The sequence below is a fragment of the Ammospiza caudacuta genome, chromosome 6, assembly GCF_027887145.1.
Source record: "Ammospiza caudacuta isolate bAmmCau1 chromosome 6, bAmmCau1.pri, whole genome shotgun sequence".
NCBI lineage: Eukaryota > Metazoa > Chordata > Aves > Passeriformes > Passerellidae > Ammospiza > Ammospiza caudacuta.
The window spans coordinates 27,254,881-27,488,004 of record NC_080598.1 but is presented as its reverse complement, the minus strand read 5'-3'; the positions used below and the strand labels follow the sequence as shown (position 1 = coordinate 27,488,004).

The 233,124-nt window shown below is 42.7% G+C and overlaps 6 protein-coding genes and 1 non-coding gene across 21 annotated transcripts; 2 read left to right on the top strand and 5 right to left on the bottom strand.

Moving 5' to 3' along the window:
- Positions 1-13,186: 13,186 nt before the first annotated feature.
- Positions 13,187-15,617, bottom strand: HARBI1 (harbinger transposase derived 1). The gene is made up of 3 exons (XM_058807639.1): positions 15,434-15,617; positions 14,556-15,287; positions 13,187-13,975 (listed from the first exon to the last, which is right to left on the bottom strand). The coding sequence occupies exons 2-3, from the start codon at positions 15,223-15,225 to the stop codon at positions 13,599-13,601; spliced, it is 1,047 nt and encodes a 348-aa protein (XP_058663622.1). The 5' UTR covers positions 15,226-15,287; positions 15,434-15,617; the 3' UTR covers positions 13,187-13,598.
- A 326-nt stretch (positions 15,618-15,943) lies between these two features.
- Positions 15,944-40,069, top strand: ATG13 (autophagy related 13). Of its 7 annotated transcripts, XM_058806311.1 has the most exons (19): positions 15,944-16,246; positions 19,509-19,584; positions 21,907-21,988; positions 22,858-22,938; positions 23,563-23,682; positions 24,177-24,223; positions 24,755-24,895; positions 25,932-25,972; positions 26,511-26,607; positions 26,951-27,049; positions 27,777-27,867; positions 30,183-30,281; positions 31,427-31,537; positions 32,645-32,778; positions 33,985-34,102; positions 34,838-34,915; positions 35,200-35,316; positions 35,781-35,909; positions 37,115-40,069. In XM_058806311.1, the coding sequence occupies exons 3-19, from the start codon at positions 21,920-21,922 to the stop codon at positions 37,190-37,192; spliced, it is 1,650 nt and encodes a 549-aa protein (XP_058662294.1). In that variant the 5' UTR covers positions 15,944-16,246; positions 19,509-19,584; positions 21,907-21,919; the 3' UTR covers positions 37,193-40,069. The 7 variants fall into 7 exon arrangements, with proteins under 7 accessions (XP_058662294.1, XP_058662295.1, XP_058662298.1 ...); XM_058806312.1 differs by lacking the exon at positions 19,509-19,584; XM_058806315.1 differs by lacking the exon at positions 26,951-27,049.
- Positions 40,070-42,233: 2,164 nt separating this feature from the next.
- ARHGAP1 (Rho GTPase activating protein 1) lies at positions 42,234-68,128 on the bottom strand. Of its 5 annotated transcripts, none has more exons than XM_058806686.1 (14): positions 68,106-68,128; positions 67,256-67,388; positions 62,960-63,154; positions 62,080-62,172; positions 51,542-51,629; positions 51,168-51,299; positions 50,584-50,670; positions 49,877-49,975; positions 49,069-49,176; positions 47,787-47,863; positions 47,318-47,395; positions 46,644-46,772; positions 46,390-46,493; positions 42,234-45,986 (listed from the first exon to the last, which is right to left on the bottom strand). In XM_058806686.1, exons 3-14 carry the CDS (start codon positions 63,099-63,101, stop codon positions 45,807-45,809), a joined length of 1,317 nt encoding a protein of 438 aa, XP_058662669.1. In that variant the 5' UTR covers positions 63,102-63,154; positions 67,256-67,388; positions 68,106-68,128; the 3' UTR covers positions 42,234-45,806. The 5 variants fall into 5 exon arrangements, with proteins under 5 accessions (XP_058662669.1, XP_058662672.1, XP_058662668.1 ...); XM_058806689.1 differs by lacking the exon at positions 68,106-68,128 and adding an exon at positions 67,795-67,855 and having other exon boundaries at positions 62,960-63,145; XM_058806685.1 differs by lacking the exon at positions 68,106-68,128 and adding an exon at positions 65,589-65,759.
- A 7,533-nt stretch (positions 68,129-75,661) lies between these two features.
- F2 (coagulation factor II, thrombin) lies at positions 75,662-85,575 on the top strand. The gene is made up of 14 exons (XM_058807281.1): positions 75,662-75,809; positions 76,711-76,874; positions 77,826-77,850; positions 78,051-78,101; positions 78,586-78,691; positions 78,774-78,904; positions 80,571-80,867; positions 81,223-81,336; positions 81,639-81,766; positions 82,250-82,413; positions 82,737-82,910; positions 83,027-83,205; positions 84,451-84,521; positions 85,267-85,575. The coding sequence occupies exons 1-14, from the start codon at positions 75,731-75,733 to the stop codon at positions 85,408-85,410; spliced, it is 1,827 nt and encodes a 608-aa protein (XP_058663264.1). The 5' UTR covers positions 75,662-75,730; the 3' UTR covers positions 85,411-85,575.
- A 992-nt stretch (positions 85,576-86,567) lies between these two features.
- On the bottom strand, positions 86,568-140,706 carry CKAP5 (cytoskeleton associated protein 5). Of its 4 annotated transcripts, XM_058807926.1 has the most exons (46): positions 140,669-140,706; positions 129,995-130,086; positions 129,277-129,470; positions 127,923-128,129; positions 125,314-125,485; positions 124,262-124,394; positions 123,875-123,978; positions 123,390-123,503; positions 123,102-123,206; positions 120,483-120,572; positions 120,216-120,380; positions 119,304-119,432; positions 118,367-118,549; positions 117,345-117,458; positions 116,046-116,156; positions 114,823-114,915; positions 114,093-114,278; positions 112,342-112,436; positions 110,951-111,008; positions 110,744-110,869; positions 110,268-110,404; positions 109,933-110,107; positions 109,300-109,413; positions 107,072-107,200; positions 106,295-106,489; positions 105,517-105,652; positions 104,713-104,801; positions 103,802-103,912; positions 103,402-103,524; positions 102,578-102,727; positions 101,985-102,188; positions 101,163-101,298; positions 100,180-100,373; positions 97,812-97,984; positions 97,578-97,601; positions 96,518-96,691; positions 95,965-96,085; positions 95,091-95,270; positions 94,452-94,639; positions 93,979-94,054; positions 92,987-93,175; positions 92,743-92,877; positions 92,155-92,238; positions 91,902-92,061; positions 90,131-90,285; positions 86,568-88,944 (listed from the first exon to the last, which is right to left on the bottom strand). In XM_058807926.1, the coding sequence occupies exons 2-46, from the start codon at positions 130,049-130,051 to the stop codon at positions 88,690-88,692; spliced, it is 6,243 nt and encodes a 2,080-aa protein (XP_058663909.1). In that variant the 5' UTR covers positions 130,052-130,086; positions 140,669-140,706; the 3' UTR covers positions 86,568-88,689. The 4 variants fall into 4 exon arrangements, with proteins under 4 accessions (XP_058663909.1, XP_058663906.1, XP_058663907.1 ...); XM_058807923.1 differs by lacking the exon at positions 97,578-97,601; XM_058807924.1 differs by lacking the exon at positions 103,802-103,912.
- On the bottom strand, positions 95,807-95,917 carry LOC131559578 (small nucleolar RNA SNORD67). The gene has a single exon (XR_009274904.1). It is a non-coding gene; the product is annotated as a small nucleolar RNA SNORD67 (small nucleolar RNA).
- A 1,644-nt stretch (positions 140,707-142,350) lies between the features above and the next one.
- LRP4 (LDL receptor related protein 4) lies at positions 142,351-226,827 on the bottom strand. Of its 2 annotated transcripts, none has more exons than XM_058807905.1 (38): positions 226,649-226,827; positions 185,958-186,104; positions 174,690-174,806; positions 172,995-173,108; positions 172,435-172,551; positions 169,899-170,027; positions 169,434-169,553; positions 169,178-169,303; positions 166,786-166,911; positions 166,202-166,336; positions 165,912-166,037; positions 164,644-164,874; positions 164,227-164,383; positions 163,664-163,881; positions 162,573-162,749; positions 161,896-162,021; positions 160,972-161,180; positions 160,283-160,364; positions 159,000-159,105; positions 158,003-158,204; positions 157,447-157,636; positions 157,064-157,195; positions 156,246-156,386; positions 155,470-155,556; positions 155,093-155,264; positions 154,848-155,010; positions 154,388-154,613; positions 152,696-152,999; positions 152,198-152,416; positions 151,759-151,893; positions 151,376-151,484; positions 150,902-151,046; positions 150,239-150,352; positions 149,820-149,943; positions 148,772-148,839; positions 148,073-148,160; positions 147,405-147,546; positions 142,351-145,669 (listed from the first exon to the last, which is right to left on the bottom strand). In XM_058807905.1, the coding sequence occupies exons 1-38, from the start codon at positions 226,731-226,733 to the stop codon at positions 145,334-145,336; spliced, it is 5,745 nt and encodes a 1,914-aa protein (XP_058663888.1). In that variant the 5' UTR covers positions 226,734-226,827; the 3' UTR covers positions 142,351-145,333. The 2 variants fall into 2 exon arrangements, with proteins under 2 accessions (XP_058663888.1, XP_058663890.1); XM_058807907.1 differs by having other exon boundaries at positions 161,896-162,018.
- Positions 226,828-233,124: the final 6,297 nt, after the last annotated feature.

The following is a 233,124-nucleotide window of genomic DNA, read 5'->3' as shown; positions in this document are numbered from 1 at the left end:
ATTACTTTGAAAGCATCCAGTTCTTCCCTTGTACATGTGCCCTAGCCCCACTACACATATGGAGAATTAAAAATTTCCCTTCAAATTCTTCTCCTTCCCTTCATCTTTTGCTGTATATAATAAGGGAAAAAAGATTTATGAAGATACAGTCTTTACACCTTGAAGATTTAGGTCCTATCTGTGAAGGGTGTCTGAAAGCCAGAGGAACAGTATTACCAAACTGACAATATGACACAAGAATCTTCCAGGAACTACTCAAATTTCAGTAATAGGTCTAACTCTAAAGGTCAGACAACTGACAGATCTCAAGTCCAAATTATTTCCAACTCCATCAACAGCTTAAAAGTATTAAAATAATGATGTATGGGACAGCTCTACCAAGATTATTCCATTGTCTGCACATCATCCTTCAATCTGCATTGCTCTTAGAACAGCAGTTCACCCAAGTAATGCATGCTGCCAAAGAATAATGCTTTTGGAACACTTTGATCTGCAAAGGAAAGCTTTAATATCCACTGTCTACAAAATAAAAAAAAAGCTAAATAAAGAAAAAAAAATAATATAGTGACTCTAATAACAACCAAGTCACACAGCTTTTCAGTGGTGTCATATGATGGAGTACCACAAAAATGCTACTACCTACTGATCCCAGTAGAGTGTGCACACTACTCTGCCATCTCTTGATAACATGAAGATCTAAAGAGAAACCCTGCTCAGTTGATGTTACACTGAACAGAACCATCAATATTCAATAGAGAAGGAAATAGCCATTTTAAAAAACAAAACAAAACAAAACAAAAACCACATAAAGAAGAAAAAAGGTTCATGTGTACAAGAGACAAATTGTTAAATGACAAAACTCCGAATGGTCAGTAGCAATATTTTCTTTCCTCCCACTTTCCCTAAAAAAAACTCTCCTGAACAGATTATTTAAGACAGCTGCAGCTTATAGAGAGGAGCTGTCTAAAGATAAGCCAGGAAAATTACTTCCAAAAAAGCACGCCAGTTTTCATTTGTAGAAGTAAAATAAAGAGTACCGAAGTAATTAACAAGTAAAGGCATCCACCTTCCTAGAAAATAAATTCTCCAGAGTGAATTTTGAGCTAGCTGCAAATTCCCTGATGCTTAATGTGAACAGCATGGGGATTTTAGAAAAGATGAACTCCATGATACACAATAAGCCTTCTTTTGAGAATGTATGAAAGTTAGCCAAACACCAGGTAGGAATTATTCTACAAAATCAAAGCCTTACTGGAAAGCAACACAAAAACAAAATATATCATACTGCATGAGAGTTCTTAAAAATAACTGTACAGATTTAAAAAAGCCCATATCCAAAAAAGCTATAAGGATAACTGGAATAGATACATCCAAAAGCACAATATAATACAAGAATCCCTGTACTAAAAATCTTCTTTAGCTAAATGCTGATAAATCCTGATCCAGATTCTGCAAACAGCCCTAGGCACCCCTGCTCAGAAGTGACAAGATTCAGATGGTGAGCAGAATGGAGGAGAAAGACAGCTCAGAACAATACAGGCAACAAAAAGTCTGCTTTACAGAAGGAAACTGTACATCTAGTTTAACTCTTAATCTAGTAAAAGTAAGAAAACAGTAGCTGAATATTTTATATGGGTGTATTCAAGGAATTTGGACTACAATGACCCAAGAATAAACATATAAACAGGACACCAATGGAAGACTGGTCCTGCAGCTGGAATAAGCTGGAAGTTCAAAAAGATTTAAACTTTGGAACAGCCTTTCGATAGCTGTAAAGGACAAACCACATAAATAACTTGAGATCACAGAAATGTACAAGCAGGAAAACAATCACTCACGAGAAAGAACAAGCTCAGACAACCTAGCAACATTTCAGTCCTATCAGAACTAGTGTTCCCTAAAGTGAATTGCAACAAGGAAAACAAGAGGTTTAACAATTGACTTTATTTATGCCATGGACAAGCTTATATATTGTAAAATAAATGGGGAGATAACTCCTACAACTGCAGTCAGTGAAATTCTAGCATTCTCCTTACTGAAGGTCCAAGTCATCTCCACTATATAAAACCAAGTACATACCTTAAGACAGCTTATCTAAATCTCTGCCTGTATGTCCTAATTTATTCAACTAATCTGCCTATACCAAACACTTCATATGTGAGCCTGAGCATTTAACTTCACATTTTTCCCTCAGCGACCATACCTCGTTTTTTCAGCTTCTTCTGACTCATGTCTTTATTCCTTTTTAAAAGTAAACAAAGGAAACACCCAGGGCTCTAACCCTTCACAGTATCCTGCTAACCTGCTCAACATTTTTAAAAGCTGGGATCTCTTCAGAAAACACTGAATGTATCCTTCCTGAGTAACGCTCAGATTCCAGCGTTACCTCGGATCCCTTCAGGGGCCAAACTTTATCCTTTTTCTGAGTTAGCCTGTACACAGTAACTGCTCCTCTACCGGGTGACACATTCAGCAACATTTCAGAAGGCAAAGAAACTCAGAGCCTTCAAATGCAGAAACAGATGTAGTGTAGCATTGGTAATGCAGTGAACACTGCTATTATCTTTGCTCGTTTTAGCAGGAAGACTTTAACCTTTCTATTGGATTATGTGTTCAGCTTCAGTTTGTTTTGGTGTGGGGTTTTTGTTTTTTGTTTTTCCTTTAGTTTTTTGGTTTGTGTAGGGGTTTTTTGTGAGGGTGTTAAAGGAGCCAGTTTTTTCTCTAACCTAGTAAAGATACCCACCAACTCTGAACATTTTGCTCAAATATAAGCTGAATAATGACAGCATGCTATTAAATACCATTAGCAGATAAACCATTGAAGTACCAACTGTATTTACAGCCACTCATTAGCCATCTGACTAACAAAGTCAAAATTAAATGCAGAGAGTTTGAAAATACTTCTTGGGACTCAGCATAAATAAAACTTGCAGCTCACTGGATCAAACCTGTTCAGGCGAGTGGTGGACTGATTCAGTAGCAGCATCTATTACAAATACCCACAACTATCATAACTGATAAACAGCTGACCACCTAAACAGGGATTGGGGTTGTGTTCTCTTCTTGTTGTTGAGTTTGTTTAGTTTTGTTTACTTGTTTGTGGGGGGGAGGGAGTGAGGGAGATTTAGATGGTTGGTATAATCAGGATGACTGAAAGTGTCCAACAACTGCAAGATTAGCTGATGCCCTGAATGTGATGCAGATGACCACAAAAAATTCTGAAAATGGAGAATCAAGAAATTTTTCTGTGATCAGCAACTTTCTTTCCTTAAGAGTTTTCTCCCTTCAGGGCATTTCAGGACAACATGCTGGGCTGTTTACAGTATTGGAAAGAGCATTACATAGCCCAAACCCAAGCCTTTTACTTGCTCCGTGCCAGCCATCCTTGAAGAAGCCTGAAGAATTCCCAATATTAGAGTAATGCAGGCTTACTTTACAGATGTTGAAGCTCTAAAAAACCAAAGTGAAGGTGCAAATTGGTAATACTTTGTAGTAGTACATGACCCCCTGAAAACACTGACAGAAAGGTAGGGAGAGAAGAGGAATAAAAAGAAGCACATTCAATTTACCATATAAAAAGGATGTCAAGATATTTTATGCATTATGCAATGGCTCATCATTCCAGTTCAAAACTTCAGCACTTTAAAGAGATGATTGTTCCGTTTCCTAATGTGCCCCTTCCCCATCTTTGTTGCTATTAATTTTGTGGAGATTCTGGTACCACCATGCTGGGAGCACAGCTGGCTTTGATACAAAGATGAATATTGCAATACTACCTTCAAGTTATTCCACTCTTCATGGGAAAAAATGTTAGTTCATGTGGCCTTCAGCTCTCAGACTAACCTATTACCACTGCAAAGAACTTTGTGGTTGTGTGCTGAGCCCAACACTAAAAGCCTTTCCTAATGCATGTGCACAGAGTCAGTGTAAACAGCTACATCAGTGTTTAAAAAGGGGAAAAAATAAAGCTGCAATCAGTAAATTATATTTACAATGGGAGATCTATCCAGAAGAAACAAATGTCCAAATAATTTCAGATAATTTTGCTGCCCAAAGAGACCTCATGTGATGAATGAAGAAAGAGGCAATATGAAACAAAATATTAAAGCTGTCACTGACTTTGTAATCTGGGTTCCAGAGAGCGAATGCATTTATAAGACTCCCTGTAAGAGACCAGGACGAGAAAAAGCACATGCCAGTAGTTCTGGTCTCCAAGTCCCTTTGTCAGTTTGAAGACTTCCATAACGTATTGACTGTAAAAGAGCCATGATCCACACACAGCTGATGGACCAGGGCTGTATACTTTTTATTAAAACTACATGCATGGGAAAAAAAAAGGACTCAAAACACAACAAAAGCAAAACTGTGGTGAACAATGAGGCATATCACTGTCCTGCAAAACCACAAGCCAGCCTGCCTCTAGAAAAGAAGAGGAAACAGATTATTGCACTCAACTCCCTCAGTTCTGGCCAGGTCCCCACCTATCTTGTAAGCCAGAGTTACCTCTGTTTCCAAAATGTCTGTTCTGAAGAAGCACGTCCAGCCCTAACAATGCCACTGCAGTTATTCCAAATTAAGTGCAGCATCTCAGGCTTTAACACCAGCAACATACTAAAAATTTCAAGAGAACTGTTTATTGCATTTAATAAATGTTAGTATTTTAAGTTTCATTTAATAAATATTAGCAATAATTTAGCATTCCCACTATTGCACATGTGGGTGGGTTCTCCAAGAGCAATCAGATCATCAGACAGGCATAAAAAGAGTGTATGCAGCACTACAGCCCAAATGCTTTATCCTTGCTGACAGTGATCCTAATGAAGGCTGCAGTCACAAGACAGGCTATTTCCTCTGAGGATTTTCTACAAGTCAGTTCCCCTTGTATTTTACACAGCTTAATTTTGAAGCAAACTGCCTTACCAAGACCCCTTGTGCTCTTCAGAAGTTCAAAAGAGCAAAAAGTGCCCACTGAAAACAGCCAAATATCATCTTGTCAAAGACTATGAACTACACAGCCCCTCCTTTTGCAGGCACTTCATTGATAAAACAATAAAATCTGCTTCTGACACCCAGACAGCAGATCTCCAAGAACAAACCAGATGCCTAGAACATAATTTGGAATATAAAGAAGCAATCACACAGCTCCAGGGACTTTCTAGTTCCCGTCTTTGTTTGCAATCTGTGTTTCCCTCCCTTCTACAATATGGAGATTTTGAGGCCATCACTCTCCTAAACTGCATGAAACTGTATCATGTAAGAAGCCCTGCAACAAACACTACACCAGATAGAAGACCTGACTTATACCTGCAGTTTTATTAAAAATACTGATTCAATCCATATCAAATGTCATGCCATCCCCACTAACCCTTTTTGTGTCTCCGCCTGAAAAACTGAGCAAAACTTAAAAAAATGTTTATGTAAAACCAAAACTAAAAAGCTGATTTGCCCTCTTTGCATTGCATCAACTCAGCTTAACAAACAAGACAACTCAAGGAGTCCTAGTTTGGTAAATCCCAGTCTGCCAGTAGCAACAGCATGTGAACAATGCTGTAACAACAACAAAATCAGTAAAAAATAGGTGACATGACTCATATCCCAAATAGTAGCATGGGTCAAAACATAAGTATTGGAAGAACAGGACTATGTTCATTCTTAAAAGACAGGGCCATATGAATTTCTGGCAATATATCTAATTAGCTATATATGTCTAAATTTACTTCAAACAACATTTGATTTGTCTTCCCTTAACTCCATTTGTGGTAGTTCCAGATGAACCTTGAGACTGTTTATAGATGTATTAACTCTTCTTGGGTTAAAAACAAACAAACAAAAACCAAAATAAACAGAAAACCCAACCCCAAACACCAGAAAACATTTTGCATAAAGCAAACTTCAAGATACCTTGTAGTAATATCTAAATGAACAAAAATCTAAAATAAAGTTACATTGGACTAGAATCTTTAAACAAGATTAACCCACAAACAAAAACAGTCTATGGATGAGTAACAACAACTATCTTAAGCATGATTAATCAAAACAAAAAAAGACCCTAAACTCTAACCCATTATTTTGTTCTGTTTCTACTTGTGTGCTTGATTATGCTTTAAAAAACAAAAAAGCTGCTGAATTTAAGAATTTAATTAGAACAAGAGTCAGTCTTCAACTAAGTGCCCCTAAACATGGAGAATAAAATACAGTTAGGAGAAGTGAAAGAAGTGATGCAACTATCCAAGAGAACCCAAAACTAATACCATGAAGGCACTTCCATTATATGGTCCCATTTTTACTCTTCCAAGCTTTTAAATACTCTCCAAAGTATTATAGTGTAAGCTGAAATTCTTCCTTGATTAAAGCCAGAGAGAGATGGAAAGTAATTCAAAAGCACATTTTCTGTAGATGCAGTAGACACACTGCTGTAAATTGCACTCACTGCAATAAGTGTTGACACATAAATCAGGATTCCTAAAGAAAAATAACTTGTCTTAGTGCTTCATGATTGAAAAATTCAATGCTGTGTTTTAAACTGCAACTGCAAACACCTCAGGAAATTCAATTACATTACAAAGATGTCAACAGTACTTTGTCATTTCAAGATCCTGTATGACTGCAACAAGTAACTAATTGCCATTAGAATCTTAATTTGTTTTTCCAGTCTGGATTAAACGAGCTAAATACACATGAAAGAACTTTTCAGACAAAAGACGTAGATTAAAATTCTGGCTATTTACAGCAAAATGATGAAGACATGGAAGAGAAACTTGCAGATCTTAGCTCCTAAAGGTCAGAAAATGAATAGTAAATATAAAAAGGGAAGTAATAATAACAAAAAATGTAAGTGATCACCCATGTCTGGAGTCTGACAATTTCATTTACCAAGGAGAATATGGAGCACTTTCATAACTATTATTACAATTTCCACATAAACTTAATGAATTCTTGAGAAGAGAGATATTAGTTTCAATCCAGAAGATAGGGAGAGAATAAATATGATTTCACAAAGCTGTAAGGTAAGTCAAGCAGCAGAACTGAGATCTGGAAGATTAAGAGTTGGTTTCCACAATTCCATACTCAAACCATAGCATCTTTTGTTAAGTACTATACACAGCAGGAAATGAGGGACAGAGAGAAGAAAAAGCCAGAGCAATAGAGAGACAGAGCAATACAGAATTCAGATTAACCCCCTAAAAAACTATTCTCATTTAGATAGGAAGGCAAAGGAATTCTCAATTCAAAATCCCATGATTTACATTAATAGTCACATCATGGTTCTTCAGCTCAAGGGCCACAGCCAGGTGCCCCCAAGCGACATCACACATTCCACAGTAATGTGGGACTGCCAACACTACAGAGCAGCAGAAGCAGCATCACATACCCCCAAGGTAAAGACAAAGTGTTTTATGCATTCAAGGCTGCACTTAAGGCACGTGCACCTCATCCAAGTAATAAAGAGCAACTGGAAGCAAGAACATGTTTTAGAAAATACAGGAAATATAATTTTTTGCTCACATGGAGATACAGTAACAAGACAAAAAGCAAAAATTATCCACACAGAAGCTGAAGTCTTCACACAAAGATGTATCAGAATTACAGAAGAGGTGGGAGACAATGAAGATTTAGACTCTGAACAAAGAAACACAGCCAATTCTTGGCACTCTTGCCCTTCTTGGCCTCAGACTGGGTCTGTGGGAGAATTATAAAGGGAGGGGGAAAATTGTCCAAAACATGAGTCAGAGACTCCTCTCAGCAATCCTGCACTGCCCAAGGTGAAGAATTAGTACCATATACCAGGAAGAAGGAAGCAGGAATCACTCTGCAAGGACAACCCAAAACCCCTCACTGGGAGCATGGGGAGTGGAGCTGGGCGAGCACATGGATTAAGATGATGCTCTCCACACTCCAGCCTCACACCTCATCATCCCGTTCAACAAACAGTTTACAAAAACTGGAGACAACAAACAGCTACCAGACAACAATCCCAGTCAGAATTCCTAACAACTAAGTCCTGAGATGCAGACGAGTACTGCTTCCTCTGGGACAGGAAAGCAGATCTTCTCTTGTTTCAAGCAACCCAATCAATGCGTTTTTCATTAGGCAACTCCCATATCCTGCAATAACTTTCCAGTAAGATATTTCTAATATTAATCCTCTTCCACTGCATATCACATCGTCATTCACTTTTGCAAAACAAAATTCTTCTGTCCTTACCTTACTAATATTTTGTTTCTATTACCCTCCTTGCTAGGATAGCACAGGGCTACTCACACAAAACACACAAGGTAGCTATTATCATGCACTATGCCCTGTATCAGGCTCCCAGAAACCCAAGAGGGGAAAAAAAGTGCTGTTTGCATTAGTAGTAAATATTCACACCAGCAACAACTCTGCAAGACCCATGAGTTCTGTCAGTTTGCTAATCACGGCATAAAAGATTAGTACTAGAGTTTATTTCCAGAAGTTTCTTTAAAAAATCATTATTCAAATGCCAAACTTCTGGCAGAGGGATAGCAGCAGACTGGATCACTCTGTGCCTTCTTTAGAACTGGTTGTTACAGCTGCATACAAGTTAGAAGCGCTGCTCGGAAAATGGGAAAGTAGGAAACAACCAAACAAGAATCCAGAGGGTCAGTTATGACTCAGAAAAGGGCAAAAGAAAGAAAACTGAGAAGAAGCTGTCAGCAAAGTAAACATTCATCAGAAACTCCCAGCAACTCAATCTGAAAAAGCAGGTCCAGACATTTGGATCCAAATACATTCTTCATTCCAAGCATCAGGAAAAATATAAATGCTAGTGGACAGCCCTACTCATTAAGAGCCACACTGCCACAAAAAAACCCCATACCTATTTGTGACCATCAAAATAGAAATGGACCAATTTTTTAAAACAAAATTACCCAGAGAAGCACCAGTTGTGGACTCCAGAACCAGCACATAAGCTACACTGAAGATTTATGAATGTTAGGAAAGGCATTACAACAGTCCTTCAGAACACAAGAAAGGGTTTTTAATTTAGCAGAGAATTTCAGGTCCTGTTGCCTGCATCACCCATAAAGCATTCAAATCTGCATGGATTTAACCTCATACTACATTCTGAAAACCGACCCAACAACAAACTTAAGGGACCAGTAATGGACTGGCAATAAGTGCACATTACCAGCGGGTCATTCTTAGGTCCCTTTTTAACATTCCCATCAGCAATTTGAAAGAGGATGGGAGTGGCAAAGGCAAAAGAAGCCAGATGACATTTGCAGAGGACACCGAGCTGGGTGGAGCAGTAAACAAGGACAAATATAGAAAAACATACTGGGTTTTTAAATAAAGACCAAAGAGCACTTCATACAGAGGAGAAAACAGAGCAGCACTGAGCACTGACCATATTTACAGACTTCACATTCATACAACCTATCTTCATGAAGACAGGCTTGCATCTAGATAACAATTCTTGAACCTATCACCACAGAACAATACTCAAAAGTGTGTAGTGAGAAAAGCTACTCATAACCACCTACAGGATCTCTTTTAGATGAAATCCTATTTAGTACAGGAAAAATTGCTTTCCAAAGGCAGTTGAACGCATGGTATTGAGAGGATCACAAGTAATCAAAAAAAACACTACAAGAACACTACAGAAATTTGTGTGTTGTCAGGAAAAATATGGGAGATGACAACAAAAACGTTCCCATAGCCGGTGAATTATCTGAGTTCCTTTCCTCACAAGACAAGACGTAACCAGAGGCACACCTGAATGCATTTTATGCCAAACACTACTTTCACAAGCAAGCGTTCTGCAACACACCATGAAAAAACAGGAGAGATAGAGCAGACAACGCTTGCCGCACATTTTATTTGGGTAAGGTTGGAAAACACCAACAACGAAAAAAACATCTCCAAGCAACAGCCCCAGAACGCAACTGGACCGAGCCCGACCACGGGCCCGGCCGGTGCCGCGGGGACAGCGAGCGGGGCATGGCCGGCGAAGCACCAGGCACCCGAGCTGGGACAGAAAACCCGGCTGAGGCGCGCTCAGGAGGAAGGCAGCGGGGCACGGGCCGCTCGCCGGGACCGGGACGCTCTCCCGGGGCTCCCGTCCCCGCCGGCCGGCGGGAGGCAGCGCCGCGGGTTTCGCCCTCCCGCCGCGGCGCCCGGCCCGGGGCAGCGCGCCGGCCTCCCCGCTCCCCAGAGCGTAAGGCCGCGAGCCCGGAACTCCCGTACAGAGGCCCCGGCAGCGACTCCCGCCTCCCTCCCGACCGCGTTCCACCGGCCGCGGCCTCACACGGATCGGTACCGCCGCCTTCCGGGGCGCCGCCGCGGGCCGGCCGCGCCCGCCCGGGAGCGGCGGCGCGGCCTCGGCGCGGGGCCGGCGGCGCGCGTAGGCCCGGAGCGTACCTGCAGCGGCGGGGCCGGAGCGGGGCCGGGCCGGCCGGGCGGAGCGGCCCCACGGTCGGTCGTCGCCGCCGCCGCGCCGAGCTCCGGCCAGGCGGGCCAGCCGAGCGCCGAGCGGGGCCCAACGGCGGCGGCGCCGAGCGCGGGAGCAAGGCCCGAGCAGCCGAGGCTAGAACGCCGCCAGGCAGCGCCAGCCGAGCGACGAGGTCTTCCACCGCCGCCCGGGGGCGACGGAGGGCAGGCGAGAGCAGTCGAGCCCCGAGAACTGCGGGGCAGCGCCCCAGCCCAGAATTAAAATCTGCATAATTTAGCTTAGAGAGGTGTGGGATACTGGAAAAGTGCTCTTAACAGACGAATGTAAACTAACACGTACAACAGTCAGACTCTATAAAACAGATTGGAAGTTACTATTCTAGATTTCCAAGATAAGGGTGGTCCAAACGTAAGAGAAGAAATGGGTGATCATGTCTTCACAAACGCCCGGGACTGCAGGAGCCGGCCCGGTGCCGGAGCGGTGGCCCTGGAGGTCTCCAGGGTGTCGCAGAACCCAAACAGTTCGAGCTCCTGAACTTCAGGGGAGGATGTAGCAGGCGGATGGGAAGGCTGTACCTTCCCAATACCTCAGGCAATGGGGAAAGGAAGAGGGCAGCGTGCAGTCGGTAGTTTAGGATAAAAGGAGGCTGCGTCCTCCAAAACCCTGAGACCCCGCGGGGGCGTGGCCCAGTGAACTCTCTCCTTTTATTCAAATAAAAGAAATAAAGTTGCTGGACTCCTCTATCGCCTTTGTGGAAACTGACTTTTCACAGCGTGATTTTCTGTATAAATCAAATCACAAATCTCAAGGCAGTTTGCAGAAAATAATTTTTTTTCACATTTTTTCAGCCTGGAGAAGAGAAGGCTTCTGGAGGACCTAAGTGCTGCCTTCCGGTACTTGAAGTGAACTTAGAGAAAGGTGGGGAAGACCAGATTTACACGAGTGTGTAGTGACAGGACAAAGGGGAAGGGCTTTAAATTGACAGAAATTAATTTTAGATTAGATAGTAGAGAAAATTCTTTACTGTGAGGGTGGTGAGGCACAGGAATACTTGTCAGGTTGTCCAGAGAAGCTATGAATTCTCCGTTCCTGAAGTGTTCAAGGACACGTTGGATGGAGGGAGCTCTGAGCAACTTGGCCCCATGAGGGAAAATAAAAAAGTCCTTTCTGAGGGAAAAGAAAAAGTCTAGGTGAATGGTTTTGAAGGAAGCTGCTTAGGAGTATGTGGTGGAAACTGCTCCCTACATTTCCTGAGTGAAGAGAAGGGTACTGACATCTGACTCAGGTAAGAATAGTGCTCAGTGGATTGGCTTTGTCTAGTGTGGTCTGATGCAGTTCTTGCCCAAACTGACAAGCAGTGAGATCAGTTTTGAGATTAAACTCTACCACACGTGACAGTGGCTGAAAGAAGACAAAACTGAGCAGCAAATGTGTTCCAGGAAGTGCCTGCACTCTGAGTCTGCTCTGGCCTCAGCACACACTGGGAAGAGCTATTCATAGCGTAAATTGAGAAACTCCAGCTTATCATTAAGTGACAATGTTTGTACCTACACATGTCCAAGTCTCACTTGACCTTACCACCACCCACACAGCTCATTCAGTGTCTGCTGGTGTTTTGGTCTAGTGAACAGTATTTTTAGCACAGACCGTCAGATGCAGTTATGAGCCATCAGGCACCATATATGGCAGCAACTCTCACCTTAAAAATGCTTTTTTTAGAAAACAATGCTTGTCTGCTTTTCCCTAGGTAAAAGGAGCAGTTTTGCTGCAGTGAGCAACAGTAGCTCTTGTATAACACCTTGCATAAAGAAAACTGAATTACATCTGAGATCCTTGTACATAACATTTTACAGCCCTCACTGAGGCTTCTGAAAACATCTTGTTTACACATCATCAAGCATGCCTGGTTTTCTGTGAGACACTAAGTGCTTACTGCCACTGCAAACCTGGCAGAGTGTATCTAGCCCTGCATCTCCACCCTGCACTGCGAACCTGTCCCGTACTCTTGTATTCATCAAATGTGGGGCATGATCCAGACACGCTTCCTCTAAAAGGACACATCCACAATGCCAGGCAGTATCACTGCTACTTTAAGTAGTTACAGTTTTGTAGTTTTCTGCATTCCCTACCACTTTTGTTACATTTACTGCCCAGTAAACAATAAAATCTAAGAAACAAAATTTTCTTAGACTGCTGTCATGAGATCCTTGGAAACACGTGTGCCTTTTAGAAAGAGAACATTTCCAGGAAACTGCCCAGCCTTGTGCCAGCAACAACTGTGTGCATCAGTCATCTTGTTCCACTGAAGAAGTAGATTGCCAGCAGTGCTAGAGCAGCCTTTCCACACTTCTGCTTTGATCTAAGAGGAGAACTTTTGCAATCAGTTCAATCTCTGTGACCCAGTCAGTCCTTGGTGTTTCTTTTACAGCAGCCACCAAGGCAACCAGTTTCCTGCTGCAGGAGCAAACCAGCCTCACCTCCACTAGACCATTTGCTGATGTCTGTCAAGTACCCAACAGAGTCACCACAGCTTAACATCTTCTCCAGCCTGTTTGGGAAAGAAAGAATGTTCAATCCCTCTAGATGTGTACAAGCACTAGTGTGTGCCCAGAAAAATGCCAGACCCCTCCCAGAACACAGCTGCTAGCTTTCAGAGAAATCACTGGAGTATGTGAGATGTGCAAAATGGCAAAATGGTGTTGAGCAAGAATTTATACCTGCAAACAAAAATACAAATGTTTGCTTTGCTGCTCATGAATTCATAGTAGAAAAGAGCTCATGTGGAAATTTAATTTGTGCAAAATACTGTTTAAAAAAATCAATCATAAGTGTTTTGAGTTACACAGTGGAATAGAATTGTTGCTTTGGAAAACAGTGCAAGGTTTACAAATTTTCCATCACTATAAAAGACAATTTCCATAATTTTCCCACCGTTGTCACATTAGTCGTTGTTCTCAAGTGAATGGGGTGCCTGTAAGCATCATGACAGCAAAAATGTCCCAATTAAACTGAATCTCTGGAGAGATTGAGAGCAGTTCGGAAATTTGCCTGAAATGAAGAGAGTATATTTCTTCTCATCTCACATCTGCTTAAGTCTTTACAGGCTTAAAGAAGAGGAAGGGGCATATTTGCTCCAGATAACTTCCCAGATGGAACTGTTAAAAGCCTCCTCTCTGTCACAACATTAGCTAAAATGAGTAAGTAAAAGCTCCTGACGAACACGACAGGCTTCCGAGTCCACTGATTCCATTTGCTCGTATTCTTCCTCTGACTGTTCCATGTGTCCTGTGGCTGGTGCAGACCACACGTCCAGCCCATGCTGCAGGGAGATGTTATGAAGCACGCAGCAGGCCAGAATGATGTGGCTGGACTTCTCTGGAGAATACTGCAGGGTGCCTTTGGAGCCGTCGAGGCAGCGGAACCGTGACCGAATGGTTCTGAAGGTGCGCTCGATGACGTTGTGAGTGGCAGAATGGGCCATGTTGTAGCGATACTCCGCGGGCGTCTCGGGAATGTGCAGAGGGGTCATCAGCCACGTCCGGAGCAAGAAGGAGCTGTCACCTGTGAGCCGTGGAAAGGAGCGGGACAGGTTACACACCTACAGTTGGCCACACATTTCAGCCTGGCTTACTGGTACAGCAGATACAGAATAAGTTCTTCCTCTGGCGAAAAAAGAAGGCACGGAAGAGGTAACTCTGGTTTACAAATGTGACAAAGTAAAGGCATTCAGTTTTACAGAAGAAGATTTTCCACAGAAGGGTTTTAAGAGAATTAATCTACTGCATAAAACAGGGGGAAACAGTTGGACTAGGGCAGTACCTAGAATTAAAAATTGCATAATTCAGCATGGAAAGGTGTAGAATACTGAAAGAAAGCTATTAACAGAATGAATGAGGATTAATACATACAATAATCAGACTGTAAAACAGATAGAAGCTAATGTTCTAAGCTTAGAACACTTAAACACAGAATAGAAGTTAATGTTCTAAGCTTCCAAGATAAGGGTAGTCCAAACTGAGTCATAAATCTCAAAGCAATTTGCAGGAAAGCAATTGAAAGTAAACATATCTCTCGTGCCCAGAGTAAGGAGACAATATATAATTGACTTTCTACTGAAAACAAGGATGAAAAGCTGACTTACCAAGTAGCCAGCCATCTTTATGTAGCTCAGTTTCAAACTGGCTTGTGAGGGCTGCCTGCTCTAACACCGTGCAGTCAGGCAGGCTGCCTGGCCAGTGCGTTTCAGCACTAAGGAGGACTCCTCTGGAATCACACACCATGAGGCAGTTCAGGGAATGGAGACCCTTTCGGTTCACATAGGACAGGTCCTCAGCATTTGGCGCTTTGATTGCCACGTGGGTGCAGTCAACCACCCCCAGCACTCCCGGCATTCCTGCCAGCGCATAAAAGTCATCCTTCAGGGTCTGTACAGTAGCTTCATCTTTAGGAAAGTGAATGAACTGTGAGGCTCTTTCCACCAGTGCCTCGGTTACATTGGCAACACAGCGACTCATCGAGGCTTGGCTAATGCCCATAGCATCCCCCATGCGAGTCTGGAAGGAGCCAGAGGTATAGAAACCCAATGCAGCAAGGATTTGCGTCTCTGGACTGATGGCCCTGGATCGCTGTGTAGGGCGTGAGAGAGTGGCTCCCAGGAGATCCACCAGGTAGCAAATGAACTGTCGGGGAAAGCCGTACGTGGATACTAGATACTCATCCGTGACATCCTCCAGCTTGAAGCGATCCAAAGTCCTGTGTCCGCGGCCATAGAGCAAGAGGTCGCAGTCAAGAACCGCGATAGGTACGGCCATGGCTGAAGGCCAGGGGCGTCCCCTGGGGCTCCCCTCTAACAGGGCTTTCCCAGAGGCTTCACCTGCATAAAGCAAAAGAGGATACTCAGAACAGTTCTTACTGCTGAGCTTATCAGACTCCGTTACCATTTTCCCTTCAGTCATCATCCAGCAAACCTTTTAATTTTTTTTTCTGCTTTTAAATACAAGGGCAGCCAGGTGGACTCACCGCGGAGCCGACACCTCTGCGGGGCGCTGACAGGAATTTACCTCCCGCGGCGGTAAAGCCGTCCCCAGTCACCCTCTCCGGGGCACGGCAGACACGAGCCGCGGGCAGCCTGGCGGGCGGTCTCGCAGCCCCCGCGGGCGCTGCCCTTGCCGGGCGCCCCAGACCCCACGGGCCGCGCGACCTCCGCCGGAGCCGTCCCAGCCCTTACCGGCCGCTCCCAGGCGGTCCCCGCCGGTCCGGCCCCACATTCGCCGCGACAGATTCGCCACAGGCAAGGGGCTACCGGCGGGAGGGGCACCGGGCGCTGCCCCGGTTTTCTAGGCCTGGCGACATCTTGCCTCCCCGGACTGTGGGCTCAGCGCGCCGCGGGCGGGCGGGGAGCGGCGGCCGGCTGCGTGCCGAAAGTGCCGCTGCGGACACTCAGGCACCTCCCTTCTTCCCTCCCTTCCTCCTTCCTTCCTTTCCCCCCCCCCGCCCGCAGCGGATGAAAACAAACAGCGGCGATGGCGACGGTGATGACGGCGGCGCGGCGCAGCCCGCGGCTCTGAGGGCAGCGGCAGCCCCGGCCCGGCCCCCGCCGCCGGCCGCGCATCCCCGCTGACACTCGCGGCGAGACCCCCGGGCCGGGAACGAGGAGGAGAAGGGGCGCCGGCCGGAGCCCCGGAGCCGCTTCGGGGCTTGGAGGCGGCGGTCGCGGCCCCGGGGCCGCGGGGCTCTCCCCGTGCCAGGTCGGGGCGCGGAGGAGGCGCGGCGGCGGAGCGGGCCCCGCACGGGATGAGCCGCCGCGCCGCCAGCACTGCCGGCCCCGCGCAGGTACCGCGGCCCCCGCGGGGCAGGGCTGGAGCTCCGCGAGCCTGCGGGAGGCCCTTCCAGGGGAGGGGGCTGTGATGCGCGTCTTAAACCTTTGGCTGCGGCTTCGCGTCTCCGTTTTACTTTGCTTCGCTGCTCGCGGGGTTCGGTTCCCGACAGCCGCGTGTCGGCTGCGATTCGTTTTCCTAACGACTGGTGGCTGTCAGTGGAGCCTGGGAAAGATGTGGCCCGCTGTAATCTCAGCAGGTGGTCATTTCAAATCAAAATGCTTCACAGCCTGTTGGGAACAGTGGGATCTGAGACCGCACGCTCCATTTTATGGTCTCGTATAGTCTTCCTGTGAGGCGCGAGTTTGTGATGTGCTGGGAAAGAGAAGGGGTTTACAGGTGGTCGTATCTTTCTTTCCTGTGGGAGGTGTGGCTCTCAGGGCACAGTCAGAGTCGTTCCCGTGGATTCAGTGGGAGCAGAGACATCTTCCATGTCAGTGAATAGCTAGAAAAGGGACTCTTTGGACTAAGCCTACAAACTGCCTACTTACAAATCCCAAAAGTGATATGACTAGGCACATACCAAGGGGGAAAAACATGGCAAATTACTGTCTTAGCTGAAAATTAGTTGGCTGTCTAAATAAAGTTTAGAGCATCTCCAAATTATTGCAGGAGTGGCCTGACCTGGAGGACCCTTCCTTCTTGTGGCAAGAAATAAGTCTTTCAGATGAGCCAGGCTGTCTGTAGGAAGGATCATACAGGATCACTTTATTTTGCTTATATGGTATTGTATAATATTAACATTTCTGAACATGGGTTCAAACAATAGTTGAGCAGTGGTGATTGTGTTGGTGATTATAGTGCAGAGTATGTAGAAGCAGATTCTGGTTTAGTCTGTATACTTTGGCTTGACAAACAAACTGAGAGGATGGACCTTTGGACTGATACCATTTTTAGACCTTAGGGAAGTACAGAATGTAACTGCTGGTCAACAGGAATTACTTAATTTTTTTTCTAAGTCAGTGGAGCTGGCTGTGCTGGCTTTAGGTAAGGTATTTACTAAGCTGCGGACTTATTGGTTAAAAAGTGAATCTGTTTCCTGATCAGGAGGAAAAATTACCTCTTTATCAGTCAAGACTTGAGCATATAGTGAACTACAGAGCCTTTGATCGCATCAGAATGTTTATATTATGTGAAACAGTTTTTCTGCTATTGAATTTATTCTATTCTGCTATAGAATTTAATATTTTCTTTTAAAAAAATCCACAAACTTTAAAGAATGAGAATGTCACACCTTCACACTTAGAACTGTTTGCTACTTCTCCCTAGGTTTCTGACTAATCTACTAAGAAGGCAAAATGGAGATTAATTTTAAGTAATTGTAGGATGCTGGAGTTTGACTTGCAGGCTCAGTCTTGAAACAGAGCACTGTGTTTATGAAGATCTTTATATAGTCACTTATTAGTGTGCTCAAAATACCTGCTTGCAGTGAAGCTTCTTGTTCATTGAAGGGAGGACCTGTTCCAGGAGCTCTTAAAAGCTTCAAAAACTTCCATGTGCTTATTGTTTACTGCATGATTCAACGAGGCTTTTCTGGGCTTCTCATAGGGCATTCTTGCAGATTGAATTTGGTCCTGTATTAAAAAAGAAGTTCTGGACGAGTGGTATGGGCAAGGAATGCAGTCTGTGGCGCACAGTCCAGTAACTGGGAACGAAGATCTGGGATGAGAGCTGTCCACAGCCCTCTCCTTACAGCCACATCCACTCTGGTTTCTTCCCTCTTGTCTTTTCAGTTTCACTCTGGCATAAGAACCATGAGTAATTATTTTGTGTTGATGAAGGTCTGGTTGAAAAGAAAGCAAGATAACTTTAAGTTGTAGCAGCCATGGCTCAGAAATATAGGAGTTGATGGAAGCAGCTTTCCCCAGCAGCCATAATAATGCCTGGTGTGTGTCAGGTGCTTCTGCTCCTTTCCTGTTTCTGTAGGTGTCAGAGAGATGCACTGGCTCAATTCCCGTGCATGGAACACGTAATGTAGTTCCGGTGATCCCCGGTGTTGCCGTGCAGCTGCTGTGTGCCGGGTTACAGGTGCCTGCCGCCAGCGGGGCTGCTCTCGGCTGGGAGCACGGCTCGGAGCACGGGGCAGGGCTGGGAGCTCGGAGCAGGGCTGGGAGCTCGGAGCAGGGCTGGGAGCACGGAGCAGGGCTGGGAGCTCGGAGCAGGGCTGGGAGCTCGGAGCAGGGCTGGGAGCTCGGAGCAGGGCTGGGAGCTCGGAGCAGGGCTGGGAGCACGGAGCAGGGCTGGGAGCACGGAGCAGGGCTGGGAGCACGGCGTGCCTGTCGCTGTAGTTCCTCTCGGCTCTGCCGAGGCATTAAGGGGAGGGCTCTTGCAGTTCCTTGCATCACGCGAACAGCGCCATCACCTTATGCTGATGTGTCCTCCTTCTCAGAGAAGGAGGGTATAAATAGCAGTAGCGTGTATAAGGCACAACACTTAGATGTTAAGCTGTTGGATAAAATCTGTCTCAACCTTGGGAGAAGGAATAAGGATTTAGTCAAGAGAGCCACATGAGGCAGTTCTTTGCTGTTTCTGGTCTTTCTGTTCAAGTAAAGTGAAGACAAAGGCATATAAATAAAGGCAACAGTATAAAAACGGGTGTTGAAGGAAGTGGAGACAAAGCAAAAAGCCATATGGAGAAGATGCTTGTTGGATCACTTGTGCTGATATATGTCACACTTGTGCTGATATATATCACACTTGTGCTAGTGAATATATCAGTTTACTTAAGGGATTACCTGGTTGAGGGGAGATCAATCATCTGTATTTTTCTAACCTAGACCAAAAGTTATTGCCCTCTAGTTGTTATTCAGTGTAAAATGAGCCTGTGTTATCCTTGAGTTAAGCATAGGCCTGTGCAGTAGCACTTAACAAAGAGCCGTGCTGGCATTGCAACCTACTGGATGTGAGAAGTTGATTGAGTTTGGTGGAACTCAGTTTAAAGAATTTCCCTCCTCTTCAGGTCAGCTGTGGCAGCTAACCTCAAAGTACCAAAGAATTTTTGTAAAAAACAAGTTTGCTGTAATTCTAGCTCCATCTTAACTCTTACCAAGACTGATTCTAAAGGTGAATACTGTTCTAAGCTTTAGAAGGTCTCAGGCAATCACCAGAGACCCTCCTACAACAATGAGATTATGGCTGTCAGATAAGAGCCTTTAGACATTTCAGGAGCTGAGTTCCAAAGTCCCAGTTTTCCCATGAAATTATTTATTCCTTTCCAGGAAACCTTGCGTGATACTTTCTGCTCTACTTTGGACTCTGGTGGGTTAACTGTTGCTGGCATTTGGAGCTTGAGAGGTAACAGTATGAATCTCCAAATGTTTGATGAATGTTACAGGTAGTTTCAGATCTTCCAGGAAGAATCCCAGTTCTGCTGCAGCAGGGCAGAGCCATGAGGCTCTCATTTTTTTGAATCCTCTGGTGGTTGTTTCTCTCCTCTAGAGATATTTGGGTCATCACAACAAATTCCTGTACTGCACATGGAGCCATGCTGATGGTCATCTTTGTTTCTTTTCCTAACAGACCAGTGAGCCTAACACCTTCCATTAGTTCCCAAGTATCTTGAAATAGTTGATATCAGAAGTTTTTTCCAGCCTCAAAAGGCAAATGTGGGTGTTCTATTTGACAGCTCTCCCACCATATCGGGATATATACTTCCTTGCATCTTTCTGCAGGGGTCACATAGCACTCTTCACATTAAAAGGCAGTATGATTTTTTATTTAGTATTTAAATGTCAGCATTCTCTTTGCTGAGGAAAACATATTTTTTGATGGGGTATTTTGTTGCCTATATTCGCCAGGTTTGTCAGAGATCTCAGATCCCCTCAGCCCCTACAGTGCTGTACTTAATTAAGTCAAAATAATAATAACAGGTTGTTCTTGCTTGGGGTTTTGTTTGTTTGCTTGTTTGGGGGGATTTGTGGTTTTTTTGTAGTGGTACCTGTCTGTACTAAAGGGTTGAGTTTTTTTAATTTTGAGTACTATGTCAAACACTTTAAATGCTGCCTTTTTTTGCACCCCCCACAGTGGAAAGGGTCTGTAATCTCTCTAGTGGAGGTAAATGCAGGGAAAGAAGGGATAACAGTTTCAATTACAAGGTTAAAATATCCAAAGGATAATTTGAAAATGCATCTGATGTTGAATCACTTGTGTTGCTAGTTTTCAAATTATAATTTGTAATGAGAACAGTACAGCTTAAGGAGATGTGGTATGAATGTAGCCTAGGAACTTTCAAATATTCTGTAAGTCCAGCTTTCTTTTTATAGAGTCATTCAGAAAGCAGCACTGTTCTCTATAAAATGCTCTGTAACTTGCAGTACTCTTATCTTGCAGCCCTTTTTGATTGATGCTCCTGAAGCATTGGGCTTTACTGTCATTAATGTGATATTTTAAACAGATGTACTGCATGTGTATGGTCACGAAAGATTCTCTGTTTTCTGTGTGAACAGGGCTATTGGCCCCTTTGCCCTGCAAGCTTCCATTTGCATAAATAGCATACCTTGCAGTAAGTTCAGTCTTTGCCTGATGACTGGACACTGAATAACGTTGTGCACAGCAGCTGCTCGTGCCCCTGACCTCAGCTGGCCGGCATTCCTGCGAGGAGCAGCGCGTTCCGTAAATACAAATACGGGATGGCTGACAAGCTGCCTCAGGCTGATTAGCTGTCCCAGAACTGCAGCGGGGCTAAGAGGGAATTCATGCTTTGAAGGCTTCCAAGCAAAAGCTACAGTGAGTGCTGCTAATTAAGGCGTTCCTCCCCAGTGGTCTCTATATGATTATTAACTTATATGTGAAGAAACTGAGAGACAGAAGAATTGTGATTTATCCCAGCCATGTGACATGATGGTGACAAAAATAGGATTAGTGCCTTGCCCTGCCCTGCTTCAGATGCTATGCAAGTTCATTGTGTTCCTAGAAACAATTGTATTTTGAAAAACAAGGCAGTGTCAATGTGAAAGCTAAGTATGTATTATCAGAGCTTTCAAGAGAACTGAACAGATGATTTTGGTCTATTTCTTGACAAAAATTTGTCTTTTCAGTTGGTTGTAGATAAATTTTGTACCTGTATAATTTTACTTCAAGTACGATTTATTGAAAGTAAATAAGCAGCGTAGCCTGTTCCAGCAGTGGTTTATTATATAGATTTCTGCTGAAATACTATTCTAAGAATTTCAAGCTCAAGATAACAATTTGTCTTGGTTTTGACCAGTGCTGATAGCTGAAGATACATTATTTCTGAAGCAGAGACCTCCATGTCTGATGGTTAGCTTGGCATAGAATGCAGTCATTGTGGTGTTGGGGTGTTCTGGTTTTTTTGTTTGTTTGTTTTGCTTTTTAAAATTAAGGTAGCAAAATTGAAGAACTTGTACTGAGTTTTAATTGTGAGCATTCTTTGTTTTTTTTTAATTTTTTGATCTTTGCACTGACCACATAAACTATCAATATGCATTTACACCGCACACTCACATCCCAAAGTTTTTAGCGTGTTTGGATTTTGACAGTTAGAGCACTTTGGTATTTATCATTTCTTTTGAGATGGCCTCTAATGGCAAAAATATTTTGAAATCTAAACAGAAAGCTTGAAGAAGACTTCATTCCCAGACCTGTGCTATATTTCAGATTGCCATATGCAATGGACACTGATCTCAGTTCCCAGGACAGGAAGGACCTGGACAAGTTCATCAAATTTTTTGCTTTAAAGGTAATTTTTCTTCTTTGGACAAATGCCTCTTCTTCCTTGTTTAAAAAATGCCACAAAACAAATTATGTACTTGGTGTGGCTAGAGTAACAAGATTGAGGTTTGGGTTTGTTGTTTGTTTTGTTTTGTTTTGTTTTGTTTTGCTGAAGAACAAAGCAAGAAGAGCTGATGTCAAATTTAAGAGATTCCTGAGAAAAACTAGAAAAACATTTTCCCCTTTCTTCTACCCTCAAATCCTCTTCCATCCTCCAGAAACATCCTGCTTTAGAATCAGCTGTAGGCACTTCACACCTCTGTCAGCTTTGGGTTTCTAGCAGCATGTCTAACCACCAGCTTTTAAGTAGTTTATCTGCTGGACTCCACTCTTTCAGCCTATCTAAATTTTTATATTGCATCCAAAAACAATAATACCAGAATCTTCTTTTGAATGATGTTGATATGTAATTATAAAATTTGGCCTCACTTCATACATAGGTGCAAGTAGATAATCTGACAATGGCTTTGGTCTAAATGTACAGGCTCGTTTGTCTTTAGTTTAGTTGTCATGGCCTGGGATATTTTTGTAAATTTTTCCTGAATTTTCTATTGAAAACTGCAAATCCTGATTGCAAAATTGACTTTGTCTCTTAGTGTTGTTACAGAGAAAGGTCAGCCTAAAATGATTTTTCTTCTGAAATACATTTGCCTATTACATGTAATAACTTAAAGTTATTAGAACTGAAGAACAGTGTAGCAAACTCTACTTCTCTACGTCCTGGTCAGCCCTTTCATCTTTTTCACTTGCAGCTTGTGTAGCTCAGGCTCTGAACTGAGGCTCAGAGCTGGTGCTGAGCCCAGAACATCACTAAGTATCCTTTTATTTCTGTTCCAGACAGTACAAGTAATTGTCCAGGCCCGACTTGGAGAGAAAATCTGTACCCGCTCATCATCCTCCCCAACAGGTTCTGACTGGGTAAGGTCTTATTTTTAAAGCCACTCCATAACTCTGTGTGTGTGCTGAGAACACCATGTGATTATTACAGTCTTGTGCAGACAATAATAATTATTCACAGAGTAGGTACTATACGTAGTTACGTTGGTGATGTTGCAGGGGGTTGGTGGTTGTTCACATGCAGCAAATCACTCTGGACTCTTACAGGCTGATGAGGAGAAAGAGAAATAATGCCTCTCAGCAGCTCCTGTCAGCTAAGGCACATTTCCAAGATCTCCTTGGGGGTGGGGTGATGAGTTCTTATCTGTCAGAAGTTTGCTACTCTGCAATTCAGGACATTTTAGTATTTGGCTTTATTAAAATTGAAAAGACTCAGGATACTCTGTGGATGAAGATAGGACTGAAGCGAGGGAAAAGGAGTATATTTTTTATAGCAGGAATAAGAAAAACGTTTGAATTAGCAGCCAAGGGAATCTTTGTAAATATGAAAAGCTTGAACCCAGCTGGGAATTTTCTGTTTCATAAATATTTCAGTGGACACTGACCTAGTATGTTATATATGGGTCTGTGAGCCTGTCTGAAATGTACCATCACACAGTTTTTCAAAGAAATAAAAAAAATGGAACCATCTCTTTGATTCTGCAGTTCAATTTGGCAATCAAAGATATACCAGAGGTTACTCATGAAGCAAAGAAAGCCCTGGCAGGACAGCTGCCTGCTGTTGGACGGTCTATGTGCGTGGAGATTTCTCTCAAAACCTCAGAGGTGAGAACTGAGTCAAAACAGATGCCCCCTTTTTTTGTTTGTGGGGTTTTCTGCCTGAATCTTAAGCCAACTATGAGAGCTCCTGCCCTTTAATCCAAGACAATGTGAGAATATCTGAATTTTATTAAGTTAGGTGATATGCTAATGAAATGAAATTTATTGTTTAACAGAAGCAATTCACTGCAAAAATCTGAGGCCAAACACACAAATGACAGAGCAGAAAAATCTAAATTTTTAAAGAAAATTAAATTCTTAAATTTTAAGAAACTACTTTCTTAGCCCATGAAGAACTTAGGCATTCTGAAGAAGGTATTCCCTCAGGTGATACAATTGTGCAGGGACACTTCCAGTGCACCTTTTTCTATTGCATCACAAGAAAGTGGGAGCCAGGAGACAAACTATTGAGAGGTGTGGTCACTTCTGATCACTGATGAGATTTGAACAGGTCTGTATTCTGAAATGAGTCTTTGTTTGCCATCTTTTGTCTGATCCAGGGGGACTCCATGGAGCTGGAAATTTGGTGTCTGGAAATGAATGAAAAGTAAGTGCGTTCTTTGTGTTTGTAGTTCTTAGCTGATGCAGTGGGCACATGTGGTTAATCCATGAGCACATACTGGCTGTGTGGCCAGGGGCACTCCAGAGGGAACTCTTCTCTTTGTCTAGAGCAGCAGTCAGTCTCTTTAAACACCAGTGTCAAGAATGAAAACTAGTAATTTAATTCCTTCTTCATTCTTCCATTACAACTGGTAGGTTTCCTCAGATACAAGAATTCATAGTCTCAGTAATGACAAGTGTTTTTCATATTGAAAAGGTGTCTCTGTTTAGTAGGAGGCTGCATGGCATGTTTCAGCAATTTCTTCTACAGCAGGTGACTAGATTGAAGCAGGATGCTTAGCTGGTTGGTCAGTACAGGTAGCCACACTGGAGCTTTATTTATCATTTTGGCAATAAAATTAAACAACTGGCCCAGAGTAATTTGTATTTTAAATAAAATAATCAAAAGCAATTGCAAACCAAAACCAAACAAAAGCAGCTTAGTTGTGGACTAATTTTTTTCCTTTGTGTTCTCTAGGTGTGACAAAGAAATCAAAGTTTCATACACTGTATACAACAGGCTGTCTCTATTGCTGAAGTCTTTGCTTGCTATAACCAGAGTAACTCCAGCCTACAGACTCTCTAGGAAACAAGGCCATGAATATGTAATATTGTACAGGTAAAGCAAAAATTTCCCATTTGAAATGCAAACAGAAGAGACTAGACTTGCACAGTGTAGCTGCAAATGTAGTTAAAAAGGGATGAGCAATAATAAAATCAAATTATTTTTATAGAAGTACTACTGATCAGTGACAGAAGATGACTTTGGTCTGTGTATCACCTTTACTTGAGCCATTGAAAGAAAAGCTAAACATAGGCTGTGAAGTGTTTGCCTGCCACGTTAGGAAGAGTAAAAAAATTCTACAAATGCAATCCCTTAAATTGCTTATTAGCATCCAGTTGTTTGGTGTCTGGCTTTTGTTTGATAAATGGCTCTCTACATTGCACATAACTGCAGTGTGTACTTTTGCAGCATAGATTCAGACTCTCCTGTTACTCCATTTTAAAGATGCATCCTCAATTCCACGTCCTGTAGTTTTTGCAGTTTACTCATCCAAATACTGGGTTCAACTCTGTTTAGCCTGTGAGTCTGACTGGTTTGTAGTTCATAGTTGTCTTCCAAACTGTTTTTGGCTCTGAGAAAAGTCTTTGACATGTTTTCATAGCTAATTTACATGATTGTAAATTTCAGGCTTGTTATCATTTGCACAGCTGAAAACTCAAATTCCAGCCATTTTCACTTTTTTGCCTTCATTGCTGACTTGGCATGTACTTAAGAGCAACTCTTACAGCACAGTTAACCTCTTATGTTGTGTGATGAGCATCAGCTTTTAGACTCAGACCTATCTGTGAAGTTTGTATCACATTACATTTTTGCTCTAAACTGTAGACTTAACCACAGAGGCTTAAAAAAGTTAAAGAGAAATTCCTGATTGGACTACCATTTTCTCTTTCTCCTTCATTTTACATGACCTGTTCTTGTGGAGCAGCTGTAAGGTTTTTTGAGATGGGCATTCCAGCCATTTATTTTGGAGTTTTTTTTCCTGAAGAGTAGTTCCAGCCTTCCAACTCCCAAAATTAAGTAAGAAATAAGGATATTTATAGCATTATGTCCCAACTGGATCTAACAGCTTTTCTTTTTCCTTTTCCTTCAGGATATATTTTGGTGAAGTCCAGCTGAGTGGCTTGGGAGAAGGTAAGATTAGACAACACACAAACAAGAGCAGAACTGTGTTTCATTCTGACTGCCTTTTGGTTGCTATTGCCAAGTGTCATAGGGAAAATTATTCTGAGGCTTACATATGCTTTTTGTCTGGCTCTGCCAGTGCAGCCTTGTGTCACAAGGGGACAAGTACAATGGTGGTACTTGGACAAAGTCTCGGGCCACTGCCATTTTGACTCTAGTGATACAGAACTGAAATAAGGATACGGAATTGTGTTGATAAGGGGCAGGACTGGTAAAGGAAATCATGATCTACTAAGGAACAAGAAGCACTTCAGAACAATATTTTAGACCAAGAAGCCAGGAAGCAACATCAGAAGTCTTGCAAGTGAAGCTTACCAGCAAGGCATCCTAGTGCTGCTGTTTTGTTATGGGTTCTATGTGTGTTTTTGGGGTTCACATTGCAAGAGATAATGGTAACACTACTTAAATAAGATAATGTAAACTCAGAATAAAAAAGTGTGGCACATAAATAATCAGTGAAACTGAGAACTATTCCTTAACTTTACAGGTTTCCAGACAGTCCGTGTTGGGACAGTGGGTACCCCAGTGGGCACCATCACTTTGTCTTGTGCCTACAGAATCAACCTTGCTTTCATGTCAACCAGGTGAGAAAATGTGATCATGCCATAAACTGTTTTACAATAATTTACTGTTAAACCCCTCATGTTCTGAGCCCCCAAATCTTTCCCTTCTGCTTATCCCTTCCTGCTGAGATTCTCTTTCATGAAGAACGCTCTCTCTCTTGCTTAAGCTTGCAGCAAGGGGAGTATTTGGGTAGCCCTGAGCCAGGCTCTAGAACTTCAAATTGTTGATGCATGCCTGGAGTCACAGGACTAAATTGTAAAGATAGTCTGATCCCAATAGACACAAGGGTTTTCTGTGAGGGCACCATGAATTGGGAAGAGTAGAGAGAAAAAGCCAGTAACACCATTGCTTGTTGCCTTGCAGGCAGTTTGAGAGGACCCCTCCTATCATGGGGATTATAATTGATCACTTTGTGGACCGTCCCTATCCCAGCTCTTCACCCATGCATCCCTGCAATTACAGGTGAGGAAATACTGAGTTGAAGTCATGGGCCATGGTAAAGGCATCTATTATGCCCAAATACAGAGCCTTTTCCAATCTTTGTTGATAGCATGGGAAGGGACACTGGAGAATTAGTGTCAGTCAATTGGCACAGTTAAACATGTGATGAAGGGTGACATTTTTCTCCTCACATCGAGATGGCTGAGTGCAGCAAGCCCCAGTATTTTCCCAAATTCTTCACAGAAGCACTTGGACGCAAAGGATGTTTAATCTTGGCTGCCTTCAGGAATTTGAAAGCGTAATGGTTAATCGTGATGCAGAACTACATGTCTACATGCATCCCTGGATATTTCCACTGGGGGAAGATCAGTTTAATTTCTCTTTGGAGATGAGAGGTTTGCCTTCTCTAAAATGAATGTGAGGGCATTCAGGTTTGGACCAGTGGTGTTGTTTGACAATGGTTGTGTAAACACCAAAGCCAGCAGCACTACCTTGTATAAGAAAAGCAGTAGTTAGATACACCTGTTATTTTACATGGGGTAGAAGACAAACATCTGAGGAAAACTCATGTTTTCCCACTTTGTTTTCCTCAGATCTGGTAAGCAGATGAGAGCCCTTCATAATTCTCCTTTCAACTACACCCAAATACTCTCAACCTCCCTGCAGTGTTTGTCCCACTGTGTTTTACTATTTGTTTGTTTTAAGGGATATTTCTGGTTAGAAAACTTGTTTTTTCTTGCTGCTTTAGAGCTGGTGAAGACAATGGTGCAGTATACCCCTCAGTAGAAGATTCCCAAGAAGTGTGTACCACATCTTTTTCCACCTCTCCTCCATCTCAGGTAAGAGAAACCAGGCTCTTTTTACTTCTGGATAGAGCAATTGCTGTAAGAATAGTTTGCATATTCCTACATCAGCTGTTGTGCAAACAGAAATCCTCCTGCTGCTAATTAAAATTTAATGTGTGGGTTATTTATGTCATTACACTCTTGAGTAAAATCTATTGAAATTAGATACTAATTTCAACAAAATTCCAAAGGCCTAGAAAGACTGAATTACTGAGGATTCGAAGAGCCTATTTCTGTAGCTGGGTTGCGCTGTGCTTGAAGAGGACAGCAGTGTGCTTACACATTTACACATTTGCATACCAATACTGCAAGAGGAGGAATTCAAGACATTGATGCCAGGCAGCTTAAGTAGGAGTAAGAGACTGACATAGAGAGACACTGAAATACCAGGAAAATGCTAGAGAAAGACAGAAAAAAGACAAAAGCTGTATTTATAGGACCATTAAAATTTTTTGGGGCAGCAGGAATAAGTATTGGCAAAAAAAAATTGCCCATGCAAATTGCATTTAAGTTTCAATTTTAAAATAAATAGCTAATGGTTTCCTTTTGAGTATAAAACCCCAGAAACTCCCAAGTTCTTTTACTGTCTTACATATGTGATTCCACAGTTCTGTATTTTGAAGAGTTGCAGTTGTCTATTGCGTTAAATATTCAGGATTGCCCTGCCTTGTTGTCCAGCCAAGCAGATGGCTCTACTGACCTTTAAAGACAATCCAAAGACTCTAAATCTCTTTCACTGTCAATGTGAAACATAGAATGAAGTATAATTGGAATGCTGTTCCAAAAGGAAAGAATTTGCTAGGGGTCTTTCTGCTGCTTCAGAGGAATTAATATGCCTGGTTTAGCAGAATGTATTCTCCTGTATGAACAAGCTAGAAATGAGCTTCTCTTAGGAAGCATTTCTGTGCCAAAGTGATTTCAGGTGACCAGGCATCAGGCAATGTTGAACTAATTAGTCAGTACTCACGGTAAGTCTGATAGAATAGAGCTTTTCTTATTCTGCAATACACAGTTCAGGAAATTAGTTTGTGGCTGAGTTGTGTCCTAAAGTGGGGTAAATAAAGATTTCATGAGGAAATTTCCACTGGCTTGCTCGTGCCAGTGTTACTTAACAGGAGCAGTGTATGTAACTACATTGAAGTTGACATTTCCACAGGGGTCATGAAGCTTTACTGTCACTGAGGGGGGAAAAGCTTGATGAAACCACTTGAACCTTGAGGATTCACATAAAGTATAAGCCTACATTCTTGCTTTTTCTGTGGCTCATAGTTGCTATATGTAAAGCAACTGCCAGTCTTTGTTACCACGGTTAGAATTGTAAGGCTGCCTTGGCTGAGTGGACTTTAAATTAAAAGGGAAAGAAGTAGTTATGTTTTTCTCCAGCTTTCTACATGTCCTGTGCAGGTTAATGACTGGGAAAATACTAGGAACTGTGTGATTTTGTAGGCAAATTGTATGAATCTCTGCCTGCCTTCTCGGTAAAAGTGAGGCCTGACCTGTGTGATACAAGGAAATAGTTGTCACCTTCTTTGTGAGCTTGTATGTCTACATATGTGTGTTGTGAAGCTGCCCAAAATTCAGGAGAGTCTGGCCATGGGTAATATTCAGAAATGAAGCTGAAGCTTTCCTCAAAATGAAAACCATTGCTAGGAAAGTGACTGTGGGAGGAGGTATGGGACTGAACCAGGTTTGGTTTGCCCTTTGTGCATTAGCACCCTCTGTGAAACTGTACTCTGGAGTTTTGCTCCTGTTGATGGAGCTCCCACTTCACATCAGTGTGTTTGAATTGCACTGTAGTCTGGGTCACCTTCATTCTCAGGGTGCAGCACAGACCTGCCAAAATAGAATCCCTCAGAAAGCTGGAGGATAGAAAGTATGGATGGATGGATGGAGAGTGCTGAAATACAAGTAATTTGTAAATTTAAAAAAAAAAAAAAAGTACTTTACTTTTTCTGGTATCTGCTCAGCTTTCTAGCTAATTCGCTGGTACCGATTATAATTAACTGTGGAACAGAGTCTCTGGCAGTTACTTTCTGTCAGGGTTTACTGGAGTCTAAAATATTACCTGTGTTCAGTGGTTCACTCAGATTGAAAAACAGTCAATTCTTTACAAAATGAATGTGCTTCTGGCAATACTGAGATTTCTGCTCTCTGTGTAGGTGTGGCTGCTGCAGCCAAAACCTCTTCACTAGCATTCAGTTCATCCAACTCTTCATAATTCCTCTCTGAAGTCCTTCTCTCTCTCTTTCTCTCTCCCCCCTCATTCTCTCTTTTCCTTGTTTCCTCTGTTTGTCTGTGTCTATGCACAGTGTGTTTTTACTGTCACAAAGGCACATTTTCAGACCCCTCCTCCTGTGGTGACGGACACCTTGAAGGTCCCAGTGATGGGGCTGGCCTTTTCACATCAAGTGAGTTGTCAATAGCATATGCTGTACATCTTCAGAATACAAGTTATATCAGGACAAAATGAATACAGGAAAATACAAATTTGACAATGTGAAGTGTTTGTTGTGCATGGGAAGGACTGGTGAACCCATAATGAGCCAGACACTTTACTGAGACTGGCATCTTAAATGCCTTTGCAGATGAAGGTCTCCTAAAGACAGGACAGGCATCCCTAAAAACACAACAGCTGTCAAGGATTGTTAGTGAAAGACACTAGGAAGGCACAATTCTGACTGTTTTCTGTTGAGAGCCAGTGTCCCTAGAACCTGTATAGCCATTAGAGCTCCACTCAGCTGAACTAGCCTCATGTGAATCAAAGTGCTGTTCCTCATTTTGATCCCTGTAAAGAACATCAGCTTTGGAGCTGCTGGAGCTCACACTGAGCTCTGGAAGTAACACTCCTCTTGAGGTCAGGCAAGTCTAAAAAGGAAAGTTGTATCTAACCTGACTGGGTAGATTTCTGCCTGGGATGTATAAGGAATTTCTCCTGGGTTTCACTGCTTCCAACACTTAATTCCTAAAGCAATCTCACAAGGGTTAGCTCCCCAGTTCTCTTTACCTGGCACATTTATGAGACCATGTATTCTTTCACTGAACAGGTGACCTATTTGAACAGGCCTGGAAGATAAGCTGTTTTAATTTTGCAATGGAAGTAGGTTCAAAGAGTTGATAATGAAGTTGTTTTGGGATTAAAAAATATTAAATATTATCTCTTCAGTAAGTTCACGATGGCATTCATGTAACCCGCTACTCCAATATTTGAAGGAGGCCTGTAGAGCAGAGCTTCCCTGAGACTGGATGTCAGCCATACCTTGCACAGCCTCCTCCTACATGTGTACGAAGCCAATCTTGTTTTCCTGTCAAGGCTCAGACTTAGTCCCCTGTACTACTGTCAAGTAGTCCTCATAGCAGTAAGAATTTTTTAGAACAATAACCTACATTATTGATTCCAGTGAAAATCTAGCATCCTTCTGCCAGCCTGAAATGCTGTGGCTCTGACTTTTCCTGTTCCTTCTTCAGTGACTGGTGATTATTCAGGCTGTGGGGCATTCCCCTTCCCTTTCCTCTCTCCTCTTCCTTTGCCCTTGTTTTTTCTCTTCTTCCTTAGCTTTCCAGCTCACGTCTTTCCTATCAGCCTGCTGCCCTGGGAGTTGGATCAGCTGACATGGGGTATCCTGTACTCTTTGCTGGTGGTTTGAATGCTGCACACCCTCACCAGGTATTTGTAGAGAGTAGAACCAGCGTGGCTGGTATTGCAACCATTTGTGTCACTTGTACACCTGAGAGAGACATTGAAACTAGTGCTTGCATTGGTGTCCTGTCTGTCAGGGATGGAAAGAATATAAAGTAAACACAGAGAAAGCACAACTTCCACAGGAGTTGGGAATCGGCTCCTCAGCATCCCTGACGTTACTGGGGTATGGGGTCATGTGGAAAAACTATGCCAAGAGAGCAGGCACCAGACCTGTTTGCCTGCACCAGCTTGTCACTGATGCCAAACGTTGCCTGTCTTACAGAGCTGCTGCCCCTGTAGCTGTCCAAGCACAGTTCTGTAGGTTAGGCATAGAATACACTGGCAGTTCATATTGACATACTTACATTGGTGCATCAGAAAAATAAGTCAAGTTGACAGAAGTCTTTTTCTGCTTGTGATATTGATGTTGCACCAGTTTTGCTGACACAAATGTTAATAAAATAAAATAAAATAATTTCAGTTGGAGTGGTCTTACAGTCAGCATCTAATCCAACATCCAATTCAGGGCTGGCCAAGTTAAAGCCTGGTATTAAGGCAATTGTCCAAATGCCTCTTAAAACTGGCAGCTTGGGCATGGACCACCTCTCTAGGAAGAGAACACTGTTCCAGTTTATGACCACCCTCTCTCCAAATGTCCAGCCTCCCCTGGAGCAGCTTCAAACCACTCCCATGCATCTTATCACTGCATCCCAGGGAGAAGAGAGCAGCACCTCCCTCTCCACTTTCCCTTCTCTTGAAGGTGTAGGAGCAATGGGCTTGTAGCAAGGGGGTGTAAGGTTTTTTTCCCTCCATTCCTTCCCATGAAGCCGAGGACTTATGGCCAGAGAACTCTGCAGTGTAAAACAGGCCTGAAGTGGACAGTAGAGTAGAAAGGGAGTAAAAAGTGAGTTTGTATTGTGATAATACACTCCTACATGACATCTTTCTGAGGCTTACAGGGGCTAGAGCCCAATCATATGCCAAAACCCCCACAACTTATGCCCAGTATAATGGAAATCTACTCTTTATTGCACTGCGGTTTTGGTTTGATTTTGAGATTTCTTAACTTGACTGTTTCTTTCTATATCTCAGCTGATTGGTCCAGGCAAAGAAGGGGGAGTTCCCCCAGTTCCTAGCCAGCCAGCACATGGCACTCAAGCTGACCAAGAGAGGATGTGCACCCCACTGGAGGGAGTCCATTACTCAGCAGCTACTCCTTCTAGCAGGTGGGTGGGTTTTAGATGATCCACTACTTCTACTAACCCACTTATAAGCCTATTAAGATAAAACTTTTTGTCTCCCCTTTTTATTTATTGTTTGTAGCATAACTATTGTCTTTTCATTCCTCAAATCAACTTGCAGATTTCTCTGATTGGGGCTTTTTCAGCCTTACTCCAAACAATGATCTTGCGCATCTATTTAAACCTCCCAGTCTATGCAATATTCTTCTTCTATGTAGTATATCTTCTTCTATATCAACTTTATTATTGATTTTATAGTTTTTTCAATCTTTCTGCTGCTTTTGCTGATTGTAAAACAAGATGCAGTAAGTTCAAAAATGAGTCTTAAATTCTCTAGACTTAATGTGCATTGTTACCAAAGCCAATTGTAGTTACCATAAATCTGTTCACCATTTTAGTAAGAAACTTTAGGCAGAAAGTTATTTAAAAGGAAACAATGCAACCTCAAACTGTCCTAAATCAACTCCCTCACATCTAATTAAATCCTTCTGGTAATATTTATTTCTTGAGAAATCTCTCTTGGGGTCACATAGTTGTGAGTCACAGAGGTTTTGCTCTGGGAAAACCAAAACTCACTTTCCGGGGTATACTTGAATGGTAATCCTCTTCAGTCCTTTCTAGGTAATCCTCTTTCCATGGGACAAAACTTTTTTTTGTTGTTGTTGTTTTAAAGTTCTAAATACCTGTGGTAGGAAAAAACACAAAACAATAGGTCATGGAAGTAATATAGCTAATAGCTATGGAGTGAATTAATCATACTGGGAGTGGCTGTTGTCATGTACCAGATCTGCTGCATTTGTGAACTGAGTGACAGATATAATGGGAGATCTCTCACCTCCTGAGAGATCTGTGAGTACCGTGTTACTGAAAAATAGTAGTAATGAACCTGTGGACACACACAAGTTAAAAGCTCATTTCCCAGAAGAAAAGCCTATTTCAGCAACTTTATATTCAACTAAATAGTTTTTGTACATCTTTAAACAAAAACCTGATTGCACAAGTGTCCACTTTCCTTTTGTGCTCCTGACTGAGGAGGAAGGTATGGTACAACAACAGATTTCTGTTGTCCTTCTTCTGTTGTCCTTCTTCTGTCTTCTAGGAGTAAACCAAGAAAAATGAAGGAGTCTCATAAAAAACCTTATTTATCTACCCTGTGTCAGAAGGCACTAATTATGTATTTTCCTCCCCCAGTGAGGATACAGAAACAGTATCCAACAGCAGTGAAGGAAAGTGTGGCTCCCCACATGACCTTTTGGAGACCATCTTTATCCGGAAGGTGGGAGCTTTTGTCAACAAACCCATTAACCAGGTAACAGGCAGTAGATCTTCTCAGAGAGCACCATAATACCTTTCTTTTCCCATCTGTTCATACATAGAGGAGCAAAAAGCACCCCAATGCCAGGGCAACCTCAGAGACTCACAGAGTGCATATTTCTGCCTGCTGCATTTCCCTACGTTTGCCAAGGTGTATTTTGTTTTTCATAAAATCCTTTTGGGATGTGACAGCCATTGACCTCGCTCCACTTTTAGGGTGCAGAACAGCACCCTATTTGAGAATAGAAGACTTGATACTCCACTTGGATCTCACAATGATCTGCAAATACCACAGATCCATAAACTAGGAAAGCTGATAGCAAGCCTCCCTTCCTTGAAGGAACATGCAGTAGACCAGTTCATCACTAGAAGCAAGCATTGAAGTTGAGCTAGGGCAGCTTAGAGATTTGCTTGGTTCGTAGGGCTGCAGTTGTAGGCCTTTTGGATGAAGAAATGAGAATTGTTTCAATTTGTAGCAGTTCATTAATCCTTGCCTATATTATACAAGATATGTATAGAAGCAATCCCATCTCAAGATATATATCTGCATTAGGTCAACAGAGTATCATCTTTGGATTTCATGCCTTTTAAATGAGGTTGTCAGCCTCCTGCCTAACTGCTGACGTGATTTTGGGCCGTTTTCAGCTGGCCTGACAAAGACATTCAGTATCTTTTTTGTGCCCGGTAAGCAGAGCATCTTAGTGAAATTCTGTTTGCTAAATCTCCTCAGGTGACCATGGCCAACTTAGACATTCCTTTTGCCATGTTTGCTCCCAAGAATGTTGAGCTGGAAGATAACGACCCCATGGTAAGACTCTTCCAGAGGTATATGTGCCTTCTCAGCATCCCTTATGCAAACATCCATGCTATTCTCTGCCTTGAATACACTTTGGTTTTGGACAAAATAACTAGTTATTCAGATTTGTTTGCTTTCAAGAAGTCTCCTGTGTTGAATCTTGGGCTCTGTAGACATGCAAATAACAGCATGTGTTTGCTGCCCCTGCTCTAGTTAATGTAACTGTCCCACATTGCCAAAGCACACACAGACATGACTGTAAGATCAGTACTCACCATCTTTGATTTCTTGGGCAGGTCAATCCTCCTGAATCCCCAGAAACGGAATCTCCTCTACACGGCAGCTTACACTCAGAGGGCTCCAGTGGCAGCAGCACAGGGAACACCCACGATGACTTCGTTATGGTCGACTTTGTAAGTGCCCCCATCAGAGCTCTTAAACTGCACCTTAGGTGGGCTTCACGTGCTAGTGTGATGGCAAATGATGTCAGAGTATTTTCAGTGGGAGTGGTAAAGACACATCATTCACAGTACCACACTCTAGTGTGTGACAGTCCCAGAACTGCCAAGGACACTGGTACCAGGCATCAACCGCTACAAATTAAATACCATTTCAGTTCTCTACTAACATCTGGGCTTGGCATCCTCTCTCTTAGCATCTAGAGGAGCTAGATTCCAAAGATATGTTCTCTTCCAACTGCTCAAGTGCTATTGTGATATCAAGTGCTATTGGCTGTTCCTCAGTTATTTCATATGCATTACTGCAGCAAATTATAATGCCAAGATGTTTACTGATAGCAGGTAACAACTTTACCTGAGATTGTAACAAAAGGGAAGCCAGTATCTCTGGGAATTAACAGCAGTGTCTTTGATTGTAGAAACCAGCATTTTCAAAAGATGACATTCTTCCAATGGACCTGGGGACATTTTACCGTGAATTTCAGAACCCCCCTCAACTCAGCAGCCTCTCCATTGACATTGGAGCACAGTCCATGGCAGAGGATTTGGTATGGAATCCTGAAATTTCTGTTTGTGGAAATCATATGTACTTTATAATGCTCTCCCTATTCCTTGTTTGAAAAAAGTATCTTCATAGAATTGTAGAATAGTTTGGGTTGGAAGGAACCAAGGTCATCTAGACCAGCCCCCCTGCAATGAGCAGGGATATGTTCAACTAAATCAGGTTGCTCAGCCCCATCTAACCTGGCCATGTTTATTTCCATGGATGGGGCATCCACCACTTCTCTGGGCAGCCTGTTACAATTTTTCACCAGCTCCATAAAAAAATTCTCTCTTATCTAGTGTGAATCTAATCTCTTTCAATTTAAAATCATTGTCCCTTGTCCTATCACAACAGCCCCTGCTAAAAAGTCTGTTCCCATTATTCTTAAATATCTCCTTTTAGTACTGAAAAGCCAAAATAAGGTCTCCTCAGAGCATTCTCATCTTCAGGCTGAATCACTCCAAGTCCTCAGCCTTATCTTAACAGGAGAGGTGCTCCGGCCCTCTGATCATTTTTGTGGCCCTCCTCTGGACCCACTCTAACAGGCCCCATGTCTTTCCTATACTTTTCAGAAGATAGAGGTTTTTTCCCTATACTTTTCAGAAGGAAGGCCATCACTAATATTTTCCAAATAAATGCAGATTTGTTTCTGGTACACCTGAGTCTCTGAAACCAGTGTGTCTAGAAGCTGAAGGCTGCTGCAGCATGCTTGGTCACTGAAACTCCCCAAACTAATCCTGCCTCTGGGTGTCTCACTTGGTGGCAAACCAGGCCTGACTTTGCATCCTGAAAAGAGTTGGAGTTCTGATGTGGCTGGTGAGTCACATCTGGACGGGCGCTCTCTTAGGCTCTCTGGCATTGTGCCATACTGTGGAGAAAAATGAAAACCAGAGAGCAGAAAGTGACTTGATGAAGGCAATGATTCGAGTGGGTTATTGTGCTGCAGCTGGTGGGGATTGCACAAGGTGAGGCCTCAGTGCACCTCCAGTTCCTGCAGAACAAACAGGCTCTGGGCAGAGTGCCCTGCTCAGGGTCACTTCCTGGATGCTGCCAGAGGGCTCCTGCTTTTGTGCACGTAGAAAGGTGAGCCCAGAGCATTGGTGAGGGATTGCATGACTGAGAAAGATTTTTTTTTTTTCCTAGTGTGTTTAAAATTTCCTTCTGTCTGCTGTGAATGAACCCTGATCTGCATTTTTCCTTACCTTCCAGGACTCGTTACCAGAGAAGCTGGCAGTCCATGAGAAAAATGTCAAAGAATTTGATGCTTTTGTGGAAACCTTGCAGTGAAGCTGTTTCCCAGTTCTGCTGCAGCAATTCTTTCTCCCCAAGGCATCCTGGAGATGACATCAACAGATATCTCTATTGCCCCTCCTCTGCCTTTTGTTCACATTGACTAGTTCCCTCCATCAAGTGAGCTTTCTTTTCTCTCTTCAATGACAGACACAGCTCAGCTGCTGGTTCTCCTCAACTTTTCCACCACATAGTTCTGGACTGCTTTTCCTGCTCGCTCACAGTCAGTTTTAAGACTTCAGTAGGGACACAGGAAGTCAAACCTCAGTGTATGGAAACTTACTTTCTCTTCAGTCTGTGTTCTGTATGGAGGGGCGTTATGGAAAGTTGCCATATGCTTCCTCCAAGGGTCCTATGGTGTAAGTTTCCTACGTAGAGCTTCTTGCTAACAGACTTTTACCTGCAGTCTCTGATCCTGTTAGAGCATAGAAAGCTTTGGCTTATTTCCAGGGTCTGTGAGTTCAGCAAATTCAACTGTTTGAAGTCCATTCCACAGAACTGGGCATTTCATCCTGACTTCAGAGTGCGTGCTTGGAGCACAGGGAGAGACGTCAGCTTTGGGACCTGCATAATCCAAGTTACCTTTGTTTACCTGCTTCTAAGGAATTGGGTCTCTACACTGTGCAAGACCCTCTGTTAGGTGGCTGATAAGCAGGAGTGAAACTTCAGGAATGCTTTCCACATTTCCTTCCCGAGTGCACTGACACTCGGCCATGCTGAGTTTAACAGTGTTGACTGTTGGCAAGCCTGCACGTAGCAGCTGTGATGATGCTGAATTCATAGTCTCTGCTTTTGAAACATAACTGTAAATACTAGGAATCCTATTTCTTTAGGGTTATGTAACTAGGAGTCTTAGTCCAAGATTTTTTCCTCTAATCCCTGCAAACCTTCCTGCTTTATGGTTAATAGATGATCTTAAGAATTAAAAAATATTTATTGCTTTTAAAGAAACCTATATTTAAAAGATGTTCTGTTTTCATGTTATAGTGCAGGTCATTCTGTCCTGATCACTGCAGAGAGCAAGTGTGCCATGGAACCCTAGCCATTGAGGCTAGTCTCTCTTTGCAAGAAAATATCAAAGATATTTATTTTCTAAGACCGACTTAATTAATATTATACTCTGTTTAGGGGACTGTGTGTCCATTACATCCAGCCAGGGCTCACTGATAAAATGAAATGCACACATCAGTGGAATGGAGTGGCAGGGACTTGGTAAAAAGCTGTTTTCTGATAGGCATGGATGAATTTGTAGTGTTGTTTGGCCATTCAGAAAGCAGCTTCTTTAAAGAAGCACACTTTTTTGGGAAGCTTATGGTACTTTTTAATCCGCTGTCTTTTGAGTAGCTGAAATTTTATTTTTGTAATAATCCAGCCACTGACAGTGTGAGTGGCTGGAATTGCTCTGTGGGTGATTTGGCTGTTGCATGTCTTCTGCCTCATGTAAGGATGGGAGGAGAAACAGTGACACTAAACAGAAACTTGGATAAGGTGGGGTTTCTTGTGGTTCTCTCTCTTCCTGCCCCGTGTAACTAGAGTGTGCAACTGCAAGACCCCTTACTGTCCAAAACCACTTCTTTTCCCCCTAGTTTCTTATAAGTGGAATTGTGTTTCTTGAGGACTAAGAAACCATCTTCATTTCCTCAGAGTGGCTGAGTAACCAGCCTTCTAGTTGGTGCAATGTGGCAGCTTCAGCTTAGCTGCATTCTTCATTGGAAGAGATTGCCTGCAGCTGATGAGGGAACCCCAGCTCCACTCTGGGACACTATTTCTGTGTCACTGCTGGAGCAAGGAGCCAAATTCACAGCAGCTTACTTTAAGGCCAGAGCAAAGCGATGCTTTGAAGTTTATGAGAATTTTTGTTGAGAGATGTGTTTGGTGGGAGGCCTTGTAAGTTCTAAAACTCCAGGTAAGAGCTTCATTGAAGGAAAATTACCCACCAGAACCTTTTTATTTTACTCAACTGATTCAACTTCTTAGCAACCTCACATGGAAATTGCTTTGTCCATGCAAAGATGCAGAAACATTTAAGAAAGGTTCCAAGATGAAACAGTTTGTAACAGGACTTCAGTTACACAGGCTGTAACAAATACTTGTTATCCATCCAAAAGCCACCTTGTTTCACAAGTGGGAAGGGTCACAGAAGGGTGCAGAACAAGGAAATAATGGATCAACTGCCTCTCACCTGTGCTCAGGAAGTTGGTCTGCCACTTCGTAGGAAGTAGTTTGTAGACAGGTGGTTGTGAACTTTAGTCTCCAAAGTGATACAATCTGGGCTGCAGAGCAGCAGACAGGAGGCAAAGGGCTGGTTCATACCATATGAATAGAGAATAGTTGAGGTTAAAGTTCATCTAGCCAGCACTCCTGCTGTGCTCTTCTGCTGACAAGCTGTGGAGCTGGCAGGGAGCACTGCCATTCTTGTTAACCCCACCCAGGAGGTCAGGGCTTGTACTTGTGCCCCTTTATTGTGGGAGTTCCTAACATGGCTACAGCTCTCACATCTCATAAGGCAAAATGGCACTGTGGCACATTTCCACCTCTTCAAAAGGCTGGAAAATTGCCTATATAAGCTGCTAGTGTTGAGCTGGACGGCCACAGCAATAAGAGAGCCTCCAGGGCTGAGTTACCTGCCTCTTCTCTGGACAGTCTTCAGTTTTAACACATGGTTGCTACATCTAGGCCCTGAGTTCCCTGACCACTGCACAAATGCTCTGCTGCTGTGGCCTGCCACAGATTGTATTATGAAGGCTGTTTATTTCAGCAGCTCTCTGCTCTGCTGAATATTAAGGACAGTATCTATGTAGCTGCTGATTTACAGATACTATGGGTGGAGGGGAAGGTTCCTCAAGTGTATTATTTTGGAAAGTCTCTGGTGTACTTCAAGTATTCAAAGAATTTCCAATAAAACTTTTGTGTAAGCAGCACTCTCCATTTTTCTGTGTACCAACAGGTCTGGGACAGTCCCATGCTCATACTTGTTTTCCTCCAGGAAAAAGGAGGGTCAGGGGCCTCTCAGTGAATGCAGGACAGAGCAAGTTGCTGCCTCTGTGAGAGGGCAGAATGGACTGGTGCATTATAGTTGGAGAGGTCAGTGGGATCTTGCTGAGATCAACCTACTGGAAGAACAGTGAGGGACAGACAGAACAGGTGCCTGGAGGTGGGAGGAACAGTCATAGGGTGTTTGACCCTGCTGACCTCACCATGAATTGGGAAACAAATATTAACTTATCTCCAGAGGAAAGGGGTGGGAAAAGGCAGAAAAATTTACCAGAAAATTTGCATTGTACATGGTTGCTACATACTTTAAGAAGCATAGGAGTGTTTTGAGTTGACAGGAGAGATAGCAGAGACTAATAAAATACAGAAAGAATAACCAAACTTAACAGCTGTATTCTAGTATTGGTAAAAGTTAACCCTGTATAACAGACAGTGCCAGGTATGGTGCCAACGCCTTCCCTTTAAAGGAAAGACAAGATTATAAAAATCCATGTACTAATAACAACTGCTGATTTAAGCTTCAGTGTAAAGGGTGTCTGGTTATTATAAAAAAAGACACAGTGGATAAAATGACATGAATGGGGGGGGGGGGAAGAGACTCTGTGTATTAGAAGGTTCTATGAAGGGAATATTCCAGCTTGGGATAGAAGGGTAACTAATAAAAGCAATCTTTTCTTAATCACATCTTCAGAAGGTAAGACAGTAAACTGAGCATACCACTGGAATCTCACAGTCTACATTATATGCATTTATGTATGTGTATTTATGAGTGTCATTTAATGAACTTAAAAAGACACAGTGCAGTGTGAAAACTCACAGAAACCATCCTGTAGGATCTAGGGCCTACTACAGGGCTTTCAGTTTCCACTATTTACACCATGTCACCGGGAAGACAAGGGATTGGAAAAACCATCAGGAAATAAGTGACAAAGAAAACAATCACATAAGTATGATTAACCACCAAGGTCATGAACAATTAAATATCATCACTTTGTCAGCCTACTTTATGTATTTATAAAAAAAATGTTCTCAGAACAGTGTCCATTAAGTCAGGGGGCAGATACTCATGAGAAAGTGTCCAGCTGCAGTGGTGCTCACACTGTTCAGTACTGCCCATGGCTGCACATAACGCAGTCCTGCCAGTGCCAGCTCCCTGTCAGGGACAGATGCACCTGCTCTCCAGCTCCTCTGAGCTGATGTTGCTACAGCACAATGCCAGGCAGGTCACTGTGACAAAGCCCAGAGCCAGGACCACCTGCTACACTGGGGAGGTCTGAGATCTCTCTGTATAGTTGGCATGTTAACCACACTGACCCCATTACAGGGGCCATGTCAACATACAGAAGGGGAGCTGGCAACACTGGGAAGCCTTAACTGGTACAGTAAAAACAGACAAGCAGCACACATTTTAGACATGCAAGTGTTGACATCAGCATCAACACATCACCCTGACACACCATCGCTGACATCCCAGCAGTCAGGCTACTGCCTGACGCTGATGGCTTTAGCCCCAGCCCTCTCCGTTCTACTCCTAATTCTTGCATCCTAGCCAAAAGCTTACTAACAGGCAAACTGCAGTCCTTAGGAAAAAGTGGTGAACTGAATATGGATCAAGAGGAGTGCATGGTCCTAATGAGACTATTGCTCATCAAGTTAGCAATCCACATCCATCAAAATGAGAAGGTGCAGGCTTCTGCTGAGTGTATCACTTGCCCCAGGATAAACTTAGCCAGCAATTCCTAAAGTGGCTCCTGCTTGGCACCCTTGGAAATCCTAGGCAGACTGCTCATCATGACAGGAAGATGGTAATGTGGAATAACATCCCTCTTCAGAAGAACCAAATCTACACTACTTCATTTTTGTTTTAAATCTGTTTCCAGTCCAAGGCTCCTGCAGCCTAATATTTCTTCAGAGTTACTCACACAGGGGGCATTTCATACTTTCTTTCCTTCCTTGCAGCATGATTGTGGTTGGCAGCATAGACAGCCTTACTTGTTTCTTGTAGATGTGTCACTGCTGCTGCCACTTGACGAACATGTCTGGATCTGAGATTACATTTTGATTTTTATTGAAATACAAAAAGTGCAAACTGTGAAATACAAGATTGGTGCAGATTAAAAGAAAATAAACAGTGTGAACTGTGAAAATCCAGGCGTGCACCTGATGAACATTAACAAAGAAGGCAGGGAACACCAGCAACAAAAGCAAAGCAGAAGTTTTTGCACAGGAGCCCCTGTGCATAAAAAAAGGAAACTGGGACCAAACTGGCCCTCAGCTCTCTCATGTTAGCACACAAGGCATCTGGATGGCCCCCAACCCCCTGCACTGCCCAGAAGCTCTGGTGTCAGTTCACAGCTTGGGCCAGGGAGTGATCAGAGGCCATTAAGACAGCAGGAGGTTTAGCAGAGGGGAATGTTCTAGATGCTAAAAAGCAGGAGGTTGATGCAGAACAAGTACCCCCACAGGAATAAATGGCTAATAGCTAACCTGAAAGGTAAGCCAGGAAAGAGACCCTTGGGCAGCTCTATAGCAGGAGAAAATCGACACAGACCAGCACCTTAATTGTATACCACCCTGACCTATACAAGGCAGAGAAGCCCTGCCTAGCCAGCACCCTGCCCATGTGAGAAGGGAATTTAACCTCATGGCCTTGGCAGGAGCAGGCTCTGGTCACCACCCACCTGACACAGGCTGCAGGCAGGCCCGGGCCAGTTCTTCGCTCAGATCACTGGAGGAATATTTCAATACAAGGCATTCAGGAGAAAAGACTGCAAAAGCAACCCTGGTTACTATGCCTGCTCCAGGGCTCTCAGCAGCTCCAGCACAAGGAGCAGCAGAGGAAAGGGGATATTTACAGTGGGTCCCTTCCAGGATTTGCAAGCACTTTCCTACCATGAGCAGTAGTAGTTCCCTGAACACTCTCTGCAAGCACTGAACTGGAACAGGCTTTTATCCCTGCCAGCAGGGGATGAACTAGCCTCTATTTTGCTAAAAAGGAAATGTCATTTCAAGAATTCACTAAAAAAAAAACCAACCCAAATCCCAAAAAACACCCTAAAATAAACCGCCAAAGTCCAGCCATAACTCAGACACTTGCAGTATTCCCCACTTTACCCCCGGACAGGAGCTACTCCAGCACTGCTCCTCTAGCTACTGGGCAGGGAACAGTCCTTGCTGCTCTGCAAGGCCAGAACATGCCACTTCCCTAGAGAGTGCACAGGGCCAGGCCTCATGCACACAGGCACTTGCATTCCAGGCTGCCGAGCTTGGGTGTTTGTCCCAGAAGTTCAGTGGGCTTGCCTTTCCTCCACAGAGATGAAGGTGAAGCCAGTGTCAGCTGCAGATACAGTCAGAGCACTAAGTCCCCTTCTCCCCCTACCAAAGGCTGCACAGGACAGGATGCCTGCAGGAAAAAAGGAGCTGCACTAGGCTCCCTCAGCCTCCACGGCCTTGCCCCTTAAACACTGGGGGAAGTACACCTCTCTCCACACTAGTCCACCCCAGATTACTCCTGCACAGCACATCTGCCCTGCTAACTCACTCTAGAAGAGATCACAAATGAATTAGGAGCAGATTAGCTCTCCCTCCAAAACATTTACTTAGTTACTGCTGTGAATTGTTCAGGATGAAGCAATTCATATCCTGGCCAAACAGGGAATGCTCCTACTCTTGGAAGAGGGAGGCTTGAAGAAGTCAGCAGCCTGGTAACCTCCACAGGGCAAAGTCTCCCGGTATCTAGAAAGGATCAGATCCAGTCCTGTCTTTGAACCTCTCTTGCTCCAGCCTTAGTAATGTTTACTTACTTGTTCACTGCTCCCACCCACATGTTGGTGTGCCTCCTCCAAGGCAGCTGGCTGGACCTGCACTGCCTTGCAGAGCTGCCTATGTTTGCACCCATCCCCATTCCAGAGTTTAGCAAAAAGAGCAATCTCCTTAATTCCTGCAGCAGATGCCATTTACTTTGACTATGCCAGGGGCACTGACCCCTGGTCAGTGTTTAAAGGCAGGCTAAAATATTATGAAAAAGCAAATTCTCTTTAGAATCCAGTAGCTTTAAAAAAACAGTTCTGCTTGGTCCAAAAGATTTGTCCCTGAGGCCAGATGCAGCAAGGAGGTCTGGCCCAGGCACACGATACAAAGATAAATCACACCAGTGAAGTAAGGCTAGAAGCTCCCTCCTTTAACTCTGAAAGACCCAGGCTGAGGAGAAGGATCTCTTTTAGCTCAGGTAATGGGAATGAGGCAACCCAAACCCAAAAGAGATGCTGTGACAGTACCGCAGCTGCTCCAGGGAGGTGCCAGGACCACCCCACTCTGAGCCTGCCTTGCAGAGAACATGACCTTTCCAGCTGTGCCCAGGGCATACAGCATGCACCTGACCAGATGGCAGGGTGGAAGGTATGAACCCAGGAGGAGACACAGCAAAAGCCCTTGGCATGGAATAGCTGCTCCCTCACAGCTTTGGCACGAGTGCTCAGCACCTGGTCAGAAATTTGTAATCCAGGCCTGCTGCACTCCATGGTGAAGGACAGCCCCAGTCCCCAGACCTTCCCTCAAGGCCATGCTCTCTGTTACACTGTGCTGGGGAAAAGTTATGCTCAAAAAGTAAAAACTAGTCAAGGCAGTCTGTGCCAGTTAGCACAGATACATGTGCCAGAAGAGGCCTACTGCTGCCAGGACAGATGGGAATCTTCATGGTGTTCAGCAGCTCAGTGCCACCAGGGCACTTGCTCCTGACATTCAGACTCACCAGTGGTCAAAGGGTCACAGCTAGCCTGCATGCACAGCCAAGCTTGGCATGACCCTTCCCAGTCAGGCTGGAAGTGCTGCTGGAAGGACAAACACACCTGAGCTGGATAACTACAGGAGGCAAGTCACCCACTACAGTCCAGCAAACACTGAATAGTACCTGGAGTGGGTGACACCAGAGGGACTGGGCTTGGGCTAAACTCAGCTTCATTGTTTTGGAGTCTGACAGACAACAACAGCACATTGCCATGAGCCTGTCCTTCACCTGCCTGCCAAAAGCAGGGGGTCTAGGGATGGTGGTTGCAAGTGCAGGACACGCTGCTACCTGAAGCACACGGGCTGCTGCTCCCTTCCCTGCTTTAGGTGCCCCTGGGGAAAGGCAGAATGCATGCTCAGTGCTGAGAAATGGCACTCACAGTAAGAATGTCTCCATCACAAAACCCAGCAACCCTGCCCTAGCCCAAACAGCCCAGCAGAGGCAAGGAGGGGTGAGCTGGGGCTATTGGGAGCTTGAACAAAAAGATCTGTGCTGAAGAAGGGACCAGGAGGGCAGAACAACTGCACATAAGGGAAGGAGGAAAGGAAGGCAGGTCATCTGATAGGGCAGAAGAGTGGTGATGAGCCCCGGAGAAGCTGCGCAGGTGGGTTAGGACTCCAGTCTCAGCAGCTGGGAGACCAGCTCCCCTGCCCATCCAGAGCTGCAGGTCTCCTGCTCACTTACTTGCACACTTTCACCATCATCTCCACAGCCCTCACTCTGCTCATCACCCAGAAGATCAATGGTCTTTGTACTGGAGACAGCTTGGTCACAGCTCCAAGACAAAGAAGGGAAGGTGGGCACAGTGTGCAGGTGTGGGCTGGCCTGGGTTCAGGCCTCTGCAGCCTCAAACAGCTCCTTCTGGTGGTCCAACAGGAATTTGGTAAAGGTATTAATGGGATTGATGGCTTTTAGAGTGATGGCCACATCTTTGGCCCAGAGCAGATTTGGGCCAAACACAACTGCCAGGTTGGTGTTTGTCATCTTGTTTCTGTCGCTGTGAGCAGAGACCTATGTGGGAAGGAAAGAGATGACTGTGAATCCTACAGAATAGCACAGCAGCTGCCTACCCTCCCCAAAGCCAGAGACAGAGAAAATAAGGGGAGAAAAGCTGACCAAGCTATATCATAACAACAGGATCAAGAGCACTGGCAGATAATATCTCTACAAGTCCAAATCACCACTCATGATCTGCCCTCTTGCTTGAATGGCCTTGCAGTGGCTTTCTTGGCAGCAGGAAGTACTGCAAAGAAAATCTGAGACCCCTCTTCTACTCAGCTACTTTGTAGTTCTATCTCCAGCCTGGGGAGCTTCCAGTCTCCCTGGTATAGACCACACAGGCTGTGTGCCTGCACCTTTAGGCTGCCTGTGCCTCTCAGCGTTGTGACAAGTAAATGCTTAGGCTGGTGCCCACCTGCACCAGAAAGGCTGTCAGCAAACGGAGCACTTGGTAGTTTTCTTCTGGCAAATCCTGGAGCGTTTTGCGAACAACATCCACACGTTTCATCTCCTCCACACCTAAAAATCAAGAGAGACAGGACAATTCTCAGCACCCGTCCTGATGAAGGCCCTGCTGGCAGTCACAAGTTATCCCATGCATGTCTCCACAAAGACATCTTTGCCCTTAGCCAGTGAAACTTTCAGGGAGTAGCACTTGTTACAACTCACTCTGGAAGCTGACAACATGGCTGTAGAGGCCAAAAGTAAGGAGGGGCTCAGGTAGCTCCCTCAAGAAGGTCTTGAGAATCACAGCAGGGAGGTGGACATCTTCATACTCCTGGAAATCTACAGGCACACCTGAGAAAGTAGAGCAGAGACTCAGTGCTCACTGGGCAAAGCAGCACCTCCTCCAGACAAAGGGCAGGACATGATGGTCAGAGCCCAAAACTAAGGAAGAGGTATTTTAAAAAACACAGAATCCCAAAGTACCACATCTTCTAGCAAAGTGGGAAAATATGTCCCAAAATCATATACAAACCAGTGCTGAATCCAGCATTACATCTTTAGAAGTCATCAAATCAAACATGACTAAGTTCCATCCTGGTCATCTTAAGTCCCTTCAGTATAACCAGAATAAGATGGTGTATCTCACCCCAAGAAACAGGGAAACTTTCAGGAAAAAAAGAGAATAGTTAAGGGAATACAAGTGGGAAGGAATATGCTTTCCACACAGCAGAAGTACCAAACACTTCTCCCTTGCAATTCAGGTCATACCCCAAGATGAGCCCTCACCTGCAGACCTATCAAAGGAGAGGATCCAAGATGGACTAGTTCCTACACAGCTGCAGTTGCACAGTAGTAATTAGGGAATGAGAGGGGCTCTGATGTGTTTGGGCACTTACCCATATTGTATTTTTGCTGGACCTCTCTGACAACCTGTGTATTTGCTGATCTCCGGAAAATCCCCTCTGTATTAAGAGCTGTGAAGTGACAGCAGATGGAGAAGAAAACAATCAGCCATGTGAGAGTCTCTGAAAATGCTGGCCTTTGCAATTATAAATCCATGCTGTGGGGCATTCAGACAGATATCAACAAGTCCCTTTTTTAGAGTGCAACAATTTTTTCTGCTTCCACTATCTGACAAAGGATACAAGGGGCATTTGGATACTTTTACACAAGTAGGAACGTGGAATCCTGAAAGAAGGGGGTCTCCTAAACCCTCCACAATCTCACTTAAAGGCTAACTCACCTAGTTCAGGCTTTACACCCTACTCTAAACTGCTGTTCTTCTTTATCTTAACACAGTCTTGATGGGAGCTTGGACAGAACAGAGGTCACTGATCTGAGACTGCAGCTTCCCCAAACACTTACCATGCTCCCGCAAGTGAGCAATGGTGTCTCTGACCACCAGAGGAACAGGAGACTGGTCAGGGCTCTTCTCTCTGAGACTGCACCAAGAAACAACAGGTTACACACAACTGGTACACAGGACTGGTCCTGCCTTACATGCAGCCTCCAACTCTTGAATTTACCCACACAAGCCGTACTACATATGATCTTGCTATCCCCATCCCTGGCTCAGCCATTATTCCAGCCTTCTATCCTCTTCACCCATCATGTTACATCATTCACTGGAGCAACTATGAGTTCATTACTAGACCACAGGAACATTTTTCCATCCTCTTTAAAAATCTCTGTATATGCCAGGGCAAAGGGTTTCCCAGAAGGCAAGGATGCTAGTTATGAATCAGGTGAAAAGGGTTACACTTCCTTTTTCCTTCCCCATAGGAGCAAGGGCAGAAATAGGCTGACACATGAGAAAAAATAAATTTGGCCACCACATTCCTGTGACAGAAGATTTATCAACAAAATGGCCCTCAGGCAAAACCTCATGACACCAAGGTGCTCCCTGCCACCCTCACATTTGACTGCCCAGACCACTCGATAGCTGGGAGCTTTTGACCCCTCCCAGGCTGCTAACAAGCTCAGGCAGCACGGCACCACAGCAAACACCATCTGGAAATGTTGCACTGAAGCTGGGGAATGTGTTCCCAGACTGCCTCAGAGGATGTGTCTAGCTACACAGTACTGGCTCCTCCTCATTCCCCAGAGAGGCAAAACCACGCTCAGTTAAAAATACCTTCAACAATTACTCGGTATCACCAGCCCTTGCCAGTGTCTGTTTGCCTTTATCACTGTGCAGGAATGGGGAGTGGGGTTCACTACAAGGCTGAATAGAGGTGCTTTTAAAATAGAATTTATGATTTCAAAACCAACTAGGAAACAAATCTGCAGTGCTGCTCAAAGCAGCATAGTCCTAAAGAGAACCCTGTCAGCCTCTTACAGACATCTTTTGCTCAAGAGAAAGTTTCCAGTGCCGTAAAGCCGTCCCCATGGCTCTTATTTTGCTCCTCCCTTAGTGACCCTAAGTTGGAAAAATAATCTAACCCAGGGATCAAGAGGGTGGAACTGAAATTACTTAGTCAGGATCTGGACATGAGCACAAAGTTCCTCAGGAAAATGATTGAAGTTTTGTAGGAAGTCTGAACTGCAAGAAATTTCGCAGCCATTTTCTGCTGTTGTTCAGTAACAAACACAGTGACTTCACACCAAGCAAGTCAGGGCAAAAGCAACACAGTCCAGAAATACTCACTGCTGTAGGGAGACTCCAAACTGCTGGTTTGGCAGCGGTGGGCGTGGGGGTGTTGGCTTCTGGGGCACTTGCAAAGGTTTCTGCAGGGATCTCAGGTATTCATCATACCTGCAGCAAAACACAGACTAGTAAAAAGGCACTCCACCTCCCAGAAAGTGCATGAACCCAGCACTGCACACCCACTGGTAGCAACACCAGGCTGGTACGGTCAATTACACCTATGCAAACCACCACAGGCAGCTTTGGAGCACAAGAACAAACATCTCCTTGCCAAAAAAAAAAAAAAAAAAAAAAAGCAGGGAGAAAAGGAGTATCTATCTGTAATCAAAAGGTGGAGTAGCTGAGTAACAGCATGGGCAGGAGGCCAGGACAGCATTGTGATGAGACAGATGTATATGTGGATGTGGGACAAGGAAGCAATCTGGTAGGGCTGAGATTATGGGAACTTTGGGAAGCCCCAAAGACAAGCTGAGCAGTGCAGAATGAGCTAAGCAGGTGACCAGACAACAGCAGATGCACACCACGAGCTCCAGGTCAGTGTCAAGGTCAGCATCTTGCAAGAAGTCCCCAGAGGGTGAGTGGGAGATGCAGGATTGGTGTCTCATTGCAGGAGGATTTTTAACTCAAAGACAGAACTGAGGACTGGGGCCAAGGACACACAGGAAGGACTACAGAGAGAAACCAGTCTTGAAGGCAACTTGTCAGCACACCCTGCAAAACCTGAGTGGAACAATCTCTTCCTTCCCTTGCCCAAAAGGTCCCCTCTCACAGAACCCTAAGCAGGGGGGGAGACAGACAGTATTCTCACTTTAGCACTTGGCTTGGGATCCCCAACTGTTCCAGCTTCACATACTCCTCCAGCTCACTAAGGTAATTCACATAAAAAATCTTTCGTCCAAATTTAAAGCTGAAAAACAAGAGAAAGGTAGATATGTGAGGAATTGGGAAATCCAGTAACAGAACTGAATTCTTACAGAAAAGGAGTGCAGAGGGCTGCAAGAAACATCAGTGGGGCAAAGGGTAGGTATGGCTGAGCAGCAGAGATGTCACCCACATCGCCCTCCCACTCCATCTATTTTAACAGGAGATGCAAAGACTTTCCAAGGTACATTAGAAGCCCTAGCAAGCTCCCTCAAATGGTGGATTTCTCCTTTCTTTGTTCAGCAGTAGGCTTGAGAAGATTTTACTCCCAATTATTTCATGGAGTTATTATTTCAGTATCACAATAAATTAAATATTTGAGTTACAGAGCCTGCAACTTTTTACTTCTACCTGGCTGGAGAGAAAAGGAGTAGCACAGAGCTGCAAACTCTGTAGGTTCCTAAATACCTACTCTGTAGGTATTTCTGGTGTGTGAGTATTTCTGAGCTCAGAAGTGGGAGGAGACAGAAAAAGGTGAGAGACTCCAGGATAGGCTTGGCAGCCTGGGCTCAGCTTGTGCCCCTCTGAGAAGGCCCCATTGTTCCCCTGCAATGTGAACATGCAGGTGAGCCTCCAACAGTATTTCCTTCGTACCTGATCAGAGGCTTGAAGAGTATCAGCAGGGTCTTGATGAACATGGTTGGGTGCACGATATACAAGGCTTTGATGTTCTTCTTGTATCTGTCAAGAGAAGCCCAGTAATGACAAGCTGCACTTTAAGCAGAGGAACCAACCTTTCCACAAGATTAGGGCACTCTGGTTGCTTCATGCCTTTTGCACTGAGCCTCACCACACCCCAGCACCCATGGCCTCTGCTCTCCCATGCTCTGTATCTGTGTCAGGCCACTCAGCAGCCTAAGGGCATGCTACCCTGTATTCCAATTTTCATCTAAAATCAGTGAGTAGCCTCCTCAGGAACTACAATTATACTGTGGGGCTGACACACTTGCACCAGGTCCTGGGTTTGCTGCTTGCCTGTTGGCCTAAAGCATGTAACTACAGAAGAAGCTGTTTAACCTATGTTTCAGTCTGTGTTAAACAACAATCCACCTCCTCAAGCAGAGGAATAAGTGACAGTAAATTATGATCACCAAGCTACACAGGAGGGATGGGGAAGATTCTCTATGTTAGGCTAGAGAACAGCACAGGACTTCCTTGCTTGCTGCAGCTTTACTCACTTGCGATCAAATTCCCTGTAGGCATCCCGCAACCAGCTCAGGGATGGCTTGTTCTCACTGGTCAGGCCATGGTGCAGGTACACCAGAGTGTAGTCACTCTCCACATACTGGTCCAGTGTGAATTTCAGGTACCTGAGAAGAAAGAACTGATGAACTCAATTTGTGCTCTGCTAACAGAGAGCCTATTCCTCCCCTTGGGACTATTTTTGTGTGCCATAACAGAGGATTTGCAACTCCAGCAATGGAGGTAAGCACTTGGGATGACATGTCCAGCTAAAGAAGCTACTGCAGATGGATCTGTTCCCAGGAATCCAGTAGCTGAGAATTAGGTCAGATTTAAGAAATTAACATCAGCCTACTAAGATTCTACTTACCCCAGCAGTTTCATGTGATCTAGTTGATGACTTGGTGGCATCCGGCAAGCACTGAACAAAATGACTTTTCTTCCATATTTGTCATCACCTGCAGATAAAATGCAAGAGATTACAGGGAGGTAAGGACTTCATTGTGGTATTGGCAGCAAGGGGTAAAGAAAGAATGAGAAACCACCATAACAAGGCACAGCTGCCAGCAAAGCTAAATCTGGTTTTAAGCAGTTATCATGGGCCTAGTGTGGAAGCAGAAACCTGAATGCCAAGGGCCTGGCAAGTCAACAATGAGAATCAAGAACAGATTCCCTGCTCCAGCCCTGAAAGGAGATGAAGGACTGGAAACCAGAATGCCTCTGGGCACATAGGGATGGAGGCAAGTACAGAGCAGAGTGCTCAGAGCATTAATCCTGCAAAGCTGTGCCTGGGCATTGCTCCTGATACACACATGTCCAGGGGGGTACAGGGAAAACTGCCCTTCACTGGCAAAACAACTCCTTCCATCCTGCACATAGTCCCAGACTAACTTCTAATAGTCTGGTGCATCTGTTTTTTGCTTCACCTGGAGTTTAGTTCTGCACACAGAACACAGGCCATTTCATACCCTGGAAACCAAGAAATTCCTAGAAAAAGAGCAGTTCCAGATAAAAACTCTTCTGGATGAGTTCCAGATAATTTCTCATCTTTCCAAATAAAGTCTCTTCTACAGATGGGCCAAGTAGGGCTGCTGGATTCTCCAGAAGGATTGTAGAATAAGCTCTTCACCGCTTCCTAGATTTTCCATCCACAGAGAGATTTTTCCAGCCTGAGACAGAAGGAGCTGCAAAGTGCAGCACGACAAAGCATTCTTTGTAAAAGCCATGCAGAAAACAGTCCCCATCACACTGGAGCCGAATAACCCATAAAGCACCGTCATGTCATGGAGGACACTCCCAGGCACCACTTGAGGCTTCAGAGACAACAAGCCAAGTTTTCCCCAAAGCAAGTCTTCAACCATCAGTGGACTTCTGCCAGCAGAGATCTCAGCCCCATGAACAAAGCCCAAGCAGACACGCATGGCCAAGCATAGCAGACATGCTGGGGAATAGAGAGATTTGCATAAGTGAGAACCAGGTCACAAATCCTGCTGACATACAGAGTTTGAGGAAAAGTCTGATTCTCTCCCAGACACAACACCCAATCCATTTCCACAAAGATGACTTCTTTTTTGCAGCATTGGAGATGAAATGGTTCCTTTAGTATTAAGGGTAAAAGTCTTCCTACCTTTTTAGCTACTCACCCTGCTCTGAAACCTGAATAAGCACTCTCAAGCAGAGAGTGCAACAGTGAATGGGGCTGTTGAGGCTATAGTCAACAATACCCTCCTTACTCCCATATGGTAAAGCATCTCACACAGACCACAGCACAGAAAAGCAGCAAGGATCACTACTTATGCAGGACTGACCTGCAATACATCATTCCTCTTGAAATATATCCTTTTCCCAGCATTGATTTACAATATTCATGCAGCCATTTTCTCAGCTTTGCACAGGCTCTGGCGCTCAACTGTCACTTGGCTACACTTGCCACGCAGCAGCTGGGGTCTCGGAACAGCAAAACTGATATTTCTGGGAATGCTGCCTGTTAGTACCAGAGGACCACTTGGTGCTGCAAATGGCAGCCATAGAATTCATACACACCAGCAATGACATTAAGATGCCCCTGGCCCCTTTTTGCCCCCATCTTGCCAGAACAGATTCTCTTGCTACTTTGCTCATTTTTATTTTCACCTTGCAAGTCCCATTTTCAAGTCACCAGACAACACAGAACTTAGTGATGCACACAAGGCAGAAGTTGCACCAAAGCTAAGGACACTGAGGCAGCACTAGGAACGGGCCAGCAGAGGGGCGGCACAGGCCATCACACTGACACACACATGCGGAGATACGGGCAGGGGGAGGGCGCACAACCCGGAATGCAGGACTAGGAGAGTGATGCAAGGCTCGTCTGGAACAACCAGGTACAGCCACAGCCAGGGCACAAGACCAACATTACACTGCATATCCCATGGCAGCCCACTCTGTGCCTACTCCAGAGTTTCTTGGTAGCTCACTGTGAGCTTTAGGGACAGGTCTAATGTAAATTAGTTGTCTAAAAGACTAAGTGCAGGTTACAAAGTCCTGGGCAAGAAACATGGCATATTGTGATCCTTCCCATTGGTCTTGAGCAACTCATATGTCTCTATCTGAAGGACAAAGGCCTGTATAAAGCACCAAGAGGATGCAGCACTTGAGAATCGGTTGAGTTTTATACTCATGAAAGAGAACGATCAGAAAGACAACAGATCTTTGCAGATCATACGTAGCTCTATGCTAAATTCAGAACAGATGATATCTTCAGTTAACTGAGGCTGCATTTCACACCAGAGTGGATGGTCTGAGGGCCAGATGCAGACTTCAAGTTTAATCACACACACAGACCTCTGTGGTGTGCAGTGCAGTACCATGTTTGTGCCATGCTGTGGGTGGCCATACGCTCAGCTCAGGCTTCTGGGCACTGATTATCAGACCTGACAAGCCACAATTCCAGAACAACATACCTTAAATAGCTTTCCCTGAAATTACATAAAAGCCTACAGCAAGGCCTATGCAAAGTCTACAGTCTTGTTCCTTACATAGTCTGGGATCGCTGGTAAAGAATAAACAGACAATCCATGACTCTTCCAAAGGGGAGATGGCATGTTTCTCCTGGACAATTTCCAAGGCCAAGTACATCAAAAGATAATCTACAGTGCCCTGAATGACTGAAAAAGGAGTGGCCTGTTTTGCCTTCCAAATCAGAATGAATTTATGCATGAGACCTAGAAAGGAACCAGCATGCCCTTTTCTGAGTTCTGGGTTTTGTTCCAGTTTCATCACAATGAACTCAGCCTGTCAACACAGAGATTTTCAAAATGATCAACTGCCAATCTTGTTTCCACCTGACATATATCTGATCAGTCTCCTTGCTCCAGACATGACAAAATCAAAAATTCAGCATCAAAGCTGAACAATCAGTTGCTCCAATTTATAAACAAGAACATAAAGCCCATTCCATACTTTCTTGTTGGAGGAAACTACCTTCAGGTGGCCCCTCTGCCTCCTACAGAACAGATTCTTATCAGGTTTGATCTTTCACAGATGCTCCATCCCTTGTACTATTTGCGTTCCTGTTGGCAGCATTTATCTTATGTATCTAGGTTTTCACCCCTTGTTTGCAATTGCAAATAGCTGAAGTTTCCACTGAACACAACTACAGATCATGAAGTAAACACTTGGCTTCTCAGCCTGCCTCCTACCTCTCCCAGATGAGGAATGCTCAATAGCGAACAACAAACGAATAACAAATTATATACCATCAGTACTCAAAGAACACCCCAACTTAAAAAATATTTTCAAGTACACTGGAATTAAACTACCTCCCTGAAGGATGTGATTCAGATTATTTTGCTTTTAACAACAAAGAGCAAGACAGTAGCCAATATCTAAAGCCAGACAAGACAGCTGCTCATCTAAAGAGACATGCAGTTGTAGCACTGATTGACATAAGCTCCTGAATATTTTTATGGCACTTTTAAGGCCTGAACTGCATTTTTCTTCTCTTTCAAAAAGCAGCATTTCCAGGGCACTTCTAAGACAGGGGCAAGGAAAATCACTGCTGTGTGTCCAAGCCATGAGTGCAAGGCTAAACTTCTAAAAGGGCTGAAATTAAAATACTGAGGCAAATGTTTCAGATTAAAACCTGCAGCAATACAAATGCATCACAGCAGAAATTCACATCAAGACAGCAATAATGTCCCAAGATAGGGCAATTAATGAATCTGCACAGCCAAAAAATACACAAATCTGCACATGGAAAATACATCCTTGGCATGCAAATCCTGTTATTTATTATTTCTAGGTAAATAGAAATATATTCATTTCATATCCTGAAATACATCCTGTAGCATTTATGTCATGATTTGAGGCAGCCTAGCTGCAGTCTAGAGACTGCTCATTCCTACCTTCACCAGGTCACCTCAGTTAGGTGCCTCTCTTGTTGAAAGATTCATATGGGAATATCCTAATACTTTGATACTTGGACAATGCAGATGGATAAAACTTGCCACCAAAAGCTAGTGCTACTGCTAAAACAGCAAAGTTAACAGACTTGAGGGCCAAGGAAAGAGCACCACTACAGAACACTGGAATATTACTACACAAGTTTCACAAAGCTTAGCATGTTTAATCAGAGCCACTGTGAGTAAAAACCTGTCAAATGTAATTTCATTTCAATTAGCTGCACTAAGCTTGTGGCACAGCTGGGAAATGTTTAAGCATAGTACATTTTAGTTGCCTATTGAATTCCCAAGTGGATTTAGCCCTGAAGGAAAAGAAGGTAGGGAGTTCAAAGCAGAAGCATTTTAATACATTATTTCATCCACCTTGATATTCCCAATATCCAAACACTGCCAGAATCAGAAAGCCTTATGAAGTGAATTTAGCTGTAACTGATACAAAAATATACTAGAGGGTCATATTAAAGAATGCAGTATGGGAGGATGTCTGAGAGCACAGAAAAAGGGGAAGAAGACTCCACATAACAAGGAAATGAGAATTAGCATTTCTATGGATTGTGTGAAGGTCTTAGCAGTAAGAATTTCACACCAATAGAAGTTTTCATGTACATTGAGAAGCATGAAAGCCCCAGCAGCCAAATTACTGAGACTTAGGACTGAAGTCCGGAGAGTATTAACAAATGCTCAGCAAGCCCAGGGAACTCAAGCCCAGCTTTGGGCACACAAGTTACCAGAACACAACATCTCTGCAGCCAAATGGAGAAGAAATAGATAACAGTTGCTTTCAGATGGAGAATCCAGTTTAAGTGCCAGCTGCTTAGCACGTGAGCGCAGCAGTAGATCATGTGAAAGAATAGGAAGCAATCCTAGAATGAACTTCCAAACCACATACGATAACAGGATGAACTGGAGTTCAAACTGAACTGGTCCAAGCAGGCCACCACCATGACAGGACAGGAACAGGATTTACATTGAGACCCATGAGCCCCGAAGTGCCCAAAGTAAAGCCCACACACCAAATTTGGCTCAGATGATTCTGCTGTGTCTGAGGCAGAGGTGCAGCCCTCAGACAACAATTTTGCGCAGTCTTTGGATTCCTGAAAAATTGCCAGTGCAGCCTAAGGCTGAGCAAAGTTTGGGCTCCCCTGAGACAGTCCAGCTACAGGCCATGGTCATGCTAAAGGAATACCATGATCTACAGAACCAAATGTTAGCGCCACAAAAAATCTACCTACCTGGTTGGGCCCCATCAAGTGCACCCTGGTCTGGAGGAACAGAAAAAAAGTTATAGCAAGCCAAGCTTTGCATCCTTTCCCAGGAAGTAATCATGAGGTTAAAGTCTGAGAGCCTAGCCAGATTGCCACCGGGACGCATTTAGCTGCTGTCTTGCAGGATTCAACCTCCTTCCATTTCATCTTCCCCCCATGCTCCTCTGCAAAAAGCAGCCTTATCTAACAATTAGAGGCAATAACAGCAAGCCTTGATTCCCAAATCTTCTTTTTGAATTTGCAACTAACTCTGTATAATCAAATTTCTTGCCCTTACTGTTAGACTTCCTCTGCCAACAAAATGGTAACTGCTGTAAACCACTTTTAAAAGGGTTAATTGCAATTAATTCTGAAGTCCTCTGAACAACTTCAGAAGTGTACAGAGAATGGCATCATACCATATGAATAACACATCCCACACCCATAACTTTTTTTCATGATTAGTAGATTCTGAGTAAAAAAACTGAACAGCCAATTAGAATTTTAAAAAGGTTCCTATAGTTTATGAAGGCATTTATTATCACACCTAGCCCCTTTCCATCACTCTCACAGCTATATACTCAGCAGACTCACATGGGCCTATCAAGACAGAAGCCTTTGCAGAGCAGAGCTCTAGGAAGAAATTCTCCATTCCCTTATAAACTTAAAACTCCTTAGATACTCTTCCTTCCCTTGACCTTGCATATCAAAATATGGTGCACAAGCTGGGCTTGCTTTGAGTCTATAGACTCAATTCTATAGAGGCAATTAATATTTTTTATCATACAAAATATTCTTAAAGAAATGAACAAACAAAACAGTTAAAAGCTGGAAACTACATCCAAAAGCAGCAGAAATGCAGGCAGTCTGTGCTGATGGAGCCAGTAACAATGTACCATGCCTGAAAGGTACCCTTGTTACCCTTTGCTGAGTCCATTAGCCACCAAAGACACCCTGCAAAACATCTTCAACACAAGTTTTGTCTGCCACTTCTACCTTTGCCTGCTTAGAGAAACAACAGCTACTGGTGCTCCAAGATTGATGTTACCTCTCCATGTCAATCACCAACACCTACAGCAAATCATCAGCACCAGTTACAGCTTTGGCACCTGCAGTCATGTTTGTTGGGTAGGTCTGGAACCAGATTCACCAATGAAAATAGATTTACTGCTGGAATTGCAGCTTCAATCCAGTAACACAAAAGAAGGTACACTCACAGCTCTCCACCTTGTTTTCCCACTTCAGTTACAGGTCTCACACGTATTGGCATCACAGCTTTTCTGCGAAGGCAGCCCCACAGATTGACAATTAATGGTGTGAGGCAGCAGATTTCCCACACAAACTAGCAGAAACATGCTTTGAGCTTCAACAAAGTTTTGAAATCACTGGGCAGGGATTACATAGCTGGAGTATATAGTGACAGCCACTTTCCTGATCCATGATACACTATCTTCTACCCTCCACGGCAGTGAGGAATTCATATGCCAATATATGTTAGGCCTCTGTTTTCTTATCCCAAAAGAAAGCAAGGCAATTATTGTGTAAAATGGGAATGCTGATGAACCTCATAGCCATAGTTTTGCATATTGACCACAAAGAAGAGACCAGTATTTCAGACTTGGCAGCAGAATGAGGATGGAACACCTTGCCAGAGCTGACAAGAGCTCTGCTCTTCCCACACAGCCATAGGTTTCCAGTATGAACTGCCATTTCCAGAAACCTGCTTTAGACTATTATTAACTACCTGCCTCAGTTTTGTAATTCAGCTTCTGCTAAAATTCAAGGCCAAGACTATGTCACATCTGCCTCAACCCCCAAGAGGATGGAAGCAGCACCTTTGCCATGTAAGAACTGGCAGGAGAACACAGAAACTCTCAACATAACAGAAACTTGGGATAGTTCCTTAACAGCTCTCAACCAGGAGCTTGTGTTTCCTCCAAATTCTATGTGACATGAGCAAGGGAAAAAAACAAGTGGACTGTGCAATGAAATCAAGCCTCCTCTCTTTCAGCTTCAGGCCACATGTAAAGAGGAATTTCACTGCTACAGCGCTCACAAAAAGAGGCACTCAGAATGAAGAAGAACGAAACCACACAGAGACCTCTCCAGAGCCTGTGTAAAACACTCCATAAACACACACTTTAAGGCAGATCTGAAAGGAACAGCACAACACCAACATCTTCCTTCAGAAAAGCATCAAGTCCCAGAACGAAAAGAATGTTTCCTTAAACCAAAATATTGTGATTCCTAACAATATCCAGTTCTGAGAACTCCCTCAGGACTGTGGCCCGGATGCCTTTTGCTGTCATCTTTGTGCAACACACCACCACATGGGACAGCAGTGACATGCCTGCTCCTTTCCCATGGACAGCCTCTTCCCACAAGATCCTAGTCCCCAGAAGAGACAGGAGCAATAGGGCACAAAGGAGAGTCTCCATGAAACCACTGCACTATTTTTAAGTGAGAAACAAACCCCAAAAACTTATTTTCTGAACAAATTCTGCATAAAGTTTTTCAGTACTTTCTCCTCTTAGGTCAGATAACCAGACATTTCAAATGAAGCACGCCTTGGACTGAATTAAGGCCAGCTAGAAAATGAGTGTGCTAACTTTTTAACATCAAAACTGGGCTTTTATTAAGTTATTAACTCAATGCACACATCTAGCAAGATGCAATTACTTTCTGACCACACAGGATAACACTGGGATCATGAAGTTCAGCCTGAGGATGGGAACCAGCCTTCTGCTTTTGTCTCAAAATAGCACCATCATCACAGAACATATTTCAGGGCAGGCAGGAACAGAGTTAGCCACAAACTTTCTGCTCTGAACTGCAGAACAGGGCAGGACATGGGACAGAAAGCTAATGAATCAACAGAGTGGACAAAACTATCCTTGATCTGCTGCCATTTGCTAATATTTACAAGAGATCTAGGGTAATTTTGGTTCAGGCTCAGCATAGCCAGTGTTCATTGCACCTGGAGCTGCTGACAAACACAATTTGTCAGCAGAGACACATCTGAACAGTTTCATATTAATCCTCCAGTGAGATTTTTATTCTCCTGGCTACCTCTAATGGGATTTTTCCAGACTGTCCCAGATTGATTGCCTCCAACAACAATCCAGAGAAGACTACCCTGTCCGATACTCTGAACAGTTAAAATTCTCAATTACTGACCAAAAAAAAATTATCAGCTTCCCCAGAACCAAGATTACAAGTCAGATCCCTTTGATCCACTTCCTAAATTCTCCTTTCAGGAGATGAGAAACCAGCAAGTCTCAAACCTACATGGTACATGGCAGCAAATCCTCTATCTGGAGCTGTGCTCTAAGTTCTTCCAGTGCCAAGAAAGGCATCACAGCACATGCCATGTGTGGATCCATCACGTGCTTCCAGACACATCAGCTACCCGTGAAAACTGGCCCGCAAGAGGCAAGAACAGAAGCTTCTCTGAGCTGTTTCTGCACTATACAGAGACACTGCAGGGACACGGAGCTCACTAGGAATACAAATTTAAACCACAACGGGGAAGAGTTCAGAATGCAGGCACAGCTCCCAGTCAGCCATCATCCCACCCCGGAAGCTTTTCAGGAAGCTGGCTAATTCTTCATTTGCTACCCTAGACTGTGTCAAATGGCCAAATGGCTCCGTTCCAACAGCCACTGACACACACCTCCACTGGAGCCATACTCCATTCAGAGAGCTTGTCAAAGAAAAAGTCATGTTACCTTGGAACAGAAATACCTCAGAAAGAGTGGTGTTTATCCCAGGAGGCAGCAGACAAAGTATATCCTTGGTTTGGGCTGACATTCCAGTCATATCAATGTCTCTGATCTAAACTCTGCTAAGCACTTTGTCTGAAACTTAGCCTAAAGCAACAACTGTTATCGTTTAACTCACCCTTTCCCACAGTCCTCAAATACCTGTGCCATTCACATTCCAAATATTCTGGCTATTACTACTGAAATGGTGGAGCCCACACATCTGTCCCTTTCCAGTTCCAGCAGCAGAGACCAGGGTGCAGACCTCTATAACTGGCAGTCCTGAAACTCCAGCCCCATGGAAAAGAAGCTTAGCAAAACATTTGCAAATGAAAACACTTCTGGCAAACCTATAAGGCATAACAGCCCAAATGTCAAACACCTGGCTTGTCAAACTGAACAGGAAAACAATAAACAACAAGGTTTTGAGTCTGCCATTATAATTTCGTTCCACAAAAGATGGAACATGAGAGATCAGGAAAAAGAAAGCTCATTTGAGAAAACTGCCTAGAAAAGAATGATATCAAGACAACTCTTACCAAAGTAAGTGCCAGAGACTCTTTTCGTTGTGGTCAAACTCTGCTGCAGAACAACCCTGAATCAGGAGGACTCCAGCTTGTGCCTCTGCTTCCTTGACAATTCACATGTGGGGCAGGGACCAAGTTACAGAGAGATGGCAGTAGGAGGGGTAGGAGGTGGCAGCAGGAGGGGTAGGAGGTGGCTATAGTCAAGCAGGAAGTATGAATCAAGTCACAACAAGTTGTAGAAGTGCTTCTTTTTAAAAAAAACAAGGAATACAAGACAAACTGGCCTTACCCTTCACTCAGGCTCACCACAGCCACCTAAAGAATCCTCCAAAACTCTTTCTCATAGAGGTCCCAGCAGTATATCACCAAGGGTTAGCATAAATAAAATAATATGGACAAGAAAACACAAGGAAAATCCAAATGCTTGTGACCCTGAATGATCAGGTCTTTCCTTGCAGTGGAACACAGGCCTATTCCCCCTACTTCAGATTTCTGTACATGTTATTTCTGAACAGGATGCAAGCTCTGGCCATTCAGATACAAGTGATTCCACCTACTGTGGATTACTCAGTCAGCTGAGGACCTTATAGCTGTATTGCTTAACTACATAACTTCTGTGGCATTATCAAGCAAAAACCACTTTTGTGTTTAGGATGTAGTAAAGAGCCATATCTAAAACAATTCAGCAAAATCAACTGAGTCCTGACAATAATATAATCAAGTCAGCAAGAGCCAAGAAGCAACCCAAGTTTAGCTGAAGTCAATGGAAAATTACACATATCACAAACATTCAAGAAGGTTGGTCTTCTTTCTGTGCCACTTGTCATTGCCACTTGGTCTTGGCAAACAACAGATGTCCCCAGAGCCCTATTAGAAAAGTCCTTCCTCAGCCCAGCTGCAAAGACATCAAAGGAGAAAACAGGAAGGTTCCTACCTGCTACTTCCACAATGTGGTGCCTGGCAATATCATAGTAGGGATGATCCCACTGCAGGTGAGTGACAGGCTCAGGGGAGCCTTTGGAGTCATCTGAACAAAGTACAAGAAACAAGCAATCAGAAGAAGGGATCTGGAGCACATTGGAGAGTACAGAAAGACTGAAGTATAAGAAAAAATGGCACTTCTACATGGGACTAATGTATGCAACTATACACCTTGAAAACCCACTTTTGAAATTCTGAGTGGACATGGAATTCTGAGCAATGACTTCAGAAGAGTCCTCTCAGTCCTATGAGATCCATATGTGTCCCTCAGAATGTACACTCCCTCAAACGAATGTTCAAATATGTCACAAATATTCACAAAGACAAAACCCAAGGACACGGTCATGGCTTTTTAGGGAAAGGAGGATCTTAACATAGTCCCTTGATGGATGGTCATACTATTTATCCTTGAGCTAATTTTCCTGACCTCTCTGTTCATAGTTCACAGCACAGGATTTCAGAGCAACAACTCAGACCTCCAGCCCCACCTCCCAGATGGAAGTTTGAGACCATTCCAGTCCAGAAGGCCAAACTTTCCTGCAAGAGACCATAATGGAGCATACTCAAAGATTTACAGCACATCTATTCTGTCAGCACCAAAATGCAGCCAGGCACAGGACTGAGAAGAGCATATTTACAGCAGCTGGCTCTGCACTTTTTAGTGCTGTTCAATACTGAGGCTGATTCACTTGGGTGTGGTGCAAGTTTAATGCATCTATAAAGCTTTTAAATGGAGCTGGGGCTCTCTGTTTATGTAGATAAGACCACAATGCTGCAAGACAAACAACTGCTTTTTGGCCAAAACCCAGATCCCAAACAAGCAGGAAACTTACCTGATTTGGGAAAAGCAGGGATTTCATCTGATGGCCAGTTCTTATCATCTATGGAGGGGGCCAGTTTGAGCTGGCTGAGGGACTGGTTGGTATCATCCAAGTTCAGGTCATCCTGAAGATCCGTGAGCGGGTCTGCAGCCATGGTCCCCAAACACCGCAGTTTATTTCGCTGTGTCTAAACACGGACTGCAGAGACTGTTAGGTGAGACACAGAGATCACAAATCTACCTCCCCACAGAGACACTTCCTCTTCTCACCGATTTCCCCCCAATACTCCCTCATTCTTACTTATCCAGAGATTGTGTCCCCTCCCCCTTAATACAAGCAGGAACTCCTCCTCCTCCTCCTCGCCAGAGGCACAACATATCAGATTCTTTCATGCCAATTGCTATCAAAAGCCATCAAGAGCTGTACCAACCCTCTCAAGGAATCTCTGCTTGACCACAGCTCTAGGCAGAACAGTTTTTCTCTCCTGAAACAGAAGCAGCACCAGGACTCTGCAGAAGGCGACAGGCTACACCAGCCCCTGCCTGATACACTCCCTGTATGGCTCTGAGCTCCCCCTCCCTCCGAAGGGCTGGCACAAAGCCCGGCTGTTTCCACAGTTGGCCCGGTACTGGAAGCTTTCCCAAGAATCACCCCCCTCCTTCTCCCCATAATGGAGAACCAGAGCTCTCAACAACACTGAAGTGCGTGCTTCAGTGTGCTGCGATCTGAACAGAGAAGTGAACAGCTCCTTATAACAGGAATTTTTTAGGCGGAGCTAGTAAAACAGGGAGAACAATACACATAGAATCCTCATCTCCTTTCAGCATCACCCAGTAAATCCTTTCTCCTACATAATAGCTAGAAGCAAGGAATCACTTCTTTCATTTAAAGCCATACTGCCTGAATGAGTATTTTTCACCAAGCATGCAATAAGCAGACCAAAGAATTAAGAGGGTCCGAGAAACAGACAGCTCAGTGCGTTTGCGGTTGTTTGCAAATGTTTCTCACTCTCATCTGAAGTAGAAGATACATTAAAGCTGGGATTGAGCTAGCACAGCATACAGGACGTCCCCTAAGAGTACCAACTCTTAAGGACAATCCTTAAGAAGCTGCTGTTATCCTCTGAATTCAGTCTCCTGGAAGTAAGCAAGGAAACATTAAAAAGGACAACTATGTAGATCTGGACTGCTCACACTGACCACGTGGACAGTAATTCAGTGGTCAGCAGGCAGCAAGCCAAGAGGAAGTGTAGAAAAATCAAGTGACACCTTGCATCAGCAAGAGTCTCTGCAGCACTGTTTCACAGCAATGCTTGCGCTTACTTTGCTTTATAAGGAGAGCAAAGGGTTCAAAGATGATCTGAGGAGGCACAACACCTTAGTGTGAAAAGTATATTCACAGTAAAGCTATTTCCTTTAGCAGAATGGAGAGGGGGACGATGTTTTGCATCTTCCATCCCTGGAGCTTGAATGTGTATATTTATGCAGAGGAAACAATGAAACAGTTACTCAGACTGAGCACAGAGGACAAAACCTGTGAGAGATTGAGCTCTGGAAGGTGTCACATCCATGCTCAGATCTATACTTGCCACCAAGCTTGAGAATGCATTTTGAGAGCACAGGAAATTGGATATTCAGTGGTTTTCCTCTCCCTTTGGACCATTCCAAGCTTATAATTTACTTCCTATCCTCCTTTATCTGCTACTCACCAGTTTACAATCAGTTTTCACCTCTCCAGGGCTCCCAAAGGACTGAAAGCTATTGCTAATCAAATGCAATGCTTCCCTAAATACAAAAGACATGACATATACAGACAGCAGGTCTTCAAAACAACATATCAGACACACAGGGTCCCACCACTGCAGCCATGCAAAGATCCAAGCAAAATTATTTTCCTGCCCTCTGGTCAGGGCTGCTAGAGCTGCCTGACCTCCTCTGATATCAACGGGACAAGGAGCAAAAAATCAGGTTCCCCAGCACTTTGAGCTCATGCTGGAACCACGCAGCAGTGGAGCCAGGGACCAGGACTCCCCACCCCTAGCAGCTGATCCGATTTCTATGGTAACAGCAGGCACTGACTCCTATGACTCAGCGAGCTTAAAGCATTTCCCACAGGAGCTCAGCAGCCCCAAGAGCCAGTGCTCTATGCTGAGGAAGCATCCATGGCTCCCCAGGACAGCCTCTCAGCATTCACAGCTCTCAGGGACTTCCCAGCCCTAGTGGGCACAGAGGACCCACATTTCATTGCTGCCACCCACTGAGATGCCTTTCATGGGAGATTCTTGGGGATGCCTGGGAGGAACCACTTCCCCAAAGACAAGTCCTGAAACACCTGGAGACCAAATCCTCCCAGAGAGCAGTGATGGCACTGCCATAGGGCCAGCAAGTCACCAAGTGTCTCTACACTTGTCCCTACACTCACCACTCAGCGTCACAGTCAACTTGCAGCACTTGTCCAGAGACAGAAGAGCAGGTTATTAGACAGCACTGGGGGATTTCCCCTGAGGCATAAAATTTATCTTAGTGTGGCACCATGTGGAAGAAGGAAGTTGTTTTTTAGTAGGATCCACACCACAAAAAGAGCCCAGTGGATAGTGCTCTGGCCTCACCCCTTGGAAAAACAGACAAGGCTCTCTAGATACCTTCATGAAGTTTTCACAGCCAGCTCCATTCCTTGGCCGTAGGTTACTGCTCCATGGTGTTAATGGAAGCAGGATCCAGAGCAGAAGACCTCTTAGATTTCAGGTCCTTCTTGTGAACCATACTGTAGTACCCAGAGAGCCCCAGGAGATTTTGAAGATTTTTCTCCAGCCCTTTCCCAACATGCAAAAGGCAAAAGCACAGGATCTCACATCAGATAACCATACAGCAGTTTAGGACATGAAATCTTCTAAATGCTTGGGAACTAGGCTCTGAGAAGGAGAGAACTGGAGTTATCATGTAAAACACAAACTGAGGATCTTCATATAAGGATATACATTTCACTTTCCAATAGTGAAGCTGCATGAGACTCCTGTGTACTCAAAAATGATCCCTAAGGATCTGTCTTTAAACAGAAAGTCCATATGTATCATAGTGATATAGCTGTTAAAATGAGTAAAGTGTTTGTTAAATCATTTCATGTTTTTTTAACAATAAAAGAGCATTTCAACAGATTTAACTCCGTTTAAAAACTGCATCTGTTTTACATAAATGTCATGACAAGATGTAAGTGGTACACTACATATAGCAAATAATAAGAAAAATTACATACCTAGATTTTGAAAAGCAAAAGTTGTAGCCAAAGATTTAAAACCTTAAGAATCACACATGGCAGCAGAAGCATTTACTTACTGCCAAGCTCTAAAGACCCAACTGTTACCTTTTTTTCCAAGTATTTAAGTATGTTTTCTGCAACTGCACTACACCTGAACACTTGCTGTGTAATAAAAGTTAACTTTCCTAGATAAGAGAGACATGTGATGGAGAACAGCACACTCCACTAAAGGAGAGAACTCAAACCATACAATATTCACAGAAATTCTGAACTGAAAATTCCTTATATAACATCCAGAATTTACCCAAGGAAGACCATTCACATTATACCCAGGAAATCGTGGTGGCTGCTGTTCATGAAAACTATTTTTTTCTGCAATTTCATTTCACTATTTTTCTATCACTTATTTCTAAGCTACACCTGCTTGGTAGTTTCCTTTTCCTGTTTTTCTTTGAGATGTACTATTAGTTCAGAAGTGAATTACACTTCAAAATATGTCCATGCATGTATTACCACACCCTGGAACTCTACATACAATACAGAATTACAGAAGCCAAGTGACCTCTTCTTCCATGCAAGATGAACAAGCAATGGTCAGATGCAACATAGTCCTGGTTCCAGGATTATTTTTATGACTCTGTTGCCATCCACAACTCCCAGTTTCAGCCTATTTGCACAGATGTCTCTTTTTCTATACACATCAATCAAGGCCCTGCACTTTGCTACAGTGTCAAAAATAAGCATGTCGAAAGAAAAGGGAGCAGTTACTCAGCAGCAGACCTTCAGGGTACTCACGTGCATGAATGAGGTCCAGAACCGAGACTCACCCACAGAGCCCACCCCTTGTCTTCCCTCACATCAAGACTGATGATACCACCGAGAGCATCACTACCCTGGCACTACCCTGAAAGAACGTAGAGGTCAAGAGCCAGACCTTGTCCTGGCTCACCATGACCAGTAAACTCAGGACAGACACACTATTGCTCAGGGAAGCCTTTGGTCCTTCATTATTCCAACAACTTTTTAATTGAGCAGCATTCCTTCCCCAGTCACCTCAATCCGTTTATTGAAGGCCACCTCCGTGCCCGCTGGAAATCCACTCTAGCGAGGAGTCAACTTCCCCTTTGTTCTCTGCAGGGTCTGAGGGCAAAAGTGCTGAACTCTCCAAGGGTCCTCTCCGGAGCTGCTGCACAAAGTACAGAAGCTGCTCTCAGTGCCGTGCAGGACCCACCCCGGCCTCGTGTGAGAGAGGCAGCGAGGCACACACAGCCCTGCGCGGGCTGCAGCCCTCCTCCCCCTCCTCCTCATCACTCCCTCCACAATACATCTGTTCTCTCCCGTTCCCTTCGACTCATCTCCTGGGAGACCCCTGAGGGAACCTCAAGGTTGCTCACGAGACTCACGGACTTACTATTTACTCTGTTAAAACAAAGGTCCCCTAGTACACGGCAATTGCCTGAAGGCAGGACAAGTACCAGTCCCTGCTGCTGGGCACAGGGATTAATGGCAGCCAGCCGCAGCGCCAGCCCCGCCGCAGCCGCCGAGGTCGGGAGCAGCCAGCAGCAGCCCCGGTGGCGCCGCTCCGGCGGTACCTGCACCGCCTGCCCCGGTCAGCGGTGACGAGGACACGGCGGGCGGCCGGCCCGGCTCTTCCCGCCAGGCGCGCACCGCGGACGAACCGAGCCGCTCCCTCACACAGGGCGAGCCCGGCAACACCCGGGCGGTGCGCTCGGGGCTCCGGGCCCAGCCCCGGCCCGTTCAGCCTCAGCCCCAGCCTCAGCCCCAGCCGCCGGCCCGCTCCCCCGCCCCAGCAGCACCAAGACAGGTCGCCGGGCCCCGCTGCTGCAGGCGGGGCCCGGCCGCGCTCCCCGGGCACCCCACGCCGCCCCGCCGGTGCCGGTACCTGCCGCCGCCACCGCCCGCCCGTCACGGCCGCCCGCCGGAAGCGCGGCCTCGCCGCTGGGGGATCCCGCCCCGCCCCGCCCGCTGCCGGCCGCCTTCCGGGCGCGTCCGCCGCTCCCTCGCAGCGTTCCGCCGGCACGGAGCGCCCGAGGCCGAGGGGGCGGCTGCGGAGGCGCGGGAGGTCCGGGCCACCCCCGCAGGGCAGAGCCCCTCGTAGGTGCGTGCCGAGGCCCAGAGTGGGTGGGATGAGCGGCCCGGCCTTCCCGAGCGTTGGGTGTGCGCCCCGCCATGTGTGCGCCCTGCAGCCCCTGCAGGACGGCCGTCCGGACCGTGCATCGCTCTTAGGAGCTGCCAGCCCAAGAAAGAGCGTGTCGCCCTGTTTTATGCCAGTCATGACGATACGTCGTAGAAATACTTGTCGTGAAACAATAGGAATGCTGCACAGGTACTGTCTTGTAGTGAGAAATTAGAGATTCGTCCCTCTTCCCCTGTTTAAAAGGGAAAAAGATCATAAAAGTAATGGTTCTCATGGCAGAGCCCCAGGAATACTGCACAGCAGAGTATCCATCTCCATTGTTCATCTTTCTCTTATCCAGCAGCAATCATGTCAACGTAACAGCCAGCCTTAATTCACCCATCATGCCTTTGTGTTTGTGCAGGGGATCCCAAGGTCTCCAAGGTGGTAGCTGATAAAACCACAGTCCTCAATGACCCTGTGTTAGCAGGCTGTCCACCAAATATTTTCACAGGCTGCAAGAGGCTTCCAAACATGAGCCATGATAAGCCAGCGTGCTGGGGACTGAGAATCAGCATGTCGAGCCCATCTCGACCATTTAGACCAGTGGCAGGTGCAAAAAAGAATTGGATAAGGTTGTAGATCCCAGATCTGCAGCAGAGAAAAGTGGAAACGGGACAACAGGCAGCAAGTCCTGGAGACCTGGATCTGCTGTCTCCCTCAAGCAGGGTTTGGTTCAATGCTCCCTTGGTTGGCAAGCCACGCAAGATGCATGCTCTGGCCAGCGCACTCCAGAAGTGCCTGAAGGATTCTGGTGGCAGGACACTTGGGCAGGAACCTCAGAAGGCCAGTCCTACAGAAGGAGAGACTGCAGAGCTTTGTGAGAAGGAGAGCAAAGCTTCCAAAACCTTCAAACTGGCTTTCCCACATCATGGGGGGAAAGGCTTACTGAAGGGCCCCGAGTGGCAGGAGGAGTATATACAGCTGGTGGAGGATTACTCTGGTAGCCCAAGCACCCCCTAAAATTTCTGTCCCAAAAGGAGATGATCAAATACAGGTGGTGCTTCAGCGAGTATGATAAAGCCATCCTGTGGCTCTGCCACCCCAAGAAGCACCACTTTGTCCACCTTGACCACAAAGCCCCTCCTGTGCACGGAGTGTGGCAAGAGCTATAGTTCAGAAGGGAGCTTCAAGACCCACGGGTTGGCCCACGGGGCTGTGGCCATTCCAGTGCACCCAGTGTAACAAGGTTTGCCGCCCCAGGGGAGAGATGCAGGAGCACCAGGCCCTGCACACTGGCCAGCACCCCTTGTCCTGCCAGCAGTGTGGCAAGGCCTTTGCATGCTGGCTCTCTCTCTGCATTCACAGAGAGATCCATTTGGCTGCTGGGACTGGCCCAGCTGGTCCCAAGGGGTGCCAGTGTGCCATATGTGTGTGTCACCTGGTCAACTCCAGCTCTTTGTGCACCCACATGTGCTTCCACATGGGGTAGTGCACTTGCACCTGCAGGCAGTGCAGCAAGTCCTACACCCTGGCCACTAAGCTATGGTGCCATCAGAAATCCCACCTGGCTGGCAAGCCCTGCAAGTGCGAGCTCTGTGGCATGGGCTACGCCCTTCCCCAGAGCCTTGTGCACCATGTGCTCACCCACAAGGTGGTAAAAGGACTTTGAGGAACTCGCCACTACAGTGGCCTCACTTGCTGTGGCCTACCTCAGGCAGCAAGAAAGAAGCCACAGAGAAAGGGCCAGCAGGGGGGGCTTGTAGCAGGGCTCACCCTGCTCAGGGTGGAGGTGCTGAGGCCAGTGAGTGAGGCTGAGCTGCTGATCACAGCCAGCAGTCACTGCATTGCTACTTACCAGTCTAAAGGCAGATCCCGGATCCTGGGGCACATGGGACAAAAGCTATGTGTCCACCAGCAAATGATATAATCAAAATCATCCTCTCCAAGCTTGAGGACAAAAGCATTATGGTGCAGGATGAGGCCTCACTCAGTGATGTGGCCATCATCCAGGAGGGCATGGGCTTCAGGAGACATGGCAGAAGTGGCAGAGGTCAAGACTGATACCTGGCTGTCCCAACATGCCCTGGCTGGCCTTCTGCACTTATAAAAACAAGGTAAAAAAACAAAATAAAATCTAGCTCTCTCATCTTTCTGTTAGCAACAAGGCCCTGTGGTTCAGCACCAGGCAGAATTAGTAGTCTTGGGGTTAACTGCCTGTATAAACTTGGGTCTTTGCACTAGCTGCTCATTGAAGCTATGAGCCTACACATGCCACATGCTGGGCCTGGCACAGGGAAGGCATTGGCTGTTGATGGGGAAAACTTCCTAGAGAAGAATTAATGAGCAGTGCTTCTGTTCTGCCTGTGTTACATTGTCAGTCAGTGACAGTGCACTGTGGGGAAGGCAGGAAAAGTCTCAAAGCAGTGACTTTGAACAGTGCCTTCCTTTCAAGTTTTTTAATTACTTGCTGCTATTCAAGCACTTTCCTGGGCTTTTACTCTTGGAGCTAAGCAACACTTCTGATCATTTGAAGCTCATGCTGGTGCCAGACATTACTGGCAAGCAGCTTTCCAAGTGTTTACAAGGTAGCTTGTAATATGAAGAGCATTTTACACAATTAGCAGAAGCAAAGTCCTGCCTTGGAGCTAGGGCTGAATGTTCCTTCTCCACTGTCACCTGGTTTGCTTGCTGTCAGTTTCTTTTGCTTATGGTGACTAGACAGTCTATCTGAGTTCATGAAAAGGATAGTTTTGTGTCCCACTGTGCAATTTTCAGTGTCCCAAGCTGAAAGGCTTCTCACCTCTCCATAAAGGTTGACTAGTTCATCCCTGCTCAGAAGATTGTCCATTTCCTCTCGACATTCATACTGGGTTCAATAATTTTTCCCTTGTTTCTCTTCACACATTCTTGCTTCCTCTCTTCTCCTTCTCTCCTAGCCCTGCACCAAAACATTAAAAGACAGCACTGCCACAACTACATCCAAATATCCCCTCTGCTCCATCTTCTTCAGTCTCTGTTTGCCAACTGAGGCATGCTGATGTAAATTAGTCCTGTTGGAGGAATGAAGTGAACTTGACCTCCTATGAAGAGTTGACAATACCAGACCTAACAGGTCTTTCCGACTTGCCTGCTCTGCACTCTCTTTCCGCGTTATAGGAACACCAATTTGATTTGTTGAATCCTCAGTTTTAGCTATTCTTGCTCTGTTTTATGCCTCTTAAACATCTGCAATTCCTCTTTTTTTTTTTTTTTTTTTTTTTATTTAGTCTTGCTTAGTGGCTTTAAATTCTCTGAGTTTCTTATGCCCACTGCACAAGGCACCAGGGAATCATAAGTAGCATAATTCCCTCTTGGGGTGCTATGAATGCAGTTATGTGACACTCCTAAAAGTCGCTCTTTGTGGTTTAAATTTTTTTTCATTAACTTTTATGACATGTTTGCAGACAAGGTGCTGGAATGAGATCCATGACACTTTGATGTGATGTAAAGATGGAGGATGAATTCGGTTGATAAACCTTTGGGTGTCCTAATTTTTAATTATTTTCTCTATAGGGGCATGTGAGCTAAGTATTCCCTGAGTTGCTTGGAGCACATGCATGTGAGTGGGCTTGTGTTTGAAGGTGCAGTGCTTCCTACTGTTCTCTCTTTGGTGCCTATCCAAACTCAAATATTGACACAGCTGCGGAATGTTCTCACTGGAGCTGGGCTCATGTGCTGTGTTTGAAGCGTGTGCCCTCTGTCACAGCAGAACTGGGAGAGAAGGGGGAGCAGTGGGGGGAAGGGGCAGGGAGAACCCAGACCCCTAAATAGCTGGCCTGCTTCTTTATTCCAAGGTAACAGGAGAGAAGCAGAAGGAGCAATTATGAATTAGGAGGTCTTCACAGAAATATTGTTCACCTGACTGTTGATCTGAGTGGGGGGAGCATGTCTGTGCCGTGCTGCACGTATCTCTTGGCTGCAAGATAAACTTAGCTGGCTAATTCTGAGGAGAGGAGGTGATTCAGCAGGAGGTGATTCCCATGGGTCCCTGGTGGTGATGCCACCACCATGTCTTCGTCTTAGAAACAGCATGTTGTCATGTGAACAACCTTTTTCTTGACAGCAAAATGAGGCATAAAGTTGTTTACTCCTAGGAAATTCCTATAAAAGCCATGAAGACCATGGTGCTGGTGAACCTCAGCATGGATAGGATCTGTACAGGGTGTTGTAGCCTGACTGGATAGCTGTGCAGTGCTTGGTTTTTGCAGCATCTGAAGGAGTGTGGGATTATCTAATGCCATTCCCTTTCTTGTATTATGTCCAGTAAATGGCATTTTAATGACTACATTGTAGGCTCTGAGTGCCTTTTTTATTGGAATCCATAACAAGCCCTCATGCCAGTGCAATTCATTTGGTGCAGTTGTCAGGATGCTGGTGAGAAGGGAAGAAGGATAGCAAGGAAAAGGATGTGTGCCTGCCTGGTGTCATATGCTGGCATGGGGAGCAGTTACACAGCATGCTTCCTTTCAGTGCCAGTGAGGGTTAAGTTTTGGGACAGCAGACACGTGGATTACCCAGTTGGCTGGAGATCTGTGCACCCATTACCAGTACAGGCTCAAGCAGCAAGCACACAGCTCTGCTGGGTAATGAAGTCCACCATGCTGGCAGGGCTTCACCAAAGCTTTGGGGTGCTGCTGCAACACTCCTGGGTGACAAGTGCCAAGATCTTTTGGATGATTGGGGTCCTTCCTGCTGGCAGGGTGACACCAGGTGTCAGGCATGCACACAAGTGTTACATTTAAACCTCACACCACAGTCAGGGTTCAATCCCTGGCCAACTTGTAAACTGGCTTAAACCTGACCGAGATGTTTGAATGAAAAGGAACAGGCTACAAGGGAAGGAGACCCCATCTGGCAGCTCCCTGGCCCTCAGGGACAGGGAAACCCCTGTGTGAAGGAATAAGGGTTTTATCTTTGTGATTGTATCTAAGGTGTTGCATTGATTAAACTGTACAACTCCCTTTAGGAAGAGATGGATAAATGCCTCAGCTATTGAACGAGCAAACTATCTATCACAGGCCAAGGTCAAAAAAAATGGGCCAAGGCCAAACCCCCTATATTCTGCTCCCTGAAAGTTGAAAAAGTGTTACACAGGAAAAAAAAAATTGCCAAAGGCTTTCTTTACTTAAAAAGATGAATTAACACATAGAAGGAAAGAGATCAAAACTCCTAACTGTGTTACAAACCGTCACTCTGGATGATAAAGGTATCTTAGCTCTCTTGTCCTAAGAAAGAAAATAGCATCCATCATCCATGGGTGAGTGAAGGCAGAGAGAAAATGAAATTATAAAAATTTGCTTGCAGGAATGGAAGAGTTAAATGTTGGAGGAGTGGAAGTCACACCCCTGGAGAGGTGATAGCTGATGCATGCTGTGGTGCTGCAGAGGCTAACCACGGGAATGGGAGAAACAGAGAGGAGCCCTAGAAGCACATTAAGGAATGGAAAAGGCCACAATGTGAGGAGTCAGCATCTTTAATTACTAACATTGTTGTGAGACACAAGCAAGGGCTGGAAAGTGTCCCAGGATGTGGTGAAAATCTCCAATTACAAAGCAACAAAATAAATGTAGGAACCAGAGCAGAAGTAACATTTAAGGAAGATGGCATAGGTAGGTATTAGAAGATATTCATACCTGTCTGATAACCAAGCTTAACTGCTGAATTGTAGTGTTGCTTAAAGTTAGCCTTATATTCTGCATGATCCCATGGAAGGTGGTAAGACTTTTCCTTTAAAGGAAAGACAAGGAGAGGGTAAAAATCTATGCATAACAACCTTGACTTAAGCTGCAGTGTAAATGCTGCCCGGTTATTATTAAGAAGAGACAGAGATGCAGAAATGAAAGTGATTGAGGAGATTGAAAGCTGCTCCTCCTCCAGTTAGGAGTGGAGGTGGCTGTGTGGGACACAGCAGCTGCTCTGACCTCACCACTCTTGTTTGTGCTTTTCCCTGTCCCTGCCTGTGCTCTCTGCCTAAATGTTGCTTCCCCTGCTAAGTAACATGGGTATTTCTAGGATTGTGTCTAATCCCATTCACACAGTCTCCACCCAGGTCATTTCCACCCAGGGAATGCTAGCCATTCCTAAAGGTGTCTCTCCAAAATCCGTAGTGAGGAGTAGAGATGTGTGTGGATGAGAACAGGAGATACTCTTATTATGTGAGGAAGGAAGCCTCTGCAACTGCTCTTTGTACCAGTGTCCAGAGTCATTCCTCAGCCACCCTAATGCTAATATTTGCACTCTTCTATGGAGATAAACATTACAGATGTATCAGTTGCACAGAGGCACAGCGCAAAATATGCTCCCTGCTGGCAGGAGGCACTTTTGTTCCATGTGGCAATTCCTGAGACTACCCCCATGCTGCCCTGTTTTTCCACTCTTGCCAATAGTCTGCTTGCTGTAGCAATCATTAGAGCCTTCTCAGCTCTGGTAGACCACTTCTTGACTTAATAGCTGATGTCATGACATCCAGACCATTCCTCTCTCCCTGTTCCTGGAAGCCCTTGTTTTCCTGGCTGGTTTTGGGTGTGCTAGCTCCCTGCTTGTCAGAGTTTCTGTTTCCTTTTGGATGGACTTTAGCACATTCCACTATGTGGGGAAGAAAAGGGGGAAACCCAGCCTTCATGCTGCTTCATCCTCCTCCACTCAGCTGGAAATTATAAGGTATTGGGAAGAATGCACTGCCAATGGCACTGCTAACTAACCTAACTGGGAGGAAAATTTAAATTCCAATTGGGCTGTCAAAGGCATCCTTTCTGCTCATTGCCATGGGCAAGGGAGAAGGAGGAACACTGAAACTGTGTGTTGTGGTGCCAAAATAGCTGAGGCTGAGCCTGCTGATAACTGTGGGAAGGAAGGACAACTGAGCACTAGGGAGAATCAGGGGGGCTTGCAGATAAAAGGAGAAGGACTGGGAATGGCTAAGGAGGTCTCAAAGTCTTCCTGCGTTTGAGTACAGCCTTTGAGAAGAGTCAGGCAGGTGGGGAGGCAGTGATGGTGCCATGGGCTGCACGGGAGCAAAGCCAGGGAAAAGGAGCAAGCTCTCTGGCTGGGATGGCTGTGAGCTGGCAGAGGTACCTCTCTCTGGCCCCAGTTCTCCCTGTGCCCTGGGACAAACTTGTCCTCTTACTACTCGTGCCATCTTCCTAGATATGAAATAGGAAGTAAGGAAACAAAGATGCTCTGACAGGAGGGACAGATGCCAAGAGAGGAGGGATAAGAGTCCCACTGTCCCTGACACACCACGACCTGGAGTCCTGTTTCTTCATTCTGGTTCAATATTAACCCAGCAGGGCTGTGACTCTGCTTATTCTGCTTCCTTTGCAATTCCCCTGCAGCCAGGGCTGTACAGCATGGCGCAGACCAAAACCAGCATACTGAGGGGCCTGCTCTTCTCCAGCCTTCTGCACCTCACCTTGAGCCATGCTGGAGGTAAGACTCAAGGGCAGAAGTCCCGGTAGATGACAGGAGGAAGACAGGAATAGTTCTTTCCAGGGGTAACACAGGTGACAAGTTTTCTTCCTCAAGTCAGGAGGACAGGCTAAAAGCTTGAAGCTGGGAGCAAAAGGGTGCTGAGAATGGAGTGAACATGGGAGGACACAGCTGCATCTGTCAGCTGGTGACAGCAACCCAGTGCATTTTATGAGTCACTTGGGAAATGGCAGGAGGGGACTGTGGCTTAGTCCAGGATCAAGTCTAACATAACCATCGGGCTTTTGGGGATAGTTTCTCAGCTGACCTAGGTGACTCCAATTCTCCATTGCTTCCTCCAGCTGTCTCTTATTGAAACTTTAGGTCATACAAAATATGCCACCTTCCTGCCCACTGCTCCTTTTATTAGAGCTTCTAACTGTCTTTTCTTAACATGAGGTTAAGTCCTCTTGGACCCACTACTGTGTAGGGGAAGAGCTGTCTCCAGGTCTCAAATCAGGGGCTCTGAATATGAAATGAAACCTAGCTGTGCTTATCGCAGTGGTCTGAGGCTTGCAAGACAGAAATACAGTGGCTGGGGACAGGGTCACCAGCAGGCTCAAAGCAAACAAGCCTCTATCTAACTGCAAATGAGCAGAGCAGCTTTGTTGAGGAAGAAGCGTTCTGTCACTTCTGTTCCTTGTAAGTGATGGGAGCTGTGACAGGATGAATTCCAGAGAGGCTGCTCTGATCATCAAGTGTAGACCTGACAGGGCTTCTCCTCTCTGTGTGGTGGGCTGGGGGAGGCTGGGCTGTGGGATCACCACATCAGCCACATGCGGTTTTTGGAAACTGCAAGGGGAGACAAAGGTGCCCTCTGGCTGTGCGCAGCCCTTTGACTGGCAGTGTTCTGACCTGATAGTTTTCCTGGAAAAGGGGCAGGCGTTGTCACTGCTCAAGCGCCACCGACGTGCCAACAAGGGATTTCTAGAAGAGATGCTTAAGGGAAACTTGGAGCGAGAGTGCTTGGAGGAGATTTGCAGTTATGAGGAGGCTTTCGAAGCCCTTGAATCCACCGATCAGACGGTACGTACCAGGAAACATCCCCCAGCCACCCTCTGCAGGGAGACACCAGCAGGCTGTCCACACAGCCAGGGGCCAGGGTTGTAATGCTCAATTCTGTGAACCAAAGATGAGGCTGATGAGTGCACACCCCATGGCAAGCTCAGGCTTCCTTAAGGAGCTTCCCTCCTTGAGACGCTGCACAGACTACACCTGAAAGTTCAGGTTCTTTTCTCTCCCTCTCTATGCATAAAGTGACAAGGTGCCATTGGTCCTGAATAGCACCTTCCACTAGCTCAGCATGGTATCACACACATATGAGCTGCTATCCCAGACACTCACAGAAGCACTGGTACAGTAGTCAAAACACTGAGTGCAGGTTCCTCAGACTCCCTTGAGCTTCTGCACACCCTGCCCATTTTTCTGGTTTCCAGACTCACTCACTCTGCCAAATTTGTGCTGCATCCTTTTGGGATTTGCTCCTAGCCCCAAGGCTGGTGTCTTGTAGAATTTCACACCCAAAAAAACAACACATAAACAGTTAGGAGCCTAAGCCAGCAAGACACTACCTCTTTGGAGTACTTCAAAAGCAATCAGCCTCAGGCTGCATGGCAGAGATGAGAGCCAATACCTACATGTGATCTGTGGCCTTAGAAATTCCGGGTTCAGCTGCTTGGACTTCTGCGCTGTCGCCCACTGCACTACTTGCACTGCTTGCTCTGCAAGTTGATGAAGTTTGTAAACATCTTTGGTCTCCTTAGAAACAACAGTATTGTCTTGGTTGCTGAGTCTGATGTGTGGGAATGTGTTTTTTTATTGCATTTTTTTGCTTTGACTCTGTAGTAAATGGTATAAACAGAGCTAGGTTAGTCTTGTCTTTTGTTGTGATGGGATGTTCTCTTACTGGTTTGAATAGCAGTAGCCAAGAAAGGTTTGATGTTCTGTGTCTCTAATTTTTTTAAATCTTTTTTACAGGATATATTTTGGTCAAAATACCAAGGTAAGTTGTTTTGATTCTTGCAGGTACTGATACTCCTTAGGATGCACTGTCCCATCCTGGAAAGATGGCTCCCTCTTTTAAGAGGTCATTTTCCAGGGCTAAGCACTTGTGTTTTGTCCCTAGATGATAAACTGGTTCAAATGATGATGCTTATTTAGATTGCTTTCATATAATGTGTCTCTTTCTTCTTATTTTGCTAGTATGTCAGGGCCTGGGAAAGGCCAGGACAGTTCTGGATGCTTGTCTAGAAGGTATGAACTTCATGCTGACCTCAATCTCCTTGATAGAGTGAGTGCCAGGAACTTGCTTCCTGCAGAGACTGTACAGAAAAAAAATTAAACTGATGTTGGAGAAGCCATCTAATTTTAAAGAAAAATACTAGGGGAGGAATTTGAAATTATGTCTTACTCTTTATTTCCCCAGTAATAATTTCAACAATCTAGTTTGTGCACTGAAATAGTATGGAGTGAATATCCTTGTCCGTGTGACACAGTCAGGTGTGAGCAGCCTCTCTGAGCCAAAGCAAAGCACAGAGCCCTCAGGGATAGCTCCCTCTGATGAAGCACAGAAAGCTTAGGCTGTGTGCTCCTCTCACAGGAAGAGGATGCCTCTGCTATTGGAGGCTCATGCACCCAGCAAAAGTTAAAGGGATATGTGAGATGGTACTTCTGACCTTGAAAAATGCAACATCCAGTTCCCCTGACTGTCTTACACTGCGTGTTGGGATTTTGACAGGCAACTGCGCTCTTGGGCTGGGCCAGAACTATCGGGGAACAATTAGCCAAACCAAGTCTGGGATTGAATGTCAAGTGTGGACAAGCAAATATCCACATATTCCTAAGTAAGTTCATCTCCTGCATACTCCTTTAAGAGTTTTCTGTGGTGTCCTTCCTTCCTAGCCTAACCAGATTTGTCTCTCCTAGATTTAATGCCACCATTTATCCCAACCTCCTTGAGAACTACTGCAGGAACCCAGACAACAACTCAGAAGGCCCATGGTGCTATACCCGAGACCCGACAGTAGAACGGGAGGCGTGTCCCATCCCCGTGTGTGGTATGCCCCAGCACTCCAGAGAGCCCTTCACTCACAGCAAAACACTGCACTGAGACTGATACTAAGGCAGTCAAGGAGAGGGTTAAGGAGGGGGAATACTTACATGAACAGAGGTCAGCAGGAGTAGAGAAGCTGCATCTTAAAGGGTAAAGGAGCTGAGGAAGAAAAGTCACTGAGTTGCCCATACATAATGAGCTGTTTTCTCTAGATTATGCTAATCCAGATCTAAATTAAAACCAGTGTCAGCAGTACCCTGGAATGTACTATAGTATTTTCTAGTCAGTCACCCCAAAATCCTGGCCCAGTTGTCTCAAATTAGAGACAGCCATGAGTCATAATGTTTTTTGGTCTGAATTCCTACCTTTAGGACAAAATAACTACGGTTTGTGCTTGACTGCCTGCCTTCCCATTCTCTCCTGTAGAGGTGTTACAGTCTCATGTAAAGAGAAGATGCCTTTCTCTCATCATTGAACTGAAGATGGAGGATCATCCCCCTACACTTACACATTCCCGTTTCTCCCTAATACAGAGCCAACTCCCCTGGGGCTTGGCCTCTGGTAAAGGAGAGAACCTTCTCACACAGCAGAAGTTTCTCTTTCATAAACAGAGACTAGAAGCAACAACTCATAAGAAAAAGTTAGAGGTTAGAGGTCAGCAACCTCTAACCCCTTTTTGACATGGGGTTATTTTGAAATTTCAAAAGCCATTAGCACTGCTCTGGTTTGCAGAATCTAACAAACTGAAAAGAAATACTGCTCTGCTTTGAGGCCAGGCATCAGGCATGATGCCAGAGGTAGCACAGATGCCTCATGTGGCCATCAGGCATCTGTGCTACCTCTGTTCACCAGTTAATTTCTGACCTGCAGTATCTTACAGTTAAACTTCCTGTGTGCATGGATGTAGCAGGATTAGAAAAGCCTTTGTGCACAGACCTTTTATAATCATGTTGACATGAGTCAAAAAAGAGAAGGGGAATACAATAAAGGGGAATACTACTTGCCCAGTGGCTGTTGTGCCACCAGAGTGAATAGTCAAATGGGGTATCTCTTCACATGGGGACTCCCCCTGTGCAGAAGGAGAAGGCAGCTTGAGGCCCAGCCAAAAGAGATTATAGGGTACCCACTCCTTCAGGAAATGCTGCTTAAAACTTGCAGTCATTACAATACTTACAAGAAAAAATGTGAGAAGTCTTGCAGGAATATTTTTCACTTATCATTAGATTTAGAAACATTGGCAAAAGTTAAATTTGCTATTTTAGTAGAATATCACAGTAAAAGGCTCCCCCAAATATGGCCTAGTTATGCATTTTAGAATAAGGTGTTGAAGGAGCTAATACAGCAGAATTATGATGCTTGAGACACCTACCCATCCCTTGAGCTGGTTCTCAAAGATGCCCCAGAAGGGAACACAATATTGTTCCTCATATCTTAGTGACAAAGAGAAATATGAAGAATAGTGCCAGCCTCACTTCACATACTGCTGAACCATCTCTGACACTGCAATATTTTAGAGGGCCATCCCATGCATAGAAACACTGTGGGAGTTCCTAAACATATTGGGAGGCCCCATGGAACTCTAGGCTTTACTAAGGGGCTCTGGTACTATTTGCTAGTTGCACTTCTGAGTGCACAGCTGTGGCTTAAATCACAGCCCTCTGTCTTTCCAGGTGAAGATAGAACAACAGTTCCATTCACTCCACGGGCCGCAGAACCTGCACCAATGGAGCCTTGTGAACCAGAGAAAGGCATGCTTTACACAGGGACTCTCTCAGTCACTGTGTCTGGAGCTAAGTGTCTACCATGGAACTCTGAGAAAGCCAAAGAGGTGCTCCATGGAAAACAAGTTGACCCAGAAGTGGAGCTGCAGGAGAATTACTGTCGGAATCCAGACAGAGATGACGAGGGTGTCTGGTGTGTCACAAATGAATCACCCTACTTTGACTACTGTGATCTGCACTACTGCGGTGAGAAATCTGCTTAGGTTTGGGTAGGCCCATATTTGAGGCAGTGGCAAAGAACAGGAGTAGAATGAAATGCTTGGCTTGGGAGGAATAGACAAGGATGTACGTGCCCATGCACACGGGAGTCTTGTTTGTCCATATGTCACGTGTACTAACCTGCCTTAGGTGCATAGCACTGTTACCTCTCTGAGGTGTTCTCCCTGAAAACTCACACTGGTGGACAAGGCACATTAAAAAGAGCACTGTTTTAAAACATCATTCCTTCATCAGACCTACTGTGTGGGGAAAGGAACATTTACATTGCTGATAATTATGGCAACTACATTTAAACCTTTTGCTTTGTCTTTCCATCTCTCAGACAGCTCGCTAGAGGATGAGAACCAAGAGACTGAGGGACTATCAGGACGTTCTACTCTTCCTAAAGAGTTCAAACCCTTCTTTGATGAAAAAACTTTTGGTTCAGGTGAAGCAGGTGAGCAAAAACCCTAGGTACAGCATGTCTGCAGAAGGGATAGCCCTTCTGCAAACATGCTGTATCTTAGCTTCTTCTCATTCACTGTTCCTCAGAAACATCAGCTAGCCAAAAGCTGTTAAAAGCAGGGGAAGATACTTAAATTTCTTGAAGAACTCTCAAAAGTCAATATCCAGTTCCAATCATGGAGCTAGTAAGCACTTCCTTTCTAGGATCTTCCAGCTTCGCATGCTGACTGCAGACAACAGTTCTCCACTGTGATTCAGGTAGAGTAGCAAAGCCAAGATTGCTTGTTTTTTCAGATTGTGGCACTCGTCCTTTATTTGAGAAGAAAAAGATAACAGACAAAAGTGAGAGGGAGCTGTTGGATTCCTACACAGGAAGAATTGTTGGTGGGGATGATGCAGAAGTTGGCAGCTCCCCCTGGCAAGTATTGTCTTCGCATAGTCTTTGGGAATTGTGTTTTCCTTCTCTTCAGCTCCAGCAGGTAGAAATAAAAGGGCTTTCCTATCTTAGGCAGCGTGCATAAATTATAGATTCTAATCAAAGCTCCTCCAAGTGGCTGACAGAGCAGTACTAAAATAGCTGGAAAGAAACTCACCTCTTGAATCAAGTATGCAACCACTGGAGAAAGCAAGTGTGTTGGTGTGTTTTATCTTCGTGTCTTCCTCTTTCCAGCTTTGCTGGAATGAAAAGGATAAGAAACTTCATCAGGTAAAAGAAATGGGGTAAATAAATGGCCTACTACAGAGGATATACATGCCCACGGAAGACTTGCCACAGAGCTACTCACTCCACTTTGTCAGTATAGAGCAATGCTGTTTCCTGCTCACTGCCAAATCTGCACTTTCTGCAAGACACTAGGACCATTTAGTCCTGCTAAGGACTTCCTTCCTCCTCATCTCTCAGGCAGGTGATGCTCTACAAAAAGTCTCCTCAGGAGCTGCTGTGTGGTGCCAGCCTCATCAGTGACAGCTGGATCCTGACTGCTGCTCATTGTCTTTTTTATCCACCCTGGGACAAGAACTTAAGTACAAGTGACATATTGGTGCGGATTGGCAAGCACGTAAGAGCAAAGTAAGAGTCTGAGTGAAGTGGAAGGAACTAGACTTCCTCTTGAAGTAATGAGATACTTTGGAGTTGGGCGGTCATTCAGTATCCACTGAAGTATTGTAACTAACGTCACATGCCTCTCAATAATAGGATCTAATGGGGCATTTGCTTCTCTTGCTGATCCTAAAGGATGAAGTGAAAGGGAGCAAGGAAGCCTGGGAAATCTAAAAGGGTGCTCCTATGTAAAGACAGCATTGTCTCAGAGGGTACAAAGCTGAGAGTATCATAAACTCCAGAAGACTCTCAGCTGCTACTGTATAGTGAGTTTTCCTTCATAACTATTTCAGATATGAAAAGAATAAAGAGAAGATTGCTCTGCTGGATAAAATAATCATCCATCCCAAGTACAACTGGAAAGAGAACATGGACCGAGACATTGCACTTATGCACTTAAAGAGACCCATCAGCTTCAGTGACTACATCCATCCTGTCTGCCTGCCTACCAAAGAAGTTGTGCAGAGGTGAGGAGAAAAGAGAGAGAGAGAAACATGACTTCTCAAGGCTATTGGCACTAAGAGTGCCAGGCAGAAGAAAGCTGTTACCATACATTTAATTATACTTGTGCTTCCTTCCACAGGCTGATGCTGGCAGGTTACAAAGGGAGGGTAACTGGCTGGGGAAACTTGAAAGAAACGTGGGCCACTAGCCCCTCCAACTTGCCCACAGTTCTGCAACAAGTTAATGTGCCCATTGTAGATCAAAGTACCTGCAAGGCATCCACCAGAGTCAAAGTCACTGACAACATGTTCTGTGCAGGTAAGTAACACTGGAGTCACAGGCACAGCTTGCCACAAGTCAAGTCAAGGGCTCTGAGCTCCTGGTGTGACTCATGCAGCTAGGTTATTTTCTGATAAAGTTGCAAATGCCCTCCTCAAAGAATAACTTTCCCATGATAAGAAATTTCTCTGCTCTCAGAAAATGTGAAAGCTGGAGAATTTAAAGCTAAGAATAAAGTTTGCAACAACAATCCATGTCAGGCATTAGTCTAATGGTACTATGTAGCAGCAGCAGCTGTGGGAGAAATAAGCACAAATAAAATTGTCTTTTCACTAGTACAGAGCAGTTCAGTGACTTCCTAAATTAAAGGCTGCACACCTATTATCCTATCTACTAGCTTGTCTCAATCTTTTGGAGCCCATTCATACTTATGGCCACATATTTTGAAGGCTCCTGTCTTCCTAAATCTCTTCTAGCATCATACCCTTTTTGAGTGAGAAGGGAAGTGCACACAGAATTCAAGTTACTATGGATTTATGTACCAGTTTAATAGTTTCTGATATATTCTTCACTTGTGCAGACTTCATCAGTTCCTACAAGCAAGCCTTGAGAATTTTGACTAAATTTGTGCTGCTTGCATCTAAATACACGGGACTGCTTTAGTTAGGATAGAAGCTAATTACACAAGTGTGCTGAAAATACAGAGCTCTTATGGATTCTCTTTCTAAACAACATTATATGAAATAGCTGAGATGCAGACATACAGAAAAAATGGAGACACGGGTGATGGGAATGTGTAGAGATACTATCCAGTTTATCAGGAATGAATGAAATCCTCTTCCTCTTCATAGTGATACTTTAGGAAGACAGCTGGGGAGAGGAAAAGCAGAACTTAAGTGACAGGAAAGTAAAAGTGGGGATAACAGTGAATCTCTATAGTAAATAAAACAAGAAGGAAAACAGACTATTACAAATAAGTTTGTAAGACAAGAGAAGCACAGTAGCTTAAGCTACAGCTCTTGCACAGTGTCAGTGCAACTGACACTAACACCAGTTCTGATGAAAAAACAATGAGAGCAGAGGGTAGATTCAAGACTGCTGCAAAGACAGATGCAAAGTTAGGATTTTTACATGTAGGAAAAACAGAAGTCCAAATTAACAGCGTCAGCACTTTCATGGGTCCCAAAATATTTATGCCATTATCCCAAAACCTTAAAGAAAACATGGCCAACACCATGGGCAACATTTGCCCTACAGTCAAATGTCCATTTTTCTTGCCTGTAGGTTACAGTCCTGATGCACTAAAGAGAGGAGATGCCTGTGAAGGGGACAGTGGAGGACCTTTTGTAATGAAGGTATGTTCAACAAGTTCAAGCTTGTAAGACATATGAACATAGGTTTGTTCTGTGCTGAAATTCATAGTCTAAAAAAAGCAGCAGAGTTGAGCCACTGCTGAGTAGTTGAAGCAAACCCAAGTCATGCCTAAGGTGAGCAATGGAGACCAATCCTGCAGTCATCTAGCTCCATTTCTATATTGAGCTCTCAGCATATTGGGAGATCACCTGCAGAGTGCATGAGTGATGGCCAATTCTTAATTAGAGATTTAAGAGTAGAGGCAAAATTACTCCAACAAACTCTATTGGAGGTGCCAGTCTGAATCCCAAAGTAGCATCCATCATTAAACAGACTGGGGCACATCCAAGGTTTAGATCTGAGAGGGCAACCAAGCTGCTAAACAATCCAGAGCACAAGTCTTATGAGGTGTGGCTGAGGGAGCTGGGCTTGTTTAGTCTGGAAAAAAGGAAGCTCAGGGGAGACCTCCTGAAAGGAGGTTGTAGCTAGGTGGCACTTGGCCTCTTCTTCCTGTCAAACAAAGCACAAGAGAAAATGGCCTCAAGCTGAGCCAAGTAAGGGTAAAGTTGGACATCAGGAGGAATTTCTTCACTGAAAGAGTGCATTTAGTGCTGTGGTATAGTTAACACAGTGGTGTTTAGTCAAAGGCTGGACTTGATCTTGGAAGTCTTTTCCAACCTTAATGATTCTGTGATTCCATCAAGGTCTTTTGCTCCTTCGGCCAATGCCATTTTTTGTTTACTTTAGAACCCAGATGACAACCGTTGGTATCAAGTGGGAATAGTTTCATGGGGAGAAGGCTGTGACCGAGATGGCAAATATGGATTTTACACCCACGTATTCCGCCTCAAAAAGTGGATACGAAAAGTCATCGAAAATCAAGGGCGATAGATGAAGCATTTACCTTGCCTCATCTCAGTTTTGTTACAATGCTCCACTTTGAAACATAAGCATAGAAGATCCTGAAGTAAAACAAGTTATATCCTTACAACTTGAGAAAAGGAAGCTCTTATCCCTTGAAAATAAAAGCTCTGAAACCCATCTTCTTCCTTTTATTCATGCTGAGTTTAGATGCGGTTGTATCTAAGTCATGACAGTAGCCAGGAGTACCACAGCACTAGCTATACTGCTAATTACCTGTTGTGCTTCAAATTCCCCTCCCTTCCATCACCTACAACCAACAGGTTTTGGACCCCACATAATGGCCTTGTCAGTCACAGCAAGCAAGATTATGCCCTCATGCACCATCCCTTTCCTCCCTTCAAGACAACTAATATTCTGTTCTAGTTTTTGATCCATGTGTGTACCAGAGATAACCACCCTACAGTACCTGCAGCATTCCACAAGACACCTATGTCAAAAGTAAAGCAAGTAGAAGCTGTTTTGATCAGACAGACATTGTTCACACTACAACAGCTGGCAATAAATACCAGCACCACTGTGCGCAATTCATCCTACAAAGGAAGAGTGGCTTGAATACATTAAGCAGCACTTTCAGTAAGTTCCTACACAGCAGGTGGTGCTGGGTCCTCATTGTGTGTTTTCCACCTGCATAGCAAAATTCTGAAGGAAGCAATTCATGTAGTCATTGTCAAAACCTGCAGTGAAAACATCCTGCACTACAGGTGTTTGCTTGTGTTACAAAGGGATCTCTCCAAAAGCAAGCTTCAGTCTTTCATAAACTCCTCTTTAGTAGGAATTTGTGGACCACCGAGGACCCAGAAGTACAGCAGAGTAAACACAAATTCTTGACTGGCCAATTTTCTACTAAAACAGTCATGACATTTTTTCCCAAATAAAGCACAAAAACCAACCTCTCAATGAAATCTGAAGAAAAAAACCTCAACATCTCAAGTTTCATGACTGTTTAAAGTCATTGATAACCACATATATTGAACACTGAAAATATTTAGCCCTTCTAATGTTTAAATTTTAAGCCTCACCCCTTCACTACTATCAAATCTGTGACCAAAGAGGGGAACCAGGACCATACAGTTTCTGGAGAAAGTCACTGTTCATATTGACTTGTTACAAACAATACAGAAGACTAATTTTTAAAATTCAGTTTAATGTTATTTAAATATTGTCTGGGCTAAAGATTAGGCTTTATTAATTTATGTGCACAAGTTTTAGTTCAGAACTCCCAGGATATTGAGTCCAACCAAACACTACAAAGACACAGGGTAAAAACTCATTCATAAAAACAACTATATCTTCTGCTACTCAATTATTCCTGTATTTCACTTCTGAGTCAGCTTCAAATTTAAAATAGTTTATGCAGGTTTGCAGGCATTGCTGTTTTACATCCTGAGCTAATTAACAAATAGTTCTTCAGAATGTCTGCTGAATATGGTAAAGGAACATATGGATTAATTAAAATGTCACTAAGCTTCAGAGAGCAGCTAGTAATTGAGAGGTAGTGGCAGTAACTCTAGCCAACACAAACTATCCACAAACTGCCCTGGTTTAAGTGCACAAAACCACAGCACTTAACCAATAAGGGCCAAACCTCCACTTGTAACAGAGCTCTGTTCCACAAGTGCACACCCATTTCAGGTTATGAGAGGAGACTATGACTACTAAATGGAGGCAGTGGAGCAATGAATGGCATCATATCAGTTAACACAGGATGGAGAATGCTTGTGATCACCTGCTATCACAGTGTGCAAACTCACCATAAGCACCAAGCAGCATTATGTCAACTGCAACCCCAGCCTAGGGGGTCCTGTGAAAGGAAGATTTCAGACATTTGCAGAAGCTCTGGCATAGATCTGTAGTACAAGTACTAATTTAAAGTCACGTTTTTACTGTAATCAGGCAAGACAGTTTCAGCAATGGCTCTCAGGCAGAGACTGCTGGTCCACACAGCAAATAACAAAAGCAGCAGTTACATGGAAGAGATTAAAAGTCTAGCATAGAAGTGTGCTATTTTAAGCCTGCCTGTCCAACCCTTCAATAACTCTGTTCTAGCTATGGAACAGATGTGCAATTTATGCTCCACAACCAGTTTTCACATGGAAGTGCAGCAGTAAGGTGAAAATACATGACCTCCCTAGAAATGAAAGAGCTAGAAAGGATACGCAATGTGTCTGCCTTAAATCTTCATTATTTGGAGCTTCTGAGAAAGGCTGTTCACTCATTAAAAAAAAAATAGTGGCTACAACTTTTGCAGACTGGTTCTATTAGGTATCTTAGTTAAAAAATGGTAACATCTGATGCTTAAGAGCAAAAAGCATGTAGTGAGTGAGTTACCTGCATGAGGAACATTGCTTAACCAGATGAGTTCAGGATAAATGAGTCCACTGACCATACACCACTGCTACTCTATTCCATATCATCAGCAGCAGGCTCCCTCAAAGAAAGCTCCCTCAGCTGGGACCACAATCTGAGTAAAGGCATCACAAGGACTAGATAATTCAAAATAAACATTTCAGCAAACTAAGTATTTTCAAGTTACAGAAACATTCCAAAACAAAAAAGCAACTATATAAAAAATGTACTACTGCTCATAGAAGAGTGCAAAGTCTCAGGACTGCACTCACAGACAGTGTATTTCCACTCATCTTCCCTACCCTATCCAAATCCCAAGGTTCATGTCAGCTTAGTTCAGTTTCTAGATGCCCAGTCACTAACATTCAGAAATAGAGAGTGACCTCTAACCAGCAGCTGCTGCTGTTCCTATAGAGGCTGGTATAGTTAATGCAAACTTTATTTACAAAAGACACTTAAATTAGTTACTTCATGCCATGTGTCCATACAGAATCAACAGTTCAAGGATTACATGGAGAAGAATTCACAAAATTAAAAGTGAAATCACTAAAGGTTTTCTAAGAGTCAAGAACTAGGAAAAGATTTTAAAGACAACTTTACAAATAAAAACCCCAAGTCATGAGAAACTAGTCTGAGCAAGAGGATGGTTGTTTACAGGTCTGTACACTAAAACTAATACACAGACAGCCTTCTATTGTCAAAGAGATGCTCATTGAGAAGCAGATTATGTACAAATACTTGTGCCACAATGACTCAACCCCCCAAAATCCACTGTATTATACATAAACCAGTTTGTATACATTAGGCCTAAACGAGGCCATTTAACTATGAAGACTTCTAGTTTAGTAAACTAAAGCTGAAGCCAGCCCCAAGCAACAGCGATACCGTCTCTCTGCATCTCTATTTGCGACTGCTTTTTATTCTCTCCAATCTTTTTTTCAAGTCATCAATATTGGCCGCTGCAGAAGAGGGTGAAGCCAGGGTAGTTCCAATGCCAGAGGAATGAGTCTGATTGGAGTCCAGGTCCAGGTGTTGGTACTGCTCCCGGGACTCACGCAGCTGGGAGAGCTTACTGTGAAGCATATCTGTAGAGGATGCAACTGTAGGGAGTGTTGGTTTAGAGAGCAGAGACGTCAAAGGGGGTCTGTCTTCCTGCTATGAGGGAGAAAAGGGAAGTGTTAAGATGTAAAGTGGTAAAGGCCATATAAAACGTACAAATCATCATCAATGGCTTTTCATCTCTTCAAGCAATAAAAACAGAGGAAAGGGAAAGAGCACCACAACACAAGTGGATCTGGAGCAATAAAGTCAGTTGCTGTCAAAGTCAGAACCATGCAAAGCTAATTACTATGCTCAATCATCTGAGCAGTTAATGTTTAATTTTATGTCAACAGGGACACAAAGAAGCTAGTCTTTCAAGATCAAAAAATTCCTTGCAGACTAGAGTTTTACTGAGATAGACTGCCAGAGTCTTGAACAGCCTAAATTCTAACACAAGAGAAAAATCCCTGCCTATGTGCAACATCAGCAGACAATGAATTTTCTGGAAGAATGAGAAGAGGAAACTGGCAAGACTGAACCTGTAAAAGACTTAAAGTGGCAATTCACTGTTCTTTTACCAATATTTCCATCTGAGTTACTTACCTTATTACTATGATCTAGGAAACATTTCCCCTCCTCAGAGCTCTAAGCTGATACTCAAATTTGTGTCAAAGGTTAAAACAGTGATGCATCTGGATGACTATTCCTAGAGCGAACATCACTTCTCACATGGCCGAATTCAAATTTCAGGAATTGGCACTAGATTCCTAACACACAGATCATTGAACTGTAAGAAATTTGGGTCTACAGATTTCCAGTACTAAACTCATTTATCATTCCTGCACCTTAGTATCCATACACCCAAAACATATAAAACTTCAAAGTTTTATCAGCTCTCATGGTAGTTTTAGAGCAGGAAGTCTAGAATTTCCACATCCTTAATCTCTGAGGTGTTAACTTTTAGAGAACAGTTACTGTTTGGACCTTTCTGAGATTCAACTTCCCATCAAGGAATGATAAGCTACAGGCCTGTAGAAACAACCTGCACACAACATCAGCAATGCAGACAGAGCAGACTGAAATGCAAGCCTACCTGGCCAAGTAATGAGATTAAAGCCATTTATACTAGGCATAGTGACATGCAGTGAGTAGCTAGGACATGCATTATAAATGAAAGATTATAAATTCTGATTGGAATCTGCCTTCTGGCATTTGAATTCTTATTAAAAAAAAAAAAAGTAAGTGAGTGCAAATCAAGTGCCTCTCCAGGGGATTTTACAAGTGTTGTCAAGTACAATACCTTTGCGTTGTCAAGGCCACAACGCTGCCTGAGGATTTTTAATCTTTCCAAGTAAACTGAAGGCCCCACTTCCTCCCCATTTGTGTTTCCTATAGATGAAGATACAGTGTGGGTAGACGCAGGAACACATGTTCCTTCCATCTGAGGAGAAATTCCTGGAAGATGAGGGGAAGGAGAGTTAAAAGATTTAAAACATCAGAAAAGCATAAACCTCTTGGTCAGGTCCTTGTGAAAAGATGCAAGGGATGAAGAATTAACCAACCTATTATTTGCTAGTTATTTGCATTTGCTAGTATAGATATATCTGGCCTTTCATTTCCTTGCAAAAGTGACAACTGAAAACCAAGAAAAGAAATGGAGAAATTTAAGGAATGGCTGCAGAGGTTTCAGCTCTAGAAGTGCTGAAACCAACAGCTGAAGAGAACAGTGCAGGGAGAGGAAGATGCTGCTGTGCATCAGCAGTGAACATGTCCAAGGGGAGAACAGAGCAATTGGCAAGGTGAGAAATACTTGGAGTTGTCTGTCTTTTTCTAGTTTAGTCATACTTTTGGGCTTACCACTGATTCTAACCCCTCTTTATCTCTCATTTGTGCAACTTGAAGCTTTTTATTCCAACAAAGTCTCAAAGAGCGAATTCTGGAATGCACATAACAAGGTTTTTAAAGCTTCCCTACCAAGAGACTAGAAAAGGAATTTACATGATGAAAAAACCTTTTCCATTATTAAATGAATTGCAAATTCTTTCTTAAGACTTATCATGGACAAGGATTTGTTCTCACTAATTTATGACAAGGGTGTTTAAAACAGATAAAAGGAGAATAAAGGTTAAGCATTTATACCTTAATCTAAATAAAGCACTGTTGCAGTATGGAACAGCATGTTTTATTATATCAGACAAAGTTAGGGAAGAAAAAAAAAAGACAACCGTGGCAAGTAAATTAGGTTTTGAAAACTGCTGAACTAGTATTTCTCAGTTGTACAGACTTTTACGATGCAAGGTAAAATTTTCTGTCCTACATAGGTGGACACATTTAGGAAGTTCTAAAAGAACCTCATATAATCCATCTTCCTAAAGGAATCCACAATACAGGGATAGGAGAAGGAGCAATAGTAGAAAAAAGGCTAAAGTTTCACAGGACACTATGAAATGAGTAAGAAATAAAGGTTAGAGGTAGTTCTGCTAGACTGTGTACCAGCTTTTACTGTCAGCTAATAATTTGTCACATTCCTTCCCTAATATTTCATTAAATACTCCTTTGTATTTATCTGCAATGAAAAGACTCAGCAACAAACAGTTTTACAGTAATTCACCCAATTAATGACAAATTCTGCAGAAACAGTTCATGTTATTTAAAATAAGCTTTCCAATTCCACAGAAAAAAATACTATTAAAAGCATCCTATACGTTTTTCAGTAAAAAGGTCAAAGGAGAATCTGACAGCTGATACTGCTGTTTTAAACCACCTTTATACCTTGCAGAACCAATTCTTGATACCAAACACATGAAACACAGGCAAATGTTCAATCCACACTACAGGATAGCGATTAGAACCAGGTGTTTGCCAAGTCTTTCAGATGTTTTCTACATTTAGTGTGGTTCTAACTTCTGGTTTTGTAAACAAAGAATGCTGCCTCACAAAGCAACTAAAACAGCAAGAAAATGGCTTGCTTCAGAAATCCATAAATGTACACAAATATTAATTTCTACCAGGAGACCTGTAACTGTTCTAGCTCTGCTTCTCACAAACCAATCAGTTTTGCTATAACGTACCTGTAGAAGTAGCAATGCGTCCTTTCCCTTCCCGTTCTGTTTCTATCAGTCGGAGGCCTCTTTCTACATAGCTTTGGAAGAACTGTGAGGAATTTTTCAGGAAGGGCTCAATGTCTGCATCAGAATATTTCTTCTTGTATTCATACAGTTCTGCCAGACCCTGGGAAGGAAGAGTTGCTATGTATTACTACAACTGTTGCATACACTACTCTAGTATATCATGCTCTCTTTCTTGCAGCAAGGGGGCACTCACCTCCTTGGTGTTCTCCTTTGAGCCAATCTTCTTAAATATTTCTGCCAAAATATCATTGACTTTGGCTTTTGAAGCCTTTTCCTCCTAAATAAATAAACAAAAGGAGACTTTAAAACAAAGAATAAAATAAAAAAGAAATCAGACAAACACCCTCACACCTGCTAGCTGGATACAGAGCTTCCAAGATGAAGAAAACCTTGAAGTGATCAGGGTTCTACATAGCCACTTGATACACAGAATGTGAGCAAGAACATCATGAAGATGTCGGACTCCTTCTGAGAAGTGTTTAAAACCTGTTTTGGATATGGCTTACTTTTAGTAGATCAGATGCAGTACCATGCAGCATAAAACTTTTGATATACATCTGAATTTCCTGCAGAGTACTTCATCCTGGGGTATGCACAGTATACTCAGGTAAACACATACAACAAATTTCCAAAACAGGCGTAAATGAAAATTTCACTTTACAAGAGTATTTCCAACATTAGTTGCATGTTGAAAATGGAATTACTACTTACACAAAATTTAGTTTGTTTCTTAAATGAATTGCTTTACACCCCCTTCCCCTGCCAACACATTGTTACTTACTATGCGAGAAGCTCCTTTTTCTGTATCCTTATCAGCTTTTCCCGTCTGCTCCATAGCGTGTTTCATTAGTCTACAAAGGTGAGCTTCTAGCTCAGACTCATTTTTGTTGTCTATCATTGTTAAATGATCTAAGATCTAAAATGAGAAAAAAGGGGAATTTTAAAAAAGGAAAAAAAAAGAGGAAATACTCTAAAGACTGCATGAACATCCAATTTAAAAATATGTGACTAGTGATTGCTCTGACCTTGGGCCCTTTCAGCTTGCACAGGGTGTGAAGGAGTGTCTTCAATGTCCTAATAGGGAACTCACTCTTACATTGCTTGAGCTTCTCTTTGGGAAAGACCTTCATGAAAATGTGGATATCCAGCAGAATCCGATCCAGATTGATGCTATTGATGGTTTCCGGAAGAAGACGCACCATTCTCCACAGACACTGCAATGAGAGGCTGACTTGAAGCAAGACAACTCAAGAAAGAAGCACTTGATTATATAAGAAGTTACATAACACTATCACTGAGCCACTTCACTCTGCTAGCACATCATACAGGCAGGCACTGTGTCTGCTGATCAAGCAGGTTTGCACTGGTGCGTACTTTCTCTTTGCAACTGGCTGTACAGTATCCAGATCTTTCTTTAGAGCTGATGCATACGTAAGGTTCTCTACCTATAACTGGAGACTGAATACTTTGTGTGAAGAAATTTCAGCAGATAATACATATATATATATATATATATATATGTTATCTATACCTACACATAGACAAGTTCTTTATGTTTAACCACATTAAGAATGCCTGAGCTGTCTTTAAATCTTAACCAGTTACAAAAGGGTGTTGTATGGTAAGAAACGATCGTGCTCATGCTTTAAATGCAGACATTTGCCTGTTCACTCTGCCTGTCAATACAGATGACAGGACAGAAGTCAGCTCCAGCCTGGCACTGTCTGAATCCATAGTACAGTGTGGTCCTCAAGCTAATAAGCCCAGCAGGTGACTGTATGGAGGACTGCACCTCTGTGTGGAGTTTGTATTAGTGTACACAAGCTTCTGTAAACTCTTAACAGGTGTTAAGCTCCCCCCTAAAGTCCCTATATGTGACATCTCGTAAGATCAGAATTGTAGAAGTTGTAAGAAATATTTCAAGTTATGGACACTGATTTTTTTAACTCCATCTGTTCTTTCAGGTAAGATGATTCAGAGAAACCATGTAAGTTCAAAATCTCTACTACAGGCTCACCTTCATGACAAGTTCGGAAAACTTAGGAGAGCTGGCTGTTGCTAGAAGACTGTCTTGGAGCAGGACAAGCAGAGCACTAGAAGGAAAAAATTTATAAAGGTTACACAGAAAAAGTGCTACACATAAGAAAAAAACCAATACCAACTCACCACAGAATACCACACCGGAGACTGGGGTAAGTCCAGCAGATGAGCAACAGCTCTTACCTTCTCTCTTTTTAGTATGTTACAAGAATTTAAGAGACAGTCTGCTGAACTTAAAAGCACAAAGAACCATACTAAGCTGGCTTGTTTAGCCTGCCTGCAGGTGTACAGTCAAATTCTGATCACAATCAGTGATAATTCTTCATTAGCTAGCTGAGTGATTCTACAGACACCGGTCTTTGCTTACAAAATAAGTAAAATTCAGCCGTTCAAGGAACATAAGAGAACAGGTAAAGAAGAGCAGTTAATTGTGCACTTTTCATTACTTACCTCAAGATGTTGGTCTGGTCAGACTTCTCCAGAACTTTAACTACCAAGAGGTTGACTGATCGGATGACCTGCTCACCCTCCTCAAGATCTTCAACCCGAGAATCCAGCATTAATGTAATAAGACCATGCATTAGGTCTTTAAGCACACCAGTGGATGCCTCTCGAGCCAGACTCTCTATCTGAAATAACTACAGATTGAAGAAAGTGTCAGTTTTCCTTGCACATAATCCTGTACTATAAGGACTTCTCTAGACTACACTGTCAAACCAAGACATATCCACATCTCCATGTTTCCCACAAAAGTAAGAACAAAACTATGAACAAAGCTATTTCTACTGAGTGACTTCTGAAAATACTCAGGCCACCAACTCAGCAAGCAAAAGGTAAAGAATTTTAAAACTAGAGCTTAATAGAAGTCTTAGTGGCTGTATTTTGCAGAAGCAGAGACCTTCTTCTCTTCCCCTAATTCTTATTCCCCACTTACTCTCAAAAGGTGCATTGATAAGCATTTGGCAACAAACCCTCCTAAGAAAGACTTAGTAGGAAGCTAACCTAGGTACAGAACAGACACTCCATTCTCCCACAACTTCTGTGCAGAAGTTATTTGTTCTTCACCTTATCTCTTACAGCAAGCCTTACCGTGATCATGCTCCCAATAATACAGCTGTAAAGTCTGACAATCTCATCTTTGTCCAGCTTCTCATCTGCCATATGTGTATTGTAGATCAACCGCAGCTGCATAAATGTGGCTATTAGGAATTGATCGATGTGGCCAGACATAGCTTCTGCTTTGTCCTCCTGCTTGAGAACCTCATCAATCTAAGATTTAAAAACAAAACACTTGAGTAAAGTCAACATAATGCAAACAGTGCAAAATAACAATAATTTAAATACTTTTCTGTAGGAAAGGTTTTGTCCTGACTAATCCATTTGTCAAGGCAGTTGTATTCTAAGCTTTCACCCAAAACCAGTAGCTAGAGATTTGTATTGCTAATCCAAACACAATCATTTACTGATATTTTAGAGAACTGTAATCCTATCCCATACACAAATGAAAACAGCAACAGCTGCATTATAGATTCTGGAATTTACAGTTTTATGAAATCTTCTGGACAAAAAAGCGTCTAACTAGTTAAAGTCACCTTAAACCCATGCAAAAACTATGGGGCAAGACAATCCTTTTGCCAAGGATCTCTAAAACAGTTCAAACTTAAAAGTTAAGACTCACTGACTAACTGGCTATTACAAACTCTTAGCAGAAATAATTTGACAAAACCAAAAATATAACACAGAAGCACTCATGAGAAAAGCATTAAGGTTATTCTACATCTTTCAAGTGGAATTTCTATTGCTAAAGCGAGTCAGATGGCCCCTGTGCACTTAGTTTTGTCATCAGGGAGATTCTGAGCAGAGCCCACATCACCTGACATGGATGCTCCACCACAGTGCAACTCATCACCCTCGCAGGCAAAGTCTGGTACAGTGTGATTAGTTGCTACCTTAATTCACTTACCTGTGTCAGAGCCTGGATGCTTGTATTTATATCACCACTGGCCACTTGGGAAATGACAAAGTTGATAGTAGAAGCTGTGTTACTGTGCATGTCATCAAAGTGTGGGGACACAGCACGGATTCTAAAGGGTTGGAAACAGGATTCATTACTTTTTGGAGAGCTACACTTATGTACACTTAACTGCTGCATTTCAATGAAGATTTAGAGGAAAAAGGATTTCATTCTTCACTGAGGATTCTCAAGGAAGGAATAATTTCTTTTTACCATGTCCATTGCACTGTTTGTAAAGACACTGATAATGCATTTACAAACTCAATACCATCTAACTATGAAAATGCCTAAGTAGAACTAATATTTTTCATTAAACATAACTGTTCTCTAGATTTCAGAAGAGCACAACAAACCTTTGTTTTGCCATCTCTTCATGTTAGCTGACATTACCCTCTTATGGAAACAAGTCTGAATATAGAAACTTGCACTATCAATTCACCTTTTCAAAATACTTTTTTAGGCAGCCCTGCTGATTTCACTTAGGAGGTAAAACTAAACTCACTTGGGCTCAGGAATCAAGACTGGCTCAAAGATGTCATCTAGTTTGTGTTGTACAAGTGCTGGCATCTCACATCTGACAGTTCCATTGTCATTTTCAATTTCATCAAGATCCAGTTGAAATTCCCGTGGAACTGTATGTGTTGTCTCCGGGTGGCTGCCCATGTTGCGATTTTGGCTACAGAAACCAGGAGAGATTTTTAGTTTAAGAGGTAAGATTATTAGCACTACCATCCACTGGTAACTTTAAAGTTCTCATACTAACACAGGTTTTGCAGTTTGGATTATATTCAAGCCCCTTAACTCACTCTGCTTTTCCCCTGGTCCTTAGTAAAACAAACTTCTGTAGGCCAGAAGAGCAGCTGCTACTTTACTTGTCCTCCTAGTTTCTCTTGTAAACCACAAGATACCCTGTACCTGTGCCAGGTATGCATGGTTTGGGATAACTAGCACAGTTTACAGTACTATTAAAATAATATAACTTTTAAGTTTGAAGGGCTTTTTTTTTGCCTTTTTTAAAAATAATGGATAGGATGCACACGTACAGAGCAATTTCACAAGCCCCTCTGAGTCCAAGACTCACAGCATTCCCACATGACCTATACTGCATATCAGATTTCTCAAGGAAATAATTGAATATATAGTTCTCAGCACAGACTTTTAATCAAAAATGATGAGCAGGTGGCAAGGAATAGTTTCTGAGCTTTTTTGTTTTGGGTACTGTTGTCCCAGGCTCTACAATTCACACATGCTTATCCATTTTTATGCTTAATGTCTAATACAACCAGAACATGGTCCAACAAATTTAGTCCAACAGACTGAAAGTTCTCCCAATATCGTTAACAGCTGCTTAATGTGGAAGTGCCATGTCTGTCTGCAGCCTGACCTACAGTCACCTTGACAGAAACCTGTATTTCTCTTTTCTTTCTTTTCTTTTATTCAGAGATCTATAAATAATCTAGAACTAGCCATGGCAAACCCATCACCCTCAGGAAGGGATGGCAAGGATAGAAATTGAAAGATACAAGAGCCTTGCTACCAAGGAGTTAGTGGGCAGTACTTACATCCTATAAGTGCGATACATAATTCTGTCCATGGAGAAGCAGTGAAAAAAGGCACAAGACCATTTAGAAAGATTTCAAGACAGACAAGACAAAAAAATTTCAGACATTTAGATTTATATTATTTGGCCATTTTTCACAACATGCGAAGATGATGATACAAGAACTAAAGTGACATTGTCAGACATATTAGCACATCCACTATGCAGGTAGAGACCATAATGGAACATCACATACTTGAGTTTGGAGGACATGTCCTCAGCTTGTCCCTTGCGCATCATGCTGGCATTGGCACTCATGTTCTGAGTACGCTGAGGTTTCTCCTCTGCCTGTCTCACTGGAGCAGAAGAGGGTCTCTTGGCTGACCGCTTTATTCTTTCCTCCAGCATGCTCATGTCTTTCTCTGAAAGCTGTAACACACAATGCTATCACTCATCCTGAGTTGTATGGGTTTTAGAAGTCTCAGTCACCTAGAGGATTCACACCATACTTATCAGTGCAGACTGAAATTCTCTAATATGAAGGTGAGAACTGTCAATGCTACCTCTGAGCAGCAAACTCACCAGAACACTCTGGACTGTCAGATGCTACTTCAAGAGCTAATTAACCCATGCTGACAAGCTGTAATACAGAATACACCTATTTCTAGCCCTGTTTTTTCTTTCAAGAAACAGTTAATTTTGAATTCAAACTATGGTACTATCCAGTGTTTGTAATTGTTGCATGTGTTGCTGCAAAAACCCAAACAACAAAAAAAAAAAAGCCCACCCACCTTTCTACATTCCCTACTAGCAGTGCTTGAACACTCTGGACCCTGCCACAGAAGCCAGAGTTCTTCTGATAGTTGTCCTGTTCAACGTACTCATAATTCAATATGAATACCAGATCAGGCAACTTAATGCTCCAACTCAAGCAGTGAAAAGATTAATATTTACCTGCTTATCTACCAGACTGAAGACTACCAATTACTCCATTTGAACAAAAGTAGGCATTACAATTTCATGAGCAATACTCTCCAGCATCCCTAGATTTAGAAACCTTCCTGAGAACCCACAGATGGACCATACTGAAGCTCAGAAAGAGCTGAATTGTTCAGGTGCTACAGTTTTTCCTTTACCTTGAAAATTCAAAAGCAAATGGACTATGTAAAACTGAGGCAGAAGCAGATTGCACTCTGAACAATAGTTAAATAGGATGGAAATATAAGATGTTAATGAAAATGTAATATTAACTCTCATGGGAACAGTTACCAGAGAAAATAAGAGTCACATTAAATTTCAACTTTTCAAGAAGCTGGAAAAAAAAAAAAAGTGGGGCAGCCTTCTCATATTCCATAAAATACCATCCAATAGCTTGTATGCCCTATGGCATATGACACAACACAACAAAGCTGCAAAAGCATTAAAATATCTATCACATTCCAATCAGTTTTAATGCTGCTAGAAACATTACCAAGGTCAAATCCAGAGAACAGAACTGTAAAAAAATTATCTAACTGCTTTTTATTCAGATTGGAATTCAGTCTACTTAATCTGATATGCACAGTAATTAGAAACACAGTGAACTAGCTTTCCATTGCTGAACACTGGAAACTGAGTTTTACCATCTTTAACTTTTACTGCATTTTAGATGATAATGATTAAGTATAATTTTCAGAGAGCAAAACAGCAGCAATACAAAGCAGCATCGTTCTGACACTTTAAAAATGAAATGCAGTAAGATGAAGCAAGCAAGCAAAACTTACCAGACTTCAACTGCAAAGCAACTGGATAAGTTGGGGACAAAGAAAAATAGCTGAGAACTCATTGGAGCCCCAACAACTAGCCTTTCTTGGCCAAATAACTTATCCAAATACTCTGAATCAGATGTGTCACTTGTAAAATTGACTATAACGCAAGTTACTCTTTATAAACAATTTAATTCCCATGAAGGTCAGTCTTTCTCTTTTTTTTTATTCATGCACATCCAGGTTAAATACAGCTCTCTTACTGGAAACAGGCTGATCTCTTACTGGAAACAGTCTGAGGGTTGGGGTTGGGAGCATACTGAAGGGAAGGCTGTGAGGAAACCTCACTGCAGTCTTCCAGTACCTAAAAGGGGCCTACAAGGAAGCTGGAGAGGGACTTCTAACAAGAGCATACAGTGATAGAAAAGTAATTACTTTAAAATTAAAGAAGATAAATTTAGATTGGATTAGAAACTCTTCACTGTGAGAGTGGCTGAGGCAATGAAAAAGGATACCCAGTCCCTGGAAGTGTCCAAGTGTCTCTGCCCATGGCAGGGGGTTTGGACCTAAATGGCTTTTAAGGTCCCTTCCCAAACCATATGATTTCATATATTCTGCTATCTGGGATTAACCAAATAGCCATCAGAGAATCTATGATGTAGTAAGTTATTCTCAAAACTACAAAATGCTCTTGACACCAACAGCAAGATGTACCATGATCAATCACAAGCAAAACAGTGGTAATCCCCCTACAAAAGCGTAAGGACTGACTTGAAGAAAAATCAAACCACCAAAGCCCAAACAAACAATCCCACAAACCAAACCAAGCACAGCATGCTAACCCAAATCCACCATGAACTCATGTGCAGTTATACTGACATTTCCAATCAGCTTGAACACTTGGTCACCATGGACGTTGTAGACAGTCACGATGGTGTTCAGTGCAGCGTTGCGCACGGTGTTGTCCCGGTCACCAATGTGGGTTGCCATTTCTTTTAAGGCTTTCCCTGGAGTTGGCTGGCATACATTCATGCCATATGATTCAACCAGACATCCAAGCTCTTCCAAGCATTCTAAAAGAAGATGATAACATATGCACATTCAACTTAAAAGCTGCTGTGAAGAGAGCCCTCCCAATTCCTGTGTTGCTTGTACAGCTTGAACATTCACTGTAGAGAACTGCCAATCACAAAGCTGAGGACAGATATACTCCAGGTGATTTATGGGATCAACGGTAAGCTACAGCAGACTACTTCACAGATAAAAGCAGTCAGTCATCCTTCTACACTTCAAGTATTTCCCATAACCATGGTAGGAGCAATGCTACAGTTAACATCACATTCAGGTAAACAGTTGTGAGCTTGCAATACTATATTATGTATAGAATTTAACTTTCTGCTTATACCAGGATAAGATACTCTCAAAGTGATCAGGAAGTTGTTTGAACTACAAATGCCACAATTTTATTACAGACATTATTTGTGGTGAAACAGATGTACAGTCTAGAGACACTTCTTGCTCAGATTAACTGATTCCCTTGGTGAGTAGGGACACAGTACTGTCACTGTTCTCACTAGCACTGTTTCACTAAGAAAACAAGCCTACTCAAGGGACTCATAATACTCATAGCAACTTAAGAGATTCCTTGTCTTTGGAAGGTATAAAGACACCAAAATATAAAAAGCAATATGATACTAGTTGAAAATCCCATCCTTTAAACACTTGCAAACATCTGCATAAAATGCCATGTGCATGCAAATTTCACATCCCACTCAACATTCTTATGCTGGGTTTTTCAAGATGCAAAACAAAGCAATTTCAAGTACTTTACACATGTACAGTTCAAACAGGCCATTTCCTACCTGCACGTTGTTTGGAGTTTTTTGACTTTGTCCCCTCCATGATAAAAGGGAACATCTTGCTGGCTGGATAGATGAGACACATTCTGTTCAGAATGGCACGTACATCCTTACGGATGACATCTTTCGGTTCTCCTACCTAATGGAAAATTAACGTAAAAAAATTAAAAAGAGGGGAAGAAATACAAAATATTTTACACAGTTTTGTGATACTTTTGACTATGCTAAATAGTCTTAGGAAAGCCAGAATCATTCTCAAGGCAAAAAATCCTTTTTGTCAATGGCTCTTAAGGGAAATACGCCATATAGAATCGTAAAGGTGACAAAAGACAACCTTAACACCATTGAGTCAAACCGTTAAACCAACACTGCCAAGTCTACCACAAAACCATGCCCCCAAGTGGCATATCTACATGTCTTCTAAATACTTCCAGTGATGGAGACTAAACCTCTTCCCCAGACAGCCCATTAAAGTGATTGACAACCCATTCAACAAATAAAATTTTTCCAAATATCCAGTGTAAGCCTCCCCTAGAATAATTTGGGTCCTTTTGTTCTAATTATATTCACTTATTACTTGACAAACAACATCAACATCCCCCTCGCTACAGCCTCCTTTCAGGTAGTTATGAAGAGCACTAATATATCCCCTGAGCCTCCTTTTCTCCAGGTTAAATAAACACAGCCTGTTGAATGTCACACAAGCCACCACCTGGACTTCACTCCATTCGCAATATATTTAAAATTAACATATTGCAATGCTTGATGGTATTCTGCCATAATCCTCATGAAAAATAACATTAGATTCTGTAAAACGAATTGTACCTTTAGGATAAGATATGGGATGAAAGAGGATGCTTCATTTTCGGTGAGGTGATACTCTTCTTGACTCAGCAAATTGAAAAGCAATTTAAGGTATTCAAGTGCTTTCATCAAAACACTTGTGTTGGTATCAAAGAACCGCAGGGTAAGCCATTTTAGGATCAAATCCAGGCAGCTGATGACTCCATCTTTTTCACTCTCCAAGTGCTTGAAGGCAGTTAAAAAAAAAGTTACATAAATGAAACACATATATACACTGTTCAATAAGAAAATAAACTAAGCTATGTCTAATAAGATAATCTACATTTATTGGTATATTCTTAGAACAATACATACTCACTTTTAACTTAGATGCCTTTCTGAAATTCTAAGAGAAGTCTCTGGTGAGGAAATTTTTCCTTCTCCTGAGAAACAGTATTAATACCAACTTCATCATACCTCTGAAAATTATTTCTATATATGTTTAGGTTTCAACTACACAGAACAATGATCCCTGGCTCCTCAGAGAATTTCTATTTTATTTTAATTCAAGGAGTATCTTTCATAGCAGAGAGTAATTCTGTCAGCCTCATCTTCTACCACAGATCCAAACTCACCTCAATCATAACAGACAGTGCTTTGTTGTGGTGCTGGAAGTCAGCATGAAACATCTCATCCTGTAGCCACTTGGCAACACAAGTGGACATCTGAGTTTTCAGCTGTTCAATATATTCATCACGGGGAGTAGTGAAATTCCACTTTAACACCTGTAAAAGGCAGTATTTAGAACTCACAGCAAGTAATACCTTTTCTTCCTCATAGATGCTGCTGATTGAACATCTTTTAATTCTGCTTTAGAATCTGTTTTCAAAACCTTCTTATTACCAATAAGTGATGAAAAATTAGTGGTGTTTGCTCAATTTTTTTTTTACATGACAAGTTTTCTTCATATGGACTGATTATCTTTACGCTATTATCTTACTAATTATCACTTTAATTCATTGTTTTTAAGCTCCAGACAGGCCTACTTACTAGCAAGTTATAAATAACACACATATTTTCACTAATAGAATTTTCCCTATTTAAATTGCTAAGTGGGGTTGCTCAAAGTAAGTATATTAAAGCATTTGCAACATACCCTAGAACTCTGACATTCTACCTGAAAACAATTGACTAAGCATAATGATACTTCACTACTTGAAAAATGTGAAAAGTCCTTAGGTTTTTATGACAATGTATAAATGCACAAAATTTGAAAATCAGAAAAGAAATACCACAGTAAGCCCACTACTGATGTATGAAATTCAACTCAAGAATCAGACTCCAAGAGATGGACAGTGGCTAACACATGTCACAGTATGTTTAATTCTAAATTAAAAACTAAAGAAAGTGTTAAAAGCCTCCACTTCAAAACTTGTGAACACATTCTGATTTTTCTCACCTTCAGAGCTTTCTCTTCTCTCATTCTCTGTTCCTTCCCATTTGGGACAATGATAAAAATAGGGCCTGATTTATCATCGTCTTCCTTCAGACTAGGCTTGCTTAGCACCTTCTTTCCCTGTACCTGAAAGAAGCAAGGTATTAGCAGGCAACACAAGCCATATACATGCTCAGTCCCAGCAACTGCAGGTGTTAGATACTTGCCACCCTCACCCTATGTGTACAAGAGGCAGAGAGAAGCTGAAAGAAAAATGTTGATTAGAAGTTTAGAAGTGTGTGCTCAGCTGCTGTGGAAGCAATACCCATGACACTGTGCACAGTAGTACCCTGTGAATTATGAGACATCACTCTCAACCAGTGTGCTAGTTACCCACGCACATCCCTAAAACCCAACGTGGTACCTGTTTGACAGACTGGCTCTTTGTCAGACTTGAACTGCCCTTGCTGAGGCTTGCATTAGCTTTGGACAGGCAGGCATTACCCTTGGACATACTGCTATTAACATCTGACTGCTGGAAATAAGCCATAGAAAAGTCTTTGCTTAGCACGTGTTAGAAGGTTTGGAATGGAAACTTAAGAGTAAACAGCTGTCTGACAATAAAGGTCTTAATTCTACCAGCAGAGTTCTGGCAGAACACTGCACTGACTTGAGCAGACCTCCAACATCCTTCAAGGATTGTTCTGCTCATTCTTACCATGAATATGGACCTATATCAAATGTTCTTGTTACAGCACTACTTCAGACAATGAGACTGTAGAACATTTCGGGTTATTTTTAGTTATATACATAGGACAAACTTAATTATTAACAGCAAAAAAAATATTACTGTAATACAAAACAACAGAAAAATCTAACCAAAAATTGACTGTAATTAGTTGAGATCATTACATTTTTAAACATACTCCTTCCCTTTTTGCGCTTTGACTGAGAACTTCTTGCCCTTCATACTGTAAGGCAGAGGTTAATTTCTTTTGATACATGGGTTCAAAATTAACATTCATGGCCCTGGAATAGTAAGAATGAATTCACAATAGCACAAAATCAAAGAGGCCAGGAAAATTTCTAACAGAATGAGTTTCTCATTAGACTGATTTTTGACAAGACGGACTTTAGGAATTAAATAGGTAATGACAAAAGCAGTGATCAGGTAAATGATATGGGGATGTCTGTCATCTCAGAGTTAGACAAACATGAAGATTTTTAATAAAAGTTGTCCATATCAAGAACTACACTCTTCTACCAATAACACATTAACAGACCACCGCTACTAACTTTATAAAACTGATTTTACACAAAAGGCAATCAACATACCTTAGTTTTAGAGGAGAGTCCTCCTGCTTTGGCTTTTTTGAGATCAGGCTTAGATTCCATGGTATTAGATCCCAAATCATCAGCAAATGCTGGAGAAACAGTAGACCACTTAAAGTTATCTAGAAGCCCATTTTAGTTTATCAGTTTTCTCTTCTTAGGACATAAGAAAAACTGTTTGTGGATATAATATGCTTAACACACATATGTCTGAGGCTTTTAGACTCACTGAAGAAGTCCCTTAAATTCCATGCTGGCATACAAAGTTTTCCTAATTTCCTAATTAAGATTATGGTACTCAGCCAATTTGCCATTTTTTCAAAACAATTTAAAAATGCAGACATATATACAGTGCAGGCTAATGTCTAGAGCTGTAGTTGAATCTGGCTTGAGTAAGCTAGCCCCAGCAGTTTGATTCTTCAAATCATTTGTCCCCTAATCCCATCACAGAAGCATTCTGGCTGTCCCACAGTGAACTACACTGAGGAAATAGTCCAGAGAAAAAATAATGTGAAAACATAAAAAAAAATATTAAAATCAGATTAGAATTAGAAAAAATCTCCCCCTTTAGCCCAGCTTGGTTTTAGCTTCAATACCAAGTAGATGTTTTCAAATAGCAGCTGACAGATGGTCGTGTGGAAAGGAAACACCCTCCTACATTGGAAGCTAATTCAAATGCAAGAAAGACCAGAATCTTAACTATGGCTGAATACTTCTTCAGCTAAGTATGTTTATTCCTCTGGCATGTCAAAAAGCTTCAAAATCCACCATTTTCTCAGTCATTTCCCAAAATGTCAGAGAAGTTACCTGATGCAGGTTGGAATTTGGCTGGAGCTGCTCCTCCTACCCCTCTGGAAGATGCTTTAGCAGGAGGAGCTGGTTTGGCTGGCATGTTGGCTTTGGCTTTCTCCAGCATGGCCAGTACCTGGTCTTTGGAAGTTGGCTAGAGAACGAAAAGTTCAAAAAAGGAGTGATAAATTTAATAATGCCTATCACTAATCTTTCCAATACGTGCTACAGACAACAACACTAAAATTGGTTTGAAACAATCCATGCTCTGTTAAGCATCTCGGACAATGGTCATCTTAAAACATCATTGTTCTCAGATACTTTTGTTCTGAGTTAAAACATCTTTCCCTAAAGTTTCTTCTGCAAGATCTATGGGAAACGTGTAAACTCACTCTAGGTGAGGGGTCTTTGGATTTCAGTGGAGTGCCTACTCACCACTCAGGGGTCCATAAGCCAAACCAAACTGCTAGAAAACATGTTAAAGTATGAGTAGAAAAGCATTGAGCGGGACAGGAACTGGTATGGAAGCTATCTGCAAGTAATTTTTTTTCAGAAGAAAAGCAGAGTGAAATATCAAGCTCTTGAAGTAATAAGCTTGTAATTTCTCTGCTTCAGTAATCATTTCTGAAGCAGAGAAATCTCTAGCTCACAGCTCCTGACACTATTTTCAGTTCCCCTGAAAATAGTCAATGCAGACAAGCTTACATGACTCAAGACAGCATGTCATGAGACTGTGAATAGGATTTAATAGTCACTCATTCAGGATCACATGATCTAATCTTTGTAACAGAAGTACCTTCAGCTTGCCAGTGGCTTTTGCCATCTTCTCAAAGCCCAGATGCATCATGAAGAAGGGCAGGGCATCCTGTGCCTTTTTGCGCACATCCCCATTTCGATCTTCAAGGCAGGAGTACAGGTGAGGCACACACAAGAGTAGGTCAGAAGGAACAGAACGGAGGGCAGGCAACTTCTCAGCCAACCAACCAAGAAGCTGAAAGAAAGTTTAAAAAAAAAAGCTTTTAAAGAAGTGTTCACAGTGCTGTGTCAAGGCACGAGAGTCTGAATAGTAGTCCCTCACATACCATTATATTCTACCCAAACATTTTTCAGACAAATGCTCTTCAACAACATCAATTTTCATATCAGCAAATATAAAAACTAATTTAAGTACAGCATGTTAACACAACTATCTTAGAACTTGAAGCCTGGTCTTTTTACAGGCTGTTTCTTCCTTTTGAAAGGAATAGAATTTCAGTCATTCTTTTTAATGTCTCCAGTTCTGTTCCATGGTGAATTTAAGGGACCACAAACTAGCTCTTAAAATGCTAATCAAAAATGACAGAAGTTTCATTTTAGAGGCACTGAAGTCTAAATGACAGCTATTATGCAGGAAGAAAGCTTGTTATTAGCCTTTCAAGGTTTAACAATTTTATGTCAGAACAAATACACAGCTACTTCTTTTCCCACATAATGGTAGCATTGGGTCATTTCAGTCTGCATAGATAAAGAGTCCATAGCACATAAGGTTATTTTGATTTGACACACATAAGAAGCTTACTTGACAGAAGCCTACCTCTTGTCTTAGGAAAGGATTTTCTTTTTTGAGCTCTTCTGACAGGTCTTCCCCTTCCAACCACTCTTTCATGCCAGTTTGTTCGGCCCAGGCATTCACAGTTGCCAGTGCAGCAGCACGAACGTTATTCTGTAGCAAGAACAAGATTTAAAAAGAATCAACCTAAAGAGGGGTCAGAAGATTAGGACAGAAGAAGCAATAGTCTTCCTTCCCATGAAAGTAAAAAAAGCTTCCACACCATGGGCTTTGAAATCTCTTTTTTTATTTGCAGCTTAAGAAGTCTAAGATTCAGAAGAATTTCATTTTATTGATTTTATCAGCTGTAGTAATCTCTAAATCAGACATTATACCCATCTACCATAATTCCTAAAAAAATAAGTTTAATAAAGAGAGTGAAAGGGTATCTCTAAAATTACTTTTACATGCTACCATTCATTGATGACAATTCTGAGAGCAACTCTTAAAGAAGCTAAAAAATAGTGTTAGTGACTTATATAGCACTTAAATAGGCTGCACATTCATAAATCAAGACAAATGGATTATGGAGCCTGCTATTAGGGCACTCCTATTTAGGATACACATGAGCAAAATCAAGAGTGAGGGAACCCTCTAATTCCTACCAATTTCCATCATGATTTTTCCAAGCAAAATTTAGAACAGCACCCTTTTTTGAAGCAGCTATATGAAGTTATGAGAAGCCAGATGGAATATTTAACAACCATGGTTCTTTAAAATTTTATCAGTCAAGACATGACTTTATACATATGACCTTCTCCTGCAGGCTGAATTTCTGAGGAAAGCTAATAATGTAGTAGACTCTTTTAGTAAAGTATGAATCATATTAAATGCAGAAGTAACATCCAAGCATATATGTAAACAAGAAGTCAGCATCCTTGCTTTACCAACTTCTCCCATCTTCTATCTCATTGAGGAAAACAAACAAATCATGTGCTGCAGATAAACATATGGTCATCAGCCTCTCTGACAAGGCCTTGGTTCCTATTACCCAAATTTAACTTGTCTTCACTCATGCTTCAAGCAGATTACTTTCCTCAATTATTCAGTGAGTCCACTACAAACACACTGAAGTAGGACCCAAAATGGACCATCCTCATCTTCAAAAACTTGACAAATTCAATAAACTAGTTAAATCTTGCACTTGAAGTACTTAAAAAAATCAGCACTGTAAGAGTGTTCAAAGGAGTATACAATTTTCTGTCAGCATTACAGTGCTTACAAGTTACGTCAGTATTATGCATTTTAGTAACAGCTTCAGTTAATCACAATTGGTCTTACCCTTAAATTACATACTTGCAACTCTCCTTCCAGTCTGGGGCTCTGAGCAACCTAGCCTAGTGGAAAGTGTCCCTATGGCAGTGAGGTTGGAAATAGATGGTCTGTAGGGTTCCCTTCAAACCTAAAAAGTTTGGTGACTCTACAAAAGGAGCTTGCTGTTACCTCAGGATAATTGGTGAGTTTAAAGAATTTAACAGTCATATAAAATCTCAGATCTTGAAGACTTTTAAAGAGATATCAGTTTTAACCAGATTTTTATCTAGCCCTAGAACCAGTCCAAATCTTTCCTCTGTTTGGGACAGGTAGATCCAGCTTCTGCTCTTTTTCCAACTCATATTGCAAGCAGAGACAGCTGAAGTATGCCATCTTTGATAATTGCCCATGACTTCTGGCACAAGATATTGGCACCTTCCCAAGCCTTTTTACCCATTGCTTCAAATAGCACTTTCCCATGGTCCTAAGCTTTATTTTGACACAGTATCCTGTCAAATTCAACACTGATGTTATTTACACAAGCTTCCGTGCCAGTTGGGAATGTCCTCCATCTACCTACAGTTCCAAGGGTCTCTACACAGTGGCAAAGACAACAACAATGTATAGTGTAATCCAGTGATACACTAAAAATTCTACAAGAAACTTTACCAAGCAAATCTTGTTCAGTGTCTAAAATACTGTACTTTCAGCAGCAGAAATATGCATATAGTTACCACATTAAATTAAAAGCCAGATTGTTTCACTGGGTTTAGTTACAAGGAGGAAATACACCTGAATATACATTTAGGCATGTATTTATACTTGAATTTTAAATTGTCATTCAGGCAATAACTTTTTAAAAAAAACTGGTAAGCTTCCAAGGAAGTTTTAACTACCAACCACCTTTCAGGCATAGCTTAGATACACAAAAAGCAAAGAGATCTTGACATCTGTCCTACCTTACTATCTCCTAGGACTGTAATGACAGGAATCCCCAAATTTTTCACATACTGTTTGATATTGGGGCCCATTGCTGTTGCTAGTTGCTGAAGAATGCTCAGTGTTTGTTGCACCTGCACATAAGGAAAAAAAAGGTTTATTTAAAACAGTATTACAAGCATTTGTGCAAAAATTCCCAGTTACACATGGAAAAGAGATACTGCTATATATTAAGCTTTTACTTTAGAATGCCTGCTCAATGAAACCAGCCTTAAAATTCATCACATAAAAAAAACCAAGAAATACTCCCATATTCTGAACAAATTAAATTTCAAGTAAAAATATTTTCAAACAAGGGACAATTCACTTTTGCTTCACAAATGAAGCAATGAGTCAAATACTTTTAAGATTTCCTTTTATTACATTCAGAGTAAAGGTAGTTTTTCCTTTCTTTTGAAGCATTTTTAAATGAAAAAGGCAAATATTTATTAAAATAGGGAAATAAATTATTTGGAAACACACAGCTCACTGTTTTCCAACTGTTGATCTAATGACATTGAAAGAGACCACATAGAAATAATCAGGGTTCAGAAATCATGACTACCTTAAGATTTAAGCTGGAAACAACTGAAACAGGACTTTGAAAAACATACCAAGATTTTATTGGAGTCATTGAGACGACCCTTCAGAGCAGCTGGAAGTTCTCCTATGTTTGGCTGTATGAACTTTGCTTCATTTATTATGCTTGTCACTTCATCTAGACCTTCCTTTCTGATCTTCCAATTTTTATCCCCAATCTTAGACACTAGTTCTGCTGTGATCTTATCACTGCAAGAGAAGAACAGGGAAAGTGCCCATTTACTTAGTGATAGCACTATTAGTATTTGAGTCCTTTAACATCATAGATTTCTGCTTAGAAAGGAGTTATAAATGCAAAGCTTTGAATTGCAGTGGCAGTGTATCTTCAGGTGTTAGAATACAAACCTACCCAATATCTGTTCTTGGCAAGAGATCCACAACATCATTCCCAACCTCCTCCTGTTCTTCTTCTTCACCATCATCCCCACCTCCCACACTGTGCCTGGAAATGCCACGAGTTGGAGCTGGTGCTGTCTGTCCTTGCATCTGCAAGCAACACAAATTCAGAAAGAACAATTTTACAATTTTTCATTTGACATTAAAAATAAAACCACTTGTATGATATGAATGCACTGGATCAGGACAGCAGACTTCTAAACCATTATACTACTCAAACAAACCCAGGAACTTTTAAAGTTCATAACGAAAAAAAATGGCTATTGAGATAGCTACACATAATGAATTTGCAGCCTTTGTGCACTGTCATATAAACCTGGTTCAACTACAGGCCCAAGGGTTAGACCACAAAATTGCTACGAATTCCAGCTACTGAAGTTTCAAAGTAGCTTTAATGACACTTGGTAGCAAGAGAGCTCCACTTCATACCTTTTCAAATTCTGCATCTATCTGGGAGAGAAGGGCTGGCTTCTCATCTTCAAAAAACATTCGCAGAGAAGGGCCTACATAAAGATACATTACTCCCAGCAGTGTAATGGCAGAAGTCCTCACAGCCTGCCAGAAAAAGGAAAAGGCACTGAGTCTTCAAATTAGGGTCTGATAATAATTCAGGATTAAGATTCTAAATTTACTCACTGGGTTGGTTGCAGCAAGAGCTGTCTTCACATTACTGATGAAAGCTTTGACATTCAATCTGTGGAAAGAAGATGTCTCCCATAAATAAAACACAACACAGGAAACAGCACCAACAAACAAAATCATCACAGTATGTTAATTAAAAAGATACACCTAGACAGATTTACACAGCTAACTTAGATACAGAAGACATGATCACTCACAAAACAGCATCACAGGTACAGTACCAGTGCAGATAGCAGCTGCTTAAATAATTACTGAAAGACCAGTTTGGAGAATAGCCTACTGTGAAAATCAATCAGTAAACAATTTATACAAAAGCCTACTATTATCACAGCTGGAAACTTTCTTAAACTACATAATCCACTGCCAGGACTGAAATATTGAGGAATGAATCAAGAAACATCTTAAGTACCTGAAACATGACTATACAATAAAGGTGAGGGTGTATTACTGTTGTGGTGGATCTTTTTTTATTTTGTTAGTTAGTCTCATAATCTTCCAGAAAAAGGCACATTTTTCAAAAGGATATTTACAAGAGAAATAAAGGAAGGTTTAAATTCCTGAATCTTATATATTATCTCTGCAGCCTCAAATACTGCTGTCCTAGTAACACATCTATACACATTCCATGCTGCAAATATGTATTTTTGGTGGAATTTACTAAAGAAGAGGTTATTTCCCAGACTTAATCAACATCACTATCCATTTAAAAGCCACAAAATATCTCAAGACAGGCATTGTAACTCCCCAAGTAGTCAAAATGATATATGAAGTTTTCCCTGCTTAGAGATTTTTTTTCTTCAGGACTAAACTCTATTGACCACATTCAGTTAAAAGACTAGTGATTAAAAATTAAGGCATGCTATCCCTGGATCTGATGGAGAAATAATTTCTCACACTCACAATGCCAGATATAATAACAGCTATTTTGTTGGCTAAAACTTTATTCAACTGTAATCAACCTCAAAATGTCTCCCAAGGAGATTAACAGGCATGCTGATTATGTACTCTTCTGTAGGTTGTCAGATTCAGTTGTTGTGTTTTTTTCTTTTCCACTATAAAATGTATAATGGTCCACCTGGGTGCAGGTGTATCCAAGCAGGAGTATAACAGGCATGCAATACCACAGCTCTGTGCCCACCCCACACCTGTAAGTGCCTTAAGACAAATGCTCTTCAGAGAAGATCAAGGAATGAGTAAAGTAGCTAGTAGTGTAATCACATCCTATCAAACTAGTAATGCCAATACTTGGTTATATACTTAAAAGCTACAAGAACATGGCTAACATCAGAGCTTAAGGAACTAGAGTTCAGATGAACAGAATCTTAGTTCCAGATTAGAAACATTTTCATTCAAGTTTCTCTTAGCAATTTACTTAAAAGACTTACCCAGAAAAGCCAAACTCTTTAATTGCATTTGAAAGCCAGTTCAAAGTTTCTGACTGGTTTTTAGGATTCTTCTGAGAGAAAGCCGTAGCCACAACCTGGAATAGAAGAGAGTTAAGTGTAAACTTGCACTGGCAAACCAGGTGACAAAGCACTGTAATAAATAAGTGAAGACACCTGCAAAAAACACAGGGCAAGTGAACAGGAAAAGCTGAGGTAACGGAAAAGGAAAAAGCAACTGTGTCACTATAGCAGGATAGAACTGGAACTGAAGTGAACCAGAAGTTCCTGAAGTACTTAGAGGCAGCTAGAGACACCTTTTTTATGGATTCATACCTGCTTTTTAAAAAGAGCCTTAGATAATTATTCATTATTACTATGCCTCAGAAGATCATAGAAGAGATCCTTCTAGAAGCTGTGCTGAATCACATGGAGGACAGGGAGGTGATCGAGACAGCCAGCATGGCTTCACCAAGGGCAAGTCCTCCCTGACCAACCTCATGGCCTTTTTTGATAGAGCAATTACATCAGTGCAGTTACAAATACCATATAGCTGGACTTCTGTCAAGCCTTTGACAAGGTCCCCAACAACATCCTTCTCTCTAAATTGGAGAGAGTAATGGATTTCATGGGTGGACTTATGTGGGTAAGCAACTGGTGGAATGATGACATCCAGAGGGTAGTGGTTAATGGCTCAGAGTCCTGATGGACATTAATGGCAGGCAGCACCCCTCAGGGATGCATACTAGGACCAGTGCCATTTAACATCATAAATGACAGACAAAAGGATTGAGGTTTTCCTGAGGGCAAGTTTGTGATGGCCAAGCTGTGTGGTGGAGTTAACACACCTGAAGGACAGGAGGCCATCCAGAGAGACCTGGACAAGCTTGAGAAGTGAGCCCATGGAAACCTGAAGAGATTCAACAAGCCAAGGTGTTGCACCTGGGTCAGGGCAACTCCTGGTATCAACACAGGCTGGAAAGAGAGTGTGTGCAAGAGAGAGCATCCAGTCCCTCCAAGGAGGCTGGACACGACCCAGCAATGTGCACTCACAGCCCAGAAAGCCAGCTGTGTTCTGGGCTGCACCAAAAGCACTCTGGCCAGCAGGGGGAGGGAGGGGATTCTCAGAGGATTCCCTCTGCTCTTGTGAGACCCCACCAGCAGTGCTGCATCCAGTTCTGGGACATTCAGCAGAGGAAGGATATGGATCTGTTTGAATGAGTACAGAGCAGGGCAACCATGATTTAAAGGATGGAGCACCTCTCCTATGAGGGAAGGCTGACAGAATTGGAATTTTTCAGCCTGGGTAAGGCTCTAGGGTGATCTTCTTGTGGCTTTTTAGTACTTGAAGGAGGCCTCCAAGAAAACTTTTGAAAAGCGCATATAGCGGTTGGACAAAGAGCAAAAGGTCTGAACTGAAAGAGGAGTTGTGGCTGTCCCACTCCTGGAAATGTTCAAGGCCAGGCTGGATGGGGCTTTGGTCTAGCAGAAGGTACAGCTGCCTAGGGTGTAGGGGGAAGACCTAGATGGTCTTTAAGGCCCCTTCCAACTCAAACCATCCTATGATTCTATTTTCAGCTTTAGAGGAATATATATTTAACTTCTGCCTCAGGAAGCATCTTGAAAGCAAACAGATCACTTTCATGCAACAGAGAAAAATCAAAGATTTGGGATTTACTTCTCAGACTGAAAGGACACCCTACATATTATTTCAGATTTTATTTACTGAAAGAATACCTTTGCTGCTCACTCACCTGCTCAGCAGTCCATGGCAACTGACACGCTTCTGCTATTGCTGTCATGGCCTCTTTTGCATTAGTTCCACATTTCACATCACCAACCTTGTCTACAAGACCATCCAGCACAACCTGTGCTGAAGTTTTGGAGAAGTTTCCTTTCTGTGCAATTAATGCAACTATATGCAGTTTCATCTGCATCACCTGCAATGTCCAAAACAGCAAGAAAGTTACTCATGTGTTTGTGTATTTTAGACTAATTTTTCTCATTCTATATATCTATAGATACATATAAGAATTATAGGTGGGTAAATACTAACATATGGACAAAATTTGTATTTACATATATATACACACATTTGAATATCTAGAAGTATTTATGCACACAGATATTTTTTACACACACAGGTGTTTTATGTGACTATACACAAAAACCGTGTACACACACAAATACAAACTATTATATATATACACACAATGATTAATACTGGGCTGCCATTATCTACTTTCAGAACTTATATAAATGCACATGTATACATATACATCTAAAGACAACCTTTAGATACCTTAGATGACATCTAGAGTCTCAATTCTCAACAGAAATAAAATCCAATTTGAGAGTTTATTTACTCACTGATTACAGACAGAACTGTGGCCAAAGTGACATGTACATTTACAGCCTTTTAGCTGGAAACTGCTTTACATTAACAAAAATGGGCTATTTAGTTATTCAAGGATAATACATTACCTGAAAATTTGTTTCCTTCCAACCAGGCTTCTTGGCCAGCATTCTTACTAGGGCTTGGCAAGGCATTTCACTTCTTTCCATAAGCTCAACAGCCTAAAAGATAAACATTAAGTTAGCCAGTGAGTCACAAATTATACAAAACTCAAACAGAAGTTCTTAACTGTCCTTGAAGTATTTTCTTAATACTGAATTAAATTAGAGAAAGTCTCAGCATAATAACTTACCTGAAGACCAATTTTTACAAGGAGTCTAAGGTACTGAACCAACATTTAACCAACATATCCACATCACTACTCCTTTAATGTTCTTTAACAAATATCCTTAACAATCACTATTGGCCATTCCAACCCTAGGAATTTAACACTTAATTAAAAACAAATAAACAAAATCCAGGAACAGCCTAACTGCCCCTCAAAAAGCTGCTTTTGTTATTAAGATGAAGTATATTATGCAGCTTTCATGTTGGAATGTTGACTACACAGCAGAGATTAATCCTGAATATGATCTAAATTACTGGAGCTTAGCTGTTAATCATTCAATTGAAATGACAACATTTTAATAAAGCAGGCTTCTGCAGCAGCATTTCAATGCAGCCAGTCACCATTTCCCAAATGAAGCTTGTCACTTTTCCCATTTAAATACTAAAAGCTCAATCATTACTGTACTGGTGTCACGGTATGAACTACCTGTACATCTACAGTTGAAGCTTTTTTTGTCAGTGACTACACGAAGTACTTTCCACTAGCTGTGAAGACTGCTAGCACTGTATAAGCCTCTAAACATAAAAATTTCAACTGGCAAATAGTTGATTATAATCAATTGCTGCATAACACACACACAGCAGGAATTTCTTTGCAATAAATCTGTCTTAGTTGTTGCAAAACCTTTTGTTTAAATCTAGCTACCTTTGAGACCAAGCTTTACAATTACTTGGAGTTTTAAAAATACCTCTAAGTATCTTCAATCAAAATACAACTATTTTGACAAAAGCACAACTGTCTACATAAAGGTAAAATACTTACTCCACCACTGTCATGGAATTTAAAGTATATAAGCCATTTGGCTTTTTCAAGTATTGTTTAATACTTGATCCATCTGAAGTGCTGACATACAACTACTACTAGTAAGTATTTCAGGAGACTTATCAGGCCTAGAGAGCTGAAGAAATTATTATTTATTTTCTCTTTCCTTACTGCCTGTCTTATCAACTGTTCCAAACATACCTTCTGAAACTCCTCCATGCAGGCAAGCCTCTCTTTCCAGTTACCACTGTCCAACTGCTGGATACAAGAAGCTGGAAGGACAGCAGCAGCTTTCTCTTCACAAACTTCTATCTGCAGCCAGATCAGAACAAAGTTAACACTCCACTGGATCCCTTCAGAGGAGAGCAGCAACCTTAAGGACAGGTAATATACTGGACTGACCCTTGTACTGTGGTACATTTACAAAACAGGAAAAGGGTTCTGTTGTAGATTGAAAGATTTTTAGTATGGATTGTGGTTTAGGGGTCTTATGGGTTTAGAAAGCTGCTAAAATTGCACTGCAACAGAAAAGTAATCTCTGGAAAGTATGAGAAACTGTGCAGACAGTCAAAAATAATCTTGAATACCAACTATCTGCTTAAAGAATCAAGCAGAGGTAACCTAAAATTTGCAAGGTAATTTTGGATCAAGTCTGAATAAACACTGACAACAACGATTCAGAAGTTAAGGAGGGCAGACAGGTCTTGTCTCCATTTTAGCAAAACAGAAAATAAAAGTTATTTAGTGATAAAAACTTCCCTTGTTTCACTGGTGTCTGCATCACCTTCAGGAACTGTATTCTCATTTTCTACTGTATAACTAACAATATAAGCTGGATACACAAGAGAAATTATTCACTGTAAGCAACACTCCAAATATAACTATAGTTTGGATTGACAGTCCAAAAAACCTGCAGATACACCTAGCAAAGCTTTAATAGCTGTTTTTACTGTTTGAGCCACAGATTCTTGGTTGGGAACCGGGTAAACTCAGGTAAGTAGGTAGAATATGGTCAGCTAACATGCAGAATTCAGTAAGTTTTTTGAAATGTAACTTCCTATGAACAGCACAAACATATTAGTTCATTTAATTATTACTTTATTTCACTTCAGATTTCAATGAAAACTCCAGAATAATGTATTCTCAGGCTTTTAATACCAGACTCCTTCAGCAAATCATGTGTCCTAAATTACATATGAAGTATCACTGTTTTTTAAATTTCTTCCTACTTCAGGGACAAAAACATACCCTGTCATAAGGGTATAAGCATGATTTATTACTTACTGTCTTAAATGACCTGGTGCCAACAACAGCCTGAAGAACAGGTGTATTTACCGAAGTCCCATTTCACCAGTTACCAATTTATACCTACTGCTTTCCCTTCTCCTAACAAAAACAACCTCCATGAAAAACTCTGTAGTACCTGAAAAACTGACTAACCAAAGCTGCAATCTTTGGTTATAGAGGGCTGTGTATTTTAGAGAATAGCAGAATACTCACAGAGAGCTCCGACTCAAAGATTTCTTTGGTCTCAGGACCCTTCTTGCCTTTAGGCCCAGCACCTCCTGTACCTGCAGCTGTAGCTGGTTTGCCTTTCTTCGGTGGGCCCCCAGGCTAGAAAGTAAATGGACAAGTTAGCCAAGATCAAATAGCTCTCTAGCTCACATAGCAAATGAACTGCTGTCTTTCCTATACTATATTTCTGTATTCTAATGTCAGAAAAATGTGTATCTCCGATAGCATAAGAACTGCAGGCAGAGATAAATTAGAGCTCATTTAATTATATATTACTTTTAGACTACAGGTTTTACAAAATATAACAGGACAATGGAAGATGAGAAAGGAAGGAATTATGTACTTGTGAAAGTTCAGGAAATAATTACTTAATCTCTGTTTTCCTATGGATACTGGTTAGATACTAAACTTGTGACTGGTGTCTCTTTCTCAGGTTATCTGAGTACCAATAGATTTCAAAATTTTATCTATTCTTCGATTCACTTACAGGTATCCCACCTGAAGAACTAAGTAGCATGTTACAAAGACCATCTACTGCTATAAATTTTTAAAATCCAAAGAATAATATTAAAGAAATACAGGCTAAGAGTTCAAATTACTTCAGAATAGACAAAGGAACAAACTAAAAACTATGCTGAAAAAATACCCAATACTTAATTAGTAACCTTGCTAGTTCCAAGAAATGTTGACTTCAGTCAAGTATTATATCACAGAGCACATCAATGTTACAACATCTGAGGCTTCTCTGCATGTCTCCAGTCTTTTACCACTATTTTAAAATCAAAATCTGGTATTAAGACCTAAGTGACAAGACAGTTTGTATCATTAAAAACAGATTTGACTACATTCCCAAAAGTCACAAATTCCTTTTGCTGTTAGGCTCACCTACTCCTGTTAAAGGACAGTGATAGCTCAGTGGAGGCATATGTTCAACAGGCCACCTTTGATCTGCAGTAACTATCTATTTGATGCAATCGCAGACAGCTGATTGTCAGACAGCCTCTCACCTTTGCTACAGATGCTTTTTTCAGTGGTCCTGGTTTGGTTGCTGCATCTTTTGTTTCTTTATCTCCTGCAGGTCCTGGAAGAGCAGTGGTCTTTCCAGTAATAGGCTTGCCTTCTTTTTTCTCAGCTGCTCCTCCTGCTTTTTTCCCATAAACCAATTCTACCTTTTCAGCACACTCTTTAATCTGCCAAGCAGAGGGGGAAAAAAAAAAGGTGGGGGTAGAAAGAAGTTATTTAGCTACCAAAATTGGATGCACAGTGTCCCTTTACCAGCAGTGGCTCAAACTTGACTACCATGGAAAAAATGTGAAGAGTTTAGGTTGTTTGCTTTCCAAGACTTTGTTGTCTGGTGTTCCTTCAATAATAAGGTTAAGCAGTCAGTGGCATCAACCATCACTGTATTGCCAAAATAATTCTCCTAGTCCAAAATGAAGTGCATTTATATACTAAGAAAACATTGACATCCCAGGGATACTCATAGATGCTCAAAGACTAAGCCTGAGCACCTCAAATTATAAAGTCTTCATTCAGTGAACATACCTGCCAGCTTATGCAAAAGTATAACAACTTTGTTGTTGGGAAGTAAGTCTTTAATACCAAATCCTATCTAGTAATACAAAATTAGACCATATGGTTGTAACCTAAAAGCTTGTTTCAGACAATGAAGTGTTAAAAAAACCCCTCCACATTACCACCAACCAAAACCACAACTAAATCTCACATCCCACCTCACAGATAGTACAGCCAGATACTTTATGTAAGAATCAAGAGATTTTCAGATTCCCTGCAACATCAGTAATACTTAAGTAAAAAATACATATCCAAAAATCTGTGCTGAAATTAACTAGGCTAAAGCATCATTGTTCACCTTCTCTAGCCTAAGATGCATCTTAAATGCATAAATGGAGCCTTTTTTACAACATTTTTAACAATACTCACTCGATCAAGCTTTAGTTTGTCCACATCTGCTAGAAATGGATTCACAGCTTTCTCTCCAGCTACTTTCAAGGCAGTGCCTAATGCTTCAAACCCAGCATCTCTTACTTCAGGTGCAGAATCATTGATATGCTACAGAGAAAGACAATTTATGTCGTGACTTGTGGCTCATGTCTGAACATATTCTATACAAATCCCCTCCCCTTATTTAGAATCTAAATATACTACAGAGCAATCCTTGACATTCCACTGCAGAAAGAAAAAGGTTGTTTTACACTTCTGTTTTCCTATGTATTGACCAAGTTTACTTTTTCTCAGATACAGCCATTTTCTCATCTTTGTTTTTTTCCCCTCAAGAAGAGGTTGAACATTCATGCTTTAAACATCATGAAAGTTCATAAAGAGCTTAAAGTTCTGTAATCTTGTCATAATCTCAATTTTTAAAGCCAGGGATATTGCCTATATCAAGGAAAGGAGTGTTTGCAATAAGAAAAAAGTTTATATCATTATAATTTACATTGATAATTGCTCTAGTGCCACTGCTGTGTATAACTCAATGATGGCTGTTCTTTTATTCATAGGAAACAACAGCATTCCAACAAAAACTTAGAGATGTGTGCAAAATGCAAGTGACAGTGTCTGGGATAATAGTTGTAAATCACTGCCCAAATCTACTACAAACATAGTGAGTCTACAGCTTCAAAAAAGCAAAGATAAAGGAAACCAAATTGTTCCCCTGAATGACAGTCACCTTCAAGTTGGACATCAGCCAAAACTGACTCTGAGGGCTACATAGCATACAAGAACTCTTTGGTGTCTGGGCTACTTTCAGGTCTTTCTCCCCAGACAATCCAAGGCTTCACAACAACAGTGATCAAGTCAATGCCAGAGAAGTATCAATTCCTTCTGCTTTACCTTGAGAAGTGCAGCACAGAAAGGTTTTAACAGGCTTTTTGGCAGAGTAGAAGGTGTGCAGTGTCGGAAGCTTCTTGCAATGAAAAGGGATGTTTGTTGCTTAATTGTTGGGTTTTTGTTGTCCATGACTGCCAAAATATCTTCACTTATGTTCTGCAATGTGGTCTACAGTGTTGAATAAAAAAGTCATTATTTCAGTAAAGAGAAAAGCAAATCAAAGTTCAAGACCAATTCTCAGACAGTAGGGAAATTTTCACTCTTACTTACTGTAAGAAAGATTGCATCAATGGCCTCCTGCAGCGCCTGCACTACCTGGGGCTTCTTCTCTTTGAATTTCTCCAGGATTGTTGGAACAACCTATGGAAAAGGGAACAAAAATGTCAGATCCCTCTCCACTAATATAACTGGAAAGCCTGATAGTATACCCCATGCTACTTTGCAGAGAAGCCAGTAATTCAAACCTCTCCACTGTACCCCTCCAGAAGTACACAACAGCAGTCTGAACTAGTTTACTCTTGTAGTTTTCCAACATTAAACTCATCCCAGTCACTCTATTAACAAATATAGATTTTTAAACAATTTCAAAACAAAAGGCAGACCTACAAGTTCAAAGTTCACATAATTGCATATTATGGAATTGTACTGGAATACAGAGCAATAGAATGGAAATGAATGATTTCACAACATAAAGGGTGCTGTGCTGTTGCATTCTAAGAATCCAAGAAGGAATTTAACCTGGCCCCTCTTTCCCAGCTTTCTGACAGCACTAAGTATGGTTCATTAAGGAAGCCCTCATCTGATCTGCAGCTGAGAAGATCAAGATTCTAAAGCAACTGGAATCCTCTCTGCAGCAATATTTTTCAGATCTACCACCTTGAAAAAATCACATCTGACAGTAAACTATGTCATACTGAAATTTGACAGCAATTCCTACCTAGTCTAGGTGCTCAGACAGTCACTGCTAAAAAAACCAAAGAAATAAAATATTCAAGGGGGGAAAAAAAGTAAAAATAACTACACTGCAGATATGAACAGGTCTATAGGGGCTCTGTAAGAGTAAGGACTTCTGTCACTGAGCCAGAAACATGCTGATCTTAACTGTGGAAAGCAGGCTGTTTTCAAGACTTTCATAAACATAACAGTTCATATTTTGGAAGCAGTCAGATACTTTACAGAAAGTTATATGCTCTTTATAACAAAAAATAGATTTGCTTTCTACTCTGAAGCTCACTATAGGATCCCAACCACTTGTGACATACTGTGACCTAGGCTCAGGTGGTATCTTGGGCTGCAACCTCCAAATTTCCAGTTCACAGCCTTCAACACTCAAAAACCTGCAGATAACACACATGGCACCACAAAGACCATCATACATGCTACTGCAGGCACTAGATATCCCTGGCCCCCACAGAGAACAAAGTCATAAGGAGGAGATATTTAAAATCATTAAGCCTCTGTTTTAGAAAATACTGACAGGCAAAATGAGCATTTTTTAACATGGAAGTTAGAAATCATAGCCCATGTGAGAGGGAAAGAAGAAAAATTAGTCCAGGGGTACAAATGCAGTCAGAGGTGAAGGTGGCATACATGTATTCAATTACAGTGAGGAGATTGTATGCATGATTTCACTTCTCCTGTTGGAACACAGACTGCAGACTAGCATTGCAGTCCTATATTTAAGTAACAGATTTTATAATTATACAATTCTAGCAACAATTCTGTTTTTTAACACTTCAATGCCCACTCTCAGGAGAAGTCTATATCTTCCTCACAAGTAAATAAATCCAGCAAACAAATCAAGTGAACTGCTAAAATGAGTACTGAGATTATGCAACTCAGAGCTGCCACTACTGAAAAAGTCATTTCTTCTCAATGACATTTCCTTGGCAACTATAGAGCTACACCCTTGTTTTAGAAGCTTGGCTTTTTCAACACTGAGTCTGTAGCTGTAAGGGTTAACCTTTAGAAATCAACTATAAAACAGATGCCAGAATGATTTTTGTAACTACAGACAGCTTTCAGAATGAAAGTGACTGTCCAAACTGTTGTTCAGAGTTCAAGAGACCTGAATGTTTCTGGAGAACTGAGATTCATCAACTTCCCAATTCAGAGACGACACAACCAGCAGCCAGGCACATCAGTTCTCTTACTCTGTTACTCTTGCATATCACACAAAAAAACTGACTGAGCAGCTTAAAGAACACAGTGATGCAGGCTTGAGAAACAAGTGAGAACTGCAACTTATTAACTTTGCTCCCACATACTGGTTAAGCTTCCCTGTATTCCCTGATATTAGCTACTGGTAAGAGAAGAGCACCATAGGAGTGAACAAACAGCACTTAACTGGAGCACCAGAACATTTTGGTACCAAAAATCTCACAATTTTTTGCTATTTAAGGCAGAAAAAAACCCCACAAAACCCAGGCAACAAGGAAACAGAACACCCACCACCTACCTTCCCCCAACATTCAAAAACTTAACCAACATAAAGCATACAACATGGAGGTGCTAAGAAGAACTCCGATTTAGAAACTGTTTTTTCCACTGTGGCCTACAAATGCATTCCTGTAGAGGTATCTCTAGGACAAGGCAATGTAAATAAAGTTCATTTAATGGCAGAACAATTCAATTTTCCTAGTACAGAAGATTTATATTGCAACAGAAAGTTTCATGTTGCTGAATATGAATGAAAAAGGTCCTTTCAAACTTAAGATACAAAGATCTAGGCAAGTATTTCAATACTTACTCTTTTAAGGGGTTGGTAAGCATTCATAATTGTACAAAGAATACCTTTGATAAATACCAAGGCTTGACAGGGAAAAAGGAAAGGGAAAAAAGGTGTCCAGCATGAATAAAATCAGGAAAAAAGTACATACTCTTACTTACATGGCCTGCATACTGTCCAAATTTCTTCCTGAGGCCTGTAGCTAGTCCAGCAAGGCATTTGGCAGCCAAAGCAACTAACATAACATTTGTATCCTTTCCAACAACCTGAAGAGAAAACCAGTTTGAGAGAAATGGAAGAATTTCTGACAATAATCAGTGGGGCACAGATTGGGTTATTTCCACAACTGTTTTACTTGTGAGTACTATATCGACTGTAACTTTTAAACTATCATGTAAAGAAATTATAGAAAATTAAATTATATGTGCACTCTGAGTTTTATTTACTACCTTTTTGAGAGCTTTCACCAAGTCTGCATAGTCTCCTGATTCCAGCTTGGGATTTTTCACTAGCAGTTCAACAGCCTCTAGTGCCTCTTTCCTTTCTTGCCATTTTTTTGCTTCCTGTAAAGCAAATAATTTACATTAATCTATAAATAGAAACAGCGCTAGAGAAGCATACTCGCTACAGGCCTTAGATTAAAAACCTTTATTCCATCCTGAGAAAACCAAGGTCTCCCTGCAGTTCAGCATCAGTAACTGCAGTGAAATATGAAATACTGTCCTTCCCCAGAACATACCTCAGCCACCTAAAATTACAGCTTTCTTGCTGCTAAGTCCAACTTTGAAACTTATTTATGATAGCCCGCATGTTATTAACACCAGTTTGTTATTATCCCCGTGGCACTAATGCACACAGTGCAGAATTGCCCATAAGTTTTAAGACTCATCAGCTATACAAAGAATTAACAGGTAGTATTTAAGTTTATGCTTACTATTTTCTCATAGAAGTCCTTGGGAAGCTTGGAGAGAATTTCTACAGCTTCAAGCAACTCATATGCATCTACTTGTGGTACTGCCTCTTCCTCATCATCATCTCCTGCGACCAGGAAAGAGAAATATATGAACAGAGTGACACAAAATATCTATATATTTAGAGCACCACCTAAGGCTCATTGCTTAGAAAGTGCTATCAGCAGTGGTGAATTTGCTATTTCAAAAGACAGATACTCTTTCATATAAAGTTTCTGCCTCAGACACATTTTCTTCTTATGTAGTGAACTCCACATTTTGCACCAGCTTGAGTAAAAGCTTCTTTAGAATTTAATGCATTCCTTCACCAACTATATACTACATACTTGCCAATAGCTTAAATAGTTTACCTCCATCTGCATCTCCTCCAAGTCCCTGCTGTTGCTCAAATTTTGCTTTCAGCTCCTGTTGGGAACGCAGGAACCTGGTCTGCTTAGGAGCAGCTGATGACACTTTGATCCATTCTTCTTCCAGCTCTTTTAGCTGCCAAAAGGGAAAGGAATCATCACATCAGAGACATTATGGACATACCCCAAGACAAGCAAGCCATTACAGTTTTCCCATTTCAAAGCCAAGACAGCACTACACTTCACTACTATCTTTTTTCTGCCACTAAAGGAGTGACTTCACATTCACTGTTCAGAAGTCTGTGGATAAACTTAGTCAAAGAAGAAAACATTACTGAAAAGCATTTACATAAGAACAAATAGTAGAACAGTCAGAATGGTGTGGCCCCTCTGCAGACTTTGAAATAAAAAGGGCTAAGCATTAAGGAAGCTTTCCTTTACAGCCATGCTATTATTATACAGTAAAACTAAGATGAAACAAACATGCTGAGCTACATTTGATGAAACAGTTTGGTTTTTTTTAACCAGGCCCTTTTAAAGCAAGCTACTCCTTTTCACCTGAACATAATTAACTCAAGTGGGTAGGAGGAAAGGACATGCATAATTTGTAAAGTTTAAAAATGATGAAATATTCTACCATAATTCAATGCCACTTCCTGAACAGAAACAGTCACATCCTGAGCATCATCAGAATAAGTATGAAGGGATGCACAGAGAAAAAAACTTCAGAAAAAAGAAAACTGAGAATAACAATTTTTGACTTGAAGATGTTCAGTGCAAGGGTCTTTTGTAAAGGCAACCATTCTGCTACATTCTACTGCTCAATTGTTACCCTCAGTTCCAATATGAAGCTGCACCCCACAACTTCATGTATGTTCAGAGTAACCAAACTCTGTTATGATTTCCTTACAAATGACTAGGAGTGACCAATATTTTGGGTAAAGTTAAATGCAGCTAAAAAATACATTCCAATTTTGGCTTTAAGAACGCCCAACATCACAGAATCAGGGAGGATGAGCATCAAATTTTTGGATACAGAAATACTTCCTGCCTACCTGAACAGAATTTATGTTCTGCAATGGAGGTCTCAAAGCATCCCTTATCCAACGGTAAATTTCCACAGCAAGGAGCTTGGCTTCGTCTCGAACAGCCTTTTCCCGAGATTCAAAAAGCTTTGGCAATACTTTGATGATTGGCTTCAGTGAGATTATCTTTGAACCAAATTCACTGACAGTGAAACACACAGAATAGCATCAGTGTCCGTGAACAGGGAACAATTCACAAATAACTCATTTTTCAAAAAACAGTTTATGAAAGTATTCCAGTGCATGTTTAGCGATTTTGTCATTTACTCAAACCATTATGCTAGATGTTATTTTGAGATGCTGCCATAAAATTTAAAGAATATATGCCCTATCAAAATTAACCTCCACACCCAGCTTGGAATTACAAAATCAGGCCTCTCAAATTACTTCAAAGTACTTAATCCAATCCAGTGTTTAAATCAGCTCCCTTGCCAAGGGGGGAAAAAAGACAAAAGAGAAGCAAGAAAGAAGTTGTCCTTAGACCAAAATTTGTATGACCTACTTTGCTTTTTTTAAAAATCAGAATAGAATCTCCTTTGTCTATCCTTGGAAACAAGCTGCAGTAAAAGCATTAGTCACTTTCCCACTTGTTGGACCAGATAATTATAGTGAGCTTGGGTCATCTTCACAGAAAACATATGTGCTGAAATATGTGCCACTGAAGGAACACATAAAACAAGTTTCCTCAGCCAACCACCCTTCCTTGACAGAAGATTCTATGTGCTGCTGCACTTAATACACAAAACTTCCTATTTCAATCACTGATGAATGAGAAGAACACAAGAACTTTCTTTTCAAACACATTGCAAAGTTAACTGCTGTAGTTACTAAGGTATCATATATAAATCACCTCAAAAGCATTTTTTTTTTTGATTCAGAAAGATTTCTTCCTAATTTTGAATTAACCTTTTTACCAATCACACTTTTTCTTATGGTTCTCTCCAATTCAAGTTCCACATAAAAAAGTTAGCAAAAAAGGCTGCTCAAGGACTAAAATCTACATGTCTCACTTTCTAGAAATTCTGGTGCACATCATTTTATTTCCACATCAATTTTAAAAAACACTCAGTGTAAAAACCTTCAAAACAGGTCTTGAAAGTAACACAATTTAAATATATGAACCAATGAGTTGCCCAATAATTCAATTTTTCTATCATGACTTAAAAAGAGAGCATATTTGGAGAAATGCTTATGCAAACCTATTTGTATCCAATTCATGTAATCTAATTAATACAACAAGAAAGAATAGAAACCATAGCACAAGACAGAAAACACCAGAAATTAAACTAGTAATGCATTCAAGCTACCCACCTAGGTACAACACAAAAAAATTTTGTTATCAATGCAGAAAGTCTACCAAAGCATAAGAAAAATTTAAGTAGCAACACAGCTCAGAAGCAGAAGATGGAGTTTAAGCCTACAGGGCTGCATAAGCGTATTTGATCTCAACATCACAAAGATAATAAAATACTGCAAGAAAGAAAAAAAAATATGTGGCACATTTTACAGAAGTAGTTAGTTGAAAGATACTGAGGAAGGTTATGCAGGTTTCTAACTACACTGCACTGTTAAAAGGACATTTAACTAGATAAGCAAATTAAAATACCTAAAACATTCTTAAATATAGGACAGCAGTTTCACTTAGCAGAAGCATAGGTAATGTGTTAAGCCCAAGCTTTATTTTGATATTACTGAATCCTGAAAAAATCAGTTGAACAAGGATCATCTCTATGTATGCCTCAGTAAGTTCTCTAAAAGACATATAACATAAGGCACTCTCCACATATGTCATACAGTTTGCACATGAGCTACTTTACTCAGAAAGAAGTGTTCTGTCCATTAATTACAAAATTTTCTGTTTTCTTTAAAAAAAACCCTAATGGTCAGTAAATTATATATACACCAAGTACAAGAATTTCATAAAACCCCAGTATTTTTCACTCAATGGCAGCAAACATACTTCATGTGGAACCAAAAAGTAATCTAATACTGAAGCCTACTACATCGTTCTAAATTTTATTTGATATTTAGGAAGCACTAGCAGCTCTCCTTTTCAATAAAGGAATTATTATATGGACAATAGAAGCTTACTGTGCAATGAGCTTGGTTTTTTTTTTCCTTTTCTTCTAAAAATACACACTGTGTACCCAATTAAACATGCTCACATCAGTGAGGAAAACAGTGGTTTAAAATAAACTAAAACAAAAAAACGAAACTATGTTTTAGTTTTCACATCAGTGAGTTTATTACAGATATTCAGAAGTGAAGCTTCACAGTCTGGTACAAGACACAGGAATCTTGCCCTTCTCTCAGAGGCTGGGAAAATGGAAGTTTGGTAAACAGTTACCAAGAATGAAAGAGATCCAGATGAGTCTAGTACAACATAGACAACCCTCACATCTAACAAACCCCATGATGTTGTCAACTGCTGCTGTCAAAAAATACCAATTCAGGAAAGATGCATTCTACTCAACAGGAACAAGGGCCTGATAAAGACAGCAATAAAATTAGACTCCACATATTGCTGGAGTGAGGAAAAAGAAGAAAATCACAAAATACACCATGAACTAAAAGCTTACCTTAGTGCTTTCCTCAGTGTCTCTATACATGCTACTATGATTTTTGGGTTTTTGTTGTCCAGACCCTTTAATAATTCTTCTTGTACTGCCTCTCCTTTCTCAATTTCTATATACATTAGACATATATCTTCACCCAGCTCTTTTGCTCTAGCCTTTGGCTGATTGAACACTTTATTTACAACTCCTGATGCTACTTCTCCTGTTGTCCTGAAAGATGAGAGGGTATTAGTTTTGGAACATTTATGTGACTTAAGTGTTCTACATCATTACCACAGGAAAAACACACACAGCACCAAATCCATATTAAGACCCAACAAGCCTTCACATAAAAGGGACTACATCCTAAGATAACCTTGAAGGAAATAACCCTTTTTAAGGGATGGATTCATCATCTAGTTTTATAGAAGAACACAAATCACAGTTAATATGATTCTAATATCAGACTACACCAGTGAATAGTAGACATTCACAAGAGTGCATTAACAGTCTCTAGATGAGGTTCACAAATAAATGCCATGTCCTGGAATTATATATGTTGCAATATGTTAAGTGTGTCAGTACATAATCCCAGCACAGTATTTCACACATACTTCCAAGTTTCACATAAACTAAATCACTGACACCACTTTTAAATCAAGGAGTGTGCAAGGATTTTAGAGTTTTTTAATTAATAAACACAAAAGTTCTTTGTGTTTATTGTGTTTTTTTAATAAACACAAAAGTTCTTTGTGTTTATTTGTTCTTACTTAAGACCTTTATTCATTTCATCAGGTCACAAAGTCAGTGGACCAAAGTGGACTAACTGGCCTGTTACATGCTTTTATTTCACCCTCAGGAGTATAGTCTACTTCATGGGCTACACAACATGCAAGTACTAAAACACATCCAGTGAAGAAATTGGCAGGTATGAAGATTCATATTGGTTATGCTGGATGCAATGTCACATAAACATAACCATATTTTATTTCATGTATGAATTACACAAAAAAGGCTTCATCCTGTATAGGTAAGACTCTTTCAATAAAACAAGAACAGAGATCCCAGTTCATAGCACTTACACCACCACATGAGAGATTCAATTTTTTCACTATTTCAGAAATTTTTACTAGTGCCTTCAGTAGTTTTTAGAATGCTGCAAGCAAGCTGTGATAAGTTAATATGCACATGGAGGTCATCCACAAGGAAGGCCTGCCATGCAGCAAGTTCTCTAGATTGGAAAGCAAGTTCTGCTCTTAACAGTACAGATCAGAATTGATAGTGGTCACTGCATAATTTACATGCAGCTGCAGCCTTTCTCAGAGAGGCACATTAAACTGGCCTAAAAGCCTAAGAGCAGCAAGAAAAGGCTACTTACTTCCCAGCTACATGAGCATTTTCAACATAAGCAAGCGCTGCTTCCAGTCCTTTCAGCTGAGCCACTGCATTGGAGTCGGTCACAAATTTCTTTATCAATCCAAGATACTTGGACCATTCAGGACTCTTTTCATCATCTATCTTCTGGAAGAGCTTAAGGGCTTCTTCATAACCATTTAATCTGGCTTTCCATAGCTGGAACCAGAAATTGGACATTTAAATCTTGTGCTATTACAACCTTAACAATCTCACAAAGCTCTTCAATCACATTTGAAAGTATGCTCAGCAAGCTGGCACCTGCAGATTTCTCTTCAGTGTCTATATGAATGACATGCAACAGGACAAAATATTTATTTTTCTCCTGCCAAGAATGATCTGGACAGAGAGATGCCAGTCTTCTCCCCTGCTCTTCATAAGTTCTAGCAAACACCAGTGAGGAGGTGGGAGCCCACAGTTTCAGCTACAGATGAGTAATTTCTCCACGTGAATGAGTACACTTGTCTGTCAGCACACAAGCTTACGCCATACAACGCTACTAAAATCTGCTTAATAGAGGTTATTCAGCCTCTAGGTTGGATAGAGCTGATGCAGTTTCAGATCTGTTAATACTCACACCATGCAGCTGTCAAGATTATCCAATTACAAGTATTTATATACAGAAACACTACAAAATCATCATGAGCAGAGATATGCAGCAAGCCAAACCCATGATCACCTACCTTATGTTCACATTTCTGATCAATGGGCAATTTCATCCACTCACTGTCGTCCCCCATTGTAAATCAGGTTCTCTCTATAACTACAATAATTTCTGTGGAGATAAGGACAAGTTAGAAAACAGAAAAATAAATATTGGGTGAATACATACTTATACCTAAAAATACAAAAGCATAATACCAAACCAACCAACAAAAAAGACCAAAAAAAAAAAAAAAAAAACCAAAAAACAAAACAAAACAAAAAAACCCCCCAAAAAACAAAAAAACCCAAACAAACCCAAAAAACTCCCAAAAACAGCCCATACCAAAGTAAAACCACAACACACACAAAAATTTCCAAAACAACAACAAAATTCCAAAGCAATACAACTCCCCAGTTCTGTAGCAAATCTTATTGCTAATATGCAATCCGAGATTGTAATTATATTTAGATGCATACTTTGAAGACCAGACCACTATTTTTTTAGCTCTAGAAAATTATCAGAAGCCATTAAAGATTAGAAAGCAGTGCAATTTGTAGTATTTCTCACACTAGAAGTCTCAATAGGTAAAACTTTTAGTAAGCTGAAAAGGCGTGTGGAATATAACCTCACCTAAGCTTGAGGAGGAATGTACTACAGCTAAGGCACTAAACCAAAATGAGTTCCCATCAACACTAAAAACTGGCTCTTACTGACACGTGCTTTTAGCAACAGGTGCCATGAATCAGTGTCAAAAAATAATCAGATGCAAGTGTAAGGACAGTCATTTTAACAACTTTATAAACAGCACAACTGAAATGAAGAGTTATCAAGAAGAACAAAACCCATTTTTGCCCTAAGGTAGCCAGCGTCAGCAACTGTCAACAACAGATCAATTTCTTGCCACGTGGAGGGTTTAAATCCTTAGTCATTCAAGTTGTAGTGGTTTTCCCCTTCTTCCTTTCCTTTAGACTAAAACAAGAACACTGACTATAAGGGTATGACAGATGAGATCTTAGGCTCAATGCCCATCTCAGACTTACTGTACAACTAATCTGACTGCTCAGAAAATAATGAGACAACCAGTCTGATGCAGAGAGGTCAGCAAAATGAAAATAGCAGCAGCAGTAGAAAGGGCTCCCAGTGTTATTTATAAGCACAAAATCAAACCAGAGAGGGAGTAACACATTTCAACACACCAGTGTGAATGCACAGACCAAGCCAAGAACTCTATAACCCCGCCATACACAACAATTTACCACTACAGGCATAAAGTACACAACACTAGCAGAATGCTTCTAACAGAAATTCAGCCTTTGGCCCACAAAATATTTCACCTAATTCACTCAGAGGTTGTCTGTAGAAAATTAATCCCTTGAATTAGGGGCATATTTTCAGTCATATAAATTAAATAAGTAAGTACTTCAAAGCCTTCTGTCAGCAACACAACACTAACACATACAGCTAACGTGACAGCAAAACTAGGCTAGCAACAGCATACAGTAAAAACAGTCTTTTTAATTCCTTCCTGGATAAGTTAGAAGATACTTAAGTAACAATCCAACCTCCCAATAATTAAAAAACAAAAACCATAAGAAACACAAAAAATTCCAAAACCCCTACCTGTCACCAATACACACAGCCCCACAGCAAATTACACTAAGATTACCTTAAATATTTACAAGTTCCTATGGATGTTAATACTGTTCTCACTGTAATTGCATAAACTATTAATTTGTCCAATGGCAGTAAAACAAGAGTCAATGTCAGAACACAAGCTGACTACATACATAAACAAGTGCATCCCAGCGTTATTAGGGTGTTTCCTTCTCATTCCCTTTCTCATCAAAACAAACAACAATATGGATATTTTTTCTTGACATCAGCACAGTGGTAACAAGTGAGCTTCTAAAGAAGCACACTTTTTTTGGGGGGAGGGCCAAAGAACTGTAAGCCACTGAGAATGAAAGGATCTGCTCAGTATGTAAGAAGCGAAGTACTCAGATGTGAGCCTACCTAAAACCCATTCCACTGAACTGTTAATTCTCTTCCGCTATCTCTTTTAATGCTCAACTTACTCAAAAACAAAACAAAACAAACAAAAAACTAGTCACAGCATTCCTCCATGTCAGGAATTAACAAAAAAAGGTACTCTAAATTAAATTTACAATGAGAACAGAACTCATTCTATTCTCATTTACAATGAGAATAGAACTCAAAGGCCATGCCAATCCCAAACAGTCATACAAGGTCAAAGGCGCAAGTGAGTTACTGCATCCAAACCCCATCAGCCTTTTGCAACGCATCTGCTTAAATAAACTCCTGCTTGTGTTCTCTTATCCCTCCTTCAGCCTACTGAGAGAGTTCAAAATGAAACAGAAATCAACAAACTCCTGATTCAAACTCAATGCATTTTACCTATTTAAAAAGCCAACCAAAAAAACCCACCAAAACCCAGAAATCAATTATGCACACCAAAACAACACAAAAAGCACCACCCCACACCCAAAATAAGATGCTCATGGCAAATACAGAAGTGGAGGGTAAAACATATCTAACTCTATAAAGGCAATGACTTCTCTCCAAAAGCAAGAAACAAGACTGAATTCACATGAAAAGCTTTCCAAACAGCCCACCTAGCAATGGATGCAGGCATGCCCTAGAGCAAACAGTTTCCAGCAGTAAAATTCCCCATTCCTTGAGTTAGCTCTGCAGCCAAGTGCCATCAGCAAAGACAGCTTTGCCAGTATAAACTGAGCTGGCATTAGGAGTATCTTCATTTGAATGCACTAATATAGAAATAATGGAGTACTTCCTCAGTGTGGATGCAGACAACATAAATAGACGCAGTGGTCTCTTCCCAAAGTCACATACACCCTTGTGAACAACAAGCAGAATGAACTTTAGAGAAAATTAGGTAGCTCTGATTCTTAATCAGAAACTTGGAACTAATTTAAGCTATTGCCTCTTTATACTTTTTTGTTGAAGAACACATAAGGAACCAATACAAAGATAAGAGTTATTCTGAAGAAAAATGGGAAAAAAGCATGAACACACATGCCAGCAACAGAAACACCAGGATAAAATTTTGGCACCTGTACTAGACATCTACACTGTTTTTTTAGAAAACTGACAAAAGCATGAACTTACTACCTCAACAATATAAAGAAACATTATTTCTCTCCAGAGATCTGTTCTGCCAAGGAAAGAAGTCTAACTGTAGGGCAGTCCTCAATCAGAACCTCAATTCAGTTCAAACCCTAAAGTCAATACCAACTCTATTTAAAAGGCTTGTCCATTACCAGACTGATTTACAATTATTTTTATCCTTACACATTGTCCTGAGTTCAATATATGATGCTTTTATCCCCAATCATCTCGTTCTGTTTTAAGCTGAATAATAAGTTTTGCACCTTTAAGACGTGTTCCAGAGAGTGAAGGGAGGGAGAGAAGAAGCACACAGTTTGTTTTCAGACACTGCACTCAGTCCTCCGCATTCCTGCTCCTGACTGTGTTGTCTGCAGATAGACAGACAGCAGAACAGAGCTTCTTTTTGTTTTTAGTTAGTTTAGCTAGCTGAAGCAAAGAAGTTCCCTGGACTGTAGTTTTTTTCCTTTTTCTTTGGACCTCTTGAAACCTGCTCTGGACTGAACAGCCAGGGGAGCGCTGGCAGCTGCACCTGTGGTCCACGGGCCAGGCCTGGCCTGCGACATTTCCAGCACCGGAGGGACTGATCAGAGACTGAATGAACTCAGCTGCAACCCAAGGACAGAGTGTTCTCAGTTTGTCATCTCTTTTAGAACAGCAAGGAGTTTTATTGTTTAATATTGTTTATGTTTTATTGTTTAATAAATGTTTTTTTCCACTTTTCTCCAAAGCAGCAGTTTCTCCTGGACCGGTTCAGGGGAGGGGCCAATTGAATCTGTTTTACTACAAGAGCCCCCTTAGGGGTTCTCTCCCAGACTTGCTCTAAACCAAAACACACATATACAACAGTTCACTGCCACAAAGTACAGCCTCTTGCTTGTACAGTAGTGATACACTACAGCATCTAGCAATTCCCTTCCCACATCACAATGTACTTAACTTGGGGGAAATCACACACTATAAAAGAGGCATAGGGAAGGGAGTTGAATGACCATGAAACAGTGTTTCACCTATTTTTTTTTTCAGTCTGGTCAACAGAGCTCCCCCACTATTTTTACAATCGATACTTCAATTACAAAATGGGTTAAGTTACTTTCTGCACTGAATCTGCCATCCAAAAATAGCGATAAAATTATACCCCCCAGTAAATTTACAAATCCCTTTAGAACAGACAATTTCTCAGAAAGTATTCCACAGTCACAGAGGGAAAGCTCCTTCTTAAACATCCAGTCTTTCTAGCTTCATCACTGCTCACGTCTGTCCTAATGCCAAGATTTTGTACTGTCTGCATCTTGCATTTAACAGAATAAAAGATTATTGTTTCTCTTTTCAATTAAGTCACTGGGTTCTGTGTGATCATAGAGTATCCTGCACTTGACAAAAAGGTTTTTCTTAAAAGCTTCTTTGCAAGGACATGCAAACCTCAAGTCATTACTTCTCAACAACCAAATAGCAAGTGGCCTCATTATATGATAACACAGCTAAATTCCCTTATTACTAGTGAATTTGCAGCAATGAAGTGGTTGACCTACATAGATTTTTTTTTTTTTTTTTTACTGCCACAACTTGGAACAAACAGAATTAAGTATTTCAGAAAAAACATTCATTTTGGTAAAATCCAGAAAACAAGCCCTCTTAAGCAACTGAACTGCCAAAGTAGGTTTTGTGAGAGACACTTGTCATAAAAGTGGTCAATGCAACATTTCCAAAAGCAAGTCACCCAAGAAATCAGGAGTGGAGATGAATAACAAATCTTTCCTGACAGTTCTTGGCAGGGCAGCTTTATATTACAGAACAGTGAGAAAATGAAGACCATCAAGGAAAGAAGAGGATCTTTTGAAGGGAGACCATGCAAAATGCAGCAAGAGTGGAAAGCATTTACAAGGCAGCACAAATGCAAGAATTTCAAAAACAAAAGCGAGCATTCCCAAACAAATATACATACATTTGGAAAACAAATGGATCAACACATTAAAAGATGGTGAGAAAGTATGAAAATATCCAAAGTTTGGATTCACCATGAACTACTCTGAACAGCTCTTACTCAACTTCTAAATAAATGCTTTTCCTGCTACAATTTGCAGAGCTGAATCGCATTAACATCATAGCTTATAGTATGGGGTACAGCTAAGGAAAAGTCTTTCCATCATTAACATTCTAAAATGTGATTTCTTTTGAAGCATACATTCATCATCTATCACTGTATTTTATTGTGAAGTGTCAGCTTCCAGCCTGTTTTCTACAGAAGATGTACAATGGCAAACTAGGAAGCCATTTAATGCTAAACAAAACCAGATGTTTATTGATACTGATTGTCTACCTCTCCCTACTCACTTTCACATATTGAATATTACAGTTGCACAAGAACACCATCAAATATTTTCATATTTTGAGAGGTCCTCAAAAGCATTACTCAAGAGTAAGTTCAGAGAAATCAAGACAGGTATTTTTAAAGGAAAAAATCTGTTTGAAATGTTCCTATACAATAGGACATAAATTTGGAGTGCATATAATTGGATGTCACATTTCAGATAAAACTATACTTCTTGGCAGGCAGATCTCTGGTAGTACAGCCACAGTTTTCTCAGCAGAAGGAATTGTTTGGTCTTTTTGTTTAATGGCAGTTTTGGGTCCATTTGCTCTTTGGCTCTGAAAGGACAAAGTTTCACTTTCTTAGAAGTTTAGTCACACGCGGTTTTTTTTTTTATTTGCCAGTCAAACCTTCCCCTTAGACACAACATAAAGTGGCTCTGAAAAAATGGTGAAGACCCAAGAAATCATAATACAGTAGGCAATAAAAATTTAATAGAATTTTAAAGGCTGGCATTTTCAGTTGACAGATGAATTATAAGTTGCAAGATACAAAGACTCCCAATGAGAAATTAGAAAGACCTCAGAATAACAAAAAGAAAAAGGAGAAATGTACGCTAAATTGCATTAAAGAGCAAACAGCATTAAATTCTCTCTTGCCTGCTTTAATTTGCATGCCCTAACTCACCACAGTGAAATTTTAATAGCACAAATGACAAGTTACTGGTAAGATATACAAATACTTAATTTTTCTGGAAAAACACATTTTAATACATGGCCTCTGAAAATAACCAGGGCCATTCTTTTCCATTCATATAAAACAGAGACAATGCAAAATAAACTGACCTTGTGTTTGTTACAGCTAAGACCAAAAGCAATTTGTAACTGCATGGGTAAACCTGGAGTGAAGCCAGTCTTAGGGAGGAGAGAAGGGCAAAAGGGAAAAGGGCAACACACGGGCAAGTGCATAGGCATGTACTGACATAATTCTAAGGGTGGACAGTTGGGAGTGAAAGATGTCAGTGGGACTGTGCTTGTAAGCTGCAAAGGCCCCCACCCCTCAAGAGGTTTTACGGAGCTCAGGCATGAAAAGGCCCATGTGATTTTCTTTAAAAGGACGGCCGGAACTGCTGATGAAGGAAGGCTCCCCCGGAGACATCACTAGCTCCCTCCTTCTCCAAGGGAAGCTCCCTCCAGCACGGCTTCCTTCTGCAACTAGCGGCGCCCCCGCCATCCCCAGCACCTTCCAGAAGAACACCCCCTCCACGTCTGCCCGCAGCCCCCGAGGCGTCCCCGCAGCCCGGCGGCGTTTCCCACTCCGCGGGCGTGTGGCCGCAGGCCGCGGCCGGGCACGGCGAGCAGGCCGCCCGCCCGGCATTGTCTGTGCCCGCCGCCCCCGCCCCACGGCCGGGCCCTGGCAGCGCCGCCGCGCACCGCCCGCGGCTCGGCCGGGCCTGGCCGGACACTCACCCTGACAGCTCCGGGCCGGCTCCCGGCAGCAGCGGGCGGGAACCGCGGGCGGGCCGGGACGAGCCCCTCCCCGCCGCGGGCGGGGCTCGGGGCGCCGCGGCCGCACCTGGGCGGGAGCCGGCCCGCGCCGGGGCCAGACAAAGGCGGGCAGGGCAGGGCAGGGGAGCGGCGGCCCCGCCGCGCTGACCCCGCAGCAGCCCCGGGCACATCGCGCTCCCTTCACGCCGCCGCCGAGCCGCCCCCGCGGGGCCGGGCGAGAGGCAGCAGGCGCTGCTCGGCCCTGCCGGCGGCCGCGGTGCCGCCTCTCGGCAAAGAAGGGGCCGCCGGGCCGGCGACCAGCGAGCAGCTTGGCCCGCCAGGCCTGCTGGCCTCATGAGTCATACCCCGAACGCCCATGCCCGTCAGAACAATTACTGCTCTAACAGAGGGAGCTGCGGTCATAACCCAGCATGCAGCAGACATTATCCCAGGCCACCAATCATCCAGCAATCCCTAACTGAAGGAGGGAGCGGTTCTGAAACCCGACAGCAGGAACAAGGCCAGCCGTGGGGAAGGAGAAACAGTGCCTTCAAAGGAGGTACGAACGAAGAGCCTGGCACCATACCATCCCCGCATTTCATGCTGCTGCAAGATGTGTAATGACAGCGCTCTGGTGGAGCTGATTCATCAGCAATCTCTCTAACCCATCGTCTGACATTTTGAGATGCCTTTTCTATAGCGACAATAGCAACTGAAGAAGCTGGTATGGTGGTAACTGGGTGTCACTTGCTTCCTCCTCAGAAGAGCATCAAGCCATGTGATGTAAGGCTGTATTTCTCCGGCCATCTTTCTAGCTAGCTGAATAAAGATGCCTTTTCCAGGCACCGCTAGCACCAGCCATGCTTCCCACTGAATTGCCCAAGTAACTTTTCCTACCACCTCACTCTACCCCTGCAGCAGAACGGCACAAACACGCACAGCAGCTTCTGCTTTTCAACATCTGACATTGGCAGCAACCGAGCTGTCAGAGACAACTCCAGACAATGTACAAGTGCTCAGGTCAAGAGACACTTTATTCAAACAAGCCAGAGCAACACTGCCCGGTGCAAGGCAATAGTTAGTTTAAACAAAAGGGTACAAGGCTTTTCAATGTCACTTCAGAACTCCACCCATATAACATGAACCACTGGGAACAGTCTACAACAAAGCATCAGCAAAGCTACACCATATTAGTCTTGGACTATGTTGTCTTGAACCAACCATTCTGCTACAGATGCAAATGGCTTTAATGCCATCCTATTACGGCAGACTTGACAAACCACTTACATTAAATAGTTTACAAACAAATTAGCAATACAAGTTTATATATTTCTTTTATAAACCATATAAGGACAGCTGCTGGTAATGGGAAACAGAGGAGAGGTAGGAATGGGAAAAAAGAGAACCAGATGAACACTGACCCTGACTTTGAAAACCTTAATTAAAGGTTTGCAAGCACTTACATCTTTCAAGTGTCCTTCCAGTCACGCATCCTTCACAACAAAATCCTCCAAATTAGATAATTAAGATAGTTATTTCTACTCCACAAAATATTCAGAGCAGTTTCTAATTGGATGTACTGTTTAAGATGTGCTTTAGTCATATATAAGAAGAGGCAAACAGAAGTGCTGCATTTGCAGATGACAACTGGGTAGCAAAAAAAACCCCAAAACGATTGACTGAAGAAGCATACAACATGCTAAGTGCTTTTCTGCTGTATATTTATCACCAAACACACTGAGTGAAACCATTTATAACATTACACTGAAATTCAGGTTTCCTGCATCGACTATTAAATAGGAACAAGATCTTCCCATTTTAGCAGACTTTGGTATGAGAGCACAGACCCACCGTGGCAAACTAAGTTTTCAGAGGCAGAGGCCCAGCTTACATAACTGACCCATACAAGGGGAAGGACCAGAGCCAGCATGAAAGTTAAGTCTGACAAAATACAAGTCCTATGTGTACAAGAACCAGGAATCATGTTCCATCACCATGCATTCCCTTTTTCACATTACAACACCAAGGGAGGAACCTTCCATCAATATAGATCTAAAGCAGTCTGAATAACCCCCATACTTCTAAAATTCAAATTTCTTTTTGTGAAGTTGTCACATAATTTCTCCTATAGCAGGTCACCTAATTAACGTACCCAACTTTGTGTTTTTGAGAATTTCAATACATCTGCAACCATTTGTTCAGAAACAGTCTGTTGTACCTGAAGGCCATTTGCCAGCGATTCTGCTTTGATATATCACTCTCCCAATGTTGCTTATAAGGCTTAGCCCTACCACAATTCTTGAAGTAGGAAAAAAACCAAACGGTGAATCAGAAAGTTCAATATGAAGGGAAGCTACCAAAACAGCGAAGTTTAAAGAAAGGCCAAGCCTGAGGCAAGAAAACCAAACCAAATTCTAAATTTTGTACAAACAACTGATCTGATGTTAGACACTAGAGTCAAAACTATACAGGCAATTTGCACTCAATCATTCTACTTTCTGAGGTGAACCTTTCTCAAAGTTTTAATAACAGACTTTTGTGAGTACACCTTTAGAATATGCCAATATTCAAGACTCTATGGATTCTGAACTTAGCAGCTTTACAGTTTCAAACTACTAGATTCACTGAAAGCCTACAGCAACACTTCAGTTGATACAAGAGTAATACATTAGGAAGGGCTCCCATTGCTGGTAGCTCAACATCCCGACAACTACTCATCCCCTTCTCACCTGTACAAGGCAACTTGAACTGCACTGCAGTTCAGCAGTAAATCAAACACTAAAATCAGCAAAAAGTAAAAACTGCAGAATAACCAGATAGATCACACACAGCAAACACAAATCAGTTAGAAAACTGTAGCACATATGATTTTTAATTTTTTTTTTATTCTTAGAACAGAATTCTGATTTGCTTAAGGCACACAGAGGTGTCATTCCTCAGTCTGTCTTCCAACCCAAAACTTCTAGATTCAGGAGAAAAATACTCTGCACAACAACCTGAAAAGTACTGTCTTTGGAAGAATCACAGGACTACCTGTTTCAGAAACAAAATCAAATGAAATGCAGGAAAAGTGTGCGTGCAGAAGCATGGGACACACACTTCTATCCAGCTCTTCTTCGCATATACTAGAGAGGATTCAACAGGAAGCACCTCCTGGAGGGGCTCTGGCAATCTTAACACTCGCACCCAACAACAGAGCTGCAGAAATAAAAGATGAGCTCACGCCAGTTGTAGTTCTAGAACTACAATTACCCCAGAGAACGCTTTGCTAAGGACATTCTAGAGGGGGAACCGATCCTGCACGCAGCCTCAGGGACAGAAGTGCCCCGTTCCCCCGGCGGCTCCCAGGCCCACCATCCCGGCCGCCTCCCACGGAGGGCGCCCAGCAGCAGCCCCAGGCCCACAACGGACGGAGGCGGCCGAGCCTGCGGCTCCCAGCGGCCCCATCGCCCCCCGGCTGGCGGGCGGCTGAGCGAGCTGCACCTCCGCGGCGCGGCGCGGTACAGGCCGCGGCCTCTCTCTGCTACCAGCCGCAATCCTCACGCCGCCGGGCTCTGCGGACGGATGCCGCCGCAGCCCGCGGGCCCGGGCCATCCCCGCGGGGAGATGTCGCACCGCTGGGACTACGCCTCCACACGGTTCCCGGGAGAAACGGGGAGGCTCGGGCCTGGCGGCGGAGGCAGGCCTAGCCACCCTCCCACGGGCGCGGAGAGCCGACGGCGAAGGGGCCGCAGCTCACCGGGGCAGGGACAAGGCCGGCGGGTCTCACCTGGGCCCGGCGGGTCGGGCCGGCGACGGTCCGGCGGCTGCTCGGCGGGGTTTGAAATCGCCAGCACCGCCCGCACCTCCCAGTGTCCGCCGCGCCCATTGGCCGCTGCCGGCCCCGCCCGCGCTCGCGCCCGCGCCTCTCATTGGCCCGTTTGAATCCGGCAGCCGCAGCGCGTGCTCTCCGCGCGCTCCCGAACCAGCGGCGGGGCCATCGGGAGCGCGCACCGCCGCGGGCCGCTCCAGCGGCACCGCGCGCCCCCCGCTCGGCTGCTACCGAGACGCGCCCGTCCGCCCTCTCGGCCGCCGCCGTGTCCCCATGGGGGATGCAGGAGGGGGCCGCCGGGCCCTCTACGGCCGGAGCAGCGCCTGGCGAGAGGCGCAGGTCCTAAGGCAGCCGGCTCAGACCGCGGGACCCGCCGGCAAAGGGCTAAAGCATGTCGCAGCTGATGGATTCGGCTCTAGAGAAGATCCTGTTACAGAGCAATGGGCCCTGTCTTTATGGTCAGTGAGTTTGTAAAGCAGCAACTCAAGAAACGACTGAGAGGGGACCTCACCAATGTCTGTCAGTATCTGAAGAGGTGTCAGAAGGCTCTGCTCCGTGGTGCCCAGCAATAAGACAAGAGGAAACGGGCAGAAACTGATGCACAGAAAATTCCACAGGAATAGGAGGAACTTCTTTACTGTGTGGCTGACCGTGCACTGGGAAAGGGCCCAGAGAAGTTGTGGAGTCTCCCTCACTAGAGATCACAGCATTTGTCTGGACACTGTCCTGTGCCATGTGCTCTGGAGTGACCCTGCTTGATCAGGGAGGTTGGCTCAGGTGACCCACAGTGTCCTCTCCACCCCGACCCATTCTGTGAACTGGTTTTGGAGCACAGTGTGTTTTCTCTCGTTTGATCCTTCACTTCAGCTTTAAAAATTGAAGGAAATTTTTTATGGGTAATCAGAATCGAAGACAAGGGATGCCAGAATGCCATGCACACAACTGCAATTAATCTTACACTGCCCTCTCCCCACCGTGCCATGTGAGCACCATCAGTTTTTTGGAAGAGAGGCAATTTTTTCATGACCTGATTGAAATGGCTTCTACACAGTGCTTCAATTGTGAAATGAGCAGAAATACAGTTGTTTTAAATGTTTTAGGTAGTTCTTTCATCAGAAAGGGACAGAATGTGTTACAAGACTAGCATCAGTACTGTAGTGTCAGTTATTAATGGATGTTTCATTCATTACTCAGCCTTTGGCACTATTTAAACTCTTGGTTATAAATAAAAGCCAACAGAAGCTTAAACAAAACCCCCTGCAGAAAGAAAAACCAGCTCTTCTTCAGAACTTTATTTTCCGCTCGGCAGAGGCTTGAGAACTCTACAGTCCTAATATGAACAGCCCCTTCTGCTGTTCCCATGTTAAAGAGGGGGTGAAAATGCAAGGTGGGGCAGAGTGAGAGGTATTATGTGTGTGAAAGAATCTGCAGAAGTGACTGTAGATATTGGGCCCTTGATTCAAAATCAAAGGGGTACAGTGTGTGCTACAATCAGGTTTCTACGAACCCAAATCTCTTCCTGTCTTCTTGCTCCTCTCAAATAAAGCAAAGTTGAGGTCCTGTCTGACAGGTTTGGGAGTTCCTCATTCAAAGGAGAGTCCAAAGAACATGCATGATTCACAACCAAAAGCCAGGCAGAGTGGTTAAGAAAAGCTAAATTTATATTAAATTATCATCAACCCCTAAAATATTGAACACAGTGGTTAAATAACTCCAGAAAATCCAATGTCTCCAGTGAGTAACGTTAAAACCATTACACAGGAACACGCGGAAATCACTGACGTTAGCTCAGGACAGACAGGAGAGAGGTTTGCTTTTTACATAGTAAATCAGTGCTCAAGAGATCATCCTCCAGTAGCCTTTCTACATTCTTAACATCCTAAGTGCAACGAGGGTCTTCTCTTCCCCGGAATGGGAACCATGATGCATCCCCAAGGCAGCATCTCACTGGGGCTGTCTCTAGAAAAAAGACACGAATTTCTGCCCACCTCTCTGGTAGAGGAGGCTGTGTGACATTTTATTGTTCCTTTTCACCATAATCATTTGAGGAAGGGAGCAGAGAGCAGTCATGAAAGGTTGTTAGGCTGGAGTGTGCAGGGTCTCTCCTAAGAAGCAGCAGAGAACATTGATCAAGGTGGAGTTCACAAACACCATGAGTTGTTGAGAAGACTGACTGTGTTCTTCCCTTCCCTTCCACACCTGTGACTTGGACAGCAGTTACTTTGACAGGCTGACTTAATCTTAAGAACAGGTCTGGGCAGATGTTTCCCTTCACCCCTGTCCCACCTCAGGATTTTGGTGCATGGTCATATAAGCTACTGGGAGAAAAAAAAAACAACCCATTCCAAAACCCAAAGAAACCCTGAGGTCCTACAGGTCAGAGCCTTCCTTCCCCATGTCCCCACTCCCAGCCCTGATGCCCCTGTCCCTATACATGGTTTCTGCTCATGATTTGATTCTTCTGCTTATGCTTGAGTCCTCTGGTGTTGTCCCTGCGTGAAGTGGCTTAGATGGGCAGCGTCCGTGTCAGTGATATGCACTCCTTTCTCAGAGACCAGTCAAGTCCACACCTCAATCCAAAAGTGCCTCTGCCCAACAAAATCAATGCTTCCAAGGCTGGAGTCAAACAAATAAATAATTAAATAAAAATCTAATTAAAAAAAAAATCCCTCTGGGAGTAGGGAAGAGTCCCACATTACACAGGGAAATCCAAGCCTTAGCTCCAGTTCATTTTCCACAGGAATATACACCAGTCAGCCCAATGGTGCAGTTAGGGACAGAGTCTCAAGCCACCTAGCCAGGTCGAAGCTGCAATCTTCCCCTATCTACAAAGCTACCTCTACTGTGAAAAGTACAGGCAAACTATTGGCAACTGTGGTGTTTTTCAGGGGTAGCAGGACTGTTAGCATATAAACAAGGTTCAAGCAGAGTAGGATGATTCTTCTTTTTAATCAGCTGAAAAAAATATTGCATGGGAGTTGTACCCTCCCCCTACCTCTGAACCATACCCCAGTGTATGTTTTGTTCTCTTTACACCATGGATGGGAATGTACTTGACCTCTTCCCATGTGATAAAAGAGGTTACAAAGTTTGCAGTGAGAAATTCTTCACTGGGAAGTTCTGCTTCCAAGGATCTGGCTTAATGCTTAATATTTTACCATATGATTTGAGGGGTTAATATAAATTTTGTTTTTGGAAAAGTGTCAAGCAATATTTTCTCTTTTTTCTTTTTGAACAAACAGATGACAAGAGAGTATGAAGAGGTGGCAATAGTCCTTGGGAGCATGCAAGACCCAGCTCCAAATGCTGCTGGCTTTTGGCTGCAAGGGTAGGATGACATTCCCTAAAGGGTAAGAGTCTTGGAGGCGAGAGAACTGAAGCTCATGCAGCTGATGGGAAAAATTATTTGGCAATGAGAGCTATTTAGTGGAAACAGAAGAATTTAAAGTGCAATTCTGTCTGATAAACAACTACTTAGAATGGCCTTTGCAGCTCCCTGATTACTGTCTCCCATTCTAGGTCAAATGGGCTCAGCCTAGTAATAAAGCAGTTCCCAACCGTCAGCACTGAGCATTCCCCTGGGAAAGACTTGACCTAGGAATTATCTCTTTTCCCTTATTATGGTAATCAAGGGTCCTAAAGGCCAAAATAATTGGGACCTTACAGAATTGGAACTAGTGGGGACCTAGCAAATTTTCTTTTTCATTTTTTATGTATCAGTTATGCAAAGATCAGTAAAATTTAGGTCTTGCTGAGACCCATTTCCCCCCATTAGCCCTGTAGAGCTAAGTAAAATACCAATTTCTTCTTGTCTCAAGTCCAGCACTCAGACTCCAGTACCCACAGGAACAGTTCTGAAAGGGGCATTTGCTGACTCTTGTTTTTCCAGAGTAGAAACATGTTTTAATGGGAAAGGGGAGAACAGGAGCAGTGTCCACTGCCAGCAACAGACACAGTGCTCCCATCTGAGCATTCCTTAAAGTTTTTAGTAGCAGATATGAAAGTAAGCAGTGATGCTCTCATGAAGTGAGTCTCGGCAGCTGTGGTTATCTCCTCTTTATGCCTTTACAAGGTGACCTGATGCTGTATCAGTGTCCTCTTGAGCCCCAAAGTATATCCCATCTATAAAAGACCTCTCTCATGTCAGAGACCCCTCAACACAAAGCCTCAAAGAGTGCTGCTAGTGCTGGAATAACTAGGGGTACTTCTGTGACCAGGAGCCAGCAATGAGACAGCTCTGCTCTCTTCATGGGCATTGACCGTGAGCTGGATGGCACAGGACTTGCAGGTTGCCAGGGAACAGACACTGAACCAGATTCAGGCCAGACGAGTCACTGCAAAAGTTAATGCGGCAACTTCCAGGAAAAGGGAACATATAAATAAACCACAGACAGTGAAAATGAGTCAAAAGGGTTTCTGGGTTCCAACCAACCCACCCATCCTCCTTCTCCAGACACAACAACACAGCTGCCCAGGTGCCATGCTGAAAGGCAGTCTCAGTCTCAGGCCCCTTGCAAGAGAGGCTGTTCTCTGTGCCCCTCCTCGCCAGGCAGGCAGAGTCTGTCTTTTCTGTGCAGAGCAGAGGGTAGGGCGGGTATGACTGTTCCCAAAGTCATGTGTACTTTAGACCTCACTCTCTGTGGAGGGCTTGCGTTGGTGTTTCCAGCCTGTGTCTGGGAGTGAGCCCCGCCGCTCAGGAGTGGCTGCTGCTGTGTTAACACTGCTGCATTCAGACTGTTCTTCCTGTAGCAGCTGCTCCGTTTCGGTGTCATCCAGTGACCCAGAACTAGCCTGGATAGAGACTGTATCTGTCTTCATGCAGACATGGTCCCGGAGGATCCCTCCGCGGGAGCTCCGAATCTGCTTCAGGTCATCCCATTCAGAATCGTCACTGGACAAAAGGCATATTCCCTCCACAATCTTGATCTTCTCCTTAGTGTAGCTGTGGTCAGGACCAGTCTAGGGAGAAGACAGATGAATGAAAAAAATACGTCTATGGAAAACTATGGCAAAGAGCAATGCAGAGCTGGAATAACGACAGGGAAGCAGACAAAGAGCTGGACCTCCATGTAAACAGCCACTGGCTTTAACTGCCACAATGACAGAACCCATTTTAAGCTTCCTTTAGTTCTTTACCACCCCCAGATGAGTCCTCCCTGCAAGGGCTCTCATTCCAAACTCCCTGATTCTTCAGTTGTGGAAGCAGAATGAGGATGAGGCTGCTCTTCTCATTCAACTGTACATATTCCCTGACAGAAGAAAGTAAGAACACTGAACCTAAAAAGGAAGGAAAAAAACCCCACCAAACAAAATGGGAAGCAGAAACAGACAGAAAAGCTCATGGTAAAAGTAGACAGGAGATCAGTTCAAGGTTTGCAAATCTTTACATCTGAGTCATTCTAGATTCACCTCTCATAGCTGGAATACCACTGTTGAGTCCAAGTCTCACAGCAGCAGAGGGGAAGGAGATTATAGGGAATCAACAAAAATTATCAGAGGCAAAAGGGACCACACTGAGATTAAAATAGTGAAATCTAACTTGGCTCACTGTGAAATAAGGAGCACTTGATCTATCCCTGAGGAGAAAGTGGGGAAATATACATCTGAGTATATCAAGGAGCATCAGAATTAAGGGAAAATGGAAAGCATTTAGATTCCCAGATAAATAATCCTGGCTTATCCTTAATAGATAAAGCTAAAATGGCTTGAAGATTTGGGGAATCTATTGGATAGTACCTTTGAAAAACAGTAAGGGAGAACTTTCCCCTGTGTAAGTCTGTGATCCCTGCCAGAGGAACCAAGTAATCTAACAGATAATCACAAACTGTCCTAACAGAAGCTGCCTGTTCAAAATATCAGTGAGTATGAGTAGCCAAAGCCCAGACCAAACAATCTGCCACAGAAAATTACTTGCATGTTCCTGACAGACAGTAGAGCTAGTTTAAGGACATAAAAGCAGGGGAGGAAACCAAGAAAGAGCAATTAGTACAGACAGCGCTTGAGCCACACAACAGAGCTTGAGTGAGGGAGGCAGGATCAAACACACAGAGCAGTGATACCTGACGTGAGGATGTGGACGGAAATCAGAACAGGGAAGATGAGAAGCTATCTGAGTGATAAGAAAGCTTCTGAGGAGAAAAGAGATGAGAAACTAAGTGCTGCAAGATATCATATTAAACTCTCTCCATCATGTGGCACAAAGTACGGACCTCTGAAGGGCCTTTAAAATGCTCTATTTAATAAGGGCTCTATTTTTTTCCCCTATCCCACCCTTTTCAGGCTGTGCACAGCCAGGAGCCATTTTCTTGTTACCAAATCCCTTCTGGCTGCCTGGTTCCCCTGGTGATTGTCCAAAGCAACCTTGGTGCAAGTCACTAACCAGGACCTGTATCCAAGGAAGATAATTTCAATTGGCTCATGCACTTTCGAGGGCCAGCACTCAATGCAAATGAAATACAAGACACTGTGGGAGTGGGTAAGAAGCAGAGAACTAAAGACAGGTCAAATTCACTACAGCTCACTAGTGAAGAAGTGTTGCTGGCTGATGTCCATAGCAGTCTGAGCAATACACTGAAGCTGTCCTTCTGTGTCCTATAGGTAAATGCTCACAAGTTGCAATCCTTCCACCTAGTGAGGCCTGTGATACTCAACAGCAGCTTGGGCTGGGCTTCCATGTCTTAGCAGCAGTTCTTACCTCCTTCTTGTAGCACAGCTGGTTGTACATGGTTGGTTTGGGAATGGATTCAATCTTCACCTCCTGGGTAGATGTCCGATATGAAGGATTACTGTAGGTTAGGTTCCCCAAGCCAGGGTCCGTAAACTTGGACTTATTATGCCTAGAGGGAGAGAGCTGTCAGAAAAGTCACAGGAACCCACTGCCAGGATCCAAAGTTCCTGAGTGCTCAGCAAGTGAATGGCTTCAGCCATCTCCACTGTCCTCCAAAGAGAGAATTCTGGCTTCACCTGGCTCTTCAGCTATGAGTCCATTTACTAGCTAGCAGTACAGCAAGGCACTGCCATGTAATCACAAAAGCTATCATGGCAGTAACTGGTGAAGTTATCTGTCAGAAAGCACATGAGCTCATACATTTACTGAGATATGAATTATCTCACATTCCTGTCCATAACTCATAAGCTCTCTGCAGAAAATTCAGCCAATAAGGTTTCAAATAGTAGAACTGCATTGCAAACACTTTAGAGGCACAGGACTAAAACCTTGCAAATAAAATCATCAAGCACTCCTTCCAATGAAGGAAAAAAGGACTGTAAATGAAAATAAAGAAAGATTTAGTGCTTTCAGAGACTTTCTTCTACAATGCAAGAGTTTACAATTGGGCAGAAGAGGAAAAAAAGATCACTTACCTGTATATAATTAAAGCAGCGATAAGCAGCAAAATAAACAAGATGCTGAGAAGACCTCCAATAATGTAGCTGACATGCAGTCCTTCTCCTGAAAGTGAATATCAAGGGTAATTTATGTACTTTTATATTTCACTGGATAATACTGACCTTGGTGTAATGCCTGATGCTGGGGCTTTACCCATACAGAAGTATGTAAACTAAAACATCAGCACATTAATGTTTAGCAAAGGGTTTTCTTTGGCTTCATATGAAACAAACATATGGTCAACTTTCCTCCCACCCAGGCCCCAGCAAATCAATAAGTGTCAAGATCTTTGTAATGGGGTTGTAATGGAGGAGTTACATGACAGGTTACTTGCTGACAGGTTACTCCTGCATTGGGAAGCAATTACTACAGTCAACCACCTTCAACTAAACACAAAGGGGACAGTGAAATAGAGTACTATTAATGGGAAGAGCCCAGTGGATGAGGTATAGGATGAAAGAAAACAGATCAATTCTTCAGACCAAGGAGTCACTTGGAAAAGTCCCTATCTAGGTTAATGAATGTCTACAGAGGCATTTTGCTCTACTCAGAGGGCATTGGAGTAATTTAAGTCTGAATTTCAGAAATTTCAGTTTCAGACCTATGGACTGGAATGCCTGAGCACATCTGGAGGAACAACTCTGGTGGAGAAGAGTTAAAGAAAAGCAACTCACCCATGGTGGCCAACACCGCCTCGTTGGCACGAGTACACAAGCCTTGCCTGGCATCTTTGTCAGAGCAGCTGAATGACAAAAGGACAGTTATTTACTAGAAGTAGAATCGACAGTAACAAAGGTCTCAAAAAACAGGATGGAATGGGCTAGCACCTTCCCTTTCCAGTTAAAAAACACAGGTCTTCCTTTTTCTTTCTCAGTATTCTGCATCCAGAGAAGAGACAACTATACATACAGGTGGTGTGCACGGATATATCAATTATTGGTTAGCAGTATCTTTATATCCAATTCATTCTAGATTTGCCTCTCAGGTACACAGATGTACTCATATCTTCCAGGAAACAAATTTCAGCATTAGTGCTGAAGCAAAAATCAAAATGTCTCAGAGTCAGCATGAAGACATTTCTGTCCAATAAATCATACTCAACAAAGTGCAAGTTTTGCTCTGCAAATAACTCAACCATATACTATAGAACCACTCTTTTGCTGAGCTGTATAAATAGCAGGCTGTAGGGAATTAGCAGAAAAGAGTCTCTTAACTACTTGCACTGTAAATTAAATGTTAGAGCTGCAAAGATTCTGTTCTGCCCCAAGCAAGCTATCCCCTTCCCAGGGCAAAACCATTTCCTCAGCCATGTGGGTCTAGTCTGAGATGTTTCAGTGAATTGAAGCAACAGACTCCTCTGTCCTCCTCTCAGAAATAGGTTCTCAAAATTAGGAGATTCAAAAATCAATCAAGTTATGACACATCAGCTAAAGGTGGATTTTAACACTTCAGTACAGTCAGCCCACACACATATTTCAACAACACGGACAGAAAGGATCTCCAGCTGTTTCTTGCCATCTCAACAATGGCTCTTTGCCGTCTCAACTGCATCTTTGTCATAATAGTTTCATTCATTAAGAATGTGAAATCAGGAGCTGGAATATCCTGTTTTGGCTAGGGATAGATATATATGGATGATTGTAACCAGAGGGGGCTTTCATGTAGAACCTTGGAAAAGCTGGGACTTTCCCACCCCAATTCCAAGGGAACAAGAACACTTACTTTCCTTCCACTGTTTCCAGAGATGTGAGAGGCTTGGTTGTTGAAGTACCTAGTCTGCCAGGTGGTGTTTGACTTCTCTCACTTACACTGGTTGGTTCTGGACCAGGGGGCACCACACCAGGAACTAGAACAAGAGAGAAAAATAAGCAGGACTCCAACTTTGTGGGACAGATAAACAAGTCTGATAGGCCATTTCCAAAACTCTCTATAGCTTATATGAGCAGCCTTCCCACCTCAAACCCAGTCTGTCAGCAGAAAGGACAAAGAGGCTTACTCCCAACCACTGGCCTCAGTTCCAATATATGACTGCATAAGATCTACACACTGGAGAGCCACATCTGCTCTGGTTGCCACTGCATAAGCAGCAGCAGTGGCTCACTTATGGAGGCTACTACCCAATTGACACTCAGTAAACTCACTCGTAGAACAGGGCCGCCCATCTGGCTCATCCGGACACGCACAGACAAAGTCAGAAGCCCTGGCAAAGCAGAGGTGAGTGCAGCCTCCATTGTTCACTCCACAAGCATTACTACCTGGAAAGAACAAACAATCTTCTAAATATGTTACATCTGAACAAAAAGGGGCTCAGAGCAACAACCTTCTTTGCTGTTTAGCCAGAAATACTTCTTAGAAATCCAGCAAGTTATTTTGGTTTTGGCATATGCCCTGCCCATCATCTGATTGCTAAAAGAGATGACAATAGCCAAACACTGAATTGGATTAGGGCAATCTTGAAAGGAAGGTACTGGAAATCTTTAGACAGAAGCCCCGACAACACAGTTGCAGAGATTAAAAAAAAACAAAAAAAAAACCCCAAAACCTCACATTCTTCTGCTTTAACACAATGTTGGGTGAACAACAAGAAAGTAATATTTGCTAATCAAAGCTTTAACAGAAAACCTTTAAGATGTACTTCACTGAAAAGTCACAGGCAGACAAGGAATGAGCTAAGGGAAGATGTGTGAATAGTTTGAGCATAAAAAAGGATGTTGTCCTTACTTGACATCCACAACAGTGCGGTGGTTCTAGAGTTCTTTTGGTCTACAATCAGAATTTGCCTGAATCAAGGTCCTTATATTTACCTGTCTGTCTCTGAGGAGAAACCACAATGATATCCATCAATCCCTCAACATTGGCTAGGACCGTCTCTTTGTTCCGCCCAGAGTATTTGTCCACTCTCTGGATAGATTTCGTTTGCCAGTCAGTCCAGTATATCCATCTGTCCTGCTGCTCAGGGAGACAGCAAAGAAAAATCACAGCCATTATTAGCGTATTTAGTCATATAGACACAAGGTATCCATAAAAAACACATCCCAGTGTCAGAAGGCCCAAAACAAAGGCCTTTCCAAACCCTTACCCTCTTATTGTAAAGAAGATGACTGTCTACACCCCACAGTTCAGACAAACTTCCTTTGTTAGCTCCAGAGAAGATTTAAGTATTATCCCCTCAGCCATCTTGGTTTCCTCAGACTGTAACACTTCCCTGTTCCCAAACTCCACTGTACAAACTCATCAACACACCAGGGAGAATGGTGGCAGCAGAAAAATCTTCTCACCTGTGTCAGAGCAAAGGGATGTGACACGTGGCTGACCAACACTTGTCGTAGCTTCCCGTTGAGGTCACAACTCTCTATGCGATCAAGGTGAGCATCCACCCAGTATATCCTGAAGGCACAGGGAAAGAGGTGAGCTTCCACCTATTCAAACCTCTCTTTACTTTCTAGTCATTTGCTGACCAAGATCATGGAATCATAAGATGAATCAGGAAATAAAAGCTATAGAAGAAAAGCCCCAAAACACCCCAAAATCAAACTCAAACCCACAGTGCTACTCCAATAAATAAAGCTGAGAGTGCTAAAAAATTCATTACATCCCTTAACCCTATGCAAGCATAGGAAGTATAGAAAGTATATGCAAGTATAGAAAATCTTTCACTGACCTCCTGGTGTCATAATCCAAAGTCAATCCATTGGGCCACCCTAGGTCAGTGTTAATCAGGATTTTACGTTCAGAGCCATCCAAATTTGCCCGTTCAATTTTAGCAATGTGACCCCAATCTGTCCAGAAGAGATACCTGAAGAGATAAAAGGCAAGTGTAAGAAGAAAAGACCATTTCACTTGGCCTTCAGAAAGTTTTAGTTATGAAAGAAACTGCCAGATTCTTCAGGTTCAAAAAGGATAATATAGCCTGCTTCTCACAGCTATCTGCCCAACCCTCAAATTCCCTGTCTGCCTCACTATTACAAGTCACTCAAAGTCAACCTCTTACTGGTACCTGCAGATTCACATGGCACATCTCTTCTTCCTCCCAAAACCTCCTCTTCCAGCTTGCCTCTGTGCAGCCCTTCTCCCTGCCCCACGAATAACCCCATACCTACCCCTTCTTGGGAAAGACAGCAATGGCTCGAGGTTCATCCAGGCTGTTATTGATCAGCACTTTCCTGGAGCTTCCATCCAGTCTAGCCACTTCGATGGTATTGCGTCCTGTGTCTGTCCAGTAGAGGTTCCTGGCAACCCAGTCCACTGCCAGGCCATCTGTAGTCTTCAAACCCTGACCAATAACAGTTTCCATGTTGCTGCCATTCAGATCAGCCCGCCTGGATCAAAATCAATGACAAAGGGCAGTGAGGAATAGGTAGTTCCTGGAAAGCTGGATCTCCATCAATCACAGGGCCACTGTATACTAATACCTCCCAAAAAGTAATCATGCCTTTGCCTCTGTCTCTGGCAGGTTAAGCACACCTTCAGCATGATGCTGTGTACCAAAGACAAGGTGTAAGCACTGCAGTAGTGCTCAGTCTCCCCAGTTTACTAGCACACTCAGCACAAGTCACTGGGTGACCTGGGGATTGGCCAAGCAGCTGACAGGCACCCACCTGATAACATCGAGAAATACATCTGTGTAGTAAATCTTGCTGTCCACACTATCATAGTCCAGAGAAATGACATTGTTCAGCTCAGGGACAGGTATGTGCACATCTGTGTGGTCACTGGTGTCCAGCGAGATACGACGGATGGAAGCACGGCTAGAGAAAAGTAGGTAGGTCTCTGGAGAAGAGTCACATGTCTGCTCATCTCTCTTCAGCTGGATGCCAGTGGGGCAGGCACAGGAGAAACCAGTGGGGTGAGGTAAGCAAAGATGGGAGCAGCCACCATTACGAACTCCACATTTATTGAAGCCTTTAGAAACAGGGAAAGTGTAGATTTAGGATCTCACAGACCAAAGCTTTACTTTAAAGGCTATGTACGTGCACAACTTGCTAGCAGCTGAGTTCATCCTTACCATCCTAGCCTTGCTGGGAATCTACAGCCCTTTGTACAGAGATGCTCTCCCCTCTCTGCAAGATTCACAGTAGGTATGGGCATGATTGGCAAAGAGAACAGGAGGGTCCATAAGAAGAGGGATCATTAGAAGAAAAATCTTAACCTGCATTCCTTGCTAATCATAGTTTTCCCAGGGAAAAAGAAATAGCCAAATGCTCCCAGACTTATGCAACTGCAGTTTAACTTTATTACTGCTACAAATGGTAATGCTGACAGAAAGATCCAACCCTGTAGGGAAATAATGTGACAATGTACCAGAGGCCAGGCTGACAAAGAAGCTTCTGTTTCAACTTAGCTGCACACAGTGGCAAGTAAACAAAGGCATCAGAGAAGCCTGCTGGAAATGCCTGACATATTAGGGTCATATAATAATTTTTTTAAATTGTAAAGAACCCAGCATACATTTACTAGGAGGGAATAAGCCCAGGAGACAGGTGCAGGGAATAGGAAGAAGACAATGTGGATATGATGGCTAGACTTTTGGTCAGCTTTAAGTTATGTTGCCAAGTTATGCAATCAGGAGTGATGTTCTGCTGTTAGTACCCACAGGAAAAGCAGCAGAGTTTTCTATAGAAGTATGTATTGGGGAAATTCTACAGAAATAAAACCACAGCACAAAGCAACAACTTCCACTGAAAAGCAAGGAGGCAAGATAGGGTGTTATATGATCCCTAAGGAGTAACAAAGAATCGACTCTGGCACAGAATAGTAGGACAACATGATACATAAAGAGCAACTAAAGCAGCAGAGATTTTGCAGAGCAAAGAGGCAGACAAGAAGATGAAGCCTGCAGTGATTGGGAAATAATACTAGAACTTGAAATAATATTTCAGCAACTGGTTTAAGAAGAATTAGAGTCTTCTGGAGTTAAAGAAGGGAAATTGTCCAGTGTCAGTACAGTCTGGTGAAGCCTAAAGGCATGACTTGTTCGGTTGTCCTAAGAAAGTGGCTCTGCTGTGTGCAAGAATGAAGTTGTCAGTGCAATCCAATGAAGGAAATGGGACAAAGGGGTCAAAAAGCATCCAGTAATCAACACTAGACCTATAGAGCTGGGTAAACAGGGAGGAGTGCAAAAATAGTTAAAGAGGGAAGAAGTGATGCCTTAAAAGAAGGCATCAGATGAAAGCTGATGTTTGGCAAGTCCCTCTATCACTCCTGCTTTACACCAAAGAACTGTTTCCAATGACAGCTCTGAAGGACTCCCCTCGTCACCACCAATATCTGCCACCTGGGGAGCAACTTACCCAGGGGCCGTGCCCTGTCAACAGCTTGAATATCCATGAGGCCAGGCAGGTTTGCCCTCACCAAGATGACATTAGCACCAGTGTCCTTGTCAGCCCTGTGAATGCTGCGAGTTTGCCAGTCAGTCCAGTAGATGTAAGAGTCCAGCAAAGTGAGGCCATAGGGATGCTGCACCGGAGACAGCAGGGTGCGGCGGTTCGCGCCATTGAGATCCGCAGCTTCGATCCGCTACGGGAAGAAGCAGAATGTCAGCCCATACTCAAAACACTTCTCCTCTTGCTAGCACTTACTGTAGCAAGTGGGAAACAGTCTCAGCAAGTGATCTTATTCAGGTTGGCCTTCCCTCCACAGCCCATACTCTCAGAAAAGCTTGCTCTTCTGACAACTTGCTCAAGACCTTCAAAGCAGCCTCCAGACTACCAAATACCCAATGACAAACAACACTGAAGAACAGAATCGGACCTCTGTGTGTGCATCAGCCCAGAGCAGCTGGGACCCAGCCTTATCCACTGCCAGTCCATTAGGCCAGCCCAAGTTGTTGCTGATCAGCACCACACGTGCAGAGCCATCCATCCCAGAGCGTTCCAGCTTGGCATTCTCACCCCAGTCTGTCCAGTACATATACCTGGGGAAAAGTTAACAAGTATTACGGAAAAGGAGATCAGAAGTCCCGTGTAACTCCTAGACAATCTCTTGACAACACTAACCCCATTTCATGGTATAAAGCTATTGCCCGAGGGCTGTCCAGGTTCTGCCAGACCAAGACTTTCCGCATGGAGCCATCGAGGTTGCCCACTTCAATCCGGTTTGTTCCTGTATCTGTCCAATATATCTTCCTGCCAATAGCATCCACAGCCAGCCCATCTGTAGTCAACAGACCTGAGAAAATAGCAAAACATTTTGGTCACCGCTTTTTCTCCCAATTTAGTCAGGAATTTCTAGTATTTCTCTTGTCCATCTTGTAGGCAACTTCTTTAGGCTTTGCTTGCATTTCCACCAAAAATGTATTCTACCAGGGTATCAGAGAATCTCTCTTTTCATACTGCAAAGAAGCAAGAGGCTCTCAGATCAAAATCTCCCTCACCTGTAGTGATGATGTCCTCAAATTGTGAGCCATCAAGGGCAGCGCGACTGATTTTCCGCAATGTGCTGTCTGACCAGTAAACCTTTCCTGGGTTGAAGAAGAAAGAGAAATTTGAAAAAGCTCAGAACAAAACCAAATCAAACCCAAACAAGCAAACAGCAAAATCCTTAAAAACCATATCCATGTGTTTGACTACCTGCTACACCATTCAAACTGGACCTGATTGTACAGGAATAATAACAGCAAAAGATTATTAAGCTAGACTGATAAAACAGTGCAAATTCTCCCCAAAATATGTAGGACATTTACAGAAGATCTGACCTCCACACAGGGATGGAGAACACCTAATACCATCAGCTAGTAGTAGAGCTCTACATCTGACTTCTCCAAATGAGATCATCTACCTTACAGTGCAACAGTGTCTACATCCAGCACAGCATCAGATGTTTACTATACATGAGCATCCAGCATCTCAGCTCTACTGTTGTAAAAGGCCTCAGCAAGAGGAACTTTCTTAAATCAAAAATGCACAGGGACCCCACTCAATATTGCAGGCAGTTTTTTTCCATATAGTTTGGGTTCTCTGCTTTCCTGTAAGGATATTTCTTTCCTCACTGGAAACAAATTATCTGCAGCACATACAAAAAAAAAAAACCAAAACCTACCCAAATCCACAGCCTACAGTAAGATCAGTGGCTGGGTCTTTACTCAGGCATTTAGATAGGAAGTTACTTGTTGCCTTTCAAACACAGTCAGATACAGTAAGAAGTTCAAACCTTCATGAGGATCCACTCCAATTGCAATGGTGTTCTTCATGGTGACATTGACTGAGACAACAACATCTGCAAAGTAGGGGATATCCAGAGAGACCATTCGGATGTCAGTCCTTCTGGCAAAGATCAGAAAGCTAGTCATTCCTGCAAAGTGGACAATGGACACATATTAGTGAGGAACAAGTTCAGCCAACTGTAGGCATCATTTATCAAGTATTCTAGAGTTAACAACCATTTCAGTGGAAAAGGGAAAGTGTTTTAGATAGATCTTGGCTTATGGACAACCTGTGTACAAAAGCATCACTTTTTTGAGCATCACTTAATGCTTCTTTACATCCATGTTGAAAGGCATAACACTCACAGAAGAGTTACTTCTGCTAATATGTGTGGGAAATTGAAATTAGGAGTCATTCTTTTTCTCCTAGGGAGGAAAAGTGGATGTACTATGGCCTGAAGCCAAGTGCCTTCCACCATCCACAGAAGTGGTCCAACAGGAGGAGTGTATACAGACCTAGTAAAGAATATATCACCTTGTAGTTTAAGAATTCACCTCAATATTAGGGCAAAAGTCTGGGAAAAAATGTGACGTTTAGTTTACTTGGCCAACATAATTTCAAGAAAAATGTCTCCTTCATCAATCCATTTATCAGTAAGTTTCTTCACAGTAATTCCCACTCAAATTGAAGGTACAGGCACCAAATGGGTTTTTCAAGGCATAAAGCAGGTAAGCACATAAAAGTGAAATTTTTTCTCTAACACGGCAGAGGCAAAATGTAGCTCTGATACAAAACTGCAATGAGGATTCTACAGAGAACACTCACCAGTGGAGCAGGTCTTGCCATCAGATTGCAGATTGATCCCTGTAGGGCAAGTACAGCTGTAGCCTTTTGGAAGAGGTGCCAAAAGGCACAGGTGACTGCAGCCTCCATTATTAACTTCACATGCAGTATGTACTACAGAAAAGAAAATGAGAAATCCATGAGCCAGCAGCACTGGCACAAAAAACGAGATGCAGCAGCTACAGAAACACATTGTAGAATGCCCTCAAATGCCAAGTCAAGAGTTAATTCTCACATTCTCATGCTCCACGCAGACACTTAAGACAATGACAGCTGACAGGTCAGCTGCTTGCAGAAAAGACAAGCCACATGGCAGAGCCTGAGCAAGCTCTCAGCTCAGTGGGGCTTGGGTGTGAGCTCTGTACCTGGTGGTCTGTGCCGGTGGAAAACATGAATATCCATAAGATTCTCCAGATTGTCCTGCAGTGTTTCCCGAGACTGCCCAGTTTTCCTATCTGCACTCTGGATGCTTTTGGCCTGCCAATCTGTCCAGTAGATTCTCTCGCCATAAAGAGTAAGTCCAAAGGGGTGAGGCAGATTGTTCCCAATCAGCACCTGCTCAGATTACCCCCATCACCCGAAGAAAAATATTATATAAATTAAAATACTTTAAAAATATATATTTTATACATATATATATATATATATACATATATTAGTGACTATGAAGTCACTAAGGAGAAGAGGCTTCCCTTGCTCCCTCTGAACATACAATCACAGCAAAAGGAGAATGATGAGGCAACCTTGGCCCTCAAACTTCTCTCATACAGTTTCAAATTGAAAAGGAGTTCTTTTCTCTCAGTAAAAGCCACTGTGTACTTTGATTTGTAAATTTTTCTTTTCCATTGGAAAAAGAGGCAGGAAGCATCATCATTTTGTGTTCAGACTCGCAGAGCTGCTCCTCAAAGACGGCTTCCTTACCTTCCTGTGGGTTCCATCCAGACTGGCATACTCGATGGTCTTCATGCCTGCGTCTGCCCAGTACAAGCGCTGTGACTCGTAATCAATGGCCAAGCCATTGGGCCATGTCAGGTTGGATGAAATGATCACCAAGCGGTTTGAGGCATCCATCCCAGCACGTTCAATTTTTGGGTTAGCTCCCCAGTCAGTCCAGTACATGAACCTAAGAAGAAGCCCAGATAGAAGTGAATGCCCTTTTTCACTACCAGAGAAGCAACTGACTCTGGTGCCTTCAGGCTCTAGCAGGAAGAAGCATTAAAGTATTAGTGTTCTCGTGTCCAGCCTTGGGTTCTTGTAATGTACCTAAGATCATACTCAAATTTATAGATCTTCTACTGCCCATGGGCTGGCCCGATTACAATGTGTAAGAAAAAAATTCAAGAAAATAGGTCAAAGTCTAAAAATTAACTGATTATTTAGCAATGTACACCAGTAGCCCTTTACACTCTCGCTGCATTTGTCTTCCAGGAATCCACTCAAGGAAAGAATAGCACTCTTTCATTCAAGACATTTAACACTTCTAAAGCAATGGCTGGCAAGCTTTTTCCTACCCACCCTATCCCCATCTCCAAAAGGTCTGAGAATATCCTTCTGACTGAAACTCAAGTCAATAAGCAGGGAGCTTGAATACAAATTCAACATATATGTGCAACAGAGAAATAAAAAATATCTAGATGGCCCCATTCTCAACATTTTCGTGCCACATCTCTAGTTATTACATCCCCAGGATAAGCAAATGAAAACACCAGCCAGTTCCTGCAAGCTCCACAGCACAACAGGCAATTACCTCTGCTTATCTTGTTCTATTAGCATCTAAAATCATGTCTCTAGTTTCGGTCACTAGCAGGTTGTAGAACAATGGCACCCATGAGAAAGAAAATTGTACAAAACCAAAGAACCACAAAGTCTTTAGACATGCAAGAATTGTTAAGTCATCCCAGAAGAAAGACTCTCTTACCCTCCAACAGGGTCCACTACAATATCTCTAGGTCTGTCTAGGTTCTCCCATATTAGAACAGTTCTCATGGTACCATCTGTATTGGACACCTCTATCCGATCTGTTCCTACAAAAGTCGAGAGAGAAAATAACAGAGATGAAATCTGAATTACAAGAGCTAAGGCAAAAAAACCTCCATACAACAATGCATTCTTCCCCTATATCCATTTGTGTTCTTAGCTGGAAGATAGGTAAGAAATCTGGCTTAAAGTGTCACTTTCCATCCTCTAAAGTCACCTCTGTGGCTGTCACTGATGTGGAGTCCTGTATATAACCCACCTCTTACCTAAGCCCCCATGCCATGAGAGAACAGCTAGAAAAGAATAATCTTCCTTACATCTCTCTTAACTATGACTATGAGCAGGGAACATGTAGTAAACCCCTCAGGTTTAGCCAGGGCCCCTTGGAGAATCTGAATGCTGACACAGCAGCAAAGAAGTTTCCTGTCTCCAGGGACATCCGCCTTGTACCCTATCCCTATAGCCATGTAAGGCAATATCGTGTTAACCCTACTATTGGTCACTTATGGTCACTCTAACACCTTTGCCATTGGTCAGGATTGGATCCGGGCCAAGGGTATAAAAGTAGCATACTGTACCCCTACTAACTTGGAAGAAGAAGTGCTGAGACCCTTCATGGAATCCCTACAATAATGCCATACACATGGAACAGCCGGTGTCTTCTCCTTCTCCTCTCTCTACCGTCTGCTGGAGCCTTAGGCCAAGGGAAAAGCTACCTAGCAAGCAATGCTGAAATCACAAGAGCTGCCTAATCACTAAGAGCTGAATATTCCCTGCTTGCTAGGGCTGTCCCGCAGCCTTGGTCTGAGAGCGAGCTGGCTTCTGACACCCAGTCCCCTTGGGGACTGACGTCTGGAGCTGTAGTAGCTTGCATAGGATAAGACCAAGCAAGGCTCATTTAGGAACATGCTCCAAGTATGACCTGCTGCACCCCAAGATACACTGATGGAAGATACATAAATGCGCACAATCACAAGCTCGGCAGCAAGACAACAGCGACAAATGTTTTTGTAGAATTAGTACTGGGGATACTGCAAAGAATTAAACTAAGGGTTGTGCCTCAATTCACATTCAGTTAGAAGCACGTGACATGAAACTTCATCTTTCTGCCACACAGAAATTAGACAAATTTGGAATGAAACAGACAGAACTACCCAGCTGATTTTCAGTTTTCATGACTAATAAGGAAGACAGAAATCTATGTAAAGCAGAGGATCCCAGTACCTGCATCAGTCCAGTATAGTTTGTTGGTGACCCAGTCAATTGCAAGTCCAGCTGGACTTTCCAGGCTGGTGTCCACCACAACCTGAATGAAAACATCAAGAAAAAATCCTTAGTGAAATTAGACCTTTGGGAGAAAGCACTTGTCCAATGCACTACCCGTTCACAAACAATGTTAACTTTCAAAAGGCCTGAGCAGAGCAATGCCATACAAGAGAACATTAAGGACTTTGAAGTCTGAATAAGCGTTTTATTTGGAGAAACTTCCATTTTTTTTGTGCCTGTACAAACTGCAAATCCAAACTTTGAACTCTCTTTGCCTCGTTTATAGCACCACCAGCCTAGAAGTGTGTGCAGAAAGCATTTCCAAAGAGCATGATTCTCAGTCCAAACATAGAATGTAATAGAGGATTTAATACCTCTTCCTTTCAGATTCTAGGGCTACAACAAAGGAATTGAACAAAGACCACAAATGGCCATGCTTCATGTCTCCATTCAAGGCTCTCCATGCACCCAATTGGTTATGTTGTGTGCAGTGATCTCATTAGTTTGTCAGAACTAGGCAAACTAATGAACAAAAGATCTACCGTGAACTGCAGCGCCTTAAAAAGCCAGTGTATCCCAGTGGCTTCAAATCTGATGCTCAAGGAGTCTCCTGGCCAGATGACCTCCACACACAGTGAACACTGTACCTCCTGGTTCGATCCATCCCATTTTGCTCGGCTGATTGAGTCAGTGCTAACATCTGTCCAGTAGACATAGTCATCCTTTGAGTCCCAGTCTAGAGCCACAGCACTGCGGACATCAGCAAGGGGGATGACATCATCTGACAGGTCATCGGTGTCAAAGCTGATCCGACGGATGTCCATCCTTCGGGCAAAAAGCAGGAACTTGTCAAGACCTGATCAAAGGTCGAAAGGTCTTCTTTTAATTTCTCTAAGTTCAACAATAAAGTGATAGACAGACAATTCCCTGCTACATCCACAACCTTAACTACCTACATCATTTCTCACTGGCATGCCTTTGGTCTCTTTTTTTTTTTACTGGAAGCAAAATACCACTGGGAGAGGATAGGCAACGGGGAGTCAGAGTGGTTGTGAGCTCTCTCCTGGGGTGTAACCTATGCTGAGGGAACAAGGGCAACCATATTCTTCAAAGGATGGCACAAACATCCCTCCAAATAAAATAGCTATTTTAAAATAGCTCTTGAGAATCTGGTAGATAGTCGGTCAAATTCTTTCACATAGCTGTATACTAAGAGAAATGTGGCAATGATGAGGACTGAATGTTTTGTTTATCACTGACACAGCCATTATGAGAATTTCAGAAAAACAATCAGCTGTGCCAGGTAGCATGGTGCCAAAAGCAGCCCTGAAATAAGGACAAAAGGTGGAATTTGTCTGTATCCCCACCCATGAAGCCTAGTGAGGGCAGTGAGAATACAGAACAGGGGAATGCATCAAAAAGGTGAAGCATCCTTTGGCAGGACCCTTAATACTTCTATCTCAGTCTATCCAGCTGCATTTCCTTGGAAGCAAGTACTGCTGATGCTTAGTCCCACTGCCAGCCCTCTGCCACCCACTGAAGATCTGAGCATGTGGTCCCACCTCACTTACTCTGGGCACAGGCATGGCTGCTGGTCTTGCGGAAGCCCGTGGGGCAGGCGCAGGTGTAACCCTTGTTGCTCGGCAGGCAGAGGTGCGTGCAGCCTCCGTTGTTGTCCCCACAACGGTTTCTCCCTGCTCAAGTAGCCAAAGACAAGAGCAACCACACATAAAGCAAAGAGTAAAGAAACGAGGAAAAGCACTAATTGAGGTGTCAAGACCACATGGATATAACTTCCCAACCCAGAAGTTAATTCAAATAAGGAAACATACAAACTAAAGCACTAACTCAATTTTTAGGGCTCAATTTTAAAACAAATATTTAACTCAATGCACTTTGAGAGCAGATAATGGCAACTGAAGAGGAGTAAGGGAGGTGTCAGTCATTACAACGTCCACTTATGATTTTCCCCTGACCCAAAACTTCTCTTGTGCAAACAAGCCCCAAGTATTTCCTACTGAAAAAAGGCTTCCATCCCCGGTGTCAGCAGGGGGAGCTGCGGTAACACCCAACTCCGAGGTACCAGCCGAGGGACCTCAACGCGAGAGCAAGTTCTGCCACAGCCCCGGGCACAGGCGGGGGTTCATCCACATGCTGGGTTCAGGATGTCATCTCCCAGCTTTACGGGGAGTGGGCGGCTCGGGGTCTCCTACTGGCTCAAATGAGTTTCTACCGGCTCTGCAGTTACCTGCTGGCTGGCGCTGAGGATGCAGCGTGTGGATGTCCATAGGGAAGTGGAGTTTGTTGCGGATGATCTCCTGGTTCTTGCCTGTGAATTTGTTGGCACTGTTGATGCTCTTGGTGTGCCAGTCTGTCCAGTACAGACTGTCCTCAAACACAGTGATAGCAAATGGGTGTGGGAGCCCTGCAATAGACATCCAATACAGGAATATGATCACATCTAACATGACTCAGGCTAGCAGGGAGACAAGGGAATGCTCTTTTCACTGCCTCTTAGGCTTCACCACATTCAACCTGCTCAAATACACTTTACACTAATTTAACAGACCATTCCTCTATGCTGTCCTATAATCACAGATAGAACATTAGGGGGCTGGAATAGGCTTTAAAGATCATGTAGTCCCAATCCCCCCACCATAGGCAGGGAGGGACACTTCCCATGAGACTAGGTTGCTCAAGGCTTTATCCAACCTGGCTTTGAACAATGCCAGGGCTGGGGCATTCGCAACCTCCCTGGGCAACCTGTTCCACCACTTCACCATCTTCACAAGTAAAAAATGTCTTCCTAATACATAACCTGAATTTCCCCTCTTTTAATTTGTATCCACTGCTCCTTGTGCAAACACTACAGTTCCTGATGAAGAGTCACCTTCCTGCTTCCTGGTAGGTTCCCTTCAGGTACTGGAAGGTTGCAATGAGGTCTCCATTCAACCTTCTCCTCTCGAGGCTGAACAGTCCCAACTTTCTTTCCAGCCTTTGTAGGGGAGCGCACCAATCCTCTTATTAACTTTGTGGCCCTCCTCTAGACTTCCTCCAACAGTTCCATGTTCTCCTTGTGTCTGGAGCCCCAGAGATGGATGCAGTATTCCAGCTGGAGTCTCACAAGAGCAGACTCACCTCCCTCAACCTGCTTTTGATGCAGCCACTGATGACTGGATGGCAAACTCCATCCCTCAATGGTGACAGAAATCATTCCACAGTGAAAGAAGAGGAGTCAAGCACAGATGCAGGAGCCAGTGTCTCAAGCTCAGATCAGCACTGCACTACTCTGTGGTCTTTATTGCAGAAAGCACTCCCTGGAGAAAGCCTGTTACTTACCTTGGCTAATAACAGCCTTCCTATTGCGTCCATCAAGGTCAGCCCTCTCAATGACATGATGTTTGGCATCCACCCAGTACATTCGATGTCCTGCATAGTCAATGGTCAGTCCGTTGGGCCAGAAGAGGTGCGTATCCGCAATGATGCGCCGATTAGAGCCATCCATGTTGGAATACTCAATGCGGGGAGTGTTGCCCCAGTCAGTCCAGTAGATAGTACTGGAGGAGACGGAGAGACAGCTAGAAAACTTGTAGCCCACATACTGCACCCAGCATCACTCCCTATCAGGGCAAAGCAACATCAGTCCTGTGACCTTGAGCATGAGACTGGGTCACAGCCATGGGAGAAGTGAAAAGTGACACCCAGCCTGCTGAAAGTTGAAGGGCCCAGAGCAGGATTAAGGCTCTGAAGGGTCCCAACATTGACAGGTTCCCCAAAGTGTCAGTGCCAACTCAAGTCTTGAGTCAACCTTTGTGACCAAGAATGGAGTTTTATGTTCAACAAAAAGCATGTACATGGGGAGCTCACTGGGGTTTCCCCTGGTTTCCCATATTTTCACTCACCCCTCCATAGGATGTAGGGCAATTGCTCGGGGCTTCTCCAGGTTCTGCCACAAAAGCACTTTCCTGTGAGTGCCATCCAGGTTTGCTACCTCAATTCGAGATGTCCCAGAGTCCGTCCAGTATAATTTGTCATGGATCCAATCAATAGCAAGTCCACCTATGTACAAGACAGAATTAAGCACAGAATGAAACCATGGATCTGCACAGAAAAATAGTTCCCTTTCTCTGTCCACCTCAGAAGAGGCCCAGCTTCTTCTCCTGCCAGCCAAGATTAACTCCAGGGGGGGACACTCACCTAACACCCATTCCATCCAAGCCACAGCCTTCCTCAGGGAGATGCACTTTGTTCTGAATGCTGGGCCCCCACTTCCCTCCACTCACCCACCCTATACCATTGCCTTTTTTGCAGTGACGCACCTGGGCTCTCCAGCCCTGTGGAAACCACCTCTTCCACGTTGCTACCATTCAGATTGGCCCTCATGATGCGATCAAGCGTGACATCAGACCAGAACACCAGCTCCTTGCTATGGTGGAAATCAAGGGCAATGGCATTTTCCAGGTTGTTCAGGAGCAGCGTATACTCAGAACGATGAGGCAACACTTGTCGGATATCAATTCGATTGGCAAAGAGCAGCACGGGCTCTGGCCCTAAGAATATACAGGAAGACAGCATTGGAGTATTTGACAGCATTTGACTGGGTCCTGCCTACCATTCCCTCTGCACCAAGGCCCAGAACAGAGTTTTGCACTACTGGCAGCAGAAATCAACCCTCAAATGCAAAACACTTCAGAGAGTGTTTTTACATCCTCTATACACAGTCCTAACTCAAAGATGAGCAGTTTTAAACCTTCTGGCAAACATTAACTCAGCAAGAAGCAATCATTCCAGGTCCTACCAAAGCCTGCCTCCCCTCAGCCTCTGAAACCACATCACTGGACAGCAGCTTGGCAGCTGGACTAGAGTTTCTTTTTCCTATATGCATTTCCTAGCCATGCAAACACACATGCTCTACTACACCTTCTACTACAGACAGGACACAGTTGAAATCTGCCTCAGCCAGATATAAACTCAGCAGGTATTTCCAATGCAAAAACCCATCCCCAAAATATCAACATCCTTTATGGATATCACTAGGGGAATTCTTAATGAAATCTAAAAGTCTTTAAGTGAAATTTCTAATCCCTCAGCTCTTACATTAGAGGAGGAATAAACTTAAAGAAGTGTATAGATATCTTTAAAAAACCCAGCAGATCTCCATAGAGCAGCCACTCACAGCATTCAACATTGGTGCCCTTCATCAAGGGTCAAACCACGAGGAGTTGTGATACAACCTCACTTATTGGAAAGGCTAAGACATTTCCTGAACAGAGACAGAAAGCTTGTTTTGTCCCAGACTCTAAGTCACAAGGAATGACAAAGGACTAGGAAGAAAAGGCAAGGGCTGTCTCCCTGGCAGGGAAAGGAAACAGTGTAGTACCTCTCTCCATGGTCAAAATCACACAAAATTTTCACAAACATTTATCAACAGAGTGGGCATATCTAACACAAGTACAGGCACTTCCTTTCCTTCACATGTTTGTTTGTGAACAGCACAATGCTGCCAGTGAAGCACTAAAGACATCATTAGGAGAACTGGACCAACAGACACACCCCAGTTGTGTTGTTAGGTTGAACTCCCCTTTACCTAGAGCTTTGCAGCTACGTTTGTCAGGGCGCAGCTCGTAGCCCTGCTCACACCAGCACTGGAAGCCTCCTTCACTGTTGGTACAGCCTTGGCTGCAGTAGCCTTCCTCAGCACATTCATTCACATCTGCATGTTACAGAGAAAGTTACCATTAGATAGATCATCCACAAGCCCAAAAATCTCATTGACAGATTGCATCTGCTTTCATACTCTGATTTTCACCCTATTATAGCCACTAATTTCAAACATACCAAAGCAGCAGGGAGGAGGCTACTGCTCCAAAAACCCACCTTGACATGATCGGCCATCTTCCAGGAGCCTGTAACCTGTGTGGCAAGTGCACTGCACCATCCCTCGCACCATCTGGCATTTCTGAGCACAGCCACCATTGTTGACATTGCAATTCTCCTCCCCTGTTCTTGGACCTGCGGAAGAAACATGTGAAGATAACTGAGCAGAAACCACAAGGCAGCTGCTCTTGCCTTCAGCTGCTAGGCAGCAGTCACCCTTCAAAGCAGGCTGAACAAGAGGGGGAGGACACAAGCTGTGCTGGAAGCTTCCTCTTTGCAGCCAGAGCTCTCCTCTGCAGGCCACAACTGAACAGGACAGCAGAGCTCAGATTAACATGTTTTTAGGATTCAGTGTCCCTGCAGACAAATGGTGATATCTGAGATCATAATCTTTTCCCCATCATTCCTTGTGTGCAGTCTTTAATTGGCAAAACCAACAAGGTTTTTTTCCTCAATCTTTAACTCGCTTCCATTATCACAGCTCAGACTTTCTTTCCTACACACATCCTTCAGTAACACCAGATAGACTCCCACACATTAACGGGCCTCCATTTGTGTCTAAGACTGAACTTGGGAGGACTTACGGCAGTTTTGATGTGGGCTCTCATCACTGCCATCTCCACAATCATTTGCTCCATTGCACAGCTTCCTCTGGCCAATGCAACGCCCATTCCCACACAGGAACTGGTCTGGGGCACACTGAGGGGTGCCTGCAATAGAAGGGAAAAGTAGCACATCACAGCTTACTGATGGAACAATAGTCATGGTGAAGAAAAGAATACCGAACATTTTCCAAGATTTGTTACAAACTTTTCATATGAGCACAAATACATTACTTCCTCTTCCTTTGAATTCAGCTCATCTAGCAGTCCTTACTGCTCTGCATATATTTATGCTGATTTGGAGGTCTGCAAGCTCTCTGCCAGTCCGAGTCTACTGTTGCTTTACTGTGAAGTTCATCTGACTAGATTCTGTTAGAATGACTGGAAGGTCCTGGCTTAGCTCCTTTTGGTTTCAGAATCCACAAACCTACTCAGCATGTGCAAAGGAGGAATCAGTTCCTCACTTTAATAATCTGATCTGTCACACCAGCACAGCTATGGATCTTAAGCCTGCCTAGGAAGGAACATCTTGTCTAACTCTAGCTGTACTTTGATGGACTTGGAATGAGATTTACATGCATCCCTGAAATCTGAGCTCAGGCAACAGGATTTCACATGACCTACACGCTTCAACTTCTGCTGTTGGCAAGGAGACTGCACAGAATTCTTGTAAGCAAAGTAATACTGTTTGTAGGGACTTTGCCAATCTGATTGTTTCTTCAGCAATAATTGCACTGTCCTGTTGCCTCTTACTTCTTGTACTTTTTGAGCTAACTTGATTAGCGGTCCCTAAATCATCACCCTCTGATAATCTTACAAAGATAATAGGACAATACATTACCAGCATAGAAACAATCAGATTGGCAGACTGCCTGTAAACAGTGTGGAAAAGGGTAGTTGTAAGATGAACAAGTACAGTTAAGAACTACAGACACACCAGGTGCAAACACAAAACCAGACAACATGCAGATTCACTTTTCAGAGCACAGGAATACTGTATATGAAGGATTCTGAAACTTGGATTTCATTTGTCATATCGAACATAAAGATCCTCACACCAGCTGATTGCCTAGTATTTTAGGAATCTTCTCTATGGCCAATACAAATATATCTCTGCTCTAAACCAAGAGGATTTTAACTCCTGCTACAGACATTGGGACACCACACTATGTCACTTAGATGAGTGAGTACACTTCCTGGAAAAACCAGTTTAATTTTCACCATAGACCTTTCACTGTCACCATAGACCTAACACAGAACTGCACAACTAACCTCACAGTAACTGTACCTTGTGTTTGGTTTGATATGGAGATAGTGAATTTCAATGGCTCTGGAAGTTTGGCTTTGCTTCTTTCAGTACCTCTAAGTACTTTTGTTATCAGGATGAGGAAACAGGGTTACCAGCTGGTCTTTTAAGTACAATTGCTTTTTCCAGGATCACCATGCTGATGCTCACAACAGCTGACCAATTGAGAGCAGCTGCTCTCAAACTGACTACAAAGTGTGCCCCTCCAGATCCTCTGAGCTCAGCTGTCCTCATAGAACAGCCACTCTCCACTCCTCAACAGCCCCAAAACAAGAGGTACAGTTTCACAAATCCATTCTGTCACCCCTAAAACCACTGTTCAGAATACACAGATGCAGAAGGATCAGTACACATAGCTGGGCTCCACTCACTAGGATGAATTCATGGACCAGCACACTCTAGTCCTCAACAAAACCTATAGACATCCTGAAGACTTTAAGGAATAGAGAAGATTCTAGACATTCCTTGAATCCTACCATAACACTAGGGTGCGTTAAAACCCTCCTGCTCATCATAACCACTATCACACAAAGGAATAGCAATATGTGAAGTGAATACTAGAAAGAGTAACTCCTGAGCAAATGTCTAAGGGGGAAGACAACACCCTTAATGCTCTAAATAAAGGTCTTGTTATTCTCTTCCACTAAATGTTCTTATTGATTCCACTGCTTGCTAGAATTGTTCAGCAGCTTCACAATGCAACAGGAAAGCTATCCAGAACTACCTAGAAGGCGAGAATTAGTATAGCCCATGTGAAAAGGTAGTAACTTGGTACATTATTGATGTTCCCAAGTCTGAATGGAATTGTCCCAGAGCTCTGTGGTAATTCACAGTGTAAGGACAAGACAGGAGGATACTTGACCAGAAAACACCTTCACCTAAGTTAGTGTAAGCACACAGACCTGCACAAGTTAGCAAGCATGTAAGACAGCCTACAGATCCCATTCTCTGGGAAGGACAGAAACTCTAGGCTGAAGTCCCTGAAGCAATACAAAAAGAGACTTTATACCTATTACCATCTGGATGGAAACTTAATTAGCTATTAAGCAGCAAGGCAGCAGGTCAAACCTGTGTTCTCACAGTTCTCCTCATCACTGTTGTCAGAGCAGTCATCTTCCCCATCACAACGCCAGGACAGACGGACACAGCGTCCTGACTTGCAGCGGAACTGGTCAGCTGTGCACATAGATGTAGCTGAGGGCCCGAAAGAGGAACATCAGATGAGCAAGAAGGATCAGAAGAGACCAAATTCTAAAGCTAACTGTCCCAAACACTCTTTTGCATCCACAGAAACAGAATGTTTCCACCAGTTCCCAGCACTTACTGCAGTTCCTCTCATCTGACTGGTCATCGCAGTCGAAGTCACCATCACACCTCCAGCCAGCATTAATGCACAAGCCACTGTTGCACATGAACTCTCCAGAGCGACAAGGCTGGTGAGATGCTGCAGAGATATCAAAACACAAAAAGAGCAAACTCAGACCAATGTAACAATCCCCAAAGCTCCTCAGTTTCACCCTTACCCCCTATTATTAAGGAACTTGGTCCTGCATAGATTTCTATTAAAAACTGTAGTAATTCTTGTAAGCAATAGTGCACTGACTACATAGTTCTCATCACTATTCTCACTTTCCAGAGTTAAACAAAACCCCTAATAATGAAGAAGCCAGCTTATCTGTGAACAATTAGATTGTCATCCACACTGTAACCCCTTCTCCAGACAACCCAAAATGCATTTAGGTTTGCAACTCTGATTCTTGGACAAGGACAACACCCTGTGATAACTTACAGCAGTCAGATTCATCAGACCAGTCCCCACAGTCATCATCACCATCACAGTGGTAGATGTCCAAGATGCAGCGTCCATATGCACACTGGAACTCCTCCAAGCTGCAGGTGGCAGCTGGAACATCTGATGCTAACAAGGGAATCAAAGAAAAGAAATGTGAGGTGACAAGGCACGGTCTAGTTTAGAGGCAACTTTCTCAGCCCCATAATGGACTGGCAAGTATTCATTGCTGCTTATCTCTGCGTGATTTGTATTACAGAGAGGAATGCTGGTTTTGCTTCATTGAAAAGCAGGTTAAACTTATATGTAAAGATTCATGCGGATGATCCAGTAAATACAATTTTTTAAAAAAGTTACATAGGATATTAGGCTATAAACACTGAACTTTTCAAAAGCCATTAAATTCTAGAGAAGTAAAAAGATATGAAGGAAGAATTTATGGGAAAGTCTCAAAAAGGATCCAAGAGTGGCACCTTCCATCTTATGCTTGAAGCTCTATGTCTTAATGCCAAAAAAGTGTTTAAATTGTTTAATAAATCTGAAAAAAGGTAGATAGAAAAACAGAAAAATAAAGAAACCTTAGGGATAACTCATATTAAGGACTGTGGCATGTCAGAATGCAAGGTTAAACTAAGGAATGATTCCTTTAAAATTTTAACAAAAATAATCACTTGAAGACCAAAGGAAGCAAGCAAGCAGCAGGGTGTCCAGGCCAGCACCTGACCTTTGAGGATTTCCCCCTCCCTCTCCTCTCAAGCTCTGGCCAAAACAACCATTCCTATTCAGAAAGGAGCGCTGCCAGAGAGATGACCCTGGGCAAAGCCAAACAAACTAATGGTCAAGGATTTGCCTACTGCTCTCTGTTCAACAGTACACTAAGTGGGAAGGCATGAAAAATATTTTGAGTCCCACTCAACAGAATCTGACACCTCATACTATTTAGAGAACACACTGTATGTTTCAGATATACAAGTCTCCCAACTGAGGAGTTCTGAATATAAATTTATTAAACAAAAAGGAAAAGAAAGATTGAAAAGAAAGAGTAGTCTAGAAAGTGAACAACATCTGCCTCTTCAACTTGAAGAAATGGGCACAGCCTGAAGGCATGAGCTAAGAGCTTTAATTCAGTGAGCATCAGCAGCTGGATATGAAAATGTGTGTTAATGTGGCCCTCACCAAAAGAGCCTGAGTGTTTCAGTTTCCCTGAGAAAATTAAATCAGTGACTTAAATTATCATGCTGTGTGATTCAATTATAACACACACATCCCCAGAAGAAACAAAAAGAAAAGGAAAAAAAACCCAGACAAAAAAGAAGTGTGTAATCCCACCTTGTACCAGACGAACAACAAACATGATTGTAGATAAGAAAAAGATGACAACCACATGGATGAAGATAAAAGAACAGGAGGTAGCCAAACTGAACTTCTTAGCAAGTTACTTAAAATGTCTTATAGAGACAACTGCCAGCTAGGACTGAAATAGTGTTTCAGCTCAGAGAAACAGGGGCACCACTTCTGGGTGCCCCTCCACTCCCACAGGAGGCAACGTTGGAACATCTCTCTTCCCTTCCTGAGGGTCTATTCATGGCCTTCGGTGAAGTGACAGGCAAGGGAACAAGAAAGGCAGAGAGCGAAAGGAGAGGGAGAGAGGCTGGCTTCCTCTTAGAGTCCTTTCCTGGCTTAGAAATGTTTGCAGCCCTTGGCTTTCTGCCAAGTCTCATTATCTGGAAAGATAAAAGACAACTCCCCCATGCATCCACTCCCCCTGCCCTTCAGGAGCTGGCGGCCCTCATCCCCCTCCCAGAGCCTTTTGAAGTTTCTTGCTATCTAGAACAAATTCTGCAAAATGCCTTTGAGAGCAGGGAGGGGGAAGGGACCATGGCAAGTTCCAGAGACATGGACAGTGCTCACACTCAGGAGAGAGGCTGTGTGGGTTAGAAAGGGACACAAACTCCTGTCCCACTTGCTACAAGCCTGTGAAGGTGAAGAAGGAAACAACTGTTGTGGGTTCTCATGCCTCAACACCACCCCCCTCCTACAGCATGGGTCACTTGTTGGGCAACATCCTGCAAAAATCATTTACATGAATGGAGACTGGGCAGGCAGGAGGTGTCTTCAGTGTGCAGTACCTGAGGGTGGTTTCAATAAGCAGAGTATGCCTCCACTTCCAAAATCTTAGTCTGGAATCAGACAAGAGGAAAAAGAAGGGAATAATATTCTTTCCTTCCAGTTGCCCTTCAACTCCTCCAGTTTCATAGAGAGCTATATTCAGTAAAGTATAAACCTCCTGCTCAACCCAAGATCACAGCTATGGGAAGAAAGAAGCAGCAAGACACAGATGAAGTATGCTTGTGAGGTAACACAAGAGAGACACAATTCTTTTTTGCCCTCTGGGGTAGGCAGCAGAAGGTAGCATAGCTGCCAGTACAGGCAGGACTAACTTGCTTTTGATCACTGCTGCAGAAAACATGCCAAAACCCAAGGCAAGAGCAGGTCCAAAGGGCTATTTCCTGTGATTACAAAGAAAAGCACTCACGGCAATTCTCTTCGTCTGAGCCATCCTTGCAGTCTGTGTCCCCATCACAGAACCAGTGCTCAGCTATGCAGCTGCCGTCACTGCAACGGAACTCCTTCTCTGAGCACTTTCTCATATCTGCAGAGACAGCAATGCAAACAAAGCCTTGGCTTTTCTCAGAGTACCCAGGAAAACACCACAACATCCTCCTGAAGCTCCTAAGGCACCCACACACAAGACTGCTCATTAAACCATACATATCCATGTCAGGCAGGGCCTGAGCAAAACCGGCATTGTTCACTGAACTGACACAGAGTGCTGGATTCAACAGGAATCCGAGGGGAATTCACAATCCCATGTCAAGGAATGAAAGGTCTCAAGTGATTTTTTTTGCCTGACAGGTAAGTCACATAGCCCAAGATCCTAAGCAGCCAACCCTTGGAATGTTATATCCCACAAGTTCAGCCCAGAAAAGCCAGCTGGGAGCCTTAGCCATGCTCCGGGAATCCTAGAAGTGCACAGGCTGGACTCTGCACAACTCCTCTTGAAGTACTGTGAAGGCAGTATTTACATTAACTCACCACACTGCTCATCACTGTTGTCCCCACAGTCATTGTCACCATCACAGTGCCACAGGCTGCGAATGCAGTATCCATTCTGACATGAGAACTCATCTTCCTCACACTCCCTTGGAGCTGCAAGGACACAACAGGGGTAAGGTGAAGGCAAGGCAAGAAGATTTAGCTTGCAGAACACCAAATGTGTGACAAGTTACAAGCCAAGCAACATCATCCTCCAAGGACACAGTGATGCTGGAGAGCTGATTCTCCTAACAAATATAAAGGGAGCCACTGGGAGATTTCTTGAGTGTCTCTTTTCCACTCTGCTCACACACCAACAGTACAGCAGGCTCAAAAACTTGAGGTTTAGGTTGAAGGAATTAGCTGGAACGGAGATGAAGCCACCCATCCCATGCTGGTATGTATTTTAGCACTGTCCCAAGCCAGACTCAAGATAACCCTGAACAGAAAAAAGGTAATGCAAACCTCTTTTTAAATGAGTTAATAGTCTCTGCCATCATCTAACAGATAAATGCTAGCAGTATTGTATATCCACCTTCTTTTCACAATAATGTCAAAGCTGTCTTCAAAGCAAAGGACACGTTCACTGAAGAGGGAGAGAGAAAATTTGAACTTCCTCTTGCGAACACCTCAGTATTTGGAGACTCATTCCACTCTCCTTGCCAGTCTCCTAAGGAAGCTTGTCTGCAGACAAGTAAGGAAATGAAAAGGACTGCAAATTCAGCACCTGAGGACTCCAGTCCAACAGAAACCCTCCTATGGTTACTGCTAGCCTGAATAACCTCCCAGGAATCTCTCAAGCACAGAACCTTCTTTCTCCTTTCATTGGTCTCCAAATCTTTTGATCACACCCTTGTCCACTGTTATCTTAGATATGAGGGCATTTCAAACGTTTATGAAAAACAGAAAACCAAAGAGACCCAGAATTACATATCTTTTCCTTCATTAATATATTTGAATGGACTGGAAAACTGAGTTTAGTCCTGCATTCCAGAGCATCACACAGGATGTCAAGCCCTGAACTTTGCTTCCCAGTTCTTTGCCCAAAAAGGCAGGCAAAGATCAGAGATACTGATCAGAAGGTGAACTAACTTCTGTGCATGCAGTGGACATAGAATACTTTACAGTCAAGAGCTTTATTTCTATATTTCTTCAGATGGGCTTCCTCCAAGAGGGTCACTCTGGAGCACCATGCACACAACTCTTGAGTAGGCAGTATCCTTACAGCACCTTCCCTCTCCTCAAGGAGCCCTGTTTGAAGGGAGAGGATGCTGGTGACAGGCCAGCACTGCAGAAAAGTCAGACAGTGGAACCTGAGGCCACAGGAAGTCAGCCAGACAGGCAGTTCAGTGGGATTTGGCAGGGGTTAGGTGTTTCCACTGACAGGGGAGGGCATGAAGAGCCCAGCTCAGGGAAGTGCTTCATGGGACATTAACTAGCAGGGCTGCAGGGCATAAACGGTTCTACAGCTGGATGGAGAAGCATCCCCTCCCCCAAGACAGGCAGCTGAACAGCAAGCCAGGTGCCAAGGCAGCAGGGTTTACAGGTACACACCTCTGTCATGGGCAGAATATAGCTTACTACAAGCCAGTGGTCCAATTTAGTGGATAGACTTTTGTAATAAAAAGGGTCAACTTTCCCCAGTCACAGCAGGCAGGCACTGCACCCACCCTCTTCCGCAGACAGGTGACTTACGGCAGTCCTGCTCATCAGAGTCATCCTCACAGTCATTGTCTCCATCGCAGACCCACGACCGGCGGATACACTTTCCATTGTCACAGTGGAAGTCCAAGGGGGAGCACGTGGGCAGCACTGAAAGAGCAAAGAAACACTTCATGGAGCTGCAGCCAGCTTCCTTCCTGAAAACAAAGTTCCTTCCCTCCTGAGGGAGCAGAGCTAAATCTCTTAGAAACAAAAGACAAAATTTCAAGTTATCAGGAAGAGCTGTTCCTTAGAGGGGGGGTCAGGGTAGGTCTGTAGCTTGGCAGTCTCTCTTCCCCAGAGAAACACTGACCTTTCCACAATAAAGTAGCTGTTGCAATTCCCCCATTGAGTTCCTTTTTCCTCTTTCATCCTTGAGCCTGCTGTCCTCCCATAACTGCACTTGCTTTATAACAAGCGAAGTTAAACCATCAACATCTTTCCTGCATGCTTCCCAGGGCAGTCCATCCTGTTTCTATTACACAGCAAGTTCCTTAGAGTGAGAACTATCAGAAGCAGTGTTTTGACTTTATGAAGTCACATGCTACAGTGTGTGTTTCAGCATGGGGACTCTGTCAGGGTTTCTTGCCCAAAAAATCTGCAAGGAAAGGCTGAGAAGCAAGAATCCACTGCTGGGGATAATTTTCTGTACCTCAGGCGTGGACAACAGTCCTGAGCTTGCTCAAGGTTTCCATCCAGAAAGGATGAAAGAAGGGGACAGACATGGGATGATGCCTGCCCACACAGGAGTCTGTTTGCAATGGAGTGGGACCACAAATCCACAGCATCTGAAGAGGCCTGGAGCCACAAAGCTGGAATTCAAGGGGGAACATCATTCCTGTTCTTTCCCCCACAGATGAGAGGAACACTCAACTCTGAGAGATTCATGCTTTTAAGTGCTGCCAGCTGTGGTAGGCAAGGGGCTGCACAAGACTGTTCCTGACAGGTGTGTTCTCCAAAGAACAGCATTTGCTCAGTGATGTGACGGGGCGAGGGCGAGAAAGGCCCTGAAACCCTGCCTGAAACCCTTTCATCCCAGCCCAGTCTGCCGACAGCAACTCCCATCTGTCACCAGGCGGGCCAGCCCTCTTCTGCTATGCTGCTACTCCCTTTCCTGCCAACACTGTCCTGGAGGTGGGAGTGAGAGGGGAGGGAGGTGGGTAAAAAAGGAAGGTGAAGACAGCAGCCACACACAAAAGGAGGATGATTTAATAAGGAGAACAAATAGTCACATTTTCAGTTTTTCCAGCTTTCTCAACCCTCTGTTTCCCCTTGGCCCAGGACTGCCACCAGTGTCCTGTTAAAGATGCATGGATTATCCATACTGAATCATTCACTGCTCTCCATAGCAAGCCCTCCAACATTTTTCACCAAGGGCTTGTCCTAAAAGCCCCCCTCTCTAAGAATATATTAGGGCAGATAAATTCAGACTTTCTCTAACATTCATTTTTCTAACCACAAATTCAGATAATCTTCTCAGTTGTTCCTGTAGTGTGGCAGGCATTTCTGTATCTGAGGACATCACAACAGATGTAATTGCCCTCAACATACAAAGAATTTGGCATTGGTCCTTGGGAAAAGGTCTTTCCCATCATGTCTAGGCTACCCCATGCAGATATCTATCCATCTCATATCCAGCTACTTCTGGGCCCCAGAGGGGTATGAAGGATAAGAAATACTCAGAAAGGTGAAGCACAGAAATCTCTATTTTCCCTCTACAGGTCCTGATCTTCCAGTAACTGGCCCCCTTCCTTATATTTCAGTTTCTGTGGTTTGCTGCAGCAAAATGAAGGAGTTTTGTCTTCTTCCTCAGGGCAGGTAGAAGTAGAAAACTCTCCATTTTGCAAACTCTGCTTCCAAATAAAACCAGGACATTTTTTGACTCAGACAATCAGTCCCACAGATCAGACCTCTCTCCCCCAAGAACAACTTCCAAACACTGCACGCTGAGAAAGACCTTCCCTGGCCTCAGCTGCAATTTCAAGACTAAGACCATCCTCCCAGCAGATGCTTTAGCATGACTAATCACCAAAGGACTGCACAGGAGCCACCTGGAAGGGAATTTGCATGCTCACTCTCCAGGGGAGAATTCTTCAGGCTCCCAGAGGGTTAAGCCATTAGCGCTGGTTCAGAGCAGATACCATTATCCCACTGAACTGCTGCATCCCTTCATGAGCTAAAGACATAAAATGAAATTCCACCCCTACAGGGAACAGTTCAACCAATTTCATACTCCCCCTAGATATAAAAATCAAGCTTCAAGCACAGGGGAAGAGAGCAAAACACAAACTGCCATATACAAAGGAGGACCAAATTCCCTAACCCAGCAGAGATAAAGTGTGCTAGCCCAGAAAACACTGGAGTGGGGGCAGGGTGGAATTAAATCTCCTTCTACAGGAGCTCTCCTTTAAAGGAGGAAGAAAAACCACAAACCCACTTGAGACCAAAAAACCCAACCTAATGAATGAGGGCTGATGTCTCATAGAGCAGAGGAACTGCCAATGGGATCAGGGCAGGGATCCACATAAACCTGTAATCTGAATCTAATAACGGTCAGAAACAGATGCTTCAAAAGAAAATGCAAGAAATTCTGGGAGCAGCTTTCACATGGGGGCAATCTTCCTAATCCCCCTCTTCCTAGCTCTGCCCTCCCAATCCCTTCTTCCCACTAAAAAGCACACTGCTTACACAAAACCATTCCAGTTTCCTTCGATTTGTTCTAAGAACATCAGGCTTCATTTCCACTGCACAGCCCTTTGCTCTAGGATTGTTACTAATCAGCTCTTCTCTTGGCCATTTATCACTTCATATTTTGATGAGTCTTATTTCTATAGAGTTAAAGCCAAGGCCATATCACTAGCACACAGTGAATGTTTAATACCGTTGTAAATACATCCAAAGTGTTTGGAAATTTGAAGTTAAGAGGAAATTCAAAAGTTAGGAGGTCACACTTAGGACATTCAAACAACCACCACTATGTCTTGTTCTGACATAATGGAGCAGCTATACAGTCTGCTAAGTGTATTATTTTCACTCACATAGCTAACTTTAAAAGCCATAGTCACAAAGTAGGTACATGAAATACAAATGAAGCAGCAAGAAGTCTTTTCACTGACAGAGGTGGAACAAGACCTCTTCATCTTGCTGGAGGACAAACTGGATTAGCATCAAGAAGATTAGAAACTGAATCCCCATATTCTTATCCTATCTTGATATTGAGGTATGACCCTGGAACATTTCTACCTCTTTTTCCCCCTTCTCCAACCTGTAAAATGAAGGATATGTATTACTTTTTGAAATAGCTACAAGTCCTTCATAGGCATCACTTCTCCTGATAAGAGACCAATCACAGATTGTAGTAAAATGCTTTCACCAGTGCTCACAGCAGGATTAGGCTATGCCAACAGTAAACACAGTTAAGCCTCAACGCCCCTTCTCTGCTCAGTTCCAGCTTGATCTCTCCATATCAATGCAAAGAAACAATATTTTCCTAGGAGAGATGAGCAAAGGCAAGTCCCAAGATGGAGTTGAAAGCAGGTAAATACCCAGACAGACAGGTACTAACTTGCCTCTCCAGGCAGAGCCAGAGGCAGGATGGGGAGCAAACTCAAGGAAGGGGAGCCAGTGGGAAGAACTAGGCTGGGCAGCAACAGCTAAAGAGAGCACATCTGTCAACTGACAGTGAGCAATACAAAAAGGCCTTTGAAGTTCCAACCATTTCCCTGAGCTCATCCCTCTGCATGGTCACACTGGACATCATCCAATGTTTCAGCAAAGCTAGGTCTATCGTAAGCCTGCTATTCCTCCCCCTCTCCCAACTCCTATTACACAGGACACTCTTTTATTGCCAAGCAGAAGGAGAAGGGGGAGGGCGGGGGAAAAGGGAAGTTTATAAGGTGAAACACAGACTGAATCACGTCCCACTGTCCTTTGAACACTTTATCCCTGTTGCCTGTGGTGAGCAGGTTGCTTTGCACCCAAGGACAGCAAGCAACTGGTGTTCAGAGCTCTGGAACACAGAGAGGCTTGAACAATACTGGCTACTTAATCAGACAAACTCTCATTCATGTGAAGAATAAGAAGTCAATTTCAAACATAAATACAACCAAAACAAAATCATGCTACCTACATTAGACAAGTGCAGCCTCACCCCCAGCTATGTTCATACTTGTGCATATGTAAAAACACACACATATCCACAAACAGATCTGTTGCTGAGATCTGCAGCACAGCAGGCAAAAAATCCAGGAACAAAAATAAAGGAGGTTATTCCACTCTCAGGAAGAAAAAGGAGACATTGCATTTTACTAACAAACATTTTAGAAAATCTAGTTCCAGAATAACAAAATGTTATTGCACTGCTGAACTGTATTTAAGGATGTTGTGGGTCAAAAGAAAAAAAAAAAGAAGAAAAAAGAAAAGAAAAAAAAAAAAAGAAAAAGTAAAGACTATCAGCATCCAATCTTTCACAGCCCTTTGATCACAAGCACTCTGCCTGAGGGGGCATTGCATTAATTCTGGTGCCTTTTAAAGGAAACATACATACTCCAGGCCCAATAATATGACAAAATTGCAGATATGGAACTGGTGTGTTTTCAAGAGAATACTGTACTCTTGACACGAGTTCCTAGATTTTAAAACTTGAGGTTTACAAGTGAAGCTTCACCCGAGCCTTTGCATCTGAGCTCCTGATTAAGTGAATGATAGAAGGAATATTACTCTTTCAAAGTTTCTGTTAATTTTAATAAAAGACCTGTGAGATTTTTTATCCTAACCTCATCTTAATTTTTCTCTTTTTTTTGGGGGGGTTGATGAGCAGGTTATAGTGACAGTCCTGCCCAGGAAGGAAGAGACCCGCTACTGGGCTTGAATGAGCTGTAGCTCAACATCAACTGTGTCAATTTCTCAATGAGATGGGAACAGACCACTTTCAGTAAGCTTTAAGGTAAAAGAAGTAAAGTTTTCTTCAGTCCCTTCAAATGAAGAGGTTTTGTACAACAGTGCAGGGAGGTAAGCAAACAAGTCTGCCTCCCAAAAAGTAACACATTTACAAGTCAATTATGTATGATACAGATCCAAAATTCAGAGCAAGAAAGCTCTTCTGGGAGGATGGTTATGGGGAGATTTGGTGTATCTTATGAGGAACAGAACTATGTACCAGTCCTCAGGCCAAGTTTACTCAGTTATCCTTTCACCCCTGCCACAGGAAGTAAGACTCATTCACACCATGAGGACTTCAAAGGGCGTGCAGGAGGGCAGAATGAAAACCATTCCTCCTCTTGCATGCGGCTTTCCTTAGGGACAGGCCAAAGCAGTCTCTGCTGGCACAAGGCAGGAAGGCAGCTGAACTACCCTGTGCATGTGCAGCGAGGGCTTCCAAGGCAGACACTGTCAGCAAGCCAGAGAGCTGACAGCAGACAAAGTCTATGGAGCTGGCATGACAGCTGGCAGGTTGCTTATTGCTACTATTACTACAGCACTCTGGCTTGTAAACACGATCCAGAGCAGGAAGCAAAAATGCCACGGAATAATTGGCTTCCATCACAGCACGGCTTCAAATCTGCAAGGAGAACAATTTCTGAGACAGGTAAGCAGAGGCAAGGCTCTCCCAGAACGAATGGAAAATACCTATGGAGGCAGATGTTCTAAGGACACTGGTACAAATGTAAAGTGTCTGGGGTGTGCAGAAACAGTGACAGTTGAGGAAAAATTTAGTGGAATCAAGAAGTGGTGATGTGTTTTAAAGTGTGCAACACAGTATTAAAAATCCAAACAAAGTAAAATATACCATATTTTAAGAATTTACCTCATAACTGAAAATATCTCTCAAAAGAAGGGTTTCCCATGTCTGCTCCTGTTTTTCAGAGTTGTAACTCCACTCACTACCAAGTATCTTGCTTTCTTTTTTTTTAATACCACACACTGCATTTCAAGCTGTTATTCTTTAACCAAAACTACAGATTACCAATTCAAGGCTAGAAAATTGCATTAATACAGAATTTAGCAAACTTCAATCAACTACTCAAGGATATATGCAGTACTGTAGAGACACAGATGCAAGACTGAATCTTGACTTGCTAAAGTAATTTTCACCTTAACCCCCAGCCAGTTTCAGTCTCTTGCTTTATTAGGAGTCCAGTAGTCCAATATCTTCCCATTTTCCTCTCTCCTTCCCAATGAAGCAGACAGAACTCATTCTTCTCATTGTATTGGGTTAGAGTATACATATGAGCATATGATATCCTGAAGAAAAGTACACTTTAAAAAGGCATAGTTGCAGATTTATTTCTCTGGAAAGTTTGGACATTCACAGGAGAAAAAAAGAAAATCCAGTAACTCTAAAACTAGCTTGCAGCAGATCAGTGGAAAGGTGGGATTCCTTGCAAACCCATCTGTTCACTCTTTCAATCAGAGACATTTACTTGATATTATAATTCCAGCCTGTAAAACTCAGAGCTGCACATCCATACAGTTTCTGGAAAAGAATCTAAATAGCTTTAGCATCTCAGAAGACTCCATATAAAGTGGTTGCAGATTGTGGTTCCTAAGTCAGAAAAAACAACTGGGCCCACTCCAGAACAAAGACTAGCCCCAGTTTTTTGAGGAATTTTTAAAGTAGGCCTTTAATATATCTTAGGCTTGCTGGTTGACTTCAGAACAACCCAAATCTTTAGCTCAGCATTTGTATTAAAAAAAATTAATCATTTCAGTCAATAAATAAAATGATACATCAAGTTCAAAACAGAGAAGCTCAAAATTTCATGCCAGCCAGGAAAGTTTATGCATGTCACAGACAAATAGCCAGGGGAGGAAAGAAAAATTGGTGAACCGACTGTTCTCATGTACTGCTGATTCGTGAGAAGCTTAAATCAATTTAAAGTTCAAGTTGCTGTTCAAGTTTGCTGCTCAAACCCCACCCCTGCTCTTGCACTCCTGCTGCCCTGTTTATGCCTGGCACAGTCAGCAAGCAGAGAAAATGGAAGTTTAACCCCACAAATGAGTACACCTACAAAAGGCTCCTGTAAGCCAAGCAGAAGAGAGGGATTTAGCAAGCAACCTGTTCTGGCAAAAAGGTTTGGTGCTATAATAACTAAGCCAGACACAAAACAGCACAGTTACCACAAGCCTATCTGTAGAGCTGATCTAGTTCTTACAAGCTAAGAATAGTATCATACTTGGATTCATAACGAGCAGCCACTCAGAGCAAGATGTAACAGGCTTAAAGGAGTAAGTGTTCCTCAGGCTCCTCCACTGCAACCTTGAATGTGTGTGCTGAAGTCATGCACTTAAGAAATAGGGCAAAGGATGCTACAGAAATGTTAACTTTTATTTCTGCTTTCTTCTTTCCTCTAAATTGCTCTTCAAGTGCTGCTGGCTGTCAGCTGAAAAAGTTCTCTTTGTATCTATTCTACCAGGATGCAATATTTAAAAAGACAGTTTCTATTCTAGTCCTTCCCCCTTGAATTACTTTACTACTCTGTATAAATGGAGCAAGTTATATTCTGATTAAGACCACAGAATCATCAAGGTTGGAAAATACCCTCAAGACCATCTAGTCCAACATCAACCTACACCACCCCCAAGCCATACTCTCAAGTGCCACATCCAGACACCTCTTAGACACTTCCGGAGACCATGACTCCACCACCTCCCTGGGCAACTTATTCTAATGCCTGACCACTCTTTCAGGGAAAAGTCATTTTCTAATGTCCAATCCTGCCTGGTGCAACTTAGGGCCATTTGCTCTCATCCTTTCACTTGAAACACGGTAGAAGACAGACCCCCACCTCATTACAGCCTCCTCTCAGGTAGTTGTAGAGGGCAATGAGGTCTCTCTAGTCTCCTTTTCTCCAGGCTAAACCCCAATTCCCTCAGCTGCTTCTCTCAATACGTTTTCTAGACCCTTCACCAGCCCAATTGTGCTTCTCTGGACACATGTCAGCATCTCTGTGTCCTTCTTGTAGAGAGGGGCCCAAAACCAGACACAGCACTTCAGGTGTGGCCTCACCAGTGCCAAGTAGAGGGGGACAATCACTGCCCTGGTCCTGCTGGACACACTATTGCTGATACAAGCCAGGATGCCACTGGCCTTCTTGGCAACCTGGACACACACACACACACTGGATCATGTTCAGCTGTTGTTGACCAGCACTCCCAGATCCTTTTCTGCTGCACAGCTTTCCAGTCTGCAGTGCTGCCTGGGGTTGCTGTGATCCATGGGCAGGATCTGACACTTCACCTCTGAGAACTTCACACAACTGGTCTCAGCCCATCGACCCAGCCTTTTCCTCATCCACTAAATGGGTCATGTTGTCATAGAAGATCAGGTTGGTTAAGCAGGACCTGCCTTTTGTAAAACCATGTTGTCTGGGCCTGATCCCTGGTTGCTCTGGACATGTTGTATGATGGCACTAGGATGATCTGCTCCATGACCATCCCTGGTACTAAGGTTAGACTGACAGGCCTCTAGTTCCCTGGACAATCCTTCCAACTCTTCTTGTAGGTGGGTGCTTCATTTGCCCATGTCCATTCAACTGGAACTTCTCCAGTTAACCAGGACTGCTGCTAAATGACAAAGTGGTTTGGAAAGTTCTTTCACCCTCATTACTTTTGGGTGCATCCCTTCTGGGCTCATACACTTATGGGTGTCTAATCAGCATAGCACGTCACTATTTCCTTCTGGATTATGGGGGCTTCACTCAGCTCTCTGTCACTACATTCCAGCTCAAGGAACTGGGTATCCTGAGGACAACTGCTTTTGGCATTAAAGACTAAGGCAAAGAAGGCATTAAGTAACACAGTCTTTTCCTTATTTCCCTGACACAATGCTACCCTCTACACTCAGCTAAGGGGAAGACTCTGCTCAGCCCTCCTTTTGCTGCCAACATATTTATAGAAATTTTTCTGTTGTCTTAACTGCAGCAGCCAACGTTCTTAGAAACTGTAAATTTAAAAAGGCAGAAGTCAAACCCAGTTCGCACATTCTCTGCATCACTTTATATTCTGTCTCTTATATGTCTATCTCTATTTTATATTCTTCCAACCTCCAGTGCCTGAGAATATCAGCAGATTGCTCACTCTTCAGTACTGTTTCCTAGTTTGCACAGCTTATACTCAAATAGATTATTGAAAACGAAGGGAATCGACCCATCCTTTGATTCAGCATCGAACTCCAATTTATTGATTCACCAGGCATATTTTATAACAGTGTTAATTAAGCTCATACATATTGCAAAATCCGAGCTCATCATAGGTCACAAATTACACACCAACCCCTCCTTTTGTTTTCAATACCTGTGGTTTGTTATTGAAACCAAGATTTGTGTTCTCACCCTGATATGAAAGGTTCTCAAAACCTCCATGTCTATTCCCAAAACAGCCAAGGACAGAATGTTTACCTGTTATGAGAAGACTGCCTGAGAACTTAGCTGTTTACAGAAACAGGCTGTGAGAATTTGCTCCTCACAGCTGCCTTTTACTTTTCCATCAGCTGTATATGATTATGGCATGTCTGAACAAAACTCTATAAGCCATTTCTGAGCAAAAGTCTCCAACAATAGATACAGGCCAGATCTCCTTAATATATTGTGTCTCCTTAATATAGTATATCTTACTGTGCAAGACCAAGAGGGTTCCTCTCTCTGAGGCCACAGAAAGAGACACGTGATGCATCAGAAGACACCAAGAGAAGAGTGGAAGAAAGCAGCATGAAAAAAAAAGTTCTTCCTCAAAACACAAAATCTGCGTCTACTTGTAATACAAGACTTCCCAAACAAGAGGTGGCACATTCATCTTTAACATCCCTTAGTGGATTTTACATCCATAAACTTGTCATATTGCTGTTTGAGAATGTTTAAAGTTTCAGAATCAATGTTTTTTGGCAAAGAGATTCACAGTTTAAGCCTATGCTGTATGAAGCAACTCTTGTTAGCACCTCCTGCTTGTTCCTATGGAAGATCTTATCTTTCCCACCCCCAAGTCCTACCATGACTGCTTAGGTTGAAATTTTTGGTGCTGGAAGTTGTTGAATTACCAGGAAAATTATATCAAGAAGTATCTCTTGTCTAAATCGTTACTGAGCCCACAAAAAAAAAAAGTTAAAACAATCCCACCACCATCCCCCAATCTCCTCATCTACCTGCAAAAGAAAACCCACAAGAAAAGGAATTTTCTTCTGTGCTTAGTAAAAAGCTGGTAAAACCAGCTTAGCTATTGGATATGCCTCACCTCCCCAAGACTCAAGGTCTTCCATGTTGCTCAATGTTCACCAAATTTTAAGAAGCAAGAATCCAGAAGGAAGAAAATTTTCATGAAGCTGGGTTGACATCTCCCACATTTAAGGAAGAAGAGATTCTTTAAGACAAAACTTACAAGATTAGGAAAGCTCCTTTCCATACAGTAGAATCAACAGCAGAAACCAGGAAAGGTTAGAGAGAAGATCCAGCAGAGGAAGATAAATTTCTCTCTAATGTCCACTGACAGGAGCCTTAAATTTTCAGCTCTAGGGCAACATTTAGGAAAGGAGTTTCATGAGACTAGGCCTTTTTTTCTACACTTCAATTCTAGCACGCTCTGTGGAATCCAAAGAGATGCGGTAAAAAAGGAACTTACTTGTGTGGTAAAAAAGGAACTTACTTGTGTCTCCATGGAAAGAGGCTTTCTCTATTCATCTCTATCATGCTACATCCACTCAAAATGACATTTCACATCAGTTCTCACCTAGCTGGGCCCAGCTACACAGATGCCAACACTATGCAGATATACAGTACCTGCAAGGTAACATCTCTCAGCAGATCCCAAGATCAGTGAATGTTATTTCAGCGCTTGCCTTTCCCTCCCTTCACAGGGCAGCAAGGACAAAAACTAGAATGTTACTTAAGAGGGCAGACACTCTCAATACGCCTCTTCACACTATTTATTTTCCATTAATTAATATGATTTACAGCAAAATTATATAATTTAACCCAGAGATAGTGCTTTTGCAAGGGTAGAAAAATGAGAGGTACTCTTCTCTGTCCCTCCTCTCCCTCTAACATATTCATGTCCAAGCACCACCTAAAACCAGCTGCAAAAAAAGCCAGAGTTGGGCTTCCACTGTGTTTTATATCAGTGGACAATGGCTTTGTTCAACTCTGAGTCAGTCAAAAGTACAAATCATCTACAATCAAAAACATTTGTCACACAAATGGCAGAATGTGCCTGTAAAACACGGAGAAAAAGATACTCATTTTCCCAAACACAAGTCAAGGATGGTATTCTTACTGCAGCCATCTTCATCACTGTGGTCCCCACAGTCATTGTCTCCATCGCATTGCCACTGAGCAGGGATGCAGGTGCATTCACCAAAAGCACTGACAGCACAGGTAAAATGATTACGCCCACAGGAGCACTCAGTGCTACTTGTAACACCTGTAAAGAAAGAAAAAAAAAGAAAAATGTTTTGAAGAGATCCCATCTATTTTAGAGCAAACATTAAATACAAAATGACATCTATTTTTCTCTGTGTACACACAGAAAGTGTATACACACTACTGTGTAAAAACACATCCTTGACTGCAAAGGAAAATATTCACCCTCCTCACATGCTGAAATTGGAGATCAATTACTATGCACAGTTTCTTGGAAAGGGGCTCTTTGAAGGCAACAGCAAAGTGCAATCTGCCAAAAAGAGACTTGGGAATCAGCTGAAAAATAACTCAGCACTAATCACAAACATTCAAGGAATACCAGGTATCAGAACACCCCTTTTATTTCACAAAGTCAGTCCTCTCCTAGACCACAGCGCTGCTGCTGTTCTTCACTTAGTTCTGACATCACAATACAAGGAAAAACTCTCAGAAGTAGAATCCTTGCTATTTGAAGGGTCTTCCCCAAACCCTAAGCTTTTTAATGCAAACCTTTTGCATGTCCCTATTCTAGACATTTCAGACTCCAGTGAGAGTGGAAAAAATATATTTTATTATTTACCTGTAAACATTAAACTGTTACACTAGGTTGTGCATAACTGACATTTATAAAAGCAAGAGGATTTTCAGCTTTACAAACTGACCAAAAGAAAATGCAGTCCAAATGATAACGTACAACCTGATAAGAATATTTTTTCCAGCCTTAAAGTTAGCCTAAAGACCTCCCAGCCCTCCTTTCCCACCTTCAGAACAATACTCTAACACAACTCTTGACTCTGACCCCTGTGCAAATGCAACTATTTAGGATATTAACCCACACTACCTCTTAAGAAAATCTCTGCCTTGAGAAGGAATAGGCTGTAACACCTCCCACCCCCAAAAGGAAAAGGTGATGCCTGAACTTCTGTCTGACATTATCTAGATAATCTATATAATCAATATCACTGTTAAACAAATGATTATCAATCATCAACTCCCTCAAGCTAGTCTGGTTGGATTATTTTGCATAGTTCCTTCTTTCTGCAGTTCAAACAAACTTAAAGCTCTTAGATTAAGCAACAGATCATAAGGAAAGAATTACAGAGAAATACCTGCCCCAAGTGGTAATTAATTACATACACACTGAACTATTTTCAGCCTTTTTGATTTCATTGATCTCACTCATACATCTAGTGTACCTGTGATTAACCATAACCTGTACCCATTAAGAAAAAGAAAAAACAAGCCTCATACTTTCATTATTTTCCATTCTAATTGAGAAAAGGAATATCTACAAAATTGACGGAATATTTCTGCAACTCTTTCAATAGCAGTGTTCCCTCCAGTAAAGACATCCACTTGTGCCAGTAGAGCAAAGATTTAACTTCAGAGAGAATGCACTTCCTTGAAAAAGGATTACATTATGTTTCTTCGGCACAAAACTGGGTGAAGAGATTTCTGCTGGCCTCAGCTGCCTGCTTGCAAATGCTACACTGCAGGTTGCAAGGCCTTAATACAAACTATTTTCCAAGCTGAAAAAAATTGGTTGCAGGATTTCTGTTCAGTCTATCATGGATGTGAAAACCTTTTATTTTTTCACTCATGTCCACTACAAGTTACCTTTGAAAGGTTTAGTACAAAACATACATCTCAAGGTATTACTGCATACAACAGAAAAGCAGCCATCATCTGGTGTAATGAGAGACAAAGGCTGAAAGAACAGGAGGTGAATAAGGAATGCAAGAGGCCAGGGCAATCAGATCTTTGGAGGACTTATCAGGTATGGCCAGCACAAAAGCTGGCTTAAAAGGACAGCAAGTGGGTAATGTAGCCAGAAGGCAAAAAAAGCAACAGACATTGCTAAGGAAAAGCAATTTATCATCTATGCAACATTTCAGACTAGTAGAAATGAACTAACAGAAATTCAGAAGAACCACATCCACCCACAAAAATCAAACAGGTTTGTTCAAACTGACAACACAGAAAATTCAGAACAAACCATCTTCTGCTGTTGTAGGTGCTACAACCTTTTAAAAAGACAGAACTAGTTGTACATTGTAACCAAAGTAGCTTCTGTTTAAACTACCTTTTCCAAAGCAATTTTCCACCATTATCCACAAAAGCACCCCAAAACACTCACCCCAGCTACTTTAATACCCCTTCCAGCTGGAGTACACAAGACCACTATCATTTGGGTTAGAAAAGATCTCTATGGTCACCAAGTCCAACCGTGAACCCAACATTGCCAGGTCCACCATTAAACTGCTTCTCTAAGTGCCACATCCACATGCCTTTTAAATAACTCCAGGAATGGAGACTCTATCATTCCCTGGGTACCCTGTCCTCCACTGTTGACAACCCTTTTGGTGAAGAAATTTTTCATAATATCCAATCTAAACCTCCTCTGACACAACTTGAGACTATTTCTGCTCATCCTGTCACTTTGTACCTGGGAGAAAAGAACCTACCTCCCTACAACCTTCTTTCAGGAGTTATGATAGGGTTTCCCTGAGCTTCCTTTTCTCCAGGCTAAACAACCCTAGCTCCTTCAGCCCCTCCTTTGAGGACTTGTTCTTCAATCCTTTCACCAGCTTTTCTGGCCCTCCCCGTGAACAGCATGGCAGTACAGCACTGCAACAGCAAGGAAAGAATTAGTGCAGCTGTCCGAGCATGCAAACTGTAACTTCATCTGCTGTATTGTCAAACACACAGCGCTCTTCAAAGCTGTTACTAATATTAGGTTACATATAAGCACACACATACTAAATCTGTTCTTCTCACCTCATTAAAGCTGCTATGTTCCATCATCTCTGCTCTGTGATTTTACCATGCTACTGAAACTGTTGGAAACCGAAGGACATGCCGTGACCCAGATACCAACACTCCTTCATATGCACTAGCTGGTGTCTGTAGAGCCATTATGTAAGCATACTTTGCTCACCTATTTCAAATTACAACCAGTGCAGATCTAATGGTTTGTGATTTGTGATCCTTAGAAGAACTAGCCTTCTAGTCATTTATAAATCATGATCTACCCTGGTTTTACACTTGTCAAGTAATGCATATGACTGCTGGGAAAGCACACTGATTTCAGCCTATGAACAGTTTCAGAAGCAAATCCTGGATGGGATTCTTTCCCAGCCAAAAGAACAAGGTGAATGAAAGCTGGCGCACCTGAAGGCAGCAGGAATTTTCTCAATGATTTCACCGTGGATAGTATTTCACCTTTGGTGTCTCATGAATATTTCCCAGTGCTCAGAGCTCCAGTGACACTACCCTGTAACTGTATCTGTAACAGTAGAGGGTCAGGAAGGATAAAGATGAGAAGCATGTTTTTTCCAACTCCAAGCGGAAATGGTGCACTTGGTGTGAGAAGCCTTAGCAGGAGATCTACTCCCTTAGCTCAAACTCTCATTAAACACTGGGAGCCTGAGACAGAAGGCTGACCAAACACACACACAAAGCTCCAGTGTCACGTTTCAATCCCAGTTAGTCAGTGGACCAGGAACAGGATGGAAATCAACGTTTGCTGTTCAGGCAACTGGACCAACAATCAAAGGGGACATATCTAATTGCACTTGTACACATTATTCTGGAGCAGGAACAACGAGAGGCACCTCTGGGCTTAGTAATGACAAATATTTTTCCTGAAACTTTACATCACATTGCAGGCTTGGACATTTTATTTACTCTGTATTCAAAAATATTTTCACTTATGTAGGAGGAAAAACCCTGACATATTTTAGCAATGCAATATACACAAAACAACACAAAAAAGCTAAACAGAGATACTGCCACATGCTGAGCTGATATCACTCAATTTTCATGGCCTCTCCTGATCCCTCATGTGATCACAAAAAAACTTCCTACTCTCATTTGCCCATGGGTACAAACTAAAAAATTATCTTCTCTATCTGCAGTTTGGCTCCCTCCTGATGCATAGCAGCAGGATCCAGTAACCAAACAGTTTTCTAGCAAAGTATACAAACAACCTCCAGATTTTAAAAACAGGAAGTCAGTCTAAACACAGGCCTCATACTTAACATCTGCCACCACCTTCAATTTAGCATGGCATGCTCAGTTTCTTCAGACTGCTTCCAAATATCCTCCACATCTTCATTTTTATCTGATAAATGAAATGTCTCCTAAGGAAGGGTCAGTTCACCCCTCTTAAAACAATAGTTAGGATCTATGTAGTTTTATGTCTAAAGTTGGCAAAGCAGAAGCCAATTAACATCCTGTTATTTCTGCATTTCTGCTTATCTTTTTTTTTTGGGGGGGGGGGGGGGAAAGGGGCAAGCAAGGGCAGGGCTGCTTAAACAGTAGGTTGTTCTGCTTCCCTCACCTCCCAACAACTCTTCATAAGGCCAAACAATATAGCCCCATAACACAAAACCTAATAATATACACAGCTTCAGTTTGCTTTGCAACCCTCAGAGCTATTACAGAGCAACCTTTTATTTGCCATAGATTGATAAAAATATTGACATTATAAAGAAAACTTAGGTAAACAGGAAAATTACCAAACTGGGGCCTGTAGTTGTTGCTTTGACAGAAACAGTAGATTTCTATTGGAGAGTGAAAATACTGTTTTGTTTAAGTCCTGATGGCATGCTTTATTCCAAAAAGAAAGATTCTAACCTGTTCCCTCTTCAATAAAAATAATGACACATAGCAGCTCTTAACACTATTTTGCAGCAACTCAACCTTTGACAGGCTGTTGATACAACATGGAATCATGCAACAGCCCAGTTTGGAAGGGACCTCAAAAGATCACCTGGCCCAACCTTTTGTGGAGAATGGAGCCTGGATGAGACTACCCAGCACAGCTGCATCTTGAGAACCTCCAGTGATGAGGACTCTGTCATGTCTCTGGGGAGGTAGTGGGGAGGTTGCATGATTGTTCTCACTGTAAAAAGCATCTTTTGTTGAGATCAACACATTCCTGTCAGTCTCTAGTAGCATTCTAGCACTATCAGAATTTTATCATATTCACATATGGATGAAGTTTCCTCAATGAACAACTGCAAAAGAATATGGCTTCAATGGTCAATGCCATGCTGCCCTTCCAAATTTTCTTTTATCCAGGTATCAAGAAACATCTACATAAAAGAGACTCCCACTCCACATTACCCTGTTGACTGTATCTTTTCCTTCTGATCCTAACACACAACCTCTTACTGCTAATTTTAAAATCAGCAGTAGGAAGTTCACAGCCATCAGTTTGTTTGCACCACCCTCCAATTCCTCATGTACCTGTAGCATCGTATAGCACAGGTAAAACCATGGCTAAGTATCCCTTAAGTGCTTCTATGCTGCAAGGAAAACAGCAGCAATAGCTTTAGAAAAGCCAGAACTACAAGCACATTTGGCATTATTTACAGACTGCTCATCTCAGACTCAGAAGCCTCTGGAAAGAACAATCATCCTCTTGGTCCAGCACTGAGTAACATCCAGATCCAGGTTTCTCCCCCTCCATGGACAGGCATCTAATTCTGGCCTACAGAAGACCTTCAATGGAAGGCAAAGATCTTTCTGCAAACCTCATTATTACAAGAGACACAACCAAAAATATGACAATACCATATTTTATAATTCTAACTCTACCAGAGAAAAATGTTGTGAGGACAGAAGGTATAAGTGGATATTGAGCAAGGGTGAAAATACGAGACATTTGACAGAATGACAAAGAGGGAAAAAGAAATCCAGGACTGTGTAAATGAAATGGAATATGATTAATGGCCTTAAAGGTGAAAGGACAGAACTAAAGTCCTAACAGTGATGGGTATAAGGCTGTACCTTTTTTTCCCCACAGAGAAAGCATGGCAGGGTATCCCCAGATATGTTTTTGAACAAATCTGGAATAAGCATCAGAATATTTTGCCCTGGCTTCAACAGATGCACTGAATTTCTTTCTTCTGTATTTTAAGAACTCATGAGCATCTGATTGTTTACTTGGGGTTAAAATTAGTGAATTCTGTAGCACAGCCTTTAATAGCCTTCTTAACACCTTGTCCACCTATTGCTAGAAGATCTGTGTCAGATAACAATTATCCTTCTTTCTGCACTTCCAGGCCAGGCTCTCTTTTGCATTCCCATCACATAGACATCTTGATGAGGGCATATGGGGGGATGTCAGATGGTCTTGAACATAGTTCAGATGATACACGTTCCTTCTTTATCCAGCACTTCCCTGAATTCCTACAGCAAAGAAGCTCGGCTTTATTTGCTTGTCTGTCTTGAGGGAAAACTAAAATTTTGGATTCCTCTCTTACCCAAATAGCAGTTTCCACTGAAGGAAAAAGTACAGTTAATCCAGCTTTAGAAGAGGGATTTGCTGACCATTGTTTAAACTCAGAGCTCTGCTGGCAGACACAGAAAAGGCAACATTACAGCACAACAGCCTGATGTCAGAAGGGGCACCATGCACTGATAAAAGCCAACAGTTTTCTTTTCTACTTCCATCACAGAAGCATCTGAAGCAGTTCTGATTGGGTACCCACATGGTCTTCGAGTTGTTGAAGCCTGCCTAGACTAAAGCTAACATCACTAGGAAGAGCAATCCAAAAGTTTTCAAAGCTTTAAACAGAATCGTTACAGTTTTGTTTGAGGATGTATGTGATAGTGCAAAGATTAAGGGGGAAAAAAAAGACAAAACCATCAACAAAACCACATGAACCAGAGAAGACACTGAAGTTACAGCTTTTTGGTAATGGAATATGGTCCTTACTTTGGCAGTCTCCAAGTGAGAATGAAAGTTTCCTAGTCCTAGAAGTTCCCCTTTCAATTTGAAAAAGCAGAGATAACCTCAATGCTGAACCACCTTGTTTTCAATTAAACATGTGACTGTCCAAAGTGCTAGGGAGAGGCACATTATCAAGCATAATCACCTTCAGTTACCATATTAAACTGCACAACTACACGCCTCAAACCTCAAAAATGTTACACTCAATGTGAGCACAAAGAATAGAAAGCATAAGGAAGAGAAATTCCACAGGGCATTTGCTAATTAGAACTTGAAGAAAATAAGGGGTACAGCTAAGTGTAAACTGACTGAGTGTTAGTGCAATGATGTATGAGTGAGCTAGAGTGAGACTGGAACAGAAGCTATATTTTCAGAAACACTGCCTGGGGAGAGAAATGGGAGGTCTTTAAAAACATGCTTGAGAGTCTCTGGATCCCAATTCTGATCCCACAGAATTGAAGATCAGCAATCCCACTGAAAACTTCTAGCTGCACCTGGGGAGTAGGAAAGCATTTACAGAAACAATTATTGAAAAAATACACTGAAGAAGCATTTGATTTGAACATTAAAAGACTCAATAATTAAGAAGCAACTGTTACAGTTCCTTCTTCCAAAACTTTAAAGTCATAAATTAACACCTTGCAATAATCAACCGGACTATAACTGAGGTCTCTAGATACTTGTCCTAACTCTGTATCTTCTACAGAACTTGACAAAATTACTTCTTCCCTTCTACCAGTGGGTGTACTGCTATTATGCTGCCACAATGTACTGAGGCTTAATGTTTAATCTGTTTCTACATATACAGAGTCTTTGAACAGAAGGTGCATTATTATTGCCATAAAATCCTACTCAAAATCTTATTCAAATTGGCTGGGTTACCAGCAAACACAGATCAAAAAAGTCAGCTGAAGGACCATAAACAAAAGATAATGAGAAATGGCAGCAAGTCAAGCTGTAGGGGGTAGAGATAGCTAGTAGGTATTACAGGGATCAGCATTAGATCCAGTCCAATTAAATAACTTCATTAATGATCTGGAAGAAAGAATAAGTATCAAGTTAAAGGAGCCTGCAAAGGATACCAAAGTAGGAAATATTCTACTCCAAACACAACAGAGGAAAAAGAAATAATACAGAAGGGACCTTAGAAGATTGGAATTATGGGCAGGAAATTAAGATTCAACCTTTAAAAAATACTTTTTAAACTAGTACATCTGGTGAAAATTAATTTGAAACAGATTGAACAAATTAATAGAAAAGGCTGGGATGCAGCAATGCCTGGAAAAATCAAGGAGCAATAATAAAAGACTAGCCATTGGTTTCTGCTATGACACAATATGGCAACCAAAAAAAAAAAACTTTAAGCTAATTGTGCATAAATGTCACATCATGGAGGAAGACACTGTCTCCCCATCTGCAGAAGTGGAGTGTAAGATTAAGGTCCATACTGAGGCTTGGACAGGGAAATTAGGCATCATATTCTAACCACAGTAACCAAACATTTATCAAAAGTGTGCTACATCCCACAGTTCCCTCAAGACTGCAAAAAGATTGTCTGAAGCCTGAACCAACATGGTATATTTTTATTCCCTGCTGACTATTTAGTTCTTGAAATCAGACAAAAGGCAACAACTACCAAGTCTATGAGGGCTTTTTCTCTGAATAGGAAACATTGTTTCCTGAGCAACTTTTTAATTACCCATGGAAGTAGCTCACAGCGGACAACACATGAAGTCTCAGCATAGAAGCAGAAACCTATCAACCACCTAAAGCATGTTAAACACATCAAAATCTCAGCCTTAAGCTCTTGTCCAAAAGCGGGCATGAAGTATCACGTAAATGACAACTATTTCAAATAGACTGAGGAATTTTAACAGGTGAGGCTAGACAGGAGAAAGCTGCATCTGAGTGACCACACCTGCAGTGTTATCTCCAGCTCTCAGCTCCTAAGCACAAGTGAGACATGGAGCTCCTGAAGCAGGTCCAGTGGAAGGTTAAGAAGATGATTACAGAGATGAAGAATCTCTCTTATAAGCAAAGGCTGAGGGAGTTGGGCCTGTTCAGCTTTGAGAAGAAATGACTGAGAGGGGACCTCATCAATGTCTATCAGTATCTGAAAGGAGGGTGTCAGTGGATGGAGCCAGGCTCTGCTCAGTGGTGCCAAGCAACAGGACAAGAGGCAACAGGCAGAAACTGATGCACAGGAAGTTCCACTCAAGCATAACAACTTCTTTGTTGTGCAGGTGACCCGCACTGGAACAGGTTGCAGAGTCTCCCTCACAGAAGATATTAAAAGACTACCTAGGTGCAATCCAGTGCCATGTGATCTAGGATAATCTTACATGAGCAAGGGGTTGCCTACTGTGGTCCCTTCCAACCCAACCCATTCTGTGACTTTTTCCCCCAGCCTTCTCTTTAGAATCCTATGCAGTTCCTTCCTGGGAATACCAGAACCACTTTTTAAGGACCTGGTAAAACACCTCAACTCTAATTTCCAGATATTTTGGCTGAAATGTGATCATACAGTGATACATTTTGCATTTTTAATAGCCATTATATGGCAAATGTCCTTTCCATAACTACACGGTTCCCTCAAACGTTTGTAACTGGAGGAGATTAGAAAATGCCGGCTTTGCTCTGTAGCTCCACACACATCTGTCAAATACTGTGACATCCAAGAAACCAAGCACCATATCAGCCTACTTCAAACATCATGTCCTATGTTGACAGAAATAGCCATTTTAAAAGAGTCTTTGAGCCTTTCAAAAGAGCTGAATTCAGTATGGTGGTTCTCCCACTTTCCCTCTAAGTCTGTACAAAAACATTAGACAGTGGGAGCATCTGTTTGTTTTACCAAGAATCTATGAAGGTGCAAAGACCTCAGAAAACCATGAGCTGCAGTATGTTACCTCTGACATTCTGTTTCTTACCTCCAAGGCCATAACTGGAAGAGACTGAGCCTCCTACAAACCTTTAACCAACATACTTTTATTTTCTCTGTGGACTAAATAATTTTCCCTACAGGGATTCCAAGGAGCAGTAACACTGTTTCCCACTCTGTGAATTTGTTTCATGTTACTGTTAAAAGTATCCCTTCAGTCTTGGCATTTCATTACCTGTAGCTTTTCTCTCTTAGGCAGAGAGCATGTCATCCATTTTATATTATGAAGTGCAGAGTGATACCTGAAGGATGCCATCAAGAAACATGCTTTGCTGATTTTAACATGAAGCAGCATTTTCTTACATAGCCGCAGGCTCCTGTGCAACTGCATGTCAATAGAATGCAGCAAAGAATTCAAGGGACTTACTCCAGGACTAAGTTACTTGTCATGCAGGATCATTCCACTCAAGCACATTAAAAAATAAATTAAACACTGTCCACTGAGAAATAGACAGAATGACAAAAGGTTGTTACTGTATAACAGTACTCAAGGATATCACCATCCAACCTAAAACATTCTGAGAATGTTTAGCTGGACCACAAGGGCTGACAGGCAGAGCTACAGGACTCAGATCCTTTCAGAATACACACACATGCTGGACAAACACTTGAAAATACTACCTTAAGCCTACGTCATGCTTTGCAAGAATTAGTCACTTCAGCAATATGAGACACAAAACTTTCCATTTCTTTCACTGGGGTTGGTTTTTTTTAACCCACACACTTACAACCTCTACCCTTTCCTGTTCCATAAAGGTTGCAAACAATTTACTGTTCGTTTATCATGAAACATGCAGTACACTAAATTTTAGAAAATAATATTACAACAGCAGAAAAGTTACCAGGTGACTTTCAAAATTATCAAGTGCCAGCTAGAGAAGCAATTGCTAAGAGCCAGCTGGAGAAGCAACCTGCTGTTTTAAGCAAATAAGCCACAGTAAGAAAGTACTTCTGATGTACTTCACCTAGGACGGTTACCTATGAGTTTCACTAGCACTCATGAATGAACAGCCAGAAAGCGTTCTGCTATATCAAAGTTCATGGAAGTAAAACACTGGACTTTGTTTTCCCAGTTATGGAGCAGAAAACATTGGCATTTTAAGTTCTGTGAGCTTTCCTTTAACTTTTCCATTACTTCATAGACAGATTTCTCTCATCCTTGAAGTAATTATCCTAAAGTGATCCTTACATTATCTCAGCTACAGAAGCATCAAAGGTTAATTATAGTCACAGTAAGGATAAGCTCTGTCACTTCTGGGAAACAATCTCAAAGAATCAGAATCTCAGAGCTATTGCAGAAATTCTGGAGCTTTGCAATCCTTCCCCTTCACTAAATGGAGATGAATGCAAGCAACCTACAAGACCTAATGAAAACCAGCTTGGCATCTGTCACTCATAACTACAATATGAGAAAATAAAGATTTAATTTGAATACATGCATTCCTCCCTCTTCTACTTAATTTCTCTTATTTTAAGTAACTCAAGTATTAACTTTTAAGTGTAACAAACAAGCAGTGCTTGTCCAACATCTATTCTGCTTCTGCCCCCATTCCTCTTCCAAGCTGCAAGCATCCTTGAGATTTCACTGAATCCCTTGCTTCACAGCTGAGAAACACACAGGTGTCATCTCACCACTAACTAAATATGAATTGAGCTAAAAACAAGCAAAAAAAAGAAATCCTCACTCAGTTTTCAGTTTCATACAGGAGATCCATATATCTTCCTGTCTGCACATAGTGTTGAACAATAACAGCTTCCAACCATGACAAAGGCTATTTAGGAAACAGTTACAGGTCATAGCATTAACAAAAACTGAAATTAATGTCAATTTGTTTTCATCTGCTGGCTGTAAACTGCACTGATTTACCTGCAGTGTCATGAGCAGCTAAGGTGTCTTGAGGTGGGCCAAAGGAAAATGAGGTCAAAAGATGGCAGCTAAGAGGAGGAAGCACCACTGCCATCTTTGCTTGAGAAGTTGTGCTCACAGGCTTCAGGGATCCAAGAAAAACTAAAAGTGCCATTTTTCGACCTGGGTTGCAAGGATAAACGTGCTTTGGAAAATTCAGAATCCAGCCACTTCCTTACTACAAGGTCTACAGGAAAATCCTTTTCCTTTTGATTTAAAAGTGGCTTGAGCTTTTAGCTTCTTCTGCCACACCCCGCATGATCTTTGTTAATTACTGCATCAGTGCTTCTCCAATGCTCTCTCGATTTACAAATCACCCATAACTTTGCTCAACACAATTTCAAAGCCATTTTTATTCTGTCTTCAAGGTTTCACCTGGCACTGGCTCTCTGAACTACTCTAAGTAAGTTAGTCCCACAGGAAATTATCATCCAGCTTCTTTCATCTTTCAGATGCTCCAGGCACTGGACAAGCTGTAAGGACATTCTACCCTCCAGAACTTCTCTCCAAAACCCAGAAAACTCATTTATTTGTTTAACCTTTTCAAGACTTCTGCTCAGTCCCAGAACACACCAATCAATACTCACAGCCATACACTTCTTTTCAGAAAGTAAAAGTGAAAGCATTAAAAAGTCTTCCTTTTCAAGGAACTTTAGGTTCTAGCAGGACTGCACTTGTCCAGGCACACACTGCAACGAGATCAACTGGCTCAAAAAAACCTCATTTTGGCTTTTGCAGGCTGCAGTCAGATTCTTCCCATCATTACGGCATGATACAAAAAAGACCAGGTTCCTGGACAAGATAGAGACTGTTTTCTTATAGAGAGATCATGTTAAGGAGTTTATTTTGGTATTCTATAAAGAGGCCCTCATGTTAGCAGTGGAGCATCTGAGCTTTGTAGCTTTCCAGCTCTGCCACACGAGAGACTGGGAAGCCAACCACAAGAGCCCAGCCTAGCAGAGGAGTCCTCCAGGGAGGGATAGGATACACAATGTGGTTTTGTGGCAATAAGGAGGCAGGAGCTCGTTTTTGCAATCCCACGGGCAGGAGGACTTCAAAAGCACAAACCACAAGATAAATGCAGCTATCTTGGGACAAAGAGAGTTGTTCTGTATGTTGTTTTTAAAAAATAACTCCACACATGATATTATGTTGCCCTCAGAGGATGAGGGGCAAAGGGGCAATTATTAACAAGCCAGATTTAGCTGGAAGAACACAGCTGGGTCTGGCAAAGAGAGAGGTATCACAACCACAGACATCACAGCAACTACCAGAGAACTGGATTATCTTTAAAGTAAAAAAGAAACCTTTACCAGCAATATTTTTTAATATATATATGCACACACATATACACACAGAGACATGCACTCAAAAACACAAGTTTAATGCAAATATGTTTTATGGGCTTAGGTGGGATAAGTTCTTTCTAACAGAATTGCCAACAGGAAGAACAAGAATGTCAGTGTTGGGGTTACTGCAGTGCAGCTATACTGTACATCACCCCTATTTAGCCCACCCATATTTGTTTGCTTTCAGGGCAGCCCACGAAGCACCGACCTACACCTCCCACAGCACCTGGACTCCAGACTGCCTCGCAATACTTAGAACATGGTCATCAAACTCTTCCTCTGCAAAGTCTCAGGTGCTGCCTCTACAAACCCCCAAGTTCCACAGTTCATTTATATTCACACCCCAGAAAAATTAACCACAATAGCAAAAAGCACCCAAAAAGCTGTAAGAGAATCCCTTACAGCTAGTTTCATACTGTTCACATTGGGTTTCACTTTCAATTAAATAATAGCAACAGCACTGAGGCAGGCAGAGGAAGACACACAGAAAGCAAAATGGTCCAGTCATGGAACCACATCTTTCTAGGTATGTGGGTGGTCTCTACTAGTACAGTGTCAAGTTGCCTTTTTCTACTAATGAACAATTTTAACACCTCTTAAAAAGCTGAGAAGTATTATCTTCAATACAGGAGCAAAAACTTGGAAGGTAAACAGCACAGAACTGTGAGTATTTGGGTGCCTAAGGCAATTAAAATCAGTAGAAAATTAGACATTTAACTATCATTACACAGCTGGCCTAAGAGACTCAGACCTGACTCTTAATATTACAAAATACTCATACCTCCCACCACAGGCAGTCTTCACGCTTGGAAACCTGAGCCTTAAGTGACTTCCCAAAGAGCTTGTGGCCAAACTGAGAACTTAAAACAGATCCTACCCAGTCCCAGTCCACCTCTTAACCAGGGCACAATTTGCCCTTCCATACCTAGGTTCTTACCCCAGAGAGCTTATTGAAACAAACTTGCAGGAAATCAAAGCCACTATTGCACAAACATGGAAGGATTTACACACACTGCTTGGGAAGTCAACACCTCCTGCTCTACCTCACCAGTCTGCTCCCCTATGCCATCTGACCCAAATTATATCAGATCCAAGTCCTGCTTCCAAAAAAAAAGGTCAGAGCCAGGCTCCTGAGACTCTCCTGGGGATTTCCAAGTTCCTGTATTAGCCTTACAGTTCTTAAAAGGACAACATTAAAAGGAAGTCCAGTCCTGAGGCCACTGTTAATCTAATAAACACTGGAATTAGATTTCTTCTCAGTGAAGAGGCTGCCCGCCTGATGGCACAAAGCCAACATTTAAATGCTACTGTTGCTCAGAGCCCTAAATTAGTTTTGGATCTGGGGAGTTTGCCTTGAGCTACAGCCAAAAGAAACATAGGAACTGGAGGGAAATTTGTTAAACGTTAACAGAGCTGCAGGAAAGGACTACAGCAGGACTAGTAGGTGGTGGGGAAGAGGAAGAGAAGCCACAAATGAACAGCAGAAAAAGAAACAAGAAGACATGGGAAGTGACCAAAGAGTAAGGAGATTTTTGTATAGAAGTTACTCTCCCCATGCCTCCCCTCCACATTCAGCTGCATGAACAGCAGACTTTTTAAGTCCCACTTGCTCACAGGGTTTTCTGCACTACAGTAGTTAACATCTACCTTCCTATCTCCATGTTCAAAATACAGAATAAGAATCTCAGGAAACTGTCATTCCTGATTCCTTGGGCTACACTGTTTCTGAGTTACCACAAAATTTGATTGTCATCCTTGGTCAGTTGAGAGTGAGTGAATATCTCCAGTACCCCTTGATAGGATCTCAAGAGATCCCATATTCTCAAGCGGAGTGGTACACATCTGTCTGCAGGAAGAACTTTTGCAGCAGTCTCTTTTTCATGAACAGGATGCAGTGAAAATTATACAAGATCCTGTCTGTTCACGTTGTTCTTCATTTTACTGATGAATTGTAGGACTTAGCATAATGCCCTTCTTCGTTGATCCAACACAAATATCTACATGGAGAGAGTTTAAAGACCATGTTTTGACTTTTCTTTTCTTTTCCCAACAGGAAGTGAGCATGAAGAGTCCCCCATTTGACAGCTGCTTCCTGTGAAGCCAAGCATTCTGAATGAAGTGACCAGAGATGTAGGACAAAAAAAGGAAGATAAGCAACTTCTACCTCAGAAAACTCCTATGACAATGTGACCTGTTTAGTGGATGAGTGAAAGGCTCTGGATGTTATCTACCTCCTCTTCAGTAAAACATCTGACACTGTTTCCCACAGCATTCTCCCAGGGAAACTGGCTGCTCGTGGGTCACATGAGTTCACTGTTCACTGGTTAGAAAACCAGCTGGATGGCCGGGCCCAGAGAGTGGTGGTGCCTGGAGTTACACCCAGCTGGCAGCCGGTCACCGGTGATGATCCCCAGGGCTCAGTATCGGCCTGGTCCCATTTATTGTCTTTACCAGTCTGGATGGGGAGATCAGGCACAGCTCAGGCACTTGCAGATAAGTTGGGTGGGAGTGTTGATCTGTGGGAGGGCAGGAAGGCACTGCAGAGGGACCTGGGCAGGCTGGATCATGGGCCAAGGCTGATTGCATGAGGTTCAACAAGGCAAAGCGTCACGTCCTGCACTTGGGTTGCAACAATCCCATGCAGCACTACAGGCTGGGGGAAGAGTGGCTGGAAAGTTGTCCAGCAGAAAAGGATCTGGAAGTGCTGCTCAACAGCAGCTGAACATGATCCAGCTGTGTCCAGGTGGCCAAGAAGGCCAGCGGCATGCTGGTCTGGATCGGCAACAGTGTGGCCAGCAGGACCAGGACCGTGATTGTCTCCTTGTATCAACACTGGTGAGGACACACCTGAAGTGCTGTGTCCAGTTTTGGGCCTCTCTCTACAAGGACACTGGAAGTGCTGGAGCACATCCAGAGAAGTGCAATGATGCTGGAGAAGGCTCTGGAGCACAACTCTAATGAGGAGAGCTGAGGGAGCGGGGGGTGTTAGCCTGGAGAAAAGGAGGCTTGAGGAGACCAAATTTAACTCCGTGAAGGGATGTTGTAGTGAAATGGGGGTCAGTCTCTTCTTCCAAGTAACAAGCAATAGGAAAAGAGGAAGTGGTCTCAAGTTACACAAGGGAAGACCTAGTTTAGACTTATGAGGAAAAATTTCTTCACCAAAAGGGTTGTCAAGCATTGGAACAGGCTGCCCAGGGAAATGGTAGAGTCACCATTCCTGGAGGTATTCAAAAGGCATGTAGATATTGTACTTAATGACATAGTTTAGGGGTGTACTTGGCAGTACTTGGTTAACAGTTGGACTCATTGATCTTAAAGACCTTTTCCAACCTTAACTATTCAATGAATTGGAAGGAATGAGGAGCTTTAGAGAGCAAAAAGCAACCCCTCTGTCATTTTCCCAGAGCCCACAAAGGACCTTTGTTTGCTCCAACCGTATCCCCACTCTTTCCACTTCTCTACAGAAACATTTCCAAGCCAGTGGGCACACATGTGCACAGGGTGCTGCAGAAAAAGATAAAACGACTGGAGAGCACACTCATTAGAGGACTTATGTGCCATCCTTTACTGTGCCACACTTGAAGCTGAGCATTGCTGGGGGGCAAGAGCATCTGTCCCCCACCAATCTCCTCGCACTGCAGCACAGAGACCTCTTTCAAAGCTTGAAGAGTCTATTTGAATAAATCATCTGTGCTTCTCAACAGAAGCAAGCTGCAAACAGGGTATTAAAAAAGAGAATGAGCAGAGAGCATTGAACCATGTCCAGACACTAAATCAGATGAGCAAAAAAAATAGGTTAAAGAAAACCACAAGTACCACAACACGGATTTTTTTGAAAATTTGTAAAATTAAATCAATGTATAACAGAAATGAGTTTTTAGTCCTAGAAAGGGGTTTCTAAGCATTCTGAAATTCCATCCTATCATTGCTGAGACAACATATATCCAAGCTGCCATCCACTTTCCACACCAGTCCCCAAATTGAGCTCAACTACAGCTTTGTTCTCACACACATTATAGCATTCCTTTATATACTCACCTGGTATTTATGCTCTTCATGTTTCTATCAAGTTCTTTTGCAACATTCCCCATGCAATCTGTGGAACTTTACAGGTCTCTTTGCAGAATTTTTCCTACTGCAGCATTCAGGATTGCAGAGAAGCAAAGACAGATATGGGTGGACAAGGGCTACTGAATTCTGCAAAACTATTAAAATATAGCTAGTAACATTTGAGCAAACCCTCATACATCCTCTCCATGAACAAAATGACCCTAAACCCTATTTTCATTCTCCAGTCCCTTGTCTTTCATGAGACATAGTCTGTTTACAGGTCTCCTGCTGTGCACACAACTCCTTCCCAAAATGACAGAAGTCCTGTCTCTCACAAACACGTATACACACACTGAGCAACGTTGACTCTGGTGAGGATCCCCCTCCCCCATTTGCCTTGTAAAGGGTTAAGGCCCAGTCATCACATGCTGGTAGGCTGACAGCTTTATGTCTAATGTCTGTGTGGGTTTCAGACTCTGCCTTTAATCGGGTTCCATTGCAATTAATCAGTGGGTTTCTTTATAAGAAAAAAAATAATAATAATAAAAAACGGCAAGCATTCTATTCAACCCAATTCAATCTGTCCAGCCAAATCTCACGACCAGCTGGAATGCCCCTTTCCTAGCCTGCCCAGCAGGATGCCCAAGAATGGCGTGTGAACGTTTCTCTCTGCTCCTGCTCCAGCGTTAAAATGAACAATAGTCCCTGCCAGTGTCATTCTTCAGCAATTCATCTCTTCCTGTCGCCAGACTCTTTCGTTCCTTCTTGCCCCTTCCACCTTTTTTGTATCATAAACAACAGCAGATCAGCAGCAATATAATAAAATAAAATTGTATTTACTTGGGAAATTTGAGGGAAGGGGCAAGAAGGGGGTTGAGAACAGCAAGAGGCCCCCACCCCCCTTCAGCAATGAAGACACCAAAAGGGAGTGTTCTCAAGCCCCAGCTGACCTGCTCCGCTCCACGCCTGGTTTCCCTGCTGCAAGGAACATCAAATTTGCCAGGGGGGCCATAGGGGGAGACAGGGCCCTTTTCTTCTAGAGGATGTTGGAACTGTAATTACAGAGAGGCAGTTTCCGGAGGGAAATTAACATGGATCTCAACTCATGTTCTCTGTGTTTTTCATCTGCAGACCTGTGGCCTTTACTCAACGCTCTCATTCAACAGGGAATGGGTCAAAAGAGACTGAAAGAGGCTGCAAGCACAGCATTACGAGAGACCTGGACCTTCTCTTCCTGCAGGAGCAGGAAGAGAAAGGAACTGCTATGGGACAAGTCCAAGCAAAAATATTGTATTATATACAAATACAGTCCTCAACAGAGGAACAGTAGTGTAATTGAATGCATTGAACGGTCCATGAGGATAAGCAGAGGTAGCAGTAAACACCATACTAGGAGACACACCCCCAACACCAGCTCTCCCTCCACAGAAAGGAAATGAGGGGCCAAGACCTGGAAGATTTTAGTAAATTTCATCTCACAGGTGTGAATTTAAAAGGGTTGCTTCCCGGTACGCAGAACTGAGCAACAGTCTAGCAAAAACAGTATCTTATGCAGCATGCTTCAGAAGAAAAATCCAGCTGTTACTGATTACACAGAACATTTAAAATCCATTATAAACAAGTTAGAAAAAGCTTTAATGAAATCCCAGAATTAAATTCACCTGTACAGCTTCTGCACTTTTATGGCAGCACACAATCTCCATATTGTTCGCAACACAAATTCCTGAACTCAATGCACAGTTATTATATTGTATTCATCACCAGAACAGTCATGCAATCCATAAACACAGATTCACCTTCACGTCCTACTTCTTTAAATGGTATCATCAGCTCTGTTTTCTAAACCTCTGACAGAGTCCCATGACAGAAACCCAAGTGTACAACTTTTTTCCAGGTCTCCAACTTGAAAAGCCAAAGAATGGTTTGCAGAAGGGTTGGATGCTTGTAAAACGCTACAGAAGGAAAGGGGAGTAACACAGGTGATATGAAGGTAAAACAGAGTGCCAAACAGGTCAGCCTCAGGCCTCTCAAACTAGCAAGTCCCCTTTTCCTAAGAAAAAGGATGGGCTACAGAAAAGAATGTGAAAGACAAAAGTTGCTTTGTGGGTGAGCCACTATAGGAAAATGGGGCTTGGGAGTAAAAGGTACAGGCTAGATGAGCTTGGGAGATGAGGTACAGGTGTGAATGAACTAGATGGAGGCAAAGAGAGCATGAGGCAGAGTGTCCCATCTGACAACCACTACCCAGAACCATCCTTACACATACCCACATTCCTTCATTTCCTTCTGTCTCTTAACAAGCTTCCCTACTTCTATAATCTTCAATTGTCTTCTGCTACTCCTTCGTCCTAAACTTTACTGGTTTTTTTCCTCCCCTGAAAAATGTCCATAAATTCAATCTCAGTCCAAATCAGATGCCAGCACAATCACTTTTCTCTCTATTCCCACTGAGAACAAATATACAAGTTTAAGCCAGGTCCACACTGATGGCAAAAGAATAGCTCTTTTCCATCTGGATCACTTAGCTACCAAAAAAGTTAATCCTTTAAAATTACCTGCAATAATGTGACCAGGCAGACAGGCTGTATTATTTGGTATTTGACAGCACACAGCTGCACTGGTTTTCCATGTATCCTTTGTGGGATGATAGACTCAGCTCTCCATGCTATTTCTTGCATTGCAACACAATCTTCAACACTGCTTTGTGACACACAGAAATAGCCTCCTGCAGCTGCCTTCTCCTCCTCCTCCTCATGGCCTGTAGGTCAGCAAAGAAGCCCTCAGCCCATAGAGCAGCCTATCAGAAGGCACTCTGTGGACCAGAGCTCCTCTGGTGCCCTTCACACAGAGCAATAACTGGAGCAGAGCTCCTGGGTAACTCAAGCCTCTGTGACTGGACAGTCAATGTCCACCACAGTGAGCATCAAAGAGGCTTCTGCTGCTGGGAGGGTTTTTAACTCTTACTCAGCACATACAAATACTGATTGAAAGTTTTTAAAACATTAGAAATGTTTGAATATTTACCAAGTATTTGCAACTCCACTATTCATGGGTTAATTTCAGACACCAAAGAATCCTTAAGCTTCTTCTGGTTTTGGATTGGACTTTTTCCTTTACTTTTTTTTTTTTTTATTTCTAGAGTATGAGAAGCTCTCTAACGTTCTCCAACTTTTCTGTACTATGGCAAGGTTTTAAACACGGAAGGGGGAAGCATTCTCCATCCTTATTCTCCAAACTTACCAAATCATGTCTAACTGAAGTTACACAGACACTTATAAGGAGAAACTCTTCTCTCTCTCCCTCAAGTTTCAGCCAGAAAAGTTAGAAATTGGTGACACTTTAATCAACTGCAAGAGAGAATCAGGCAAGGACTGGAATAGGCTTGGCTCCTAATGCCCTAACTCCTTTCCTACATATCATCCCTCCTCTGCTCCAGAAGTATCAGGAACTTCCTTTGTAATATCCAATTCACTAACACAGTCAAGCTGAACTCAAAGTGACTGTTCTCAACTTGTGCTTAATTTAAAGACTTAGGCTTCTACTTTAGTTCTCAGGACAAACTGCTCCCAAAATCTTGTTTGTTTTTCCAGCCACATTAGTTGGACTAACTAAAGTGGTTCTCTTTCCCTACAAGCCTTGCCTCACTACTAGTTGTGATGTTCCATGGATAGAATGCTTCTACAAACACTATATCATCAGTAATAGAAAACAATGGTGCAGTCACCAGATGCTAGTGGGGGTAAAGGTACTTGAACATCTACATAAAGACACATGTTATTCTATGTTCTTTTTACTCAGCTCTGTATTTGGCCTATTAGGAATTTCCTCCTACAAATAAGGATTCATATTCTGTGCTCATCTTCAAATGAAAGGCAAGGATATCCCTTATTTAAAAGCACTGGTTATATCTATGCTAAGAACTTTGCTCTCAGCTTTACCATTGCACAGTAGTCTTGCTCATCCTGCATGTGGCCTTGGACAGAGTCCAGGAAGCTCAGTCTCCATATGTGCAGACCCTAGTTATGCTCAGTGTGAAGCATCTGTGGAACTATGACCTTAGAGCAAAAGTATTCTGTGTTCTAGGAGAATACTGACACAGGTAAGCACCTCCTGCCCAAATTTAATTTCTGACATAATACATCTGGAACAAGGATTATGCTTCTGGTAATATTCCTACAGTAACAGAAACATCAGGTCTAAGATGGCATTTGAACCTTTAATACACATGCAACACATCTTAACTAATGTAAGAATTTAACTCCAAACTGTAAGAATGCCAAGCTTGCTGCCATCCCTGCAGAGGCGGAAAGCAATGTTTAAAGGAGGTGTCCTGGCTAATTTTTCCTCATAATGCAACAGAAAAGTGGGCTCACATGATCTCTTCTTGGCTCAATCAAGCAGTTTCATGTTGCTTAGTTATCTCCACTGCAGCTTTAGAAACAGGAGACAAAACCAGCATATTAATATGAGCCTACATGTCGATCCCAGGGCTACAGCAGTGGGTTTAAGCAACATCCAAGGCCAAAATTTATCAGACAGTGAAGGTGAAATAATTTGCTTTAAAGGGATATCACTTTTCTGATTTCTTCCAGTCTTGAGCTGCGACCCAGATCAAATGAACTAGAAACTGAGAGGTAATTCACAGGTAAAGAGAGAATAGGAAATCAAGCATAAACCCTACAGAACAGCTGAGCAGAAATAAGCTAGACATAACACAAAAAAAGGCTGTACTTTCAGTCCACACCAACACTTTGGATTAAACTACACAGAAAGGGCTTGTCAGCTATGCTTCCTTCTTAAAGAAAAACAAAAAAACTAGACTGGCAGAGCTGAAACCACTATGCACTGTCTGCCTTAATCTCCTTTCTCCTTCAGATCCAACAGTGATGCCCCCCAAACCCTCTCTAGCTTTAGCACAGATGCTGACAAAGGTTCCTTTTAGAAGCCTGGACCACAGAGGCCAGAGATAAATCCGTCCACCCACGTATATTTTTGTCTCCTTTGCATATACAAAATTTCATTCACCGTCCTACCTCTCAAACCCATCTCACCCTCCTTCCCTCAAAAGTGATTAAGGAAAAGCTGTAGAAATATTTGCCCAAAGCTGGAGCCAGTTGCTGGGCCCAGCTGCATTGTTGGTAGGAATACACACAGCAAACTTTCACTGTGAGGAGCCCTGCGGGACTCCAGGCACTTCGGGGAGGCTTTGTGAGCCCAGCTCTGCATGCACTAGCCAGGCTATTGTGAAGGGGAAACAGAAAAAGTGTTACAAACCCCAATGCTCTCCCACTCTCGTCTCCCCCCACCTCCCCCATGTGCCCCCCTTCCACCAGCCGCCACCTTCCCCAAGAAAAATCGAGAGGGGAGGGGGCCACTGATGAAGAGACTGAAAAGGTTTCCTCAGTTAGATTTAAGGCAACAAGTCAGGGCTGCAAGGAGTCCTTTATCCACCAGGGAAGCCTCCCACTGCTCCAGAGCTGGGCCGAGCGGGGATCCTGGGGGCCAGCTTTCTGAAGGCTGCCATTGATTTGTCACTGATGATAAGTGAGGCCGGAGTCGTTCCCACCATCGCCTGCAGAGGGGACGACTCCCACAACGCCCGGCAGGGGAGAGGGGCGGCAAATGAGAAAATGCAGAACCCAATGGTTGAAAAAATCCCAAATGGCTATTTTTCCTCTAACGAGCTGCAACAAAAAGGAGCAACCGTGCTGAGACCGAGGCAGGGGACAAGAGACAACAGTGCACAGGGGCAGTGCAGTCACTCATCAGTGGACAAACCTTCCCCATGGAGAAAGAGCAGGGGGGATTTCTTCAGCCTCAGCCTCCTAAGGGTCTCACAGTGCCAACTCGGTCAAACAATATTCCTTCAAAACCTCTCCAGCTGCTCCCTTGCCAATTGCTTTTAAACCTGTTCTATTTACATAGAGACACTCTTCTCTCAAGCACATGCTGCTGGAAACTCGTTCTTCTGCTTTTTGGGAGGGGAAATCTTTTCTCACAGTACTAAATAAATGAGAGAGGCTAATGAAGCACCATGTCTAAAAGGTGAATTCCCAAAGCAACAGGAGATCTTAAAGGAGCACCAGAGCTCCCCCAGGGAACATACAAATAGAGCAGCAGCTGCCTGGGCAAGACCAGATGCAGATGGGTGAACTGAAAGCAAGACAAAAGGTGGAGGGGGAGGAAGGCTGAAAGAAAAAAAAAGAAAAAAAAAAATCAGCAAAAGAAGTAATGATCCTTGGCCTTTCTGATGTAACTAGTTAGGAAAAACCATCAGAACTGGTTCAACTTGCATTACAAAATGTCTCTCTTGTGCTTCAAGACATGGAGGAGGTTTAGGAGTAAATAGGACACCTTCCCTTCCTTTCCCTGCCCTCAGCAAAAGCCCTCAGCTACCTTCTGCCCTGGCCAGGCTGAGGCACGCAGGCCTCGTAACATGGCCTGAGGAGCACAAGAGGCACAGCAACAGAGGGAAAAGAGAGGCACGCCTGCAGCTTCCTTCCAGTTCAATCAGACTAGAGCCAGCAATCCAGAGGATCTTATCTGGCAATACATCACCTCAGGACACTTGTGCACAGTTCCTAAAGCTCCAGTTTATAACCCAGCATGCTAAAATAAATGAAAGTTGCCAGGCTGTAAATTGTGACATTCAGCAATATTTTATCTCATATTCAGCCACTGAGAGGCACAGGGCAGATCACTGGGAGTAGTAATTATTTCAGATATTCTACTTAGAATTTCTTGGTATACAAGAGAGCACAGCCTCCATGGACCCTTAAGCTGGGGATAAGCACAATATCAGAACCTTAACTGATAACATCCAGTCCAAAAACTTCACGAGTATAAACATTAAAAAAAAACAAACACAAAAAAAAAAAAAAAAAAAAAAAAAAAAAACACACAAAAAAAGAAAAAAGAAAACCCATCCAAAACCTCATTCATATTTGGGAAATAGCCAGCAACCAGTGAGCTCAAAACACAGGTTTAATATGCTTCTTTCCAGAAATATTACACTCTAACCAAGCAGCCACATCCTAAACCAAACAAAGCCTTTGAGTCCTGAAGTGCAACCCAATTAAAGCCCATTAAAGACCTCAGCCTCCCAATGAGAGAGGACTAAACATCTCTTGGCTTGATGAACTAACCACTCAGACCATTGCCACTGCTTGAGGACCTGCAAACAGGCTTATGTCCAGTAAGACCTCAACTTGCACACCTGAATAATCTCAATAGCTACATGAGAAACAGGATTCACAAAGCCAGTTTCAGATGGATTCATCTCTTAACAGACAATTTTGATGCATCTGTTGCCAAATGGAGGGAGGGGATTCTTTCATGTCTAACAAAATGCAAACTCATGAGCAATCTCCACCTACAGCCAGGTTGCTCCTGTGGTCCCTTCCCTTTATTGTGCTGCCTGTTTTCATAAAACTTCTGTTCTCTGGGACCAGTTTTTTTGGGTGCGAAGATATGCACACATATTGAAATAACCACTGCTTCCATACAAAAGCAGGCTAAAGATGCCTGCAGATTTTTCTCATGAGAATAGTCTGTATTAATAATATTATTAAGAAGTGCTTCTGATACTACTTCCTGGAGCAAGTTCCAGGGTTTGAAGTGCCTATTCAAATAAAAGATTCCTCATAAAGCTCAGAAACTATTTAAGCAGACACATCATTCAGCCCTGGAAGAAGAATTTTTCCCTACTTGAAAAGTTTTTAAACTCTTCTGTGTCCCCCATGCAAGCACACTTCCTTTTGCTAGAATGATCTCAGGGCCAAAACCCATGAATAGACTGTGTGATGTCTCCTGTCTTACAGATGCACTTACCACAATGACTCAAGAGCAATTTTCCTTCTGTTATTCCACCATACTTTGGGGAGTAGAGTACAATAGACAAATTAAGTTGAATCAGGCTTTTGAGCCAATTTGTGGGCATTGCAATACAATATTATTCAGCCAAATATAGAGTACTTCCTCTGATCAAAGAGCAACCCAAGCCCATCAGTGCTAAAAATGCTACCTAAAATGACTGGATAACTGTAGAGAAGTGACAGAACACAGGGCTATGTGTCTACCTGTAGCAGAATTTTACCTCCAGTAATTACAGTCTACCTTGAGAAGTTCTTGGGAGTTTTTTCAGTTGAATACAGACTTTTTCCCCCTCTGTTTCCTAAGTGGAGGAGTTATTCTTTTCAACAGTTGTGAAGTAAAATTACCTTTTTTTCAGTCAGAAAGAAAAAAGAAAAAATAAGTATTTCTGAGGGGGGGAAAAGGCCCTAGTGTGCAGTTTGTTTCTTGACTAAATTTGCTGAATTTTTCTGGTACCTTATGCTACCATTCTCAGACACAGTAAGAACATAACATTTATTCCAATGGATCATTCTATAAGTAAGAACATCTGGTACATTTGGACCTTCAGCCAACAAGCCTTGATGAGTCAAGATCAGGTCAGCTTAAGTCACAGTACCCAGTTAAGCTACACAGCATTACCGTCATGACAGCATCCATCTCAGCTTCAGAGCTCAGTTAGCTTTCCCATTTCCTGGCCCTTTATTCTGAAACTGAATGTGGTCCACTAAGTCCGCATTCTGAGAAGCTTGCTTGGAGTTTCGTTACCCTCCCTTCATTTTTTCACTGTACAAACATGCAATTTGATAATGTGGAATTACAAATAGCAACAGCCTTTGCCCCTCCTTAAAACTGCACAAACACTCTGCAAACTGAATACACATATGATGATTTAGGTATTAAGTCCTCAGAGGAAAATACCTGTTTTCCATGGGGAAGATAAAATTTTCTGCCCTTCACACTGTAATCTAGTTTCTTGATTTCTTTCCAGGTATCCCTCTGAAACAAACCTTCTGTGCACAATAAGCAAAGGGCAGAAAGCAGTCTTGATTTAAATATAGTTAATTGTTAACACAAGTCTCAGGCTCTCCAGAAACACTAAGATGTTTGCTCAAAATGAGAAAGAAGACTCAGGATGGTGATTTTACATCCATCAGTTGTCCCACCCTAAAGAGCTCTTAGCCCTCCTTCTCTTACTGCCAGTCCTACAACCCCATAAACTGGCATAGTTTTGTGCAGTCTGATAAAAAAACAGATGAGTAAAAGCTATGCAGTGGGCAATGAGCTTCAAAAAGATGCAAATTTGAAGGATCTTCCAACTCCTCCTCACCCAGCCCAGTTTGATTCCTTCTGTTGCTTCACTGCTTGCAGAACCATGGCCTCAGAGGCAAACTGACAGAAGTAGTTGGGGTCATTTCCTGTTTAAGGCTTTAAAAATGTATTTACTACAGTGGGTCATGCGTGACTTTCTTATTACAGTCTGCTTACCAAGTGTTTGTACATTTGGAAGTAGGATAGACATGCTACTGTGCTGAAAATTCTTATGAAAAGGAATAAACATAGGGAATTAGATCATTCTACACTTGAGTAAGTAAATGTTTAAAAATGTAACATTGTAATCTGGGAAAAAAACACTGACTTTAGCATACAGAAAAAAAACCAGCTATTAAGCAACCAGTCACTGTGGTTAACTTCTTTACCCTCCAAAGAAAAAAGCCTGCAGACTCCAAAATAAAATTGTCAACTATCCTGCGAGAAAAGTAAAAAAATCCCAGACCTAGCTCTTAGCATACCTGACTCAACAACCATAGGGAATCTTCATGTAACAGCTTGAAAAGATGGCACTCCCAATCCAAGTTCTGTACAGCTGATCTCCAGGAGGTGTGGGGAAAAACACTTGAGCTATTGGGTAAATACAGCCACTGGAGCCAATTACACATCTACAGAATGCTACCCAGCAATCTAGCTTGCTGCTTGCTGCTACAAAGCAGCGACAAGGAACACCTAATTTTTAGGTGAAGTTGTCAACAGCTAAATTAACCCAAGCCAGGAATCTAGGTTAAAACTTGGATTTCTAACCCAGACCAAGTTAAGCTTCTGTTCTTGACTTTTGTGATTACATGGTTAAATATCAATTTGTGATCCATCCTAAGAGATGCTACAGTCAGGGTACGGGAAAGAGTGGAAGAGTCACAGACACAGAACAGATCTTTGAGAGCTGGGTTTAGATATGATGCTCCTCATTAGACTAGTGCCAACTGTTCATAGAATATGCTGGCAGATGACAGGAACATGCACGATCCAAGGCAAAAGGAGCAACTAAATCCTCTTAAGACGGACATTACGTCTGAGAATAATTTTCACTCTCCTATTATCAGACATCAGACACAACAAGCGTGTCTAATTGTGGTAATCTTGCGTGCATTGTATCAGAAGGGGAAAAAGAACAATTAGAGAAAGGCAGCTTCAACAAGAACAATTAGAGAAAGGCAGGAAAAAGCATCACCATACAGACTAAAAGGCAAAGCTTAAGTGAAGCCTCTATTTACTACGTTAATTTCATTGTGGGTATTTTTTCTCATTATTTCATACATCTGTCAATTTACTACATGCAGAAATTAATTCTTCAGAGAGGGGATTGTTCATATTGTACGTGCATGCTGCATGTAACACTGTGAAGCTCTGATTTCCATTAGAGTGAATCTTGACGTGATCCAATTGACAATTCATGTGTAAGATTCATCCTATGTACATCTTCCCCTTCAGCCTGCCACATATTCATTCAGGGAGAACAGGAATGGCCATTTAGACAGCTTATGCTTTCCCACAGCTAACTCTGTCTTCCCGTGACTAAACAGACACTTTGCATCACCACTGCCACTTCCACATCTTGGCTTGGGAGGAGAGTGGCTTGTGTCTTCTTTTGTGTGCATGCCCAGGCTGGGCTTGTGAAACCTCATCATCACACTACATCAGTGGAGAGTGGTGGGGAGAGCAAGCAAAACTCTAATCCAGAGTCTGCAAATAAGTGTCAAAAACCAACTCTCTGCCAGACATCAGCGATTTAAAAGGCAAGAATAAGGAAGAATAATCAAGGCACTAGCAAGGCGATAAAGCTTTTCATATTCAGATTGACAATTTCTCTGGCAACAACTCACAATTTTAGTCTGTGGTAGCCCAACTAAAATAAGATATTAGGTCTTTTCTTGCCACCTTAATGAATAGAAGTTTCCACCACAAAGGGCATCAACAATTAATGTACTGCACCATCTATATGTATTAATGTATTGTAACATCTATAGGTTGATCTTTCACCACACTTGGATGCTAATACAGCGCTGTCATACAAGTAACAATACAATGAAGAGGCTATGCTTATGTGAGCCACAGAAGCTAAATCCTGGTTTTGAATTCTCACCTCTCCTTGTTTCTAGGGAAGCCTTTCCAAATTACTATCAAGGCAAAGCAAAGAAGCAGCAACTCAGTGCTAAAAAAACGGCTGGTCTTGCCTCCCTCTGTCCTTCCATCAGGCCTACACTGATGAGCTCACTGAAGAGCAATTCACTTCAGTTTGCCAATACCACACAACCTGTGGTTTCACCATTCTGCAGGCCAGTTCTGCGACAAACCAACAAGCTGGACTGATTCACCCAGCAGATATCTACACAGACCTATCAAAGGGACAAGGGAGTGAGACTGCTCTCTGGGACAACCCACATTTACACCAGACTAGGCGCAACAAGAAACCGCACCCCTGGGCCAAGGAGGCCCAGCAGCTAGAGGCCAAGCCACACACACTGTAGGCAGAGAAGAAGAACCCTCAGCAGTGACAACATCCTAGTATCCCTGCCAAAAAAATTTCTCTCAGAGAAGTCAAGTTTTACTAAAATAAAAGGGAGCAGGAGCAAAAACTCCTCTAATTCTGCTATTCCAAAACATGAGCGATATATTACCATAAAACTGTATTTTGATGAGAATATTTCCCAGAAAGCAAGGTTATACTAAAACCTACTCTGAATCAGTAACATGCCGTTGTAAGTCATTTGGAGCTGCATTCTTAGTGCCACCAGAAACAAGCTATGAACTGTGTCCAGGCAAACCAGACCTTCACAGTAAAGCCCACTGTTTAATTGTTTTAAGCAATGTGTTTAATTTACCAAGTTTAAACAGGAGGAGAGGACTGAATTGATAGATATGAAAGAACAGAGGATTGCCAAAATGCAATTCATGATCAGTAAGTCATCTTTCTAGGATCCTTGCAAAAGACATGGATCTGGAGAAAGGCAAGTGGGTGATAACTGGGACAGTTGGAACATTGTTTATTTCCTGTTAGCAAAGACAGCAGTTCAGGCCTCCAAGGATAAATCAAATTTCTTAACCAGATGGAAGACATTTCATTTCCAAACATCATCCATACAACAATGGACCACCGAAAGAAAGGAGCCAAATCACAACAGCAACAAGAAAACAAAATTACTAGAGATTTTAAAGATGAGTTCTCATCAAAATTTGCACTTGCAAAGAGCCTCATGTTACATCAGAACTCACACCACATCCCACCACAATCAATTCGGAGACACTTTTATTGGCAAAACCAGCTCTGCAAGTGTTACCCACATGTAAAAAACAGCACGCTTGAGTTTCTTCCAGAAGTGGATTCAACATATGAAGGACCCATGTCCACAGAGGTTTTAAGAGAAAGGGATACACAGAATGGAGTCCAAGTTTCAAAGAAGAACATTTTATTTATAGTAAGATAAATGTTCTTTGCTCTAATATATTTTGTCTTTTACTCATAAGATTATAAAATTTTCTTCTCAGCCTTTCCTTTTACTTCTCATTCCAACATTTATTGTTTATGGTATTCTCCCTGTATGCAAAGTGCAACCCAAATTGCACATGCCAGCTCAGTATTTGGTAGAATCTGACTTCATTTTCCACATTTCACTTGGCACTAAGTGCCAGCAGAATAACTTTTTACAATAACTTATGGCAGTTTAGTTGGCTAACAGGTTTGGACTTTTTTTTCTGCTACAGAAACTTGTGTTCTGGCTTAGATTCTGACTAGTTTCTCATGTGAATTTTGGACGAAATTAGTTGCTTCCCAAGCCTCAAAAGGAGTGTCAAACCCCAGAAACAATGTTTTCATAGGCATGGATAGCATTTTCATTTGGTTTCAGCCTATGGCTCTCCTGTGCTATTAGGTGGAGACAATTTTTGCTGTTTCGGATAAGATTGCATAAAAAGAATTGGTTTTGCTGCTGCCAGGATCAGCAGTGGGAATCCTCCCAGTCCTACTCTATAGTAATCATTACACAGATCTCTAGATCCAGTAACTTCATGTCTTTGCATATCTGAAAATAAAAAAGTTTACCTCCCTTTGGTTACAAGGGAAGAACATTCAGAGCTCTGGAGTTCGTTCTTGTGGGAGTCAAATATTTAATTTACTCTTGATTAGTATAGGAGGAAAATCTCAGCAGTGTATTCACTTCTAATGGTTTGAACAGTTCAAACATGCCCTACTTGCTAGGGCCACTAACGCAGCCAGCACAGTCACACAAAGCCTTAAGCATGCAAAGGTTCCTGAGGCTCCTTATGGTGGGGCTGTAGAGGGTCTGTGCTGTCTACCCACCCCATCCCATCCCAGGTAATATTCTCCTTAAGGAGCTACTGTCATTCTGCTCCTGTGAGCCAGTCCCCTTCTGCTTGTCTCTAAAGGGCATGGAGCCATAAAGCACATATGTTAGAGACTATGGTATGCAGCCTGCACAGTCAGAAAAGCTGGCTCCTTAGGCTACCTGGTCTTCTAGGGTGTAACTCCAATGGCCCTCTGTCCTCACAACACTTCAAGAAGCAGTTTTAGCATTGCCACCACATTTAGTTTAAGATCTTGACATAGGACGTAAAGCATGTTGTTACAGTGTTGTTCAAGAAAAACCCAAGACAAACCCAGACAACACTCCACACCTTCCCCAGATGACCCTGCAGGACCAATGCACCGCAGTACCTTAGCCAGCTAACGTAGGTGTTTTGGCAGCTGTCCCAGTCACTTAATCGAAGCCTGAGCTCACAGGCTGCTTTGCCCGAGCGCGTAAATCAAGATGTACATACCAAAGATGGCATCTCTGCCTCGCTCCCTTCCTTGCTCGAAGGCTACTGTGTGAGCACTGTTTATTTTTATCCTTCAATTCATGAACTGTACATAGGTCTAATTTGCCCTGTATCTCCCATTATTTCTATATTGTAACTGTTAACTTTCCACCTTGTGTACCCAATTAAGTGGGGGACTGCCAAGCATTTAAAGGAGGCAAGTGTCTGCCACCCCTTCTTTCTTGCCAGTCTGCTCTAAAGCATCATCACGAAAACTGCTCACAGGTCCTTTCTCAAAAAATAACCATCTGAGTTTCTCTTATTCTTCCATATTACCATCACCAAGTTTGCTTCTCCAGCACAACCAACCAAGAAAAGGTTACTACAGTGTATCACAGGAATTGTCCTCTTTTTTTTTTTTTTTTTTTTTTAGACATTCCTTTAAAGCTTAAAAGTTTGCTCCCAAACGGGTAAACAACTAACCATAACAAGGCAAGAAAAGAAGCACCAAAACAACATTCAACATTTTCTAGGGACAATTGACTGGAAAGCTTAAACCTAAGAAATTTACTTATTTTGTTTTAGTCTGGAATTTGCCCTAGGAGCAACAGAAGATTACAGCTCCTCCTCTTCCAGGTCACAGAAGGCAGATCACAAACAAGAGAAACCTCAGAGAAATAACAGGCTTCTCCTGTTAGTGAGCAAGCTGCTTCAAGCCAAAGGTTGTAGTTGAAGATTGCAGAAGTCCAGGAACACCAGGGTTCTTCTTGCTTGAATACTGGTAGCATAGAAATTATTCAGCGTAACTGTAAAGATGCAAAGATGACAAATCTGCCCTTTTGGAGGAGCTGAGGCACAGGCAGGGGATCCACCTGCTTCCCAGCTAAAAGAACATAGTGCCTGGGAAAAAAAAAATCAACAAAACAAACAAAAACAAATCCCCTAAAACTAACAGCTATCACCCAAAAGGCCTAAAGGTCTTCTCCAAAAGGCCTAAGGGTTTTCTGTTGTTTAAGGTAATGCTGATTGCAGGTCTGAATTCTTTCATACACTCAAAAATGCAGTGAACAAAGGCCTACAGACAGTATTGACTCATGAGTGGTGACAGTTCAAACTGGAACACACGAGGTTACCACCCTTGTGGTGGAGACAACTGCTCAGCAATCAGCTCTTCATGACTCAACACCCTCCTGCAGCTGCTGTTCACTTCATCAGGGAAGAAGTCAGGTGCAGAGGCAGCCTTCCCTAAGATAGCAAAGGGCCACAACCACATCAACCAGACAAATCTGTCCTTCCCAGCTTCCAAGACAATGCCCAAGAAAATTCCCTTCATCACTTCATCTCTGCATGAATACAGCTTTGAGCTCAACCTGGTCTTTCCTTGTATTTAACTTAGGTCTGTTTGCAGGCTAATGACTACTGTTCTTAAAGAACTCCTGACCCAGTCTCTCACTTATTCCTGCATCATGCTTTCTAAGATTTAAACACTGAATACTTCTATTTGAGATCCATGACTAAAATGCAGGTAGTTCTCTAGCATTCCTATTTACCAATGACAATTCTCTCCTGTTTCTTGGCTATTAAAGGCTCCAGAATGGCAGCCTCCAATCTATCTCCCCATTCCCATACTACAAACTCTCTAGATTTCTCTCACAGACAGACTTGTTGTGTTTTTCCTCATGCTAATAGGTACTATGCTGATTAAGGCCCTTTTTATAAAGGCAGCACAAATTAGCAGCATGTTCTTCAGCCACAAGAAGCTCAACTCAGGCTTTTCAAGAGTAGCAGGCTTCAAAAATCACAGTGAAGAGAATACAGTCTTTGAGGCCTCAAAAACCTAATTTCTTAAATTTGTCAAGCTTGAAGAAGTGGCAAAGTCTGAATAACAAAGAAAGGACAGCAGTAAAGCTGGCTTCCTCCTAACAAATGCAGTTTTAATTCAGAGAATTATCCCACCTCCCAGTTCATCCTCAGAAGCCTGGAACAGAAGCAGGAAATTACAACCCCAAGACTTCCCTCTCTTTTTTTTTTTTTTCGCTGCTCTCAGAGTTGCAAAGAAAGAATTTGACTATTCAGCAGTTATGGAAATTCAGAACTAAAATTGGGTGGGAGCACAAAGGAGAAAAAAAAAAGAAAGAAGGTGTGTCTTTATTTTATTCTAATCCTAGATCCCACGAGACCGTTCTGATATACTGAACGGCTGCACCTTAAGCAAGAACCTGTCCCAGCACTACCAGCTGTCACCAAGTCAAATGAACTGACAGAGCTGGAGATTCAGGCTAAAGGAGCAGAGTGTGTATTTCCCTCTAACCTCGCACAGTCCCAGGATGCTCCTTACAAGCCTTTCAGAGAAGAAGGCTGAAAACATCAGGTGTCTGTGTTTTAACTGTTCACTATAGTGACTCACTCTTTCACACAGCAATTCTTAACAAGGAAGGGGAAGAGAAGTAGGCTGCTTTTCCAGGAAAGGAGCAATTTTCTGCCACCAGACTTACACTTGTTTCTATATCCAGACTTCTTACCAAACCCATAGTAATGTCCTATTCTCTCTTGATGCTTTTGTCCAAGCAATTATCTCAAAAGTTCTACCTTCTCACTTCAGTTCTGCCCTCCCAATTTCATACACTTTTCCAGACAACACTGTCTGCCAAAATACCTTCTGGGACATCCCACTCAAAAATCCTTCCAGCTAATGTACTCCCAAGGCCGACAGTTCCATCACCACCTCTGTCTGCAGTGGTGGAATGTGGAATCTATCTCATGGGCTCACCCTCACAGTGTTCTGCTAACAGTCTCCCTTTCCACCTCTGACTCCATTGCCAGGCTCCTAATATTTCATAAAACCACTCCATTAGGTCAGGGACTCTACTGTCACGGATTCCTAACAATTTGTCACATCCTCCTTTAAAGCATTAGTAAAATAAGTCTTTCCCTGTCTCAGCAGTTAAATTATGCTCAATGCTCATCTTCACTTTCAAAATTTCCATCTTTTATCCTACCTAATTAACAACGCTTTCTGCCATCAGATCCCACATAATTACTCCACTTGGATTTCCTTACACGACTCTTCTGTTCCTTTGCCAGCTCAAATCCTTGGCTCTCATTTCCAAAATGCCTATCTTTGCTTCTGTTAATATCTATACTCCTATATCCCTTTACCTTCTTCTCATGGTTTACACTACTCTTGCATTTACTTCCTCATCCTTATTTACACAGCTACCAGCTTTCAGTAGTCTTTGATGCCAACTCCTACCCAAAACCTCTCTCTATCATCATTCTAAGAAGTGATTGGAATGAAAAACTTTGGAAGCTTTTCCCATTAAATCAAAGCTAAAGGAAATTTAATTAGAAAGCAATACAATTTTAATATTGACCTTATCTATCCCAGTAGAATTATCATACCCCCTGATCCTTATCAGATGTCAGATGTCCAATTAAGACTATAAAGCCTTTGGGGCAAATGTAGCCCTTCCTTCATGTTACACAGAGACACAGCACCTAGACCAATCCTTAAGTTAAGAAAAACACCTTGGAAAGTCAAAGAACTTGATTTTGCCAAGGGCAACACCACTCCACTGTGATTTGGAAATTACGAGAGAAGTTAAAAGTCCTCACTCTCTGAAAGTTCAAAATGCAAGAATAGGGTTCCCCTCAAGAGAAATAATGTTGGACCATGTCTGAGAGGAGCGGGGTACAGAATGCACTGAAAAGGTTTTTCCATGGTATCTCTAGCTCCTTCCTGCCTCAAATCTCCAAAGCCATCACTTATCCACTTCGAAACAGCAGGAGAGTCACTTCTTTTTTCCTCATCTCTCCAGAAGAAGCATAGCAGAAATAAACCTTGAGTGATAAATTATGAACCACTTTTGTGTGGCTGCCTCTTGGCCAGACAGGAAATTTTTCTCCCAAAGCCTTTTGTTTCCAGCTTTGATCCCAGTGTTGGATCCGCTCTGTTCAGCATGGAGGTGAAGGGAGAGCTGACACAGGCCAAGTTCAGGCTTACTGCAAGTCACAGTCAGACCTTCCATTAGCCTTCTACCCTCCCCCTTTCCAACTGGAACTCTCCTTGAGTTTGAAAAGATCCTATTAAACATTTTCCAGAGGGCCTTACAGAGGATACATTATTTTGATGGATGCTGGGGCTAAAGGAGGAGGATTTCTAAGTACAGTGAAATAATGGAGTTTGTTCTAATGGGTTTAAGAGATGCCCGGGGGCACCAAGTAAGTTCCTTCTCTGCAAATCAAAAACACAGAAGACCAGAAAATGGAGCCGAACAACTGAACGCCAGGAAGCGGGGAAATCGGGCTCTATTTAACTGCTGCTCTTGGTTACAGCCAACTTCAGGCTGCTTGGAAAAACAGCACACACACATATCACTGGCACAAACTTAACAGGAGGAAACAAAGAGACAACAGGGGTCAAACTAGGGGTGGCAAGTAGGAGAAGGATGCAAGGCTGGGTCCCCACCCCCTACCAGAGAGTCGGATCAATTATCCTTGAATACTAACAAGATTTCTGATTAAAGAACTGCTGCTATGCAATAGAAACAGAAAGCTCCAGCAGCTGGGAGGGGCTGTCAGGCAGTAACAAAGAGACACAGAAGACTATGCCCTGCTAGGGCATACTGAGGAAGTCACCATGCTGGTAGCCAGGAGAGGGGTCTCCCCTGCCTGGAGTCATGATAACGTCTCACTGCTGGCAGATTTAACTTCAAGAGTAAAATTCCACCTTGACACTACAGAACATGGGGGCTGTTTTCAGGCAAATATTTTATCTACTGGAAGCTTTGCTGGACAACAGTTCCTTATACAACCTCATCATTACAGTACAGGAAGGTGAATTCTACTCTAACCTATTCAGGGAAAAAATCTGGTGCTTTTTACTTCTGAGTATTGCAACAATAGAAAGTTGCTATCAACATACAACAGCTTGAGAAACAAGATCTGCGCTGTCTTTGGTCATATACATTTTGACAAAACTCCAGCTAGCAGTGCAAACACTGAATATGCACCTACATTGCTGTCCTTTAATCTTAATGGTTTGTGACTTGCTGACTGGTGGCTAATACCAGAAGAACCTAATCACCTAAGAACCTCATGACAGACAAAGCTTCTGTTACTACTTTTCAACCCACAGGTGTGCTAACATGCTTATACCAGAATGCTTAATGCATCTCATGCCATCAGAATAGGGCTCATGATACTTCCATTCCCTTTTTTTCTTTATCTTCTATATTAAATTACCTAATTCCCTGACATGAGGAATTTCAGTCATTCACAATTCAGCACTATAAAATTCAACAAACATCAGCTCCATTTGATGTTAATAAAGTCTTTATGAAAACTTCTTTTCCTGCCCTTACACAGTGAGTCTCCTTTCATCTAGGGTCTCAACAGCCAAGGATATCTGCTGCTCACAGAAAGACTGATTGCAGCTCAAGAGTCCCCCAGACTAGATGCAAAGGCTGGAACACTTCAGCATCTATCAGACAGCTCTGCACAAGAGAGGCAAAAAAACATGCCTGGAAAGCTAAAAAACCCGAACATGAATTCACTCACAACAGGAGGGCAGTCAAATACTCCCAGATAACAGTCCCAGAGCAACCAGATATAAAGCATGAATAAACCACAAGTCTACAGAATAACAAGCTCCTGCATCCATATGCTTACTATCTTTAGTACAAGGAAATGGAAATCTACAGACAGAAGAAAGAAGAGATTCAAGGAGCATTACAGTGCCCAGTTTTCACTCAGTAGAGACAACAAAATCCCATAAAAGAGTAATACCTAACCTAACAGCAATGGCAAAGAACCATTGACACCACAGACACAAAAGTAAGAGCCTAACCACCAAGGACATGAGATTTGTGGATGACAATTACATTACTGTTTCTTGCCCTGCTTTGTGTGAAACACAGACAGCCACTAAATACAGTATACCATTTAAAGGAGTGGGTTTGTTGTATATCAGAGCTCCAGCTCTGGATGTTTTATCAGGTAAAGCCAGACACCTTAAAAGATGGTCAGCTTAAGTCTAATATATACCATCTGATTATGTAAACCCATATAACAAAACATCACAAAAAGCTAAGCCACAAATAATGGAGGACTAGAGAAATAAAGTATCCACCTTTCTTTTATATTTCTTTTAATAATACTTTATTTACCAATTCACCCTTTCCAACAGAGTCAGTAAAATTTCTGTGGTTTTATGATCTTTTGACCATCAGCGAGAGAAATGTAAGTATTATTAAAAAGAGAAATAGTCACAAGCAGCAAAGGAATTCAATGAAGCTGCAGAACATGCACTTACTATATAAACCTATTTTTAAAACCTTGACTGGTTTTTAAGATAATATCTCTTTATCAGCTTTTATAAGTGTTATGAAGCATACATTCTATTGTGTTTGACTGTAAGTTGCATTCTAGGGCAAATGGAGTTGGCCTTGGGCAAGACAATTTCTACTTCACTTCCCACATTTACAAAACAAGGATAATATTTGCCTATTTCACAAGAGTGCACGAAGATTCAAGAGCACTATCAGACTACAGATCATCCTCACAGAATTAATGTTTTAACTAATTTTTAATGTTAATTTCACTAGTCTGTTGAGCATTTACAAGTAAAAACAAAATACAAATCACTTTGATTTCTTTTCTAGTTAACATACAGCACGTACTGTTTCCTCGTTTGAACTACAAACAACTGGATAATGTTTGTATCTAACCACTTTTTCCTTCTGTAATTTCAAGGAATACAATGTAGAAAAACAACCACCAGTTTTCTGCAATCATATTTTGCGGCCCACATGGACAGAATATCCCTTTTCAAGGTTCACAAGACATTCTGGAAATGCAAACACTTTATGCAACTATGCACCTATTAATTTTGCACCTATTAATATAAATTGCTGCATACACCCACACTTCCAAGACATAAGAAGAGTTTCTCTATTGCAGAAAACAGTGCTATAGCACACAACTGAAAGCTTCTAGAAAGAGAATATAAAAGAAAATTGGTTATATATACTAAATAAAACAGTTACGCTAACTTCATACTGGAAGATTTATGCCATATGCTTTTCCACTATGTTTTAGTGGATGGAATTGTCAAAAGCAAAACAAAAAACCATCACTTGTCACCACCTGCAGCACATTGCTCGTCATTTTAGAAATACAGAAAAAACCATCACCACTCTGGAAAAAAAAAAATTCAAGATAATTCAGGGTGATCAAGAGATCTCTGAATATCATCCAAATTGATGATTCAGCAAACCCTGGCACTCTCAGCACACCCAGGAAGGACATTATCAGCTCCAAGTTGACAAATGGGTGCTTTACACTTGGCTAATAGCTGCAGAACCAACAGCAATGCCAGGCAGTTGAAACTCTGATTCCCACTGCAAAATATACTTCCACAGAAGCAATATGTTTAGGTTTCCAACTATAAAACATAGTCAAGATGTTTCAGAAGTGAATCTCTGATATTAGCTATGTATTGTTCTGACAGAGCTCCAGGAGCCAAAACAGCAAACACATCAGCCAGACGGGTTCTGTGACATTCTGTATTTATACTAACACAGACCATCTTAACATCAGGTCTTCTTTGCTCTAGCCACCAGCAGTGCTTGACATGAGCATTAAATTCCCTCTCTATACCTGTTTTTACCTGCAGTGCACTTTTCCAAGAGCTCATGATACTTGCAGACCTCTTTTGTTGGTTTGGGGATTTTTTGGCACAGACTTATCCAGTTTGATCTGCCACTATCCACTACAAAAGAGTCAAAGGTCAGTCTTGCAGACTTGTTTGCTCTACGCTGTCCTGTACTGAGGCAGAGCAGTGAATGACCAAGAGTTTCTAACAGCTTACCTGTTCAGCATCACAACTTCCGTGAATGCTTTGTGACAGTTAAGCTGCACGCCACCCCTGCAGGTACTTCTAAGGGACAACTTGGAAAATTTTCTAGCTAAGTCAAAGAACACAGACTCATCACAAACTTTGGCATTTTCTCTGCCACCTCAGTCCTAGTATCTCCTCATGTTTGTTCCTACTTCAAATAGAAAAAAGATTGTTCAGGAATTGTGTCCTTATTGCAAAATTGTGTCCTTATTTCCTCATATTTTGATGTAGGAAAGAGGATATTCACTTCTGGAAGCAGCTGGCACGTGCAAACATAAACTCACAGTCACCCGACAAGAAGATACAAAAGTGCACTGATGGGAAAACTACTTGAAAGAGAAACAAACTGCCATAAAAAAAGCATCCTAGAGACATCAAGGAACAACCACCTACTAGCAAACTTGCATTTTACAATCAGACATCCCCCACATGGCTGTTAACAGCCCAGACACATTAACTAGGAGCACCTGGGTAACAGCCAAAACAAAACACATGCAGATCTGTACCTACACTAAGATCTCTCTTTTAGATCCTTCTCACTCCTAGAGGGCAGCTAAGTATCTGTGTGGCATGGGGGAACTCAAGAGTCCTTGTGGCTCCTAAAAAGCAGGCTTTCTGATACACAGCACTACAGCCCTCTCTAGTCAGTCTATCCAAGTTAGCTTAGCACACTCTTCAAAGCTGCCTGCAATTAGTTTTTTTGTTAGAAGAGAAATAATATTACTTGAAACCCAAACTTCCTATGATTGTGCCCCAGGGGCAATACTTGTAGAATGATGGAGGTCAGCAGCACTACTGCAAATGCTTCCTGTAATTTCAGAGTAGCACAGGAGAAAACGGATGGGTGAAATTATACAGCAGCTGCCAAAGCAGTGAAGGGAAAGAAATGAGGTACGCATCTCCTCTCACACCCCTCCCCCAAAAGCCTTCTAACTCTTTATAAACAATTTTGCGAATCGTTTGGATGTTTTCTTCTCCACCGGGCGCATTTGTAAAATCAAGAACCACGGCACAAGACGAAGAAACAGCAGATGTCAGTTGATAGAGCAACCACAAAGCTAAAGTTTTCATGGAGAAACTTGATGAGACTACCTCCCGGCTCGCTAGGAGCGCAGCGAAAGCCTCCCCTCATCACTATTTTTGGTACTCCTGCTCTGGCCCCACTGTGCCAGGGCGCTGAGGGAGGACTCCCAGTCCCCGCCGAGGCGAGGCAGGTTGCCCGGGGCGCCGCCGCGGAGCCGGGCTGTACCTTTAAGGGGCCCGTCGCGGCGGGTGCGCGGCTGCATTCCTGCTCCGGAGCGGCGGCTGTCCCGACACGCCGGGCACGGCAGCCTGCGAGGCAACCTGCGCGCCCGCCCCGGCCCGGCCCGCCGCTCGCACCGCGGGAACAAAGCCCGCGCCCGCCGCCGCCAAACTTCCGCGGGGGGCAGCGGCCGCGTGGGCTCCGGGGCAGCGCCTCTCCGCGCCCCGCGCTCCGGCCTGCCGGGGCACTCCGCCGGCTCCAGCCCGCCGCGACACGCGAAGGCGAGAGCCCCGCGTCCGGGCGCGGGACGGGGCGCGGACAAAGCGCGGCGGGGCGGCGCAGGGCAGGGCTCCCCGCCCGGCGGGCGCGGGCAGGTGAGCGGCGCGGCCGGGCAGGGCTCTCCGCCCGGGCGCGGATCTCCGCCGCCGAGCCCGGGACGGCAGCCGGGCCCCCCGCGCTGCCGCGGGGCAGAGCGTGCCGCGGCAGCCGCTTACCTCTGGAGCGGAGCAGCGCTCCCAGCAGCACCAGCAGGAGCTGCGGAGACGCGGGCAGGAGACAACCCCCGCCGCGCCGCCTCATGGTGGCAGCGCCCCGGCCCCGTGCCCGGGCCGCCCGCAGCGACGTCGCGGGCTCCTCCTGCGCGGAGCACCCCGACACGACCGCCGCTCGCTCCGTCCGCAGCCGCGGCACTCCGGGGCCGGGGGCTCCCTCCCCGCTCCGCCCGCCCAGGCCCGGCCCCGAAGGAGGAGCTCTGCCGGGGCAGCCCCCGCCCCGCTCCCCCCAGCGCCGAGGCACTTCGCAAACTTTCGGCGAGGCAGAGGCGGTTCCGTGGCGGAGGCTCCGCGGCGAGACGCGCACCTCCCTTCCCCACCCCGAGGGGCCGTCACCTCGGCGAGACCCTTGGGCTCGCCCAGAGCACCCCGGACGCCCTCAGTCCTTGCTCCCGGTACAGCTCTCTCGCCGCGGGCGGGGAAGCCCTTCCCAAAGCGGCTCCGGTGCTCGGGGCCGTCGGTGTCGGCTCTCCCTGTCCCAACTCCCGCAGCATCGCCAAGGAACATCGCTCCAGGGTCTCGGCTGCCCGCAGCAGGGCTGCCCGGTATCCTCCGGTCCCAGCCCGCTGCCACCGCTTCCCGACTTGTGCGAGCCTGCTGTACCCAGGACAAATCGCAGAGCCCTTCTCCCCGTCCTGTCCCCGTTTGCCAAACTCCTTCGAAAGGAAAACGTTCACGAGCCCTTTGCCCAGCATGCAAGTTGCTACTTATGAGAAACGTCTGATTTTCCCCTCCGTTCGTGACAATATTCTGCTATTTGGTGTTTTCCTTATAGCCGCGGTGTCCGAAGACAGCTGACTACGTATGAATCTCAGGTACCCTAAAAAAAGATGTAGGGTCGTTCCCTGCAGCAGTAGAAATGAACTCTTGGACAATTGCCTCATATTCTGTGCTGCACTAAAAAGTAGATGGGCTTTCTCTGGAGATCACCCTTAGAGCCAGTTTTATGGTCCTTTTGGCATGATTTGACATTTTAACGCATAGGGACTGTTGTTAAATAATTAATCTCAGTTGATTTCAAAGTATTGACTTGAACAGAAGGCTGACTCAGATAGTCCAAACCCTGGACCACAGAAGAAGATGAGAATTTTGTCAAATTGACACCAAAGGGACAGTAATAGAAATGATCTTATTTAAAGCCGTCCCATAGATGAATCCAGAGGAAGCTGCAATTGATCCCATCCTTTAAATAATCACAAGAGTAAGAAAATGGCACAGCATGTGATTGAATTATGCTACTCCTAATTAAGTGTCAAATGGTGAAGACAAGGGGTATTATTAAAAATGTCAATGTAAAATTAAAACAGGGACTGTCTTGACAAATTATGCTCAGTGAAAAGAGAAAATAATCCAACACAGCTTGACTGAGGAGAACTCCCAAGAGCAGTAACACCAAAAGAAACAGTAAGCAACAAACCATGTTTAAATTCTTCTGTACGTGGCCACCAAAATTTTTAGAAAGCAGACTTTTTCTTTATATGCAGAACCACTGCCTCAAGATAGGAATAGATCCACATTAGTGCAAGATGGGCAACGTGTGCAAAGTTGCAGAAGAGTAACAACAAATACAGGTCGTCAAGAGGGACTGGTCGAGGTGAAGAGATTAAAAAACTTCTCTATCCTAATATTGACTTGGAGTCAGTGACAGACTGAGGGACAGAAAGTACACGCAATTATTGTAAAGTAATAAACTTCAAGATACCAGAGTTTAAGATGGCCGAAGGGGAAGAATTCTGAATAGTGGGTTAAAGTTTAGAGAGACAAAACAATAACCTCACACTGACTGGCTGATTGACTAGAATGCAAAACCCTCACTGTATCTCCCTAAAATACAGAGCAACATAACCAAAATTCATTTAAGTTTATATTCTCTACTAAGGCTAGATCATCACGTTGTATAACTCAGAGGAGTTCTTCTGACTTCAGGCCCACAGAAGCTTTTAGAAGTTTAGGTGCTGAAGTACTGAGCGGGATAAAGAACAGACATAGGGCCCAGAACTTCTTGATAATGATATACTTAGGTCATGGAACAGTCAGCTGTTAAGATGAGTGTTTCCCTGTGTTTGAAACAAAAGCCTCTTGAAAAATATTTGTCCTACATACAAATAAATTTACTTGTTAGCTCTTCAGTTCTTCTCTCCCCAGAGAACAAATGTTTTTACCCACTCTGTTAAAGAGTGGTTACCAGTCCTCTGCATCTTACACTGTATTCTGGTAAATCACTTTCCTCTCTTCCTTAAACTATACCTCTGTCTTATTAGTAATTTTGAAATCCCCTGGTGAAATGTTAGAGAAGCACATAGTATTATCTTTCCCAAAAATCTCCTAAGTAGGTTGCAGTTGAACAGATGAAAATGTATATTATAAACTTCTCAATTACCTACCTGTTGATAAATACTTTGATTAAATATAGCCCTGATTACATTTGGGATCTTTGAGGAATAATTGTAAAGTAGATTTATGCAGTGAAAATGGACATTTATGGTAAAAGCAGACTAGCTGCTAAATAATGCTGGTAGAATTTAACCATATGGCTTTGGTCTTGCCTCTTTCAGAGTAAATAACTTTAAGGTTATGGAAATATTAGAATAGACTTCAACCCATGCACAGCATAGGTACTTGCTTCTACTCACACCTATGAGGGAGGAGGATCATGAAGTAACCAGCAACAATTTATAGATCACTGATAAGTGATATATAACACTTATGTGTTGTGAGACAGATGAGAAAGAAGTAATTAAAATATAATTAACAATTAATTTATATGACAACATGCCCAAGCAAAAAAACTCAACCAGTCATTATAAATGGAACAGGAAGAAGATTATTATCCTATTAACCATTTTGGGACATAATTCAGACACATCCCCTCCAAAAGAAACATTTGAGAAATAAACCAATCCGATGACAGAAAATAAATGCTACGAAATAACATTAATAGTTTCCATCATTTTCAGGGTGATTTTAAATAACAAACCTGTGTCAGGAAAAAGAAAACCAAGAACATGGTGTCATTGGAAAAAGAAGAAAGGGACCAGAACAAGGTAAGATTGTTAGGGAGAAGACACTTTATCTATTTTGAAACTGCAAAGATCTTAATAATAGGTTTAAAGAAAAAAAGGGGGAAAGAAAGAAACAAAAAGTCTAAGTCTTACCTATCAAAGTATTTTTAAAGGATTCAAATGAGCTTTTCCTTGTGAAGATGATTTTCCACACCTTAGGTTTCGTAGAAGAGAACAACACATTGGGTAGCTTAATTGTTGTGTTCAGAAAGGTTTGGAGCAATCGTGTTTTAAATACTTGAGATAGAGTGAATTAATTTCCTAGAATGAAAAACACATGAAAAATTGGCAAAATGCATTTATGCTAAACCAAGTTCCCTTTTTCAAGTAATGTAAAGCTTGCTGTGTGAACAGAAGGCAACAGATATGTTACACCTTGTATGGCTTTTGGCATCATCTCACAAGGCACTTTCATGGAACAACATTTTAAATACAGATATGGGAAGATGTGCAAGCATCTGATAGAAGGAAACCACAGTGGTCATTAGTCATTATTCATCAAAAGGCAAAGGCACTTCAGATCTGTTTCAAGATGTGTCCTGAGTTCTGTTTTGCCTACTATGTTCACTGACAACTTAAATGATGCAATATTTATGCTTGTAAAATCTGTGCTACAACAACTGATAACCTCTAAACAAAGGCAAAGGGCTGGAAAGACTAGGAAGGATGAGATCAGACACCCCAAATCCCATTGGTCAGATTGTCCAAAAAACAACAAGGAAAAATACAGTAGTTAGAAACATATTATTCTTGGGAAACAGAATGAAAAATGAATAAACTGCACGGAATTTTGGGCTACACGGATACAGCATATTAGGATAGCAAACAATAGAAACCAACAGTGCAGCAGTACTGCCAGGAATGTGTTGAATTCTGGAACGCCTTAACAGGTGTATCACATAGTGATCACAGGAGACAATTTGATTTCTTAAATTTGCACAATACAGAAGACCCAGTTGGATACTGTGTCTGGTCCCGCCTGAACACCATAGAAACATAAAAACAACTGAAGAGAAACAAGAACATAATATGAACAAGAAATGTATAAATCAATCCCTTTGAGAAAAAGCTGAAAGAATTAGGTATGCCTAGTCAAGATATGAAAGCTTCAAGCCAGATGCAGCTGATATTTATAAGAGCTAATTACAGAGATGTTGATCAGCCATCCTCTATGGCTCCAGTAGAAAGACATAAAAGAGTCAACTTCATTTGCAACAAGAAATGCTTAAAAGATTTTTCTGATCAGCATTCCAACTGAGGATTTTTCAATAATGGAGCAGACTGTCTAGGGGGACTGTGGAGTCTCTTTCACTGGATTTTCATAAGAACACAATTTGATAAGCATGCTGGTACTAGCCTTGATATGTTTAGTCTTGATGCAGTACAGACTGGACGAGGTGATCTTTTAGAACCCCTAGCGAACTTTGGTTCAACAATAGTTCAGGAAATTCTAACTGTAAAGATAATTACAAACTCTGCACTCTGACCAAATTCTTTTTTACTAGTGACCTCCACTAAATAAACAGAAAAGACAGAAAAACACCAAAATTATAAAACCGTAGGTATTAGACCATGAGATTTTCCAGTGGCCCTTTAAATTTCTTTCGTTATTTCACTGGCACATTATCCACATGAGTTCCCTCTTCCATACCACCAGTGAACTAAAGAGGTGGTAGCTTGAATTACCAGGTAAGTTAAAAGTCAAATTTTACCCATACATAGGACAGTTGGGTGTCCAACTTTACTGGTGTAAAGAAATTGTTTAATTTTCTAAAGAGATGCAGGATTGACAGCTTTTGCATCTGGTTACCTAGTTTGTAAATTATGGTCTCCATGTTAAATACATTAAATGAAATTTTAACATTAATTTATATTTTATGTTATCACCTTTTCCTTTGCTGCCTTCCCTTTCTAAGTACTGGCACTACTACTGTGTACCCAGAGATGCTTGTAGGTGTCATAAACATTCAAATACTGTCACCATTGTCCCCTGCAGTGTTTCTCAAGTTACTGCTCACTTATTCTTAATAAAACTAGATGCCATCTTCTGCAGTGTTACCACAACTGCTTTCATTCACAAAAATATAAAATTCAGATTAGCAGATGAGAGTTTAGTTGTTACTTAATTTTCTTGACCTTTCATTTAACTGCCGTTTTCTAAGCATTCCAATTGCACATTTGTTGTGGGAAACTTTATGATCATCTCATGGACCACTATTAATTCTACTTCGCAGTGCAGACCAGCAAAACTAAAGATTACATTAAATGGCTACATTCAAAAGCTGAGATATAAAGAATCTTGCAAAAGGTCCTTTGTAATGTAATGTCCAAAGTACAGATTCATCTAACCCCACCCCTTTTTGTGTGTGTATCTAGAAGGTGGGACAGAAACCAACTTCTAAGGCCCTTTAATACTTCACTCTAGGAAAAAAAAATAAGAAGAAAAGGAAACAAAACCATAAGTAAATTGACTTTCAAAATAGGAAAAAAAAACCTGCAAAACCAAACAACAGACCAAACCAAATCTTTCTTCACGTTTTCTTTGAGATGGTAGCTCCTTCTGTGTTTTTGAAAGCTGGTTCTGCTCCTTCTTTTGCTGGTTCCCTAACATCCTCTATGTAAAAATAATGCAAATAAACACCCTCTTCTGTTCCTGATGAGACTCCTCCCTGCAGTGAAATGGCAATTATCCAGGCCTTGCACAATGTCTGCATTGCAAAGGTAGCCTATGGCCTACCCTTAGGAACTGCACAGCTTAATACCTTCACTCTGGCACAGAAAAAAAAGGGAAGAGGAAGAGCTTAAAAGGGAAATGTTCTCTCAAAAGCCAGCAAAAGAAGAATTCAGTTTGAAGACAGAAGCCTAGCCACCTTTATTCCCCAAACACATTCAAATGGATAAGTAGCAAGCTGTATCTCCTAAATTAATTTTTGAGTCCACAGAGAAGCATTTTCTAAAGAACTGAAGACTTGTGTCTTTCTTTGACTTCCAGCTATTAATGTAGTTGGCCATCAATAGTTGCTGTACTCAGATAAGAAGTTTGTGGTAAAAATCAATCACACAATCAGAAAGAAAGATGACCTTATATCTCAGTAGTGGAACAGCTTAGATGGGCTGAATTTTCCTTTCTTAAAAAACCTAGAATTCATAAATTGGGCCTGTAAAGAAACAAGTAGTCATGGGAATAGATGTGAAAGACAGACATCTTTCTCTCAGCTCTCACACCTTTCTTGTTTGCAGAAGCCACTATGGAGATGTAAAAATGTAGACAGAATGATAAAGAGAGTTTTCTTTTTTGAAGATGATTCACCTCTAATATTTTATTGGCACGATAGGTCTGGCAAGTACTGCCAACAC

Bases quoted from the DNA above. Each gene is read 5' to 3' on its own strand.
- HARBI1 (XM_058807639.1), bottom strand. From the start codon at position 15,225: ATGGCCGTACCTATCGCGGTTCTTGACTGCGACCTCTTGCTCTATGGC. The intron at 13,976-14,555 runs GTAAGTCAGCTT...CACGGCTCACAG, and splicing joins TAAAGATGGCTGGCTACTTG to GTGACAGCTCCTTCTTGCTC.
- ATG13 (XM_058806312.1), top strand. From the start codon at position 21,920: ATGGACACTGATCTCAGTTCCCAGGACAGGAAGGACCTGGACAAGTTC. The intron at 23,683-24,176 runs GTGAGAACTGAG...TGTCTGATCCAG, and splicing joins TTTCTCTCAAAACCTCAGAG to GGGGACTCCATGGAGCTGGA. The intron at 24,224-24,754 runs GTAAGTGCGTTC...TGTGTTCTCTAG, and splicing joins TGTCTGGAAATGAATGAAAA to GTGTGACAAAGAAATCAAAG.
- ARHGAP1 (XM_058806686.1), bottom strand. From the start codon at position 63,101: ATGGCTGCAGACCCGCTCACGGATCTTCAGGATGACCTGAACTTGGAT. The intron at 46,773-47,317 runs GTAAGTGCCCAA...CTACTTTCTCAG, and splicing joins CCAGCAAAAATACAATATGG to GTGTGCCTGTAGATTTCCAG. The intron at 46,494-46,643 runs GTGAGTTGTAAC...CTTGATTTTTAG, and splicing joins CCATGTTGTCAGCTTCCAGA to GTGTGGAGGAGATGAAACGT.
- F2 (XM_058807281.1), top strand. From the start codon at position 75,731: ATGGCGCAGACCAAAACCAGCATACTGAGGGGCCTGCTCTTCTCCAGC. The intron at 80,868-81,222 runs GTGAGAAATCTG...TCCATCTCTCAG, and splicing joins CTGTGATCTGCACTACTGCG to ACAGCTCGCTAGAGGATGAG. The intron at 81,767-82,249 runs GTATTGTCTTCG...TCTCTCAGGCAG, and splicing joins TTGGCAGCTCCCCCTGGCAA to GTGATGCTCTACAAAAAGTC.
- CKAP5 (XM_058807926.1), bottom strand. From the start codon at position 130,051: ATGGGGGACGACAGTGAGTGGATGAAATTGCCCATTGATCAGAAATGT. The intron at 129,471-129,994 runs GTAGGTGATCAT...TTCTGGTTCCAG, and splicing joins ATCAGAAATGTGAACATAAG to CTATGGAAAGCCAGATTAAA. The intron at 120,573-123,101 runs GTAAGTAAGAGT...CCTTTTCCATAG, and splicing joins TTGGACAGTATGCAGGCCAT to GTTGTTCCAACAATCCTGGA.
- LRP4 (XM_058807905.1), bottom strand. From the start codon at position 226,733: ATGAGGCGGCGCGGCGGGGGTTGTCTCCTGCCCGCGTCTCCGCAGCTC. The intron at 154,614-154,847 runs GTCCGATTCTGT...TTCTTCCCGTAG, and splicing joins GGGCTGATGCACACACAGAG to CGGATCGAAGCTGCGGATCT. The intron at 149,944-150,238 runs GTGAGTTTACTG...CTCTTGTTCTAG, and splicing joins TGGGCGGCCCTGTTCTACGA to TTCCTGGTGTGGTGCCCCCT.